The sequence below is a fragment of the Nematostella vectensis genome, chromosome 2 (genome assembly GCF_932526225.1).
Source record: "Nematostella vectensis chromosome 2, jaNemVect1.1, whole genome shotgun sequence".
NCBI lineage: Eukaryota > Metazoa > Cnidaria > Anthozoa > Actiniaria > Edwardsiidae > Nematostella > Nematostella vectensis.
Genome location: NC_064035.1, coordinates 18,371,865 through 18,592,587, shown reverse-complemented (window position 1 = coordinate 18,592,587; position 220,723 = coordinate 18,371,865). Strand labels below are relative to the sequence as shown.

Sequence of the window (220,723 nt, the reverse complement as noted above, 5' to 3'; positions counted from 1 at the left end):
TCAATTCTGCTATTTTTCCTTGTTCGATTTAACATGTGTCTAAGAACCTGAGCTATTATTTGGTTGGGTGCATATATCTTCAAGACCATTTACCCCTCCGACTGATGCCTGAGTTTCTTTATCTCGTTGCCTTCAGACTAGCTACGGCGTTGTGAACTTGAGCAGGGGAATGTTTGGCTAATTGCGATAACCCGCTACTAGAGGCGTATTAAAGGCTGGTTCTGACTCTGGCGATTGCTGTAAGATCATATGGAAGCACACCTTGCGACCGTGTGCGATCATATCGAAGCACACCTTGCGACCGTGTACGATCATATCGAAGCACACCTTGCGGCCGTGTGCGATCATATGGAAGCACACCCTGCGACCGTGTACGATCATATCGAAGCACACCTTGCGACCGTGTACGATCATATCGAAGCACACCTTGCGGCCGTGTGCGACCGTGTACGATCATATGGAAGCACACCCTGCGATCATGTGCGACCGTGTACGATCATATGGAAGCACACCCTGCGATCATGTGCGACCGTGTACGATCATATGGAAGCACACCTTGCGATCGTGTGCGACCGTGTACGGTCATATGGAAGCACACCCTGCGATCGTGTGCGACCGTGTAAGATCATATGGAAGCACATTCTGCGATCGTGTGCGACCGTGTACGATCATATGGAAGCACACCCTGCGATCATGTGCGACCGTGTACGATCATATGGAAGCACACCCTGCGATCATGTGCGACCGTGTGCGATCATATGGAAGCACACCTTGCGATCATGTGCGACCGTGTACGATCATATGGAAGCACACCCTGCGATCATGTGCGACCGTGTACGGTCATATGGACGCAAGCCCTGTGATCATGTGCGACCGTGTACGATCATATGGAAGCACACCCTGCGATCATGTGCGACCGTGTACGATCATATAGAAGCACACCCTGCGATCATGTGCGACCGTGTACGATCATATGGAAGCACACCCTGCTACCGTGTGCGACCGTGTACGATCATATGGAAGCACACCCTGCGATCGTGTGCGACCGTGTACGATCATATGGAAGCACACCCTGCGATCGTGTGCGACCGTGTGCGATCATATGGAAGCACACCATGCGATCGTGTGCGATCATATGGAAGCACACCTTGCGATCGTGTGCGACCGTGTGCGATCATATGGAAGCACACCCTGCGACCGTGTGCGACCGTGTGCGATCATATGGAAGCACACCTTGCGATCGTGTGCGACCAAGTGCGATCATATGGAAGCACACCATGCGATCTTGTGCGACCGTATGCGATCATATGGAAGCACACCTTGCGATCAATGTGCGACCGTGTACGGTCATATGGAAGCACACTCTGCGATCGTGTGCGACCATGTGCGATCATATGGAAGCACACCTTGCGATCGTGTGCGACCGTGTGCGATCATATGGAAGCACACCCTGCGATCGTGTGCGACCGTGTGCGATCATATGGAAGCACACCATGCGATCGTGTGCGACCGTGTGCGATCATATGGAAGCACACCTTGCGATCGTGTGCGACCGTGTGCGATCATATGGAAGCACACCCTGCGACCGTGTGCGACCGTGTGCGATCATATGGAAGCACACCTTGCGATCGTGTGCGACCGTGTGCGATCATATGGAAGCACACCATGCGATCTTGTGCGACCGTGTGCGATCATATGGAAGCACACCATGCGATCAATGTGCGACCGTTTACGGTCATATGGAAGCACACTCTGCGATCGTGTGCGACCATGTGCGATCATATGGAAGCACACCATGCGATCTTGTGCGACCGTGTACGGTCATATGGAAGCACACTCTGCGACCGTGTGCGACCGTGTGCGATCATATAGAAGCACACCCTGCGACCGTGTGCGACCATGTGCGATCATATGGAAGCACACCCTGTATTACGTAACGTCATTACTAATAAGTAATTTTATCATAGCTAGGAAAAATCACCCCTAGCCCCCCCCTCTCTGAAAAGCACGGCTAACGGACTGAGAAACAGAGTGGAGGTTTTGAAGCTTTTCTGGATAACTGCACATAACGAAACTCAAAGATATATTGTTTGATTTCAGCCATTGAGCAATTCAGATGTATTGTGTGATTTCAACCATTGGAAGAATATAATTCAGAAGCATACAGTGCGATAGGTAGCGATAGGTGGCTAATGAGGGGATGGGGGATTTTGTAGGTGGTGTCGGATTTTGGGGTCGGATGGCCTTAATAACCATTTTCACAGGGCCTTAGTTACCATCCTCATGGCCTTAGTAACCATCTTTACAGGGCCTTAATAACCATCCATACGGGGCCTTAGTAACCATCTTCCATCTCAGTAACCATCAACCATCTTAGTAACCATTGGCACCGGTCGGGCCAGGACGCCACACCAGCACAGTCTATTACCCGTGCAATTCGGCAACTATGGACAGCTGTTTCTTTCTTATCCCGGTCGCAGCTTTGGATCCCACATGGATCTAAGCTGTGGTTTAGAGCACTTTGTTCGAGTCGAGATCGCCCTGCAGTTTATATTGCCGCTGAGGTTAAATTGAGGCAAACCGGCTATGCCATGCTGATCGAGTCCCAATAAGGAACGCTGTCGCGGACGTTCCTCTGAATCCAAGATTCCTGAAATTTAGTCCCACTTAATTTTTTTGACAATCGCTATTGTTTTTTTGTCTATTTTCACGTCAAAAAAGCCCTCCCTCACCCTTGCCTCCTTTCCTCAGCAGCGCGCCTAGTTTTTGTCTCTCCTAACGTGCTAGCCTCATCTTCCTCTTTTCTCTTTCCCAAACTCCTTGGTCTTACTATGCAGGCTATTTTGTTTTTATTAGTTCACTCCTCTGCGTCGGGTCTGTTCTTTCGCGTTCTCAATAAATATCGAAAATGCAGACCCGCAGATGAACTTCGACCAATTGAAAATAATGTTTTTAGACACATGACAATAACAGAGAATTGCTTGAAATTTGTTTTCTATAGTAACAACGACAAAAAAGGTTTTCGAAGGAATAAAATTCAGAAACATACAGTGCGCATGCGCGCGGGGAAGCGAAAGATGGCTAACGAGTGGAGGGGTGGGTTGGGGGCGTAGGCGGTGTCGGATGTGTGAGAACCATAATAAAATTGTATATAGAATAACCTAAATAATCTAAAAGATGAATCTGCACCGCACCATTACGGTAGGGAAAACGCACACCTGGGAAGAAAAAGAGGGTGGATAGCATAGAGGAATACTTAGTAATATACTTGAAGCTCTCGGAGTAATTCAATTCAAAGGTTCACGATAAGACCTTATTTCAAGCAGAGAGATAGATTTGAGCGGTTTGCAAATCTTATTCTTCCTCGTCGGCTTTATCACTAGGAAATCGTTAAGTGCTCCCCACGGTCCCCTGCCTTAGAGTGCCACAGACTAGCTTTTTCTTAAAAAATATATATAAATAACCGGTTAGATACTGTGAATAAAAAGGCTCAACGGCATTCGAAATTAAATAGTGTTGATATCTCTTATTCACGGAGGCGAATAGTATTCGGTTTATTTCATACGATCATCGCTACCAATCGATAAGTAATCGCCCCGAAGGCGACGCTCAATCGAATCATTTAGCAGCAGACGAGACTCCCGACAGTGTAAGTCCCGGATGTTGATGATAACATACAGCCAAGACACGATTTGGCCTCAGTGACAGCTGGGAGCGATTGGGTCGAGTGGAGTTACCTGACGCGCGCTCTATCCCGATCGACTTTCACTCATACTTCAAATAGCAGTCTATTATTCACTCTCGTAGCGTCGTGTTATCGGTTTGTGTATCAAGCGCATGGACTCGCGACGCGATGGTACACTCGCGCAGTTTACTTCCTTTAGAATTTGATTCAGTCTTTTAAAGATCCAACACTTGGCGATTCTTATTTCGCATGATTTGTGTGTGCTCTGCTAAGGACGAACACGCGTTAGAGTGTTAAATTTCACACCTTCACATACTCTCAAGTAATATGCCGAAATCGAAGACAAATTAGGGGCTATACAGTCGGTGAATCCTGCTTTTCCTTGGCGCACACTGAACTCCAAGGATGGCCAGCGCACTAGGTAAGAACGAGCTCTTATTTGCGGTTTACCAAAGATTTACCGTATGCAATAGTCGAAGAAAGTCTCCCTGGTCTATTCACGCCTTGTTGACGGTACTATTTAATTACCGCTCTTGCTAATTAGGTTTTCACGTTTGCTATGAAAATTCTCCAGGTCAATTCCTCCATGAAGAAGATCTCGACGAGGCAATGAGACTGGCGAAAAAGCTGGACTACGAAAAGTTAGACGAATATGATAAGAAGATGGTGACAAGTATTTTAGACTGTAACTGGGACGAAGAGCACCTTATGGTTTCGAACCTACTACACGCCCCACACATCATCCCTAAAGATGTGCGTCTAAAAACTATAATTAAGGGATTACGGGAAGAGAAACAGCCGTATTACGCCTTAGCGGCAGCCACTGGCATAACGAGCTTGAAGCTAGATGGCGCGGAAGCAGATCAGATTATCGACCTTTTGAAGAATTGCTCTACACATCAGCGAGGCACGATCGCTATTCGCGCGTTTATGACGCTGGCAGGGCTTCTCAAGCACCCGCAAGATACAGATTTCGTGGTGAAATTCATGCATAAGGCGAACTCGAATCTGCGATATAATTCACTGGACTGGCTGATTGCGAACGTAAGAGATAAAAATGAGATTATTGGGCTCCTGCAAGACAAACATATTCCAGACGATGTCAGACAAGAGGCTATTGACAAAGTCAACACAGTGTTTTTAGAAAAAGAAGATGAGCTTCAAAGCAATGGTGAGAGTGAGTATGTTCGTGTTTTGTTTATGTGGTGGGTTTTTAAAGCTTAATTAATTGCTGTAGCATCACAAGGACAAAATGTTGGCCGAGGTGATTTTTTGCGGTTAACCTCGCTTCTGTTGCTGTAGTTAGGACAGAATCAAAACTTAAGCATCGTTTTAAAAATTAATGAAGTTTATAATGAGTGTCTAGAAAGCCTTCTTTAAAATTTGAAAATCCTCATATGATATGAAGAAGTAATCTCGTTTTCAAAATCTTTTTTTATTGAATTCACAGTTCATTTATTTGAAAGATGTATTTCTGATTAAAAAAGCTTTTAAAGCGTCACCATTCTCCGTATTAATCTTAAAGAAAATCATTTAATAGAAAGTGAGAAACAGCGGCTCGTCTGTCGCATTGACGCAAATTTGCATAAGTGGGAGGAAATAAGGCATCGAAAAGGGGTTTGCCAAAAGGGCTCTTAAAGAATAAAAGGATCAGCTTATGTTGTTTTCACAAAAAGAAAGCAGAACAGCTTGGGAGGAAAAGCGAACAAAGGAAAATAAAAGACATATAAGAGACAAAAAAGTGAATTTTAGGACCAAGATGTTATCGATTCAAATAAATTATTTTAGTAAAATCCATATTGAAACACAAACAAACATAAACGCATGATGGCAGACATTTCCATTATGTCTTTGAATGGGTTTACGATACTATAAACGGAAGTATTCTGACATAATGAAACGGAATTTATTCACCAGCGCATTATTTATCTCTAGTCAAAACATTGATGTATATATTATATATACATTGAAAGATATAGCCCGGCAACTTTTTTCAGAATATCGGGGTTATTTTTTAATACTGCGAGTGGTCTGATTACTATCTTATCTCATCGTATAACGAGTTCTAATAACTACGCGTCCTGCCAATCTTATTTGACGGTCTTCCTTTACAAATGGCGTTGACACTATTATGAAAATAATAACACTATCCCAGTCGATCGTTCAGCATGAGTCGTCAAGAAAATCTAACAAATCAAATCAATTTTAGGTAAGCCTGGAAGCCATTTAAGATGAAAGTTTATTTCAATATATATAATTTGCTTCTATAAGTAAAATCATTAGGGCAAAACAACAAAACTCAAACTTTTTATTATATTGACACCAAACGTACCCCACGGTTAGCAATCATGCGAGCTATATCAACATTATTGTTTTATTACTCGGGTTATCTGTGTGATAGGCCGAGTCTAGGTTTCGGTTTTCTAATATCTATCGAGAGTGTGTAAGCCTGCGATGCTTGGCGATCTGTCTTTATAGATTTCAACGCTAATGTAATTACAGCTTTACTTTAACGTGACTTTTTTTTTGGAAAACTAGTTTTCGTTGGACCACTTACAGGTATTCTATAATGGTCGGATCATTTTCCATTATTGATCTCTATTTCATCCGCGATTTTATTTAGAACTTTTAGAGGGGAGACCGGGAACAATTCCCAATAAACTACAGGTTACCCATGCAATGTCTCACCATGACACAATCTTTATCTTCCTTTTTCTAGACTGGACCACCGAAGAACTGCATCATTACACGTTTGTCCCGAACTTGGCAGAATTCGAGGCCATGCTGACGAAAGAGCAAACACTTGCTGAACTGTTTACTGAGCTAGATACAAACAAAGACGGTTTAATATGTGCTAAGGAGCTAAAGGAATTCTGCGATGATATTGGCCAAGACATAAGCCTTGACCAAGCCAAGCAAGATATCGCTTTGGTGGATACAAATAACGACGGCAAAATAGATAAAGACGAGTGGGTAGAACTCATGTTTCCAAAATTCAACATTCAATAACGGTTAATTTACAGACAGTAATATCGGAACTAGTGTATCCGCTGACCGGAGGAGTGGAAGTGAAAAGAACAGAAAAAAATAGGCGCGCCTGCGGTAACTCAGCACAGCAGCAGCCTATGGTAGAAGTACTGGATTTGAACGACTTGGCTGTAGACTTCGAAAAAACTCGCGAGCAAAACATTGGATAGTATTTAAATACAGTGGATGGCATTAAGACAGGGCAAATGCCTATTTTATGTGCCGTTCATTGCAATTGTAAGAAAATAAGTGGATTGTTTCGTGTTCTTTAACATGCATTTGCATTTGAAACTGCACACGAAAGGAACGGCTCTTACCCAGGCCCATTTATACACATGCGCAGTTGCAAAATTGCCCTACAAAGTTTGCAGACGTAATTGCAATAACACGACGTGTCATAATTATTAAAAACTTGTTGTACATTGTTCGACCAAATGAGACGAGTTTCTCTTGGTGCTAGAAGATAGTTTACCTTGAAATGTAGCCTTGAGGCTTCTTAGTAGGTGAAAATAACACTGTTCCTAGCTTTTCTGGTCAGTTAGCATGAGTTTGAAAGTTCTTAATCTAATGTGCATGGAACACATTGTTATTGTGAATGATAAAAAATATTAAATAACAATAAAACTAAATAAATGAATATGTGGTCGAAGTGCAATGTGTTGATAATGTTATTTCATGTTACCAGATTTACAAATTGAGAAGAAATTATACAGTATGTACACTTACAATTATACAATTCATGTACAAATCAATCTAAATATTCTTTCAAACATCCGATTCAAGTCACATCTATAAAAGTCTTTTTTTATGTCTTTATGATTGCATCAGCGGTTTTTTTTGTATCGGCCCCTTCTGAATCGTTTGCTGTTGTTCCACAGTTGGTGCCTGTTCCTCTTGACTCGTTTGTTGTTGTGACACACATAGATCCGGTTCGTCTTTACTCGTTTGTTGTTGTTCCATACTTACTATCGGTTCCTCTTGACTCGTTTGCTGTTGTTCCACACATAGATCCGATTCTTCTTTACTCGTTTGTTGTTGTTCCACACTTGGTGCCGATTCCTCTTTACTCGTTAGCTGTTGTTCCACACCAAGCGCCGGTTCTTCTTTACTTGTTTGCTGTTGTTCCACACATAGTCCCGATTCCTTTTGCTGTTGTTCCATACTAAGTATCGGTTCCTCCTGACTAGTTTGATGTTGTTCCATACTAAGTATCGGTTCCTCCTGACTCGTTTGCTGTTGTTTCATACTAAGTATCGGTTCTTCTTGACTCGTTTGCTGTTGTTCCACACCTAGTGTCGGTTTTTTACTTGTTTGCTGTTGTTCCATACTTAGTGCCGGTTCCTCCTGACTCGTTCGCTGTTGTTCCATACTTAGTATCGGTTCCTCCTGACTCGTTTGCTGTTGTTTCATACTAAGTATCGGTTCTTCTTGACTCGTTTGCTGTTGTTCCACACCTAGTGTCGGTTTTTTACTTGTTTGCTGTTGTTCCATACTTAGTGCCGGTTCCTCTTGACTAGTTTGATGTTGTTCCATACTAAGTATCGGTTCCTCCTGACTCGTTTGCTGTTGTTTCATACTAAGTATCGGTTCTTCTTGACTCGTTTGCTGTTGTTCCACACCTAGTGTCGGTTTTTTACTTGTTTGCTGTTGTTCCATACTTAGTGCCGGTTCCTCCTGACTCGTTTGCTGTTGTTCAATACTTAGTATCGGTTCCTCCTGACTCGTTTGCTGTTGTTCCACGCTTAGTGCCGATTGTCCCTGACTCGTTTGCCGTTGTTCGACGTTGGCTGTTGTTTCGCACGCATTGTCGGTTACCCCTGAGCCGCTTGCTCTTGTAAAACTGGTTGGCTGTTTTCGTTGTTGGTAACACTCTGGCTGCTGTTGTTCCACAAGCGCCAGTTGGTTCTGGTTGGATTGCTGTTGGTGCAAGGCTAGCCCAAGGCATTGCAAGGGTTCACTAATAGACCTAGGTATGGGACTCTGCCGAGATGCCCTCCAGGTCTCAAGAATCTCGCAGATCTTCGTGGGCTGCCATGGTGATATATCCAATAAGGAGTGGCCTACAGCGAGTTTAATTGTATCTACAAGGGAATAAAAAGATCAATGGAGTCTTCTTTTTGGGATATGGTAAATCTAACACTTGATTTCTATTCTTCTATCCCACAACCCTGCAATCATGTAGGGGCATGCATGATCATCCGACTGCGACATGGGTTTTAAAGCTGAAAACACGAACGGGGAAAACGGGGAAAGGGGGTGGTCTTGTTATGCGAAGTGTCCCACTTTATTTTGTTGGGTTGGAGGGTAACGACCCTGGATTGAGCCTTTCATCTCACTTAGACAAGACCCAGCCCATAATAACATTTATAGCAGATGAACATGGGGTGGTCAGTAAAAAGCAATATGCCTGAACTAACCAGATGCCTGTGGGCACGATAAAAGAGACACCAGTAAGTCCAGAACGTGTGGAATGACAGGCTGGCTTTGCAAGATCATCATTCGCCCAACGAGACCTAGAAGGGAAAACAAGACACTGTCATCGATTGGATGCTAGCAGTTACATTATCCTGATCCTTAAAGTGTGACGCGCGCAGAACTCACGTGGCCACCTTGGCTCGTACTGTGAGCAAACCAATTAAATCCACTAAGGATGAGAGAAATGACATGAACTTCACTAGTCAACCAGCGTGGCAACGAAACGCTTACACATCAAGTTCGTGTCAATAAAAAAATATATGACTGGCTTTCTTTGTGTTAGTGGCCACGGTAGCGCGCGTGTAATACCAATCGGCATTATTTCACTTACCAAGCAAACGAACAGCCGCCACGACGGACGCCTCGCTAACCCTACAGGCACGATCACTCTGATCACTAGTCTCTTTACGCCAGTCCCTAAGAAGACCCCAGATCACCTCACGGGTGAGAACGTTATTGGTCCACTCCCAGCCCAGAACGAACGCAAGCAGCTCCAGGGACTTGATGGTCTCGAAAATATTCATACCAAGAACTGGGAAACCATCTAAAGATTTGACAGGTCAACAAGTCATCTAAATGAATATGTTTTCTAGCAAAGGCTTTAAAATTGATACTTAAACCATGTAACTCTGAACTCTAAACCTCTGTCGATAGTACCCAGGTACTTAAGATCTCGAACCAAAAGATTAAGGAGTCGGGCTGCAATTGCTTTCGAGAAACAGCGTATCTTAAATTACCTATACGAGGCGAGGCTTTCGGAAGCTTATAAGAAATGACATTAAAGGATAGGTCTTTATTTCATACCATTAAAGATACCAAAGAAGCATTTTTTTAAATATAAAATGCTGTTCAATTTGCCAATTGTTAAAGCGTTTGCCAAATGCGGCGGTGTGCAGCTAAAGTTTACCAAAATGCAAAACTAAAATACCTAAGGTGCGAGCTTTAGAATTAGAACCCAAAAGTAACGAAACCACTTTATTTGCAAAGGTTACGCCAGGCACCCCCGTACAAAATCCTAGGGTCTCTCTGGTATAATTAGCATTGTTTTTTGTATGTTATCTAAGCGGTTGGTTTAGGCAACAGGTAGCCAAAAACTAAGTATTTTCTTTGCAACAGCATGGCGACAAACCTCAGTATCGTACCTTTATCATTCTCAAGCGTTGGGAATGTTTGATCCTTTATGAGCTTGCTCAGCTCGCGAGCGGTGTCCCTGAGGATTTGAGAAGTAGGAGGAGCAGGCGGCCATTGACAAATCCAGTCCATAATATTTCCTAACAGTACACGCTCACTCTCGCGTATCCACACAGATATGACCATCTGCATAGTGGCACGTAGGGGGTTGAAGGGCGGTCCGGATAGACAGAAGCTGCCGCGGTCATATGACCAGGTAGGGCTACAGGAACTAAAAACGGCAGGCCACACCCAAGCTATGGAGATGATTAGGTACACCTTGGAGCCCGACGTGAAGTGCAACGAGCGTAAGATGTTATAAACGAGAATTCGCACGTGAGACATATCGGACGTCCATCGGCACAGAGCTGTCACCAGGCGACTGAAGAGAGAAATGAGCGGCAAGTTAAAGTAATAATACACAAATAGCTGAAGTTGAAGTCGTGCGAATTTAGGTCATTTCAACCTAGTTTGGTCTGGGACCGAAATATGGCATGAACGTTGACAAGCGAAGGCTGTAACTACACTTTCTCAGGTTCAGATTAAACGCCGGACAAACTGCACCCTCCCCCCCCCTCCTGTAGGGCAGAGGGAGACTTATATATCTGACTTATCCGGCCAAGCAACCCTACAATACATCAGACCAAGGCACCGGTTCTACTCCCCCCCCCCCCCAATTCGTTTCGCAAAAGGAAAGTTCGCGTCTAAATCAACAAGTACTTACCAGTAAGAGGCCAATACTCGCTTGTCGGGAGTAGATCCACCGCAGTTAGAAAGGACAGCTTTGGATAGCATGCTGATGGTCATGGCTGGCAAGTTTTTCAAATGGTTGCATACTGAAATACTCTGGACGACTTCCACAACACCGCGTTCATAAACCGGCAGAAGAGGCATGTCTGTAGCATCACCATAATGAGATCTACTGCTGTACCTCTGTATGATGTGTGGCATGAGGTCATCTGAGTAGTCAAACTTCATAAGAGCTAGGACAAATGGCAAAGCGTTCGACAATCCACGTACGTCTGATAACCGCCTGATGATCACGTCGAGAGGCACAGCAGATCTTCGAATTCCTTTGAGTACCTTCATCGAGTAACTCTTCTCGTTCATCAGCGAAGGCCTAGTTGCTAAAGCACTTTTTCTTCCTTTCTTTTTGACAACATCAGGTTGTGGAGAGCCTTCAGGAAGGCTTACTCCTTCTACTGATGGTAGTAGACAAGGCTTCTTTCCTGGAGGACTCATATTCGTTTCAGAGTCTCTTTTCCGCAAGTTTCGTTTATGGTCAAGTGAAAAGGGCGTATATTGCGAAGGGTCATTAGTTCGTCGAGAGTCTGGAGAAGAGGAGATGGAGGACGGTGGCGATAATGGAGAGCTGATATCGTGTGAAGGAGGGGAAGGAGGTAATGGTGACAGAGGAGGGAGTGGGTCCGAGAACAAATTGTCATCACTCAGGAGAGAAGAGATTGAAGGCAGGCCAGCTTCTGTGGAACAAGCACTCTGTTCACTTTCCATGTCATTAGATGCCGAGTACTGGGGCTCTGCATCTAAGTCTAGAGCCTCGTCATGATCCGCGCTCATATTGCATATTGAACCTGAAAGAATCCGAGTGACTTCACAAAGATTAATAAGGTTTCCCTCATTTGAGCCTGAAACGTGAGACTGCTTGGGAAATCCCGAGAAGTTCTCTTCGATGCATACTTCTTCATATTCATCACCAATGGTGATATCTTCTATTTCAACTTTATTATCACCAACACAATTAGAGGAAAGGACACCATTAGCATCTGACGGAGAATAAATTACTTTGCCAAGACATGTCTTATCATCTATAACGCTTCCAGCTGGTTTCCCTTGGTCCTTTCCATCCGAAGCACATTGGGAGTCCTTTTTATCTGTGCTGACGAAATGTACACCCAAACCATCAAACTGAGAGCAGCTTTGTAAATTTCTGCTCAAACACGAAGAGCTTACCGATTTTTTGTGTTTATTGGTATCATTCATTGTTTTCTGTCCGGTACTCTCGGAATGAACTTGTCGATCACTATTCAAATCGGAAATATCGCTAGCAACATCCTGGGTGTCTTTGGGAGTTGTACCATTTTGTTGTTCCGTAGTCGCATCGAGTATAACTATCGTTCTCGAGGTACCCACGGCATCAATCGGCGAAGCTGAGCCAGGTCGAAGCTCTAAACTCTCGTTATACCTCAGCTGTGTTTCCAAATGCTTTTCATCGAACAATGTCCTATCAGTTGTACAACAATCATCTATAATATCTTCCAACACTAACGGTGTCTGTAAGTTAAGTTCGGTATCCGTATTTGCATTTCGTATCGATTTTGAATGGCTCTCGTCTGAAACCATATCTTCTCTTTTTGTTTTAAAATCCCACTCTGAAAGTTTGATTATATCTTCTTTATTAGAAAATTCCCCAATTTCTGAAGCGGAATGGCTCTCTTTTTCCTTTTCCGTTACTGGACAAGTTCCTTTGTCTTTATTGTTTAAATCGTCCTCCTTGGCACTTCCTATAGATGATCGATTTTCCTGAACTTGCTTTGCTGAGTATTTCGTTCCATCAACAATGGTAGCTCCTTTGGCTGTCTTAAGCTTCGCTATAACCTCGGCCTGCGTCTTGACGCGCATCTTATCATCAATGACATCGTCCTTAGTTTTACTGCATCCCTCTGCTGACAGGGCTTTTGATTTGGTAACCATTTTATCAGCAGTGGCATCTTCTTTAAATTTACTGCATTCCTCTGTTACCTCGGCTTGAGTTGTCTTATCGACAATGGCATCTTCCTCACTTCTCAACTCGCCTTGCTTATCAGGGCATACCGTATTAACAAGAACATCTTTAGTTTCCCTGCATAACTCTTTTACCTCGACTTGTGATTTGACGCCAATTTCATCAGCAGTTACACGTTTCTTAGTTTTTCTGCACTTCTCTTTAACTCCGACTTGTTGTTCGGGCCCTATCTTATCAACAGTTACCTCTTCGTTGAATGTGCTGCACTCCTTTGTTTCCTCAGCTTTCAAATTAATACCTGTTCTATCAACCATGACAGCTTCCTCGTTTGTGCTGCTTTTCTCTGTCACCTCGGCTTGCGAATTTAGGCCGATTTTATCACGAATATCAAACTCCTCAATAACCACATCTTCCTTTGTTGCATTGCTCTTTTTTTGCTCTACGGGTACTTGTCTTGCCTTTGATCGAGTAATCCTTGTCGGAATAACGCACGCGTTGAACGGGGCAGCCCGTTTCCTACTGATAGTTTTCTTTCTGACAGGCAGTACCACCTTGGCATCTACTGGCAGGGGTGTCTCACCGATTGTAGGCTGAGTGTCCTGTAGCTTGATATTATCACTGCTCATCAAAGCTAATTCTACAGACTGACCCTCTGCTGATGGCAATCCGTTTTCACCAACACCTCCATCAGAAGATACCATAGTCTTAATGGCTTTCTGTCTCGTGTTCCCTGATTTCTCGTGCATTTTTCGTTTTGTCCGTGTTTCTACTTCAGTAGTTGTTTCCTCCTCAGGATATTTCGGAACGACTTTATTTGAATTAGCTAAAGTGACAACCTTTTCTTGAGGGGTAAACAAACCAACCTCTTGAATTTTAGCGCAATCTTCTGGGAATTCATCAAGGACGTCATTGCTCGATACATGTGGCAGGTCTAGTATTTCCGGTTTAAGAAAACTGGTTTTTTTGTACTTCTTTTCACTCTTTGTTGTATCAACCATAATATTCCTCTTGCCAGTTGACATAGAAGAAATTCCGTATTCTTTGACATCTTTTGTCATGTGGACTGATGTCAAGCAATCCCTGTTATCATCACGGCCACTGTCTTTAATGGTGGCTTTATAATCGTCAATGTTGCGTGTACTATCTGGGATGTCAAGCTGCGCTTCTAGCAAGTCTCCCAGGTCTCCGATGGATGATGCTCCTGAATTCTGGCCACTGGATTGTTCAGATGTGTCGCTATCATTACCGCTTGGCGGAAGAGGTGAAAGCACAGGGAACTGAAGTATTCCGAGCTTATCCAGAATATCTATCGCTGTGTTTTCGTAATCGGACAAATCGGAGTCGGAGGATTCACCCAGAAGGTGGGCAGTGTCTATTTCAGGACTTGCGCTTTGCTTTTTATCCCTGAAATCAAATATAATAAAAACGATAAATTAATTCAATGATATTATTCGTTCCATAAAAAAACCGATATTTTCTGTAATGGCATGTATAACTGCCTTACAAAATCTCTGCCGAAGTCCTAAAAACGAATTTCTATACTATACAGGGGTAATTTCTCAGAAACCTCACCTTTGTGAAGGTTTTTTCTTTATTTGTGTCATCCTTCTAACCGTAGATACTGCAAATCAAAATACCATAATCAGGCAGTTAAAGTAAACTTTGTCATGGATTACATTGTCATGGATCACATTACTATCAATTAGAGATCAATCACTGACCTTTAAGAGAATTCCCACTTGATACTTGCTTCAGCTGCTTATTCAAACTTTTTAGTTCTTCCTGGGAGCAAAAATGAATAAACATTTCAATGTGGTAAATACCAGAGTTACTTGTAGCTTTCAGGTAGTTATAAAATCAAAACGCACAGTACAGTACATACCTTAAGACAATTAACCTGAATTTCAAATTTAGCGGCCCTTTTGTTTGCTTTTCTAAGCTCTCGAGCAGTGGTCTTTGTAGAACCTGTAGAACATGAGGTATGTAACAAATAAGTACATCCATCACAATGATAAAAATCTGATGGTTTTGAGTTGAAACATTGACCTTACTACACACCTTTTTCCTTCTGTATCCTTTCTCTGGCATTACTAAGTTCAATGTTCATCTTCTCAACCCTGATAAAAAAATCATACAGTAATATCATTAGAATGGAAAGTCGAATTTAGAGACGATACCAATTATGTGTTAAGAGAGTGGGCAGCTCACATTTTTCTTTCCCTCTGTAAGTCACGGGCCTGGACCTGCTGCTCCAAAAGCAAGGCACACTCTTTGTCTTCCTTAACGCTGACGACACGTCTCAAGTCACTTATAACTGCCTGGGGTAAAAAGCAAGCTGCATTATAATACGACAACTACAGTGGGGTATGCCCAGCCACAGAACCTCTAGTGATTTATTTACTCTCACTGCACTTCATAAATGAATTGTGGAATACGGGTTGGTCTCTTTGTGGTGGGACACTAACTCAATGGAAGCTGCAAGGTTCCCAAAAGAAAAATACATCATGGTGGGAGAAAAATTTGCAGATTTCAGCTTCCATACATTCCCTGTATTCTCAGTCCAGGGGGTGGGGTGGCAACACTGGGGGATTGTAAAGGAACTGTTTGGGAATTTGACCTGTAACTTACACACTGAACTGTGTGGAATAAATTGTGTGATGAACCATAAACAGTTAATACCTCTTTGGATGTGATATCTTGTTTGAGTTGCTCTATCCTGGCCTCAGCAGTAAACTTTTCTTGGACAAGCCTTTTTACATTCTGTTGAGGTCAGTTTTGTTGAACAATTTAATTGGGATCTACAGGATGCCATATCTACCATAAATATATACCCCATCTAATTAAACCATAAGATATATGCCATATCTACCATAAATATATACCCCATCTCATTATACCATAAGATATATACCACATCACCATAAATATATACCCTATTGTTTGGGTAAATTCAGAGCAAATCAGCCAAAGGCTGCAATACTGTATAAAGTCAGCATGACCTCATACCCCAGTCCCCTTGAGGCATTTAGACCCTGGAAAACTGCTATGCCTTACCTTATACCCCAGTCCCCTTGGGGCATTCGGAGCCTGGACTATTGCTATTTACCTTATATCTCCATGTCCCCTTGAGGCATTGGGAGACTGGACTATTGCTATTTACCTTATATCTCCATGTCCCCTTGGGGCATTGGGAGACTGGACTATTGCTATTTACCTTATATCTCCATGTCCCCTTGGGGCATTGGGAGACTGGACTATTGCTATTTACCTTATATCTCCATGTCCCCTTGGGGCATTGGGAGACTGGACTATTGCTATTTACCTTATATCTCCATGTCCCCTTGGGGCATTGGGAGACTGGACTATTGCTATTTACCTTATATGTCCATGTCCCCTTGGGGCATTGGGAGACTGGACTATTGCTATTTACCATATATCTCCATGTCCCCTTGAGGCATTGGGAGACTGGACTATTGCTATTTACCTTATATGTCCATGTCCCCTTGGGGCATTGGGAGACTGGACTATTGCTATTTACCTTATATCTCCATGTCCCCTTGAGACATTTGGAGCCTGGACTATTGCTATTACCTTATTTAGTGGTTCTGTACTCTGTCGTGATTGGTGCAATTGCTCTCTGAGTTCTTGCTCATTTCTGTTTAAATAGAATGTAGATGAGCCTGGGGAACCAGTATCAATCAACACATTGTGATTCTTACCACGAATACTTCATACTATGAGAAAAAGACACATGAAACATCTATTTATAATGGCTCATACTGTACCTTTGTCTTGATTCAAGCTTTTCCCTTAGTTCCATATTTTCCTTAACTTTGTTATCAAAATGTATGTAGTGGTCAAGGAAATCAAGGTGATAAAATAATATGATTATTTCAAAATGATGTCTGGTGCTTATTCTTATAGGGAATTTGGCCATCTGCCAATCAACCAAGGAACTTTCAACTAGCTGCTAACATGCAACATAATATATCAAATGTCTAGTCTGGAAATGGAATGTTTTCCTATCCATATCAGAGGGATGAAAGCTAAAGTCTTATTTTTCTTTTTGCTCTAGAATGCTTCTCTTCCATCTATGGATTTAAATATATGCTAAGAGATAATGTTATTGGGATGATTTTAATTGATTTTCTACAGAATTCACTGACACGGAATGATTTCATGTTACAAATGGCAGTTGTAAAAGGATATCATCACATTTCTGTTGGTACTTCTTAATGAGCTTGCTGTGGATTAAAATGAATATTTTTATTGCTATTATCAATATAATATGTAAATACTGAAATACTGTACAGCACCATTGTAGAAGGGAATTCTAGCAGCATAGCTTAGATAGATGCCAAGTAGAAATGATGAATATAAGAAGCAAAGAAGAAATAACTACTTCAAACTTTGAGATATTTATTTGAAAGGGTGATATTTTGACTTACTCAGTTGACATGATCTTTTCCTTGATCATCTTCAAGGTAAGAAATTGTTCCTTCTTGGCTGCTTCCATATCCTGAAATAATATAATACAGTACATGAATTGCAAGTATTTTTAGTATTTTGATAGAAAAGCAATCCAAAAGGAAAACATGAGTGATTATTACAGTGTATAGGCTACAGACTGTACATAAGAGGAAAAGAAATCTATTAGTACAGCCCTGCCCGTAAAGAGTAAAAAATTGCCTCTAGAAGCTCTTTTTATGAAAATTGTTTGACATTTGTAAGACAAAATTCAGACAAATAACAGTGGCCTAAAATGGTATATTGCCTGTTCAGCGCATAGGCAGGATTTTTAACAGGAGGGGGCCCAAAATGGACTTTCAAGGAATTTTCTTCTGTATTTAAGATAATGTCTCATACATTTACTTTATTTTTGGCTGATAAGAAGTGGGCCCGGGCCCCCTCCCTGACCACGCCCCTGCTGCTAGAAAAAAAAAACAAGTGTGAAGTGTTGGCACGCACATACTCGTATGCTGCTCTGAATACCAATTCTCTACCCCACCTGACCACTCTTAGATCAAACGCAAACAAACTCCTGTCCCCTCTGGAGGTTTTTTTTGTCCTTTTTTTTTTTCAAGATGATTCCATAAACGATTTTGAGGCATTGTGTAATTTCGAAATGCAATTGATCGTCTGCTTGTGCTTTCTTATGGCAGCAATAGCCTTCCGAAGTGAGGCATAACATTTATTCTTTCAAGACTCTAACGTAGACTTCCAAAGTGAGGCATAACATTTATTTTTACGAGACTCTAACGTAGCCTTCCGAAGTGAGGCATAACATTTATTCTTTCGAGACTCTAACGTAGACTTCCAAAGTGAGGCATAACATTTATTCTTTCGAGACTCTAACGTAGACTTCCAAGTGAGGCATAACATTTATTCTTTCGAGACTCTAACGTAGACTGAAGAGGTCTACGAAAAAGTTTGAAAATTTTTTATCGAGTTCGATTTTAGTTAATACTAGGCTAGGTTGCTAGGCTTGGTTGCCAATGGGGCTTTAAACTTCGAAACGTTTTTTTAAACCTTTAAAATTAAATAAAGGCCCCTCGACTGTGTCAAATATCATACAAAGTATTTTTATGATCCATGCTGAACAACATTAATTAATAAGATTGATTGTGGCATGTACATGTACATTAATAAGATTGATTATGGCATGTACGCTTTCACAACAACTACAACAAGCATCCAAATCTTAAAACTTATAAAACTTACTCAACTTGCAAAAATACTAGGCAAATTCAATAACAACTTGCCATTACCTGAGCGATGCTTGTACGAGATGAACACAAATCAGTCTCCTTTGTCTTCTCCCCCATGACTAGAAGACCTAATTACAACCTAAAGTATTGTGATACTTGAAAAACAGACTTTCCATGCTGTTTGACGTTTGGACATCGTGTGTGTCGGCGGCCATGTTTGTTGGTACAAGGGAACTGGCGACAAGTTCAAACTTATCCGCAAAAGATTGGGAATAGTGCGCCGCTCCGAGGGGGGGCAGGGTTGAAGGTTGAAAGACGGGGAGAGAGAACCAATATAAAAGCGTATGGAGAAAGGGAGATGATCGTTGTATTTTAGTTTCAATAAATTTATTCTAAATTCTCATTCCTGGCGCGGGATTACCTTAGTGATGGGCGTTAGGCCTCAATAACAACAACAACAAAGTTTATTCCTTACACACAATATATTATTATAACTTTGGCGAGCATTGTGGCGCATTAGGTATTTAGGTAGCACGGGTGGCCGAGTATGTTAGCGCGTCGGCCTCTCACCGCTGTGGCCAAGGTTCGAATCCTGGCTCAAACTGGGGATTTTTCCGGGTTCCTGCCTTGGTTCGAATTTGTGTCACAAGTGAGTTGAAGTTATTCTCCCGTGTTTCCAGTCTTCTCGGATAAGGACACTAAACCGGAGGTCCCGTCTCTTCAAGCTGCACTACATTAACCTGAACCGAAGGGACGTAAAAGAACCACTGGGGACGCAATAAACCCTCTGGCAGTGACCACCCCCAGTGACAGTGCTTACAATGCTTACTAACAATACACTCAAGTGTCCCCCAATTAGTAGGGGTTTTATCCCCGGCTAGAGGTTGTTTATGACACTTTAATAAAGTTTCTATCTATCTATACGGGCTCTAATGAACGTTTTGGAGGGCATTTCTCAGCGCTCATTTTATAATGAGCTCGAGTCGGGCCCAAAACATATTTACACCCGCGAACATCAACTATATTGTTATATTCCTAGTCCCAAAGAGCGGCGCGTAGGAGGCTAAATATATTATTCCTATACATACAAAGAAAAGCGAACAGGTTTTCACGATTCTCGATTTTTAAAGAGCATAGATCACGATTCACGCTTATCAAATTTCGGCGAAGGAAGCAATCACGGATCACGGTTTTTAATTTGTCCTTTTCACGATTCAAGATAAACAAAAAAGGCCGTTACGTACACGAAAAAAAACCCTTACCGCCCCCCTGAGCGAAGTGCCTGGAGCGAAATGACCGTAAAACATTATCGTAGTCGCTATTATTAGCCTAATTTTCAGCCCCGGCTGAAAATCAGGCTACGCTTTTATCTGATTACCAAATAAATATTTCACATTACTTGTCAGAAATCTGGAACAGTTTTCAAAAGTTTGCTGACCAAAATCGCATCGGACTGAAGTAGTATTTTTTTTTTCATTTTCCAATTAGGTAGACCATTGCGTTTATATTATCAACTATTGTCATTTTTGGGGGTTTACTTTTTAATGGTCAACCTAAAAGCATGTATGCTTTTGTTTAAAAGTAAATATATACGGGGAAGAAAATCATTTGGCTCTTTTTCTCTCATCACTAGTCCCATTTCATTCACTCTTCTCCCTTTCTTCGTTTGCCACCAGAAAGGTATACAGGATGACCTGATAATTTCACACGGAAAATATTATGTTTGGTGTTCCTCAGAACAGAAATTTACTATCTTTACAATGTTACAAAAAAAAAATAAGGGAAAATGTCGATATAAAGATGACAAGAAACCGTTTCGCGTTTTAAATAATCATCGATAAGAACGGTATATAGACTGCATTGTTAGTCACGCGTGTTGAATCTTCCCGTTCCATTTCATGCATTTTTTCACTTAGCATCACGCTCAGAGGTGCGTGACATCGGCGTCCAATGAAACTCCCAGAGACAGGTAGAACGAAGAAATGTTTGGCGCTACCTGCTCTCACTGCTCACGAGAAATGGGAAATATGCATACATTGCAGGCTACTCTCGATTGACAATTTGAAATAGACACCCTTGAACTTGGCCCTGACTAGCCAGACTCTTCAAACGAAACCCCATTGTAGCCGATCATCAAAATACAATTTTGACATTGTTGTCTATATTAGAACTATGATAGATCTTGTTTCATTTTGAATATGATTGTTTACTGGGCCACCCACTAGTATGCAAGCGTTTTCGTTCTATTCGGAAAGCGCGCAAAGATCAAGAGATCATTTCAGGTACCAGAAATTTAGGGTGGCAGTTTATCATAAGAGACAAACGAATAATTGAGCGAAATTGGCCCTTTCTTGTTCAAACACTCAGCTGGCTTCTTATTGTCCTTAGCACCTGTTGGGCGCGCTGTGATTGGTTGATACTATGTTGACATTGTCAAACGCGCTGGTTCATCACAAGACATGGAAGCCATTTTACAAAATAAAAGCAAAACCTATCTACGGTTTCAAGTGAGCGCTTGGGCGATCTTTTGATCAGCTCTTCGCATGGTTTGAAATGCTTACGTGACAGTCTTTTGGCCCACACAATGTAGCGTAATAGGAATGGGGAAATGCTGGAAAGCGGTTTTCAAAGAAATGGAAAGGGACGAACGAGGATGAAATGGGAAAATGAAGGCGATGGCCAAATATCGCTATGAGTAATTCACATGCCCAGCGAGAAAACGACAAATGCCATGATGTCCGGGAACACAGGTCTTTAAGACCCAAAAATGGTGACAATGAGGAAATTTATTTGCAAGAAGTTGAAGTCTGTGGTAATACGTTGTCGACCACAACTTTAGATGACGCTGGTAAGCATTCACGAGACGAAGAAGCGTCGACGCCGGAAGATCCTGGCACACGCTATTTGACCCTGGGTAGCCTGGTACAAGGCTTACTCGGCTGTCTGAGGCCGGTGTGGAGCCTTCTCGGTAAATCCAATAAGAGTGAAAAAAGTGATTTATGGGTTATACCGTTCGAGGAAATTCACGAACTCCAGTGGCTCGGTTCTGGTGCACAGGGGGCTGTGTTTTTGGGAGTTTATTCTGACGAGCAAGTAGCGGTGAAGAAAGTGCGACACGAGAAAGACACGGACATCAAACACTTGAGAAATTTAAATCACCCAAACATCATACGATTCAAGTGAGTTAAGATTTTGATGTTACGATCAGAGCTTTTTTTTGGGCTGAAAATATACGATCGCATCGATGAGTGAGTATGCAAATCTATTATCCCATCTGTAAACATGTGAAACACTCGAAACTTTGAAGTCGTCACGTTCCAGGGGAAAGTCAATGTCATAATGGTATTTTCCGCGATTATGATAGCAGCAATCATCATCTTGACAAGATCATAATTATTGGATTATTGGACTCTTCTACAAACGCGGGCTGATGGAATATTTATGTTGATGAATTTTAATATCCCATTAATTAAATTATTCCCTTCTCGTAATAGCTTTATGAGCATCTTTCTCAAGGGGCTATGGGGCTCTCTAATCTCTCATCTCAGGGCTGTAGCAGGCCTCGAAATATTGAAATACAGAAACATTAAAAAAAACAAAGGGGGTCAGCCATGCCCCTACTGGTCATTTCCTTATAATTTTTGAAAATTTTGGGTGGGGGGGGGGGGCACGTGACCCCAGTACCCCACCCCTGCTACGGCCCTGCATCTCTGCTGAAATGTTAGGGGGAGCACCCCCTGCCTTTGTTGACTGCCAAGGTCATAGCTGTCAACCCAACTTGGACAGAAATCTTGTGAAATTGGGTAAAATACAGTAAATGTGGAAAAAAACAAGAGACCCAATGCGTGTGAATACAAAGAATGTATGAAAATTCTCATAAAAATTAGGCTTGTGATGAGGTCCAAAATCTTGTGACACCCCCCCTAATGCGGATGAGTTGACAGCTATGCAACGTCGGCACGGTTGGGGATGTGTGTGATTTAGAAATGCCTATTGTAGGGTTAAGTGTGGCTCAGGCAGATATAAAAAAGGTTTTATGCAAATTATAATGAACATTATAATTACCTAGATATTTTTTTATTGAAAGAAATAATCTGATGTGTTTTGTTCATTTCAGGGGTGTATGTAACCAGGCCCCAGTCTATTGTGTAGTCATGGAATATTGTCCTTATGGCCAGCTTTTTGAGGTTCTCCGGGATGGTCGGGAAATAACCCCCGAGTTGCTTGTTGGCTGGACTACCCAAATTGCAGATGGGATGCACTATCTGCATGGCAATAAAATTATTCACCGTGATCTCAAATCGCCTAAGTAGGTTAAAATCATTAAAGTTTCGCTTGTTTAGGATATTGCATCTTGAAGCATTCTTGTTTAGACCCCAAATGGGATAGCGGTACCATTGTTAACATATAATATGCTAAAACCAACAGCCTATCAAATACTCAGATACTTCCATTATTTTTCTATTCCTAGAACAAAGTGATTAATTTAGCCACCAAAAACACCAAAATGGTTTTAGCAAAATAAAGATACAGATGATCTAAATCAAAGTATTTTTATAAGAAGACACTGTCTAGAATTGTATCTTCTTGTTGGCATTTGCCCTTGCAATAAAAGATGATGTATATTAATTGAGTTTTATTTTTTCAGTATTCTTGTCTCATCAAATGACATTCTGAAGATATCAGACTTTGGTACCTGCAAGGAGTTTAATGAGAAAAGCGCTAAAATGACATTTGCTGGAACTGTAGCCTGGATGGCACCGGAAGTCATACGCAATGAGCCATGCTCTGAAAAAGTTGATGTTTGGTAATAGCCTTTATTTTAATAATTATTAGGCTAAAATGGGTAGAATCTTTTCTGAATCTATTTGCTTATAATATAATAATCATCAAATAAAGGGTATAAATGCAGGAGAACAGTAGTAATTGAATAAATTGCCAGGGGCAGGTCTATGTCAAGAAAGACATATCTCTAAATATGGTTTCTCCAAAATCTACATTGGTTTAATTTTCCAGGTCCTTTGGAGTTCTGTTGTGGGAGCTTCTGACAGGTGAACTTCCATATAAGGTATGCCATTCTGTTTAGGGTTCAACAGGCCTATGTTTGATTTCTATAGAAGGAGGTGTATGTTATAGTTGTCTGTATGGCAACAGTTGAATTATACACACCCTAGATTGACAGCTAAGACAAAATTATTATCATGGGAAGCAAACTCTTATGGTGAATAATGTTGTATATTATTAAGACAGGGTGTGTAAGAAATGCTGCCAATTCTAGACTGAAAGGCACCCTAACAATTCAAATTAAATTCAAAACTTATCCATTTTTCCAGTTACCATACATTTGTTGGACCCCCATTTTTGAGTGGGGGATTCCCCTATGATCATTTTTTTTCAGGGGCATCTTAACCCTACCTTGCCTTTGCCATTGCAAACATTGATTAAGTCATATTATTTTATATTAATATTTTGTGTAGGGAGTGGATTCGTCTGCCATTATCTGGGGTGTTGGTAGCAACAACCTGCAACTACCTGTACCATCCACCTGTCCTGAAGGCATCCAACTCCTGATGAAGCTTTGCTGGTACTGTAAGCCTTTCTAGCTAACTTGAAATACAGTTAAATTTTGAAATTATTTTAATTCAGTGAGCCAAAAGGGTCACCCATTTATTATAGGCCAACATAACAAGCTGCACGCTCCTAGCAACTGAATTTTTTCCCCAGCCCCTGTGGAGATCGATGCTTTTTGAGCATCCATCTCCACGTGGAGCATCCTAGGCTACATTTGCTTTCCTGTAGATGCATCAAACATTGAAGAACAGAAACTCCTCCATATAGATAAATCCGACAAAATCGCAGCCACCCCCATCACCCTAGCCTTGGTTGGAAATATATCTCTTGTTTGTTTTGGAGCTTAGATTTTCGGTGATGTGTCAGCTGCGCTATCACGCTCTTCCGGTGATGTAACATAAATCTCGCCCGCTTCTTTATTAAGTTTTGTCGCTTATGTCAAATCCTCAACTAGGCAATGCGTTACCATACTTACCAGACTCAAAGATACAAGTGTTTTACCAACACCTATGGTGTCAATATCAAACCGCAAATCTAGTACGATGACAGCAATATGACGAGGCAGTATTTTTTAACTTCCGGTTCCATGCGGCTCGTTATGAGTCTTTTTCTGGATCCACCCTTCAGTTTATTTCACAGCTTTATCTCACTTAGCAAATTGATCTAGCTAAATGCTTTCCTTTGATTGTGAAATAGGAACAGTAAACCTAAGAACAGACCCTCATTCCGTCAAGTATTGATGCACATTGAAATTGCTGCAACAGATGTCCTCAGGACACCACCAAATACATTCCATGACCAGCAGGTAGGGTATGCACAACTAGCTATGCCTTATATAGGACTGGTAGGGTCCACCATATTCATTCCTGGACTAGTGGGGTATGGGTTGTACACATGGTCAGATCCAAATACATTCCATGACCAGCAGGTAGGGTATGCACAACTAGCTATGCCTTATATAGGACTAGTAGCGTCCACCATATTCATTCCTGGACTAGTGGGGTATGGGGTGTATACATGGTCAGATCCAAATATGTATAAGTAAAAGGGAATTCATGAAAGAACAATTAACACACCCCGCCTTTGTTAAATTATTCCTTTGCCTCCCCCCTACACCCCTTATTGGAACTCAGCCATGCACTCATCAATAAGTCTGAAGATCAATTAAATTATTATCACTTTCATGCCTGCTCTATAGATTAGCTGGCGGTCGGAGATCAGTGTAGAATTTGAGAAGATGCGTAATGAAAGTGCAAATCTCCAAAATCTTCATGAGCTCCGACGACTGGATGAAGAGCTTATCCAGCGTAGAAAAGAAGAACTCAAGTAAGCTTACTCGTGCCTCAAGTGCAGTGATAAATCTGTTTAGTCACTTTGCAAGATACTCTTGCAAGAAGGGTGATTAAAATGTGCACAATTTGCAATTCTGTGTTCTCATCTTTCAGACATGCACGTGACATCCGGATGCATTACGAAGAGAAGTTGGAACGTGCAAACAGTTTATACCATGAGTTGAACTTATGCATGGAGCAGCTGGAACTTCGTGAGAAAGAACTTGTCAGGTAAAGTATACCATTGTCAATTAAAATATAGTTTAACTCTACTCTAAGGATGCCAGTTGTAATTAAAGACACAACAGTGTTCAACGCAATGTTCGACAGTTCTTCGGCCCTTTTCGGGATCGACTTGTTGCTATTCAGGAATTAACGGTGTTGTTAAAATTCATTTATTGTTGTTAGGGAATGGATTATGAGTGAATCATTAATTGACTTTTTTTTTCTTATTCCAGGCGTGAAGAGCAACTTAAAGTTTATAACAGCAGATCCAAGAATGTCCTGAGACCCGACATCATGGCGAAAGCCACGGTCGTGGAACGGATGCTTGCCAAGCAGCGAATAATATCTTCTCAAGGATGGTACGTTTGAAAGTAGAAACTTGAATATTCTGGACATGGGCGTACGCAGGATTTTAACAAGTTGCGAGGCCCCTCATCAGGCACCTCTGTGAAGATTTCATAGCTCCCTCTTTTGGCTTTGAAATTGGCGTCAATGCGTCAGACTTTTGAGAATATTACACGATCCTCTGTCATCCTCGATCTGAAATAGGACTTCAGTCGTCGCGTGGCACTGAACGACATAACAATATATTTGGAAATCATTTGTAGACTACCATGATTAAGAAAATTATAGTTTTTATCCTCATCATATATATAAAACTACGTACATAAAAATGAATGAGTAAACATTTGATTTTTTCCCCTCATGCAAATAAGATCGCCAAATTTTTTTGCAGTCCACCTATAGGCTGCGTACGTCCCTGCTGTAGCAGTAGAAGAGTTACATTTTTCTTCGAGTTTATCGGATTCCCTATAGAACGGAATACTTGCAGGTCGGAACAATTTTTGTTTGTTTGTTTTTGCAATGACAATTCACTTACCACCAAAGAACTACTTACCACCAAAGAACTGGACGCCAATACGCCTTGGCATACCCAGATATACCGGTCAAATATAATAGATAAAATATAATATAAGTATGTTGGAGAGCATGGGGCGTGCCTAGTCCTTGTTGGAATTGACATTTTTTCCGGCATTTTTTCGCCATCCACTTTTTCCTGGGTTCTTAAACAAGTTTTGCTTTAATTTTTCCTTAACGCTAGCTCGTCCATGTGTCCCATTCACACCCCACACTTTCCCCGGCAGTTATAAACACCCTGTTCTCTCTCTAAAGCTTCAAATCTTTTCTTTCCTCAATAGATGTTTTCTGTATTTCCATAGCAACAATTTGTCCAGCAGTTCTAGCATTTTTTCGCCATCCACTTTTTCCTGGGTACTTAAACAAGTTTTTCTTTAATTTTTTCTTAACGCTAGCTCGCCCATTTGTCCCATTCACACCCCACACTTTCCCCGGCAGTTATAATTATCCTGTTCTCTCTCTAAAGCTTCAAATCTTTCCTTTCCTCAATAGATGTTTTCTGTATTTCCATAGCAACAATTTGTCCAGCAGTTCTAGCAGCCCTCCTCGAGATGAAGGCCTCTGGTGTCACCAAGCCAATGGCGAACATTTCTACAAGGCTGTCAAGAAACCTCGTCCGTATCCCAAAGCGAAACGTCGGAGAAGACCTGGGTCGCAGTCAAGCGCTGAGTGCAGTCCCACATTGGAAGCAAAGGGTGTGATGAATAACTCTTCCCCCTGCACGGAGACACACAAGGACGCAACAGATTCCCATACAACGGGCGCAATAGGCGCCACTCCTAAAGATTCCACCCAAATTAATAGAGACAAAGCAGTAACGAGTGGTGCCTTAGGCCACGAGAGTTACAGCGATCCGAATTCTACTTGTAGCGAAGGCGGACCGCAGCAATCAAGCAGCTGTGGCTCCTCGGATGATGACTGGAATGTCGACCTAAGGACGTTTAACAACAACAAAAATCGCTCAAATCAGCGCCAACGTCGCCTTACGACTAGCTCGGACGACAACAGCGTCACATCGGAAACTGGCTTAGAAAACCCCAATGCGGATCAGGCGGACCTGTTTGATTTATCAGGCCACGAGGAAGAAGTCCGTCGGGTTATAAGACAAGCTTCGAGATGCTCACTGGATGTAAGTTTTGTATCTTTACTTTTCTCTGTAGATCTTTAATAAAAGACATACCTCAGGGTTGGGTGGGGTGGGCGATACTGTCATGAATTTGAGCATTTATCTCCAGTTAAAAGTTAACTTCCTGTTTTATACACGGCGTACATTTCAAATACATAAATAGGGTATCAATTTTCCTTATCCATATTGTGTCTTCTGAGATGACGCTATTTGGAAGCATCGTGAAGTGTGCGAAACCCACGTAACTCCAAGGGCGCAGCCCATTCGCAATGTAGTCACATCTGTGTTGCTATTGCCAGGGGACAGAGCAAAAAAAGTGGCAAGTTTTCCCAAAATAAGGTCTAGTTAACTTCGATAAGCTTAAATTTTTGCATAGAGGTTCCTTGTGTTATGTAAACCAACATATCAAAAAGTATTTATTTTTTTATGGATTCGCCTTCGAGATATGAGGCTTGAAATGCAATTTTCAAATGTTCAAAGTATTAATTCTCTTCGTTTTTAGGGAGAAGTCGGGCTCTGATCAGAAATTAAGCCAACTTTGCTCGCTAATATCTAAATTTCATGTCTCCTAGATTTCTTTAAAATTTGGAATTAAGCTTTTGGTCAGAGGAACTCCTTGTATGCGGAATCTTGAGCTTATATATTAAGAATTGGAAAATTTCATGCCATTTTTTTTTTGCTCTATCTGCCAGGAAGTATACGATTTGCCCTCGATTCGATCCTAAATAGAATCCCTAATTTACAGCTTGACAGTGTGCCAAAGGCTGTAGATTCTTAGTATTGTGCAGTCTTATGAATGTCAATCAATCGCTCCTTTGCTATCGCTTTACATTCGAAAAGAACTTTTTTTACAAGAGGACTTCAAAATAACTAAACAACAATAAAGCCTGATGCTTGATATTTGATGGAAACAATTTCTAAATTTAAAAAGCTTTCGATATTGTCTGGGGTGGTAAAATAGCCTTCTTTGATGGCACCCCTTCACATGTGTTGTCGATAGTCACCTTCATGCATCTTTTGTATATTCACAGAGTCACGAAGATGAAGTAGCATCACCGAGAAAGAAGCACAAGTCGTCCAAGGTGTCAGACTTCCAGTTTTAAACTCGGTCTTTGCGGTTTTAAATCAAGAAGGCCAGATGTCCTAGGTTATACCCATTATTATAAATATATATATATATTTTTTCGTATGAATTTTTTTTTTATAATTTTGATTGTGGCTCTCGTACTCATCCTGTGTCACGCCAACCTCTGCTAGATTGTGTGACCAAGATATCGTTCTCTTGAGGTCATATTGATCACTACATATCCTGGTCTTCGTCACGCGAAAACCCTGCTAGATTGCGTGACCAAGAATCGTATTCTTGATACCTGTGTCACGCAAACGCCCCTAGGATTGCGTATCCTTGGTACCAGAGGTACCTGCGCCTTGGCAGTAAAACTCGACAGTAAAGCTCGAGCCTATGGTACACAGGGTAAAAATTGCGTGACTAAGATCAAGAACTCTTGATACCTGTGTCACGCAGAGGCCCTAGGATTGCGTGACTAAGATCACGTCCTCTTGATATCTGTGTCACGCAGAGGCCCCTAGGGTTGCGTAACTAAGATCAAGATACCTGTGTCACGCAGAGTCCCCTAGGATCGCGTGACTGAGATCAAGTATTCTTGATACCTGTGTCATGCAGACGCCCCTAGGATTGCGTGACTAAGATATAGCTATTTTTGAGATCTGTTTTGGAAACGGAAGGATCGATACTTGGCGTACTGAGTTTGAGAATTGTTAGTTTTACAATTGATCAATTACCGCTTTGGCTGAATCGTTACCAGTAAAATTATTATCATATACCCTAACAGTATAATAATGTATTTATTGTCAGCTGAAGGCAGGCCCTTTAACAGAAAAAAATATCAAAGAAATTAGCTCCTTGAGGAAGTGTTGTTGCTAGCGAAACAAGAAAAGCTATATATCTTTATACGATTTAATTCACAAAAGGTTTCCATTACGTGGATGTAGAAAAAAATGCTAGATAATCATATAATAATCAAGAAAAGAACTAAAAGTCAATAAGCTGCTTAAACTACTGGAGGGATGGTGCCACGATAGCATTTGGAGGAAGACTGTTCCATAGAGCTATTGTTCCTGGGAAAAAAGCTATGCTGATATGCCTTGTTACAGGCCACTTCATAGAATCTCCCGGGAAGGTATTGCCTGGTTGTACTATAGTGTAAGGGCTTAATTTGCTCAGGGAGAGGGATGGTAATCCGTCCATAAACGATCTTATATAGCATTTCTGCGTATCTCGGGAATGGCGCAGCTTGCAGCATATTCCTTACCTCTTCCACCTCGCTTAATAGTTAATAAAAGAACGGGACATCAAGGGGTAATGGGTAGGCAGCTATGAGTGAGTACTGCCAGGGGTAGCCAGCTGGAGGCGCTAGAGGTACGCGTAGCTACAGCTGGCGGTATTTAGGGGATGGCGCAGCTAGGGGAAGGCGCAGTTAGGGGTAGGCTTTTGCGGTTCTGTCGTCGCTTCGTTCTGAATTTTCATACTAAAGTATAAAGGTCTCTCATTCCTTTGCTTGTCCATGGTGAGATAGTCGGACGTCGATTTGTTCCCTTACTTGTGCGTTCGGCACCAAGGTGATGTTCTTGTCTCCCCTAGTAAAAAGAATATGAAAACCCCGTGCATCTAACTGGGTTCATCCTCTCACCCAAGCAGTAACGCAAGGTTTTGCACCCAGGTGTTCAGGTTTGATTACCCTCCGGTATTGAGCGAGTGTTATTGTTTACAATGCAGATCACGTTAAATGTTACCAGTGAAATTCAATTCTGATTTCCTTTCAGAATTGCAAAATATGCCGCTTTAGATGGGAATTATAGGGAAAACCTTTGACGCTGAAGCTTTGATAAAACAGAAATTTTAGTATTTTTAACAAAGTGTGTTAGTTTTTATTACATTACGTTTCTTGGTCAAGTCCATATTCCTTGCTCACCCTTGTTCCCCTTTGCTCGTCCCTTTTCGGATATTTTGATTTTAATTTATTAAATACAAATCACGTTTACTACGACATTCAAGATTGATAATAATATAAAGAAACTCCCAAGAGCAATGAAGAATTCTGTAAGGACAAAGTGAAGTACGAGAACAGGATCACTGTCGAAGTATAAACCCAGTTACATGTTGTCAGGGGTGAACTAGGTCAAAGTGCATAAGTACATGTTAAAAGGTCAATATTGAGATCCGGTGAGCGAACTAGGATCTCTAAAATATTTATTTATTAGATGTTGTAGAATAGTCGCACAACATACACACAAAAAGACCAAAATGCTTGCTACCTTGCTCCTGGGAGCAAGGTTCCTATTCTAGGCATGGTATATGACTGTGCCCCAATATTTACTAATGTTTTTGTACCCCCCCCCCCTCCCCTCCCCAATACTTCAAGACCGCTACAGCTTCGAATATTTCATGAGAACTGGGACAGCTTTCTAATGAGCTATAATGACATATTATGTAATAGCAACAAAGTTGAAAAACTATAACTAACTCTATAAAGAAAATACTAGAAATAAAACAATACGGAAAATGATTTTATAATAGCTTTGAGCTTTGAGAAGCAGAAATATATTTTTTTAAATATAAGATATCGAATACGCGTAAGAACGGTACTCCTTTCTCTCCTTCTTTTGCGCTCGCCCCGAATCTCGCTCATCAAACTTCTCGTCGGTTTCTGGGTTTCTTTGCGCTCAAAACACACGGGAACGCTTGCTACGAAGGCTACCCTTTTCCCGGTAAGAGAAATCGTCGAACATGTAACTAGTGTAATTGTGTGATTTCGTTGTTCAGGATCCCTGCGGCGCAAAAAAATATCTTCTCCCCCCCCCTCCCCTATTCTCCTTTTTTTTCTCCCCACAGGAATCCCGAAACCCCCAAAGGAGGAATTTCCGAATTAACCAACTGGAGGGCCGGCTAACAAGGCTGATGCGCTAATACGGGGCTTTAGGAGATGTCCGCATTAAGTAATGGTTCGTGTAAGAACTACGGTACCCTGCGGCAACGCATGCGCAGAAGTAGCTAAAAAACTTCAGTAAAATCCTGCCCTCTGATTGGCTAAAATACATCTTCGGGTGTTTTCCGTATCTTATCCATTGATTGACAAACATTTAAATCAAGAATAAAACAAAGGTTGCATTGTTACGACTTATCCCCGAGTTTTGTCCGAATCGTATGTTCGGAAGTTACATTTCTGACCTAGCTCTCACGTCGCCATTTTGAATTCTACATGCTTCCTCCTCGATATATTAAGACAAGTCTCTCGCTATTCATTATCTCTTCGAAAATAGTTTGAAAATCTATTGTATATACTTTAAAGAAAAGTTCTGTTTGCTTGCAAACTTTGTCCGAGAAGTTAGAAAAGCTTGTTATGGTGCTCAAAAGGCAGGCATGTTGCTGCCCAAACCACGAGGCTTGGTGTGGCAGTAAGCCTTCAGATGTGGAACAGAGGTCCCTGAGAAAGGCGAACAGAGTAGAGAAAGTTTTCTTGGAGCTAGATGACAAAGGCAAAAAGGGCTGGTCTAGAAGCATTTGCATATAATGTCGACAGCGAGTCGATTTGGAGCTTGGAAACAAACGCATGAAAACTTCACACGAGGTGAGAAAAATGATCTTTCTTAAAGTCAATGTTCTGTCGCTTGCCGTATAGATTCTGCTGTTTCTGTACTGTCTTGACCAGTCTTGATCCTCCTTTTTAATTTGTTATTTATTTCGGAAATCAAAATTGCAGAGCTGTAGAGATGAAACTGCCTCAAGTTCCAGCGTGTTTTTCCAACCGGAAATCTCTGAGACCAGCGCTGCTGCTGAAGCCGCGTTGAACCATTCCAGGTAAAAAATTCATAGGTCAATAAGTACTTGAGAGACAAATAATTGGTTCAGAAGGGAACAAAATATTTTACTCGTTCTATTTTACTAAAAGAGTTTTATTACGGGAAGTTGTCATTTGAGTTTACGATGTGAATATGTAAATATAAGTTATGTGAGCCTGATTTATAAGCTGGGTGAAATGTAAATACCAACAAGCCCGAATGTATTCCTTGAATGTAGCGAAACATCCTGGGGTTTGACACCCTGAAATTGAGGTACAGCAAACTCCCGTCTAAGTGAAAGAATTGTAAGCGGATAACTTAACAAAATGCAGGGTTTTGTCTTCCTTTCCATTCAAACAATGTCTTTCTTTATTTTCATTAGCTGACAGCCCTTGTAACACTGTTTTTAGTTCCTGACGTGTTTGCTTCTGAGGGAGTTGACTGTAGTTGCCTTGTATTTTTTATAAGTTCTGATATTCAAGAAATGAAGTTGAGAAGGAATCTTAAGTTTGTGTGTACTTTTTTTACAGGACATTGAGGAAACCTCTGCACTAGGGCAAATTTTGCCGTCATCAGTTGATGCTGTACGACTCATGAAAGCATCAACTAAACTAAGAGACATAGAACTAAAGGACATAGAACGATGCATTGAAGTAGAAGATACGGCGTTTGGTGAAGCGAAGATATTTTTTTTAGAAAATTGTAAAATATAAATATCAGCAATAACCCGCAATTGTCAGTAAGAGCAGTGGAATGCTTATGCGGATGCAAAAAGCTGAAAGAAATAGTGAATATAAATGCAGCCCGTCTGGAGCCAGAAGAATTACAATTTCTTCGCAGAAATTTTCCGTGAGTTTCATGGCCTACTATGTATCGAAGACGGAGACCCCGATTATAAGCTGGACACTCTCGACTTCATCAATGAGCTTATGGAATAAACCTTGCTTGCGGCTTGTTTTAAGAAAATATTGTGCGTTCTGTCTGAGTCGATGAAATAACAATTAGAGGACTGCTACTACTGTGAATTCCAGTTAACTTTATTGCTGTGGCTTGTATGCGATAATAGTTGTATTGAGGATCGAATAAAGCAAAATTGGTAACTTTATTTAAAGGCGTGAATCATTTTAGTTGTCAATCTTAACATGAAAATCGTTGTCAAAAATCTTTGAAAGAAAAAGTGACTTTCTTTGGAAAGCTAAATTCTACCGCACTAACAGGCTTTTGGAAATGTGAGACCGTATTTTCACACGTAGAGCCAGCGGAATGTTTGCTTTGGCAAGAGACAAAGCGCAAAATTGTAATAAGTGAAGTATAAAAAGCTATTAGCAGATATCCGAAAGGGATTTCTCCATGCTCCGAACATACGATTTTAGCAAAAATGCAAAGGTTGAAAGCTTTCTTACTTCGAACCTAAGCCCCCTAATAAATATGAGTGCAAGAGCACTTATTTCAGAGAAATGTGACTCCAAAGTTCAAATTTGGCGGGCAGAGCGTCTTGAACCAATAAGCATAGCAATATTAATTAGATTAGTTAAAAAGATAACGAACCCCTATTGCCGCAGGACCTATCGATTCACCGTAGTTGTTACACGGAGCATTACTTAAAAAGATGTTTTCACAAGTTTCTTTCGGAAATGCTGAGAATGATAAAATATTGCATACTATTGTGGCGCCTTGGCTATCAGGACATAAGTTTATGCACTTGTCTGGTTTTGTTCCTTGTATAAATTAGTTACCCATCTATTATTGATTTGCAATGCCACCCACATGAGTTAAAGGAGGAAGTTGGCTTGGTATTTTTACACGATGCCTTTACTTTTAATTTATTTTCTGCTTTAATTACAAGTTAAAGACTATCGTAATTCCTGCAGTATCAAGGGAAAATATTGGTGTAATCTGTTCTCGAGTGTATTGTTGTCTTCGATTTAACCAAAGTTCACGGTTCTTCGTTGATTAGTTCATGTGGCTCGTTCACGGAACCCAAAGCAACTGGTGGTCCGCTATGTCTGATGGACTGCCGAAGATACCACGTCCGCCGAAATCGCTTAGGTTTTAACCAAACGGGTGCTTTACACAGACAACACCTTAACGATTCCCATACAGCCCCTAACATCTCCACATAACCCTCCCGAAATCTTTCATTGCGAATTACAAAAATGATAGGGTTGATGGACGAGTTGAAGAAGCCACACCAATAGGCGGCTACCCCTAGTCCATATGGCAGATGCGACACGTTCGATGTTTGATTCGCTAGCGCTATCAGTGTCACAAATGGTGACCAGCAGAATAGAAATACAAAGAGAACAAGGAGTAGAGTAAACGTAATACGCCGCTGAAGCCTGATCACTTCAAGTCCGCCACTTGTGTATTTTGCGATTCGAGTTGTGTGTTTTTGCACTGCCACGAAAATCCTTATATAAGCATAACCCATGATAAATAATGGCGTAACGAAGGCTATCATTACCAGAAGAAAAAGATATAAGCGTTCAGATAACCGACGGGGAAAGGCCACACCGCATGAAAGCGTGCTGGAATTATAGTCAAAGTGTCCCCATCCGAAAATAGGCTCAATGGAGATAACCGCGCTGAGCGCCCAAACGGCAAACATCATTCCCCAGGCGCGACGGATAGTGATTGCCCGAGATAACGGTCGCACCAGTGCGTAATACTGCTCAATACTCATAATCGTTAGCGTGAATATTGACACGCAGAAAAAGAACGAGCCTAGAAAGCCGTGTAGTTGACAAAACGACGAACCAAGAACCCAGTCCCGTGAAATACTGGCGATGAGTGAAAATGGCATCGAGAGAAGTGCCACACCGAGGTCGCCGCACGCCATGTTTATAATAAAGAGATATCGCGGCGTTTGCATAGAATAGTTCCTGTAGACAATAATGATATTGAGAGTATTGCCGATCACTGCTACCATCATTATCACTGCTAGAGATGTTGCTTGGACGATGGAGGCTTCCTTGGAATAATACACGCGAAGGGTAGAGTTCGCCACAGACTCCACCATAACACCGGTCATTGTTGGAGACACGACGAAGCGATGGAAATAATATTCACTGGAAGCAGCTCTTCCTTCTTAAAACCCTTCTACATCCTAAGCCTCCTATACATCTTCGAGTGACCACCAGTCTTATCATTAGGACTGGAGACTTCCCAACCCTGCAGGATGGATAATCTGGTTGAATCGCCAGTAAAGCTTGTGCCACAAGTGCTTAAATCGATTGCACTACTGTATGTAAGCTCTTTCCCATCCGTTATCCTGTATGAATTCGATTAGATAGCGGCAGCTGAGATATTTACAATCGGGCGCAAAATTAAATAGGCTTCTTACGAGCAATATTTACAATTTCCTTCCGTCGTTTTTTGTTTTGATGGTAGCGGCGATTACAGTGTGTCTCATGCGTGTGTCAACGTGTCAGGTGAACGCTGAAAAAATAAAAAAAAAAACAATGCCATATTCGTGAAATGATGTATGATTTATGTCAAAGTGATAACTGGATAACGGTTTTCGCTCGAATTTCACACATAGCTTGATGACAATTGTTTTCTCTTCTTTGTTTAAAAGGAAAACGCTTTTTTCTAACGGAAATTAATTTCGACTTGAAAATTGTTATGAGTAGTTAATCGAACGATTGCTTCCTTGTTTGTTTTTTAAACCGCCTTTGAGTCCTTATTTTGTCCTCTTTTTAATAAATTTACTTGGGGCAACTCCTAATCATTATAACTTTTTTAGCGTTCTCTTTAAAATGATAGGATACTGTATGGCTGTAATTTCTTATTTCTCCAGACCCAATTCCCTCAGTGTGCAAATTTACCATACTGACCCCTGTTGACTCAGGCTTTAAAACGGCCGACTCAAGTGGTTAAAAGATGACATGTTCGCCAATAATACGACAAGTTCTAGTGTATTAAGGTGAACACCAGATACCAGCTTAACGTCGTTTGATAAATTAATCCCATCACAGACTAGACTTACTCTTCTGAAGCATTAAACCTTGACACGTGTTTTGAGGTTAGAAACATCACCTAGGTTCTATATCCCCAAGGAAAACAAAACATGAACTATCTGTCTTTTGTCTATTCGAGCCCAGAGAACGTAGGTGGGGGGGGGGGGGGGGGGCGGTGGGGGGATTCGGCGTGTAGCAAGCCTTGAGGTTAGGCCTTTTACTATAATTATCACACGGGAAATTTGAACTCCTTAGACGACATTTGACAACTGCTAGACGATAATTGTCTGAAATAATAGAATTAGATGACATGCAGGGTGTATATTTATATTGTATACCTGCATCTTGACCCTGAATAGCCAAGTTAAAAATGTTGGAAATTTTTGTATTATAAACGAGAACGAAACTTGAAAAAAAAAATTTGAAACTTAAGAGTAGTTAATCAAATCAGTCCTTGTTTGCTTTAAAACCTCGAAAACGATTAATGCCGAAGACCTGAAGCTCTATTAAAATAAATCTCAATTAATGCAACTTAAAATAATATAGTAAATAGCCCAAACCATCTTCCTGTTATAGATGTTCTATCTACTAGTTACTGATTTGCCTTCCGCACCCAACAGGCCTTCAAATTCTCTTTGAAAGGACCACGACCTTCTTTTGATTTCTTAGCATGTCCACATAGATGTCGATAAAATAGTGAGAAATTTGAAAAGAATTAAGAATTGGTTTTAGGGAGTCCGTCGTCCTTTCACTAAGTAAAGCGAGTCCGTGTCCATTTGACAGGGCCCAAACGGTAGACGAATTTATCAAGGAGCGAGTAAAAGTCAAGCATTAGGAAGCTCGCGTGCTGGAAGCTGAGAAAACCCCAGTCTTTATTGGAAGGCCGGATGGTTGTTTTGTTGGATTCCATCAGTTCGATCTCGCGGACGGTGTAAATTGAAAGGCAGGGTGAACGCAGGGTAAATTGCTGGCCCGTGGGGGCAGGGACTCCGATAAAAACAGACGGGGGTGATCGTCTTCAAAATCGATTTTAACCCTAAGGGAGGGCGCTTTGGGCGTGGTCAACAGAAATTTAGACAACTTTGCCGTCTGAAGGCTTATTCGATTCAATTTTGATTTGACAAAGACATAACAGATACAAGGCTGGCAGAAGTTTCGAGTAAGTAGATCAGAATTAAAGTTATTGTGAGAGTTTTTATGTTATTTTTTAAGTCACGATACTTGTACTATTTAGCTTTTTTTTACAAAAAGAAAAAAAGTCAGAAAACAAATACTCCCTCTTTTTAACGGTGTGGAGATATGTTTACACAAACGCAGGCGGGTGTTCATGTGACGAGATGAGTTCAACTCCAGTTTACGCTTTTGTCGACTATCGTAAAAAAACAGTTAATTTTGTGTGTATTTGGATAGAAAAGTTTCTAGATTGATCTAGTGACGTATTACCAGAGCTAAGGATGCCGATTTGAATTTAATTGATCCTTGGTCAGTTGGTTTCTAATCTAGACCCCACCCTGCGTTTATCTCTAGACACGCCCATGCAACGTCCATTCTTTTTGAATGTTGCAAATATAGCTGTTCTATAGTAGTAGGTATGATAAATGATTCTTACAACAGAATGAGCAAAAACTTTGGAGGAAGTTAGAAAATATTGTGATGTGCAGTATGTATGTAAAACTAACTGCTATGGCCGATTTATAATAAATTATAGTGATATTTATTCATAGTAATACCTAGCCTGCTCGCAGCGTTTACTGGCCGCGCGAAAGCTGGGACGGACCCTCCCCTCCACTAGTCGTGGCCAGATCCAAAACATCACTACATCTCGAAAAATACGGAGAAACAGCCTTCCATAGCAGCGCTAGTAAAACCCTCAATTGCTTAATCATTATTTCGATGTAAATTTAAGCGTTTTACGTCTAATTGTGTAATGGCATGACCGACAATACGTTCTTCCATTCGTCCACAAACAAAATTCCTCAAGCATAGATTATTTTGCCAGTCGAATCCAGGCCACTATGTCAGGCAGCTTCTGCTGTAAGGCGCCATTAGCCTATTCGGTAATAGCTATGTTATGTCTATGAGATCAAAGCTGCCATTGTAGAGGGACTTTATCGAGACGTGTGGGGAAGACATTGTTATACACCCCCAAATACCCCCCCCCCCCCCCCCCATAGGAGCCCTAGCGTTGTTTGTTATCTCACTGGGGGTGGTTGGAGGGTTTATTGGTACCCCACCGCGTCACCACTCGATCACTGAACATGAACGTTCTTCCATTCGTCCACAAACAAAATTCCTCAAGCATAGATTATTTTGCCAGTCGAATCCTCTTGGAAAGGCCACTATGTTAGGCAGCTTCTGCTGTAAGGCGCCATTAGCCTATTCGGTAATAGCTATGTTATGTCTATGAGATCAAAGCTGCCATTGTAGAGGGACTTTATCGAGACGTTTGGGGAAGACATTGTTATACACCCCCAAATACCCCCCCCCCCCCCCCCCCCATAGGAGCCCTAGCGTTGTTTGTTATCTCACTGGGCGTGGTTGGAGGGTTTATTGGTACCCCACCGCGTCACCACTCGATCACTGAACATGAGGTTTAAGTTATAGCAACATCATATTATCATCCGCAGTATCCGTTTGTTTTTATTATAAATGACCTCAAATTCCTTTGGAAAATAATGTACATTTTGTCCTAATTAAGTAGCCCTTTTATGCTTTCAAATGTTTTTTTACATTGCTAGCAAAAAAAAAACACTTGAAATACTTGTCATAGTCATTAAAATTGTCTAATTTTGTCTCTCCAAATACTAAAGGGGCAGTGTCATGGTAACAGATTTGCAATAACCCTCCGGCCCGGACACAATGAAATTCAGTCAAATTCTAATATTGACTAATATTGAGCCTCTAATATTGAGCCTTTGGTACAATTCAAAGGAAATGGCTTTCCAATAAAATATTGCATATTATCTCAACAAGGCATTGAAGCTAAAAGTTCAACTGTTTATAGACAACTAAAAGCCTACGATAAACACTGACTCCAGACATGCGCAGTACCATGTCGCTGCCCCTTTAAATAATTACTTCATGCAACTCCACACTCGTAATTCATCACATGGCTTGACATTCTTACGTTACCGTTTCCACTCGTAATAGGGGACTTGCGCTAAGCGATCACGTGACTCTTTGGGTGTCAAACTAGTGTGCGCTCAGCCTTTTAGCGGCGAAATAACAGCAACAAAGAGCAACTTATTCAGCGCTTACGAAAAAAAGCAAGAATTCTTTTTTCATTAAGGGTTAAGTTTCATTTAAATATTATATTGTTTTCGTCCTTCTCAGGTGTGACGGGCGCGTTATTTCGTTTTTTGTTTGTTTGATTTTTTTGTTTTAAATTTGCCACCCAGAAAGGTCACGTGATCTCGTAGCGCAACTCCCGCAAGTACCGTTTCCACGGTACTCAACTTTGTTACTTGCGACGATTATAATTTCCTTGTTGTACAGAGCCGTAGCAGGCCACGTATGATTACGTGGGGGGGGGGGGGGGGGCACAGAAAATATTGGGGGGCACAGCCACGCCCCTACTGGTCATCCCCTTATAAGTTTTGAAAATATTGGGGGGGGGCACATGCCCCCAGTGCCCCACCCTCTGCTACGGCCCTGTTGTGTGACCCCTCTCTTCGAAAACACTTGCAAAACAGTCTAACGTAGACCTTCAGATTCAGTGAATAACACGTACCACATATAAATAATTCACTGCTCATTAATATCTGGGCAGGTGTTAGTCCTGTGACGGGAATTACTGAAGACAGCCACCATGCAGCAATGTATACTTGAAGCTGATAGCCATACCGTTTTAAAACGACAACAATAATCCCAGATAAGCCGCTCTTTTTTTGCTTCTCGTACGTCTGTACTAACACAACTTGCATTTATTTACTGCCGTTTGCAGTGAGCATTCCCAGTCCCATTTCCCATACGGGTTAAGCGGTTAGTACATTCTTACCACTAAACACCCGTCTCTGGCATGTGAGTAGCTACGCCTTCACAACCACAGGTCCGTCTGTCTGGAAGCGTTGCTTCCATCGTCACTGCATTTCCTTTTGCAATAAAAGCTTGCAATTCTTCCATGCAAATGTGCCATAGCATTGACGCCACCCCTGATGTCCCAGGGGTCACATGACAAAGCCACGCCTAGCTAATTATATATTGTACTCTAAGTCTTCTCCTCCCAGTCGATGAAAAAGAATACAATGAAATAGATAACATTGAATGCAATAAATATAAAAGGAAAAAGAACTCTAGCAAATTCATCGATACATTCAGTGTCTATGACTGCAGGGAATTTTAGCCTTGGTCTGCATCCGCCCAATTGTTCGTAGGAACTTTCATGCTTCTCCCTTTTAAGTACGGAGTCGTGATGCGCGTGATGGCAATTGTGCCCGTACTTTTTCCCGTGCTCTGAAAACTGCAATGAGATGAAACATGGTTACTGTTAATACATGGTCATGTACTATACAACTTCAGGATGGCCTTAGAATGAGAAACTCCATGGCTCAGTAAACAGATTACATGGGAATGAGATATCTATGTTAATTGGTATGCTCATTGGTATGGAGATCAGTTTTAGATAATTTTCCTTATGTTCTTAAGAGCGAACTGTTTGCATAGTGTTATTACAAGCTCGACACGACCTTATTATACAATGTGGCCTCAACAAGGCGTAGGTTGTTTTCTTACTGGCTCCTACAGGATCACTTTTTACGCTTAGACTTAGGCTCCAAGCGGCTTTTCTGGACCCGCCACTGGGGAGATAATGTCTGATTTGCACCTACCACAGCTGGACTATATCCATTTGGAATACTCCCATTCATGGCGTGCGCGGGACTTCTATGTTTGACACTCTCGGAGGAGTAGTTCACCAAGTCTTTCTTATACTCCGTCACCTCTTCCTGGGATTCAATCGGAATTGAAGTCATATATAGAGTTTGCGATTTTTGCGCCAAGTATACTCCTCCATTTCATAGATGAGCATCAATTGAAACAAAGATGATTTGTCTCAAAGACACTGAAAGAAATTCTACGACTCCTCGCTTACCGCTTGTGAATCACGCGGAACGTGTTTGTGTCCCTTTCTTTTCTTGTTATGTACGTTGTCGATGTAAAGTACAAAAGTATACTCTAGGAGTACCGCGAAAACAAAGAGAAAACAGCCGATCAGATACCAGTCCACTGCTTTCACATAAGACACCTGGAAAAATTAACAAAATCATATTAGACAACGGATAACCAACCGCTTGAAGATATCAGGAACCCTGTCAAGAACCTATAGACCTGCAGACTTGATAAGGAAAAGGACGGTGTGATCAGACAACCAGTTAGAAGGGGTACGACAAATAACGTATACTTCGGGTATGTAGTTATAGACATGCAGACTTGAGGATGGTATGATCAGACAAATAACGTGTACTTTGGGTATGGAGTTATAGACATGCAGACTTGATAAGAGGAAAGGATGGTATGATCAGACAAATAACGTGTACTTTGGGTATGGAGTTATAGACATGCAGACTTGATAAGAGGAAAGGATGGTTTGATCAGACAAATAACGTATACTTCGGGTATGGAGTTATAGACATGCAGACTTGATAAGAGGAAAGGATGGTTTGATCAGACAAATAACGTGTAATTTGGGTATGGAGCTGCTGATGGATAAGACACCACGTTTACCTTAGGCATGGAGATGTTGGATGGTTGACAGATAGAAAGGTTTAAGTTGAGATGAGGGATGGATAAAGAGCGGTATACCCTGGGTATAGAAATGTTGAGGCCCGATCTATGTGGCACTTTTAAAAGCCTTGGGATTGGCATGGAGTTGTTGAGGGTGATAGATAGGGAATATTTACCTTAGGCATGGAGTTGTTGAGGGTGATAGATAGGGAATATTTACCTTAGGCATGGAGTGCTTGAGGGATAGACAGGGAACATTTACCTTAGGTATGTAGTGGTTGAGGGATACACAGGGAACATTTACCTTAGGCATGGAGTGGTTGAGGGATAGACAGGGAACATTTACTTTAATAAGGATGAAGTTGTGGAGGGATGAACAGGGAACATTTACCTTAGGCATGCAGTGCTTGAGGGATAGACAGGGAACATTTACCTTAGGTATGTAGTGGTTGAGGGATAGACAGGGAACATTTACCTTAGGCATGCAGTGCTTGAGGGATAGACAGGGAACATTTACCTTATGCATGGAGTTGTCCAGGGATAAACAGGGAACATTTACTTTAGGCATGGAGTTGTTGAGGGATAGACAGGGAACATTTACCTTAGGCATGGAGTTGTCGAGAGATAGACAGGGAACATTTACCTTAGGCATGTAGTGGTTGACGGATAGCCAGAAACATTTACCTTAGGCATGGGGTTGTTTAGGGTGATAGACAGGGAACATTAACCTTAAGCATGGAGTTGTTTAGGGATAGACAGGAAACATTAACCTTAGGCATGGAGTTGTTAAGGGTGATAGACAGGAAACATTTACCTTAGGAATGGAGTTGTTTAGGGATAGACAGGAGACATTAACCTTAGACATGGAGTTGTTGAGGGTAATAGACAGGGAACATTTACCTTAGGCATAAAGTTGTTGAGGGATAGACAGGGAACATTTACCTTAGGCATGTAGTTGTTGAGGGATAGACAGGGAACATTTACCTTAGGCATGGAGTTGTTAAGGGTGATAGACAGGGAACATTTACCTTAGGCATGTAGTTGTTGAGGGATAGACAGGGAACATTTACCTTAGGCATGCAGTGGTTGAGGGATAGACAGGGAACATTTACCTTAGACATGGAGTTGTCGAGAGATAGACAGGGAACATTTACGTTAGGCATTGAGTTGTTGAGGGATAGACAGGGAACATTTACCTTAGGCATGGAGTTGTTTAGGGATAGACAGGGAACATTTACCTTAGGCATGTAGTTGTTGAGGGATAAACAGGGAACATTTACCTTAGGCATGGAGTTGTTGAGGGATAGACAGGGAACATTTACTTTACGCATGGAGTTGTTGAGGGATAGACAGGGAACATTTACCTTAGGCATGGAGTTGTTGAGAGATAGACAGGGAACATTTACCTTAGGCATGGAGTTGTTGAGGGATAGACAGGGAACATTTACCTTAGACATGGAGTTGTCGAGGGATAGACAGGGAACATTTACCTTAGGCATGGAGTTGTTGAGAGATAGACAGGGAACCTTTACCTTAGACATGGAGTTGTCGAGAGATAGACAGGGAACATTTACGTTAGGCATTGAGTTGTTGAGGGATAGACAGGGAACATTTACCTTAGGCATGGAGTTGTTTAGGGATAGACAGGGAACATTTACCTTAGGCATGTAGTTGTTGAGGGATAAACAGGGAACATTTACCTTAGGCATGGAGTTGTTGAGGGATAGACAGGGAACATTTACTTTACGCATGGAGTTGTTGAGGGATAGACAGGGAACATTTACCTTAGGCATGGAGTTGTTGAGAGATAGACAGGGAACATTTACCTTAGGCATGGAGTTGTTGAGGGATAGACAGGGAACATTTACCTTAGACATGGAGTTGTCGAGGGATAGACAGGGAACATTTACCTTAGGCATGGAGTTGTTGAGAGATAGACAGGGAACATTTACCTTAGGCATGGAGTTGTTGAAGGATAGACAGGAAACATTTACCTTAGGCATGGAGTTGTTGAGCATGTTGAGAATCGTGGTGATCGTCAACACAGAGGTGATTCCTAAGGCTATCCTAGCTGCAGTGGACTCGGGAGGTATGCAAAATGATATCCAGGAGAGAATAACTATGAGTGCGCATGGAGCGTAAATATGAATGATGAAGTATCCTGACCGCCGACGGAACCTGAAGGTCGCTGTCAGCCCAGACCAGTTACCTACAAGGAAAAAAAAGATCACGTGATCATATAATCACACCATAGCAAATTTCTGACATCACATGTATGCGCAAGGCGCCTAACAGAAAACGCTGATATACAGTGGCTTGATGTGCCCGATCTAACTAATTAAAATCAATTTGAGATTTAATAATATGATTGTAGACATTGTTATGTTTAAAAACATCATCACTGGCAATGCATAAAACTACAAGCAAACATCAAATCATAGACTTCATCAAGCGGCGCGCATGATTCTACAAGGATGCTGCTGACCATTATGGCGACCGTTGGCAGTACTCGTCAACCTACCTGCTACATACATAGTGAAGTGACGGGACACGTTGATATCTGATAGATTGTACTGGGGCATATCTCGAATCTTCTTGTTCACAGCTATACCGTTATCGCTTCGGTTTTCCCACTGATACTGTACATTATCGGCGCTGTACCCGTCTATCGGATAATCAAGTTGATATTTATTGATAATGCATGGAGAATGATGTAGTGCGAGGTAATTTATAAAGTATGACGTAGCCCTAGGTAATGTATGGTGTATCGCTAGGTGATGTATGGTGTAGCCCTAGGTGATGTATGGTGTAGCACAAGGTGATGTATGGTGTAGCCCTAGGTGATGTATGGTGTAGCACAAGGTGATGTATGGTGTAGCCCTAGGTGATGTATGGTGTAGCGCTAGGTGATGTATGGTGTAGCGCTTGGTGATGTATGGTGTATCGCTAGGTGATGTATGGTGTAGCACAAGGTGATGTATGGTGTAGCCCTAGGTGATGTATGGTGTAGCACAAGGTGATGTATGGTGTAGCCCTAGGTGATGTATGGTGTAGCACAAGGTGATGTATGGTGTAGCCCTAGGTGATGTATGGTGTAGCACTGGGTGATGTATGGTGTATCGCTAGGTGATGTATTGTGTATCGCTAGGTGATGTATTGTGTATCGCTAGGTGATGTATTGTGTATCGCTAGGTGTATGGCTTAGCGCTAGGTGATGTATGGTGTAGCGCTAGGTAATATAAAGTGTAGCGCTAGGTAATGTACGGTGTAGCGCTAGGTGATGTATGGTGTAGCGCTAGGTGATGTATGGTGTAGCGCTAGGTGATGTATGGTGTATCGCTAGGTGATGTATGGTGTATCGCTAGGTGATATATGGTGTAGCGCTAGGTGATGTATGGTGTATCGCTAGGTGATGTATGGTGTATCGCTAGGTGATGTATGGTGTAGCGCTAGGTGATGTATGGTGTATCGCTAGGTGATGTATCGTGTAGCACTGGCTGATGTATGGTGTATCGCTAGGTGATGTATGGTGTATCGCTAGGTGATGTATTGTGTACCGCTAGGTGATGTATGGTGTATCGCTAGGTGATGTATTGTGTATCGCTAGGTGATGTATGGTGTTGTGTAATATTGCCAACAGCCACACCCGCCACAATTGTAAATAAATCTGCTTTGATACCTAGTCCTTTATGGGAGATTGTCGCTCTGACTTAAAAGTCTATAAGCGGTTTCTCCTTTCTATAAGAGACTATAGGTTCATTAAAGATTCTAGCCGTATGAGGCTGAGATCCGTAATAAGTTGCCAGTTTTTTATAAGAATCTTTAGAAGATTCTGTTTAGCCGGGTGGAACCTCATGACAAAATGTTTAGATTCGTTTATTAGATGCCATGTTTGCCTCAAAACGCATTTTGCCTGTCCGTGAATTCAACACTCGCCGTTATGTATGTTGTGAAATCCCGTAACCGTATCTAGAATAAGTTGCGGATTTCGGCTTAGAAGGTGGCAAGTGAGGAATTTGTTCTCAACGGACGTAGGCCATCTCCCTAGACACAAACCCTTCTTATAACTAAGAGGGTGGCAAGAGGAGAGAATGCGTGTACTGAAAAGTTTCAGTAAGCTATGGACATCAAAGATATTTAAATCAATGAATCTTTCGCCCTTTTATAGACTTCTGATGAAGTAAATAAAGTGCGTAGTGTCTTTGAGATTACACTTTTGCTTGGGCGTTATATGCCGCAGAAATGGATCTACGGAGGACGATATACGCTAGACGTGGTTTATGTGGTGACAAAAGCCTTAGGTGACATATTATATGTCTTTGTGGTGGAATTTGTCGTTCTTTAATGTTTCACGTCTATAGGAGCGTTGCTCGACCTGACATAAGCGCTTTCTTTGTGCATCTTAAGTTTCTTAGAGTTATTTAGGACATATCTGCAGTACAGCTCACTCCTGTTTTAATAGATTTCTTAAAATCAAACAGGAAGATTTGAGGCTGCCGAGAATCGCCACTGTAACTCGTAGAATTCAAAGTGCACTTTGGCTAAATCTGGCTTTTTCTGAGAGAGGGCTCGCTCATCTCGTCTAAGGTGCCTTCCGATGTCATCGTTTGATGAAAAATCGGCGGGCGGTTATAGCGTTTACAAGACCGGTTTCGGACTCTTAATGAAGAGACCTTCGTCAGTTGTTTTTCGCTAGGTTGCTAATGAGGACTTCGTAAAGTATGCTCGATTAGCGGATTGGTGATAGGTGATGTATGGTGTATCGCTAGGTGATGTATTGTGTATCGCTAGGTGATGTATGTTGTAGCGCTAGGTGATGTATGGTGTATCGCTAGGTGATGTATGGTGTATCGCTAGGTCATGTATGGTGTATCGCTAAGTGATGTATGGTGTAGCGCTAGGTGATATATGGCGTAGCGCTGGGTGATGTATGGTGTTGCCCTAGATAGTTAATATATGGTGGCTAGGCGATGCGTACGTACAACTCTCGATGTCAATGTTACAGTTCTGAACGTCCTTTGGGAACATGCGTAGATTCATCGCACAGCTCGCCTTGACGGTTACTCTACAAGACATCACAACATATACACTATCATTAGTACCCTTCAGACAAAATAGGCATCTACAGATATAAAAAGAATAGGTGTGATCATATTCAAAACAAGTAAAAGTAGGGGAATTACACCGATATTAAGTTTCCCGCTTTTATCAGGGTTTGATTTCAAAGGAGGAGGATCTTGGATATGCCACGCCAAAATAGGCATGTTCGACCGTACCTTGAGTTATAGTGAACTAAGCCATCGGGTGATATAGAGAGCATCTTATTTATTGTGGTCACGCTGTGGAATTTAGACATTTTTGAATTCACAAAGTAGGTGTCTGGAACCCAGATCTTGTCCAGCATGGTGTTACTCAGCGCAAGAGTATCATTGAACCGGTGCTTCAAGCGAGGGTCTCTCCACAACTGCCTCAGGAAGAAATCCATGCGGTAATCCTAGAAGGGATCAAGTGTGAGACTCTCTAAACTACTACACTGATCAACCATTCCGGTATAGGTAATGAGAATTTAAAACCTCTACACTAACAACGGAACCAGATAATGTCTGTAAGTTTGATATTTCCGTTGAACAAAGATTTTAGTATGAAAGAAGAGCTTTAAATGGGGACATGGTGTCAGACATATTAAGGCTTTAATTCACTCTGTACTTATACGTTGTTACTCGTTTTGGTCCCAAAAATAACCTCAATTAAGTGTATCATCTCAAATCCCTAATGATTCCCGCCCTTCACGGCCTAGTTTTTAAAACTTGTCATTAAAGCCTAAAAAACAAACCCTAAACATATTGTCAACTATGCTTGCTTGCCTGAATTCGCTTTTTATTAATTAAATTAAGAAATTTACCAAAACGATTCGTCTGGTCTAGGCGCCACCCAAGACCAATAAACCGACCTTAAAACACATATCCTCAATACCAAATTTCTACGGGTCCTTGAAACAAGCCATGATAATAAATATTTTATTTTATAGCGCAGGCGCTAGGTTTTTACTTACCATATCAATAACATTAATAGCGTCTATGGACAACACCCAAAAGCCCACTGTCACCGTCACCGGATCACCTAGATAGATAGAAACATCTTAACATTAGTAGCGTCTATGTGGACAAGAACCGGTTCGCCTAGATAAGATTAATAGCGCCTATGGACATTAGCCGGTGCGCTTAGATAGTTAGAAACATCTTAACATTAATAGCGTCTATGTGTACAAGAACCGGTTCGCCTAGATATATAGAAACATCTTAATATTAATAGCACCTATGGACAATACAAAATAGCCAAAGTCATCGCCACCGGCTCGCATAGATAGATCTATCTTGGCGTATAAACCCAGCCTAATGGACGAAGTGAATTAAATATTTCTATCATAGAAGTAAGTTTTTTTATGTATTGTTTAAGATAGCATTAAGACGACATTATCAGAAATGTTGATTTTGATCAAGTTCTCGTCCCGCACATGAACACCTCTGATTGGTGATTTAAATGTTACTTATGTAATTATCTGATGTTTCTTATATGGAGTTTTAAGGTGTTGTTGGGGTCATTTTCACCGGCTTTAAGCTTATCTTCAGCTTTAATTGAGTGATCATCCTTTACTCAAAACTTAGTATTCAAAACGTGTCTGAACAAGATTGTATAAAAGTGTATGTTTTTCTGTCTGCAACAACAACTATCACAGCTATTGGTCTATTCCCTTCTATTTTAAATATATGTATCACGTTTCGACTTTTTGACCCTAGATATAGACCATTTAAACTGGTGATCAAGCGGGAATATATCAAACAAGCGAAAATATATCATACACCTATTTCAAACAAGGTTGCCCTCGGAGAATCCATGATGTATTTCAACCCGCAAGGATTCATGGGTATCAAATAACTAAACAAGCAAGCGTAAATAAAGCATATACAGGTCTGGAAAGCTGTTAGATTTTGAGTAAGTACGCAGCTGCTTTGTCTCCTATTATCTTTGTTCTACAATGAGTTCTTTTGTCTCTTTTCTTCTCGTTCTTTGTGTCGAGGTGCGGATATTGTTTATTTGCCCAATCAAATTGCAGCTTGTAAGAGCTGCGTACTGACCCTAGCTTTTTGTTAATGTTCATGTAAACATTCATATGGTTTTCAAAGGTCAGGGTTCAGCCACTATGCGTTACCCATGAACCACTGCGGGTTACGTCAAATGGGTTTTCTAGTGCAACCTTATTTGACATAGGTGTAGTAACATCGTGTGAAGGCCATGTTTCGTAGCCCGCTTTCCATCACGGATAACATAGATGCCGATATCTCGATCCTTAAAACCATAAATGATTAAAGTACAAGAGTTTACAAAACTGGATTTGCTAAAAACACATAAGTATGAGCTGTGTTATGGTAACTTCGCAACAAGGTAGTATTATTTTTTTCTCGAATTTTCATAAACTCTGGTTCTTTTCTCGAATCTTTGTAATTCGCGTCCTCGTCACCCGAGGATATTAAGTCACTCCTGGATATTACGCGAGCCTGTCTGCGTTGTCTGTCCGCGTTCTACAAGCCTAGCAAGCCGAACAATTGGGAGAGAAGAGAGACGGAGACATGAAGTGGGCACCATAGGGAGAGGGAAGGGAGGGGAGCTCCTTTTCCCTACAATCACTCTACATTTTCTGCCGGCGCGCGGAGTCTATCCATCATCTTCCCCAGCCCTTTGCCATGTTTGCGCTTACGCAGGCTAGATTCCTACCTCCAAAGTCCGGACGTAGTCTTGGGTCGTATCCTTGGATAAGGTTATCCAATAAGCTTGTCATTTCGCTCTCATTCATACTGTAAACAAGAAAAGGAGAGTTTTTAAGATGAAACGCTGGATTGTTCGTATCTAAGGCTGGATTGTTAGTATCTTACGCTGGATTGTATATATCTATTGGAAACGCAAAGGTAATACACAAAAAATGTGAGTCAAAATCCAATCATTTATTTGAAAAGCGCAAAGAGGCAACAACAGCCCTGCTAAAGCTTTGCTCACGTGCATGTGTGCCCTTACTACATATCAGTCTTAAAAACAGTCGTTTTTCTAGCTCAGTCGGTCATTTCCTTATTAGGCATTACATATCATATTTGGGAGTCCGCTTCAATCATTTTTTTTTCGCTTTTTTACCGCTCTAAAACTTTGTAAGTCGCAAATTTCCACGTAAACTAGCAGGAATCCGTGTTTACTACGATTTTGCTGGCAGCCATCTTGGATATGGAGCCTAGTCCCTAACTTTTTAGAATATCACAGGTCTGCCGCGCACTCGCCCCAGACTTTTTTGATTGATATGATGAGTCAAAATTCCTTTGCGCATACGCATACTTACATTTTCCCAAAAAACGCGTTCGTGCGCGATGTGGGTAGGTCGGGCGGATGTTATTATTCAAACATTCTTAATTATGTCCTAGGATGTGGCAACAAAGTTCTGCTTCACATTTTGCGCTAATTTATTAGATTTTAATGACATTAAAATTGATGATATAATACAATAGCGATTTAAAAATCCACATTTCATATTGAAAATTTACACCTATTTCAATATACGGTGTCGGTGCAAATGGCGAATGGCAAATGGTAGTTTTAAGACAAATCACGACTTGTAGGTATAATGACCCCTAAAAGTAAACGATTAAGTAAACCAATCGCACGAGAAGCCTCATCTACACTAACAATTTTTAGTTGACAACTATATTTGTTTGCATCTACACTTGCAATTTTTCATGAGTGACAATATTTAATTGCCGAGAAAAAGCAAACCTGCTAGCTTTTGACCAACTATAGTTGCCACTTTAAAATTGCCATCTTTGCTCCATCTACACTAGCAAATAAAAATTGTCACATTAAAATTGTCAACTAAAAATTGGTAGTGTAGATGGGGCTTCTTTCAGTAAAATATGAGGAGTCCCTTTGTATTTCTGGATGGTAGCACTGCCATCTGGAAATTGCCACTTTTGCGATATAAAACGTATTTTGAAAAAGGTGTATCTCTGGTATTGTTATACTTTTTATAGGGCTGGTTAGAGACAGTTCGGAACCATTGATTGACTAGGCGTCGATTTGCGCGGCTCAAACGGATATTAACAAAAAAAATTTGAGATCCAAACTTTCTGCATGGGGTAGTTTACAAAAGACTTTTTATTTTTCGTCATCAAGGAAAAGGGAATTTACCCTCTCTTGGTAGTTCGTCGATTTTCTAAATTATTTCTAGCCATGTTAGTTTGTATCGGCCCACAATTTATGTGAGAAAAAAAATGTTAACCCACAAGTCTGTAAATGTGTATTTTATTTCGTAAATACGTTAATGGCCGTGAGCGATCGCCACATTTCCGTACACTCGCGTACAAAGTACATAAATGTTAATGTTTTTTAATGCAGGTCGTTAAATATTTAAGTCTATAATTCTCGAAAATCTCTCAAGCTTTTCTTGCGAACAACAAAACGTGCTAAGTGAGACTTGGTATTGTTTGTTATACAATAGATCGGGAAAGATATATTTATAAATATTTACGATTCCTTAAAAATCTTTACATGTAGTGAATTTAATATTGAGTTGGAATCTCGCGAAAATTTATAGATTATCCAACAAAACATTACTTATAGGAAAAAAAACCTTATCTCTTCCGCCATGTACAACGCTGTTAAACGCCGAAGGCAAGGCCTAGCATAAAAGTAATAGGTTTTCCTCAAAACAAAATCTCGTACAACCTTTGTACTTCTTCAGAAGCCAGCACGTATTGACGTTCGAAACTATGTCAAGCCTTGAATAAAAAAATAGCAATAAAGAAAAAGGTAACTAAAAAATAGAAAACTTTCTAATATTCAATGTGGCTGTCATTCTCTTCTCGCAAGTAAACAATTCTTGAGGCAAGTACTTTTTGGTTTAGTGCGTGTATTTTGAAAGCTTGATTTTGAGTTTCCTACGAATTGATTGAGAATTCTAAACCTCGACAAAAATAGATTACACAGCTTGAACTTTGTTTTTTAGATGACAACTGTCCACACCGCACATTGTTTCTTGTTATTAGTATTGATTTTCTGTTTTCGTGTAGTTTGTTGTCATTAATGTCAAACTGGATAAGTACTCCTGGTATGATTGATGTGGTTCCGACTAACTTTTCATTTGACCTCTGCCAAATTAAAACTTTTGATAAGAGAAGGCAACGAAATAAAACCAAAACACATCGTCCAAGGTTGCTAGACCACCGCTTGGCTGTGGTTTTAATCCTTTTCTTTCACACATGAAACATCAGACGAGTAGTACTAAGACATTTATATTTTATATTTGATGCGAAAATTATTGAATAGATCTTAACATCGTTTTTATTAACTAACAAGACTGTTATTTTTTTTAGATCCCATAAAACAAAGAATGGCGTTTGCAGAAAAAAAACATGTTAAAATATTCACGTTATGTTTGTCATTGCCAAATACCAAGTACATTTTTTTTACAGATCGCTGTTTAGACTATTTTTCTGACAGTTTAACAAAGCATAAGAGGGGCTGAGTAATATACGATCGAAAGGCAGGCATTTTGGTGATCGCTGTAATGGAATTAATTTCTTCAAGAAATCCCGAACCACTAATGGATGGCGCACTAACTTTCTACCCCAGAAAGTTGTCGGTACACTGTAAAACCGTCTGGAAATTGTGAACAAGAAGTGAGCTCACCTGTGTTTTCGTATTTCTCCCGCTATATTTTGTTTAAAGAGGAGTAACGAAAACATCAAAACCACTGTTTGAATCCGTCTTGTAGCCCGCATATCAGCAGCGACTTGTACGACTCAAGACTGAGGCCAACTGAAAAGAAAACACTAAAAGCATTAAGAACCTTACTAAACCTATTACTTATCTGATTATAATAACCCGTCTATTTTTAAGCAAAATACGAATATTAATGTCCCTATACGTATCACCTACATACCTAGCTCCCTTTACAGGTACTTCAATTGAAGAAAAAGAATTCAGTTACGAATGTTTTATTCGTTAACTGCGGCTGTAAGTTGAATTCCTCTTAAAAATCCTCCCTTGATAATGACGGAAAGTGAACGCGTCTTCTGTATAAAGCTTAATGTGTGAGATGCATTTGAAGATTGCAAATTATGACACATCTTTGGACTGTACGATGGATTTTGATTGAGAAGTTGCCGCTTTCATCGGTCTTTCCCGCCACAACACACGCCTTTCACTAACCGAAGTGTATTGTATCTAAGCTTGATTCGGCATACGCAAACACATCCTTATCTGGAGCTTTTATTTTGCAATTATTAAAAACACTAAAGCATATTGAGGTTTTTAATAATGACTTCACGTTATCAATGATTTTTGCTTTGTTTGTAAACTCGACACTATTCGCGAGTCTTATCTCGTCGTTTCCTTACGTGTGAACAGATAGATTAACCATAAAAGTCGTGATCGAATGAGATCATCGACTAGATAGCAAAATTAACTTTTTTCTTCTTTAATATGCATTCATACATCAAGCTCATAATATATTCATGTCACTGTGAAGAGCTAGAAAATTCTATTAATAATTGTGCAGGGTTTTCTCTTGCCGATAACGGTTTTCCAGACGCAACGGGACTACAACAACGTGGAAAGATATTATATATCCATTGTATTTCCACGAGATATTCTGTATTAAGTGAGCTAAAGATGTTTTCTTTTTTTAAGTGGAGTCTTCTTTGGCTATTATTATTTTAGTTTTTCCAAATGTAACTGAAAGAAAGAAAAACGCGTACCCGAATATAAGGTCGCTCAACAAAAACGATCGATACGTGATCACGGGCTAAATAACTAAGTTACGTTACTGCGCCAACACCGCCTTTCTTGAGTAATAAGTACTTTATCTAAGGCGACTAACTAGACTGACTAGAAGTAACTAAATGAAAAAATCTCGACTGGCGAAAGAACGATATAAACTGAACGACACAATTACCAATATGGCAGGAAGGTCGACTAAACTACGATGACCGAAATGATATGGATAAACATAAGACGACTGAAATCAGAAGGTCGTCAAAAGCACAAAGCGAAAGATTAGTGACTTCAGGGGTGTGATCCTCTAGACTGCTCTCCCCCCCCCCCCCTCCCCTTAAAAAAGAGAGTTGACACAAACGGTCCAGTAGACTGCACATTCTTCTAAGTGTACTGTAAATTCATCTCTTGGGCTTGTATAGGGGAACGTAGAGGCGACTAAGAGTTCGTTTTGAATACGGTGTAATCAAATGTGCCAGCAGCCTTATTTTCTCCATATATCAGTATGCGAAAAGCTTAAAAGTCTTCTTTTTGGATTGAATGAATCGGGGTGTTTGTGAGAAAACCCGGTGTAAGTAAATAAAGTAATTTTTTAAAATAATTTATTTATTTTTAATTTATTAAATACGCACAAAATACAACTTTCGTACAAAGTACAGCTTTCGTTCTCGTACAACTTCAGAATACCCCGCCACCATTGTTCTACAAAAGAAATTTCTAAAATACCTGTATATATATATATCCTTTATTATTACTTTTTGCTATTAGCTCTTGATACGACTCTGAGAAGTCATATTGGCTCATTAGTCTGCACAAAGGGAGGTCGATACAATTCAAACATGCCGCCTCTCGATGGTAAGTTCGTACAAAATTAGGAATTTCTTCCTGCCTACACATTTAGTTATTTTTTGCCTTGGGTAGGACTAGTAGAAGTTATATTGACTAATAAGCGTGCATAACGGGAGGTCGATAGAAGCTAAACATGCCGCCGCCTCACCTTGTAACTGAATACATCTTCAGCTGTAGTCCAAAGGGGGTTCGACTCCGTATGGCACTTCGAACGGGCATTCGTTGCTATAAAAACCAAACACAGTTAAAACATTAATCATTTAAAGCCATTTACCATGTAATAGGATTCTTTTGTTTCAGATACAACATAATATGGCTTAATTTGGTATTTACAGTCTTTCTAGCATATAAATGAAGACATGGACTGCCACAGAGATGTATAGCATCGGAAGCAGTTGTTTCCTGTGTGAAAAAGGCAGTGTAGGATCTAGCACCAGAGTAAGCATGGCATTTTAAACCCGTTTTTTTTCCAAATCACCCTCGAAGACAGAATGAAAGTAATGGAGATAATAAAAGCTAATCGCCAGTCTGTTTTTCAATATAACCGCAATAGATTTGTCTTCAATAACCGTCAGGCAGGAAGGCACCGTAAGATAGATGAGCTACTTTTAGAATGGAGAGACTTTCTAACTCTTAAAAACGTTGCGTACTTGAATTAATGAATTGCGAATTACGATTCTCTAAATAAAGTATACTGATAGCAATAAGAGTTATCTGTCTCGAGTCTTGTTTGGATGGTGGTGCTTATCTTAGCCTAAGTGCTGTGGTCTCGATGTGCATTCAGCTATTGGGTTTGCATGTATGATGAATGTACATTATACATTCACTAACTTTGTTATTACGTATTTCTGGAATAAATCGCTTAATTTACACCCAATTCCCTTCTTACTTTTATGCTCGAGGTACGATAAAGTAGTTACAAACCAGGGTAAAAAATATTTGGGATTGATTATTAAGTCGTTTAGAATTCTAGATCTTATCAGTAAACACACAAAAATGCGTTAATACGCAGTTGTCATTTAATGGGATCTTCGACTGTTAAAGCTAAGGATAGTTTCATATGAAAAGGATATAAAAGGTAGTGTGTAGACTTGCCCCTATTTTATTTTCCCTAAAAGGAGCGCGCGATCTAATTGGCATTTTCCTCAATAGTAAATAAAAAAATCAGGTGTACAGCAAAAGCCAATTTCTAAAAAGACCAGCGCACTTTGTGAAAATCTAGATGCTGGGCAAAGTCATAGGCGCTCAATAAGCCTCTTAGTCTCAATCGCCTCAGTTCCTAACGACCTTCACTTAGAAGTCTTTCTTGCTTTCTTGAGTGGATAATAGAAAGGCGGGCTAAGAGTCATTTACCTTGAGTACATGTCATAAATAACAATCGTGCATTATATTCCCCACCCACATTTCGTTATCCAATAGTATAGCATATTTGTTCATATTTTTTTTAAATCTAGTCGTAGTGAACGATTCCTTGTTTCCACTTAAAGTGCCTCTATGAATAATATCCTGGGATGAGAAATGAATATGACATGATTTTTTAAAACGTTTTAGTGCCTTACTCAAGGAAATGGCAATTGGTATCTATCACATTCAACATCACTGACACAATATGCATAAATCTGGCGAGATTACTTCGATTATTGACGCCGTACAGCGGCGTAGCCAGGATTTTTAACAGGAGGGGGCCCAAAAGGGACTTTTAAGGCATTTTCTTATTTATTTTAGATAATGTCTCGTACATTTACTGTATTTTTGGCTGCTAAAAGGGGGTCCCGGGCCCCCTAGGCCACCCCCCTGGCTACGCCCCTGCCGCAGCCCGCACGGCATGACGGGAAAATGGGTGTAGGTGTAACCGGGGGGGGGGGAGAGGGCTAGGCTACGCCCCTGCCGTAGCCCGCACGACATGGGAAAATGGGTGTAGGTGTAACCGGGGGGGAGGGGAGGGGGGTAGTGGGCTAGGCTACGCCCCTGCCGTAGCCCGCACGACATGGGAAAATGGGTGTAGGTGTACATTTCGTGTGCGTGTAACGGTGCGCTGCGCCTCTTGTTCCCAGGGTCCTGTTCTTCAGGGTCGCTGTTCTTTTAATGTGCACGTTCCAAATGTAAATAATGCAAGTCAGGGCCGTAGCAGACCTCAAAATATTGGGGGGGGGGGGTCAGGGGCACAATACATAAACATTAAGAAAACAATGGGGGACACAGCCATGCCCCTACTATTCATTTGCTTATAATGTTTGAAATATTGGTTGGGGGACGTTCCCCCAGTGCCCACCTCCTGCTACGGCCCTGCAAATGAAGCAATTCGATTGTTCTATATTCATTTGCATTTGGAACGGTACATGAAAAGAACGGAGCTAGTTCTTGCCCTTAGGTTCAATAGGCACGAATTCATGGCGTGCGATATTTGAAGTGGAAAGGGAACAAAACCTACCGGTTTTCGAGATACTCTTACTAAAAAATGGCTAATTAAGAACCTACTTATAGCCTACAAATTACCTATAACCAACTAAAATGTTACCTATGAATATAACATATAACAATATCATTATAAGATTTAGATTTCGATAGTCAGTTCGCTAGAAAACCTGTCTTAATAAAGGTTCTTTTTTATAAGAACGTCTAATTTTCGTCTTATTTTAAGGCTGGAAACTTACTTATCGATGTTCTTCAATTTCAGTGACCTAAAATCATACACACCAGCTAAGTAAAAACAGAAAAACACAAATGATCAATAACAATAGTATTTCAAGCCGGCCTTGGAATTTAAATAAAACTCAACATCGAAGTAGTATCCAAAAGTGTGAACGACCCTTGTATGTTTCACTACCAACGCAAAGTGTGTAACAAACGCGGCCACTTCAAATTTGCAAATCCAGAACTATTATATTTCTAGTGGCGCTATTCACTACATCTTTTGGCTTTAAAACCAGTTTCTACTGGATAGAATCCCATAATTACCAGTATTATTGAGTTACACTTGTTCCTTGGTGTTAATGACAGCCTTGTCATTTCGAGATGGTGTTCGTGCCTGCTTTTAGCGGTGAGATTGTGTGTGAGTGTTTTTTAAACAACGTGATGCCTTGCCGCGTCTGTTATACAAGGCGTTGACTCCGCAAGTCAGGTAAATAGCCGCCGGAAATATACATGTCTTGGAATCATAGATTAGACCCTATAGCAACAATATTAAACTTTTGATGATACTTTAAGTCGTAAATGGATTTTTATGTTAACTTGTTTATGAAAACTGCAGATTAAGCTGTTGTAATAGAATTTGGTTGTAATAGAAATGTGTAGAGTTCGGTAATGACTATAGGTACCAAATGGAAACGCCCAACGGACTGGACCGTTTTGTTAAAGATTGAAACACTCAGTAAAAGCTTATTAATTTTCGAGATTATGCAATTGGTGCAATTAATATGCTCTACAATGAAATGACAGGCATTTCTTTTGTTAATCGTTTTGTTTTCATTTCGAAACCGGTACGTCAGAAAAAAAAATACAATAAGTTTGTTTCTTGCAGTTCACTTATCCGTGTCCCTTCTCTAGGATATTTGGCTTTCATTCTTTGTCGGCAAAAGTCTGTTCTTATTTCGGCATAGACAAAGAGCTGGTTTGAATTAATGCAATGCACTAATGATTTATTTATTAGCAAAGAAGAATGCCGGAGGCCGTTATGTTTCGTTCCTCGCGTTCCATTCCATTCCTCGCGTTCAAAACACGACAACGAAAACGAAGAAAGACAGCAACAAGGATGGTAAAAACTATTGATTGGATTTGAGAATCGAACATGATCGCAAGGGGGAATTTCTATATAACGGACGGACCCCTTTCCACTTCCCTAATCGTACGATTGCTTGCGTGCGTGATCGAGTTCTATCATATATGGAAAACAGCCTAGTTACGGTCTAGCGAAAAACGTAGACGTTTTGAGTATAGACTCGACTTACCCTTTTCGCTATTAAAGACCAATAACGTTGTAATTTTTGTCTGTTTTTCAGTAGAAGTCTGGATATTTTAAAGTCTAGGTATTTAAACTAGTTTGAAGTCTAATCTAAGTGATAAAGTATCGATCAAGCCGCCTTAGCTGTCACCGATGTCGGTACTTTAAAGGCCCTAACACCTAGGTGACGGATGATATTTTTCCTTTCGATAACGGCCTGTGGAAACTGTCATCTATACAGCGGCGTAGCCAGGACTTTTAACAAGAGGGGGCCCAAAAGACCCTTTCAAGGCATTTTCTTCTGTGTTTTAGATAATGTCTCATACATTTACTGTATTTATGGCTGCAAGAAGGGGGGGGGGGGGCTGGGCTCCCTTGCCCCCCCTGGCTACGACTCTGTATAATGCTCAAACGAAGTGTACTATGCTCATATGCGATAGCTGGAAACAGGTGAACATTGGTTTAGAGTGTACCCCAACCTGATTTCCAGACCAAAAGTGTTGTGTACCGTGAATTCACTTAAATTGAAAAACAAATTCTGTGAGTTCCATATTCTATGAAATTTTAAAGAAAGTTTAGGTTCCGGCTAGTGGTTAATCCACTAAACATAAAAAGATCGTGGTGGCATTTAGTTGTAATTCTATTTGGCCGCTATCTCATAACAAAATGCTAAAAAGCGCTAATCGATTTACTAAATAATACAGGGCCATTTGTGTAAATTACGTCTCTTCTCTTTCTGTTTGAGGAGACAAAACAATAGTCACATAATTCCTTGTCAAATCCCCTCTTTTTAATAGATGCTAGTCACTAGTGAATCCTTGGCTATTCTCATATGACGTCTCTTCATTTCTCTTCCGTTTTTCTTATTTATTCCTCGCAGCCCTGTAGTTTTACTATATGGATGTTTTGGATTCGTTTTCTAAATATGCAGTTGTTGCTATAATTACTTTCGTTATTCCAATCACACTCTACCAGCACTACATTTCTTTTTTGTAGAGCAAAAAGACCCAACATTTTCTTTTCTTATGTGCACTTGATTTTCATAATATTGGCCATAAAGGAAAATAAATATTTTTTTTTTAAGGTTTTATTTACCACGGTTGATGAGTGGGCCATCGTTTGGAGCTACCGTTTGTAACATGACACTTAACTAACAAAATGTTTCATTTTTAGCATCTTCCCAATTTCCCACAATTATTCCATAAAATACATTACACTACATTTTTCAAGTCCCGAAGAATATTTTAATTGTTTCGAATTGTAAGTATCAAAAGCCATGATTTACTCACATCGCTTGTCTGGCTGCGGGTTTCCCTTGGCTTAGCAGCTGCTCAAGTGTGTTTGCTGTTCCACGGATAGTAAAACATAAGCAGCGACCAGAAATCAAGAAAATCAATTCCAAAAGGACGGGATGTTTGCGCCAACAATCTGTGATTCTGCTTAATTTGATTTCTGCTTGTGCGGATAAGATCACTAAATCGGAAGTTTGGTTTAACACGCAGTAAGTGATGGTTATAGAAGGAGTGCGTTCTTTTATTAATAATACAAATCATATGATATTTTTTCAAAGAAATAAACAAAAGAAAGGTGCAAATGGCACACGACAACTCCGATAAAAGAAAGCCTTTTTCAATATTTAAAAAATGTAGAACAGTCTTGTAAATTCTCATAGCAAATGTGTTCTCATATCTGTTATGATAGTAGGTAGTCCTGCTCTATTCTTACCTCTGATTGATGCTTTTGCGATGTTTGTCAACCACAAAACCAGGCTAACGGAGTAATACAAAATCTCTCTTTAGGGGCGCAATTTACTTTGCGTTTCAGCGGGGATCAAGACTCAACTGCTGCGAAAACGACTAGAATTTGAAGTGTTGAACCATTCTCATGGCTGTTTGTTGGATACTGACTATGTGAACAATGCACTTCATAAATTTACTTTTTCAAATACCTGTATTTGTTCTAATAGATTGTTCAATATTCAAGAGATAAAACATGATTGTGATTGAACAAATTAAAGATTACTTAAGATATTGGATTACAGTCTAGCACAATTAATTTTTCCATTTCGTTTTGCGAATTCTCGCGTTCATTTTTTTAAAGACTGTTCCAAACGCACATAAGTTTTATGAGTCGAGAAATTTCTGTTTCCAGAAATGTCGTTGTTATTATCTAACCTTCAAGGAAATCCTCTTGATAGAGCATCAATAAATAGTCATTTATTTGGAAACTATGTTGCAGTGCGTGGTATATTTGTTTATATGACAGCCAATAACACAAGATTTAATCAGATAATAGCACTTTTCTATCACTTCATATGTTTGCGAGTGCTTGGTGAAGCGAAAACCCATAAAACACAAATGTGTCAACATTCCACCTTGAGGCGCCCAACTCCATGGCACCATCTCGATGAGATTTGTTGAATCGAGGGACTCATTTACTTGTGTTACCTTCTAGATTAAAAACGTCAAACATTGTCTTGAGTTGAGGACTGTAATTTGATAGCATCGTAATACTGGAGCTAAAGCATTTTAAAATCTATTCATGATTGCGCCACGACAGCTAGGACTATTCATTAGTTCGTTGTGCTCTTAAAAGTGCCGCAAAGTCGCGCTTCCCAAAGTGTTTGAGGATATTCTCTATTCAATTCCAATAAAGTGACAAAAACGAAGCACAGTGCTCAAATGGGTTCAGGAATTATATCGAGTTAAGTTTTCATTAGTTTTTTGCTAAGATCCTGTTGTGCCTAAATTCATTAGGTTTTATCACCGCATCCCTACCGTTTTTCGCGATTCTTTAATATGCAATGATGGTAAAACGTCAAGGCTGATTTAGATAGCACGAAAAGTCGTATGAGACTTGTCCGCGATCAGCCTACGACTCTGAAATCTCGACTACGAAAATCGTAGAGTGTAATTCAGGGCTAGGACATGCCGAAGGCATAATAAAGCAGATAGAGCAAGTTGCAACCATCCGAGCAACGAGGGATACACACTCCCCAATGTAGAGAGCCAGGTTTTTTACACCTCTGAAAAAATCCCAAGTTGACCTGACCTGGGTTCGTACCCCGGCCCTCTTGCTTCAGAAGCGAAGCCCGTGCCAATGAGCTATCGCTAGATAAGGATTTTTCCGTTTGATAGGACTTATCCAAGCTTTGTGCAACCAGCCCTAGAACAACATATTAAAATCTCCAAAGAATACTATTGCCTTAATACATGCCGGAGGAGCGATGAATATTTTTTTTTGCCGCTGTCATTTCGGATTTAATTGCTAACCATAAGGTCACTTCACTAGTAGGAACAGCTTTTTTGTAGATGCAGTCCAAAGTTATCCATTTATAACATCCCAGCTTCATTAGCAGGGCCGTATTAGGGGGTGGGGCACTGGGGGCACATGCCCCCCGCCCTCCCCCCCAAAAAAATTGTAAAAAAATTATAAGAAAATGACCTGTAGGGGCGTGGCTGTGCCCCCAATATTTTGAATGCTTCTGCATTATGCACCGCTCAATATTTCCAAGCCTGCTATGGCACTGATTAGCAATAGGGTCTGTTTATTGAGCATCCAAGAAACAAATTGTCGTCATCATCAGTTAAGATTCCAATCTTTGATGACAAAAAATCATATCAAGAAAATTTGGCCAAAAATTGTCGTTTTTGACAAACTCTGTCACTTTCATATAAGGAAAGTAACATATTCCTTATTTGGAAAAACTGCTTGATTCTTGTCATTTTAAGGGTTGCCGTACCGCAGGTGCATCGTAAACTTTATGAATTGTAATCAGAACAGAAAAACCAGTGACTGTGACCATCCTTGGTCAATGGAGAAAGTATCTGAAAAAAAAAAACTAAGATTCCTCGGTACCAGCCCCTAAAAACGACAACGTTTTCTTCATATGGTTTGTTTAGGGGGCGGGGGGGGCTCGAAGGAACTGTATTCATCGATATGACCTCTCCCTCTTGACCTAGGGTTTGAAAACGATTTTCCGAAAAGACAATTATTCCAGATAAAGCGAAAATAAAATTGAGCTGCATGACTTTTAGTGAGAATTATGCAAAACAGAAAATAAAAAATGGCAACTCGTGCCTCTTGTTCATCTGGTGTATAAATATCGATTCTGATTAATGTTTGCTAGATACCAAAAAGATTTTGCGCCGAGTTTGCTAGATACCAAAACAGACAATGAGTTCGTATAGCCAATTTCAAGTAAGTATAAACAGTTCTTTTCTTCTTCACAGGCTTGTTTGGAATAGATGTTAAAAATAATGGATAATTATTTGTAATCCTTTTAATCCTATGTTTTTAATCCACACTCTTACTTCATCCTTATCCTAGGATTTGAATATTTATTATATTGCTATTAAAACTTTTATCATTGCTGCAATGAATGTTTTTTGTCAAGCTCAGAAATTTACCAGGTTTTATTCTTTTCAATTTCAATTCAGAGGCAAAAACGAATATGCGCAGTAGAGTTGCGCATGAATGACGCATGACTTGCACTTTACATCAATCATCCAAATTACCCATTTTGAGGTTTTCATAAACTCTTCAAATTTTTGACATGTACTCTGAACCTCGAAAACAATCTTATCCGTCTACTAATACATGCAAAAAATTAACACCCACACATAACCTATTTCTACTCGTTCGAGCCAAAATAGTTATTGTTTTTACGTCGACTGTTTGTCTTAAGTCTAATAACATCCTACCAATAACAGATATTATATGTGCCTAATTGATATTAGTCAGTTAAAGGATGCGCAAATATCTACACCCGTTTGTACTACAATACTTGCTTCAGTCGAAACATTGCCACAGTATTTTAAAAGTAGCTTGGCTCAAGTATTGACCCATCTGTTATTTTTTCTTTTCAATGGGGTATCTCTCTAGCATTTTTCTGACACTTAGACTTATCAATTATTAATGTTTCGCTGAAATGAGCTTTCTAGAACTCCAACTTCTGGGAGACTTGAAAGATTATATCAATATCTCCAATACGTAAACTGTTCAACGCTTTTTTTAAATTCCTTTTAGTGTAAAGCGGCAGGTGGATCGGCAGGTAGATTGTTTACTTCACCAATCTGCTGCCGGTGTTAAATAATTACGTGCGATTTTAACATCACATCCCACCTCCCCCAAGGAGATATCTCAGCAGTTCACAGCTCAATGTACAAACACGCGAAATACCTCACCTGTCTCCAATAGAATCAGATAAAAATAACTTTAATCATTTCATAGTTGTTACTTGAGTATTGTGATTGATTCTGGAAGTTGTAAAAGGTGGGATGAAATGAATCGCAGTGCGCCCTCTTTGTGTGACATATAAAAGATAATTGGTATTGGGATAGATACGAAATGCAACATTTTGTTGAAAGCAGCTAACATTTTTTGGTAATCTTAAAAAGTATGCCTCCTTCCAATGCTATTTCTATTATTTTTTTTGTACTGTATGTCGACGTAAAAAATGCATAAGCACGTTTCGCGCTGCTTTTTAGAGTATTTGTGACCACCTACTTACGTGCTTTACAGATAATACGAGGTTCCTTTTTCTCTAAGGCATCTGGCGAAGTCGTTGAGCGTGGTTACTGTAATCGGCGAAATAAGACTCTGCCATAGTTTAATCCAAATTTGCCATTTCTCCCTCACTCCGCATCTGTTCTTTGTGCACAATTTAAGGCCACAATCTCCCAGATCCTTAGAGGATAATTGGCAATGTGTCAATCAAGCGAACATAAACACATATTAGACCCTAGTGAAAAACCAGTCACTCCAAACCGCGAGCTACACACACCAGAATTACCTGATTATTCGTACCTGTCGCGGATCTCGTATTTACTAATAATAAGCAGTCGGAGAATACAAAGACAACGGGAAATATGCATATGAAATACTCGGGGTTAGCGCTGTATTCGACAAACATCTTGAATATATATCCCCACTTTTCGGATAAAAGATATTCTTGTGAATAACACTTTGATCTTTTCTTCCAAGCTCAAGTAGAAGAGTAATTATTTATTTCTTGAAACCCAAATACTGTTGCATTAAAATTTTTTTATGAAAACGCAATTGACGATATGCATTCAGTCCGACGGTAACACGAATCCAAACAAGCTCATTAGAACTGTGGTAATGATTGTGAAAGAAGTTGAATATCGCCATTAAGAGCAGCTCGACTTGTAAAGTTTTTCCTAGAAAAAGAATAGGAATATGATTAAGATTTAGGATTTAGAAAAACCTTAAAAAAACCTTAGAAAAAAGCCAAATCCTCGTCATCTTGAATTTTGAGCTCGAGGCCGGGTTTTCGCTATAAAAACACCGGCTAATCGCCTGCATTGAAGGCTGTTCCAATCAGAGAACAATAATAAACAATTGATGGTTAATAGGTGGATCCTCGTAACTATATGCTTCTCTGGTCACCTTAACGATGAATGCTTTTGGCGCATCCCTTTTTAGAACGTCAACTTAATTTGATGTGTCTGTCTCCAACAACGGCTTTTTGGGTCGTTGCTGTGCAACACGGTGTTCCACTGGCACTACTATGCTAACCTTGATATAACCTTGAGAAAATATTAGAGGGGTGGTTGAAAAAGGTCACTCTTTCCCACCCACGTAACTATTTACTTATTTTGCTATCATTTCCTATGATTCACCGATTTTGTGTGAGAAACCATGCTGCAATTTGCAACCCCCCCCCCCCCGCTAGTATTCTTGAACATTGTACTATGCACACACCCCCCCCCGCTAGTATTCTTGAACATTGTACTATGCACACCCCCCCCCCGCTAGTATTCTTGAACATTGTACTATGCACACCCCCCCCCCCGCTAGTATTCTTGAACATTGTACTATGCACACCCCCCCCCCCCGCTAGTATTCTTGAACATTGTACTATGCACACCCCCCCCCCGCTAGTATTCTTGAACATTGTACTATGCACACACCCCCGCTAGTATTCTTGAACATTGTACTATGCACACCCCCCCCCCCCGCTAGTATTCTTGAACATTGTACTATGCACACCCCCCCCCCCCGCTAGTATTCTTGAACATTGTACTATGCACACCCCCCCCCCCGCTAGTATTCTTGAACATTGTACTATGCACACCCCCCCCCGCTAGTATTCTTGAACATTGTACTATGCACACCCCACTCGTCTATTCCACTACAACATCAAAAATTTAATAAGATCAGTGTTCCCTGTTTTTTGGTAGTACAGTAGAACCCCGCTAACTAGAACTCGGCTAAGTCGAATTCCCCGCTAACTCGAACTAAGTTCGATTTCCCTTGGACCTAATTTTGAGTCCTTTTTTCGAATTCCCCGTTAACTCGAACTGATTTTTGCTTCCCTTCAGAGTTTCAGTTAGCGGGGTTCTACTGTACAAATTTGGGAAGGATGTTGTCTTTTTTTATCTTTCATCAATTTGGTCAAAAGTATATGGAGTATTTTACATGACAGGGGTTGCAGGTATCCTGAAAATATGTTTGTGTCAATGTGTAGTTCCAGAAAATATCCATACCCCCCACCATTGAGGGGATTGGAAATCCCGGGGGTGGGTGGGGGTTGGGGGTTCAAACGCCCAGGAATTTCCAGAGGGGAGTGGGGGGTGGGGGTGGTAAAATGCCCTTTTTCCTTAACAGTTATTGTATTTACTTTTTTCCAGGGGGTTGAAAATTCCAGACGGGTGGGTCATACCTCCGACCCCCTCAATAGACGGGGTATGGGTATTTTCTACACAATATACAGTTGCGGCTTTGTGGGACAAAGCAATAAATCTAAGAAGGTTTCTAGATTCATTATTTGTTATTTTTTTTCTGGTATTACAGAGTATCACGCTAGGCATTCTACTGATTCTTTTTTTAATCTAAGTTCTTTATTTTCTTCATTTTTTTAGAATTTGCTCATGTCTTTAATATCCAGATGCCGAAATTAGTAGTTATCTACACATTGTGACAACAAACAAATCAACGCATGAACCTTATCTGCTACATTATTTATTTGACAGGCAACTCTTTATGAGAAGTTGAAGTTAACAGGAAATGGTTAAAAGAACGGGTTTTAAAATCTGATTCATCTAAACTGCCTATAGAATCACCACAAAATTTGAAACAAATTTTCGAAATCAAACATAAAACTGTTGCCGACTCTAAACAAAGAGGGATTTGATAAACGACTTTATGAGACAAATGCAGTAAATGAATGCAAAACGAAATGAAATGTGAACGAACTGAAGTTTTGACGGCTTTAACTAAAAAAAGGTTTAGCTTGTGCAAGAAAAATATCTGTTTCACATTACGTGATACGCATAGCGTGCTTACCTCTGGCAATTTTAATTTTGTTGAACTTTCACAGTTGTTCCGAGACTGTGTAGCATTGTTCTCATCGCTTCAAGCGGTAACTTCTAGACTTATCAAACACGGCAATATTTAGCATTCGTTCCCAGCGGGCGATCTGAATGTTTGGACCGTCTCGTAGGACCCGCAACCACAGAACTACAATCCTATATTGATTTGATTTTGTCTTCAACAATTAGCGGGCTCCTGCGAGTGAGTGACTTTGTCGCCCGCTACTAATTAGCATTATTACTTGGAATGCGAAATGAATTTCTTGTCAACGTTTTGCGGCGGTGTTAGCCATTTTAGAAAAATTATCATTTATTTGTTTAAGTAGCCAAAGAACAATGCTTTGTGTAGCCGAATTAAATGCAACGCACAATTTCTGATTCGATGTCGTCTTTGCGATCTGCTGCTTCCGTTAAGATAAATCCAATTACCCAGATATCGGAACCGTTTGAAAACCCTCCCCCTTTTCCCCATTATGCTTAACGAAGGAATTTTAGATTGTCTCGGTTACCGATGTTTAGCAATCAAAACCGAAAGTACGTTTCTGTAGAGTGGTCGATGAATAAATGAACGGGGCATTTCCTTGTTTGAGTTTTGTCAATATTCTATCGATTCATTTCAAAAAATATTTTATTTCTTATTTTATAACTATCTTTTTTTTTCTTTTTTTTTATCAACTGAGGCTTAAAGACTTGAAATATCAATAGCTCGACAAGATTAAATAGTATCGCATCTTTACTCTGCAACAGTAGAGAAGAATAGAATAAGGAAGGTTAATCAGATATCATTTTCCAGTCCATATCTATTGGGTAGGTTCTTCTATTCTAAGTCTCTAGTACGAAGTCTAAAAAATTACACCTTGGCTAATTTGACATACACTGGCCTTATTTATAACTTGTACCCAGGTCTCTAAGATAAACCCTGGCATAATTAAAACACTTGTTCCCAGGTCTCAAACATCCCGCCTTACGTAATTGTTTTGCTAAAAGTGTCTCGTCAATTATTTGTAATTCCGTCATGCTTTTTCTACATTCACGATGTTAATGTGCTGTTTAAGACGTTTTGCATGGCGCCGTAGGATAAAGGCTAAATTCATTGAACGCAGAAAATTGCTATAAGTGATATTTAATATTTGACTGCAGCCGTTTAACCATTAAAGTGACAATGAAACTTCTCTTATATAATGCCACTTAGACACTTAGACTTCGTCATGGCAATTTGTTAATCCCTTAATTATTAAAGCTGTAAAAGACGCTGTTGTCCTTCTGTCATAATAACATGTAACGTGGCTCAAACAGCCTTTCTAACTAAGACCCACATAATTATAACTTTCATCTGTTCATTTGATAGATCGATAACGGCGAAACAGATCAATTAGGGGATTAGCAAGGGGATCAACCAGGGTAGGGTGAGGATCGATAAGTGTAGGTTGGTAATCAACTAGGCTAGGGTGGGGATCAACTAAGGTAGGGTTGGGATCAACAACTAGGGTAGGGTGGGGATCAACTAGGGTCGGGTGGGGATCAACAACTAGGGTAGGGTGGGGATCAACTAGGGTAGGGTTGGGATCAACAACTAGGGTAGGGTGGGGATCAACTAGGGTAGGGTTGGGATCAACAACTAGGGTAGGGTGGGGATCAACTAGGGTAGGGTTGGGATCAACAACTAGGGTAGGGTGGGGATCAACTAGGGTAGTTGGGATTAACTAGGGTAGGGTTTGGATCAACTAGGGTAGGGTGGGGATCAACTAGGGTAGGGTTGGGATCAACAACTAGGGTAGGGTGGGGATCAACTAGGGTAGGGTTGAGATCAACAACTAGGGTAGGGTGGGGATCGACTAGGGTAGGGTGGGGATCAACACGGATACCCTAGTTCATCCCATCCAAACACAACATTATATTGAGACGTTCACCGCGATATAATTTCTGTATGTAGCCATAAACTATAGGCCATCAATGCTAATGTTTTTACATTAGATGAAGTTGATACATCACATTCTTTTTTACTGTTTCCCCTTACAACAACGCAAAATGTCATCGGAATATATTCTAATATTTTTAAAACACAGATATTCGTTCGCTTTAAAGAAACAAACATGGATGATTTCTTTCTCTGTGCATGGCAATAATACATAGCCACACGCCACATGGATTCTTTTTATGCTTGTAATAATACAGATAATCAGCTGGTGTTGTACACAAAGGAAAACCAAAGCACTTCCCCATAACTCAGGCACATCCTTCTCCCTAACTTACCTTTTGTTTAATTTGTACAAATTTAGGAAACTGCTTTCAATGGCGGTCCATATGTATAGGAATAGATTCTTACCTTAAGAAAATTCGCCGTTTCTCTCGAGAGGCGGTGTCGCATTTAAAAACGAATATGATCTGGTTTATGTCTCGTCGGTGTTTCGAGTCGCGAAAAAATGACATGTGATATATCATATAACAGTACATTTACCCTCGAGCCACGGCCGACTCAAGCTTTTATTCGAATTCGCAATGGAAAATCCCCCTTAGGGCAAAGGCTTCTTCAATCAGGAAGGAAACAACTCCAAATGTTATGGGATTGAAACCTATCAATTTCCTGGTGCAAGAATAAACATTTAATTAAAAAAAACTGATAATGACTATAATAACGTTTTATATATCTATATATAATATTGCCTTTATGAGGGTTTTTTTTTATATAGGGGTGAATAAAGCCAAAAGAGAAACGTTCACATGCGATCTAGTTCAAACGTATATTTCTTTCCCTAGAATTGTAATTGTAGACCTGTTTGCATCTCTTTTTCATCCTGTTGTTAAAAAGGACAAACAAGTGATAGAGGAATTTGACGGAAACAACTTAGCCGGTACTTCGAACGGTAAAAAAAAGGACCTGAAATGATTGAGACTTTGCCCACTTTAAAACCCCGCAAGAATAACACAAGGCGCCGAGAAAAAGCAAATGCTGTGGTTTTGTATAACATCAAGATATTATGAACATTCACCTTGTCTTGTGACTAAAGTCTATCCCATACTATCTACGGTGCTATCTACATAAAGCTATTATCCATTTACCACCCACTAGTGATCAAGAAGGGGAATAAAGGATACTTGTCTGATGGATCTTTCTCTATTATCTCTTCTATTAGATCGACATTCCCTGATTACAATACCGTAAATGATACAATAAACGCCGGGGACGTTTATTTAATCTTGATGGTATGAGAGAGGGGTTGTTCAATAGATAGGAGGCGTTTATTAAAAAGGGGTGTTCATTATAAACTTATATGTAACAAGCCCGTTTATTACATCACTTACGGTTGCCCAGAATTTATACAGTTGTTATAATTTTTTCTCCCATATTGAACCTGGGGTGTAAATGACATTTTTCATCTCGAAATGCGATAGCGCGAAGCCCGGCGAAAAAAAAAAACAATCTCACAATTTAATTCCCAGAAACAACGTGCCGTTTGTGGCATAGGTAGGCAGACGGCCACAAAGATCACTGGATTTTGGACGAGATTGAAGCAACCAGTATCAATTGACAAGAAAAGCCGCACTGCGCAAGTCTAGGTGATTTCTACTACGCAGCGCGCTTTGTTTGATTTGAAAAATGCGTGTGCGTTCTTTTTTAGTATATATATTCCTAGTGTTTTGCATATTTTGACGTCGCACAGCCTCATCGCGAAAACTGCTGTGTATCCACATTGCTAGATTCATTTTCTAGACACCTGCGTCCTCCCCAAGAGAGCCTTAGAGTCGCCTTATAATGCTTAATGGAGACAAGTAACAAGCGTGCTGACAAATGTGTTAGAGACATTTAGCGTCGCGTTTTTAGAGTCAACCGCAAACAGCAAACCGCGGTCAGCCGTTACCGGTTTGCGGATTGAACTGGCGAAAATGTAGTTCTAGCACATTTGGCGGGAAAAAGTACAAAACATGTGTTCGAATTCGACTAGGTCAAAACTATTAGTAATCGTCCAAAATGTAAATGAAAATATATTATTTCTAGAGTCAAATGATTAAGAACAATAATTCATGGTCTCAAACGTGAGCTCGTAGAAAATTAAGGGGAAAACTGCTGAGGTAAATCACTTACCCTTAGATGGTGCTCCTGAGGTCAAAACGCGAAGCGCAGACTGCAAACTTGACCACAAGGCATTTTCGCGTGGAACCCAGAGGTTTAACGGCTTTAACGTTTGCCGTTTCCGAGAAAAAAAACGCCGTGCTAACACTATTCCACACTTCCGCCTGGCTGGACCCTGACTTGTTGTTTAGAGCCTGTGAAGCCTGTGGGTTACCTTGAGATAATTGTTCGAGCGACCCTGGAAACAACTTATTCCGGGAATCGATTACGTTATTTTTTAGTAGTCGAGCGGTGGTGGTACGACGATCCCCCTCTAACAGCAAAACAACGCATTTCTAGTGATTTTATCACCCCAACGAAGTCTTAAGGTTCTTCAAGGGCTAAAAGGATAAATTTGAGAGAGGTTGCAGCAAGGTTTCCATCATGCATGCGGGATACAACGAGATGGGTGATGCGGAAAAATATGGCGCTGATGATCCGTTTGCTGATAATTCGATGGCGTTTAGTGACATTTCCATACGTGCAGGTTAGTAGCAGGGGCTATATTTAATATTATCTACTGGTATTCTTTCGTATTTGACAGTGTATTTATCTTTATTTTACAGGATTCATACGAAAGGTAGGGGCCATCTAGAAGCACCTTTCGTTTTCTGGCAGTAATGATCGCAACTCAGGTGGTGATGTTCGCTGTCTCTTTCGCAGTTTCACTTCGTCTTCATTTATTTTACGCATCTGTGAACTTCTGTTGTTCTTTCCACGCCAGCCTTTCCCCCTTTTTTCCGTTTCTTCTCGTACGAGATCATCTTGGTGCAAAAAAAAAAAATAATAATAATAATAACCTGTTTATAATCGTTTTGAAGTTCCTTTTTACATCATCCGCTTCGGTAACACAGCTGGCGCCAACCTCTTGGAAATGATTACGGTTTCGCAAATGAACTGCTCCGAAACAAACTGCATGCGTTTTGCTACGTCAACCTTTAACAAGCCGTCTTTGAATACTGCTTATAAAATAAGACTGAGTTATTTGAAGTTGCTAGCTCAGCATTTCTGATACCATCAGCTGTTTGAATGAAGTACTGATCTTCGAGGCTTGATAATTACCAAAGCGTCTTTTTAACATAGAAGGAAAAAATACTTACTGGCCATATATATACTTTTAGTATAAGTCCACTCATATTTTATTGGCTGGTGTACTCACTATCTATGGAGCCATAGATAGTGAATAGCGGAAAAGCAGCGTTTTTGCGTCAAAAGCGATACTTATTACTGAGAATTATTGAAATTGTATTTTTTTCGAAGGTAGTATGTGAGTGGATTTAAACTAAAACAATTAGACTACTTCTTGTTTTCTATGAGTCTAATAGTCAACTCTGCACTACATGCCTCGATAACTATCTAATGACTCATAGAAAACTCGAACTTAATTAATTGTTAAATATATTTTATAAAGAAGAATATGACATAAAGGTTAAGTCACCTATCAGGGTTGGTCCTGGGCCATCTTCAGCTTAAACACATCTCAGCATTTGTTCATATATGGTTATTTAGGTATATTGTGGTATAATTTGATTTGTCTTTTATAGATTATCCTAAAATCTGGTTAAAGCTTATTTTTACTAGGGAAGTAAAAAGAGAAGCAAGCCAGCAACACGAAAATGCTTTCTTTATGTGTAAAAATCATTGCAAAGGAGAAGCAGAAAATGAAGGAATTGAATGGTTTGTTTTCTTCCTTCTCCACTCATGCTTCTCCTTTCTGTTGATTTTCACATGAATGTGCTTAAAACGTCTCTTATTCCTTCTCTGTCTCCATTTCCTTTCCTTGGGAAAAGCTGGCTTTTAGCTTAACCGGCACTATTTTGTTCTGCATCTAATTGTAAAGACGTAATCTCCCTGGTAAGAAAAATCCTTTGCTAGCCACGTATAGAATATGACAAAGAATAGCCTGCAAGTCATTTAGAAGATGAAAAAGGGATCAATTTCCATAGCAGGATATGACATGGTTCTTTAACAACTGAGTATATAAGGCGAGGCAATTTTATTGTATCTTTACAATCTTTGCTTATTTTTATATCACAGGTTTACTCCATTCTGCTATGTCAACTGGCAGTTACTATTTCCTTCATATGTTTCTTCCTTTATTGGTAAGTTAAACAAGATAGCACACCTCTCATGTTTAGTATACACCTTGGCCTTATACGGCATATAGCAATTACACATCATCACTGACATTTGTAATCAACTACAGTACATCAAGTGCTAACATGATAATGAAAAAGTGCTGATACACTACAGTAACTGCCCCTAAAAGAGTCACTTTGTATGCTCATCTTATCTCTTAGGGTGTGAAATGTGCCAAAGTACTGTCTTAGGGTCTTTTTTCAGGTCTGCTATCCTTTAGGGTGTCTTGTGCAGTTTTTGGACAAGAAATAACTTGGTTCACTTACAGTAATAATTTAACAAGCTCTATACTTTTAAAACCCACAGCATGATAGAAACCTGATTGAGGTTTCTGATTTCCTTTCATGCTTGGTAACTGGAAATAGATATTATGCCTGTTTTATAGCGACATCTTTTAAAATAGAGGTAATAAGTTTTGTAAATATTCCACTTTGGCACTAACAATTAAGGCTGGGGGTTGCCACCTATAATATTATTTACAGTGTTTTTGGAACTCAAGAAAAGTGAACCACACTAAATAATATCATTATTTTGTATAGTGAACCAGTAAGGCTATATGCTGTATCACATCCGGGAATATTCTATGGCGCACTGTAAGTACCTGATTTTTACATATATTTCTTACTCATGTCAGAACACCTTATGCATTATTTGTTTGAACTATTCGGCGACTACTTTATATTTTTTCAGGGCTGTTACATTTGTGACCATGATTGCAATGGCATGCTGTGAGGGAGTAAGGTACAGTTAACAGTAAACTAATCACTTTTTTCATTGATATAATGTATAGTGTGCTTTACCATGTTACTACCATTCCTTTCACAGGAGAAAATTCCCAACAAACCTGCTTTTCCTGACACTTTTCGTAAGTCCTGACAGTTTCATGTTGTTGCTTCTCTTGTATGCAACCCGAGTGAACTAATTGTTCTGTCTATCTCAGACCCTCTGTGAAGGCTACCTACTAGGGGCAGTTTCAAGGTGAGAGATCAGGCAATAACATCTCATAGTAGCTCCAGCTACTAGCCATGATACCAGTTGGCTGAGAGCAATTTGTTTATCCAGTATGAATGTAGAAATACAGGAAATATTTGATTTCCTTTACATGCCTCCCTATGCTTCAGAGAAATGAGATTTTTTTGGGTAATTTTAATTTAGATCCAATTTTTTCAAAGTTTTTACATTCAATTTGTAGGAGAAGGGGATCCCTTCCATAGTTCATTTCAGGGTGGTTTTCCTTTCCACCACACCTACGGTTGTGTATAATGACTGTTTAACTCCTCCAGTGTGTACAAGGCTGATGAAGTGCTTATGGCAGTCGGCATCACAGCTGTAAGTTGTGTACCTCTATGTAAAAAAAATGTTTAGTATATTTATGAGGTTTTAGACCTGATAATTTTTGAAAAATCTATTTTAGCATTGCTTGTACTCTTTTTAATACTACCAGAATATATGAGAAATTACAAAACCTTTACTCCACAGGTCGTTGTCCTCGCTATTACTATCTTTGCATTCCAGACAAAGGTACCTTTCTTGGCACTGTTTTAGCAATACTGTTTTTAATTGAAAAATCTGTCATTTCCTTTATGAAATGCACCTATGTTATGTATGCACAATTAACCCTCATTTTGAAGATTGTGATAATCCTTTTATTTTGGAATTTTCAGTACGACTTCACAATGATGGGTGGCTTCCTCTTTGTTGCACTTATCGTCCTTATCTGTTTTGGATTTCTGGCAATCTTCTTTCACAACCGGGTAAATAAACACCTTGGTATCTTTCTCTTGCATTGTTTCTTTCTCTTTGAATAAATGTCTTTTTTGGATGTCTCCTCTTCTAATTTCAGGTTGTCCAAATCGTCTATGCCTCCTTGGGAGCGCTGCTGTTTGCTTTGGTATGTTTGTATTGCCATTTTTGAGAAACCAATATTATATTTGACATATTAAATATATTTTTTCTAATTATTGTAAATAGGGGGATTTTTGTTCAGTAATGAGAACACGCTGATAACTTTAAGAGGCAATGTCACCAGTTTACTTCAGACAGGCCATCCACTCAAATTTAGCTGTCACACACTCAAAGAAACTTACAATAGACTGACTGCTTTTTTTTACCATTGAATAGCATCAGAGATTTTTACATAATTGAAGTAAACGATTGTTATGTAATTGAAGGAAACTGGTGCAATGGCTGCTTAAAGAGGATCTTTTCTCTAGGAAAATCTTTGGCTTAAAACTGTAACCATCACAAACTGTTGCATATCACATAGAGATATTTGTTAAAATCATTGTGATTTTCTATATACTTTCCTTCCAGTACCTGGTGTATGACACGCAGATCATGATGGGAGGTGGAAAGATGTATTCCATCTCACCAGAAGAGTACATCTTCGCTGCTCTGAACCTTTACTTAGACATTGTCAATATGTTCCTCTACATACTCCAGCTCATTTCGGCTGCTCGCAACTAACAAGGCTGCTACCAGTTTATAGATATACACCAGGTACATGTATTTTTAGGGCGTGGCTTGCTTTCTATATATAGATACATTACCTGGTACGTGTAGTTGTTAGGGTGTGGCTGCTACCAGTTTATAGATACATAACCAGGTGCTTGTGGTTATAAGGGTGTGGCTGCTAATGCGTCAATGCTGCCAGTATATAGATATACCACTTGTTTATTTTATTCATTAGGGCGTGGATGCTCCAATGTATTAGATATCACACAAGGTCCTTTTATTCATTAGTGCGTCACTGTTACCAGTATATATGTATAACACTGCACCATTTTAGTCATTATGGCATGGATGCTCCAGTGTATTAGATATCACACAAGGTCTTTATATTCATTAGTGCGCCAATGCTACCAGTATGTAGATATAACGCTTGGTCATTTTAGTTATTAGGGCGTGGATGCCGGCAGTGTATAGATATAATAGTGCGTCAATGCTACCAGAATTTAGACAATAACAATTGGTTATTTTAGTCATTAGGGCGTCAATGCTACCAGAGTATAGGTGTAACGTTCGGTCCTTTTGGTTATTAGGGCGTTTGTGCTACCAGTATATAGATATAACACCCGGTCTTTTTATTCATTAGTGCGTCAATGCTACCAGTGTTTAGATATACCACTTGTTTATTTTATTCATTAGGGCATGGATGCTGCCAGTGTGCAGATATGATGCTTAGTCCTTTTGGTTATTAGCGTATGGATTCTACAGATTCTACAGTACTAGTATATTGATTCGCCTGTCTGTTCGAATCTGTTGCTTATACCAACTAACAAGGCGAGGCTGCCGCTATTATAATAACTAGATCATTAGTGTTTATTAGGGCATTTGTGATACCATTTTATGACCACGGGGAGGTACTCAGCGGTCCAACAGAGGCCAAAAAATCAAACCCAAAATAATACACTTCAATTCGAACATGGGTATTTGCTTTATTATTTGCTATCCGCTTTTCTGTCTGGACACCGCCTTTAAGGGAATTCCCTATCGTCTGTTTTGGCCGCATTTCAATCTTGAACAATTTCACGCAAACTCAAAAGATAGGATAGGTAACGTACCATCGAAAAATTGAACCAGGTATGGGTACGGCTCTTATGGACCTTAAATAGCGAATGTTCCTAAATGGATGTCCTCTTATGGACCTATTAAATAACGAATGTTCCTAAATGGATGTCCTCTTAGAAGTAGGAAAGTGCTGTAGGACCTAGGATTTAGCGTTGGGTTCTCGGGTTGGGGGAATTTTACAATCGCCCCTTGTTAATTAGGAAAGTGCTGTAGGACCTAGGATTTAGCGTTGGGTTCTCGGGTTGGGGGAATTTTACAATCGCCCCTTGTTAATTTGTTTTTTTTTTGTGTGTGTGTTGTGTAGCATAAATGTAATATCCTTTCTAACCACTAACAACTAACTTAACATAGAACTACAGAATATCAACAGTCCAATTGTTAGAATATATTGTAAATTTAATCAGATAACTTTATTTATTGAGCAAAAAATAAAACGTTTATTCTGACTCCGTCTTTTATTCCTTCGGCTTTCGGCTTAACGCATGCTTCTCTTAACCTTGTATAGGTCACAAATAAAACAAGACATGCTTACTGTACCTCAGCAAAATTGAAATATTTTACACTAAACCTACATGTTAGGAGTTATACAAAATTGACTGGTTAAGGATGAGTCAAAGTAAATCGAGACTGTGCTCGCTTCGTGTCATAGTTGACGAATAGTAAAAAGAGAAACGTCAAAGTCGACAAACTCTGATTATGAAGCGCTACGCAAATTTGTAGCCTCACACTATTCTAAAGAAGGATATTGTCTAGTCTCTTCGTGGATAACCGAAGCGTCTAATGTAGCTATTGCTGACCCTTGGGACATAGTACTTTCTCGCGAGGTATGCGTTGTATCTGTACGCAGGAACACGTGGTTTGGCGATGGTGTAGCGCTTAAATGAGCCAGGTCCACAGCACCTATGGGGGCACTCTAGCGCGCAGACGTCCTTGCAGATGCTTGGGCAAGCGCTGTTGTAAGGGAGGTCGGACACGTGTACGCTAGGTCGGTGTACAATCGCAGCTTGTGGTCGACGCGGGCCGCAGCACCTTCGAGGGCAAACTGTTGGGATTATGAAGCGGGGTTAGATTGTTTTGAATAGTATCACAAAATGTCTTGAGTAGAAATTATTCGAAATTGTTTTGTACAAAGTTTTCGCCTTATGGTTTGCATCGGTTGAAGTAGGCCGCCTTATACCCATTACGTGTCAGAAGCATAGTCATTCAGCTATCGGGGTTATGTGTGCTTGTGTAATTTGTACTCCTTAAGGCGACAATGTTGCCCCAGTTGGCTGATACTTAGCCTCTGAAGAAAGCGTTTCTGTGGAGTTTCGGAGTAGAGAAAGACTGCACACGGCCAGCCTATAGTATCTATCCGTCTATGGATTGCCTCTAAGGTACCACTTACCTGGTGCACACTGTGTGTCGCAGATGGCTGGGCAAGTGTTGCCCTTCTTGGCCATCGCCTTGCGAGGGAAGTGGTTCCTCTTGCAGCAGTAGGCGGGGCAGCTTGGCATGCAGCTCATGGGGGACTGCGGCGCACATGCTGGCTGTGGGCAGGTCATGGCGGCGGGCGCGGCTTGAGTTGCCGCGGCAGTGGTAGGGGCTGCAGTGGGAGGTTTTGTTGGCGCCCTGGAAATAAAGGAGACTTATCAAAGAGGTTGCATATTGAGATTTAAGGGTCGTTTGAGAATACTCTGGAAAATGGCGCGTCTTGAAGTTTGTTTTAAGACAGCGTTTTCGAGTCAATGCAAGACCCCTTTCTTGGCTCAATTATCAAAGGTTTAGACCTGGCTATGAATATAATGTAAGATATATCGATAAAATACTTACGCAGCAGCGGCGGCAGCCTTCCCTTTGTTGCAGCACTTCTGTGGGCAGAGAGTAACGCAGAACTTGAGGCAGATAGGTTTGCAAGGAGCGCTGTCTGTATCTTGCGTGGCAGCATTGGTCGGAGTTGCCTGAGCAGGCTGCTGCTGTTGCAGTTGAGCCTGAAACTGTGTCAGGGGCACAGACGAGTAAGCGGTGTAACCTGGAATGTACGAGGGCTGCTGGTACATGCCAGGCTGCTGCATGCTGTTGCACCCCTGGGGAGCCATGGCGGGGTTACATGGGGCGGCTGCAGGTGGGCTTCTCGGGGGAGGAGCGGGTTTCGGTGGTGGTGCTGGTGGAGATGGAGGTTGGGGGGCGGGATATGAGCCGCAGCATGATGGAGAGTAGGTTGGAGCACATGAAGGAGCACACGGCTGCTGCATTTGTGCCTGCTGCTGCATCGTCATAGGTGCCTGGGGCATCATCATAGGTGCCTGGGGCATCATCATAGGTGCCTGGGGCATCATCAGTGGCTGCTGGTACATTTGTGGCGGGGGTGGTGGTGGCGGGGGAGGTCCTTGAGGCATGTTTGCGTTACAGCACCTGTGTTGAATGCAGATAGGGGTGCAGTGCGACAGACAGGATGGGCTGCAGGGTCCTCCATTACCGGTCATGGGTGCCCCCTGCTGTTGATAGGGTGACACCTGTGGATACCCTGGGTAGCCCCGCTGCTGGTAAGGTGATTGAGGGTATCCAGGCTGTTGGTAGCCTCCCATTTGTGGGTATCCGCCCATCTGTTGACCGTATTGTTGACCGTACTGCTGTCCGTACCGCTGTCCATATGGGTTCTGTCCGTATGCCGGGCGTTGTTGTGCGTAAGGGTTTTGTGGCCGTCGTTGAGCGTTAGCAGAAGCTGGACGATGTGCTCCACGTGGAAGCGTATCCATTTTCTTCTTGTTAAGGACTTTCTTTGCCCTCTTGACCGGCTTTTTTGCCTTCTTGGCAGGCTTGTTGGCCTTTTTAGGGGCATCGTTTTGAACTGCCTTCAGCTTGGGCTTGGAAGCAGGCTTTGATTCAGATTTGCTGTCTTTGATGGCTGAAAATATGCAGAGCTATTTAGTAGACAAATTAGTTATTTAGGTGGTATACTTGTGGAAACTGTCATTCTAGCATATGGCATTAGAGATTAGCATTAGATTGGCATTAGATATTAGCATTAGAGATTTAAGCAGATGTTAAGCAGTATTAGTTAATCAGTACTATAAGTGTTGTTAAAGCAGCGTAAAAACAGCAATTGGAAAGCAGTCAAAATGGATTAAGTTTTGTCTATTTTTATTGATAGATCTTGAATACACTGCAAGAACAATAAGCTTTTTTATTGATTACGGGTTAATAGTGTTAGGATCATATCAAAAGTCATTCAATTTGGACTTTTTCTTCCAGCGTCTTCAAGACACTTGAATTACCTTTTATGAGCTTTAGGAAATTTGACCGTGCTGTCAAAAGAGAAAGTGTTCGTTGAAGTGAGAATGTAATAGTTGTTAGTAGTTAGATTTTTATTATTAGAAATTATCAAGAAGATTTTCATATCAAGAGATCCACCGAAAAGACCCATCCATAATGACCCCACAAAAAGACGATACCGTATTTCCATGTCATATAGTTTTTCACTAATTATTTATTAAAACTTTAATCTGAATATAGTAAGAAGTCAGCTAAGCGTGGTTCTTCGGTTTTTGGGAACCACTTACTATTCAATTGCTTCCGGCAATTCAGTCTATTCATGTACTGCAATCGGTTGAATTAAACAAACATTATTATTATTATTATTATTATTATTATTATTATTATTATTATTATTATTATTATTATTATTATTATTATTATTATTATTATTATTATTATTATTATTATTATTATTATTATTATTATTATTATTATTATTATTATTATTATTATTATTATTATTATTATTATTATTATTATTATTATTATTATTATTATTATTATACTTTTTACACCTAGCTAGATATCTCGGTGTCGTCGGATAAGGGTACATACGTACCAATGGCCAACGTACACCTAGCTAGATATCTCGGTGTCGTCGGATTAAGGGTACATACGTACCAATGGCCAACGTACACCTAGCTAGATATCTCGGTGTCGTCGGATTAAGGGTAAATACGTACCAATGGCCAACTTACAACTAGCTAGATATCTCGGTGTCGTCGGATAAGGGTACATACGTACCAATGGCCAACTTACACCTAGCTAGATATCTCGGTGTCGTCGGATTAAGGGTACATACCAGTGGCTTCGTCCTGCTTAGACTGCTTGATGACCACCTCCTTCAGGTCTTCCTTCTTTTCCTCATGATGTGGAGCATCACCGCTTGAGTCTTCTTTATCGCTGTCGATATCATCACCGCTATTATCTTTTTCGTCGTCATGTTTAGGCGATCGTGCGATCGTGCTTCTTGTCTCGAGCAGGCTGATTGGTTCTAGGGGGCTGTTGCGTCTTTCTCTTTCTGAAAACACGACAAAAAGAACAGAAATACGTATTTGAAAGCAATGGCAAACTGGAAGTAAGATATTTGGTAGAGTTTGGTAGTAAGAAACTATTTATTCTATGAGGCACTTACGTTGTGTGGTATTGTTTGTAAGATGAACCAGTGATTTCCACTATGATACCCCAACTACAGACTAAAATCCGTTGTTGTTTGATACTTGTGTTACAATTTACTACCTGTTTGTTTCTGTGACTTTCTATAGGTATACCTGATGTTTATTTGGTCTTTTTGGTTCAAGTATTTTATAAATATGACATTGTGTCACAAATGGCATCAACTGTGATGTTTATTTATTGTTTGCGTTTCGAATGAATGGGTATTTAAAAATTTAACAAGAACTCGGCTAGAATGTATCGGGATTTTGAGTATTTTAGTAGCTCTTCTAACCAGGAGAATCTCCTTTTCATTGGAGCAGGTGAATGTCTGTTGAACACCTGTCCGTGAATGGCGACACACATGGAAAAGAGCAGATGATGTGACCCCGATCAGGTCAGCAAGCCACTCGCCTCAAGATACCCAAGAAACCTCAAAATATATATAAGAAATCTGGGATACGAAATCTGTTAATTTTATGTTTTTGCTTGGAATAGAAATCATTTTTTAGTTAAGTATTACTTGGAAATAGGAACGTTAGTTAACCGTGCAATGCTTCGGAGAAAGTATGAAAATGTACGGTAACTTAAGACCTGAAGAACGTTTCTGTACCTTAGCAATCGTCTTCAACAACGTCTATGAAATAAGTTACAACTCCGTAATTTTGTTTAGTTATACATTTTACGGGTTTCTTGATTTTGATTCAATAATATCGTAAGCGGGCGTTTTTTCCTGATTTCTCTTAAAAATAACATCTATAACAAATCGTATATTATTCCATCTCGTCAAATGAACCATGATACCATATCAAACTGTAGTTTACCTTCCCACTCTTGGGTTAAAGCTGCCGCGATGCAACACAGTAAAACCACTGAAGCAAGCCACAACTTGGACATGATGGCCGCTCCCCCTTGAACAAGACACAGTGAAAGATTATCTTCAACTTCTGAATCAAATGCTTATCGACAGGTCATTGTTGCAGACCAGTAATAGTTTGTTAATAAATAACCCTCAAAGTTTATCATAAGTATTCAAAACCGTGTTATAGAATCAAAGAACTTACCTGTAAAAATAAAACAACGAGATGTGTAACACGAAATGCGTTCTCTTTCTCTCAGCCTCTGGCGGGCGGGTGGGCGGGAATGACGTAATAACGCGACTTCCTTACTGGCTCGAGTTCTGATTGGTCACCAGTTGACATCGCCAATCGAGTGGATTGCTCTTGCAAACAACAGGTCAACAAACAACTTGAAACATGGACACATGAAACAGTTAGGGTTGTTGTAATAATTGCTTTTTGGTTTAAAGATTACCGTATGCACTCCATTACAAAGAAGATGACGCAGCGTTTTCTTTAAAGAACTAAAATATTTATTTTTGTTTAAGAATTTACATAGGAGATTTACAAGAAACAGTTTTTGTCCTAAAAGCTTGTCTTTTGTTTAAGGTGATTCCGTATTTCTTCCACGTCATTAAAGAGAACGATTGAGGATTTACCCGTAATCTGCGTCTAGTCAATCAAGCCAACCATAGCTATAAGTAGTTTAAAGATCACCCATAGCAACCTTCTACAACCGCACCCTAGTTGTGGTTACGTTTCTTGTTCGGTTAAAATTCGTTCATATTATCCCTATATTATCATAAAAATCTGGCAGCGTTGTACGTGTAAATATACCAATAATAAGCTAGAAACAAATCCTGATGTTGTCCTTCCATGCCAAACCAAGAGATGAGGCGGGTTTTTATTGTGTGAGATTGGACAGATTGAGGGGCGTTTTGGGCTGACTTGGCTCATGATTTCATACGAAACAAGGCACTGCATTGACACCCTGGGCACCCTGGGGTGCCCAGTGTGCGCACGCTCCCCCCTTGTTGGCCAAAAATGGGCCATTTCTTATTAAGGAATCTTCAAATGCTATGGTTTTTTTTTCATATGATACCTATGACTGTGCACCTCCCCCCCCCCTTTGGCCAATCCTGGGAACGCGCCTGAGCGATATGCAAGCATTTACTGGCTTGTTCTGTAAGTTGTTTTATTTTTTAGTAGATAACGCAGAGATGTTAGCACGTGACCGGTAGCGAGAGCTCGAAGTCAGGGCTACCCAGGTGTTGCGTTGGCTGAACGACGCTGTACATTAGATCGTTTTTCATCTGATCACATTACAGCTCGCCGTAATTAAGAGTGAAGACAATAAACTGTCGGAAAAAGGGGAACACTTTATTTGTAACTGGCTACACGATTTTAGAGACACCAATAATTTTCACACAACTTTACTACAATTTCACTACTATACACTTAGTGCGCTATGTAACAGCGATATTTTTACAACACATAAACAGTCCTTTAAGTACACATGTACAATGATATGGCACTCATCCCCACCCCTGGTCTGTAACACCAGCGCTCTCACTTCTTGCAGCAGATAGCTGGACAGCTCTGTTGACAGCTGCTTGGCTGGCAGGACTGCGGGCACATTGGTGGTGGAGGGGGAGGGGGAGGGGGAGGTAGTGCCTGTTGACAGCAGGTGGGGGCACATGATGGCTGGCATTGAGACTGCATCATCGGCATTGGCATGGGCATCGGCATTGGCATGGGCATCGGCATTGGCATGGGCATGGGGGCGGCCATAGGCATGGACGAGGCCCCACAGCAAGACGGTGCACAAGAAGGGGCGCACGAGTTGGGGCAGCTTGGTGCACATTGCGGGGATTGGGGCATCTGTGGCACCACAGGAGGACGCTGGAAGGGCGGTGGTGGGATGGCGGGGCCAGGCTCATATCGTGGGCGTGGTACCCAGCGTTGATTGGCAGGTCCACGGCATGGAGGGGGGCACATTCCTGCAGCTACAAGACAACAAACAATCAATCACTCAAGGTGACAATCCAGCGTTCGCGAAGGGCTCGGTTTAGTGACATTCGTTTATTGGGATAGACGAAGATCTCTGCGATCTGAGAAAGATGTTCTGTGTTATGAAGGGGCTCTCGGCAGCCCCAGGGACTCTCGGTTACAGCATGTCAGGAACCTTACGTGGTATATTGCAAATCTTTTTACCTGGTGGTTTTACTGGGGTTTCTCCTGATGCACCGGATCCGGCTCCTGAGCCGCTTCCCGACTCCCCTATACAACACATAAAGAAATATTTACTTAATAGAATGGAGGATTTGAAAACCCAGACGATATGAAAGTCTGGTGACTCAGTTTTTTTTACAATTCTCTACCAAAATATTAGTTACCTCCAGCCTCTTTCTTATCTTCTCCGCCTGCTGCTTTGGTGTCATCATCGAACCTTACTGAAGTCTTGCCGATTTTGTTCTTTTTAGCTCCATCTGCGAACAGATAGTTCCTTTATTAATATCACCAACTACGTCTAATGTATTGCACGAGAGACCGTTTTGTTTTGTTGCCACTGAGGTGTGGTATATGGTATTGTGAGTAAATGATGGGATGCTGCCCCTGTTGCTGATGATGGTGTTGATGATAATAGAGAGCTTAAGCAAGTCAACACGACGGGCATCAAAAACGGCGCGCGCGCTCACGAATTGCTAAAAAAAACGGCGTTGACGTCCGTGACCGCGCGCGTAGAACGTAAAAATAGTGAAACTGCCGTTTGAGATTTCCTGTCACGGACGTCAACGCCGTTTTTCAGCAATTCGTGAGCGCGCGCGCCGTTTTTGATGCCGTTCTTGTTGACTTGCTTAAGCTCTCTAATAATAAAACACTACGCCGCGCTACAGCAGACGATTGTTGTGATTGCCCAAAGTTGAGATGTGATGCTGATGAATTGTGATGTTATATATTCTTTTATTATATTGATAATGATGATGGTGGTAATTAACCATAACGTTAATTGTAGTTGACGATGATGATGAAATGTGATGCTGGTGCTAATAGTTATAATGATTATATTGATAGTGATGTTGATGATAATAATGATTCACGATGTCCATGATGGTGACGGTGGTGATAGTGACAAAATATCATACTGGGGCTGTTGGTGCTAATGGCTATATTGATAATGATAATGATTATTCTCGATGACGATGTTGTTGATGATGATGATGATGATGATGATGATGATAATGATGATAAGGATATGATGATGATGAAATGAATGATGATTCACGATGTCTTGATGATAATGTCGCCATTGAGTGTTGTCCATCATATTGTGTCTTTCTGCTTATGTGGTGAGCATATTCGCGATGTTCACTCACTTGCGTCGGGCTCGTCCTCGTCCTCGTCTTCTGCCTCCTCGTTATAAGCAGCATGATCGCTCTCCTTGTCCTGCTCTTCGTTATCCTCATTCTCAGCGTATGATTCCTTCATCTCTCCTGCGGCGTCCTTGCTACCGGAATCTGTGGCGCGCAAATGGTCTATTTACTGCCGCACAAGATCACACGCTTTAATCACACGGTCACACGCTTTCACTTACACGGTCACACGCTTGAAATTCACGGTCACACGCTTTCACTTACACGGTCACACGCTTTAATTACACGGTCACACGCTTTAATTACACGATCACACGCTTTAATTACACGGTCACGCGCTTTCACTTACACGGTCACACGCTTGGAATTCACGGTCACACGCTTTCACTTACACGGTCACACGCTTTAATTACACGGTCACACGCTTTAATTACACGGTCACACGCTTTAATTACACGATCACACGCTTTAATTACACGATCACACGCTTTAATTACACGATCACGTGCTTTAACTTACACGGTCACGCGCTTTAACTTACACGGTCACACAGTCACACCCTTAAACTCACGGTCACCGGCTTTAGCTTGCACGGTTACTCGCTTTAACTTACAAAAACTAAACCAGAAAAATAATCACCAGGCCTGCTCCGCCTTCTTAAGTCTGTATATCCGTAAGGTTACATTTTGCGGGAAATTGTAATTGTGTTAGCGAAAGCGCAATGTCATCCTTTTGCCATGGACGCTCATTTATCTGAGCTATAAATTAATACATGAATTAATGGTTGAATTCAGTTACATACCATCGTGACCCTCATCGTTTTCAATGTCTAGAATATGAAAAAAACATCATTAAATATGAACTAGTGCGTTTATAAATACAAAAAGCCCAAAATGTCGTGATCGTGAACCAGAAGAATAAATACAATACACCAAAAACTGGTATTCGACTACACAGAGATGCCACCGAGTCGAATACCAGTTTTTGGTGTATTCTAGGGCGTTTATAGATATACCACTCGATAAAATAGGCCAAAGCAGGCCCTTTGCAAACTTATTAGGATTTTCTCGAAGTGAAACCTCTAGATTGTGTTGAAATCTAAAGCGAACCAGAAATAATAAGGAAATAAATATTGTCCACTCCCTACAGATCAAAGATAAATTACTCACTAAAGAGTTATGTGTTTTTCTTCGTTTCACCTCACGTCTTATAGTGTTATATATGAATCAAATAGCGGCTTTAGCTCTTACCTTTTAATGGGATAGACTGGGCGGCGACAAGAAACAACAAAAGTAGACTCCACGCCAATCTGAGGGCCATCTTGTCGATCTAAGTCAAGGGTTACTGATTATTTCAGTGCCATAGAATGCAACCATTTTAGCGCCTGATAATAGGACAACCCTCCTATAACTACAGCAAATAATTTTTTCGGCCGAAATCTGATACAGAGACTATCAAAAAGAAGCGTGTTTTGTTAGGACTCACTACTTGGGAGTTGTCTCTTGCTACGTAGATCATATATTATTACAGTCTCGGAGTACCACTGTATTTTCTTCTTATAGTCTTTGACTGCTCATATGTTACGTCTTAAAGATAATTTTCGCTTGGATGTTTCAAGTAGAAAAGGCTCTATAATCAAGCTACAAAACGCTATATTAATCTTACCTGGTTATAGTTTGGGGAGTAAAGGAGAGAGAGGAGTCAATAAAAAGGATAAACTTTAGCGCTTTCCACAATATAAATCACAGGTACTTGTGGAAAATTTGCGGGTGACCTGTACTTCAACCACGCATGCTCAGTCGCCTGCGAACGATTGATCAGGTCATTGCTAGTTACTCCAAGATGCGAATGTTCGGGCTCTATTTATAAGCTCCAGCTTGATCAGTCTTTTTTTTTTTTACTCATTTTTAAATTCAGTCAGATCAGTCTTTGTTTAAAGTCCTCCCGTTAAGCTGCATTGTCGCCAGTTTACTTCCGGAGGTCAGACGGAAACCTCAACCGTTATAAGACAAAAGAATCTATTCGAATCTGAGATATTTAACAGGCCATCCGCTCTAAATTAGCAGTCACATCCACATCCTCAAAAAAACTTTCAATAGACACACTGCTTTTTATATTTTGAAATATTTTTCGTGTTTTCCGTTAAAAATCATCGGAAAAATCATTCTTACGTAATCGACCGGGAGTAAACTGGTGACAATGCGGCTTTAAGTAAGATGTGATTATTTGAGTCCTAAGCGTCAAATCCTTTTGAGATTTGGAACACAATGGTATGAGGGTGTCGGGGCTTGCATTTTGCCCGAAATGTCAAAACACGTCACATTTTTAAAAATCAGCTTGTTTCATCCTATTAATTATTGACAAATTGAATCCTGTGCTAGCCACTGGTCCAGTCGCTAGGAATATTATTTTTTTCTTATTGAAACGCACGAGTGATCATAGGTTGAGGGTGCTTTAGGGAGTATCCGCTTTAGGGATTATCCGTTGACGATGCGACAAAAGGAATTCTATTCGACCATACATTTTGCTCCCACCCCGCCCATGTTACACACATACCTCAAGGGCGTAGCTAGCACGGGGGCAAGGGTAGCTTCCCCCCCCCCCTCCCCCCAGTAGGCCGGACTGTTAAATAGAACATATAAATGAAAAGGGCGTCAACTCCCCTGGCAAAGGGATTACGGAAGCATGTAGTAAATTGAGCCATCACCTTATCCTTACAAGCTACTTGTACTCAACATCGGTCATTCGGCATTTGTACTGACGACTTTTGAAATAAGTGCGTCAAACTGCCTCGACACTGTTTGTAAAGAATACTTCGAACCGAGATCGTCAATCTATCACCTTGCATGCCAAATATATGCTTGTATTTTTTTTGCTCGGTGCTCGCCAAATGTTTTATGTTTTATTCAAAATGCACGCAAATGGCAAAAACTCTAATTGCTCGTGCTTGTATGGTCCATTTGCTACTCCTAATAACCACGACAGGATCTAACTAAGACCATTTGTTGCCTCTATATCGTTCACCCCTAATAACCACGACACGATCTAAGTAAAACCATTTGTTGCCTCTACTTCGTTCACCCCTAATAACCGCGATACGATCTAACCTAAGACCATTTGTTATCTCTACATCTTTCACCCTTTTTAACCTCGACACGATCTAACCTAAGACCATTTGCTACCATTACATCTTTCATCACCCTTTATAACCCCGAAACGATCTAACCTAAGACCATTTGTTACCTCTACATCTTTCACCCTTAATAACCGCGACACGATCTAACCTAAGGCCATTTGCTACCACTACATCTTTCACCCCTAATAACCGCGACACGATCTAACCTAAGACCATTTGCCACCACTACATCTTTCACCCCTAATAACCGACACGATCTAACCTAAGGCCATTTGCTACCTCGACATCGTTCAACCTTTATAACCCCGACACGATCGTAATCAGTTCAACAAATTGTCAATTTTATTTCACAAGTCACCTTTGCGCGACCCTTTATTCCCCGAAAATAGAATGATAAATATATACAAATTTGTGTATAATATTTCAGCTTCACCCGCTTACAATGCAAACGATAATCGCATATCTCCGAGTTCGCTGCTTCGTCATACAAATTAGTTAACGCCTACCATTAGGGCCTTACTGCAGCCACTCCTGGTCATTCGTTATTACTATGTTATTATTATTATTACTTAGTTATTATAAGTTTGTATTGTTAGTAGTAGATTATTAGTATATTAGCTATTAGTAATTAAATATGTTAGTAGATTAGTAGATTATTTGGTTAAAACACGGGCATTCTAGCAGTACTTCGCCTTTGAGAGCCTTTTTTTTTTGTCCAACGTTCATGGCTTGAGTGCGTTTAATTAAGGCGCCTTTAGAGGAACTCTAAGCTTCTATGTTGTCCTGTTCTCATCTCATACAGATCCCTTGTCAAGAGTTACTCTACTTATTTACATACAAAACGTGGGCCGGTCTCTCTTTACCCTCGTTTGCAGCAGCGGGTGGGACAGGATGACTGGCATCCCATGAACATGGGTGAGACAGGGGAACACTGAGGGGCGCACCCCATGGGGGCCATAGGCGGTGGCTGGTACTGGGGCATGACAAAGGGCTTGGACATGGGCATCTGCGGGGGCATCTGGGGAGGGAACTGAGGCATGACGAATTGAGCAGGGCTTGAGTAAGACGCTCCCATCACGCTGGTGGTGCAGGGAGGGAGGCAGCCGTTCTTGATCTTAGGGGCAGCACCTGGCTTGGGGGTCTTGGGAGTTGGAGGAGGCTTAGGGGTGGGTGTGGCAGGAGGGACATGCACGTACTGTGGGGCAGGGACCACCGACTGTGCAAGCTGGGAGGGGTTCATTCCGCAGCAGGTTGGCTGACAGGAAGAGGGGCAAGGGGAGGCGGCCATGCAGGATGGGGCGCACTGGGAGGGCATCCCGCTGAATTGGACGGGGGCACCGTACACGGATCCGAATGATGGAGAGGCAGGGCCAAACTGGCTGCCGTACTGTGGAGCGCCGTATTGACCTTGTGCGTGGCCGAACTGGCTGCCGTACTGTGGAGCGCCGTATTGACCTTGTGGCAGACCGCTGGGTGGTTGCTGGCCAAGGTGTTGGGCCAGGCGCTGGGCTGGCTGCCTCTGCTGATGTCCGTAAGTCTGTGGTTGTTGACCGTATCGCTGTTGTCCGTATGGCTGTCTCTGTTGTTGACCGTATCGCTGTTGTCCGTATGGCTGTCTCTGTTGTTGACCGTATCGCTGTTGTCCGTAAGGCTGTCTCTGATGCTGTCCAAATTGTTGTCCATAACCTTGTCCGAACTGTTGAGGCTGACCTCTGGCGCCGAATTGGGGACCGTATTGCGGGTCATTTGCCTTGCCTCTACTCGATTTCACTGCAAATAGGAAATATATCTCAGATACATGCGATCATTTTCATTTGCGATGCTCTACTTCAAAACAAATAATTGTATCTCGCTTATACCCTTATCAAAGATGCTTTACTTTTACCCGTCCCCCTGAAGGCATCCCAAATGACGCCATAATTCCTTTTCAAAAGAAACGACATTTACAAACGTCGTAGAGCTAAAAATCTGATCAAAAGGCAAGTGAGACATACACTTATTACATTTTGGGGGCATAGCATGTATTCTCGTAAATTGTCCTGATAATAGAGTGGTTTTCAAAAACCCGTTAAATACTATTTAGTTTATTTAGTACTAATAGAGTGCTTTTCATCAACCCGTGAACTACACTTTAGCGTATTCCACTTTATTGTGATCTGATTCTATTGTTCTCTTTTGTGTTTTACTGACTATTACCCTTTGACTATCCACTTTGTTTCACGGGTTAATGAAAACCACTCTGCACCGTAATGTCTTTGTTCTCTTATGTTATTGCTTGACTATTACACTTTAACAATTAAATTTTGTTGTGCGGGATTTTAAAAACCACTCTATTACTGCAACTAAAGTGAACTATCTTATGGCTACGCTAATGACATTGACTAAACCATCACTAATTCTCTCCCAACCCCTAAAATCTCCCAACACCTAGAGGCTGCCTTTGTTCCCTTTCGTGGTAGCCTTTGTATTTCTCTAGTTTTCTACTGGACCACATGTTTATTGATCGCGAGTATTCATAGTTTTCGCAGCGGAACTTTTATACTCCGGACAAAATGCAATAGACAATCCTCAACAGCGATGACTCGCCGTCACTTGTACGAGATTTCGAGACTTACGAGGGATGGCGCTGACCCAGGCAATCAAGGCGATTAGGACTACGATACGCTTCATGATGGCGCACCTAAAAAACCACAAAGAAACAGGTGAAAAGAACGCTAACCACGTAGTATCGCCTCCCAGCTCCTTTTGTTATAGGGTCATTCACAGCCGGGCCCAGTAGCCATATTCTTACCTTGTCTAGGGGGATATATATATATATATCGGTGCACAAGTACTGTGTCCTGTGACTGCTAGCAAACTCTGTCCTTCTCACACGAGTGAAGAATAAGGTCATTGTTTTCTTTCTCTGTAGCGAAACATCGCATTGTTATTTTGATTGTTTTTATTTTGACATTTACGTAAATTTACGTAAAATACCTCTCAACTCCCGCCGGAGTGATGGTTACTTGGAATTCCTCTCACACAGACTATAACCATTGGTTTGTATCTTTACAGATCCCTGAAAGAGAATATAGGTAGAAATAGCAACGTGCGAAAAAAGTTTTTTTTAAATAAAGTACATTTAGTAATTAATCTTTGTTGTCGATTGTTTTCCAAATATTGTGGTACCAGAGCATATCGCACGCTAGGGACCAGAAGGTCACAAGCAACCCGAGCCCACCAAACAATAGTTCTGAATACAAACAAACAGCACTTGAAATGAAGTCATTTAATAGCAAAAGCAATGCTGACGACATACCGACTTTTGCACAGATGGCTTGTGCTTTTGTTGTTCGGTCGTTTTATATCCTCGGCCGGTTTAAGAAATAAAGACATCTCGATCCTGAAAAAAAGGAACTCTCTTGGATATAAATACTTTCTGGTGCATAGTCCTCAGGACCCTTTTCGCCTGAGGCGGCCAAAAATCACGAATAAATGCGCTTGTTACACTGCCCTGGTATCAGGCGCCAAACGTTTCAAAATTCATTTTCGCACTATAGTATCAATTTGCAAATCAAGTTATGCCAAACTATCCGTGCAACTATTAAATAATAATTGCAAGTATACAAATTCACAAGAGTGTGCAAAAAACTTTGCTAGTAAGTAAAGATTCCGTGAGTTTACAAATTCCATGCAAGTATAAAAAAACATGCAAGTATACAAAATCCATGCAAGTATAAAAAAATCCATGCAAGTATAAAAAAATCCATGCAAGTATACAAAATCCATGCAAGTATACAAAATCCATGCAAGTATACAAAATCCATGCAAGTATAAAAGAATCCATGCAAGTATACAAAATCCATGCAAGTATAGCCGGCTCTCATTCGGGGATATTCGGAAATGTATTTTGTTTCCGAATATTGGGAATTCGCGTGAAGGCCGAGGTGCGCTCACAGGATTCCCAATATTTAAAAACAAAACATTTCCGAGCCCGGATAAGAGCCGGCTCGCAGGCTAATCCAAGTACGATAAATGGAAAGGTTGTGGTAGGTAATATGAATCAATGCAATTACGTAAAAGATAGCGGGTGAATGTGTTTATGTAGGTAAGATAGCGGGTGAATGTTTATGTAGGATCTAGGCTAACAAGACAGTAGTGTGAGCGTTATAAAGAGTGTAATATACGCAATGATAGTAATTTATGGTGGTGTGTGGGGAGATGTAGTGCAAATTGTTTTGAGTGGTGACTAGCGGGGGGTGTATGCATGAGAACGCGATAATTTTCATGTTATTAGTTTCTGCGATTGAAAACTATTAATTTCTTAATATATTTAATTTGCTCTAGATTACGCAAACACCCGAGAACTCGAAAAGTTTTTATTTGAGCTAGCCTACTCCGTGCGCGCGCATCGCTTTGCACAGACTGCAGCAGTAAGAACCACAGGCTCGGGATTCCTGAAGCGATGCGTCGAGCGCATTGTCCCCTCCCCCCTTACAAAAGGAATTTGTCGACCACAGGAAACCCGCGAGGTTTTTAGATTCAGTTTCGGTTTCAAACGTTTAGAGACACCTGCGGAGGAAGGTAGGTTTGGGCGTGACTCGTGCAGAGGGAGATCCCATATTACGCCGGTGTCAAGGAAACCCATCATGTCCCTCCAACCTTCATCAGCTCTCAAATGGCCCCGCTACCCCAAGCCTATGTTATTCGTACTCCCCTTATGCACTAGTCAATTGAAACCCCCACTCCCATGGTCCCGGGGAAGGGTGGGGGGTTAGACTTTGACCCTGTACAAAACCGAGAAAAGCCCCCACCCCCTCGGGACAAAACAGCAGTTTAATGCCCCAACCCCTTGGGATGCAAACTATAGGCAACTACCCGACAACAAGTTATCTGAAATAAGCTTTTCTTATCTTTCAAAGCCAGTACACTTCAGCGAGTACATTGTACCAATTACTATGAAGATAACAGTTACAAAAAAAAAAGATGGAAAAATAAATCATCTTCATCTGGCATTTTTTTTATATACGTTTTTGCACATGTCGCCGTGCAGCATGCCACATGCTGATACATGGAATTGCTTGCTACAGAAGAAAAAGAGTCTCAAGCCAGAAACTAACATGATATTTGTGACACTATGCACTTGTCCCAAACCCACACGGTGGGTATAAGTCTTAGAGTCAAAAAACTGTCAATTCCCCCACCCCCTTGGGACAGATTCTCGTTCAAGAGTGCTCTAAACCCTACCTTAACCCCACACTTCCCCGGGACCATGGGGGTGGGGGTTTCAAATGACTAGTGCATTACAACTATGCTTCGTGCAACTGACCTCTTGTCTCGCTTCTCTGTGAGGAGGTCTAAGAGCCCGGGAATTTCCGAGCGATGGCCGTAATATCTGAAAACTGCTGCAAGTCATCCCGGCAGATTTCCGATAGCAGATAGCCGGAAACACACAGGAATGCAATTGCGTTACTTTCTCTCAAAACAATAGGATGCCATTAGATCATTATCGTATCGGTTTTCAACACAGCCCTCTTCAACTGTGACATTAAAACAGCGAAAAGAAAACAACCCGATTGTTCCCTGCAAGCGAGTATTCACGAGAGCCCATCGCACTTGTGGTTTGATATCCTAATCTCTCCAATAGGACGATATACAATTGGGAAATGCTACACTTAGCAATGTGTAAACCGCGCCGGGATTACGGTCCCCCGGTCACGATCCTTAAGTACGGATATGACTTACAAATCTTTACTCTCTTCCCGTTCGTTGGTTATGGTTTATATAGCAGTGTTTTGGGGTTCATAGTTAATGGATCCCAGATACTCGTGTGGCTGTCATGTCTAATCACTAAGCTTATCTTGTGACGCGTACAATAAACATATTGTTGATTCCCGCTTCAACTGTCTAATCCTTACCCCCTCCCGTTCGCTCTCTAACTGCGATGGGTATTACAAACTCAAAAGATAGCGCCGTTTTATGCCCAATGGAGCTCGGTGTCTTTTCGAGGCCGATGACTGTGATGGCACGAGCGTGCTTCAGATGAAAAGGTCTTGTTCTTGTTGAGCCAATGCCGTGCACGTTAACCCTATCATCGTCATATCCTGAGTCGAGACACCCTCTAGGTGTTGACAGAGGTGCGCTTGCAGCTCCCCTGCGCCGCTCGGCTGTAAACTGATACCCAGCGCATACGATAATAGTTCTAGCAGAGCGTGCGGCAAAAGACTTCTCAGAAGACCGTGTTATTTCTCCTCCAAGCGCAACATATGCGGGAAGTCGGCCTGTTTAGTGCTGTGTTAAACGCGAGTTATGCTACGATTCTAGCCCGCTAGTCGTGTGTGAGAGATTCCGGGGATTACTGCGATTGGTACCGATATTTTCAAACGCTGGCGATTCTAACGAGCATGCCACGTTTGTGACCAAGAATGCAGCGCTAAAACAAGTAAGTAAGACTTATTTGATGTAGTATGTGTATTAATACCATTTAGTATGCTTTATATCGGAATTATTTTACATTCTTTACTAAACATGTAAGTAGAGAATGATCTATAACTGGTTCTTATGCAAACATGCGATAACCACCGTTTGACTTCGATATGTTTTCTAAACGGATCATTGGGTCCTCATTCGGGATTTCTATCGATTGCCACTTATTTCCTGGTGCTGATTAAATTTTCTAGTCGCGCAAGTCGTTTTATTTCAAGGATTAATGTTGTGGTGAACCCTTTTTTTCCGCGTAGACTGAGGAATTTGAGCTGTTGAACTTGAGCCAGAAGAAAGGCAAAAGTGAGGGACATTAGTCAAGTGGTGAAGCGGTGGGATTTGTCTAGTGCGTCAACAAATCACCGATATGGACGGCAGAAAAGGAGAGAGCACGGCCGCCAGCAGAGCACAGGATGTAGAAACCCAAACAAACTTTGATATAAACGGGACTTCTGAACCCACACCTAGCCAATCAGTAGAAAGGGCATCGCAGCAGTACCGGTCTCAATTAACATGGAATGGGCGGTACCCGTATCAGCCATCAAACTACCATGATGGGTATTACGCATACGATGGTGGATACCCGCCCCCACCACCACCTGGTCCGTATTACCAGGGCCGGCCAGCACACTGGCACCAACCCCCAGGTGGCATGTCATATCCACCAGCACCACCTCCTCCTGGTCATGCCGCAGGATATAGGCGAGGGGAGTATCCACCTGGTAACTACTATAACGGCAACCAGAGTGAAGCTCCTGGAAGAAGAGCAACTACTGATATTGTGCGCCCCAAAGCCGAGTGGCCAAGAGGATACCAGTCATTTGCAAAGCCGACTGTGCCGTCAGAATTTCTAGCAATGCATGCTTCACAAAGGGGAACTCCCTCTGAATATCCAGCACCACCATCCACAGCCACCTCACTCAGATCAACAGTCATAGATCTTCCAAGCCCACGTACATCTGCAAGGATGACTCGCAAGCGTGCACGCTCAAATACCCCTGCATCTTCTGTGGAGTCTATAGACCTTAACTTACTTATTCGCAACTCCCCTGACTCTCTTCTTGGTGGCTTGATAGGAACAAGACTATCATCTGCTGGGTCCTTTGGACATCTGAGTCCTATAGGCTTCTGTACCTCACCAGCTTGTCGAAGAACACCAGTTGGAAATCGACCTCCATCATTCATCACTCCTCCTCCTATCCCGCCACTACAATCGCCAACCATAGCACAAACAAGAGACTTGTACCCAACTTCAACAACAGAAGCAGACCCTGCCGTTGACCATGAGAGGATGAGTTGCACTGACTCTCCGTCTCCGCCTGAGGATCACCACAGGGAAGTAGAGGTGCAGCCAAAGAAAGAAGAGTTCAATGAGACTTGTAAACTGGACTCAACCACCTCCCCAGGAGCATCTGAACATCCACAGGTATGACAAACACACCTATATTCATGAACACAAAAAATAGATCAACTTTGGGATAAAACACTTTTCACTCGTCTAAAAATAACCAAATTATTTGTATCAATGTCTTCTTGTTGTGACTCTTGTTTTCCTGTTATATATCTAAACATGGCCCACCAATTCATAGATCTGCATCTAGACAGAATTGATTTTTAATTTATTTCAGTAAGTGTGTTATAAAACAATCAGCATGGCAAAAATGCCAAAGACAGTTGGAAAATAGTCATTATGCCTCATGGTGAAATAGAGTATAACCAAGGATAACTAATAGGGAAAGCTTTTAATAGACAACATCAAAACCTGCTAGATCTTGTCCTGTATTTATTAAAAGGTATTGCCATGTTTAAATATTTTGAATGATTGTTGGGTTCTAAGTTGCTAATCAGTCTTGGTTTCAACAGCTCATTGCCTAGTCACTAATACATCCTAGAGGTCAGGTGTAGTGAACTTATAACAAAAAGCCAATGAAAGAAAACTATACAGACCAACCCAAACAGACAAGTCTGACCCATTACACCGTCTTCACCTCGCATCTGCTTTTTATCCCTTCTAAGTCCAAACAGTCAGATAATCTATTAATGGCATAATTTAGCAATTCCTTCATGTCATTAATGACCCCAGACTGAAAAAATTGAGGAAACATCTGGAGAAATTCTGCTAACCACTTCCCTTTGTTTAGCATGGGATTGTAGATGTGGAATGAGTTAACACTATGAGTAGTTTATATAATTTCTAAATGTATCTTAGTGGGTTTTGAAGATCTGTTGAGTTAATAAGAGGTGCAATATGTAACAGCTAGTCTGTATATGGCCCTACTTAAGACACTATTGATTACTCCAGGCATTATTTAATTGAGCGATGAAAACTGCCCCAAGGGATGCAGATTCTGCATGCTGCTATTTGACCACAGAAATGTTTGTCTGTGGGTGAAACCCCCAAAATGCACCTCAAATGATTTTAGTTTCTATTGATATGACGAAGCTAGTGTGTTTTTTTGAGTTATATTTATCACTTCAACAAAATATTCATTATCACCACGTCTCATCAACATGTGAAGTTTCCATCAGATTGTTGAAATTTTATGAAATTTTGTGGTTGACATTTTGGCATTACTAATTGAATAACTTTAAACAATAGGAAATGAGGTGATTTTAGTCCTTGAGAAGCGTGTTTGTCTCTGGTAAACAAGACAAGTAGGGGCTACTGGGATAGGAAAGGGAGAGGGGACATAGGGGCTATGGGGATAGGCCAGGGTCAGGGAGGGACATCAGTAGGGATAGGCCAGGGTCAGGGGGGACATCAGTAGAGGCTACAGGGATAGGCCAGGGTCAGGGGGGACATCAGTAGAGGCTACAGGGATAGGCCAGGGTCAGGGGGGACATCAGTAGAGGCTACAGGGATAGGCCAGGGTCAGGGGGGACTTCAGTAGAGGCTACAGGGATAGGCAAGGGTCAGGGGGGACATCAGTAGAGGCTACAGGGATAGGCCAGGGTCAGGAGGACATCAGTAGAGGCTACAGGGATAGGCCAGGGTCAGGAGGACATCAGTAGAGGCTACAGGGATAGGCCAGGGTCAGGAGGACATCAGTAGAGGCTACAGGGATAGGCCAGGGTCAGGAGGACATCAGTAGAGGCTACAGGTATAGGCCAGGGTCAGGAGGACATCAGTAGAGGCTACAGGGATAGGCCCGGGTCAGGGGGGACATCAGTAGAGGCTACAGGGATAGGCCAGGGTCAGGGGGGACATCAGTAGAGGCTAAAGGGATAGGCCAGGGTCAGGAGGACATCAGTAGAGGCTACTGGGATAGGCCAGGGTCGGGGGGGGACATCAGTAGAGGCTACAGGTATAGGCCAGGGTCAGGAGGACTTCAGTAGAGGCTACAGGGATAGGCCAGGGTCAGGAGGACATCAGTAGAGGCTACAGGGATAGGCCAGCATCAGGGGTACATCAGTAGAGGCTACAGGGATAGGCCAGGGTCAGGAGGACATCAGTAGAGGCTACAGGGATAGGCCAGGGTCAGGAGGGGACATCAGTAGGGATAGGCCAGGGTCAGGGGGGGACATCAGTAGGGATAGGCCAGGGTCAGGAGGACATCAGTAGAGGCTACAGGGATAGGCCAGGGTCAGGGAGGGACATCAGTAGGGATAGGCCAGGGTCAGGAGGACATCAGTAGAGGCTACAGGGATAGGCCAGGGTCAGGGGGGACATCAGTAGAGGCTACAGGGATAGGCAAGGGTCAGGGGGGACATCAGTAGAGGCTACAGGGATAGGCCAGGGTCAGGAGGACATCAGTAGAGGCTACAGGTATAGGCCAGGGTTAGGGGGGACATCAGTAGAGGCTACAGGGATAGGCCAGGGTCAGGGGGGACTTCAGTAGAGGCTACAGGGATAGGCAAGGGTCAGGGGGGACATCAGTAGAGGCTACAGGGATAGGCCAGGGTCAGGAGGACATCAGTAGAGGCTACAGGGATAGGCCAGGGTCAGGAGGACATCAGTAGAGGGTACAGGGATAGGCCAGGGTCAGGAGGACATCAGTAGAGGCTACAGGGATAGGCCAGGGTCAGGAGGACATCAGTAGAGGCTACAGGGATAGGCCAGGGTCAGGAGGACATCAGTAGAGGCTACAGGGATAGGCCAGGGTCAGGAGGACATCAGTAGAGGGTACAGGGATGGGCCAGCATCAAGAGGACATCAGTAGAGGCCACAGGGATTGGTCAGAGCCAGGTGTAAAATCTGGTGGGGGCCCATCTTTTGGGCCACCTGTGATTTTCTTGAAAGCAACAATAGTTTGAAAGCAACGGTCTGATTAGTCCTTACCAGCATCTTTGAATTTTTTTGTCAGGCCGGTCATGTCATGTGTTTCTTTCTTATCGGTATGGTTTCTTGAAGCTAAGATCTACTAAGGCACTGGAAATATGGATGCCATAGAAACTGTCTTAATATTAGGGATATCTTTAGTAGTATACATAGACAGACCAGGCGTGGGATATTCAAATTGTTTGTCTTTGAGAGCAAAGAACGTTTGAGATTGTTGGCAGTACATCTCGCCAGTTGATTGAGTGAGCCTATCAAATCATGAAAGTAGATGTTTGTCTATTTAGACGAAACTTTCTGTACAATTTTTGCGTTACCCTTTCCTGGTAAAGCATTCAAATCATTTTGCCTTAAGTTGACTCACCAGGTTTATCATTACATTTTTTTTTTTACCCTTGTATACCTCTTATCAGCATCTGTCGTTTTGGTTTACATAAATCTCTTTATAATTTGATTGGAGCAGTTGTGTTGGTGGCTACCGTGCAAGTCATTGAAGCGTGACAATTTTGACAGCCGTTGATTTTTTATAGCGGCCTGAAAAGAGGGGGTGCATAATCCCCCCTAAGCTGTGTCAGGTGTTGTTTTATTGTCCTTTCATACTTTAGAAAAATAAAATGGCCTGATACTCAGGTTACTCTTTTGTGGCTTACTTCTTTTCCTGTTTCTGCAGACAGGCTCGGATGTGGGTGGTGATGAAATACCTGGGGAGGCAGAGGGTGTTGACTTGACATGTCACTGGAAGGACTGCACCATTGTGTTTGACAGCCAAGATAGTCTGGTCAAGCATGTAAATGGAGACCATATCAAAAAAGAGAAGAGGGATTTCACATGTTATTGGCAGGACTGCTCACGGGAACAGCGACCCTTCAAGGCTCAGTACATGCTGGTTGTCCATATGAGACGGCATACTGGAGAAAAGCCTCACAAGTGCTATGTATGTATGAGATATTGACTTTCTAACCAAGGTAGTTAATATCTCAAGGAAGTTTACATATGTGAGGCCAGATGTGATTATTCCTGATTATTCAATCTTGTCTTCACAGTACCATTGCTGTACCATTGTCTCTTTATGATGGAGTAACCGTGATCTCTTTTTATCGTGCAGCATGAGGGTTGTACCAAGGCATACTCTCGACTTGAGAACCTCAAAACCCACCTGCGCTCTCATACGGGAGAGAGGCCATATGTGTGTGAGGTGGAGGGCTGTACTAAGGCATTCTCCAATGCTTCAGATAGAGCTAAGCATCAGAACAGAACACACTCCTCCGTGGTAAGAATAAAGCTATGGTAGATGATAATGAACATGGTCAAGTGAATTATCTCCCATGCCTTGTGATTTATGTATGATTGCAAAGCTCAGCTTACTTTCCTTACACAGAAACCCTACGTGTGCAAGGTTCCGGGGTGTCCAAAGAGATACACCGACCCTAGTTCTTTACGGAAACACACGAAGACTGTGCATGGGGAACAGGGAATCAAAAGGGTAGGACATGGTAATGCTTGAAGTCACACTTTAAAGAATCCCTAATCACCATGTTGCTTGTTTTCGCAGCTTAAGGAAGATTCTGGTAGAGACAAGCAGTCATCATTCAAAAATTCTTCAGGTCCTTCCACGGACAGTGCACCCCCTTCAAACCAGTCAAAAACAACAGTCAACACAAACAGCTTTGCTCACTCGCCTTCAAGTGATATCAAATCACCTGCAAGCACAATGGGTGGTAGTGGTGGTAGTTACTGCGGTATAGTTGCCAACAGCTGTGACGGTGAAGTGGTGTCATCTTCAGTTGACTCTCCTCATAGTAATATCCACACCAATGAAGAACGTTCCCCAGGGCCAGCACAATCTGGAGTATCGCTAAGGTCGCCCAGGAGCCCCCCATATATCAACCAGTTGCCAAACATTTTGGAGGGTGATGTTGAAGGTGCAGGAGATGTTGGTGCAGTTACAACTGTACAACAGATACAGCCAATGGCAATGGCTCATTCCAAGTCCATCACTCTTCCAAAGATCCCCGAAGCCCCAGCAGTAAAGAAGGATGTTGTAAGTTGGGTGAATGACGTACATAGAAGGATGAGCCAGACTTCGTCACGAAGATCTAGTGAGGCAAGCCATCTATCAGCAGATCTGGCAGGTGATGCCAGTCGACGTTCAAGTGAGAGCGGTTGGGCTTCCAACAATGAAAGTAGAAGATCAAGTCAGGCAAGCCCATTCCCTTCTTCCAAAATTGTTATTGAATCCATAAACCAGCCAGAATCCTTGGCAGCAAGGAATGGCAAACTAGAATTGCAGTCTAACCATGGTCTTGAAGAGAGTCTGCGAAGAGCAAGTAACACTAGCACCACCAGTAGCCAGCAAAGTGTTCCATTCAACAGGCTAAGTCGCAACAGCAGTGGGTATGGCAGTCAGTCCAACTTGGCACTTATCAGGAGCACCGGATTTCAACCACCGTATTCGTTTGGTAGGGAAATTCCTCAGTATCGACTTCACCACAAACACAATAACACCTTTAGGCGTATGAGTGACACGGTGATCTGTGAGGCTGACAGCTCAGTCATGACAAGCCAAGACAATAAAGAAGAGTTTAGACGTCGAAGTGAGCCAACCAGAAATATCAACTGGACAGCCCATCGGCAGGACTTCCTTAGCCCATTGCCACCTAGAGCAATTCCAAATAAGACAGAGTTTTCAGAGACAGAGCTGATCACTGATGATTTTGATCCAAGCGAGTTTGATGCATACCTTAATCCCGAGCAGCAGGACCCTGCTCTTCTCATGTCTCCTTCAGGTAGACAGACGCATCCACTTCGACACTTCCCATACCCACCAGACAGCTACCCTGAGCCAGTCCACATGCAGACCATACATCACCGGCCATACCCACCCCAATACCCTCCTAACATGCCAAGACAGCATCCACAAGAACACCATGAAATGCAGCGCAGAGTGAACTACATGAGGCAACAGCAGCAGTACCAACAGCAGCAGTACCAACAGCAGCAACAACGGCTTCAAGCCCTGCCACAAGGTCAGATGGTGACACAATATGCAGAGCGGTATCCCCCTTATCAAGCTGTCTATGTCCCTGATAGACGCCATCCGGTTATGGTAGGTGCAGGTGAATACGAGGATGCCATGGTCAACAGCATGGGGGCACTCTCCACAGAGGCCAGTGCTGCCCCAGAGGACTTGGGACTTGGGAATGGGAACATGGTGGTTAATGACATGAACACTTTGTTGAACTCTTTGGCTGAGGAAGACAAGTATTTAGAAATGAGGCAAAACGCAAGTGGGATCAATGGGAGTACAATGTCTAGCATTTTCTAATTTTTTTTTGATTTTCAATTTATCATATTTAACAGAATAACACTAAAATGGGTTCTAAAATATTATATATTTTTTGTGGGGGATGGATATATTTTTGCCTCAGTGACACACACTTCCCTATATTTTGGCCTTTGTTCTCAATCTCACAAATGGACAAAATATTTTGATTTTCACCTAATCAAAAAATAAGACATGTTGTGTATGAAGCGAGAAATATCCCAGATTCATTGTAAAAAGTCCTGATTTTCTCATCAAAGAATAAAAAAAAGAACTGACCCCTAAAAAGTGTTCAGCCAAAATAATATACCTTTCTTCTGACTTTTTACACGGGGTTTAGAAATCCAATGGCTGATATTGCTATTGCACATGTTACACACACTGGGGGAGTGCACTTTGTTGACTTGACATTGTTGTTATTCTTGTTTTCAATATTATCCAAAATCTTATGGCTAGTTTATTCAGTTGAAAGATTTTTTTACAAATATTCGCTAATTGAACTCTCAAATTTGACCTACATCAGGCTACTGATGTGAAAGTTTAGTAGTCAGTGTTCAATTGTGTTGTGTGCGTCTGAAAATATGAACTCTATCCATGTAAATAATTGATTTTAACATACACAAGTTATCTAAAATACCCAGCATTCATGATCAAACCACAACAATCAAATGTTATTGCATTATCTTTTCTATGCTAAATTGCATACTTTGTACATAGCATGCACCTTTCATGTTAAGAGCTATAGGTATTATTAGTTTGCCAAGTGGTAAAAAGTAGTGGTTAAGGTAGTGTCAGAAAGATTTACTGTAAGATTGACTATCCTCTGCTTTTCAATAAGTGCAATAAATTCATTTAATACCAAGTTATTCTGTGGTTGTTTCTCTAGCCTGCTTGCAGGCGGTACTCGGTGTTATTATCGCCCGTTCGTTGATCGGGCGCCATCTTGTATTTTAAGGACTCCCCCTTCAGGAGTAAAAAAACTTTTCATGCCCCCCCTTCCTTGAGCTTCCCCCATATTTTCGGTGCCCCCCCCCCCTCCCTCCAGAAAACCGAAGAACAAAGGAAGAAACGGCAGTAACAATTTCAATAACAATGTCTAAGTAACGCGAGCAAGAGACAAGAGACAATGTGGAGGTGAAGGATTTGGATGAAAACAATTCAGAAAAAGTGAAGGCACTCAATTTCTCAAAAATGCGACTAACTCTAGGTTGCAACCTGATAATGGTTGATGCTATAGATGACGATAGATGACGTAAAAGAAGCAAAATAGGCTTTTCGATCTTCTTGCAAAAAAAGCGAAAAATGAGACAAGAAAGAGAGCGAGGAAGACAGGAGAATCAGATATGAGCAAGGACTTTGATTATGGAGAATAAGCTCTTATAGCGTTAAAACGTTTTGTTTATATTTTAGATATGGAAAATAAGCACTTTATATTATTATACAGGCCCGTTCCCAGGGGAAGGGGGGTGCGAACGCACAACAACGGTCGGGAGTCCACTTTCGGTTCTCAATAGACGTGTTTTTTGTAGACAAAACTATAAAGCATAAGCTGGGTCACTCTGGTATGCCAACAATCCATAAGTCAGACTTTTTTGTAGCCAAATCCGGCAATAAACGAGATACTGCAGAGGCATTAAAAAAGTCCCTTTTTGTTTTTTCAGGGGTAGTCAGATTTTTATCAGAGAACTCCCCCCATCCCCCCCCCCCCCCCGGGAAAAATTAGGTCATACATACATACCAGAGTGATCTAGCTTATGCTAACCCCCCCTGGGTACGGGCCTGTTAATATGTATCCTTGACTCCTGGATTGTACATGCCAAATAACTGCCCCCAAACCGAGACAAGTTAAACCAAGAAGTCTGATTTGACACTTCACCACTTATATAGTAGAGACAACTAGGCATATGTAGATTGTGCTCGGCAACTTTTGATCAATTTTTGGCGTTTTGAGCAACGTTTCAAAGGATTTGCAACCTTTGAGCAACAAATTAGTATAAAATCGATCCAAAATATCAAAATTTCATCTGGTCCTGGACAGTCCTCACTCGTTTTACGTGGGCCCACGAAATCTGGATGGCGGCTATCATAATGGGCGTTTAAGGGTGTACTGACATCTGTTGCTAAGGAAAGCCTTTTAGAAAGTTATAAAGGTCTGATATTTGCCAAGTTGACCAACAAAAGTGTGCTGACTATTATGATGACGTTACCCCGTGACGTCATAATGTGACGTCATAGATACAGATAAAAGCAAATATTTCAAGTGAAATTGCTCGAAAACAAATACTGAATAGGTTTTATGAATCTTGAGGGATGGGTGCATTAAGCCAAGCATGCGTTTGGAAATGATTGAGTAATTGTTTTTTTATGATTTTTCAAAGGTCCTGAAATTCAGATTATTTGATATAACTTTGGTTTCTGTTAGATTAACGCTAAATCCATGCTTGGCTATATGAAGGAGCATTTAATAAAAAGAAATACAGAAAGAATGTTGCGTTTTGAAATAACTTGGCGACAAAAAAGGTTTTTTCTTTAGAAAACGCAGAACCGGAAGTGAAACAAAGCCCGCACAAAGTGTGCACATTCGGCCTGCTCAGACACTGATATCTCACATTATGAAATTGAAATGGAGTTTAAAAACAAATTCCAAAAACGTTTCGTGGTATTTACACTTCAAAGGAACGATATCCGTCATGTCATGATGAAAATTGAAAAAGTATTTTAAAATTCTGATACAGCGCGCGCTACTTTGAAATAAAATTTTCAGTGCGCGCGCAAGCGTTCGGTGTTTTCAGCGCGCGCAGGTAGTGAAAATTGAAAACTTTGGCTTCAAAAAGGTTGGCTTGACTAAATCTTCGCTGAACCTTCGTTTTTACAAAATATTGGAAACATCCTCACCTTAAAAGGATGAGATCAACTTAAAGTCAATTTTTGGGAACTTGAAACGCATATTTTTGTTATTTCTTTTACTTCAGTAAAGCTTGAAATGACGAATTATGTATTATGTATATGCGCGCGCTCAACGCCAACAGCGTAGCGACGTCGTTACTGAGCACCACTAATGTCAGTACATTATTAAATATCCAGCGGTTGTATCAAGGTTGCAAGGGACGCGCTACGTATCAGGTAATAGTTTCCAAAACAACATTGCATGTAGCAAGGCTTTATCAATCAGTATAGTAATGTATAGTAATGTATAATCAGTATAGGCTGTGAACTTTATCACTGCCTAAAGCATCATGGAGTATATTATAAATGATGTATATACTGCATTTAATAACATGATGCCTATCCAAGTGAACTTTGACTAGTTAGAAAATTTACTAAAAAATATGTATCCTGTTTATTGTTGAGTAAAAGAGATTGATTGACAATGTATTTATGTTTTAATTATTAATTAAACATATTTGAATGATTTGAAAAAAATATTTAATGAAATTGTTCAAAATGAAAACAAGCAAACAAACATGTTTTGAGCATTTATCTAGAACAAACGAATCTAGAGAGCGAGCACCTTTTTTAAGAGATTGATTGACAATGTATTTATGTTTTAATTATTAATTAAACATATTTGAATGATTTGAAACAAATATTTAATGAAATTGTTTAAAATGAAAACAAGCAAACAAACATGTTTTGAGCATTTATCTAGAACAAACGAATCTAGAGAGCGAGCACCTTTTTTAAGAGATTGATTGACAATGTATTTATGTTTTAATTATTAATTAAACATATTTGAATGATTTGAAACAAATATTTAATGAAATTGTTTAAAATGAAAACAAGCAAACAAACATGTTTTGAGCATTTATCTAGAACAAACGAATCTAGAGAGCGAGCACCTTTTTTAATTTCTGGTGGCAACTTTTGGATATATTAGCAATTTTAGAGCAACTTTTGCCATATTTACTAGCACAATCTACAAATGCCTAGGCACACAACACCCAAAGGAATCAGTGACCCCCCTTTTAAAATCCAAACACTTTCGACGCCCCTACCCTGTAGCCCCCGGAAATTTTTCGAGCCCCCCCCCCCCACAGTATCCTCATGTCCCCCCCCTGAACTTTCCCTAAAACAAGAAAATGAATAGTAGAAAAATAAATGATTTATTAAATAGTACAGTACATATCTCTTTTACAGCATGAGTCACACAAAGTATAACTAGGACAATATTTACAGGCAATTAAAACTACTATTTGCAACAGTCTTTTGGCAGCCCAATTCTGACTTTGATAATTTAATATATTATGTTTTTTTTGTAGACAATATGGGGAAGTGACACTTGTGAACAACATCTAGACTATACTAGGCAAAAATAAATATATCCATATCCATATAAAACATCCCTAACGGTTCAGTATTATCCCCTTCTCAAACTATGCCTTCAATCCTACCTTATCATCAAGCTCATCTACAGAAGTACCTCTGCTAACAACACAAGCTTCTATCTTTTCCTTTACACATACATCTCAAAATTCCAGCTGATAGAGGGTGTCAAATTTGCTAAGGCACAACTGATCTGCTGTCGATTTTCCCTGATGAAACAAAATATGATGTTGGTGGTGAGAAAAACAAATGGATCCCGATTAGGGTGTAGTGAAATCACAGATTTCCCCATTTCTTATATAATATTGGTATATAATATGTGGTATATCAGGTAGAATGTGAAAACATTCTGATACTTGGCAATGCACCAAAAACTGGTATTCGACTGCCAAATTTTCTTCATTAATAAGGGAAAGTTCATTTATTATCCTGAGGCGGAAGCATAAGGATTTTGATAAAAGTAAGGGATTCAATTTGTTGCTCCCCCCCCCCTTTCATGAGGAAAAAAATTTCCATGCCCCCCTTATGCTTCCCCGATATTGTCAGTGCTCCCCCCGCCCCTCCAAAAACTGAAGAAAAAGGGAGCAAAGGAAGAAAAGAAAAACAACAATGTCAAAGGAACACAAGCAAGAGATTAGCTGCGAGCTGCTCAAAAAGTTGAGGGGAAAGAATTCGCTGAAAACTTTAATTCAGAAAAAGTAAAGGCACCCATTTTCTCAAAGGTGAGTAATCTGATATCTGATAAGGTTGATGCTATATATGACGCAGGGAAAGCAAAAAGGTTTTTTGTTCTTCTCCTTGCAAAAAAAGTAAAGCACGAGAAAGAAAAGAAAGAGAGAAGACAGCAAATCAGACATTAGCAAGGATGTTGATGACGAATAATCTTATAGTGCTTATAGCATCAGGCTGTTTGGAACATAAGCCCTTTATAAATATCATATAGTGGAAACCATGAAAAAAAATGTATATAGGGTGTATACAGGTTTGCATTGTATAGATAAAACGTGGCTTAATACATATCCTGGACTCCTGTATTGTGCATTCCAAATAATTCCCCAAAACCAAAACTCGTTGAACCATAAGAAGCCTGATTTGACACTTGGTCAAATTACATAGAAGAGACAACACCCAAAGAAATCAGTGAATCCCCTTTTTAAAATCCATATACTTTTGACGCCCAACCCCCCCTATAGACCTCAGAAATTTCTCAAGGCCCCCCACAGTATCCTCATCCCCGCCCCACCCTTTGGGATAATAAATGAACTTTCCCTACTAATACTTGGCAAGATGTCCACCAACATATGCTAACCAATGTGGTGGTGGTCTGGTACCGTCATTGTGTGGCATCATAGATAAAGAAAAAAGCTATATCCTGTACAGCTGTAAACATGCTCAAAACATGCAAAAAAATTAATGCTTATAATGGTCATATAGACACAGCATTATTTATTATGTTATTTTACATAGGTAAACAAACCTATGAATACTGAAGGTTGTCGTCTTAGCCAGGGCGTGTTCCTCCTGAATCCAAATGGCCCATGCCATCCATTTATTGGTGGGAGGTTTTCCATGAACATTCCATGCCCTCCGACTTGACCTTTAGAGTGACCTGGAGAACATAAAATCCAACAGACAAATGGAAAAAGACTTTTTAGAGCAGGCTGGTGAAGGGGGGTAAGGATCATGTTTCACAGACCGGGCAAAATGGCTTTTCATGTTTCACGCACCAAAAAAACGGCCTTTTAAATCGTTAAATCATGTTCACGGACATCAAAATTTTTCACTCGTAAGGTGAAAAATGGCCAAATCTCGTTTCACGAAAATACTTTTTACCACCCTGTCAGAGGTGTCATGAGTAATACAGAAGATCAACTGGCAATAAGACTTCTCAGGTGTCATACAACCGAAATAGGAGTCATAAGAGGGAATCATACCTGCTCCTGCACTGTTACGGTATGTTAGGTAGGCCCCCATCATCCCTCTGGTGTAGAACTTATCCATTTGTTTACCCATTATTGAGTCCCCTGGGGGGCGCTAGAAAATAATTACAATTTAGTGCAACTTGTTACTGTATTTATTAATATTCTGTGAATATTTTTAATACTCTCGCTGATGATTTCCAACAGCTTAATCACATTCTGGTTCCCATTATTTAAAATCCTTCAAATCAAATGTGCTATTTAATCCACATCTTTTTTGCTAAAACTGATAAAAATAAACAAACAAAATTGACAAAGAAAACATGAAAACATGTCCGGTGTTTGGTTGTTTTATGTCATGATCAATTTGTTAGGTTAGCAGCCGATAGGTTAAATTTAGTATTAAATAAAACCAAACAGTATATTATCATTATCAAACGATATTTAACAGTTTCTGATTAAGTCATCGACCCTCTTGGCTATTAGCACATGGCAACCATATCACACAGACATTTTAAGCTTATATAACAAAAAGCGTTTAAGAAGGAAAATACCACATCAATCCAGCGTTTACGTACTTTACTATTAGATCACTTTAAGGCTTTTGCTTTGTTTATTGTCGATTACCGGGAAATATTTTAGAATAAGCAAAGCTTACATTACACTTGCAATTGTAATATCAACACAAAGGACGTCGCGTAGTTAGCAACAACATTAACTTGCTGAATATAGGTATTTTTTTTCAGGTAGTGTATAATTACTACTTGTTATTAAGCAAATTATTTCCTTCTTTACCTGTTGCGTTCGTGTTAGCAATCTCTGGACCGTTCTCTTGGTGAAATAATCGGTAGCATGCTTGTCCTTTTGGGCATTGTATGGTGGTATCGCGGTATTCATTTTGGGGTTTGCGCGGCCAGAGTCGTCAGCTAAAGTGCTAACAGCTATGTTGTCGAGCACAAAGCCTTTCTCTAGAAGCTTTAGCTCCTCCGGGGTTCTCTGTGGAGGCCCATTTTTTACACAACGAGCTAGTTTGTACTGTGTGGCGGACGCCATTGTGATACACAAGTTGATTTGTGTGCAGCCGAGGATTCAGACGAGCTAGTGTTGCTATGTCTATGTAACTAGACCACGTGACCGGGTATCAATGATACAAGGGTTTTTTAGTCGGGATATGGCACGCTAAAAAATAAGCTCTAACTCGAAGAATTACTAGGCGTGACGTTCAATGAACAACCATGTAATTGGGACACTTATTTTGAACAAATGATTTCTAAGGCCAGCAGTAGGTTATACATTTTAAGAGTTTGTAAATTTTACGGATACACCATGCAAGAACTCACTCTTTTGTTTGACAGTCTCCTCATGTCCCTGTTCTATTATGATATTGAAGTCTGGGCCTGTGCATACGACAGCAAGTATTTATTGCAAGTCGATCGTTTTTGTAAGCGTGCTGCTAGATACGAGTACACAACCAGTTACACACCAATTGCAGAAATAATCAGAGATAGGGACGTCAAACTATGGGAGAGGATAACATCAGATGACAACCACTGCCCGAGTTGCATGCTGCCGAAACGGAAAACTTGCAGCCTGAGGGCATGATTTTATCTTGCCGCAAGTAAAGACTGAGCGTTTCAAACGCTGTTTTGTAAATAGATGTCTTTTTAACCTTATTAAGTAGAGAAGTATATAAGTAGTTATAAGTAGTGGTTTGTAACCCGCCACGTCTGTCTGTCGGGATTATTTTTAATAAAGATCTTATTATTATTATTATTATTATTATTATTATTATTATTATTATTATTATTATTATTATTATTATTATTATTATTATTATTATTATTATTATTATTATTATTATTATTATTATTATTATTATTATTATTATTATTATTATTATTATTATTATTATTATTATTATTATTATTATTATTATTATTATTATTATTATTATTATTATTATTATTATTATTATTATTATTATTATTATTATTATTATTATTATTATTATTATTATTATTATTATTATTATTATTATTATTATTATTATTATTATTATTATTATTATTATTATTATTATTATTATTATTATTATTATTATTATTATTATTATTATTATTATTATTATTATTATTATTATTATTATTATTATTATTATTATTATTATTATTATTATTATTATTATTATTATTAAGCTTAGACGCGGAAAAGCGAAGAGAAGTATTCTGGCCGTGCTATCTCCTCGTGCTATCGTGACCTTTACTTTTGCTGGGACATCTTTATGTTTGGGAAAAACACACTCCGGTAGCCAGGATTTTTCTTGAAATCCGAAAAAGGGACCTAAATTTTCTTGGGGAGGGCGGATGGAGAATTTTATGATAAAAATCTGAACAAAAGGGGATTTTTTATGCCTTTGCAGTATCAACAAGGGACGTTTATTGTCGGATTTGGCTACAAATTAAGTCTGACTTATGGATGGATGACATACCTGAGTGATAATAATAATAATAATAATAATAATAATAATAATAATAATAATGCTCGTTTATTTCAACCGTTTGCAGTTCTTTTACAACTGAATTACCGGTGGGGTCAGCTAACTACAAAATACATTACACCATACATAATTCATAATAACATTAAATCCCCAGCATATTGCGCTGAGACGAATTTGGAAAAACGGTCCGTGCGACCCGGAACCACACTATGTGAGCGCTTAGATCTTAGGGAGTATGGCGAATTGGAGGATATAAGTCTGCTTGACACTAGGGGGTATAAGACGCTCCCCTGTTTGATATTGCTTATGAATTTTCTGCACACATTGTGACGCCGCGCCTCTAAAGAAGACAAGCATGCGCGTTCGAGGGCGTCCTCGTAGCTAAGGCCACTACCGAAAATTATTCCTAGAGATCTTTTTTGAATTCTTTCTAAGGCAGCACATAGGTATTGCGGAAGGTTGGAAAAGACAACTAGCGTATGCTAGTTTTGTCTACAAATAGCATGTCTATTGAGAACTGAAAGTGGACTTTTGGCCTTTGCACTCTTTTTTTTATAAGAACATCTAATTTTCAGTTGAGGCTGGGCCGTTCTTATTTTTGGGACATTTTAAGCTAAATATGTTCTTAACGATGTTTTTAAATTATTAGTAGGAGAATTACACTAATGATCAATAGCAATAAGGTTGTTACTATGAGCACAATTTGAATCTGCATTTTAGAACGCATCAGGACTAAAAAAGAAAAGTTTTTTCTGTTATATGAGCCTCGGCATGTTCATAAAATTGGTGAAATCTCAGACTGGACGTTCTTATAAAAAAAGTTACTATAAAAAAAAAAGAGTGTATTCGTATTAAAAATGGGTATATAATTGTTAGTACAGTGATGTCTAAAAACTATTGCAATATTTTCCTCCATTCCAGGTTAAAGGTGCCAGCCCCGGTGACTGCCACTCTCAGAACCGGAGGTTACTGCTAACTTGATCTGACTAATGGCGTGCTGTCCTAATGGTATGAGACACAATGAGACACATACTTGAACAAACCTACTTGAAGGGTTTTCCAGTGAGCTCTTCCAAGAGAGGGTAGAGCAATCTTGGTTATTTGGGGAACTAGTGCAGTACAATAGAATTTTCCTTTTTATCTCATTAATACAAAGCATTTGCTATATAAATGTTCAACAAGGCTCAACATTGTTAGGCCTTACATATTCTTTAAAGGTTGGTTCTCACTAGGACGCAAGCGCAAGCGTAAACGGAAGGGCCACAAGGGCCACACAAGTGAGAATCGGTCAAACACAAGCGCAAGAAAATCAAGCAGTTGCGTTCTCTTGTTCTTCCGCTTGCGCTTATGTTCTAGTGAGAATCGGAAAACTACGTGCGTTCCGCTTGCACTTACGTCCAAGTGAGAACCAACCTTAATGCATTAAGCAGTTCTCCCAACAGGATCATGGCGAACAACCATGATCATGGCGAACAGCCAAAACATTTATTAAACATTTAAAATAGGATAAGATATGAAGAACTCTCCAACATATAATACTTTATTCCACCCACAAATGCTATACCGATGAACTGAAATTTACTTGAAAAAAGGTTTAGAAAATATTATGTCTTTCTAAAATAATTGACAATAAGACTATTTTTTCTAACAGCTTAAAACCAATATTTCATTATAGTATAAGATCTCATTATGTACAACAGCATGTGGGGACTAGAGTCCCCTTTCAGACATTCCATGGGATAATCAATCAGGGGTTAAAAAACGTGTAACGTTGAAAGGAAGCAGCTGGTGAGAGTTCTCTGAATACTCAAAACTATTTCACAAGCAGCAGACTTGAATGCAGCATACAAGCACTGTTGCGAAAATCATGCATACTTCCACTCATTCTGAACTCATTGAGAACGTAAACACTACATTCAACAGTACAAATGAGTAGCTATGCTACTAGTCCAAATTGGTCCTGCTCTAAGGGTTTGCGTATCCACACACCCAAGCCATTGTTTATAAATGCCATCATCAGAGATGCCTTAGCTTTCTGATAGGCTTCAGCAGATAACTTAGCTTCATCATAGAGCCTTGGCGGAGTCTGGGATTGCCGTAGTTTGGCCCACAGAGCCAGGAACTTGGTGAACATGGCCTGCTTGCAAAGACGTGAAGGCTGGGCTGCTTCTGTCAGCTTCCCAGTGACAGCGTTGATATTCTCTATGATATCCTCATCACACAACCAGTTCAAACTGTGTTTTGGTGCTTTTCCTGGGATTCTAGACTCTGGGAAAGAGACTTTGTTCATCAAGGGTTGGTGGCATCTATATATTCCTGGAAGATCTTCAACTGGACCAACACGCTCATACATTGCTCTCGCCATGTGATTGTATCTGTAGGAAATTTTTTTTTTCCCAAAACATGCTTAATATTATTCTACCATTTACCAACTGTGTTACAGCTAATACAAGTAAACTAAAATATAAAGATCACTAAAGATCTCTCCCATAAATAAATTGGATAAATGCCCCTTTTAAGTGCTTCCTCCACTTTATTTATAAAAAAACTCAGCTTGTTTTATTTGAAAAAAAGTTTAGCTATTTAACTAAATCAAAGTTTCAGTCATTATTTCTTGGAAAACCATTTTTCCATCCATTTTTCTACCTCGTCTCAGCCACATCTACTCCACATTTTTTCATGATTTTGGAAAAAATGACCAACGATGATCTATTTATTTTCAACTCACTAACTGGGAAGACTTTCATTGAGAGAGTATACAGTACTGGTTTCCCCTTTAGCTTGGATTTACTCTCCTCATTCAAGGTTAACTTATTTGGTAACTTTTATAGAAGTGGCAAACTTGACAAGCCCAACAATATCAGTCCCTGTAATACATACTGTACTGGCAACAATTAAACATTGCCATACCTGTATAAGCTTCCTAGAATGATTGATGTGAAGTAGACCGGCTCAATAAAGTGACTCAGAAGGGCCCCTTGCACTCCGAGTGTGTTCCATTTACATATCTTATCACTGCATGACATGGTGCGCAGCTTCTCTGTTCCTATAACCCCGTCCCAAGTTTGAATTGCAGAGTCACAGTTAGCCACTGGGATGGTTCCTAGAAAATAAATAAATAATAATCATTTGATTTTTGGTATCATTTTTTTTCTGTAAGTTTTGCAACCACCAGCTTAATTGTTGTAGATTATTATTTTAGTCATTAATTATATCAAATATATACTTAATTATATCAAATATATAAAAATAAAACAGTAATCATTTCACAGTAATGCAAAATTAGACATGACAAATTTGGTTTCTTATAATTCCAGACAATTTAAGTGAATATTTTAGTATCCTTTGGGTTTATGAGATTTCTGATATAGGTCAACTTTGTGTCAGTTATCTGCATATGATGTAAGTGAACTAAATAAGGATTACTAACCTTCTCCATTCTCTATCTTGACCCTCAATATCCCACGTTTTTTACTGTTGGCATGGCGATCAATCTCTTCAGGGTCTCCTTCATGTGGAGAGAACACTCTGGCGTCGCCACAGGGAGATGTGCTTATATACAAATGGAACTCAACTTGATCTTTTAGACCATACAAGCCACTTGGCTTTAACTCAAATATGGAGGAATTCTGGTCACCTTGGACACATAATTCAAGCTGGTTGTATAAGAATTTGCGCAAGCCTCTTCGTGCAATGATCTCCCCATGGCAGTCATTAACAGCATATCCTTTGTCGCTGATGTACTCACCACTGATAAACTTTGTCCCAGTACCGATGCTAATCATGTCAAATCTTGCCTGTCCCCCAGCCTGTGATCCCCTCACCATGACAATGCCGGCGAGCACCTTTCGTTTGGCTGCGTCACCTAATGTGGACGTCAGGCTCTGGTACTTCTCCACTACAATGTGAGCAATGTGGTCGGCAACCTCTTGCGGCAGCTGGGTTGCTGGTGGCTGCTGGGCCGTTGGTGTAGAACCATTGGTACTAATTCCAGGCACAACACATGAGTCAAACGCATTGACCTTACCATACACCTTTGCTAAGGCTTTGGTGGCAGCTACCACTTTCGCCTTCTTCTTGCTAGTGCCTGTACCGGAAAACTCTACACCATTCAGCTCAATGTTACAGATGAATTTGTCGTGCTCTGATGTCCCTTCCTCAAACTGGTAGTCGATCTGAGTTGGATGGAGCTCATTCAAATACATCACAGGGTGCTTTGAAATGTCTGCCTTGCCGAGTTTGGAAGGATCTGACGTTTTCTGGCCGTTCTCTGAATTCTCCGTGAAAGAATTCCCCGTGGCGTCAGCAGTAAAGTCCTCGTTAGTAGGCGCATACTCCGTTTTTATGTTGAAAGGAAGTTGTACACACGACTGAAGCGCTTTCTCTGCCGCGTCGTGTTTCGCTCGTTGTTTACTTGAGCCTTTGCCTTCGTAAGTTTGCCCGTTCACGGTAACCGCGACTACAAACGTAGTATCGTGTGGGGGTCCTTCTTGGCTCACTAATCGAAACTCTAAGCCCGGCTTATACTCATTGAGTTGCATCAAAGGAGTCTTGAAAGCCGCATTTGAGGAAGTCTTTCGCTTTTTTGCACTTCTTCGTTTAGTTTTCTCAAACCCCACCATTCCTTGATGTTCAAGCGAAGTTTCATCCGGCATCATTTCGTCGCTATCATCAAGTCTCCGCTTTAACCCAATGTCGACTTGTTCGGCCATTTCCCTAAGAATCGGGATCTTGTTGGCAGTTTCGATCTCGCTTTGTATAGCTGCCATTTTGCTCTCCATGTGACGAGCTCCTTTTCTTTGACGATGTGCACAGAGCGGATGATTTCCAACCAATCAGAGACTACCGATCAGATGTTCGATAGCTCTTGAAACGCCTGGAAGAAATTGACTGACCGTCCAGTATAAAGAAAGAGTACAGGCAAAGATCTAGAAAGAAGGATAAATTGCAAAGAACGCGAGTAGACGCTACAAATGTATGAAATAGTATTGATCACACATAGCGATACGTCGTTTTCTGTGAAAGGTGTTTTGTTATCTGCGGAATCGCTAGACCCTTTCCTCAAGTAGCCAACCAACATGTAACCCTGGGCCGTTAATGAGGTCATATCTCACCGGGAAAGTCAATGTTTATGCTCAACACCTACCTATCTTGAGAGTAACACATCTAAATAATTCATTTGTGTATAAACACGCTAAGTCTTTTTCGAATAATAAGAATTGCGTTTATCGCATAGATATATATATAAAAAAATGCGGTCAATGGTAACGCCAGGAACTATCCTTGTAATGTGCTCTCCTATTTTACTTTTTACCTTTCTCAACCCTTTTATATCCATGTATTATTTTTTCACAATATAAAAATGTAATAAATATATAATGATGATGTAAGATTAAGCGTGATACAGGTGATATAGCCCCTTTGTACTCCATGACGCTTTTCCAACCAGTCCAAACACAACTAGGACATTCCTCGTGCTCTCTACACTGGATCTATACACAGAAAAAGGAGTGACTCGAAAAAGATAATTGGAGGATTGGATAAAAAAAGAAATACAGACGAATTTTAGGACACTGATATATAGACTGTGGTGACGCGCCACCCGGAGAGGGGACCTTACCATAAATATTCCCCAGTCCCTCTCGGTACTTTTGTGGAAAGTCACAAGATCACTCAACCATGGAGGATGCCATAGAGAGGGCCAAAGAGGTAACGAAGAAGATCTTTGATCTTTACCGGAAATATGGAGCTAATGACTACATCGGAGAGCCAGTCTCGCAGACAGAACACATGGTGCAGGCTGCAATGCTAGCGGAAAAAGAAGGCTTCGGTGATGATGTTATCCTAGGTGCATTCTTCCATGACATCGGGCATTTGATCGGATTCGATCAAGGGTTGTCCCAAATGGGTGATGTAGGGACAGATAAGCATGATATTGTGGGCCAGACGTATCTCCGCGATCTCGGCTTTCCCGACAGTGTTACTAACATGGTCTGGGGCCATGTTGAGGCTAAGAGATATCTTGTCTTTAAGGACGCCGGCTATCATGAAAAGGTACACATACTCGCTCGTGGGGGAGGGGAGGGTGGTTAAAAGTGGACGCTTTCAAATATGTTGTCTAGTATGCCAGCTATAACGACAATGCACACATACTTGCCTGTAGGGGAGGGGAGGCTGGTTGCATACCTGCCAACTCTCCATGTTTTACCGAGTAGCCTGCTTGCAGGCGGTACTCCCCCTGCCCTGCGTCCATTTTTGCCCTCACCCCCAGGAACCACGCAGCTTAAAATACAAGATGGCGCCCGATCACCGAACGGAAGGGTTTTCGGCGATGATAACACCGAGTACCGCCTGCAGGCACGCTATTACCGGGAGACTCCCCTTTTTTATCAAATCTCCCAGTCTACCGGGAGTCTCTCTCCTTTCACCTTAAATCTCCCGGTTTATGACAAAATTTTAATCAGTCAAGTTCTTTTTGAAGTAAAAGTTGGATTTTAGCCACAAAGTTTTACAATTCTTATACTGTAGTTTGTATCCAAGTTATGACGTTTTAAGTTTTTAAGATCTAAATAATCAACGAGCCTTCTGCTGGATTTCTTGTAGAACACAGAACTACCGCAATACCGGAATGTTTGCAATTGCTTACAGATATGGACCAAACAAGTTTGACCATTTTCCCGCAAATTGTTGAGAAATTGGCTCATACTTTTGAGCCGTTTTTGCGCGAGTTTGTAAGGCAGTATTGTAAATCTTGCAGGCCACAAACTTCGGTTCTTCAAAGAGAATTTTAGGTGTTCTGTGATCAGGATACAATGGAATTAAAATGCTGGCCTCTCAAAAAGTAGTTGAAATTGACGTTTATATTCCAGTCAATCTAGTGTTTTACCAAAAAGTAATTGCATAACACAAGTAATTTCGCTCTTAAATTACAGAGTAGTATGTCCTTATTAACCCAAAAGTTCTCCAAAGTTCTCATGGGATAACATCTTGAAAAATTCGATCAAAGTTTTCACCATTTTACCACAGGGTACCCATTTATCATATTTTATCAAATAGATATCAACTGAGATTGTACATTCGTTATATCAGTATATAGATTGAATATATCCCATACCCCTCCCCTCCCCCCTAAAAAACCTCCCTGTTTTTTAAGTCTGGGGCGGAGTTGGCAGGTATGCTGGTTGAAAGTGGTCACTATAAGTTATAACATGACAAGGTACACCTCACTCGTCACAAAGGTTGAGAGTTTCATAACTAGAGATAGGGGCAAGAGATGTTACTGCCCCCTTGACTGCAATTGTCTTTTTTATTTTTTTTAGAAATCTTAGATTTTTGCATTAAATATCTATCTATAAGGCCTGTGCACCCTTATGCTCTAAGCAAATCATGGCTAGATACGCATTGGAGGTGGCTGATGTAGGGAGGGGCAGATTGGCAGGTCCAGGCGATCCCAGGGCACTGCCTCATTGGAAGGAAATTTTAGAAGAAATGAAAGAGAGCTAACTTCCACAAATTTACCTCCAATCATTTTTGTATATAGTCATATAAAGCAGGCGAACGGACGAACCCCCCACCCGGCTTGATGGTCCGCTCAGAGCAAACAAAAATATATAACCTTTGGCTGGAGATATACCATGCACATCAATATGTCTTTAAGTAAAATAACTATAAAAATCTTTTTATAATAATTATCTTTATTATTATCACTATATGTTAAAAAGTACCCTATTAATAACATTTTAAATACAAGATTGATTGCCTAATGTTATGAGGCAAGGAGAGGGGTATACCGGTCCTCCCCGCTCAAAATCCTGGCTACAGGCCTGTGTAGTCAGTGCCCCCTTAAGTAATCCTTGAGTAATCCTTGATCCTTCCTTGGGGATATAGTTGCTAAAGAACTCTGGCTATCATGATAAGGTATCCCACTTTTACAGGAGAGGGGGAAGAGAAAGGGGGGGGGGGGAGGCATGCAGAGGCTTATTAGGTATCTTGTGTATAAGTTTGCTAACTCAAGAGCTAACGTAAATCTCCTGAAAGAGGGCATTGCTTTTATGCTACATCTCCCCTCAGTCAAAACTGCAAATGCAAAATGAAATCAAACAATTGTTTGATACTTTCCAAAAGAGTGACACAATAATATCCACATTCACTCAGTTTGCTTGGTGAATAGCTTTCTGAAGCAAGCAAGCTTACCCTGGTCTACCAAGGTGGTCCTATGAACGAAGAAGAAGCAAACCGGTTTGAATCCCTTTCTGCTTTTAAGGCAATGGTCAAGATGAGGTCTTGGGATGAACAAGCAAAAGAATCTGGAGCAATTATTGAACCATTAGAGAAATATGAAAATATGTGTCAGCGATTCCTGGAAAATATACTCAGTTGCTAGATAGGTACACGGTATAGGTATCTATTATGTAATCATCCATGCAAGAACTAGGCAAAGTCCCATTGCCCTGCGGCAAAAAGCTTTATTATAGCTTTCCCACATAGGATCTAAAACAATAGCTGTTAGTTGTCTTATATTTACAAGGTCCCCACATAAAATTTACCTGAAAAACGGTATCAGACATAGTAATTAACCCTAAAACCAAACTTATGCTATAATTTTTTGTCTTGGCCAATCAAATTTCTAGAATAAACAAGAATAAACGAATGCATTTTTGACATGCCAGCGTGCATTTGCCGTTAGGTTGCCTGATTCTTACACGGAGCATTACTTATACATATACAGGTGTATATTTAGTACATTACCTACATAGAAAGCATTCCTATGTGTGCTTTTTTTCTAGGAAAATAAACAACACAACCAATAAAACATTATTTATCAAACCTAGCTCTGCTAAAAGACATTTTTTAGTCTATCTTTCTAGTGAAACCCATTGAACTGCCTCCTATGTAGGTTTGGAGGGCGCGCGACTGATACCTGAGTTTCCTTCCCTTATTCATGCTCTCTTGATGAAAACAGTTATAAAAGTGTGTGGTTAACTAGGTCTCTAATACACAGTACGAGCTCACCTGCATGCATCATTTTATACGAAATCTAGGCCAGCGTTTTCATAACGTGTAGTAAGATTGCCCCCTCCCTATTTTTCTGATATGAGAGGATGTTTTTATTACATAAACGCGCTAAATAGTGGCACAACTGTAACATGTATAAATTGATTGCTTGATCAATTGTGTATGTATAAATTGATCGATTGATAAATCCTCTTTAGCCACGCGCGTACACCCATTGGTGGCCAAATACTGGGTCATTTTTTAGTAAGGAATCTTCAAATACTATGCTTTTTCCGTATGATACCTATGACTGCGCAACCTTCGGTTCAAATATAGGGGCAGGTTAGGCGTTTTTTTTTTTTCCGCAACGGAAGGCACCGGGAGGTTGGTGGGTGTTAGAGCGGTCGGAAGGTAGCTTGGCTTTAACGAGGATGTCGCGGAGGTTAGCAGTTGAGCGGCGAAAGGCGACAAGAGGGGGCTCAGTGAAAACCTTATGGCATCGCTTAGACGAGAGTAGGAGGTTGTAATTTTTTCGAATTATGTCGTTGATGTTAGGTAGTGTAGGGTTATAAGTGGTGACAAAGGGGATGCGACGGGACTTTTTGTGGTTGTTATTATTAGGGCGTAGGGCGTCAATGCGGGACGCGCATACTATTTGTCAATGCGGGCAGCGCGTACGATTTGTCTCTTGAGAAAAGAGGTCAGTTTCGATTTTACTATAACCAAGGGATACATTCGTCAAGAAACGTCAAGAAAAGGTACATTGTTATAGGACTTAGGACTTAGAAAAGGCCATAGACAACAGAATAGAAAGTTTTTTTTAAAGTAGTAAACGGTGTTGTCTATTTTAGAGTGGCAAAATTTTCGTGTCTTCATTTTTTTATTTTTCGTCACCCCCCCCCCCCTCTCCCCCCACCGTTTTTCTAGAAACATGTGGATTCTTGGTCAGCTGTTTCGTATGTAGATCATGCGCACTTGCGCATTTCGTGTTTCGCGGTTTATTCGAACGGATCCAACACCTGAAGAAATGTACTAGGATCCGAAAATATGCCATGAACTACCGAGTTTGTACTGCCTTGGATGTGCTGAACCCATAGATTGTGGTCTGTCTACTTTGAAACAGAATGTAGGTGGCAGTTATGCTGTAGGGGATACGACAACACATCTCGCATTTCCTCATTTTGAACTTATGTGCTATTTGGTAAACAACATCTTGCAGTGAGACGATATGTCGGCTTTGTTTGCGATTGATGAGGATGATTTGGACCTAGCAGTCAACGATGAGGTATAGGATTTGGAGTTATCAAAGGCTTTACTTTGCTTTGCTTTGTGTGAGAGCCTGCTCTATCTAAACTAGGGAACTTCTATTTGAAGAAGTTAGAAGTTATAACATACTTTTAAACTATTGCCAGTTTCACATTTATTGCGCAAATACTAGGCTATCTTTCAGTTTATTGAAACCAGGAAAGTATTGGGATCTTTTATAGGGAAGGGGGTTGAAATATATTCAATACAAAATAATGGGAAGGTGCCAATGGAATCATGGGCTAATTTTTTGCATTCACAGATCACAAATTATGAAATTTCACAGCATCTAAGAAGAGTTTCAATCAGTTTTGTATAATAAACCCCATATTAAAACCGTGTTGCCATGATGCCACAGAAGAAAGCTTTCATGTATTCTCCTTAATTTGCAAAAAATAATCATGAATTACAAACAGAATGTTGAGCTGATAATAGATCACTGGAGGAACAGCTATTGTTCTGTTAACATATCATTGTAATTATCCCTGTGAACTGTATTCCAATATTTAATTCTGATGATGACTTGTTCTGGCATCGAGGACACTTGTTGTGTGGTTTATGTATAAATATCTTAGAGAGTGCTGTTGGCTATGAAACGTGGATGGTTAAAATTTAACCCTCAGAAATAAAGAATGTTGATGGATTGATTTGACAATTTTGTTATTGCAGGAGTTTCTTCTGGCTGCTTGTGGTATTACCCCCAACACATATTCGACAACCTCCACAAATGGATCCTACCACACTCAAGCAAAAGCCCAAAGCCATGACAAAATAGTAGCTGCAAGCCACACCCAAACAACATCTGCAAGATTGACACAAACAAAGGCTGCAAGACATGACTGTAATCAATCTTCAAATATAACTGGGATAAGTTCTGTGACACAATTCAAGAGAACACCTTTGGAATCACTTGCAAAAGACCCTTTTAAATTAAAGATCCAGCAACTTTCTGAGAAAACAGTTGAAGAACCACTATCTAAAAGGTTTGCAACTGAGACAAATTTTCCAATATGCTTCACAAGAAATAGCACCAAGGATTCGTTTACTGAAAATGATATCACAAATGTGTTTGATACAGGATCTCAAAACAAGCTCTTGACTACAAGAACTAGCCAACAAGATAAGGCTCTCCACCAAAAAACCATAGTCAACAGAAATACTTTGCCATCTGGCTCCTCCGCAAGAGTGTTCTCCCAGTCAAAACTTTTAAATTCTCGTAATGCCAATCACAGTGCAGTACTGCATAGTAAAAGTAAGGAGACTCCTCAAAGAATCAATGACAATTTTCCTGCAGGTACCACAAACACAACCCCTGGACAAGCCTATACTGAAACCCCTAGAAGAGACAAATTCAGAGTTCCTGGAGTGAGCAATAATGAATGTTTACCTAGAAGAAGCAATCCCAAGACTCCTAAAACAGATAATGATAATGAAGCTCTAAAGAAAAACAAAAACATTACTCCAAGAAGAAGTGACACACCGAGTAGAGAATATAGCATTACCCCAAGGAGATCCCAGAGAAAGTTCCCAGGGCCTGCCGGGCTGCTACCAAAACTGGTTTGTCTAACTTTGTTATTAACCTAACTTTAAGTCCCTCATTGGACTAGGAAAAATGCTGTTTTTACCATGTACCATTCCAAATACAAATGAGCCAAACGAATGAACATGAAAGAATCAGAACTTGATTCAATTGCATTTGAAATTTGTCTCAACATGGAAACTTAATTACAGTAATAACATAATTAGCTTACTAGCAGAATTGCCCTGCTGGAGCTTGCATTAGCACCATGCCCATCAAAGTCTAAATGAGAAAATACAATTTCAGTTCGTTAGGTTAAAGGCATGCTCTTTTGAGGAAAATAACACCCAGAGTTCATGTTTGACACTACTACAAGCCAATTTATGCATACACAGAAAGGTCATCTTTTTTAATTTAGTACATGTGGGGTGTGTCTCTTTCCAACTTGATCCTGAACCTTTTTCTGGGTTGAGCAGTTATGCTTATGACAAAACCCTGGAATTTTTCCCCCCTTTTCTTAGCAATGTACTGTAAGAATACATTATAACATCAATGGCAATAAAACTTGTGTTAAAAATACATTATTATGACAAGGTAGGCAGAAATAGATTATTTATGGTCATTTTTTTGTTTCAGACTCCAGGGCAAAACATTGCTGAATCAAATGTCCCGAATGTATCCCCAATATCCCGCCGCACCAGCCCCACCATTCAAACTCCAGTTCTTGTAAGTCTATAAACTATACTACCAAGAGATTTAGAGGGGGATTCACCTTTATTATAATCATGTTCTTTGACACTTTTTGTTTGTTCTAAGCAATCGTCATCAGAGGATGAAGATTTCAACAGAGATCCATGGCTCTCCATGTACAAAGAATTTATTGAAAGTGAGAAAAGTGCACTTACATTAATCTACTTTTTACTCCTTTGCTATAGAAAAATATATTTGCTATAGTAAAATCCCTTTCGGGTGGGTGCTATATATTTTATGAAGACATGGAAGACTCGTGAGTTGCTTTCTATCATAAAATAATGTGGTGGCATACCCCAATATGGCTCATGTGTTTGAGCAAATTTTACCAGGGAATTTCAACAGATCCTCTCACCCTTAGCATTTTGACTGTGGTTACCCAATGCCACAAGCAAATGACCTTATTTATCTGTTGTTATATTGGCTGATATTTTATCTGTCGACATCTCAGATGCCCCATCAGTAATGAGGTACACAGTTGGTAAAGTCTTAAAAGAGGTGAGTCTTATTTTCTTTTGTCCACTTTTCTATGTGATTCATTGCTCAGGGGTTATTTTAAGATTAGGACAGCTGTTTTAAAATGGCAAATTCCCTGTGTCAATAAAAACGATGTGAATAATTGCAAAATTGAGGTCCCACTGTCTTTTATCATAGGTTAGGATGGTGTAATATTCTTTTAAAGATGTCTCTTGTCTTCAGGCAGCTGCACAAAATCTTAAGCATGGCAAGGTCCCTTGTCTGTGTGTCCTTATGAAAACATTCTCGCCAATAGGGGCAGATGCCAGCATTCTATTAAAAGACCCTACAGGTAAGCAAACAGTGTGCTCTTTTCTCTGGTCAAACATTTATTTCTCCTTGAAAGCTGTTTTGAAATCAATTTGATAATTTGTTTTCTGTTCTCTGGTCACACAAATATTACTTGAGATCTGTTTTAAAATGTGTTGTATTAATTCACTCTGTTCTCTTGTCACACAAATATTACCCTGTTTTAGAAATTTATTGTGTTGTTTCCAGGTGAGATCCATGGAACATTGCATCGAAAAGTCTTAGAGGAGTACCAAACAGAGCTAGGTACAGGAGCCGGGCTGATCCTTAAACAGGTGACAATACAATGTGCTGTGTATAAACTTTATTTTATGGTAGTAGAATTGTACACTTACAAGATTATCCAAATAGCATGATAGTGTAGAAAGTCAGATCTGGAATTTGTAGAGCTTCTAAACACAAATGTACAAATATTGTGTTTTGGGGGGTTTGATCAGGAATTTGGGAAGTTGTCTGTTCTTAGTGTGTAATATTTCTTTCTAGGTGTCGGTATTCAGTCCTTCTCCAAGAAAACACTACCTGAATATAACTCCTGGAAACATTTTACAGATCTTCTCCCCCAACTCCACGCTTAGCACAGGGAGTCAGCCGCTGGTATGTGTTGTCCTTTTCTCATTAATTAAACTGCACCACAAGCATTTCAAGAAGGTTAAAGTTCCAGGAAGGTTAATGTTTGCAGGGCTGTAATGGGATGGGGTATGGGGGACCCACCCCCTCAATATTCACAAAATTATGGAAATTACCAGTATGGGCGTGGCTCTGCCCCTAATATTTTCTTAATGTTTCTTGTTTATTGTTTCATCATACCCCCTGCCCATTGCTTTGAAATCTTTTCGTCCTGCAAGCTTATTGATGTGTTTGATTTTTTTAGACAACGCAAACAACACAACCCCTCAGTTCTCAAAGACTTCAAAGTTCCCAGAGAAGGTACATCCATTCTACTATCATATTGTTACAGAACTATAGTTAAGTGCTGTCTAACTCTAGAACTTTCTGCTTCCAGTGTGGCTGGGGATGACTTTAGTACGCAAGAGCTTTTTCTTAATGATACAAGTCAGCAGTGTTCATCTAATGTTGCCGTAGAGGTACCCAAAGGTGAGCCACGCCTTTTATTGATAAATGGACACGTCCTAACCAGCGGCCTGTCAGAGTAAGAACAAGTTTCTTTATCTTTCAAGGTAAATTTTGTGTCATTGAGTCATCTCAGCTGCTACAAAAGTCTAAACTACACAGTCTTTTGATCTACACAGTCCCATTTATGTCTGTTTCTATTCTCTACGACAAACATCAAGCATTCAATTATATGGCATACTTGTATGTTATGAAATTAGAAAATTAGATTTGGGGGTGGGTGTGTATTGGAGGGGGATTCCAGGGGTTTCCCCATTAAAAGTCTGAATATATGCTGTAGTCATAACAGAAGCCGCATAAGGGGGGAAGTACATTCTCAAGTTGTTTTCACCTTTGCTTTAGTTGTCAAGAAGTGTTTTTTAAATAATACTCATTAAGAAAATAGATGCTGCCGAGGTGCATCCCCTAGTCTGTGAAGTTCCACTATTGTGCCCCCCTGGAAAGCCTTGAAAGCCTGGAAAGCCAGACTTGATACTATGTACGGTAATGCTCAACATTGAAGTTTTATTCTAATCTTGTTTATCTTTAGAAAACTTTGATGACCTTCTCCAGGGATTGGATGAAGATGATCTATTTGATGATTCTTTGATGGCTTTTTAGTCCAAGGTGAACTTGTTCCATTCCCACGAATCTATAATATATCAATGTTCAGTTTCTCACCCAGCTTCTTAGACAAAATTGACAAATAAAGTAATCATTTCCGGTTGTCTTTTATGCTAAAGTTTAATTACATCTCACAAGGAAGAGATTCATGTATCAATATTCAATTATGGTAACCAAACATACACGGTTGCTTGATTCAGCCACAATTCCTAAACCTAAATAATATGTCATTTGATCAGTTTTTCATGGAAAACAACAATGTGATTTAGGATTTGCTAAAAAAAAATGTGAAGAGATAAAAAATTATATCCAGTCATTTTAATAAAAGTATGAGGTGTTTTTACTTCTTTTGATAAAGGTATCAACGGCGATGTAGCCTAGCCGATCCAATTGTCTTCATGCCTTGAACCAACACACTTGTTTGTTTATAAACCACCTGGAACAGGAAGATCGGCAAGCGCCCCTGCATTCAGCCCAATCAATCACAGTCTGATTGGAATTTTAAACCTGTGTAGACCCTATCCTCATACCATAAGACCCCTTAAAGACCCATACAAACAGCACCAACACTATAAAGACCCATACAAACAGCACCAACACTATAAAGACCCATACAAACAGCACCAACACTATAAAGACCCATACAAACAGCACCAACACTATAAAGACCCATACAAACAGCACCAACACTATAAAGACCCATACAAACAGCACCAACACTATAAAGACCCATACAAACAGCACCAACACTATAAAGACCCATGCAAACAGCACCAATACTATAAAGACCCATGCAAACAACACCAACACTATGAAGACCCATGCAAACAGCACCAACACTATAAAGACCCATACAAACAGCACCAACACTATAAAGACCCATACAAATAGCACCAACACTATAAAGACCCATGCAAACAGTACCAACACTATAAAGACCCATACAAACAACACCAACACTATGAAGACCCATGGAAAGAGCACCAACACTATAAGGACCCATGCAAACAGCACCAACACAAACCTTGTTTCCAGGGTCTCCTGGGCAAGTCTCTATTATATTTGATCACAAATATTGACGCTTATAGAAACCAATACCATCTTCTTTGGTAAAAAATGCCGTCTCTTTTGGTCACCAATGCTATCTTTTTTGGTCACCAATGCTATCTTTTTTGGTCACCAATGCTATCTTTTTTGGTCACCAATGCTATTTTTTTTTTGGTCACCAATGCTTTCTTTTTTGGTCACCAATGCGGACTCCTTTGGTCAGTAATGCTATCTCTTTTGGTCACCAATGTTTTACCAATGCTATCTCTTTTGGTCACCAATGTTTTCTCTTTTGGTCACCAATGCTATCTTTTTTGGTCACCAATGCTTTCTCTTTTGGTCACCAATGCTTTCTCTTTTGGTCACCAATGCTTTCTCTTTTGGTCACCAATGCTATCTTTTTTGGTCACCAATGCTATCTTTTTTGGTCACCAATGCTATCTCTTTTGGTCACCAATGCTATCTCTTTTGGTCACCAATGCTATCTCTTTTGGTCACCAATGCTATCTTTTTTGGTCACCAATGCTATCTTTTTTGGTCACCAATGCTATCTTTTTTTTGGTCACCAATGCTTTCTTTTTTTTTGGTCACCAATGCTTTCTTTTTTTTTGGTCACCAATGCTATCTTTTTTTTTGGTCACCAATGCTATCTTTTTTGGTCACCAATGCTATCTCTTTTGGTCACCAATGTTTTACCAATGCTATCTCTTTTGGTCACCAATGTTTTCTCTTTTGGTCACCAATGCTATCTTTTTTGGTCACCAATGCTTTCTCTTTTGGTCACCAATGCCTTCTCTTTTGGTCACCAATGCTATCTTTTTTGGTCACCAATGCTATCTTTTTTTTGGTCACCAATGCTTTCTTTTTTTTTGGTCACCAATGCTTTCTTTTTTTTTGGTCACCAATGCTATCTTTTTTTTTGGTCACCAATTCTATCTTTTTTGGTCACCAATGCTATCTTTTTTTTGGTCACCAATGCTTTCTTTTTTTTTGGTCACCAATGCTTTCTTTTTTTTTGGTCACCAATGCTATCTTTTTTGGTCACCAATGCTATCTTTTTTGGTCACCAATGCTATCTTTTTTGGTCACCAATGCTATCTTTTTTTTGGTCACCAATGCGGACTCCTTTGGTCAGTAATGCTGCCGTCTCTTGCACTGGGCTTAGAATTATTGCTTAACCTTAACACCCCAACGTTTTACTATACTGTTTGTGATAAAATCAAGTTAATTAAATAGGCTGTAATATAACTACAATTCTTTAGTAAAAATGCTTCCAATTCTAACTGATATATTGCTGTACCATTACTTCATCAATATTAACCGCCTTGCTGGTGCTAACGTTGCTCGTCGTACGCATCGCAGTTGACGTAACTCATCGTAAATGGTTCTGTCGAACGCATCGCAGTTGACATAACTCATCGTAAATGTGTCCGTCGTACGCATCGCAGTTGACGTAACTCATCGTAAATGCGTCCGTCGTACGCATCGCAGTTGACGTAACGCATCGTAAATGTGTTTGTCGTACGCATCGCAGTTGACGTAACTCATCGTAAATGTGTCCGTCGAAGGCATCGCAGTTAACGTAACTCATCGTAAATGTGTCCGTCGTACGCGTCGCAGTTAACGTAACTCATCGTAAATGTGTCCGTCGTACGCTTCGCAAAGTAACTCATACCATATACACTCTTTCTTTTTTATTAGAACCTTTTTTATAAGAACGTCCAGTCAGATTACACCAAGTTCTAATATTTTCAAAAATTGCAGGGAAATGACCAGCAGGGGCGTGGCTGTGCCCTCCCCCCTCATATTCATTCATTGGGTCTTATATTTATACACTAAATATACATTGAATTTTAAGAATATCCTTAAGAACATTTTTAGCCTTCAAAAGTAAGAACAGCCCAGCCTCAACTGAAAATTAGACGTTCTTATCAATGTGCTCGTCGTAGTTTGCAAAGTAACCCCTATATTGTTTTTGGTGTCGCGGAATGTCCTCTGACAAGCCACTATTGTCTGGCATATGCCAACACTACACGGAGTCTGTATTGGTTGGTGAATCCAACCTTTCATTGAGTTTACTCTTGATCGCCCTAGGGTTATAGATCGAGTGCAGTGATACCATGGTTTTGCGCCGTTCCTCCATGTAATGTGATATATCAGGCATCACTTGAGAATCGCGGTTCTCTCTGCGGTTAAACTCGAGTAGTTTGCGGTGGATCTCGTTCGAGAAGCGTCTTCGGCCGCGGTTATACGTCTCCGTGCACTTCCTGAGGCTGCGGTAGACAAGTCCCATACTCCACAGCTTGTTCTCGACCAGAAGAAAGAGGCAGGCGACGATGGCGAGTGACGCGCCTAGGAAGAACACGCCGCTTAGTGAGTGTTGAGTGAGCTGCTCGTGTGGTTCTTCCGCATCTTTCTTCCCCGCTGATACCCACTTTTTGTATTGCTCGCTTGGCCTGAAAAAGTTAAAACAGGGGTATAAGTCCTATTACCCTCGACTGGCTTCTCTCTGATTAGGGAATGAGGTTGTGTTGCCCTTACTTTCCTATGAATACTTGGTGCTATTTTGGGAAGCGGTCAAAGAACCCCCAACCCACTCTCGAAGACACCGCTAACATTGCCCAACATTGCTGGCACAGCTCCGTTAGATTGACTACACAACGGAAATATTGCCAAAGCAACGTTTCATACAGATAAAAAGACATTTTTGGAGCAGCAACGAAAGAGGTTTAGGCAAAAAATGCTGGCGCTAGTTGCACCGTTTATAAACAAAATCAAATAAAGGTCTCAAGTAAATCTTTGCGCTTTTGATAATGAGAGAACCAGTATCCAAATCAATTTTGCCAGTATGTATATAATTAAATGGTTTGAAGCGCCTCACTAAAAACAGGAAAACTGTCGATTAGTTCACACGGCTGTTTGAAAACTTATTACTTAAAGATTCCTAGAGCGCTTTGTTCAGCAAATTTACATGTTAAGAATGACTGGACATATAGTTTGCATGTGTACTTGTTCTCTGCCTTGAGTCGGTTGACCACTAAGTCGAACTTGGGTTTCCACGTAGAGTTCTTGCGGAAGCTGTATGAGTATCCAGTATCGGCGAAAGGCTTGGAAGCCCCCACAACTTGGAGGCGTGGGTAGCCTGTGTTCTTCTGCTTTGCGACCTCGTAGTCAAGTGAGAGGATTTCACTGATGAAGATGTCGAGTTCCCTAGGAAGAGGAAAGTACATTGATATTATCTGAAGATTTAAAAATTTAGAATCCTCTTCCTTGTAAAATACACTCGTGTATAATTAAGAATAAGTAGTCGCGTAGGTCGACTATCATGTTTGCCGTCATGTCACAAACCATTTGGCGCGCCAACACTAGTCTTCTCAGTCAGGTTTAGCACGGCTCCATAGAAAGCGCCCTTTTTTATTTAAGTCAGTATTTAACTCTTAGCTCATATGTCAGCATTTGACTGGCATTTAGCTAGCTAATTAGCTCAGTAGAGTATAACACCCACCCACCCGCCCTTCACTCTTCTGACAATATTTAACTCTTCGCTCTTTATGTCAGTATTTGACTGGTATTTCGCCAGCTAACTAGCTCTGCATATAACACCCACCCGCTCTTCACTCTTCTAACACCGTCCGTGAAGTTGTCGACCAAGTGTCCGTTATCGCGCATGCGCCGGAATAGCATCTGCATGACTGGGTCCTGATTGAGTTCAAAGTACGAGTCCACGTAACTTGACTTGACCACACCAGACGAGATCTGAGAATCCTTCGCCGTGAACTGTGAATGGAAAGCGAGTGGTTTAGATCAACACAGCAAGCGTTTCTTTAGGGTCTCCGCGTAACATTTCGACCATGAAAACATTGTTTAGACATTAACCGGTGAGAATATCTGTACCGGATGCAACAATTTTTTTTTTTTTTGAAATGATTATGTGAGGATCACACAAAGCGCCCGATATTGGTGCAGGTTTATGGTAGAAAGATACGCCGTCTCGCCGTCTGTTCCTCCACATAGTTACATGATCAAGGTTGCTTCTCAATAGGATACAAGAGCAAGTAAGACGCAGGTTCTTTCATAAACAAGGGCATCCAGCTCCAAGCGTTGCGCTTGTGTCCTAGTTAGAACCAGCTCAATGCGTTGCGCTTGTGTCCTAGTTAGAACCAGCTCAAAGCGTTGCGCTTGTGTCCTAGTTAGAACCAGCTTCAAGCGTTGCGCTTGTGTCGCTTGTTAGAACCAGCTCAAAGCGTTGCGCTTGTGTCGCTTGTTAGAACCAGCTTCAAGCGTTGCGCTTGTGTGGCTAGTTATAACCAGCTTCAAGCATTGCGCTTGTGTCGCTTGTTAGAACCAGCTTCAAGCGTTGCTCTTGTGTGGCTAGTTATAACCAGCTCCAAGCATCGTGTTTTACCTTCTTGTCTCGTATCCCGGTCACGTAGGGCTTGGTGTCGTCTGACACGAGGTGTGCGGTGAGGTTCGCGGTGTACGAGGTCAGACACAGCAGCGCAAACATGGCCAGGCACACACTCATCGCGCGCGAGCTGTACGCCGCCGGCCGTTGCTCAACGAACTGATTATCAAAGCACACGCCCCAGCAATACCACATGCTGCCGTCCAGCTCGAAGTGCCGCTTGTTGTCCACGCTACGCTTGTTGATCTGATGATAGCCGTACGGGCTAAGCCGGTCCGCTATCCATAGCGCTACCAGGTACACATTGACGGTAGCGATGATCCCAACCCATAGCTGCCATGTGAATGGGTCAAAGAACGCGAAGTCGATGGGTTCGACGTTCTTTTCGCCCACCAGCACCAGGAGTGCTAGCCCAGCATGAGTCCACCTGAGGGAAAAGTCCACTACATCTGACCGCGCTTCGTTGGTCATGAGGTCTATGGATATGTCTGCCTCCCCGCGGATGAGGTCACGAACCACCCCGTTCCACTCACCACTCGTTAAATTCTTAGCGCCGTAATTTCCATCGCGGACAAAATACACGAACGGTTCAAACTCTAGTTCTGTTTTGACGTAGTTCAGTACATCGATAGCTAGGCCATAGCAGCAATACTTAGTATAGTGTTCTCTGCCGGGGCCTCGGTACTCGACGCACTCGATTCCCTGATTGCACCCGATGTAAGGGGTGTATGCGCTCTTCATGGTCAGCGGTGGGTACTCCACCACAGCCGCGCGCAGAACCGGCATGCCTAGCGCGCCTTTGCCTTTGGGAGTAAGGTATTCGCTGGCAGCTAGAGTCATTTTACCGTCTACCCATGAGCTTACTGTCATCCAGGACTTGTCGAAGTCGACCGCCTCATTAAGGAACACTGTCTCATAGGTGAAATTAGCCCTGTCCCCCCGATCGTCAAACTTGATTATTTCCGATGAGTGTTTCAGCTGTGTTTTCATGATTTTACTGAAAAAAAAAAATGTAGATAAAACGTTGTGAAATATTTTGGTAAATCTTTTTTATAAAGAATATTCATTTCTGTTCTGTTCTTAGCGCTTGGATATACTTATCACTTTTTTTTTTTTTTTCAATGGATGGCTAGATGCTGTCCAGAGCAGATAATGGTTCTCCACAGGAATGACGTCTGGGTCGAAAGGTAATTCAGAGGGCTGAAAAAGGACGTCCACCTTAGGGGCAGGGGGGTTGTTGAGCCCATTTACTCTCACCTTACGAGCCCCCGCCCATATTGCCAATGTCCCGAAGCCAAACAGCTCGCACTAGAGCGGGACATTCTTCTCACATCCACCTCATTCAATAACGAAAACGTCCTCTTTATGATTGCGAAGCCTTCTTCTAGCCTGAGACGGTAATAAGTGTCGGGCGTGTCTGTGCCCTTGGCGCGTATCCCGTGTATTCCGCTTGGAAACGCGAACAGCTCGTCCGCGTTTCGCACAACATTTTCAGAAACAATCCACATGAAGTCCTCCTTGAACATCCTGAAGTCTCTAGCGTTCCAGAGAATGACGCGAGCCGTAGCTAAATCACAGTACAGAAACACAGCGCGCGTGATACTCGCCTTGATCTTCAGTAAAATAGCGTTAATCTCCGGCTGCCTTACATTGTGCACTCTCACAACCTTGATATCGACCGAGCTGATCTCGGTAAAGAACTCTATAGCTTTGCCTTGTGTTACCTCGTCGCCAACTATCACAAACGCCTCGGAGTTGCCTGTGTATTGCAGAAGTTCTAGTGCAACCCGGAATTGCTGGGTGCTCGGTGGGACGACCCGCACAAATGACCGGTAAACATCCTGATGACAAGGAGATGCAATTAATTACTTCAGATAATAAAAAAAGCAAGCGGCTACACCCCTTAATAATCCGAACAATGTACAGACGCGAACCGCCTGAGTATTTTTTAGCATTCAACCTGTAACTTGAGGCAATTTGGCAGCTTTAATCAGTATTGCGGTACACGGATCCCTCCCCCTCTCCATTTAGCGCGAGGGTTATGTATTTTGGTGAAGCGATGGCTCTAATTGGGGTTTATTTTATGCAAGTAATCAGGCCATCACGGTGAGTGATTATTATTCGAGCACAAAACATACACATTTTTGTCTGGTATACGCGCGCTCATGGTAACGAAGTTTATTCTTTGTCGTATAAATTGAATTGTTGGCAGTTCCTCTTATCAAGTCACGCATTAGTAAATAATTGCTTATTTTAAAGTCCTTGTTTTGTATGAAGGAAGGCATTCGATAATTGGTCCTGCGTTTGTCGCTGTTAAAAAGGCGTATACGACAACTAAGCGATAATAACTGTTTATTCTGTTTTACATTTTCAAAAGAATACATTTCAACCTCGCGAATTATCGTAAATGACCAGCATTGAGCTAAGGTTTATGCATTCTTTTTCAGTCGACTTTTCGGCTCGTACCAAGACGATCATTATAATTTTAATCCTTTTGGCCGTAGCTTCACAAAATTCGGTTTTAAAATGAGATCCTCTTAGCTTGCATAATAAATAAACAGTTAAATGGGAATCGAGAATGTTCTTTTTTTTTGTAGGGCAAAATAAAACAAACGAATCTCATAAAATCCTAGTTCTCGATATATAACCGATGCTTTTTATAGACGGCTTTAAAAGGCAAAAAATAAAGCTAAGAAAGCTCCGAGCGCACTCTTTAATACTAAGGCTTTTTACTATTATTTTAGGTTGTGCTTATATCGCTGTAATTAGAATCAGAATCTACTCTTGCGATGGAGAGATGGTCCTCTTAACCCATTCTACCAAGGACTTAATCGATATCTTTTAGATATATTTTAGACGTTTCTTTACCTTATTACCGAGACAGGGCAATAAGGGCAGTTGGAGAAGAAAAAAAACATTTCTGATTTTTTGTTTTCATTTCAGTGAATTTACTCATTAACTCTAGCCCTTTAGCAACGGCGAGATCTTTCTTGGGATTAATCTTGATACTCACTAGATATCCCCACTAGACAGACTTGATCTAAAGAGGTAACACGCGACAATTGCTCATAGAATTCCATGCCTATTACTGGACAATATGTTTTATTAAAACCATCCTTTGTACTGAATTCAAAATGTCTCAATCATTGAAGGCTTTCTCCGAGATGGTTTGGACTTATTCTACCATTGGTCTGCTGATTCTTTTTAGTATTTCTTTAAAACAAATCTTAGCTTGAGATACCTGATTTATCTCCTACGTTTTATAAAGAAGGTTAAGGAAAGATAGATGTACACATTATCAGATTAGATATTTTCGAACACCTTGTGGCGTACATCTTATAAAAACATGATTCACAAACACGCTCTCGTTCGTTATTCGAGCGTAATGAATCAAAATTATCTCCAAAGAAAAATGTGTTTTCTTGATGACGGACTTCAATTAACAATTTACAACGTTGGGTTTCTTTAAAACAATGTGTTTTTGTCGTTGCTTAAAAAATATCGGGTATAGAACCGTAATTATTCTATTAAAATTTGTGTTGTATTCCTGCTAAGAAATATTTCATAATTTTGTTCATAGATTCCTAAACAAGGGAACTGTTTAAAAATCGGATAGATTACTTTTAATGAAATCTCATATGAATTTCTAAGCAGAATAAACCTCCCCCCAAAAAGAAAAATGACTGAGTATTAGAATAAAGGGATAGAAGTAATTCGTATTCAGTCTGATAACAATCTCGTCATGATTATTAACTCCAGAAGGATTTACGTTTATCTAGGATGCCCTCCCGTCGTGTGCGACTCACTGATTGAAATGACAAATAGATCCGATATTTTTTTCTTTTTCACATCAAAATGCACCTGATTCTCTGCGGGTATTATTTTTCTTTTTGTCTAAACCAGCAGTTAGTTTGATATGGCATTTATACCCTAAAGATTTTCCCTTTGTTCTTGTAGTCAAGTATATATACATTTACTCACTTTTTCAAAATGACAGCGAAAATAGTTTATGTCACCAACTCGGTATGCAAAAAAAGAAAGTTTCTCGCAAAATGGCAAAACACTAATATTGGTTTTTGTGCCGCAAATATTCCATCGTCGAAGTGAAACATTTGTAATACAACCCCATTGCTTCCCGCAGAATTTATGCAGAATATTCCCTTTTTTTATTTACTTCTTGGTTTCATTACTCTTGAACATTATTTCTCAGAAATCTCTTTTTTAAATGATCTACCTGTCTTAAATCCGTTTTGTGGCAAGGTTTTTTTTACTTACCTTGTCTGAGAGGAGCGGGTCTTGGCAAGATGTCCCAAGAACAGGAATCCAGAAATAGGCCGCTAGAGATGCTATGTAGCGGCAGAGCCGGTCGTTTGTATGCAATACTAGTACTGCCACATCTTCATTGATCACTCTACTACAGAACACTTTAAATAATTGCGGAATATGAACTTGTTGAACTGAGATCGGTATAATTTGCAAATCCACCTTGTCTTCAGGGCTGTTTAGTGAGCTCATCATTTCCCTCCAGTCATAAAGCGAATCTGTTTCTGTGCCAGAGGCAGAACCATCGTAGACAACTCCAACTTTGACGATGGTGCCATCACGCGCATAACCAAGGTCGATCGTGAGAATATAAAGTACCAACGCGCAAAAAAGAAAATTCAACCCAAGTCTGCTTAATAACATGAGTTCCAGAGCATCGCTGCTTCGGCGATGTTTATGTTTTCTTATTTAGCTCGGCTTGTTACATGTTACGTCGACTTTTCCCAGATATGGTGATCATTTCGACAACTCACTGGACCCGCTTGTCGCACATTGTGGATGTTACCTGTCAAACGAAAAACGGAACGAATTGTTATAATTTTGATTTCTTTCCATGTAATATTGGCAAATAGGCAAACCGAGTGTACTTGAATAATGTTATAAATACCACTTGAACAATATATCGGCGGATTTCCACATCACAGCTTACCGGAAAACATTCCTAAAGCTACGATTCCCCTTACAATAACTTGTATTCCGTAAATACGACGTTATTTTCTAGTGCGCGCGCACAGTCGACAGTGCCTAATACCTTTCTCACTTTCCCGCTTTCTCACTAATAGTTGCTGCAATTGGATAAATGTAGTTGACCCCAGCCTCAAAAAGGAGCTACCTATCAAATATTAATGCCTTGACACATCAGGGCAGGTGGGAAGCCGCCGTCGATTATACCCATTATAAGATAAAGCAAACGCGAGCGCGCCATTAACCACTACCCTTACACTTGCTAGCATCGAAACCACGCGCTGTTCAAGAGAGTGTTACGCTGCCCCTTTGAGAATTTGTGAGCTGTTTATTTGTTTTTTGTGATTTTGTCTATCCCAGTGTACTTGTTTGACGTGTACCGCAATTATTGGAATCTGGTGACAAATCACTTTTTATTCTTTACACAATATAGACTTTATTTTTTGCGATGAGATTTGCGATGTCACTTTCAGGTGTGGAGCGCTATAAAATATAGAACGTGATCATCAGTGTTGCCGCGTCGAACTAAAAGCTGTTTGTTTTAGTTGCGTAATTAGAATGGCGCTACTAATGTTTCTAAACAGACTCGTACCCAGTCGCCAAAATGAGTAGAAAATAATGGAAACAATATTTATGTGCGGCTTGCCTGTGGTGTTTAACTAGGCGCGGTGCCGTGTGGGTAAAACATTAACGGCACCGCGCGCCTAGTTAATCACCACAGGCAACCCGCGCATAAATTATGTTACCCCTTTTTTTTCTTATGATTATTACCACAGGAAACCCGCGCATAAATTATGTTTCCGTTATTTTCTTATTATTATTACCTCAGGCAACCCGCGCATAAATTATGTTTCCCTTATTTTCTTCTTATTATTACCACAGGCAACCCGCGCATAAATTATGTTTCCCTTATTTTCTTCTTATTTTCTTCTCATTTTGGCGACTGGGTACGAGTCTGGTTTCTAAATACGAATATGAAATAGCAGTTGGCATCTATTTACTTACCATTCTCTTGATTACATATCTTTTTGGTAGCAATATCCAACCCCCCTTCCCCCCAAGTATGGGTAGGAAAAGGGGGAGAATTAAAAAAGGCAGTTAATCAACCACCTTGCATCATATTTCAACAAAATGGTGGACAATCAGTGAAAAATAGCTTCGCCTAGCCGCTTTTTTTTTACAATACCTTCGTACGGGGCTTAGAAAGGTTTCTCTTTTTGTGGTACTCTAAACTTTTTGCCCCCCCCCCCCTTGTTTTGTCGCGACCCCGAAAGGATAAGCTACAAAGCAGTTATTACTCAAGTAAATTGAAACGCAAGCTTTCTAACGTTCCCCGTATTTTATGGTTTTTACAGAGCCATCAAGAGAACTGGGGGGAAGACACAGATACATCAATAGAACTGGGAGGGGGGGAAGACACAGATACATCAAGAGAACTGAGGGGAAGACACAGATACATCAAGAGAACTGGGAGGAGCAAGACACAGAGACATCAAGAGAACTGGGGGGGGGGGAGACACAGAGACATCAAGAGAGCTAGGAGGCTCAGCTACGCCTCTACTGGTTATTTCCTTAGATTTTTAAGAAAACAATAGGGCATGTTCCCCCTACAAGCGGTACGGCACTGAAACAGTGTCAGTACCGCACATAGCAAAAAATTTAGCTCGCAAGCTAAGTATTTTATTGGTCGATCAAAATGGTCTTGCAATGAATTATTTATTCCAAATTTTCTTCGTTTTTAACTACTCATTACTAACAACACGATGGGAGGGCTTTTAAACTTTTGCATTTGTAATGTATCTATTTTTATATCTAACTTGTTTCTCCTAGACTAATGTAGCAAGCGTGTCTGGTGGCTTATGAGACAGATAACAGAAACCCACTTCCTTTTCGTTTTATCGCTATCGCGGGAAGCATTTGCTACGCCAACAGAGTCTCGCCGTCGGCTATGCTTTTACTTTCGATGAAAATCTCCCCAAAGCTGGCGCTAGCACCAAGGCTTAATCTTTCGCAGTGATTCTTCAGGTGTTCATCACAATATAATCGACTTTGTTTAATTTTACATCTGTTAAACATACATTAAAGACGTTGGTCGTTTTATTTAGTTCTTATTTTTATTTAAATCAAGTGAAGTGTAGTGTCATCGATGACGTCGGTAAAAGCAAAACTAGTCAAAAGGTGATTAAGAAAAACAAATTCCTATCTGCTCATGAAAGAAACATCGTATGACAACAATGCTTGCAATGTGTCATTCTTGTATCAATGGAGTGCAACGAGATGGTCACGTGATGCGTTACTTTATCGATGACGTCACTAAAGCAAAACTATTACTATGTCATTAAAAATATTCATATTTCATGAAAAAAACATCGTATGACAACTGTTATGTGTCATGTAGATGTCAAGGGTGGGGAAACAGGGAGCAACAAAATTGTCATCTAAAACAAAAATATCCATATCTCATGATTGAAACATCTAAGACCTATAAGATGTCTGAAGTTGTCAAGGAGTTGCAGCAGGACGGATGTGGACGTAATTGATGATGTCATAAAAAGCAAAAATATTCATATATCATGATATATAGATCTTTATTACTTTAGTGTTTTTTTTTTTTTTTTTTTGCAATAAAGCAGTGCAGTGAAATTCCCTATGACGAAAAAGAAACACTAACATCGCACTGGACTAGGCTGGGAATTCGCAAATTTCTAGATAAACAAATAATCTAAATTGTTGGTAACATGACATCCTTGGCGTTCTCGCCAGCTTGGTAGACCATCTCAAATAGCTAGGTCACCAGCAGCGCAGAGTACAGGCGGGGACACAGGGGGTGGGCGCCCCCCCCTCCCCCCCTTTGCTGCCAAAATGTGGGTCCTTTCTTATTTAGGGACCTTAAAATACTCATTCTTTAAAATAATACCTATTACTGCGCAACCCCCCCCCCCCCCCCCCTCGGCCAATCCTGGGAACGCGCTTGGAGTATACTGTGTATGTAGAGTACAGAGTTAAAGCTCAAAACTAAAAAACTTGAAACTAAAAAAAGCAGACTCATGTCGATGCTTCAAGACTAACCTCTCCTCTGAGTCTCTAAGTATAATTGTTGAGTAAGCCCCGTGGCCAACGAAAAACTCTTGACGTATCTATTCTATATGGTATTCGGTTGGTCACAGCTGATGTTTCTCCCGACTTCAGACTGTGCAGACTGACTTTCTTAATGATACCTGGTAAACTAGAATAGCCTAATTCCCTAAAAAGCTTATTTCCAAAAATGGTCAGGGTCTTCTATACGGGAAACGACGTTTACTAGAGTTCATAATTAAAGTTTAGAGTGACAAATTAAACCTAATTATGAAACAGTGATCGTAAAAAGAGCTCGGTTGTATTACGAGAATGTGCTCACAAGGAAAGCTTTCGGATTTATTCAAAACTGAATAGTTTTGGGCTTGCACAAGTCCTTGGCAATCCATTTTCCCGTAAAAAAATCGCCCAAAGTTTATTTGCGTGAAAAAACTTTTTTCAAAGTGTTTTCTTGGTTCTTATTGTTTATCGTATTTGCACACGTCGCACTTTTGAGTATCATTTAACAAAACAATTGTTACAGTTGTGCTGTCAATGTCCTTTTCTCTGGCGTTTTTTACGCTTCATGACGTCCCAATTATAATATTTTACCGCCACTTTTCTTAATTGAACCGAAGGGCAGGCCCATGGAAGAATTATCCCTGAATACCAACTTTATTATGACAACTCTACGTTATTTTTATTTCATTGCTGCAGTACTGACCACAGGTTTTGTTTCTTCCCTGCTTGTTTCCTATAATAACAATTCGCTGTATGCGTTATTGTTTTTCGTCCATTTACACTTGTTTTTTTAATTTTTTTTTTCTATTCGCCCTGGGTAAAATAATGAAAAATACGAAAATGATACGTGCGAGATAGATTTACTTTCTAAAAACATTGGCTCTCGGGTCATTGGTTAGCCATAAAAGCATTTTTTAATTTAATTAAGGGCAAGAATGCCCTAAAATTTGATACCATTACTATTCGTAAATAGCATAGAGCAATGTGACTTTAAAGCTAGTAACAGGATATTCTTTTTCCTTTTGCAAAGGTTTAGTTTTCTATTAGCTGGTTTTTATCATTTTATTTCGTTACCGACTATGCGTTTCTAGCGGATTCGCCACTGACCATTAAAACACCAACCTTTATATTGATATGCGCTTTCCTTCTTCCTAACCATTTTTAAAAGGCTTCTTGTAATCGCCCCACAGTTGGAATATGATTTCAACCGGAATATAAGCAGGATTAGAACACTTTACCGCCGGGAGCTGGACGAAAATGTTATGTTGGTCAATGAACTTGTTTAGCTACCTGTGATGTCTTACAGGGCTTTGTGATGGGGTTCTTGCCAATATTATTTTTACCTATCTTGCTATAGACATCTTTTAGATTTGTTTCCAAATAGCTAAATTCTTAAACGCTGCTTGACAAATGAATTGCTGTAATTCCTCTCCCATATTTCTGTTTCTCGAGATCACTTTTTCATTGTTGGAATAAAAAAGTCAAGTTTATGGCTACTCACCGCAAAGACATCCACCGCAGTATCCATGAGTGGTTGAGATAAAATGCGATGATATTTAATGGTCGTAACTTTATATTCCACACTGCCCACGGATCTACATCAATGTGGCTTTGTCAGCGCATTGCTAATACCAAAATGCTAATGGGAAATTGAAGTTCTCTTCCCGGGATCTCGGGGTATCACAGCCGTGTCCTGTTATTGGTCACCGGTAGCGTATCCCCGCAGCGTTGTGATTGATTGAACAAGCCTGTTCATAAAATGCAAAGGAACACAACTACCGTTTTATCGTCCTTGACTTTCTAATGACGCGTATTCGTTCCCTGTGGCTATAATTACGCCAACTCCGGTAAAAATAACCGATCAAACCCCTAATTTGTGTCGTATGTCATTAGTCGGCTTTTTACATTTTTTTTCATGTTTGACCTTCTACAATAATTGCACAGCAAAATATTCTTTCATCTAATACAATTCGATTAGCGTGTTAGATTGTTTACAGTCTAGTGTTTTCTATTGCAATCAGGAAGGAAATTATTCTCGACCTTGTATTCGGTAGGGATTGCGATCACTTAGTTATTTCCTGCCACATACAGCACTCGCTCAGAGACTCAACCATATGTCAAGTCCCAGACTGCAACCATTGCTTTGCATTGCAACGTGTTTTGTAAAGGTTAATTTCGTAAGAATTCAATTTTAGTTCTGTTTCATTGATAAATAAATTCTGGTTTAACAAATCAAACAGGAGAGATTTATTGCCAATAAAAAAAACTCATATCAGGCCGTTCCCCGGATTGGCTATGGGTGCGCAGTCATAGATATCATATGGAAAAAGCATAGTATTTGAAAATCTCTTTATAAGAAATGACCCACTATTGGCCGCCAGGGGGGGGGGGGGGAGGTGCGCGCTCACCCTGCGCACCCCCTGCATACTAGAATATCGCCATTTTTATATGATGTGTCTGTCTGGGAATTGGGACATGGGGTGGCTCTCTATAATATATAGATTTAGACACTGCCTAAAAGCGGAGCCAGCATTTAACACCTTTTTGTGTTGACTGATAGGGGTAGTTTTAGGGGGATCTTGGTGTCTCTAGAATGTTTTTTTAATGAGATTAAAAATATGTCAAATTTTACTGCCATGTTATTATGAATTGTATTGGCCCCTCTAAATGGATCAAGCAAGAACTCATTCAATAATATTAAATATGCAGTGTGAAAGTTAACAAAATACTAAAACTTGGTGTGAAAAAGGCTGTCAAAGTTCAAGGTGTCTTAGTTGACAAGAATGTTTTTTTAAGAGTCTAATTGTCAATTCTTATTTCCCTTTATAGAAGTTCTATTTTTTTCAAAACACCATTCTAACAAGCTTGACCTTGTGAAGAATATATCAAGGATGTAACAGCATTCCAAAGATTTACATGCCATACTGTAGTTCAGAGGCGGATCTAGCTTTTTACCAAGGGGGGGATTTAGCCCAAAAATTTTCGTCATTATTTTACCTTCATAACAATTTGGAATGAAAAGATGCACTGAAAACAATAAAAAAAGAAAGCCCAAGGGGAGGTTTAAACCCCCTACCCCCCCCCCCCCATATACCCACTACTGTAGTTTTCATGTACCACAACTGATTATTCAGAAGAATGTGTTGAAACTAAACTTCACAAATATACCTCTTGTTATGCATTACATATTGGTGCACCCACCCTTTGGCCTGTTGGTTTTAGAAACCCTGGATCCACCCATACTGGCTACTCAAAAATTAATGCAATGGAGGCAAATCCTAAATTATTACTGAAAGTGCTTAATTCCAATTTCTAATTTCAAACCAAACCATGTTCATTGACCTATGCTAGGGTTAGGGAGAAATAAATATAACAAAAAGTCAATATGGGGAGAAGAAAAGGGAGAAATGAATGACTCTATTTGAAAAAACGTGACTACTTTAAAAAATATATAACAATAATGCAATAATAGCTTAAATAAGCATATTCCTAACATTCTCCCCTTTCTATTTACCTATAGGTTTGAAATAAAACTTTTTTTTACAGATTTATTATTGAAAAAGCACAGTTTGATCTTGTCTTTATATAATTTACCTTGATGTTGTCTTTATATAGAGTACCTTGCTCCCAGGGGGGAGGGGGGGGGGACTATGAGAAACGGGAGTTTGAGAGACAGGGGTGCTCGACAGCATAATCAATTTTAACCCTAAGGGATAGCACTAAGGGCGTGGTCAACAACAACTCTTACCTCTAAGAGATAGCACATTGGGTGTGGTCAGAGGAATTTTCAACCCTGTGAGATAGCATTAAAAAAACAATGCTGGTTTTAATTTGCTGACGGATCCTATATTGTTATGTTACTGACATTAAAGTCTAAAGTATTAACCGATCAGTTGACTTGTGGTTTATTGTAAAATACATTTCAACCGATTGGGCCACCACTTAGCGTGAGACACCTTAAAAGATAGCAGAATCAGAAAAATCCTAAAACACACCCTAAGAGATAGCAGTTGGTAAGAATTTTATACCGTAAAAGATAGGTCGAGCACCCCCCGTCTATCTTTCTGGAGAGCCCCCCCGGACCTTGCTCTAATAATAAACCCTTCCCTTGATAGAAGTTTCATTAATGTACACTCGTATCAAAGCTACATTCTGACCAGGTTTGCCCTTGCAAAGAAACAAATGATGGATGCAACAGCATTCCAAAGATAGAATGATATAGTTAGATACACTTCAGATGCCATATGGAAGATTAATCTATCACTTATTACTGGTGATACTGATACTGGTGAGAGAGAGAAAAGGAAGAAATTGGACTATATCTTTGATAGAAAAATCATAAGTAATGCAACAACTTGGTTGAGCACTCTCCTAACATTTCCCCTTTCCTCATTATCTTTAGGTTGATAGAAAAAATGTTTTCAGATTTATCATTGAGGGCAAGTATCTTGCTCTAAAAAAGCCTATTTCACATTTACTGTTGTATAAAAGTAAGAAATCCCCTACTATATTATCTTAAGACATTTGCCTATTCTCATGCCTCCCAGCCTTCAGCATCAATCATGGCCCTCGGGTAGTCCTTGGTTGGTTTTACCTAAATAAAAGTGAAAACAATTATTTTTTTTCTTTCAAAACAATATTTTGATAATCTTTACTAATTTTTCACAACTATTTGAATAAAAATAAATAAATACATTAGAAAGTATGCAAGATGCAGACAATATAAAAGCAAAAACAATATAGGTAATAGGGGTTGTATTTTTTATTTTTTTTTTTTTCGAAGAGAAAGTTATTTTGTAATTGTAGAGTTAATGTAGTTATGATAATGTTGAAAAAGTTGCTGTATCTTCGAGAAGACTAAATACGCAGAATATAAAGACAAGAATTAAGGTCTTCTTCAGCAATAAATGACAGGATGATACTTGTCAGCCTTTATTAAATATCTCAACGCAGTCAATAAAGTATAGAGAGAACGAAAAATATCAAAGGATGTTGTTATGCTCAAATTGTTTGATTTAGACCACGAATTCTCAAAGCAAACTCTATAAACAAATGTATAAATCAAACAAGCTAAGTGGCATTGATAAAATTCTTACTTACCGTGAAGAATATATGCCTGAATTTATAGAACGTGTAAGTATTTACGTATTTACCATTTTCATGGCGATTTTCGGTTGAATAAAAACCATTTAAGTGTAAGTTAAAATTATAAGCCAATCGGAATTCAAGTAGATGGTATTTAAGCCAATCAAAACAAGGATATATGACTTTGATATGGCATCTTGACGTCAAACTAAAGCTGGTACAGTGTTTTAGTCTGAGAGATTGGTTATGGAAAAAAACGAACAGACGAGCATTATAAAAGCACAACAATAAAAGAAAAATAACTTTTATATTCTCAATACAAATCTTCGTCTAAAACTCACCTTGGCAGTTTTTTTCGCTTTCTGTTGTGGTTGTGTTCGCTTTTGTTGTAAACTGTGAAGTTGTCGAATTTCTGCTAGCAAGGAACTCGTCGACACAAGTGAATGATTTTTACATAAATATAGACGTGAATGAATATACAATGGTAGTGTAGAGCCTCTATAGTCCTCCTCTATAGTCCTCTTTTTAGCTGTTAGCGACGAGCGGGATTCACGAACACTCGGGTAGATTTTACTATCAACTCGTACTTCAGACAAGACGGTTCCTAAAAGACTTCAGTCCATTTGAATCCGCATATTTTTTCATACTGCCTTTTTTTCTGTGAACATACGAACTTTGAACTAAAAACACATAAAAGCGTAAGACCGAGAGGGGGCTGAGAGTTGCGCGGATGGATTACTGGCTGATTTGTGACACCACAGGGTAACCGCGCGATGACCAAAAAACCAAGTCGCATAGCTTACCATATTTTCTAATGGCCTGAAAGAATTTACAACCAAACAAATATTCAGAGGAAGGATATAGAAATGTCATGATCAATGTAGATGGGGCTAATATTTGAGTTACAATAAAAAAATTTCAATTTTTTTAGTGCAAATGCCTAGAAAGTAATAGCTGTTTTAACATTTCATTTTGGTTTGAATGTATCAAATAACATTCGACCAAGAACTCTGCAAAGCCCTCCCATAACAACATTAGGTTAACTTATTCACCCTTTATAGCTACCAACTCCCTTGATATAGCTTCAAAATACCCAGTTTGTTGCTATTATTTGCTGGTTTGATAAGATGTTGAGAATCAAGGCAAATAAGTCAATAGCTTGGACAAATTTTATACTATGACTTTGATAACCAGGATTTGTTGGTGCCCTGCTTTAGTCTGTTAAGAGAAAAATCTCGACTTGCACCAAAGAAATGTCAGATTCTTAGAAGTTGTGTTAACACCATGCCAAATATATACAAGTATACAAAATGGACAAGTATACACAAGTATATACAAGTATACAAAATGGACCAAATAAGCCCAGGAAGGAAACGACTTGACAACTTCTACCCTGCTGGATCTTGTGGACTGTTTCAACAGTTAGGAACAAATACAGACTTTAAAAAAAAAAGGTTGACACCATTCGGAGGTGCTTTTAATACACTATATTTTGGCAGGCCAATACCCGCAGTTAATATTTAATAGTAAGAGTAGCATGTTTGAAGCTAATATGGACAAGTCCAAAAAAATAATTAACTGAAAAAATGATAATTATAAACGGGAGTTGTATAAACTAAGTTATTTTACAGTAAACAAAAGTCAACAATTAAGCTTTTTGAGTAGCAAAACACAGCCATGAATGTAGCAGATATTATCAATAAAAAGGAAAACTTCAGGATATTTTCCTTATCATTATATATAATTATCTATTACAGCGAAATAACAGACTGTTGTTATTACAGGGAAATAGCAGACTGTTTGAGTGGCAGCATAATCTTCCCCACAAGAGCTTTTCTGAAAGATTTAATTAAATCTTTCAGAAAAGCTCTTGTGGGGAAGATTAACAAGGACTAAAAATGCATTACTATAATGGTGGCAAGTCTTACATAATATGCATGCTTTTATACCTTCCTTGCCTTTTTTGAAATGATTACAAAACGTATTATAGTTTCTGGTCAGCCAAGAGTTCACATGAGAAACGACCACTATAGTCCTAGTCCCTATAATACACATTCTCTCCTATCCTCTCTTTTTTTAGAAAGTCAAATTTTAACAAAGTATTCATAACAGGTCATAAATAACAATTATAAATGTTCGAATTAAATGGAAATAGAATTTACAAAAAGATACAAACATCCATATTGAGGTTGCCTTTTATGTTAGTATACTTTTACATGGATATTTCTTACAATTTCTTTGATACAAACACAGTTCCAGCTTTGAAGAGCTCGTTTAATAAAAATATTTAACAAAAAAAAACAAGACATAAACTTTCGTATGTTACTTCTTATACTATTGTTAGTTAGTATCGAAAACCTTATGGATGATAATATCGCCTCTCAGCGACAGAATTTCGAGATCGATACAAATGATCACTTATTTTGTGCAAGGGCAAGAAAAATTGTCCTCGTAACAACGTTTGAGTCCACTTATGGAGAAATAAATCGTCCAAGGCTAGTAACAGAGTGTTTCTTTCTCTGCGACAAAAAGGATTCAGAAATAAGAAGGCATATGACGACGTAGGTAGACTTTGAAAAGCAAGCGTCGTTTTCCCCCTTCTCGGCCGCCATTTTGGATTCCTTAAGACAAAGTCAATTTTTCCGCCCTGTCATCTGATTGGCTAATCCGCGCGTCTAAAAATAGCCTGATCCTAGGAAACGCCGTGACACCTATATAGTACCAGAATGTGGGGAAGTTGATTGCACCTACTTATGAGCCCCTGCGCAAACTGAATTGCGAATTTTGGTGTGATGATTAGTTTATCCGGTTAATTAAGAGATCACGTGAACTTTCTGGGAGCAAATTAAAAAAAAAAAAAAATCACAGAAATGACTGCGCCCGTCACACCAGAGAACGAAAATCTTCAAATGAAACTAAACCCTTTCTGGAAACAAAATCTATCTTTTTTCGTAAGTGCTGAATAAGTTTCTTTTTGTTGCTGTTATTTTGTAAAAGCCTGAACGCGCGCTAGTTTCGCCCAAAAAGTCACGTGATCTCTTAGCGCAAGTCCTATTTGGAACAACGACTGTGTTAAAAAAAAGTTAATTGCCGAATAGCACTTTTTTTCCCCGTAAAACATCCTTCTTAGCGCAACCTTGAGCAATACATTACTGCAACGCTTGCATTCATAGCCAGTTTATTTTGATCTAGTGTTTTGGGTACAGTATTACATAGAAAATATCAATCCTAGGTCTTCCTTTGTCCCGAAACTCCACAGAAACGCTTACTTTGCAGGTTATCTTCCAAATAAAATGTTTTTGTAAACGTATAAGCCCATGAGCAGCATGAGTTGAAATGAGTTCTTTATTAAATTCGCCTCCCCGACGATATTTTTTTAAGTTTCTTATCAAACTGCTATTTTCTAAACATTGAATGTATGCAATGCTTCCGGCTTTCTATGAGGTCATGAAGTCGAACGTCACACTGTTATAAATCAGAGGGTTGCAATACGGATCTTGCTGCCGTACGTTCTTGTCTCTACATAATGTTCTCCGTTTTACGGGGTCCCTGTGCTTTGGTGTCATCGACATCGGTTTCCTGTGTTTTATTGGATGCTGGTAGACTGGTGTGGGGCATGCTTTGCGTGTGTGACGTCATGCTAAGCCGCCATGTTTTCCCTGGTGTCTGAGTAAGAGAAAGAAATAACGAGAGAAGGGTGGAAATTATAAAAAAAAATATCTATGTATTTAAAGAAACAAGTTGGAAGTAAGTTCAAGCCCTTGTAGGTAATAGAGTGAGCTATGATGAACCAGAAGCTAGTGTTATTTGGACGTTTGTAAGCGAGTTGGAAGACGCTGTGACATTTGTGTGCGGCTGTTTGCCTGGTGAAACTTCAAACATATTTTGTTCCTCTTAAACAACAATGAGAACTCGTAGCATTCCTCCACTCTAATAATAAGAAAGAGAAGTTAAAACATTATTCCATCTTACCAAGACTCCCAAGGCAGGTACACACTTGCGATAACTGGCCAAGACTACTCAAGCTTCATTCAAAAATAATTTAGGAGTAATTACTTTTTTGGATAGTGCCCTTAGCTGCCTAAAGCTATGGCCACACGAGGAGCTAACCCTCACGGGTTACGGCAGATCAATTTAGATGAAATATGGGACGATTTGAAGGAAGGAATCCAGCATGTGTACAATCAGCAAAGTATGTCTAAACAAAGATACATGGAACTATATACGTATCCTTTACATAGTTAACTCTGATTATTGACATTGGTGGTATACATATCATTCTTTAGCATACCTTAATGTCATGGATTTCTCTTGTTAAGTTAAAAGCCAATGTTTCTTTTTTTCCTGTTGTCTCCTACTCTGTTAATAACAAAAGTTGTATCTTTTAGTTTGATACACCACTGTAAATGCTTGTTTTAGTGAACAGCTTCCTATAAGCACTCTGCCTCAAATTAGCCACCCCCCTCTGTAAGGCACAAAATATTTACTCACCCCCTCCTATCCAGTCGATAAATGATTTTCAACACTCTATTCAAGCAATGTTATAGAAATTACTCAATTGTCAAAATGTCAACCTTGATTTAGGACAAACCGCTCCTCTATTTATTATTTTGCCCCAAAGTCAAGCAAAATATTTCCAGGTCAAAGAAACCCAGAAAAAGCCCAAGAACAATTTTTGAGTAAGGTTGTTGGCAAAAATAATAACACCAGAGATTATTGAGGTCATTCACTAGAAAACTCATATCTTACTCAGTGAAGCCTGAACATGGCTTGCTTGGTTAGCCCAATGGAGTGGGTAAAGAAGGGAGGCATGGCGACTAGGAGAAACAGAAACAAGGCATGCACGCTAAGGACAGGAGGGAAAGATGAGGGGGGCTGGGCATGCTTTTTTCGTATAAGCATCCACTCAGTGAACATTTATGCTAATGAGGTAAATCATAATCTGATTGGCCAACTAGCCTTGTGAGTGCTAGTCAAGGTGTCAATCATATTATAGCCAGCGTCAGTAAATAGATAGGGGGCCATTTTTGGCATTGTCACTATTACTTTTTAATGGGATTTCTTTGTTATTTAGCTCTTGAAGCTGGTTGATTTTTTTTGGTTTTGATTGCCCAAGCCAAGGGCGTTAAAAGTACGTGATCTTACATGCAAGCTGATTTTTAGTCAGACAAATTGCATGCTCTCATTTGGAATACTAGGGCAAGAGTCAGGAACAGTAACACACCAGGAAGGGCACAGTAAAACACACTGGATCAGCTGGAAGCACTCCTTACATTCAACCAATCCTTGTCCCCCGACATGTGTGTTCAACCCCTCTTCTTTTCCAGTCCGTTTTCCAGTAGCGTTTGCTACACAGGCTAGCTTGGACAAGGAATTGTCAACTTGCACTAAGATATCACATGACTTGTTGAGTGGCAAATTCAAGCTGAAATAAACACAGAAATGACCACAACTATCATGATAGAGGACAATGAAAAAATACAATCTTTGAACGAGAATGAGCACTTTCTAACAAAGGCTGCTTTGTAACTGCTGAATTAGCTTCTTTTGGCATGTGTGGGCTTGTCACCCAAGAAGTCGCTTGATTTCTTAGAGCCAGGTGCCTATTACCAATGAATCAACCCAGTGATCAAGCATTTATAAGCACAGCTTATGTAAAAGCTGTAACTTTTAAATCAAACAAAAAGCTAAGCAGTTGCTAACAGCAGACTCTGACAGATCCATTGCTAGAATGAGGGTTGACTGCTGTGCGCTGTGAGAAACTTCAAGGCATACCAGGTCAGCAGTAGTTGAACTTGACTGCTTGTGTGGAACTTGAAATAATGGGTGGGGGTTGTTTTCACTCCCCAACCCCCAAAAAAGAAATTAATGACCAAACGCTAGTAGCCAAAAGAACTAAACCTAACATTTATTATAGTTGTTTAATTTCTTACTGTTCGATGATTTGGCTTGAATTACGTGAATCACTGCTCTGAAGTCGCTAGTTTCCTTTGACTATACTTTAGACATGTATACAATTATTGTACTAGTGTTCATCAGCAGTCGCAGTCTAGGGTACCTAAGCAAAAGAAGGCTCCCAATCAAGGTGGTAAGTATTAAAAGTGCCTATTCACCATTGTTATGTTGCTTGGGGGGTTGGATTGGGTTGGTCTATGCAATTCAACAGGGCATTAGCCATTGTCAATGTTGATGTTGTGAATAAAACAAAAACTAATGAAGGAACTTAATTTATTGAAGGTATTTTGTGAGTAAAATTGGCAAAACCTACCATTTTCTAGCTTTCATTCACTTCATTTCTATTACAGGTGCTCAATTTGTTGGACATGAGTTGTATAAGAGGTTGAAGGAATTCCTAAAATCATACCTTCTCAATATGCAAAAGGTAATAATCTTCGATGAACATAGTTAGATGCTCAGACATTATTTTGTTATGATTATTATTACTTTGTTGTTTATTTATCCTCAAGATGTTAGATACCCAAGAATAGGTGTGCATAATGAGCATTAAACTACCAGCAGCCATTTAAATTATGGTGTAATAAGTTGTGACACACTTGTTTTGGTGGGCAGGTGAATAATGCGCCTCTAATGACATACAACATTTAATACCTAGATTCCTAAGGTGTGTGGCTGTGTTTTTAGGATGGGGCAGATCTGATGGATGAATCTGTATTGAGATTTTACTCAAGTCGCTGGGAAGACTATAGATTTTCAAGTAAGGTGCTAAATGGTGTGTGTGCCTACTTGAACAGGCACTGGGTACGACGAGAGTGTGATGAAGGCAGGAAAGGCATTTATGAAATATATCAAGTAAGTTATCTACCTTATATACTTTTACTAACCCCCAACCCCATCCCATCCCATCCAAATAAAATAAAACATCAGATGAGAAGATGGCTTGTAGGAGGTCTCCTTTATTAGTCCCCCCCTCCCCCCCTTAACCTAAATTTGAGTGTGACCATTTTGTTTATCATGTTTGTTGGTAGCTCTTGCTTTTATAAGTTTTCTTGGTCAGAGATGACCAAGTCATGGAACATTGCCTTAAACATTATGGAATTTGAATAAAACCCGTCAAAGTCATATTAAAAGTCATGGAAAATATTATTTCATAACAAAACCTATGGAATGATGAAAGGTGTGAAAAGTTTTTCAAAACTTCTTGAAAAGTCCAGGAAATTTTAAAGTCTGAAATTATTGGAACCCTGTGTAGCCATAAGATATTTGAGCATGTTACAGTATCTCAGCTATATTTTTTGTAGATTTCCATAGTATGGATTGTTTGTGTTTTTACTTCAGCTTGCTCTGGTTACATGGAGAGAACATCTATTCCGTCCATTAAATAAACAAGTATGTACCCAGTAACACACATTCTCAGCTTTATTGTCAGGTGAAATCAGCTTGTCATATACTCTGAAATGTTGGCTTTTGGCTTACAGGAGCTAGCTACTTATACAAATAGCCTGATTTCATTTGTTAGTTGTCTGCTTGTATTTTATATTAGTCCAGGAGCTTTATAATGATAAAGATTTCGCATGAGAATGCATAGTTTCTTTTTACTAGATAAAAGCTTCATCTCTTTACTAAACTTGAGTTTTTATCTTGAGGTCACCAATGCAGTCCTTCGCCTCATTGAAAGGGAAAGAAATGGAGAGACTATTAACACAAGATTAGTTAGTGGAGTTATTCAGTGTTATGGTGAGTAGTTACCCTGTTGCTTCCATTTATTGCTATGTTTATATTGTAGTTGTTCTCAATTGAATTGTACCATTTCTTTTTGTTTTGTAGTTGAACTGGGCTTGAATGAGGAGGAACAATCTTCTAAAGGACCTGCCCTCACCGTGTACAAACAGTATTTTGAGTCTGTATTTCTTGAAGACACTGAGCGTTTCTATACGGCAGAGAGTGTGGAGTTTCTACGGGAAAACCCTGTTACAGAGTACATGAAAAAGGTAGAAGTGGTGATGGATAAAAAATAAGGCCTTGTGCTTGTAAGATGATCCAGACCACACTTGTGATTTCCAGTCAAAAACTTTCACTGTGTTCTGAATTATTATATTATTCATAAATACATGTGAATCCTGGTATCATGTTCAATTTGAGATTCTTTTTTAATTTAAGGCTGCTGTATGCAACTTTTGAATACTTTACATTGATAAATTGAAAGTTTCATTGAAAAGTAATTCTAATTCTCTTTAAAAATGAGATTTGAAGCAAGTCTTTTGTCTAGCATGTCTACCAAATTTTATGAAAAATTGATTCTGCTAATATGAGAGATGCTAGATATTGATAAATGAACCATTTGTGGGACCATTGCTTCAGTTGCACTTAGCAGAATTAAATGGAAAATTGAAAACTTATATCATGGCTAGCCTGCATAGCAGCTCAATGGAAGGGGAGGGGGAGGGGGGAATAAGAAGGGGAGGGGGAATCGGCCGCACACTCTCTTTTTCTTCTCTCGCCCCCTGTCCCTCTCCCTTGAGCCCCTACGCAGGCTTTTTCTTTTCGCAGGCTATTTCATGGCTGAAACTAATGCTTTGTATTTTAATTATGTGGTATTGGGGACTAGTGTTTGATTATGTTGGTGTTTTATCAGGCTGAAGCACGACTGCTTGAGGAACAACGTCGGGTGAATGTCTACCTTCACGAGAGTACTCAAGATGAAGTATGCATACTTTTTTATGTCTAATGTTCTTTTTTCATAACATACTCTAATGTGTATACTGTTTTCTTTTAACAGCTTGCGAGAAAGTGTGAACAAGTTCTTATAGAAAAACATTTAGACATATTTTATGCTGAATTTCAAAATTTGCTAAATGATGACAAGAATGAAGGTAGGTTTGTTAAATTATATCTGTCATAATTTTTTTAGCAAAATTAGAAAAAAGATCACATTAACACTGAATATGGATTGGTGTATTTAAAAAAAACCCTTATTACATTATTTGAAATAATGATAGATTAATAAATATGGAATGTTTTTTATTTACACTTTAACTTAAAAAAGACTGTGCATGTGCAAGCAAACCCCCCATATTTGCTTGTCAGACTACGTACATGTGCACTGAGAGACTATTTGATGCCTTGTTAAACTAAATCAGAGCTTAAGGGAAAGAATGGGCCATGCTTGTGACACCAGACCCATGAAAGGCACTTCTTTTTCATACAATCCTCTGATCAATTTTCCATGCATCAGTGGATTGATAAACTTGCTCCAAAATTGCTATATTGCACAGGTATTTACAATAACTGGATGTGATATAACAACCAAGGATATGAATTAAAAGTGGTGCTTTTCTGAGGATTAATAAAAAAAAAATTGGAACCATGAATAAACCCCTCTTGCTTGATCCTCTTGTTCACAAGCAAGTTTGTACACCTTATATTGCACAAAAAACTCATTCTGGATTTAGTCCGATGTGTCATCTCTTATTTTCTTACTGTTAATTTGATTATTTTTATCAATTACCTACATATTTTCTTTGTCATTTATTACATTTTACAAGAAAACAATTAAGTTACATAAGTCTGACCATTAGCTAAAATACTTCAGCTAACTGTCAACTGCTGTTACATTTTGGTGTTAATATTCCCCATCCCTAAAAGCTGCATTGTCACCAGTTTACTTCCGGAGGTCTGACGGAAACCTCAACCGTTAAAAGACAAAATAATCTATTAAAATCTGAAATATTAAACAGGCCATCCTCTCTAAATTATCAATCACATCCTCAAAGAAACCAACCAATAGACCCACTGCTTTCAATATTTTGAAATATTTTTCTCGTTTTCAGTTAAAAACATTGGTTACATAATTGACTAGAAACTGGGAAACTGGTGACAATGTGGCTTTAAAACCTTGTGTTTCCCTTGCAGATCTCGGTCGTATGTACAGCCTAGGCTCAAGAATACCAGATGGACTCGTCCAGCTGCGAACCTTACTAGAAAATCACATTTGCTACCAGGGTCTTAATGCACTAGAAAAATGTGGAGAACAAGCGTATAATGTGAGTACTCCTGCATCATAGTGCTGACAAAACTCAGGCATACCTGCCATCACTTGACCCATATAGAGTGACATCTTATCAAAGCAAACAACAATTTACAAGTAGAAAAACAATCCAGTGAGGACTTGATTTATGTTTCTAAGGTGTGCTATTATCATTTTTCGTTGTTATTATTATTTTATTATATGTCTAAGGTGTGTTATTATTATTTTATTATGTGTCTAAGGTGTGTTATTATTATTTTATTATGTGTCTAAGGTGTGTTATTATTATTTTTATTATTATTTGTCTAAGGTTTGTTATTATTATTTTATTGTGTCTAAGGAGTGTTATTATTATTATTTTTGTGTCTAAGATGTGTAATTATTATTTTATTATGTGTCTAAGGAGTGTTATTATTATTATTATTTTTTGTGTCTAAGATGTGTAATTATTATTTTATTATGTGTCTAAGGAGTGTTATTATTATTATTTTTGTGTCTAAGATGTGTAATTATTATTTTATTATGTGTCTAAGGAGTGTTATTATTATTTTATTATGTGTCTAAGGTGTGTTATTATTATTTTTATTATTATTTGTCTAAGGTTTGTTTATTATTATTTTATTATGTGTCTAAGGTGTGTAATTATTATTTATTATGTGCTTAAGGTGTGTCATTATTATTATATTATGTGTCTAAGGAGTGTTATTACATTTTTGTAGGACCCTAAGGTGTATGTGGAAACCATCCTGGAGGTACATCATAAATACAATGCATTGGTGCTGACAGCTTTCAAGAATGATGCTGGCTTTGTTGCAGCCTTAGATAAGGTACCTTGAAATAAATGGAGGGGAACTTAAAAGTGAAAAATTTTGTACAAATTAGACCCTATTGTGAGATGCTTCAATGTATTTGTTGCACCTTGTGTTTAAACCACTGTACAAAATGCAAGCACTTGCACAGGGTTTGCTGTGCAGGGAGGGGGGGTGCAGCAGGTGGTCAAGGAGGGTACGCATGGACCCTGCGCACCCCCACCTCATGTACACACCTGAAATGTGTAGTTGACATATGATTTTGCACCATGGTGATGGAAATACCAGAAGCCAAACAGATACCAAAACTCATATTAAAGTTACTTTGGGAGGGGGGGACTTTTCTTTCCTCTGTGATGACGATAAATATAGTAATATGCCATATTTGCCAAGGCCTTTGGCAAGTTTATCAACAGCAATGCAGTAACAAAGCAAGCTCAGGCTTCATCCAAGTCACCTGAATTACTTGCCAGATACTGTGATTCTTTGCTCAAGAAAAGGTAACTCCTTTTTATAGAATGCCAAAGGCTCTCTGTCTGGCATTGGTTACACATAACAATCAGCAGACTAATAATGCCGGATTGTTTATTTTTAGTAATGTTCTAATGTTTATTTTTAGTTCAAAAAATCCTGAAGAAGCTGAACTAGAAGACATTTTAAATTCTGTGGTAAGTACAGGATATCACTGAGCCCTTTAATAATCACTTGTAACTTGTACATATTGGTGGCAATGTTTACTGAGAATCTGTTTGCTTTTTAGATGGTTGTATTCAAATACATAGAGGATAAAGATGTTTTCCAGAAGTTTTATGCCAACATGCTTGCCAAGCGCCTTGTACAACACAACTCAGCATCTGATGATGCAGAGGCCAGTATGATTTCCAAACTTAAGGTAGATACTGCATGTGCTTATTGGCCAACCCTGCCCAATCATCATTGTTGGAAGAATTTGTTTAAAAGCTTGAAATGGCCTATAAAATAATCATGACACAACAATGAAGTACAGTATTTGTCTGTGCTTTCTGTAATATTGTATATCTCCAACTTACGAAAAATATCAGGTGAATAACAAAAAGCACTTTTATTTGGCTGATGAATGCAAAATCAAGCAGAAGTATTCAACTTTTGAGCTCTTTTTCCTCTACTCTTCAGCAAGCATGTGGCTTTGAGTACACATCCAAACTACAGAGAATGTTCCAAGACATAGGAGTCAGCAAAGACCTGAATGACAAGTTTAAGGCTCACCTAGCCAATACAGGATCACTAGATTGTAAGTCATTGTCTTTAGTAGATAATTGAAGTTATCAGAGTTGTTATGCATCTACATGTATTTCAGCTCCTTTTTGTGTTAATTTAAAAAATCTATGGCAGATTACATATGCATGAAGACCTTATTACAAATAAGAATTTAAAAAAATGTTGTACTTGTCAAAAGCATTACCCATGGTTTCTGTTACAAACATAATATTTGATTAATTTTTTAGTGGATTTTACCATTCAAGTATTAAGTTCTGGCTCATGGCCATTCCAGCAGTCGTGGACCTTTTCACTTCCTGCTGAGGTAAGCATATATACAGTACTGCCTATATCATCTTATATGTAAGAAACACACTCTTATTCTAAAAAGCTAGGCTGATATCACCTTAATGAACTACTTAATTCATTTAAATGCTTAATTATGTCATTGTCAGGATTTGAATATTTGTTGCTTCATTTTGTTTATGGAATTTATAGTCTATTAGCCACCTAGAAAATGGAATCTATTTCCATCGGCCAAATAATAGATCAACTTTCAAATCAAATATTGTTAATAAAGTATCAGACTTAAATCGTAGATGGTTAAACTAAAGTGTCCTTGCAAATAGGCTGTTGTACTTGAGAAGTAAATAACAACGAAGAAGTGGTTTATCTGCATTCTTTAAGCCCCCACCTAGAGCCAATGTAATCATGTCCACATGATTCCTATTAGAGCTTTTATAGTAGAGTAAAACAATAACAGGTCTTTCTATACTAACTATATGTGTTGCCCATACTGTATGTTATAGCTCTCCTATTAACAAACCTAATCCACTACTATTTAAAATCAGTTAAGACATTGATTTTAAGGCATGGGCATGTATGAGAACCTATAAGACATCACTTCTTTCTCGAACTTACAGTATCATTCCATGTCTTTTGTTTGGCAGATGGAGAAGAGTCACCAGAGGTTTACCACATTCTACAGCAGTCAGCATAGTGGGCGTAAACTTCACTGGCTCTATCACAAGTCCAAGGTACAATCATAAGGCAAACTCTGGATGAAGCAAGACGAGGGATTCTAGCCCATAGGGGAGGGGAGGGGGGTATTCAGCCCCTGTTTGGGTGTAGGTGTGCCGCCAAGGGTCTGTAACCCTGACCCCCTGACCCCCTTATATGGGATGGAAAAATATATTTCTATTCTGTGTTTAGGACAAAGGACAATCACAGAAAGCTGAATACCCCCAAGTGTTGTGATAGACAATTCATGTGAAATCGAAATAATAAATTGGAGACCCTGTTCAGGACAGAGATGCTTGAAACACACCCTGTTTATTATTAAAAGCTCAAAACATATACCTTGCCTGAGACAGAGGTAAAACTCTACCTTGTCTTGCTGCATGTCTCTGTATATAGTGCATGTAGGGAAGTGCCCTCCATGTTTTCTAGCATGCACTGAGGCAACACTTTGTTTGACACATAACTTTCTGCCCCTTTTTAGGCACATCTAAAAGGTTTGTGTTGTCTATCTTAACCTTACCCCTTTTTGAACAGCAAACCCCTTTTTTACTGTTAACCAGAATTTTATATAGAAGGGTTTTGCGTACAGCTGTTGTAACAATGACAATGACAATAATAATAATAATAATAATAATAATAATAATAATAATAATAATAATAATAATAATAATAATAATAATAATAATAATAATAATAATAATAATAATAATAATAGTAGTAATAATAATAATAGTAGTAATAATAATAATAATAATAATAATAATAATAATAATAATAATAATAATAAAAATAGTAATAATAATAATAATAATAATAATAATATAATAATAATAATATAATAATAATAATAATAATAATAATAATATAATAATAATAATATAATAATAATAATAATAATAATAATATAATAATAATATAATAATAATAATAATAATAATAATAATAATAATAATAATAATAATAATAATAATAATAATGGAACAGGGGCGACAGTGGGCGTTGCGGCGTGTGAGGTTTAGCTCCCTACCTCAAAATGTCTAAAAGGACTAAAAACATCAAATGGACGGAACAAATGAACAAGGACCTCCTCGAATGTAAAAGAAATGCACAGGAAGTGGTTGGGCCGAATAATGCGCCAAGAAACAGGAATGGGGGGAAAAAAGGCTATATCGAAGTCATTTCCGAGATGTGGGAAGCGAAGGGCTATGCGCATCTTGCCATTAAGAATCAAAATTTGCGAGACCAAGCTTCGAGGTTAGAAAAGATCAATGCCTCTAACACCTCTTCGAACACCCTGCTTGGAGTTGTTTTGAATGATAACCCCAAAAAGTCAACTGGATCTAATACAGCAGAAAATTACATCACTTCAAATGAAACCATTGATGAAAATTTTATTTAAAATCAACAGCAAAGCCGAAATGCTAATGAGTCTACTTCAGACACAGATTTACATTTTACTTCCGCTTCAGTTTAATTCCCTGAAGAGCCACGACCTACAATAGCTAATCGATCTGCTATTGAAAATGCGTCAACCGATCAATCGCTGGGACGCCTGCTGGAAAACACCAAGCTGCAAAATTACTCCAGATATGCCGCTTATTGATGTGCTGCCTTCCGAAATTAAGGCGAAGATGTGGGGAAATATCAGTTATCAACACTTTTGCAAAGAAATCATTAAAATCTATGATGAGGTCGTTCATTTCCGTAGGAATATCTTTAATCTACCATCAGGCAAAACTGGCAAACATTTCATTGGAGAATTCAGACCTAAATTCAATTGCTTTGAAAGCCTTTATGATACTCCCTTCATTAATTCTACAAAAACCCTCCGCTACCTCTAAAAGCAAAGAGCATAGTGCGGCAATAGAGCGGAGATTGGCTCTTTGGAAACAGGGTGACTTAAATATATTGATGAAGGAAATACGGTTCATCCAAAGTTAACCCAACTGAAGGAGAAACACCCACCCCCCGCTGAGATCGAAGAGGAGAGTCTCTTGCATGGTCCCACGGATCTTGTTCCGCCAGGCATATTCGATCTAATAGATGAGCAGCGGATCTTTGACTCCGCCCTTAAAACAAAAGGCTCTGCGGGCCCCTCTGGCATGGATGCTGAACTGTACCGCCGAATTTTCTGTTCTAAGAATTTTGCTACAGAAGGAAAGACAATGAGGGAAGAGATCGCTATTATGACTAGAAATCTGTTGAAATTTAACTACCACCCATCTCTACTTGAAGCCTACAGTGCCTGCAGGTTAATACCGCTGGACAAGAACCCGGGAGTCAGACCGATTGTTGTTGCGCCGCATTATGGGTAAAACTGTCCCTTCCACGTTTAAGGAGGAAATAAAGAAAGCAGCTGGTCCTCTGCATGTATGCGCAGGACATAGTGTTGGTGCAGAAGCAGCAATCCATGCGATGAGTCAGGTGTTTTATGAGGAAGAGTCGGATGGAGTCTTATTAATCAACGCAACAAATGCCTTCAATCAGATGAACAGGGCGGTGGCTATGCATAATCTAAGAATCACGTGTAAAGATATTGCTTTGTATGTTATCAACACCTACAGAAGCCCCGCTAGACTGTTTATTAACGGCGGAGAGGAAATTCTTTCACAAGAGGGTAAAAACCAAGGCGACCGGTTAGCAATGCCTTGGTATGCAATCAACACAGTGCACATGATCCAAAGCCTTAGGAATTTGATACCACAAGTCAAACAAGTCTGGCTAGCAGATGATTCTGCAGGAGGAGGGAGCATAGAATCACTTTATCAATGGTATAAGTGTTTATGCCAAGAAGGGAGTAAATATGGATACATCGTAAATGTAGCCAAAAGCTGGTTAATTGTCAAGTCGGGCAAACTTACAGAGAAAGCAGACAGGATATTCGGAAGTGAAGTTAACATAACGCTTGAGGGAAAACGTCATCTCGGTGCGGTGATTGGATCTAAATAATTCAAAGATCAGTATTGTCAAGAGAAAGTGGACAAATGGCTAAAGGAAATGGAGTCCCTTACACAAATCAGCATGAGCCAACCTCATGCCGCTTTTTTCGCCTTTACAAAAGGATCCAAATCCAAATTCACCTATTATCTACGCACCATCAAATAATTGAAGATTATGTAGACCCAATCGGGGACTTGATAAATGATTCTTTTCTTCCCACTTTGTTTATTAATAATAATAATGATAATAATAATAATAATAATAATAATAATAATAATAATAATAATAATAATAATAATAATAATAATAATAATAATAATAATAATAATAATAATAATAATGTTATTATTATTAATAATCAAAATGTTCAACCAGCCACGCATGATTTTATTGCGAGAGATTTAAAAGAAAAAAAGTATGAATAGAAGGTCCCAACTTGTCCTGAAAGTTCTACTGATACTTTTGTAATAATCTGCCTTAAGTTGAGTATATAAATTCTTCCAGGGTGAGCTGGTCACAAACTGTTTTAAGAACCGCTACACTCTTCAGGTATGTTTGTCAGAGGCTGTACCAGCAAAATTGTCATGCAGTGAATGGGGTGGGGCATGGCTTGAAATTCATATGCTGTATGTATGGAGATCCCTTTTTTTAATCACATTTTTTTTGGGGGGGGGAGGGACCACCTCCTTTAACCTTGCTATGTAAGTTTTTCACTAGCCTTAGTGATATTTGGTATTTTAGTTGTTTTCTTGTTATATCTCATATTTTTTATTTGCTTAGCAGTCAGTTGATCGTTTATTTTGCAATTCCTTATTTTAAGTATGGCATTTTGCAATTAGATTTTCCAAAGTAAAGGAGAATATAATGTTATGTGCTCAAGAAATTGTCTCGCCTAACTCAACCATTAGCTTATTGAGTTTGATACTAAGAGACATGAAAAGCACTGGCTAGCAAGTGTATACCATTTAGCCTCTGTAACTGTGCCAAAATAGTGATAGACTTATTCTGTTTATGAACAGAGCTTGTTTAGAAATAATGTATTATTGTTGTCCACAGGCGTCCACATACCAGATGGGTGTGCTTCTTATGTTTAACACCGCTGACAGCTACACAGTGGAGCAAATCCAAGAACAGACGCAGCTCAAGATGGTAACATATGCACCAGTTTATAGCCAGTGGTTTTTCAGGGTTTTTACTTTGTCTCTCAGAAATCCATGTTCTTATTTCTTGTTGCTCAAGAATGTCTAATTCATGTCAGAACTAAATTGGGTTCTTAAGATTCAAAGAATGGGTGCAGGAATGTGTGGTGTAACATATACAAACTGCACATGTGAATTAAGGATTTCACATATTGTTAAAAAAAAGACATTTCGTGCAGGATCATACCAAACTTGTTCTTATTATCGATTATATATGGGTGATATTGTCTACAAAGTGAATTAGGGAAACAAATTGTTCAAATGTTCTTTTTTCATCAACTACAGGAGCTTCTTATCCAAGTACTTGGAATTCTGCTAAAGACTAAACTTCTGGTATGTTTTCGAAGCGCAAGGAACAGATCTTTCATTGTATATCTATATATTTTATATAATAAATTTGTCATTTTACATTTTACAGGGTAAATATTTTGTTATCAGGTTACTTGTTAGACCATTTAACAAAGTAAAGAAATGTTAATAATCAGAATATAAGTTAATCATGAATCTACTTGGTTTGTATACTTTTCTCTAAAACAGTTAACTTTTGAATTTTCTAACTACACTTCCCCTATAATTGGTTTGTTGTTTTTTCCTGTAGTTGTGTGACACTTGTGAAGATGTCAGTGGATTAGAACCCTCCTCTGTACTCAAGCTTTTCTTTGGGTATAAGAAGTAAGTAACACATACTTTGCAGAATGTTTTTAGAAAGTCTTTGGTGGTGTACATTATTATAGTTCTCATGATTTGGGAACTCTCACCAACCAATTCTTGGTTTGCAACCATTAATAACAAAAGCACGGCAGCTATGTTGGTAGTCAGAACAAAAGGAGGGGATGGAGTGATGTCACATGCAACCAAAGGATAACCATTTAATGAATGGCTCAATTGAATTATTATTGAGACTGTTATTTGAAGCATAGAGATCTAGGTTAAAAATGTTGAGATTAATTCAATGAGAATATGGAGCAATTTCAATGGGTATCAAAAATCAGAAAATAGTTTCGGTGTCTTTAGAAACATAATCATGTTGGTAATGCAAGGTGTTTCCATCGAATTATCTTTATTTGAAGCTGTTAAAATTGAGTTTTTTAATTTTTTTAATCAGGCACAGTTTTTCTGAATCACTTTCCATGTTAAAGCCACGTTGTCACCAGTTTACTTCCCGTCAATTACCTAACAATATCCGATGATTTTTAACAGAAAATGCAAAAAATAATTCAAAATATTGAAAGTAGTGTGTCTATTGGAAGTTTCTTTGAGGATGTGATTGATAATTTAGAGCGGATGGCCTGTTAAATATCTCAAATTCTAATAGAATTTTTTGTCTTTTAACGGTTGAGGTTTCCGTCGGACCTCCGGAAGTAAACTGGTGGCAATGCGGCTTTAATTTCAACTCTAGAGACATTCCTGTATAACTTTTCAAACTTTGAAAACTGTTTTTCATGGTGGTGCAAAACTTTGTAAAATCATGGAAATGATCTTGGTACACGATTTTTGGCTGTGGACTGCTCAAAATTCTTATGAATTCTCCCTTAGATATGTTATTTTTTTTTTTTAATTTTAAGTAAAAAACTTCGAGTGAATATAAATGTACCAATGAAGACAGAACAGAGGAATGAGCAAGAACAAACACACAAGTACATAGAAGAAGACCGCAAGCTTCTGATACAGGTAGGCAAAGAACACACTTAGATATAACAAAAAGCCTTACGTGATCATTTTGATTAATATTAATATTGATTAATATTAATACAAATTAATATTGATTGATTAACTTTTTGTCTGTTGAATTTAACCTCTAATTTTGGACAAAGAATCTTGTAAAACAATAGCCCAGGTTTTTGCCAACACCCTCTTGCCTTAAATATATTTAATGATAGTCCCATATTTGGCCTTGCGATTTGTGTGTATGGTATTTTTGCCTAGGATAGCATTCAATGCTGCTACTTTTTCTGGTGTACAGGCTGCCATTGTGAGGATTATGAAGATGCGTAAAATGCTCAAACATCAACCTCTGCTGGCAGAGGTGCTGTCACAGCTTTCTAGTCGCTTCAAGCCAAGAGTGCCAACCATTAAGGTCAGTACTGCATATATTTCCCCTTGTGGCTAAAGCTGTCTCCCTCACTTAGGCTTCAAGTTCCCTTGTGGCTTAGGCTGGCCCATCCCTTGGTCCAAGTTCCTTTGTAGCTTAGGTTGGCCTGTCCCTTGGTTCAAGTTCCCTTGTGGCTTAGGTTGGCCAATCCCTTGGTTCAAGTCCCCTTGTGGCTTAGGTTGGCCAATCCCTTGGTTCAAGTCCCCTTGTGGCTTAGGTTGGCCCATCCCTTGGTTCAAGTTCCCTTGTGGCTTAGGTTGGCCCGTCCCTTGGTCCAAGTTCCTTTGTAGCTTAGGTTGGCCAATCCCTTGGTTCAAGTCCCCTTGTGGCTTAGGTTGGCCAATCCCTTGGTTCAAGTCCCCTTGTGGCTTAGGTTGGCCCATCCCTTGGTTCAAGTTCCCTTGTGGCTTAGGTTGGCCCGTCCCTTGGTCCAAGTTCCTTTGTAGCTTAGGTTGGCCCGTCCCTTGGTTCAAGTTCCCTTGTGGCTTAGGTTGGCCCGTCCCTTGGTCCAAGTTCCCTTGTGGCTTAGGTTGGCCAATCCCTTGGTTCAAGTCCCCTTGTGGCTTAGGTTGGCCTATCCCTTGGTTCAAGTTCCCTTGTGGCTTTGGTTGGCCCGTCCCTTGGTCCAAGTTCCTTTGTAGCTTAGGTTGGCCCGTCCCTTGGTTCAAGTTCCCTTGTGGCTTAGGTTGGCCCGTCCCTTGGTCCAAGTTCCTTTGTAGCTTTGGTTGGCCCGTCCCTTGGTCCAAGTTCCTTTGTAGCTTAGGTTGGCCCGTCCCTTGGTTCAAGTTCCCTTGTGGCTTAGGTTGGCCAATCCCTTGGTTCAAGTCCCCTTGTGGCTTAGGTTGGCCCATCCCTTGGTTCTAGTTCCCTTGTGGCTTAGGTTGGCCAATCCCTTGGTTCAAGTCCCCTTGTGGCTTAGGTTGGCCCATCCCTTGGTTCAAGTTCCCTTGTGGCTTTGGTTGGCCCGTCCCTTGGTCCAAGTTCCTTTGTAGCTTAGGTTGGCCCGTCCCTTGGTTCAAGTTCCCTTGTAGCTTAGGTTGGCCCGTCCCTTGGTTCAAGTTCCCTTGTGGCTTAGGTTGGCCCATCCCTTGGTCCAAGTTCCCTTGTGGCTTAGGCTGGCCCATCCCTTGGTTCAAGTTCCCTTGTGGCTTAGGTTGGCTCGTCCCTTGGTCCAAGTTCCTTTGTAGCTTAGGTTGGCCCGTCCCTTGGTCCAAGTTCCTTTGTAGCTTAGGTTGGCCCGTCCCTTGGTTCAAGTTCTCTTGTGGCTTAGGTTGGCCCGTCCCTTGGTTCAAGTTCCCTTGTGGCTTAGGTTGGCTCGTCCCTTGGTCCAAGTTCCTTTGTAGCTTAGGTTGGCCCATCTCTTGGTTCAAGTTCCCTTGTGGCTTAGGTTGGCCCGTCCCTTGGTTCAAGTTCCCTTGTGGCTTAGGTTGGACCGTCCCTTGGTTCAAGTTCCCTTGTGGCTTAGGTTGGACCGTCCCTTGGTTCAAGTTCCCTCGTGGCTTAGGCTGGCCCATCCCTTGTTCTCTATCGGGCACTCTAACAGTTTCTTTTCACCCGTTCATAGAAGTGTATAGATATCCTGATAGAGAAGGAGTACCTCGAGCGCGTAGAGGGAGAAAAAGATACGTACGCATATCTTGCTTGAAGGAAACTGTTGCTAGATCACCTACAGTGCTGAAACAAGAAAGAAAATGAAGAGGTTGGGTGGACACCCTAGAAGAGATTCCGGCGAATGACTTGAGATGGAGTACAGAGCATACCTCCAAATGCAACTGCCCCCCGGACACCAACACACTAATCTTAAATTTAATTACCTAAAGATAATCATCTTCGGAATTTTGTTGTAATCCAAGCATGGCAATTCTTGCACGCACCTCCTGATTGGTCACCATGTAATGGGTTATTGTTTATGATAGTGACAGCAGCCTTTTGATATTTTACTCATCATTTAGTGTTCTGTACCTTAGATCAGAATTTGGAAGTTTATATATAAAGTATTGTTGCCTTGACTTTTGTACAGTTGTAGTTGTTGTTGTTTTTGCGTGTTCCTCGCTTTCATGAGATGCAGTTCTTGCTCGACATAATCTACAATTTAGCACAATTACCCTTCAGTTTGCACAGATTCCTTTGCTCCATTTATTTCTTAGTCTATTGCGTAGACTATAACCTTTGACGTGATGCTACTTTAAGAGCTAGGTTACCAAATGGCCAGAGTACACTGGCTTGACAACTAAACAGAAACGCAGAAGGGTATGAACATTTGATTAGTTATAATATGAGGTAACCTTGTATAAATAGAACGACCTTGAATATTGTTCTCGATTTTTTTATACTTCCAACAGACAATCGCCAGTTTAATATTCAGGACTCGTTCCGCTGTACGTTCTTGTTTGAGGAACGCAACTTATAAAGAACGACCAGTCTCGGACTTTTGTTTGACACTTGTCGAACAGATTTAAATGAGAACTAGGATTCACTTTGATTATTGTCCAGGAAACGGTACTCGTAATACCGGGAAAGGCATTTACCTTCCAGGGGTTCGTTTCCCAAAACACCCGAGAATTCACGGGCCCGAAAACGATTTATTCCTTAAATTTAAAAAGCTGGCTAATTTCTATAAAATATATGGTATCTAAATATCGTCAAACATCGTATTTTACCACAAAGATTCATGTAAAGGATGATTCCCTTTTTAGATTTGTAGATTTTGATCTTTCCCGAACTTCTCGGGCCCGAAATTCACATGGCTTAAATATTAAGAAAGTTCTCGGGCCTTTTCGGGTAACTCTGGCTTCAGCAAAACTTCGAAAATAGCCCTATTGAGCGAAATCATTTGGAATATGAACCAAGAGGAAGTTCAAACTGTTCTAAAACACGAAAGCGGTTCTCTAAAAGGAAAACATGCGAAATTTTGGGCACAAATGCAAAATAAAGTTTCTGCAAAATAAAGTTTCCGGGCCCGAGAATTCTTGATTTAAAGTATTTGTGGTAAACAGCGACTGAGATAACGGAATTGGGGAAAAAGAAGTGGGCGGGACAACGGCATAAAGACACGTCCCCTCCCTCTTCGGGACCTCAATTAAAGGCGCGTCCTTAATACATAATCCGTAACATAATACCGTAATCTAAATACAGCATAATTTTTTTTTTCGAACAGTCGAATGGATAAAGGGAATTCTTAAACTTCATTCAAAAGCGACCTGACGGGAACTTACAAAATTGTTGTCGGTTATTCGTTATATCCCAGTGAATTTTCACGCACGCTCATTGGGCGATAACGTCCAGTCAAAGTGATATCTGTCCTGTGAGCATTTTTGTACAATAAAAACTCGCTTTTCGTCTGCTCAATGACTCCTCAAACAACCATCACGGTTTTCAAAACGCTTTGAAGGCACAGAAAGAATGTTTTATTTCTTTTATGGAATCATTATCAATATATGTTTTTAGAATTTATCACGAAACGCGAAAGAAAATGCGCGCTCGTGACGTCATTAGCTGCGCGCCAACTGTTTATTTTTCGTACCATTTCTCACCCTTGGACATTATCCGCCGATATCCCAGCCGCCAGAAGGGGTTTATTTACTAAGTAGCTTTGCCGCAAAGAGCACATTGGGGGTAGTTCTATGGGTTCAATAGAACCACGCCTTTTGACCAAAGTGACGCCTTGTCCCTTGAGACGGATAATTGAGGGCTTGTAAGAGTTAGGTAATTTTTTTATAAATTGAACCAACCTTTAAATAATCCTAAATCAGCCACTGGATAATGATTGCATGGTTTCATGAGCTTATGCATAATTAAAATGATAATTACAAGGTATGTAGTGACATGAAGCCCATACACCATTATGTAAATCGTGACGGGGTGCTTCCGAAACAGCTGGTCTGACGTTCAAAAGTTCAGACGTTTGGCCGTAATAGGTATAAATAGTCAGCCTAGTCTCGCGTAAAAGCGAGAAGAAGTTATTCTACTTTTTTTATCATAAAAAATTAGGTCTAAACAAGCTACTGTATTTCTCTCCGTCCACCTAATGCAAACGGGTGTGGCTTTTATATGATGACTAACGGACTGATTGGGGTGGCCGCGCTTAAATACGTGTACTGAAAAACTGATTTCGAAACTAGTGTACATCGGTGTTACTTTATCGCCCCACCACCATACCCCTCCATTTATCGCTGGGCACTTCTACCGGCCTTGCGCATCCAGTCTCAAATTTTGGAACATCGATCGATAGTTATGTAGTACTCCATTCCTCGGTAAGTTAGTCTACCCTGTGTATCAACTTCTCTCGCCTTCTTCCCTGATTTGACTGACATGGAAACGGCCCTACACTGATGCTATCGCTGATATTAAGAAATAAGGTAGTTCACTTGCACAGATGATGGTGATGATTTCTACGATGATGATGATTACCTTATCGCAACACGCCATTTCGCTTGTCCTGCCGCCAATCGCAGTATAACGTCATGGAGATTTTGTTGACTAAAAAGTAAGCATTATTTTGTAGAGGTCACAAGGCCAGCTTTTAAATATTCATTATGATATTCAAGGTGGCTAAATGTTTACCCTCGCTTAGAGCTTCTATTGGTCGGCGCTCGGTTCGCGCGTATGTCACGACTCCGTTTACTCTAGCACAACATAAATACTTGAGCTCTACACAGAAGTGAATAGCGAGAAGATTGTCGTTTCTGTTACTCTGTTTACAAGGTTGCACATTATGAACTACAAGCTGGTGTGGGTATTGTCTTCGTACCAGTTTTTCCCGTGGCACTAATTACTCCAAGTGCTGCATGTGTAGCGAGAGCGCTGTTTCGATTGGCTGATTTTGATTGCGAGTGCGAGGCGCCTCTGAATCAACTATTGACATTTGTAGTCACAGCGAGTTTTCTACGGGCAATTTTTTTGACAACTTACGCCTCGGAAGCAATTACCAAACGCCGTGTGTATGACCCTCCAAAGTCATGAAGTTGTCAGCTACCTGGTGGTGCTGTAGGTTTGCCGTTGGATTGTTTATTCTCTCCTTGTGCTGCGGTAGTGGTTTGAGTCATAAGCATGTGAGGCCCGAACGTCTTACTCCAACAACAAAGCCTCGTGCTCCCAACACTTCCAACACGAGTCATGGCGCGAAAACAGTCGAGGAAAACGACCTTGTCTTGGAACAGCCAAAACAACAAACAGGTACTACTCCCCAAAGCAAACTCACGACCTGTCTCGAGACTGGTTTCAAAAGTTATCCACACTTTTGCGAAGTTTCTCAACTATTTGTTATGAATATATGAATGGCCGGGGCTCGAATGTTTTTGTGCGTGGAGCGTGCGATTCGGCGCGTGGCTAAGCCTAAATACTACCTACTTTTTGCTAGGAAACATCGTGCACAAGCACTTTTCATGTATTTTTTGTAGTTGGCTGTTTAACCATCTGCGTGTTTCTTCTATAGGTATCCTAAACCTTGGGTGCGTTGGCATCAGAATAAAGCGCTACGTTTCGAATGGATTTTGCACAAGCAATAGAGCAATCAAAGATATGATTTGTGAAGGCAGATGCCTCCCAATGGACGAATTGCCTTTTTTCCCTGATTATTCCAAGGTTTTAAGTGCGACAAAGCGAGAATGGAGATGTGTACCCGATCGCAAACGAAGGCGAAATGTAAATGTCACGTGTAACGATGGAACTAAACGAAAGTACAGAATTCTTGTCGTTCGATCTTGCAAGTGCAAAAGGTATACAAGAAAACAGAACATGACAAACGCTGGTGGCCAGCCTGAAAATAAGAAGTCAACAAAACGGTGAAAGCAGAAAAAAACGATTTAAAGCGTAACGTCATCACACTTGGAAGCAGTAGTCTCTAAATAGGGGCAGAGCTTCCCACACGAAAGGGCAAGAAAGGAAAAAATCAACTACAAACTGGGATATTCATTTGGACATGTACAATAAAAAAAAAAACCTGTACAAAGCTCTTCCATAGAAGTGTTAGGATACAGCCGAAATAACGTGCGAAAGAAGATGTATATTTTATGAGTATAGCAGCCAAGCGCGCTATTTTGAACTCTATGCACCGCCAGCCTTGGCTAAAGGTTGCAAAAACACCTCGTGTTTTGGTCCATGAAAAACAGGTAGATTATAGACATAACACGTGTTACGAGTAAACACGGGAAAAAAAATATTAGCTATTAATAACGACTGATGAATATGTTTATATTCTGAGGTGCGAAATGGCAACCTGCCCAAATTGGGCCAACGTATAGTACAGTAGCATGTAGTACTATCTGTTCTGATGTTGTACGAGACTTATTTAAATATATTCCAAGAGAATACTAAAGAAAACAATACAGTATATGTTATTCTATGTCAGTGGCAAAGCTCGACCAATACTAATCCTTAAATAAAATAAGAGAAGGAATTTAGCTCCGATTGAGAAAGGGCTATGCCTTCAGATGTTCCGTTAGTTCGTTGATGTGATGTAAATAGTAATGGTGCGCTGGCTAACAGACACCAGGGCCTGCACAGCGATACAAATAAGTTCTATGCCTGTATATTGTAACTGCGTAAAGACCCCATATTGAATAAAGTTTATATTAAATACTATCGCTGCTATTGTCACAGGAATAAGAAATTGGCTGTCTTAGTATCAGACCATTATAATTGCGCCAATCATTGACGCGTTCTTTTAGCTTTTGTAAATATGTGGGACGGAACTGTGCTGTGATTGGGTGGTTTTCTATTCCATGCGTCAGGCCTCGCTACTAAATATAATACTGATTTCACGGTCCAGCGCACTTTTTGAAATACACTCTTAACTTGGCTAAAGAACTTAATGTTAATGTTTTACACTCAAAGAAATTAGCAAGATAAAAGGCCATCCTTGTTTCTCGAAACGATTATGAGTTTTATCATCGCATCTTGAAAGTGACAATAAGGGATGGAGAGCTAGCCTCAACACAGATCTTTGTTTTACGATAGATGAGCTACCCGCGATTGCAAAACTAAACAATGTTTCTAGTTGACTCCTGTCGACCCCTTTCTAGTGAATGAATACAACTGAGCTTGCGACCACGTGGCGTTTTTAGCGGGTGTCGAGGGTCTATACCCCACACATGGCTTTTAATTCAAGAGAACCCAATACTGAACCCCACATCTGATATACTGGTTTTCTATGAATGACACATTTCTGCTCTTTAGTTAAATGGATCTCCTCGTGGATGAAATACTAGTGTTGTATGCCATTACTGGAAAATAGTGCCTGATTTGGCACGCTTTTAGTTTACAACCTATTGTATTAGAGCTTTTATTTTCGATGAGACTTGATCAATCTAGTGAATGAATTGCCGTTTTTGTTTTGTTTTGAGCATTTAGATTGTTTATTGAGTTGATCAATTAATCCATGCAACAGGTGTTACGCACGTCCTAGTACCGCACGAGAAAGATCATGGTTCATAGGCCCCGTGCAAATAGCGCCAGCATTACTGTAAAAAAACAGTCAACATTGTCGGACTAGCAAAGCTGCCGATGCTTGTGCGCCAAGTTTGGTATAGTGCTGCGGCATTGTTAGCCAACATTTCGTCTTCGTGGAAGTTAAGCGAGGCTCGGCCAGCAGTGTTGGTAGATATTTGCACTGTTTGCATATGGGGCTTTTCGGAAGCCATTCAAGTGTCGCGCTTTTTCAAACCTTGTAATTATTGCATAAAACGTTTTCTTATTCTACCGCCCAATGCGGGTATCAAGTATAGAAAGTAAGAGGAGAGCCCATCTACCCCCAACGGAGCTTCATTTCGTTTTTTTCCGGCCAAATCAAACACAAAGTGGTGACGGACATATTTTCCTGCGCGCCCTCTTTTCATTTTTGTTTTCTCAACTTGTGTCGAAAGAGTTTATGCATTGATGATAGGCGGAAGGACGGACGGAAAGGGATAGAGGCTTGGTGACATTGACACAGGTTGTTTTTTCCTATGTTGTTAATATTTCCGGAGCTTACGCCACAGGCATACCAACCTCTCAGCCAGTCTCCAGAAATCTCAGTACCTAGCTCGAATACTTTCACGATTGATCACCTCCTGTAATTGACCTTCATCCTAGAATAAAGGTCACAATAAACTCTCATTGCTTTGTGGTGCGTATTTATCCAGAATAAGCGGGTATTTCTAATTCAGCAGTTGAGGGATTAACCGCGTTACACTTTTTTTTTATAAGAACCTTTCTTATAAGAACGTCCAGCCTGAGATCTCACCAAATTTTAAGAACATGCTAAGAACATGCCGAGGCTCAGATAGCAGAATTTCTTTTTCTTTTTAGTCCAGATGCGTTCTAAAATGCAGAATCAAATTGTGCTCATAATAACAACCTTATTATTGCTATTGGATTAGTGTAATTTCCGCCCTTATAATTCATTGGGTATTATATTCTTATATACGCTAAAATTTAATAACAACGTTAAGAATATATTCGGCCTTAAAATGTCCCAAAAATAAGAACGGCCCAGCCTCAACTGAAAATTAAACGTTCTTATAATAAAAATTAGAGCTTATTTGATGCCTCCAAAAGTAAGTTTTTTGGACAATTAATTAACGGAGGTGATCAATCGTGAAAATATTCGAGCTAGTTCACACTAGGATTGACTGGAGACTGGTTGAGAGTTTGGTAAGCCTTTGCTGACGCAAATCAGCTTGAAATTTGAAATGAGAGCATATTTTTTAAAGCAAAGAAGTCAGAGGTAGATACAAGCATATCTCTTTTAAGGGAGCGGTCATAAGTAACTTGTGGGGAGCCTCCCCCCCCCCCCCCCCTCCCCGAAAAACATCCAAGCCCAATATCATGACCCCCCCCCCCCCCCATCTTTATCTTTCACTCCGATTTCCCCAAGAACAACATAATCACTGTCATTTTTCTCACTTCCACAAAATTATTCTTCCCCCCAGGAACGGGCTCCAATCAGAACCGAAGCAGATTGTTACTATGGGATATTACAACCCTCAAAGTAAACAAGCTATAACCCTACACTACCTAACATCAACAACATAATCCGTAGAAACTACAACCTTCTACTCTCGTCTAAGCGATGCCATAAGGTTTTCACTGAGCCCCCTCTTGTCGCCTTTCGCCGCTCACCTAACCTCCGCGACATCCTCGTTAAAGCCAAGCTACCTTCCGACCGCTCTCCCACCAACCAACCTCCCGGTGCTTTCCGTTGCGGAAAAAACTGCCTAACCTGCCCCTATATTAGAACCGATGGCCTTACAAGCTACACATTTTTCTCAACAGGTGAAACACGACCTATAACCTCCCACATAACCTGCAATACTAAAAACGTGATTTATATGATTCAATGTAACCGCTGTAACCTTCAATATATTGGGGAAACTAAACGCAAATTAAAAGAACGCTTTAATGACCACCGCAGAACTGTAGACTCCCAATCTCGATCCATACCAACCCACGCCGCTGAACACTTCCTAAAACCTAACCACTCCGCTTCCGACATAGAGCTCATACCTATTGCAAAAATAAGAAATAACCGCGACTCCATCCGCAAAGCAAGAGAAGCCACACTGATAGCTCGCGCTGGCACTCTTGAACCCGGTGGCCTCAACCGGCGTGAAGAAACCGTTTAGCTACTTAGTAATCCACACCACCCTATTTACCATCTTCCATAAGTCACTCAATTACTATTTTTACCTTTTGTTAGTTAATCATCAATGAACTTTGTACTTTGTCACTCAATTACTATTTTTACCTTTTGTTAGTTAATCATCAATGAACTTTGTACATATACTAGCTATAACATGCCATTGTAACTCATTTATAACCTGAAGAAGGCAGGTATTGGCCTGCCGAAATATCGTTCGAAAAAACATAAATCTGCGTTGTTGTCGACTTTTTCTTTTAAAGGGTTTTATTAATTAATCAACTGTCGACGCAGACCACAAGGTCCGACGCACACCAGCAGATAGAGGCTGTCCGGTGGTTTCTTCCTACGTTTTTGTAAATTATGCAAGCCATGTTAAGGGGCGGACCATTTGACTTTTGATGGGGGTGGTGGGTGATTTTATGTCTGCAAGAATTATTTTTTTTCGCCCATCGAATGTGCAGGATTTTTTTTGCCATGTACTGCTATGCAGGATATTTTTTTTTCTTGGAGCCCACGTCTTTTTGCAGCATTTTTTTCCAATCGGCATTTTTTTTTTCTTTTCTCGTCCTATATCTCTAATATAGAACTCCATACGTTGTGTTTCATTCTTTTTGACCTTCTAATAGATTGAAATTATAATTCAATAAACTCTCTATGTATAGGGATTATACATGGTAAGACCTTCGTGTCATAGCCAAACGAGTCTTCGCTATCAAGCTCTTACCTTGCATATTGAGTCAGATAAAATAGCAAAAAAAAAAAAAGAGAAGCTTCTTTGATATCTCCCATATTTGTTAGAATGTTTTTTAAGGTGCTGTTGAAATATTCCACAAAACAAGGACATCTATAGGGGGCAAGCCTTTATATAGATCCCATCTCCTGAATTTTAGTCGATGGTTGGTATCTCTGCCTATATGTGAACACAAAATTAGTTATGAAAGATTGATCTATTTTATCTATTTATATACAATATGATGTTACAGTTTATATATTGATCTATTAAACCTTTTTATTCATTTATATGTTGTTTTATTAAGTCTTAATAAACCAACAAATAAATAAAAGGTATTTCAAAATAAAATAAAAGTTTGTGACTTCTTTTGTGCAAGTAAACTTTTTGGTATTTTTTTTTCTAAAATGATTGCAAAGGGCATTATAGCAATCATCATTATAAAATCTTCAGCATGAGCACTTTTGGTTTATTTCAGAATGTAATTTCTAGAATAAAACCATTGGGAACTAGTTTTATCTGATAGGAGGAGACCACACAACTTATAAGTTTCAACATAGGGTGTGATAGTGTCTCAACCAATCGAAACTTTCAAGAATATGGTGAGGAGAAATACAAAATACACATATCAAAAATATAGAGAAAAACGTTTTATCAAAGTTATCACAGAATTTTGATTTTATTTCATAGAGTTTATCTTTTCACACAATGGCTTTGCTCATTTGCTTTGCATGCAATATTTTTCTTTGAAATGTAGCTTGCAGGATATTTTTTTTTCAAAATCACCCCCTCAAAAGTCAAATAGTCCGCCCCTAATATGCGTGTTGATGATGTGTTTCTGTTAGTGATAATATATGCTGGTATTTATGACGATGCGAACGATTGTGATTATGTGTGGTGGGACAGAGTAAAATAAATGGCAAGTTATCCTTAAATAAGGTCTGGTTAGGGACGAGGTCAAAACAATTCTCCAAGCTAGGGACCCGACTTTTAAAAAATGGTTGATGGGTGGCGGGTGATACCCCCCCCCCCCCCCCCCCCCCCACATGGTGACGAGGAACCATCCAAGCTAGGGACCCGACTTTTAAAATAGGTTGCTAGTAGTGGCGGGTGATGCCCCCCCCCCCCCCCCCACACACAACTACAGTGGTGGCGGGCTGATCCCGGGACCCGAAACGATCCCCAAGAGTCCCCGAAATGAACCCCAAGGAATTGCAGTAATGGACAAACAAAAGGATTGTGGAAGGATTGGCTTTTAGTTTTAAAAACTTATGAAACATTTTAGCGTCATTTTTGTTACAATCCAGAAATTTGAATTAACTAAAACCATAGTATTAAGATTTTTATATACGACTGCGTGGGAAATACAGCTTTCGACAGCTTGGTTGAGTCAGCAATTGGGGTCAAATAAAAATTCCCGTGATGGTAATTTGAAGAACCAGGCGTGAATAAATAATTCATACATAACAAGCCATAAACGAATGTCTCCAAAGATTAGACATGCCTCTGCTTTCCCGTAGGACACGTAGGAAAATGTTTGTTTGTGTTCGGTGAATGAAAGACCTATCATAAAGAGAGATAGAGAGAAATCATGCAGTGGTGTACGCACTACTACATAAGGAAATTCAAAACTCACATATTGCTTTCAACAAAAGCCACATCTCTTAATATTTCGCAACGGTAGTAAAAGGGTTGTTCGAGTGCATTACTCAGTGTGCTTTTGTCATTCCATCTTCTTTGCCAAACCGGCTGTCGGTAAATATTCGCTCGTGTGAACATGGATTTCGTGGTGAAAAACACGTTTGGTTGTCAAATGAATATAGATTTTTAGGGGTGATGTTTACCGGAAACGAGATTTATAGTGTCAGAGTCATGTGTTGGAACTGCAAATGTTTCGAAGGTCAAAAGTTTGGTTGTTCTGAGGAAGGCTGTGCTTTGGCTGTGCTATGTTTATGTTGTACTCCTTTCAGTATCAATTAAAAGTTGTTTATTTGTTTTGGACTCTGTTTATGGGTTTACCGCCGGGGCAATGTAATAAATAGAAGTATTATATTGGAATTTAAGTCATGTTATTTAGAAATAGATTCGCTGTCAACCCTTAATTATGCTTTAAGAATTGGAAGTGCTTTCTTCTTCTTTCCCTTTGTCCATTACCGCAATTCCGTTGGGTTGATTTCGGGGACTCCTCGGTATCGTTTCGGGTCCCGGGATCAGTTGGGGTACTTTTGGGGATCATTTCGGGTCCTGGGATCGTTTCGGGTCCTGTACAGAGCGGCAAACGGCAAAGACTGAGAATCGATCCGTATCGCTAACAACTTTGGCGTATTTACTTTCGCTCTAATACCCAGGGTACCAGAGGCTCCAAGCTTCGCGGCGACAACAAATCTTTTTCGCCGCGAAGCTCGGAGACTCTGGTACCAAGGGTACCGCTATAATGACACTCTAAACGGAAAATAAAATGTAGAGCTCTGAAATACGTTTTATCTTCATTCACTAAAAATGAGTCGATCATGTCTCTCAGCTAACTAAAATGAAGTTTCTTACTCCCTGAGTACAAATTTTAAATAGCAAATTTCATATAATTCCGGAGGGCTATATAACGATAAATAGTCCTTTGTGTCCTATTATTGATGTTAAACTAAGCTTGAGTTAAGCTCCAAATGCAAAAATACTTGCTTAAGACGGAGATGATTAGAGGAAATTGATTGAGATCACAATGGCTTTCATTTCAATACATGTGTTCCAAGTGCAGGAACACAAAAATTATCGTTTCTCCAGCAAATTGTCAAGTTATTCATTGACCGGACTTCGGCGAACTCACGTTGCGACACCGTGTGCCATTAACGAATGCAACACAGAGATCAGACTGATTTCATAGTTAAATTCAAAGTCTCATTCTTGCCTTCAATAAAATTAAACAGGTAAGCCCCGTAAAAGTCAGCTAAAACATTTCATCAAATAGATTCTCTGCCACGTTTCCCGTCTGATGACAAGTCCAAAGCAGTCCCAGCTGAGGACGTTGGTGGTTGGATTTGTTTTGATAAGGTCGAATCCATCATCACTGTCCCTAGTAACTTGTCTTGCCTACTCTACTATTTTATATATGGGGAAAAAAAGCGCTTTATTATCTATAATCACATAAGGTCTAATTCTCTATTATACTTGCTTCCGAGGTGTAAACCTCTTTTCCACAGAAAACTTTCCCCTTTTATTAACTGTTATAATGACATTGATTAGTATGATCAACCATATTGAAGGCGAATAGTATTCTACCAAAGCAGACAAGGCTAGCCTAGCCGACATCGGACACTTGCGGTAATAAGATCCTGGCTCACTGAAAGTGTGAAAGGCGACTCATGGTGGAATGATTATTTTTATTTCGGGACAATACACGGCCCAAATTACATATATTTTCAGCTGCGCTTTAAGATATCCACTATAGATTTTATGTAAAGATTTCCCAGGACAGCGACCACTCTGCGGCAACTCTTATCGGCAATTATCGCTCACTTAGTATCGATGTACTATTTAAAACACGAGCAGTAGTAGCAGTGTTTTATCGGGTATAAAATTTCGTACCCGATAAAACACGTGATGCGAATGTTACGTGCGACTGGGAAGCAATTTCAAGAATTCGGTCTAAGTCCAGTGGTCCAGTTTCATTGTTACGATTAACTCATCCAATTTCAATAGGCGCTTTGACCAATCGAGGTGGAAATACAAAGTCTATGCTCATCAGTCCATCAGTGAATTAAAAATATACTCAAGAGCACTCAATGCCTAAAATAGTACTTCATTGATTAGATGTAAAGTCGAAAGTATGCATGTTGTGTTACTGGGAATCCAAATAACTACAGTAGACACAGAGTAGACAATGAAACAAATTTTGTTGAACTGAAATAAATTCAGGCATTCCTCGAGCGCTGTTGAGTTCACAACAACATGCCTCCGAAGTCGCTGTTTATACCACCAAACTCCTGAGACTGAAGATCAAAAATACTTTGGAAGACTGTGTAATCCAAAGTCGATCAGAAATTACACGAAATGGCAAATAGTAAGAGAAAAAAAGGATTCGGCAAAAGAACAGCATAGCGCTGTTTTGTAATCGATTTAGAGAAAGTGCAAGGATTTGGAACTGATTCGGACACGTGAGGATTTTACCACACAGTTATATCGCAGGGGACTTGCCTATGTAAAAGCCATCTCACGTGTCTAAAGAGGGTCATCCGATTGGTCGAATCACCTATTGAATATGGATGAGTTAACAGTAACAGTGAATGAACCCAGTACTGAAATCTTGAATGGCTTCCCAGTCACATGTAGATAATGTTGAAAATCATGTACTGTCTCTACTGTGGTTTTCCATTATCTAACTAACAATTAATTTTAGTTATCACGAAAAGATATGGGAACCAATCTCGGATCAGGCTGGAAATTGTGTCAGTATTGTTCAATCAAAAAGAATGAGTAAATTTTTATCTTGGCTATGGGCCTCGTTGGACTAGGAGGACAAAGTTTGTCTGGCCGGAAAAAACAGCCAGCCAAATTTTGTCGGCATTCAAAATTAGACTCGGATTTCTAACGCGAAAAAGCCAAGTTGCAAAATTTGTTTACGTTTGATCACAATGCTTCCTTGGAATATTTTTGCACAACTCATCGCCTTACTGGTAGTAAATTTATTCTATAAATTTCAAGAACAACAACTTCTGCTCAAGTAAAGCTTGCTGTTAATTGAAAAACCTGACGTTTGGCCTAGTTCTGGCCGCCTCCAGAACAGGCCAGCGTAGTTTGAAGATCGTCGAAAATTGTCCTGGTCGAACAAACGCATTCGCACGTTTCCCGCTAGCGTTGACAGTTTTTTTTTGTCAAAACAAACAAACATTTGCTTAGTGGAAATTGGCCCTATTCATGGAAAGTTGCCTCAAATGGGAATCTATTTGCCAGTGGGAGCACTCCATACCATCCCTGAATTGGTGTATCTGTCGTACTCGGTCGGTCTCATAAGGTTGTCATACCCCCCCCCCCCCTTCTCCCCCTTCCCGCCTCATCGGGTCACCGGCGGGCTGCCATACCCCCCATCCCCAAAATGGTGGGTGGCGGCGGGTCATACCCCACCCCCCGTCATCACCATCGGTCGGTCTCGTTAGGTTGTCATACCCCCTCCCCTCCCTTCCCCCGCCATGATCGGGTCGTAAGGTTACCGGCGGGCTTCCATACCCCCCATCCCCAAAATGGTGGGTGGCGGCGGGTCATACCCCACCCCCCGTCATCACCATCGGTCGGTCTCGTAAGGTTGTCATTCCCCACCCTTCCTGCCTCATCGGGTCGTAAGGTTACCGGCTTCTTCCATACCCCCCCCCCCCCCCCATCCCCAAACGGGTCGTAAGGTTACCGGCGGGCTTCCATACCCCCCCATCCCCAAAAAGGTGGGTGGCGGCGGGTCATACCCCACCCCTCTAAATCGGGTCCCTAGCTTGGCCGATTGTTATTACCTCGTCCCCTTCGGTAAGCTTGAATTTTTGCATAGAGGTTCCTTATGTTATGTAAACCAACATATCATAAAGTGTTTTATTCTTATGGATTCGTCTTCGAGATATGAGGCTTGAAGTGCAAATTTCAAATGTTCAAAGTATGAATTCTCCTCGTTTGTAGGGAGAAGTCGGGATCTGATCAGAAATTAAGCCAACTTTGCTCTCTAATATCTAAATTTCATATCTTCTAAATTTCTTTACAATTTTGAATTAAGCTTTTGGTCACAGGAACTCTTTGTATGCGGAATTTTGAGCTTATATATTGAGAACTGGAAAATTTCTTGCCATTTTTTTGCTCTGTCGTGTAGTGTGCTGGGGCGAGCAAGCTGATGGTGGCAGCCCACAAGCGTGTACGCAGTCACAGATAATTTGGAAAAAGCATAGTATTGCACGTGATCCTTCAGTAACGAACGGACCCCCATTTTTGGCGGCCAAAAGGAGTGCGCGCGCACCCTGCGCACCTAGATACGCTGGTCTTTTTAGTTACTTTTTGACCGAGTCCAATCGAAGAGTTCTTGCTGTTGGTGCAGTAAAAGGAGAAGTGTTAAATTAACATTGTTATTTTGTCAAAGTTAGGCAATTTTGGCAATTTGTGTGGTACCTAATATGATAGGTACGTTAGGGGGAGCTAGGGGGATACATTGCGAACCTATTGAGAATTAAACAATGTTCCCATCGCTCAGTATTATTATTGGAGTCTTCCCGACAAAATCCCCTCCCTTCCAGCTTGTTTCTGTGAGCCCGCAGTACGGGGCCGATGAAGGTAAGCGACGGCTGGAAATCTAGCCTACCCCCCCCCCCCCCCCCTACATCTCCCCTATGGGATACCTTTGCCCCTCTAGCTAGCTGTAGACTGAGAATGATTAACAATACAGGTTTCCTTGTTGACCTCCGTTGGTCCACTCTTTTGAACTCTTTTGTTTAACTTTTATTGTTTTATCAAAACCCATCTCTGAAAGAACAGCCTCGATGAGTTACATGGTAAGTATTTCTTCTAAGTTTATATGACAGCTCTTGTACGACTTAGAGTAAGGATAAAAGATGACAATAGTATTGGAAGGTTATTCACACGGGGCCCATGCGGTGTTTCATTTCTTTGCAAATCTCACTGCCATGTGTTTGATATTTGCTTATCAGTGGAAATGACACACTGATTGATGCTTGTGCTTGTTTAGTCCAGACCTTTAGTCCAGGAACGCGAGCCAGAATGCCGAGCGCAAAGAGAGTCCCAGGTCTGGACTAGTGCTTGTTGAGCTAGATCAAAAGTACGCAAGATTTGTTTATTTTCTTGATCATTTGACTATAAGTAATCCATTTGAGAGTTGTCTTAAGTATTTTGTTCCTTATGATAAGAATTTGTTAAATGTCTCCAATATAAAACATGGTCACAGCAGCATTATAGCTTATTCTTTAGGTTGTAACAGTCTCGTACCGAGACAACCGCGCGATACATTTTGGGAAGGTTGAACAAGCGACAATGCATGACGGTCAGGATTTAGTTTTTGGGTTGGAATTTGCTTTGGTTACTGTGGATGTCCGCGCCAAAGCAAATAACGACTGGGCACAAGTCTGAGGGTGTAAATAAAGACGTGACCTACCTATTTTTGCCTAGTATCAGTTAAGGCTTAAAACTTTTCGGTGACCATGGTTTTGTTGGTATTGGTATTTAATCTCTATCGTTTATTAGAGGTTACCAAATTTCTTTGATCATTGTAGGACTAGATATAACTAATTGAGTAAATCCTGGATAGAAACTGCAAAAAAACAGAAGGTTGTCTGTTTTATGTCTAGATGAAAAGTTAGGTTTTGCAACATGTAGGTTGTAAAAATTCCCCCATAACGCAAACAAAACAAGCTTTCCCATAATAAAATGTTGAGCCCGATGGTGCTGTTTTTGTTACTTCTTTCTAGCATATAGTTCCCCCCATAATCAGACTCTAAATTGCAACATATTTAGGCAAAGGATGCCCAAAACATGCTCCCTTCCTCTTTGCCTAAAATGCAGTTAGTTTGTGCTAACTGCATCTCAGAGGCGTGGCAAGCCTTGGAAAAGGGGGGTGGGGTCACAGGTACTACTAACAGTGTGAGACTAATTATTTGTTTCTTATTTTTCTTTAATGTCCTTAAATATTGTTCTCCTACAAAAGAAGAACTAAGCAAATTTTGTGACCTTAAGGAAAATTGATACTCCAGGGCAAACTAATCACTTTGAAGTCTCTGCTTCTAAGGACCCCCATCTCCCCAAGATCATGGACACATCCAGCCCCTCACCCAAGCCCTGAAGGGGATCTTCACAAAAGGACATGGACATGCCTCTTTCTGTCTTCAGGATTCCAAAGCTCCTGGTAGGGATCTGCACACAAGTTTTGCACATACCATTTTTTTATTTTCTCGTCAAAATTCACTCACACACCACAAATATTACAAATTTAGCTTGCAGTAAACAGTACAATATATAATATATGTATATATATATTTTACAATCTTATAAATAGTATTTGTATAGCTACATAAGTCCTTTGTATTTTGGGCTGTAATAGTTTTTGTCAAATTTGTACACTGTTTTTTTTTATTTCATCTGCATCCATATTCAATACAGAGAAATCTTTAACTATTGCAATGCTGTTCAATCTTTTTAAAAACAGCCAACACTTGCAATAAAAATAATTTTGTTCAAATGCCCACTTGCATGAACATTGCATCATATGTGAGTTTTATTGAACTCAAATTAAATCAGGAGATAAAGCTTAACAGCATTTTCCATGAACCAATGGGGGGCATGGGGGCTTTAGCCCCTGACCTTTCAATGCATTCTTTGTCATACTAGCCTTGCTGTACTGCCAATGTTTTGTAAAATCTTCAATTTTGATCATAGCATTTTGAAATACACAATACTTGGCAATAAAAATAGGGAGTCTGTCTGATACAACTAAAATTCGTCTGTGAATTAATTTTAGCTGCTTTGTCTCTCCCTCAGCACCTGATCTGCTAATAATATGAACTCCATTCCATATTTAGCTTAAGTCAACTAGACCCCCCTAAAAAATGTTGAGCAACCAAATCTCATCTTAAGAGCTCAACCAAATACTGTTTGCAGTACTCATTGGCTACACTATTCCCTCCGTGAAATGATACATCTACAAATTTATCTAAAATCCGTTGTGAAGGAATAGGTCGCATGCAAGGGGTCGGCAATGTTTGGTCTAAGCCGCCAATGACAGTGTTTAGAGCTTATTACTCTATAAAAAGCGACTGCAAAGAACGCTGGGTTACCCAGGATGCAGCAGTGCTTCTGCTGTTGAGCAACAAGAGATATCTTGGATTCACATGAGCAAAAATAAATTCATAATATATCAATAGAAATATCATCTACTCTGTCTATCATGGCTAGTAAACGCACGTGGAATCCATGTCCCACTCAGCCTGATAACAGTTCGTTGATGTCGCTACGTAGTGTTGTTGCGGATAGTGTGCTTTTGGATAAGGTTCTTTCGGTAGGGGCACTAGTTGCTGGGGCGTGTGCGGCGTCAGTGGCTTAGGTTCCCGACACTCGGGTTTGATGTATGGTTTCTGTGAGTCGGGAAAGGCCATGCTGAATAGTGCCTCTGGACTGCACACGAATTTGTACACGTAACGTTCACCGGCGACCTTCTGCATGATTCCTTTCTCGTAGTAATAACGTAGGGATCGGCTCAGCTTGTCATAGTTCATTGCCGGTCGGTTTTTCTGGAGTCCCCATCTACGCGCAACCTCTTCAGGATCGATCAGTTTGAACTCCAATCCTCGACCTGTCCAGGCTATAAAGGACGAACATTCTGGCTCGTCCAAGAGAGCCACGAGAAACTGCCAAAGCTGTAAGGAACCTCGGCGCTGGAACGTCCTGTTGTCTGGATAGGGAACTCCGTTTGGTACCTTGAACTCCGGGCTCACTGAGAATTGGAAAAAAAACAATAAAATGTAAATAAACGGATATTAAAAAAGCTCGATTGTAGAGCTGACAGATCACAGTAAAGAAGTAGTGTGGTAGGGGTGATTTTTTTGACATTTTAAAGCTACCGATTTAATAATATAAATGTGACAAAATACCATTTTTTTTTTTCAATTTGTTTTAAATTTATTTACTCTGACTCTGTATACGCAAAAAGACTGAGTATTCGCTTCTAAGTTGTGATAAATAAAACAGTTGTAACTGAATCGAAAAGACTGAGTATTCGCTTCTAAGTTGTGATAAATAAAACAGTTGTAACTGAATGGACATAGCATAGAGGAGTAAAGGGAACGCGCTAATATAAGGTGTTCGTTGTGATCTTATCACTTCGATTATTCAATATAGCACTTTGTGCTTGATCATGCGCTTCCTCCAATAAACTTAAACATTCGACACCCTTCATCATATCGATTACGAGAGAAAAGTATTAAAAATCAGATACTGAGAGATAAAGGTTTTGCGCTTGAATCCATATGCTGTGACAAATTTATTATTTTAGTTGTCGCTTAGTTTTGTCTTTGCTCGAGAAAATCATAAAAAAAATATGCCACCGAAAAAGGGAAAATAGCAAACTGGCTTTTTGACCAGCTTTGGGTGTAGCCACTGCTTTATACTATATAAAAAATATACAAATAAATGCCCCTTTAGCGAGTTTTCGTGTTTGTGGGAGCCTCAGCCAAAGCATTAACAAGTACGCGCGACCCACGACTCAGTACGTTCCTTATCCCTCCAGGAGGTTTATCTTGAGTCATTAACCCAGAGAGGAAAGGACATTTTATAAACTAAGTCCACAGGAAAGCTAAACAATATATATAGCTATAGAATTGATGATAGATGGCAGAGATAACATCGGATTGTTAAAATTCAGGGATAAGTAGGTGAGCACACTTTCCACTTGGGCCATGAACAACTAAGAACACAACCAAGAAGCTACTGGAAGTAAAGGAATCGACATATATGGCTCTTTTCCTTTCGAAAGTAAATATATCTTACTTACTTTCCCAGCTATACGCAATTCCTGTGTGCCACTGTGAACTGTGATGATTATTGAAATTAAAAAACGCCATAGTATGAGATTGCTACCGCGCGTAGGTTGACGGGAGCTACGACTGCGCTCAATAACTGTGTTAGACTCAAAATAGTCGTAGATCTAAGTGCACTGCTCTTTGCCTAATTGCAATTCTTTCTGTCGGTGTCTTTTGAGTGTAAAGTTTCTGAGAAAACGGAGAGGGAAAACACAAAATAACACACATGTAGCGGTAAATAGGGGCGTGAGGCTCTGACACTTATGTGTGAGCGAGCAGACTGGATCAGTGAGCTTGAGTTGAGCATTCAAAAGATGCGAAATCGCCTTCATGCCCATTATCGTGTTTTTTTACACTACACAAAACTATTCCGAAAAATTGATTGCTTGTGTGTCTGTTTCGTTTTTCCCAAAGTGAAAATAGTTCAAAATTTATGTCATCAAGATAACTAGGGTTAAATCCACATGTGACTTGTCACTAAGCACGGCCGAAACATTAAAAACAAAAAGAACAATGGTGGGTAAGAACAATTAGGCCCAAGCAATTCAATACATTTCCTATCTGTTGTGCGCAATTTAAGCGAATTTCTATAGGTGCACAAAATAAATATATCTTAATGAACCTAGGTGTTTCTCCTTATTGACAAAAGGCGCTAAAAATAATAAGAAAAACATCATAAGCCTGAAATTCGCCAGTTACGTGGGTGTTATTTGAAACAGATGCTTAAGCCTCGCATTTGTAAAATTCGTGAGAGAAAAAACACATAAAATAAGCGTGAGAAAGGTTTTGACATTCACAATTTTATATATTTTTTTCTTGCAAAAGAGTGTGTTTTCGAGTTATTAATTGAGGTCTATTAAATTAGCGAATTCAATGGCCTTAAGACCCGTGTGTACGGATTGAAAAGGGAACAAACTTGGCCGCACTTACCGATCATGAATCAAACACTTATGACATGGGCTCAAAACCTTAATAGCAATACAAGCAGAAGCTAACAAATAAGATTTCATGCGGAGATGCAGTCAATTCAAATAAATCTAAGCGCTTGTGTACGGGAGTTTGTAATTAGGGTGTTCGAAACGGCGCCATCTCGCATCTGCCAGGGGCATAGCTCATTAGAAATCTGAAATCCGCCGAGGGGTATTTGTGGAGCCGAACGCCTGCTAGTAAAACTGTGTTCAACTCCACTTAATTGTAAACAAATACCATTAAGTTAGCCAAACAAAGCCCCACTGTGGAGGAAATGGCCCTTCAACATGAGCCATTCTGAAACGAACGCTTTCAATCGATTAGGCGTAAGGTTGAGTTGGCGTTTCTTTCATCCATTCATGTCTAAGTTTAGCTAGCATGCTTCTCGGTTTTATTACCGTGCCCCGAGCCTTTTCCTGTCGAACACGCTTCTTCGCACATGCCGGTCCTTAATATGCACAGCTTGCTGAGATTTCAAAATATCCCGGAATGTTATTACAAAGTTTTGATTATAGAGAGAAAATAAACTGGATATTAGTTTGACCTTATTAATATTTTTCTGGCGATATCATGAAATTAGCGATTGCCGTTTATACAATTTCAACTATTTCCCCCAGAACTATTGTTTTCTCTCTTTTTTTCAGCCCGTAATTCAATTTTGAAAGTCGACGAGGATGACAACAGATCGCTTTCGTATAGGTTTCAACTGTGTCGCCTGAATATATATAGAGCTGGCAATGTCCTTTTTAGCGTTTGTTTTACAGGAGATATGTTTTCAAGCCTTGCTTGATAACGCTAAGCCATTCTGTCTACTTCGCATTACGTATTTCACAAATAAAATGTCAAAGGCTATGTTCCTGTGCCAAAAAACTTAATCTTTGCTATTGTAGGCTTATTTTAATGTTTTATACACTATTCGTCAAGTATCCATTTTTTACTTTACTACGAAAAATACGTTTTTGTTAATGACTTTCTAATGACTGAATTTTGCTATAACCAGTGATAAATATCGGCGCTGCTTTTCATTTCTCTGTTCATCTTTAAACTACGAGCGACTGTTTTAAGAAAAGCAATCAAATTGACTACTTTAATTAGTCGCGCGTGATATTTCGGCCTTTTAGGGCCAGCTATCTACTTCGCGCATCGCGAAAAGTGTTGTTTTTTCTGCTTCTTAAGGATCTTATCGGCGCTAGCTTAGTATCTTAAGGAATTGAGGATAAAATTTGCGAATAAGTTTCGACAGTTTGACGACTATTCTTTTGGTAATGGCTTTTTTCAGCGATAACTTAACAGCTGGGGAGCAAAGCAATGGCTTTAGATCTCGCAGGAACCACTCCCATTGTCTTCAACTGACATAATGCTTGTAGCGATAGAAAATCCCTAGCCTCGCGAGAAATCCAAATCCGCAAAACAACTTGCTGAACTTCCTCCGTAGTTCATGCACAGTGTAGTAATATCTTTCGGAAACTAGAAAATCTTTGCGGAAGAAACGGTGAATGAGCTGAATAAACTCGAAACAGCAAGTTGCTTCCGCTTTCTCAAGTAGTTCCACAAATATTTTCGATATGATTTTTATATTCTGTGGTAAAGCAATGCTTGCTTCTCTGTGTAATCGGCACTTGTTTCGAACCGCAGAAGTGTACAATTTCAAGCGCGGGTTGTTTGCATGTAAATCGACCTTCGACAAAAAGAGCAATCAAAAAAGGCCCCTCATTGGATTTGCGAGAAATGTTTCGCTTCAAGCATCCATTCGGATTTCGGGTTTCTCTCAGTTGTGTTTCAAGTTATTACAATGTTTAAACTAAGATATCGGGTGGTTTTCTGACGCCTATTTTTTGTGCGCTTTTAGAATGTGTTGTTTAACGAATATAACATAACTATTAAAAACTCACCATCTCTATAATCCTTCATTTCCTTGTGTTCGAAGTAGTCCTTATATTCTTTGTGATAGTCTTTGTAGCGATCTGCGTATGGAAGCGGTTCGTCGTAGAACGAGTGAAGATTAGGGTCGTATACGCTCGGCGCTGGAGGGAAAAGACAAAACCAAGTTAAAAATCTTAGATTCTCAGATTTCAATCGTGCAATAAATCACTCCTGAAAAGTCCCTGTGGTCATTAATTGTATAAAAGATGAAAAAAGAGGTTAATTTTTGTTGTTTTGACATTTTATGTAATTTGAAGGAAAAAAATCTTAGTCGCGTTTTAATGATAATTCCTTGAATAACCTTTTACTAGTGAAAGTAAGAATTTACTTAGAAAAGTGCTAATCTTTCATAGCCTGTTTCAATGCATTTCCCTTTAAAGACAGACTTTGACCAAAGCTGTTTGCGCAAGAGATCGTTTTTCTTTCAAACAGCGATAACGAGAGCTTTTCTTTAGACAACTAGACCAAGGTATTTGTTAATTTCCTAACACAGGTCAATGAGTGCCCTAACATATAGTGCTTTTGTCGTCAAAACGTTAGGACAATTCGCAAAAGCGTTTAGCGCCGAGTTTGCGATTTCTCGACCATTCATAATGGGAAAATTGAATTATATTGTTGATACTCTACAAGTTTGCTCGGCATTGATACAAAACTGTATGTGTTTTCTTTGGTGAATGTATAATGCATTTTTATCATAGTAGTAGCGCAAAATAAAGTTTCCTTATACTGCTTTGCTCAGTTTCGAATTATCTCTTGACTATTTTCTCCTAAGATAATTCTCGGGGTGGAAGAAAGCGCGAAGGTTCGGTATGTGGTAAAAGGGTATTCACCTCGATTTTGAAGCAGGGTTGGTAGAATTAAAAGCGGAGCTGGTCTTAGCATACCTCGGCTACTCATTGCAACTCTTTGCTAGGCTGAACTACTAAGAGGGGATTTCTCGCATATATACCACGTCCGGTAGATAAGAGGCAGGGGTGATCTGAGCGGCCTTTCATGAACTATAACCGATCCCCGCCGCTTCCCATGTCAACCTTTAGGCATTTATAAGCAAATTTTCTGCGGATATCGCTTTGTTTCACCTAAGCCAAGAGTTAAAATTAACCCGTTTCCCGTTTTCGAAGTGTTTTAAAGTATAGTCTCTTAACTCTTTTATCGTTTCCGCCTGTTCATGTTGACATATCGTTTCCCGTTTAGTTCAGTAAATATCCTGTCCTTTGCTATAAATGAACGCAGTGCGCCGATTTTCAAGGAATTTTTACTGCCTTCCTGAAACTGCAAGCGAGAATCTGTTGGTACTTTTTAGTGACGAGCTATTCTTGTGGTCTGTCGGTACGTTAGGTGCGAGGCCTTATGATTTGTGCTTGTATTTGGAAAAGGAAGCTATAGTGGACAACAGCGAAATGACGCTCGTTCGCGGAGATGTCTTCATGGCTAAAAGACCGACTTTGCTGGACACGAGTTTGTTACGCTGTAAAACGTTTTTTTTTGTTAGACAGAGGGATGGTTTCTGGTCGATAAAGAACTTTTATTTCATGCTGAGAAGAAAGGGTGCGTTTTTTTTCTTGGATATTGTACGATTCTTCCACCAAACATTTCTTACTTTTTCGTTATTCCTTATGTTCCATTGAAATACGATACATATACCTTGTACACATCAGTCATAGGTTGTATGGAGCGCGGCACCGATGCAAGTGTTGTTTACATCGGTTTTGTAAAATCTTTTACTGTTTGGGAGAAATCGCGAAAATGGGGAAAAACCGTCATTTGAAACAGAAGAATACAGGAAAGTATGTGTACATCCACAATTTTGATAAATGATTTCTTTCATATTATTTCATCTTTGAAAAATTGCTTTGGATTGGGAGTTGACGTATGGAGACAAATTAAAGAGCGCTTCAAGAGTGCAGGAGACAGATGTTTCTTCTGTTGAATTCAAAGGAAAACTCAAGTGAGCGAAAATAATCTTCCTTATATCATATTCGCGATGGCGCACAACTGTTCCTCTGTAAATAGCGAGGAGAACAGTGCTTTGCTTTTCTCGAAAATAGGGGTTAAGAGGAGTAGTTATTAATTTGATCAAATCGCTTGAAAATAGCTCAACCAGTGTTAGAGGCGTCCTGATGGATTTAATTATTCGCTTTTAAACCTTTGCACTGAAAATGTTTTGAACAAGGAATTGGCGTTTTGGCTATTCATCAACCTTTTTTCTAGCTGTTGGAAATTCTTTTTGAATTTATGCCGTTTTCTATTAGTTTATAGCCCCAGAAAGCAAAAGCTAAAGTTGTTTTGTGATCGAACAGTTATTTATTATATTATGTGCTCTTTTAATATAATCTTTCCAGCATGCTGCCTCGAAAGGATGTAACGAAACTTCAATGGGAAAAACGAAATAGAATAAAACTACCCATTATATTAAAGATTAACTGCACTTTACGCTTTATGATAGAGAATGCTGGTGTAAGGCACTTTGATGCCTCTGTTACCTTCATGTTATAATATATTTTCGATTGTTCTGAGGTTATAGGGAGTAAAAATCCCAAATGGCTAATCATGTGAAATTTGCCCTATTGAATACTAGATGCACCTGCTTAGAGAGCCCTGTGCTTGCGAACTGTAGGTCGCCCAACAAAATTAAATTACTTCTCACAATGCGAAGAAAATTGTTTTTTGAAGCCAAAGCACCGATGAAAGCGTTTTAAAATCTGAATAAGATTAAGGATGCGAGACCTTGGCGAAGTGTGTATTTGCTAGCGATTCTTTCTACGGACTAATTTAATTACTGAAATATGAAACGCAAACAAAAGATTTTTAGTATGGAAAATCAAAAGAAAAAAATTGTTTTCTTCTCAGTACCTAATCACAGTAATTTAGCAGAATCATATTTTAAGAATTCGGTTATTTGTTCTTTGATAATAGGTAAATTTTGTAATTCCTGTAAACGCTGCTCAAAGTGGCGAAAGAAGTAAATTCTGGGTTTAAGCTAGAGTTAAATTTGAAAGCAATAATAGTGTTTTAGGCAAAGCGAATTAACTTGTAATTTCCTTCAAACTCTAAGGCTATACTTTGCTGCTCATGCCAAGAGACAAATTGAGATGATAGCATCTTAAAAGCATACATACTGTACTCCCTTAAGACAACTGACATTTTTATATTTTGTTCTTTTCGTTTGTGAAATGGCATTTGTGAGTCGGCACGCATCTGTAGATTTGCGACGAGGCTGACAGAGTTTCACATGTTAAACAGTTTGCCATAGAAATATTAAACTGATTTTACAATCAAAAGGCCAAACATCTGCAAGCGAAAGCCAAAAAAGCTTGCATTTGGTATACTCCATAGCAATTAGAATTAATTTTAAAATTCTCTATCATGAAATCAAAGTCGTATATGAATATTAATGCTAGTTGGGGCTATCAAAATGCCTAATTGCAGCGAGCAAAAAAAAAAAAAAAAAAACACACACACACGAAAAAAGACATTCTCTTTAGAAAAAGAATGCTTGCTACCTTCGTTAGCGGTTGTTTGATGTCCGTAACATTCAGGCTGTTGATGAGGTTGGTGGTGATAAGCGCTTGCGTAGCCTTGGAGTCGCTCTAAATGCCGGCGAAAACAACAAAAAGACCAGGAATCAGTAAGCTGTCACTCCATCGTTCCGAGTACTTGCAACTTCCCCCCATTTTACAAAAACAATTCAAATGAACTCTGCACGTTAACCGCCAATGGCTGTCGCGAGACGTAAGCTGGGAAAACTAGTGGATCTGTCGTGAAATAACGATCTTGGGCGAAAAGGCTCAAAGTAGGATTCATATTTGATGGTTTAGAGCCCCGTGTTAATCCAGCACGTGGGAAATATCGAGGCTCGTTGGTAATGAGCGCATAGAATTCTGTGGAATTAGGATAAAGTTTGCTTTACGGCAATAACCTGATGCATGAGCTTTAACAATTCATCGCGACTTATCGGAATTAAATACAAGCTGATGATAAAAAAATACTCCTTTTGAGACCACTAGTATTTTTCCTGAATTGAGGGAAAAAAAGAGAAACAAAAAAGTTCTTCGTCGAAAAGGCTATCACGAAATTGAATTAATAATGAAATACCAGGGCTTCCTTAAACCTTAGCTACCTAAACATCCTGATTTCTTGATTGCGCTGTCAAAATGCACGGTAGTGCCGAAATACGAACAGAAAGAAACTCCCCCTGCACAGAATTAGTGAAAAATTAAGTTACCTTGCTCGTATGGGTTATCGGAAGCTGTGCTGTAGTCGATGGGCTCTTGTTTCACGGGAGCATAAGTTTGTGGGGCTCCCTCGAAGGCCGCTAAATTGTCGTAAGCAAGTTGTCGATAGCTTTTCATGCAGTGGAAACTCGAGGGCTGGGTTCCACAGCTATAAACTAGCGGTGAAGTGTTGGCCGCGTCGCCCATCATCTTCATGTAAGGACTTGAATCGTTCTCCATCTTGCCGCTGCTGTTTAAGGTTCGTACTGTTTCTTGTGTGTTCACTGGCTCGCACGGTTGTTCTTTAGGCTCGGCCTTGACGTGTGTGACATAGTTACCTACAAAACGAGCAAAATAACCACTCAGACAAAAAGAAATGCCTATTCAATTCCAAAACAAAAATAACGTTATGAATGGCCCAAAACAAAAAAGAATGCACTATTTACATAATTGAAAAATGGGATGGGACTATCCTCAGGTAACAAGTGAAAATCATGACTTTTGTTCTGAACTGTAATAAAAGCGTCAAGAAAAATTATGGGTTTTGTATAGTGTATACATATTAAGATGATGCCTGTCCATTTCAGCTCAAATTGAAATCTTAGCCACTTTCAGTAGGTTTTGTGTTTATCAGTGCGGATCGTTTGATGTGAAGCTAACCTTCGCTCGTCCAGAATCTTCGTGACTCCAATTTTATGGATAGCTGAATTACTACCTTTTATAACTCGAAAATAAAATTTGGCCTCGGGGCGAGAAGGGCGCGAAATTGCGACATGGAGTCTTAGAGGTGCTATTAATCCCGAGTGCTATGCTCCATACCAAACCTATCTGAGGTGCGTATTTACTGAGGAAATCCAACTTAATTATTGTTTCTCGATCAGCTCTTGGGAGGGTATGAGATCTAGGTAAATCGTGGTCAACGCGCGCTGGCGTGGAAAGGAAATCGATGTTGCCGGAAACTCGCTTCGCGCTTTTTTTAAAAGAGTTACTGTTGCGTTTTTCGCAGACCTGTTGAACTTTCTAAGTGAAAATGTGTGGTGTCGCTACCTTCTTTACTCGGGGCTCGCGAGCTGTCTAGTTCGGGTACGTATTGCTCGTCTGTCGCCACGGGGTGGAAAGGACGAACTAAAAAAGCGCATTCAAACAATTATAAAGTTGCTTTACTCCTATTTGGTGTGATTACACAACTCGTAATTATACTTTCAACATCACACCTTTGTACACCATCAATTATTCACTTGGTAGTGTGTGATATATCTACCGTAATTCGCGTTTTGATATTCCCACAATAGCAACTTGTGTATCCTACCTTCGGTCAACCACTGTTCCTGCATCTGGGATAAATCTTGAAATAGTTCTAGAAATAAGTGGAGGAAAGAAATATAGATGTAATGGGGATAAGAAGAGGTCATTATTTCGTCTCCGTCGCAAGGTTGCCCTTTACCTTGTGAATCTACCGTTAGGCTCTGGCCGCTTTTGCTGCGATGTTGTAAGCTCGTGAGTTTTCGTCTTGTCTCCAATACTCGCGACTGTAACTGAATAGAGACAAGGGAGTAATCATTAAGTCAGCTCGTCGGCCCTCCGGCGAGATGTTATCAGGCTAAGTGCGAGGAGTCGAGTATAGAGTCTACCTGTGGGATCATGTGTGGTACCTCTTGGTCAAACTGTTGATGAGTCGCTAGAAGATGGTACATGTTACGGTGCCAACACTATAGTCTGTCACACACGACCCTTTGAAGTCGTTACTTTAAAAGGCCAGTGCTGTTTATCTAAGACTTGGGATTGAATACAATTGGATCGAAATGTCAAATGACCAACGAATCTTCAGATGTCAAATAACGAATGATGGATTGGTCGAACTTTCGACTTGCCAAATTTATGGTTTGTTACACACTAATTCAATTTGAAGAAAACCGTGGGGGAGAAACGCTATAGTAGAGGCCAAAATTCTCCTAGAATTTCATATATTCTCGAAACTTTTTCAACTGTCTTTCATTTATATGCGCTAAGAGTTTTGATTGGGTGATTGTGGTCGGCAGCGATTGGCCCTTTGAAGGCGTTATTCTATAAGTGTCACTTTCTTTCTTCTGACCAATCGTAACAATGAAAGTAGTAAGTGTAAACTACAGCCGAGTCACTCACTCTGTGACAACGCGTGGCGAATGCGTGAAACGTACTTGGTAGGTGTCGAGGTAGCCCGTGGTCTAGTGACCTCGCGCGCGATCTTATAACCCTCAGATCAGAGCTCCCGCGAATCTCGGCACGCAATAAGTTCGGCCAAGCAATGCGCCCACTCACACACGCTCATTTTCGTATCGCTCACAGATCGTGTTTTGTTCCAACTGCTCTTCAAAACACCATAACAAAAGGCAAATTGAAAAAGCTTGTTTACCTAGTTCTTTTTTTCTGAAATGTTAGAATGGCGCAATTTAATTTACAGGCTCATAACAAAAGTCTGTGTTTGCTCTGTAAAAGCCTTCAGCCTTCGCGCTTATAAAGGACTCGGTTAAAAAGGGAAACGACATCAGAGTTGCCCCCTAGTTTGGCCCTTTGGTTTATGATAGGCTTGCTTACTGGAATTTCGTCATTCGCAAGTGTAATTAGACGCGAATTTGGTGTTTGAAATGAAAAGATCCCGAGCTTTCACACAATGAGAACCGTGGAAACCCGCCATCTCTCAGCCTAATTGGCATTGTGTATGAAGAAAATAAGTTAGCTGTGTATTGTTGGTAGCGTAACAGGTGACTGAGAGAGGTTTGATGACTGTCCACTCGCTCCTCGCCCGCATCGCTTCCATCTACTATTTCCTCCTGATTCACACAAACTACACTTAAATTCTCTTCCACTCTTTTGGTATTTCACTCAAATATTACGAAACTCAGTGGGTAACAGGGACCTCTCCATCGCTTTCATTTTCTTCCCCGTTAACTGATTATTTGTGAAACAGCGCTAGAGCTGTTGCCTTCGCCTTTTTTCCCACGGTTTTTATGAATCGATAAAAAAAACTTCATCGTTGTTTTACACAAAATTTGCGTAGAATTGAACATTTCAACTGTCCACGAGTTTATTGCTTGATTCTACGTTGATTTGACATATATTTCCGGCTTATGTATTCTTTCGTCTATATTATTTGATCGAGCCATACATATTTGACGTAGTTATATTTAGCCTTTCTTACTAGTTTTCGATCATGGCTGTGTGTTTTTTTTTCAATAGTGACTGCGTCCATTTCACAGTGAATGAAGACGAAAAATAGAATAAAACTCTTCGGATTTGCTATCTCTGTCGGGAGCCCGTTTTAAATGGGCTGTCAACTGCTGGTAATTTGCGAGGCTTTGGGCTTTTTGTTGTTCTGATTTTTCAAAGTGCGATAGGATTTGACCATATTTACATAAGAGCACGCAGATGGAGCTAGCTCACATACCTTGGGCTTCCTGTGGTCTGAGAATGTCTTGTTCGGTTTGAAGGTGAGATGAAGTGAGTTAGGAATTTCAAGGCGAGTTTCACCGTCTAACGGTCACGTCTTCTCGCCCACAGCTGCACACTATTAGGAAAGGGGTTGATATATTAACGATAAAATCAAAATGAACAGCTATTTATCCACTAAGTCATCCCCTAAATTGGTCCGGGCCCTGGCAATGGCTAATGTTACCCTGTGAATAAATTGCATTTAATGACAGAGCTCTGGTCATCTGTGTTTTTCTGTGTTTTGTACCAGGTCCCCTTACCCCAGCCGGTAAGACACGGATCAGAAAACACGGATGCGCCCGATGAGATGTTTAGAAAACTTTCCTGTCCCTAAGAGAAATCCTTTCCGCAATAGGTATATCGACCCCTATTACTGAATGCATCGACCACTATTATAAACACTCTGAGCGCAAACAGGCGAGTTTAGGATTCTTCTCTAAGCGCACCCAAATACAGCTCGCGAGATGACGCATTCAAGAAAAACAAAAACAAAATTGTACTAAGTCAATCGGCCAAGCGTTGGCGTCGTGTAAAAACGAAATGGCGAAAAAACACTAGATTTTAACCGAGGTAAGGATTGTTGCGTGTTTTGACAAAATATTATTTTTCACTTAACCAACAAAAGCTTCCTGAAATTTTTTTTTCTGATGCGACTTAAAAAAAAGACATTTCTACATGGATTTAGATGGATCTTTTTGTCGTTTCTCTGCCGCAGGTGATTGCATTAGAAATTCTGTCGCCGACACGAGTTGAGAAAAAATATACTGAGAGCAGCTGCAACTGCGCTTGCTTTTCTTGTCGTTTCTAATATGGCTCACTTATTGTCTTTTTAAAATAAACTACAACTTAGAAAAAATGCGCTTGCTGCAGCTCTCGATTGATCAAACGCAAAACGTGACACAGTTTTTAATAAGGAGATGATGGAATCGAAAAATATAAAAGTGCCCCCCTCACCGAGTCGGCTATTTGTATAGTGCTTATCTGAACAACTTAATCTCACTCACAAATTGAATTTATTGCAGAGTTTTACATACACTGAATTGTTTCGGCCGCCCGGAACCCCAGGCACAGTCTCTTTCTGAAAACAAGAAAGCTTCTAAATGTGGCTATTTTTCTGCGAAGGACGTTATTGAATTGCGGACTAACCGCGCTGATAATACGCACACTTGAGCTCTTTGTTGGACCTCTTTAACGGGCTGAGGCGAGAGGTGTGTTTTTATTTTAGGGCGTTATAGGGGTGTTGGTAGTTGGGGAATTAGATTTCTGTAAGCGATATGGGTTTACTAAATGAACGATGTGCGAGCACGCGCCATTTTTTTTGTCCAACTAAAAGTTTCGTCACCTCCCAAACAATCAGACATCATTTATGCGATCATTTAGCCAACATAGTCTTTGTATACTGGCCATATCATCAGTACGAAGGAGAAAATAGACGGATTGCCAAAACACTGGAATCAAAACGCCTTCTGTCTGATTTTACAATTGCTTTAATTCAATTTTAAATTATAGCGGCGGCGGTTGGCATTGAGAAGAGAAGCGAAACCCGAAGTTCCACCTGTCATCTAGCGATCTGCGCATGCGCGAGTACGCCGACACAACTCTTTGTAGGCGATGTGTCGTTAGTAAGCCCATTTACAGCATTACTAGCTCTCTCCGGGTAGTCGCTTGGCGCTTTGTTTCCCTCTAATCGCAACAGGCGCTCAGTAAAGGCGCAAGCGCTATTTCTTATGTTGTTATAATACAATTCGCAAGGGTTCTTTTCAATCAAATGGACACACACTGTGCGTGGAGGGCTTGTTTTGAAAATTATCAAAATTAAGGGTATTAGAATGTTCTAATTAAATTATATTTAATTTATTTAATTTGGTTTGACAGAGGTGCTTTGAGCGGTTAGTAATCTATATAGCTCGCCCCTTGTGTTCTAACGAATGATGGCGTCTCGTTTGTTGCTGTTTGAACTGCTCTTCATACAATCGCTAAATTGGGAGCGCGTTGATTTTCTTTGAAGCAATTAGCACGGCTTTTGTAAAAACTGTGAAAAGGTTAAATGAACAGACCGGTCGGCTTGTAACCGAGGGAGGCACTGTCAAGGAAAGTGTGTCGCGGGCGCGAGTTCTAAAGAAGTGTTGGTCTCTGTGAGCATACAACACTCACGCGGTATTGACACTAGCAGAGGTTTTGTTTGGCTGAGAGTGTTCTATATTACATTGCGTACAGAGAGAAAGCAAGCGCTTGACAGTCGATCTAGAGGGCACGCGCCATGCAAACACCCACGACAACACCATCAACCACTTGCGCAACTCGTCAACCCACCATCTATCTTGTTTAACTTAAAAAGCACTATTTTATTTATTTGTGTCAACTCGTAGAGTTCTAGGCTCTGGGTAAAAAAAAAATACCCAGTATTTCAATTATGATTTAAATCTAGCGCAAAATTCCGCTATCTGATTTGAGCTCATTGTTATCGTAAAACATTCGAAGTTGTTTTAGAGTTTTGCTAACAATGTACGGGTGAAGAACCTTTTTCGCTTAGCGAACAGATCTTAACCGTGGGCGGAACAAGGAGAATAATGGCTGCTCCAAACATCTGCGCGAACTAAGGTTCCTTAAAACAACCGCCGGCTAGGCTATGTCACGGCCAGGCACTAGTTGCGAGCGAACAAAAGCGCAACGCTCCATCGATATGAGGCGAGAGATCGTATCGAATTTAATAGCTGCCCGAGTAAACTTTGCACAAAGCCCAAATGCGGATTGTGAGTCTTAGATTCATTAGCGCTCGAAATTGAATCGAAACCAGTGATTTATCGCTGTTATTCGCATTAACTAGACATCTATTATGCCTTTTCGCGATGCGAGACACTTTCATCATTTGTTTTTGGTATCTTTGAAAATGAACATTTCATGATATGAACTTTTTCTGGTTTTGCGCCCGTAGCGTAATAAGAGGCGAATGATTTCCACTGAAAAAATGACGAAAATTAGCGTACGCGTTATCGATTGTCGCACGTATTCCCGCGTGTTGCGCTTTTTTGTGATGAAACTATACTATCAAAAAGGGAAAATTGGTGCATCTCTCAAATAAATATTTAAGGAATCAGTGATAGTCGAATTGTGAAGAGCGTTTCGAGTTACATCAAAGCCATGTTAGTGGTTCGGACTTAATTTGATGCCCCGGCGAGTTCATTTGGTGAATGACCCAGGAAATATTCAAATATTCAAGACATCTTTGTGTCCTTTTTCTAATAGATTGAATATAAAGGTATTGAGCTCAAATCAACTCCATGCTAATGTGTAGATGCGAATTCAAACAAAGCGTCGAGATTAACAGGTTTTTTTTTTTTACTTAAAATATATCTGCAAAACACACTATTGTTGCTTGTGAAAGGCCTTCGGGCATATTTTTACGAGATAATAAGAAGTACACTGAATCTTCACCGGGAGTATCTTACAAACTATTTGCAAGGCATGGCGTTTTATTACCTTGTACAGCCATCAGGCTGTCCTCTTATTTCTTCTTTCCTATTCCCGTTTTCTCCCCTTCATTTACAAGGCTTATATTTTCAACAAGGAAACAAATAACGATGATTTTCCCATGAAAAATATAAAGATCCGCATGGATTGTATGAAGGTGGTGGGATTGAGAATCTAGCTTTTTTTGAAGAATCGAGAAAAAGAATAAAGTGCGAAGTGAGGGCTAAAAAGATTAGTGATCGAGGTGCGTTAATTAACACGCTAACAATGGAGGCGCTGTCTGTTAGCCTCCTAATAACAGGACCAGATGAATTTCTTGCCTTCAAGCGCGCAGTATTAAACTAAGGCAGTCTTACAACTAGGTATTTCAGCTGGTTTAATAAATTTTCTGGACCGGTAAATATGCACCAGTTGGGGAGATTTTCACAGCGTAGTCACGATATAAATGTCGGTAAAGAATAATATAGCAAATTACGTCGACAGTGCATTTCCTGTCTTGTGAAAAAAAAGAATTCAATAGAAGCGTAAACGTAGAAGCAAAACAATGGTGAAATCAGCACTTAAATCTAATAGATTCGACTGTTTCTGTCGGTAAATGGTTTTATGTGTCAATGCGCAGCTCACTAAAAGACGTGATATTAATATCCAACGGTTTTCCTCATTAGTTCACCTTAAAAGCGATGCAGTCTTCGCGTTCGAGCCCCAGGAGAGCCAGCCGTTTACTCTCCTACCCACTCGTCGCTCGCTTAATCTCATTTCGGTTCCATAACTTAATTTTCTGATTATCTTGAACTCCACTGTTCAACTGTGATATATTGTTACATACTTTGCCAATAACCATTTAATACCCTCGATTTTTAAATGGGTGTTTTAAGGGTAAATCTGTCGTATGACTGGATGCGGTAAATCCTTCTTCGGCTTTTGTCATATGGAGTCTGAGCATTATTGTTTCTGTCTTTATTAGCAAGCTTCAGATGATTTAAAGTGAACTCTATGCAATTTAGAATTAGCAAAACCCTGCTGATAGTTATACAAAGTATGCGACTATATATATGTTGTGAGTAGTTTTCATTTTTGTATAAAACAAGGGGATATATAACTACATAGCTCATGTGCAAGTCTTATTTTTGAGGGAGTAAAAACGTAAGGCAATCAACATAATCAATAATTTCTCTCTAGGGTTAACTTCGAAATGACGAACACTCCACCATTTTGAAATGTTAGTGGCAATATGGTAGAAGCAAAGCGTGTAATGGTGGACTGCTCATGATATCTTGGACAAACATTTTCCCTTACTACTCCTTTACAAAGAAGTTCCAATTATGTACTGTCAAATGATACAATACTTAATAAGGTATGGTGACTGGTTATACAAATGAATTAAGGACGTGGCGTAGCAGCAGCCTTACTGGAACTTTGTGCATGTCTTAACTGAGTATTTTTCTTATTGTCGATGGTCTTTTCCTCAACTTATAGGGGCTATTGTCATTGTCATGGCAACGATCGCTAAAGGTGGGGTCTCAGGATAGATATGCGCGCGCAACCGCCCCTTGCCCTGCTCTTTTCACAGTACTCCATTCCCGATAATCCGACAAGACTATGACAGAAATAGTGTGATTCAAGTCGGAGCATCGCCCCTTGCGGACGCCAATAGAAGCCAGATAGCGGCGACTCTCCTCAGCTGTCGCTAACCCTGGATCTGATACAGTTTAAATGACTAGCCCTTTATCTGTATGGGTAATACAACAATGATATTGGCACGGTTGGGCTGCTAAAACTACTTCGCAAATACCTTTTTAATTAGCCTTACTTTTTTTTTTCGTCCCGGGGCTAGAAAATGTTATTACTACCAAACGCGTCACTTGCATTTAATCCAAAAGGACGCGCGCCATGTATTATAAGACTTTTTTTTACTTTATGAGGCCCTTCGCGTACTAATCGAAGTCGGAATCTTCTAATGATATTCCCAAAGGTTTCTGCTAAGACAGCTACTTATTTCAGCGCCAATAAAACAAGGTGAAATACGAATTCTTTGAAACTAGAACACGCTACACGAATGATGTATGGTGGTAATACTGCGTATGTGTTACAATAAGACAGATTATTAGAAGTCCAGGGACTGTTAGTCTAGGGCAGAGAGCGATTAAGCTAATCTTCAGTGGCGGCATTGTTATGCTAGAAACACATCTACCCTCTCTATTTCTGGCGGGAATCTCCATCGTCATGATAGAGACTTATTGTCGGAACGGAAGGATCGCATATCAGGCAGGATCTGCGTCGATCAGTGTGCTACTAGTGTCCTAATTGCCTTAGAAGAACGCCTAGCTACTCTCCGTATTTATGGCGTTAGGGATCAAGCAAAAGATAACTAAACCCACACTTACGTAGGGTGCGCCACCAAACTAAGACCATCCATAGTCACCAGCCTTTCACGCAAGCTAACAATTTTTCCGTGGGAGGGGAGGGAGGGGTACCTACGAGGATATACTCTGATAATAGCGCAGTGGATTGAGCCATGTTAGCGTACTAAGATTTACCTTTCAAGATCCCAATTTCTATTTTTACTGTTCAAGGAACACTATGACGACTTTGTTTTGTCGCCGTTCGGCCCCAAATTAAAGTGTGTGTTTTTTTTTTCCTGACACTATCAATAATCCTACGCCAAATTCGCTCTTAATACTTCCGTAGCTACCCAGGTAAGCTGAACTATGGAAGTATGAGGTGATTTGGAATCTTTTAAAACATTTATTTTGTCTAACGTTTGAGGTAGTTTGACAAGCGTTAATTTGAATCCGAGGTAGTATATATGGTAAAACTATTCGAGGAAATGGTATGCATCAGCGTCGGTTATGAAGGTTTTTTTTCAAATACTAATCGTCTTTTTTACATTATGCACCACAAACTCAAAGACGCTCCAAGGTGATCAAACTCTCTCCTTGCGAAGTAAAATTAAATTTTATAAGTAATACTTGTTAAGATCTTGTCGTTCAGTATCACATCTAGCTTATGGAGACAAGAGCTGCGGAAACAGTAGAGAGAAGCTCCTTTAAAGTCCATCAATTGCTTGAGCCTACAAAGCCCCTCAAGAGGGCCTGTTTACTTTGAGGAGCGTTGGAGATGGCCGGTTTGTGGCGTGTTCGCCATAACAATGTCTTAGTGCGTTGGTCTTAGTATCATAAACGTAACGAGTTGTCGGTGATAACTGACTATTACGGAAACAAGACCAAGTCAGCTAACTGATTGTCCATACAAGACAAAACCAACGCAAACTTCTCTTATGTTGTATGGACTGCTATTTCCGTCGTATTTAGTGAACAAACACGATTTATTGTCTCTGACAACGTTTTCCATGATTTGTGTTAAGCACTTGTAATTTAGCCCACTTTTCAATTGCGAACTACCGTATCGGGCTTCACTGAAAATACACAGTAGGCGTCGTACAAATTTTCCCATTATCAAATGCGTTTAGAATTGGCTTCGAAAAAGAAAATATCGAAAACTGATTAGCCGAGATCGTTCTTTGTAATCGTACAATACTATTGAATAGGATTAAGTCAATGTCTTTTGTACACTTTCTTTTCAATGTTGGTTATGTTTTGCGTGTCTTTGTGTTCCAAAGGCCCCAAAGGAAATTGGAGAATTAGGTTGTGAGTGGTTCCAACGCGTCTTTTTGCGTTGTTTGCTGGCGTTTACAGTCAGGAAAAGAAATAAAGACAGCTGAAGAGGGTCGAAAACACACAGTATCTCATCCAGCCAACTAAGCTAATAAACGTGTTTTATCTATCTTATCGTTTTTATCGACTATATGATGTAATTGGCCTAGCAACGACTGTAACTATGTAAAGCGCACAGAGGGTAATTCATCGCGCTTGGACTAAATAACTGGAAATATAGATCATCCAAATATACAATTAGCGTGCTAGAAATAGAGGGTTTGGGGCTTTTCACATCAATGGGCCTTTTTAATTTCTTCAAGTATGTTTGAGCTATTTGTTCCCGATTCAAGAGCCCTTGTGATTCTTCGCCACACAAAAGAACAGTGCTGTTCAGTCTGTCACTGTGAGAGGTTTGATAGTTATTGCCCGCTAAATTGGTACCCCGTGTGGAAACTAATAAAGGACACAACACGTTACGTCATTCGCTGATTGAACGTGTGGACGCTTCGTGTGCGTGTACGACGCGTGTTATTGGCGGGTGTTTTTCGTGCCTGCTTCACGCGAGATAGTGATTGTTTGCGGGGGCGTGCCTTGTTTGTACGTGGGAAGCTATACGATGCCTTTCGATCATGCGGCTTTCTTAAATATCGCTAGTAAACTCATTTGCGCCTCGGGTGATGGCATGAAAACGTTCATAGCGAGATCAAAACTAGCTTTACTTTTGAGTATTGTTTTCAGTTTTGTGTGTATTGTTGAGAGTGTTTTTAAATATGTTAGAAGCCGCTACCTTTGCCGCGTCACAACTTTTCGACGTTTCACAACAACAATCACCTGCACCATGCCCTATTTTCTAATGATAAAAAAAAACCAACACGCACAAGCTTTGATTCCACTAAAGAAAATAAGTACTTTGTGTATTATATGGCATCCGGCTGAACAGAGCACTTATGGCTTCTCCAAAAACAACAAACAACCAAATGGATAATAGATCACGCGCCCAGGCCAAGCGAGCGCCGGGTAGCGTGCGACTACGCACGTACAACCGGCAAATAGAGCTAATGTGATTATCTAACTTCATGCACGATCTGATTCTTGATTAGGTCGCTCACGTTAACTTAGTGATCCAGAGTACGTCTCTCAACGCAGATGTAATTAGCCGTGATTTTACCCTCAATTTACTTGTGTGGCAGTGTTTACGTGACTTACAGTGGCTAGATGTTCACGACACTGCATGCATGCATGCAGTCTCTGAGTGAGGCCCCCAGGCTTTCCTCCTGTATGGATGTTGTGTTTTTATTTTTATTTAATGAGATGACATGAATATCACTATTCCAACATGTTCACCACCCTCTGGTTTACCTACGTGAAATCAGTCAATTCCAGTTGTATAGGCCTTTAAGTAACGTCATGTTTGATGCCAGTTTAATAGGCCTGTAAGTAACGTCTTGTTTGATGCCAGTTTTATAGGCCTTTAAGTAACGTCTTGTTTGATGCCAGTTTTATAGGCCTTTAAGTAACGTCTTGTTTGATGCCAGTTTTATAGGCCTTTAAGTAACGTCATGTTTGATGCCAGTTTTATAGGCCTTTAAGTAACGTCTTGTTTGATGCCAGTTTTATAGGCCTTTAAGTAACGTCTTGTTTGATGCCAGTTTTATAGGCCTTTAAGTTACGTCTTGTTTGATGCCAGTTTTATAGGCCTTTAAGTAACGTCTTGTTTGATGCCAGTTTTATAGGCCTTTAAGTAACGTCATGTTTGATGCCAGTTTTATAGGCCTTTAAGTAACGTCTTGTTTGATGCCAGTTTTATAGGCCTTTAAGTAACGTCTTGTTTGATGCCAGTTTTATAGGCCTTTAAGTAACGTCATGTTTAATGCCAGTTTTATAGGCCTGTAAGTAACGTCTTGTTTGATGCCAGTTTTATAGGCCTTTAAGTAACGCCTTGTTTGATGCCAGTTTTATAGGCCTTTAAGTAACGTCTTGTTTGATGCCAGTTTAATAGGCCTTTAAGTAACATCTTGTTTGATGCCAGTTTTATAGGCCGGCAAGTAACGTCATGTTTGATGCCAGTTTAATAGGCCTTTAAGTAACGCCTTGTTTGATGCCAGTTTTATAGGCCGGCAAGTAACGTCATGTTTGATGCCAGTTTTATAGGCCTTTAAGTAACGTCATGTTTGATGCCAGTTTCATAGGCCTTTAAGTAACGCCTTGCTTGATGCCAGTTTTATAGGCCTTTAAGTAACGCCTTGTTTGATGCCAGTTTTATAGGCCTGTAAGTAACGCCTTGTTTGATGCCAGTCTTATAGGCCTTTAAGTAACACCTTGTTTGATGCCAGTCTTATAGGCCTTTAAGTTACGTCTTGTTTGATGCCAGTCTTATAGGCCTTTAAGTAACACCTTGTTTGATGCCAGTCTTATAGGCCTTTAAGTTACGTCTTGTTTGATGCCAGTTTTATAGGCCTTTTTGTAACGCCTTGTTTGATGCCAGTTTTATAGGCCTTTAAGTAACGTCTTGTTTGATGCCAGTTTTATAGGCCTTTAAGTAACGCCTTGTTTGATGTCAGTTTTATAGGCCTTTAAGTAACGTCATGTTTGATGCCAGTTGTATAGGCCTTTAAGTAACGCCTTGTTTGATGCCAGTTTTATAGGCCTTTAAGTAACGCCTTGTTTGATGCCAGTTTTATAGGCCTGCAAGTAACGTTTTGTTTGATGCCAGTTTTATAGGCCTTTAAGTAACGTCATGTTTGATGCCAGTTTTATAGGCCTTTAAGTAACGTCATGTTTGATGCCAGTTTAATAGGCCTTTAAGTAACGCCTTGTTTGATGCCAGTTTTATAGGCCTTTAAGTAACGTCATGTTTGATGCCAGTTTAATAGGCCTTTAAGTAACGCCTTGTTTGATGCCATTTTTATAGGCCTTTAAGTAACGTCATGTGTGATGCCAGTTTGATAGGCCTTTAAGTAACGCCTTGTTTGATGCCAGTTTTATAGGCCTTTAAGCAACGCCTTGTTTGATGCCAGTTTTATAGGCCTTTAAGTAACGTCTTGTTTGATGCCAGTTTTATAGGCCTTTAAGTAACGTCTTGTTTGATGCCAGTCTTATAGGCCTTTAAGTAACGTCATGTTTGATGCCAGTTTAATAGGCCTTTAAGTAACGCCTTGTTTGATGCCAGTTTTATAGGCCTTTAAGTAACGTCATGTTTGATGCCAGTTTAATAGGCCTTTAAGTAACGCCTTGTTTGATGCCAGTTTTATAGGCCTTTAAGTAACGTCATGTTTAATGCCAGTTTTATAGGCCTGTAAGTAACGCCTTGTTTGATGCCAGTTTTATAGGCCTTTAAGTAACGTCTTGTTTGATGCCAGTTTTATAGGCCTTTAAGTAACGTATTATTTGATGCCAGTTTAATAGGCCTTTAAGTAACGTCTTGGTTGATGCCAGTTTTATAGGCCTTTAAGTAACGCCTTGTTTGATGCCATTTTTATAGGCCTTTAAGTAACGTCATGTTTGATGCCAGTTTGATAGGCCTTTAAGTAACGCCTTGTTTGATGCCAGTTTTATAGGCCTTTAAGCAACGCCTTGTTTGATGCCAGTTTTATAGGCCTTTAAGTAACGTCTTGTTTGATGCCAGTTTTATAGGCCTTTAAGTAACGTCATGTTTGATGCCAGTCTTATAGGCCTTTAAGTAACGTCTTGTTTGATGCCAGTTTTATAGGCCTTTAAGTAACGCCTTGTTTGATGCCAGTTTTATAGGCCTTTAAGTAACGTCATGTTTAATGCCAGTTTTATAGGCCTGTAAGTAACGCCTTGTTTGATGCCAGTTTTATAGGCCTTTAAGTAACGTCTTGTTTGATGCCAGTTTTATAGGCCTTTAAGTAACGTATTATTTGATGCCAGTTTAATAGGCCTTTAAGTAACGTCTTGTTTGATGGCAGTTTTATAGGCCTTTAAGTAACGTCTTGTTTGATGCCAGTTTTATAGGCCTTTAAGTAACGTCATGTTTGATGCCAGTTTTATAGGCCTTTAAGTAACGTCATGTTTGATGCCAGTTTTATAGGCCTTTAAGTAACGTCTTGTTTGATGCCAGTTTTATAGGCCTTTAAGTAACGTCATGTTTGATGCCAGTTTTATAGGCCTTTAAGTAACGTCTTGTTTGGTGCCAGTTTTATAGGCCTTTAAGTAACGTCATGTTTGGTGCCAATTTTATAGGCCTTTAAGTAACGTCTTGTTTGATGCCAGTTTTATAGGCCTTTAAGTAACGTCATGTTTGATGCCAGTTTTATAGGCCTTTAAGTAACGTCATGTTTGATGCCAGTTTTATAGGCCTTTAAGTAACGTCTTGTTTGATGCCAGTTTTATAGGCCTTTAAGTAACGTCATGTTTGATGCCAGTTTTATAGGCCTTTAAGTAACGTCTTGTTTGGTGCCAGTTTTATAGGCCTTCAAGTAACGTCATGTTTGGTGCCAGTTTTATAGGCCTTTAAGTAACGTCATGTTTGGTGCCAGTTTTATAGGCCTGTAAGTAACGTCATGTTTGATGCCAGTTTTATAGGCCTTTAAGTAACGCCTTGTTTGATGCCAGTTTTATAGGCCTTTAAGTAACGTCATGTTTGATGCCAGTTTTATAGGCCTTTAAGTAACGTCTTGTTTGATGCCAGTCTTATAGGCCTTTAAGTAACATCTTGTTTGGTGCCAGTTTTATAGGCCTTTAAGTAACGTCATGTTTGATGCCAGTTTTATAGGCCTTTAAGTAACGTCTTGTTTGGTGTCAGTTTTATAGGCCTTTAAGTAACGTCTTGTTTGATGCCAGTCTTATAGGCCTTTAAGTAACGTCTTGTTTGGTACCAGTTTTATAGGCCTTTAAGTAACGTCATGTTTGGTGCCAGTTTTATAGGCCTGTAAGTAACGTCTTGTTTGATGCCAGTCTTATAGGCATTTAAGTAACGTCTTGTTTGGTGCCAGTTTTATAGGCCTTTAAGTAACGTCATGTTTGATGCCAGTTTTATAGGCCTTTAAGTAAAGTCTTGTTTGATGCCAGTTTTATAGGCCTTCAAGTAACGTCATGTTTGATGCCAGTTGTATAGGCCTTTAAGTAACGCCTTGTTTGATGCCAGTTTTATAGGCCTTTAAGTAACGCCTTGTTTGATGCCAGTTTTATAGGCCTGCAAGTAACGTTTTGTTTGATGCCAGTTTTATAGGCCTTTAAGTAACGTCATGTTTGATGCCAGTTTTATAGGCCTTTAAGTAACGTCATGTTTGATGCCAGTTTAATAGGCCTTTAAGTAACGCCTTGTTTGATGCCAGTTTTATAGGCCTTTAAGTAACGTCATGTTTGATGCCAGTTTAATAGGCCTTTAAGTAACGCCTTGTTTGGTGCCAGTTTTATAGGCATTTAAGTAACGTCATGTTTGATGCCAGTTTTATAGGCCTGTAAGTAACGTCTTGTTTGATGCCAGTTTTATAGGCCTTTAAGTAACGTCATGTTTGATGCCAGTTTTATAGGTCTTTAAGTAACGTCTTGTTTAGTGCGAGCGTAGCAGTGCCTACAGTACTGGCCGTTGTTGGCTCTGTACGCTCGAGTCCTTAAGCTAAAAACAATGTTCTATTCTATGTTGTATTTTAATTCTTTATTGATATATTGCATAGTTTTTAACTTTAACATTAGCGATATGATAGCTAGCGATGGATAATCGATGTCAAATAGAAAATTACTTTTATTCAAAATTAATTTGGATTTACGAGTACTGTACAGTCAACTCGTGGGCAAGTGGGCACCTCGGGAACTGGGAAAAGTGTTCGATACGAGGGTTGTCCGCTTGCAAGACGCATTCTTGTTCACGGACACTCAAGACATCGAGCAAATGTCCTCTTAAGGGAGATTCGTATAAGGTTTTTTTTATAATTCCTTGCAGTCAGCATGTAAACAGACCCAACATATAGGACAGCATTTTGTGCAAAGTTCTGCTCAACTGTCCTCAAGACAAGGAAATACTGACGAACTACTTCGCAGACCTTTCAACGTGGTGGGCAAACAACTTATCCATATAAGACACTAGTCCAGCAATGCATACGCTATTTTTATACCATGTTTGGAGGTGCTGTGAAGCAGTTTGCGAACCTTATATATGTCTGGTGTTTAAGCGAGCGTATAGCAGAGTCTACAGTACTGAAGTTGTTGGTTCTGTATGGGTCATGACGCCGTTGGCAAACAGTGCGAGCTTTCTTGGATAGTTGCTGGCGCTGTGTGAATATCATGCTGGAGGTACTGGCGGATGCTAGCAGATTTTGGCCTAAACACTTCCCCAGAATTTCCTTTGTCTTTGGGTTTGGGCTGTTATCATGCTTAGTGATTACGAGTTCACATTGCAGGTTTCAGCTAGTAATACTTCTTCACATTATTTTATTAAGCAAAATTCCACTCGAAGGGTGCATCGACCCACAATACGTATTTTCTGGCCGCTTAATAAAGGTAATAAAGATATATGTAATAAAACATTTTACGGCGTTGGGTCGCTTTATGGCCGTTGAAGAAAGGTATAAGATAAAATGTTTTAGTACATGAATATCTCGGCGTACTTTGCTGTATCGAGATTAAAGAGCATGGATATGTTGCTCTCTTGGTCGTATGTCATTCCGGTAATAGCCTCACTTCAGCTAGTGATTTGTTGCTTAGCAACAGAACTGTAGCAAGCCTCGAAATATTGGGGGGAGGTATCGGGGAGGCCCAGCCACGCCCACACTGGTCATTTTCTTATATTTTGTTAGAATATTGAGGGAGGGGACTTGCTCCCGGTGCCCCACACACTGCTACCGTACGGCCCTGAGTAAAAACAATGTTGGGATTATTGACTAGTAAAGAAGCCCTGTTAAACCGAGATAGGATAAAAAGTATTGTTAACTTAAATAAAGTATTAACTGGACTATTGTTGGACACCATTTAAAACACCCTGATTCAACACGGGTCTTAAAGTATTATTAGAATCGCACTCGAGGTAACTACTGCCTATATAATCAATTCCATTATTGTATGCTATCTTGCTTGTATCTTATTATGCTAATTTTCACGCGTACTCAAAATTCGCGTTTTTCGCGATTTCAAAAACTTAAAGACTCGCGAAAAAAAGGACCGCGAACTTTGATCTCGCGAAATTTAATGGATATAGAAAAATCGTTGAAGGTGCTTGATAATTGCTCGAGAGGACAGGAACACTCACACATTACTGTGGAACTGACGTTTGATCCGATCCAAATTCAGTAGCCGCTAAGTGGCGGCGTGTTTGTTTCGTTTCAATTATTTTGGTCTTATTTCAGTAGTTGGTTAACTTCATTTTATTGTTCAATCGAAAAAAGTCACTGGAACCTCTAAAAAAATTCGTGAAATTAAATCTCCTTTTAACACAATTTTTCTCCGCGATCGCGAAATTGAAGACTCGCGAAATGTGCCTAAAACATTTTCGCGAGATTTAGGATGCGCGAAAATAAAGAAGATTGAGGCATGTTATACAAGCATCACCTCAACTAGTGATTTGTCTTTTAGTAAATAGTGTTGGGGTTATTGATAGTAAATGTACTGTTGGGATTATTGATAGTAAATAAAGTGTTGGGATTATTGATAGTAAATAAAGTGTTGGGGTAATTTATAGTAAATAAACTGTTGGGGTTATTTATAGTAAATAAACTGTTGAGATTATTGATAGTAAATAAAGTGTTGGGATTATTGATAGTATATAAAGTGTTGGGGTTAGGATAGTAAATAAACTGATGGAGTTATTGATAGTAAATAAACTGTTGGGTATATTGATAGTAAATAAACTGTTGGAGTTATTGATAGTAAATGTACTGTTGGGGATATTGATAGTAAATAAACTGTTGGGGATATTGATAGTATATAAAGTGTTGGGATTATTGATAGTAAATAAAGTGTTGGGAATATTTATAGTAAATAAACTGTTGGGGTTATTTATAGTAAATAAACTGTTTGGGTTATTGATAGTAAATGAACTGTTGGGGTTATTTATAGTAAATAAACTGTTTGGGTTATGATAGTAAATAAAGTGTTGGGGTTATTTATAGTAAATAAAGTGTTTGGGTTAGGATAGTAAATAAACTGATGGAGTTATTGATAGCAAATAAACTGTTGGGTATATTGATAGTAAATAAACTGTTGGAGTTATTGATAGTAAATGTACTGTTGGGGATATTGATAGTAAATAAACTGTTGGGGATATTGATAGTAAATAAAGTGTTGGAGTTATTGATAGTAAATAAACTGTTGAGGATATTGATAGTAAATAAAGTGTTGGGGTTATTGATAGTAAATAAACTGTTGGGATTATTGATAGTAAATAAAGTGTTGGGGTTATTTATAGTAAATAAAGTGTTTGGGTTAGGATAGTAAATAAACTGATGGAGTTATTGATAGCAAATAAACTGTTGGAGTTATTGATAGAAAATAAACTGTTGGGTATATTGATAGTAAATAAACTGTTGGAGTTATTGATAGTAAATGTACTGTTGGGGATATTGATAGTAAATAAACTGTTGGGGATATTGATAGTAAATAAAGTGTTGGAGTTATTGATAGTAAATAAACTGTTGAGGATATTGATAGTAAATAAACTGTTGGGAATATTGATAGTAAATAAACTGTTGGAGTTATTGATAGTAAATAAACTGTTGGGGATATTGATAGTAAATAAACTGTTGGGGATATTGATAGTAAATAAACTGTTGGAGTTATTGATAGTAAATAAACTGTTGGGGATATTGATAGTTAATAAACTGTTGGAGTTTTTGATAGTAAATGAACTGTTGACTCAAAAGAACCCGGTTAACTCGAGATCGGATAAAAAACTGAAAGTTTTCTATGGACTTTTGACATATTTTTAACTGCCGGGTTTGCCTGTTTTATTTTGTGTGAGTAAATGTGATGATTTTAAGGACCATTTTATATAAGAACCTTATCCGCCTGATGGGGAAGAATAGCTTCTTATTCAGCCTGATCTTGAAAATTCAAGGTTCTAATATACGCGGATGTTTACTGTAATAAAAAGTCTCTCGTCAGTAGTGATTTTTTTTCCTAGCTACTTACTCGATCGACTTCCTACTTGATCCGGATTAGCAAACAAAGGACTTGGTCATGAACACGTATAAGACAGGGTGGAGCGCGCTCGGAAGGCAAGTGACCATGTAGACGTACGACCGCGTGATGTCGAAGTACTCCCAGTTCATCCAAGAAACAACCTTGAAATACTCCAAGAGAAAAAACACTTGATACGGAAAATAGCACACCAAAAATACTCCGACAATCGCGTAACACATCTTAAGCACGTTGAGTTCGCGTTGTTCGTCTTTGTTGGGGCTGGAGCTTGTGTGGTCGTGCTGTTGAGACAGGGAGAGCCGTTGACCTTCATTGCCGCGTGAATTGTATCGTATGTCCGTTATTTCCGTTTCATTCTCATTCGCGAACATGTTCGCTCTTTGGAAGACTCGATTGCGCTTGCGGTAATTAAGGATGACTATTCCGTACGAAGCAATCATCACGCACGCAGGTAGCGCGTAATTGAACGTGAATGTGACAACGGTGTATAATTGTACCCGAGGTGTCGGGTAATCGGCGAGAGCGTCTCCGGGGAAAAGCAATAGACACCATGCCGTGGTGTTACTTTGCGGATGACTTACTAGTTAGCTCTGCAGGAAGCTGGGTAGGACCAACACGAACGCGCTCAACCACAAGCAAGATAAGACAGCGACCGCCACACTTCGAGGCTGGGTGATTGTTGCAACTGGACGAAACAAGACCCTACACCTGTACACAGCTATCACGGCAACTGTACTCGTCACCACTATGCCAGCAAGCGTCTGTAACGGTATGAGAACGTGGCACAGAACTTGTCCAAATGGCCAAGACTTAAGCTCAAGATAGGTCTGTACTAGCGGCAAGCATAGCGTATTGGTCAGCTCTGCTACGGCCAGGTTGAAGATCAGAATGTTTGTTAAGGTCTTCAGGCGCTTTTTTATGTACACAATCAGAACAACCGCACAATTGCCCAACAACGAGACCGTTACGATTATGGCAAAGATGGCAAGGCGGAGTATTCGTATGGGCTCGGTTTCCGTGTACTGTTGTAACGGGGTATATGTAGTGTTACAACTCATGGTCTTAGCGCAAGATACAAGGAATAGTCCGTCTGCAATAACCTTGTGCGCGCCGAGTCTAAGCATACAGGCCTTGCAGGATTTTATACTTTCCTCACTCTGACCTAACTTAACAACTGTAATGTTGTTTTGACTTGCAAAGAAAAGTTATCTGCTATCCACTAATCATATTTTGTTTTTGTCAGATAGTATAACATTACTGGTATTGATAACAGAGAGAATGCTGAATCAAGTCATTCTGTCTTTCTGCTTAGCTCTATCCCACTCCCCATACGTTGAAGGTCGTCTTGTCTTTGTTTTTTTTTTGTTTTTTTCTTTGTTTTTTTCTTTGTTTTTTTTTTTTTTTTTTGTTACCCTGCTACGCTGGACATTATCGCCTCTCATGAAGAATGTCCCATAGCTCCCATAAACATTCTTGCTTCTTTGACCTTTTGGTAAGTATTTACCTCTACCACTCTAACGGCCTTATCACATCGCCCATTTTAAGACAAAACAATCATTGTACAATAACAAAACTTTTTTAGCAACCACCGGGGTGATGATATAATAAAAATAACAATATAATGTTAAATAAAGCGCTAAAAATATGTGTATATATTCTAAAGCGCTAAATAAAATGAAACAGAGAAAACAAATGAACTTACAATCTAGAAATGAATAATTAGACTATTGTAGATTGGCCTGTTCGAATGGAATCAGTCCTCTTAATATCCCTCTCTATAATGTAGCTTTGGTAAATGGTTCCACAGTTTTGTACCGGCATGAGCAGGCGATAAGACGATAAACAATAACAAACTTAGCTCTATCTTTTTTAACATTCTCCAGGCGATATGACGATAAACTTAGCTCTAGTTTTTTTTTAACAATCTGCAGGCGATATGACGTTAAACAATAACAAACTTAGCTCTAGTTTTTTTAACAATCCCCAGGCGATATGACGTTAGGCTCGTGAGAAAAAATTTTTGTGGAACACAACACTCAACTGATAACCTTACGGATCCTCATCATTGTGGCTGTATTTTCTTACGAGGAATTGCGCAAACATCTCTTCAGTAGGGTAAAATTATTCTGAAGAAAAAAGTAAGAATGATGAGATTCATGGAGGCCCAACGCTACCACATGCTTTTCTTTATAATTTTTTGTTCCAAATTCAAATTTAAAATAAATTCATTTTCAAACTAAAGCCCAATCTAAACAAACAATTTTGAGTTGACAACTATATTTGTTGGCATCTACACTAGAATTTTTCATGTGTGACAATTTTTAATTGCCGAGAAAGCAAACCTGCTAACTTTTGGCCAACTATAGTTAAAACATAAAAATTGCCGACTTTGCGCCGTCTACACTAGCAAATAAAAATTGTCACATTAAAATTGTTGATGGAGCTTAAAAGTTCATTATTTTCAAAACTGAAATAAATATAGAACATGTTCAAAGCAAAAGTCAACGCTGTCTCATCCCAGCGTGCATAGCGGGCGTGCCGTGAATGTTTAATCAAAGATGGTGGAAGCATGGGTATCTTACACGCTGCTACCCAAAGCCATTTGACGTCGGTTGTTACGAACGCGATGGGTAAAAGTCTGGGAAATTTAACCGAACGTCTTGACTACCCGGCCTAGCAAGTATGCTACAGCCGCTCCCAATGCATGGCGGAAGTGTCAGCGATGGTCCGCGTTTGATTTATTTTCCAAAGCAAAACAAAAACTGAGACTTTTCTACACCTTTCATACCTGCAGATGTTATATCACGCAAACAAAGACCGAGGCAGTATTACTTGCAGTACGTACTTAGTGAAAGGAACTGTGCAAATATTTTTTTATAAATAATTAAAAATTATTAAACTGGGAACGGGCCAGGTATCAGGGCCTTAGCAGGGGGTGAGGCACTGGGGGTATGTGCCCCCACAATATTTTCATAAATTCTTAAGATATGACCAGCAGGGGCGTGGCTGTGCCCCCCAATATTTTCTAAATGTTTCTGTATTGTGCCCCTTCCCCAAATCTTACGTGGTTTGAGCACACAGTATATCCAAATCAGGGTATGTTGTTGAGAACTTCTAGTGTATTTTCTGACAACAGAAGAGTAAATGCATGGTGTCAGGTTAGTCCATAAATAGTCTTTATAGGGTGTTTTTTCTTCCTGCAAGAAAACCTCGAAAACGCGGGGTTCGCCTGTTGCGGCCGCCATTGAATTGTACGCTGCGCATGGGAAAGGAAAATAAGAAAGAAAATGCAAATTTTGGGGGGTTTTCTTGCCGGAAAAAACATCCAAAGCCTACAGGTAGATTAGGCCATAAACAAATTTTGTTATGGTGTTTCGGAGATTAGCGGTAGTTCCTCTGAACCTTGTGTAAACAGTAAATCGGTAATCTAAGGCAAAGCTCGCCAAAAGAAAAATATGGGTATCTGTTGCATTCTATGGATTGTCGCCAGCTAGCTTAAAAAAACAAACAATAATGCATCATATCTAACGGCCGTACTGTCGTGTACTTCAAAAAGAGTTACAGTAAACAACAAAATTAAGTCTGATATGAGAAAAATAAACACCATCAAAAAATTAGAATTGCCTTGTTTATTAGTATTAGAAACTGAAATGAGTCCTATTTTTTCTTTTTTTTATCTGCATAGTACACAAAAATTGAGGAGCCTCTGACAGAATTTTTTAATGACACTCTTTGCTCAAACGAAACCTGCCACCGTAATTATAGCAACTTGCTCACAGAGTTTTTCCAAAGTTCAATGAATAAGAAAAGTCACCTTAAACGTTGTATATAATCTAAGAGTTCTCGAGACCCATTTCAACCGTTGAAGGAAGGCCACACGTCCAGTAATGAATACACCTATTTCAATAGAGGTTGCCAGTGCAAATGGCGATTGGCAAATGACAGTTCTACGACCGAAAATAACCATGGGTCTCATTAAATTTCTACTAAATGCTGAAGAATATGGATAAATTATCCATAAAAGATCATCAATGTATGTCTCTGACATTGCTAGACTTTAATTAACACCTTTAATTTTACGAATGATTAGTACCCAGAAGCCCCGTTCGGGCTAAGAACTGCCATTTACTATTTGCCATTCGCCATTTGCACTGACAACCTTTTTTGTATATACAGGCGCGTTCACAGGTTTGGCTGAGGAAAGTGGGGGGAGGGGGGTGCCGTCAGAGGTATCATATGGAAAAAGCATAGTATTTGAAGATTCATTTATAATAAATGACCCACTTTTGGCCGCCAGGGGGGGGGCCTTTTCATCAAGAATTAGCTCGACTAGTTTTTTTCTTTATTTTCATTTTCTGTACACTGTAATAAATTTACATCAAATAATTCGTACATTGTGGATATATCTTTGAAGACGCGAGTTTTTTTTTTTATTGCAGAACGTCCCCTGCCCCCCTTCTTGTTAAATATGTTAGCGTCATGTAAACCGAGTAAGGAACGGAATGGAACACATCATAGCAAAATAAACCTTGGAAAGTACTGCTTTATCGCCATTGTTTTCTTGAGGCATCACTTCGCATTCTGGACTTTCGTTCATTAACTTCGGGTAAAAGTAATTCCAGAAGGCGGTACGGCTACCGTGGTAATTCTTACCCATGCTCAAGACCCCCTTCGGCCCCCCAATACTCAGATAAACCTGGTCTGACCGGTTAAACTCGTTCCACAGAGACCCATAAACAGGTCCAAACGGGGTTGGGTTGCCATATTTGGCAAAATTTGTCCACAGGGTTACCATAGCTTGACTTATGTCGAGTTCCTCTTTGTGGGATGCCTGTGTCGAGTTTCTGAATAGGAACCTCAGATCGTCTGCGTGCGCAGCTCCTCTCCAGCTCTCCGCGGCGGAGCAATGGTCGAATACGTACATATAGGTGCGTGCGAACACGTTGTGCATGATCAGCGCAGACTGCACTGGCGCGGAAAAGTAGAAATCCGAGCCGAAGTCGATGGCTTTTTGTAGCAAGCCAGGGTTTATATTATGGGCCGGATACCTAGGCCATGGATAGTATTCAAACCCCATGGCATCAGCCAGTAATCCACCGTAGCGTTTGCTTGGTTGTATGTTCTGTGCGAATCGCTGAGTGAAATGACCAAAGATGGAGGCGTTTATGCCGTGTGTGAGTTGGGTGATTCCGTACAGTCGCCTAAGGTTACTCTTCAACAAGTCCGCGTACTCATTAGCGGCCAAGCCTGCTATATAAGGCACTCGCGCGAATCTGCCCGTGCGCAACAGCGCAATAGGCTCCTCCGGTAAGAAGCGGCCGTCGACAACTGGGCACCACCGGAAGTTGAAATCCGAAATTTGCTGTGTCCGGTTCAAGTGTAGCGTTTTGCTCGCGTTAAGTATCAGCCATGGATCGACACTCTGTAGACACGTGACCATGTCAGGTGATTGACAGCCTACGTTGTGCGCAAGCGCATTTGTATTCGATATCAGTGAGTCCTTGCCACAGGTAGCCCAAGGGACGAGAGCTGCACCGCTCATAGAAATGGCATTGTGAAAAAGGCCTTTTGACAAGGGAGAGATGATATGTAACGCAACACTCGATCCACCAGCACCGTGACCGAATATCGTTACTTGGCTAGGATCCCCGTTAAAATTCTCGATGTTTTCTTTGACCCATTTCAATGCCTGAACCTGATCCAAAAGTCCTTGATTCCCTTGAACCGATTCTCCTTTTTCACTTGTCAGAAAGCCAAAGGGTCCAAGTCGGTACTGTATTGAAACCACTACGACTTCCTTCAAAGCCAAGGCGTGACCTAGCGAATCTAGGGATGTACCGGAGGAATAGTCCTGACCGGGTATATAGACCATCACGGGGTACTTATCTGATATCGGGGGCTCCCCCGGCTCTACGATATTAAGATATAAACAATCTTCCGATAGCATAGCAGCGGGGTCAGCTATGCCGGGAATGAGGGTTTTGATGCTAGATAATATTCGTTTGCTAGTGTCTTGTAAACAAACATTGCCATACCGGGTAGCTTCGTATATTCTCGGACTCCAGCTCTTCGGAGGTCGAGGCGGTACAAATCGTAGCTTCCCAAGCGGAGGGGAGGCGTATGGAACTCCGACAAAGGTCTTTAGCGACTTTACACGACCATTACTGTTTGCATATGAGACGACTGAACCTTTAATCTCTCCATACTTTGTGTTCGCTGTCACAGATTGAGCTTCCGCTGTTGACCCATCTGTTAAACAGAGCAGGCAAACGACCACACTCAAGTAGAACACGGTCCTGGTTTTTAACATCGATCTTTGCTTGCTCGCTTGCGTCGCTTCCATCGCCTGAACCACGGGTCGTCTTGTTTAGTGCTTAAAACCGAGCGAGATAGGCCCGCGGCTAAGTGATGATTGTAATCCTTGGAAAAAGGGCGCTGAATGACTGATGGCTATCTCTCGCTCTACGCGTTTTACTGATACCTCATCTTGCGTCTAGCCTTGAGCTGACCTTGAATACTATTAGGACCCACAACGAACTGAATGAAGCCCGACTGTTGTGGCCAAAACCTTTCATAGTCTGCACCAAATCCTTTTAACAAACAATTGAATGCGCAGCTAATTGGTACATTAGGTGTTATCAAAAATGCACGCGAAATCCGATTTGCGGGGACGATCTCCAGCGGCTTAGGAATTTCCAAAGTGACAAAATATTTATTGTCTTTGGACTTTGGAATCATTAGCTGGTAGAAATAAATAATATGAAGGGAAGCGCTCCCTCCGTTATCAGTTTGAATCACCGCGATGGCCTTGGAGCCCGAGTTAATCGCACCCAAACACCCTAATTTGTCTATTTTAACTTATTTATTTTAAGTACAATAGAGTTGTTTTCTTTCCTAACATCATGTGCATTACCGCTACTGGTGAATTGGAATTCATCTACTGATAGGAAATCGTAAAGAGAGTTCCTCGTATATGTACTAAGATATAAATAAGGGCATAAAATATAAAGGAAAATACCAGGGAAAGGGAACGCCGGTAACTTTCTTGTCGGAAGGGTTTTGGAAAATGAAAAATGCATTTTGGCAATTGATTCATTGTTCAAGAGGATAGTATACACTTTCTATTCTAATTCGCTGCGCTCAACCGAATAGAAAACATTTATTTTCTTAACAACGAGATGACAACGAGTTTAGGGATAGAGCCAGCCAGCAAATCATTGATCTACAGGCGATACGGAGAACTAAAATTACAATGCAATTTGAAAGATTTACAAACTGCAAGAATTACAAGATGCAAGTAGATACAGTGTGCTTTGAAAAATTTACGAATTAATTAAAGACAAAACATTAAATACAAGCAGATACGTAACTAATCGATTAACTAAGTAATAGGTTGAAATTAACCCTCGTACGAAGTACGCCTTTCTTGTTAGTTTGCTGGAAGGCGTCAAGTGAAAAACACAAACGCTATGGAGCGAATGAATAATGACTCAAAATGATGATAACGTAACTACAACTAGGTAAAAACATCAATTTCGTTAATACCGCAAATAAATACATTATTTCAAATGAGGTTGCCCTTGAAAATTAATATTTAATGTAAGCGTATAAATGGCTGAATCCTGGTCTTTTAAAGCCAATCAAATGCTCACAGTAACATGAACAAGAAGGTACAGCATTTGAAGCCCGGATTTTTTTTTTTATTCCCGCTTATTTACTTCTTTATTTAATACCCATGAAGCACTGCGGGCTACGAGTACGACACCTATGTACCCTCCTGGTGTAACCTTTTTTTTTTATTTGAAATAGGTGTATGTTGTGGTATCCTGTTTAAAGGGAATCCTCAACTATTTAGTCGAGGTAAGAAAATCATCAATAAGAATTTCTATCAGCAAGAGATGGTTGCTCCTACTTTCTGGATTCGCTCATTCGTATTCAACAAAATGAGCAAACGCTTCACTGTTTGGTTTATTTGGCTAATTATACCCCTTATACCCCCGACTTTTGGGTGAAAAAGGATGCTTATCTGTAATATAAATGATTTCATTTTGTGAAATTTTGCCACCTTGACCTCAAGCATGCGCCCGATTTCTTTGCACTTGAGGGATTTGAAGTAGAGCTGCAGCTTGCTCGT

General features: G+C 40.0%; 19 protein-coding genes and 7 long non-coding RNA genes across 47 annotated transcripts; 12 read left to right on the top strand and 14 right to left on the bottom strand.

The window, feature by feature from the left end:
* Nucleotides 1-3,689: 3,689 nt before the first annotated feature.
* LOC5509081 lies at nt 3,690-7,361 on the top strand. 2 transcript variants are annotated; one of them, XM_001629589.3, is made up of 3 exons: nt 3,690-4,106; nt 4,260-4,862; nt 6,405-7,361. In XM_001629589.3, the coding sequence occupies exons 1-3, from the start codon at nt 4,091-4,093 to the stop codon at nt 6,692-6,694; spliced, it is 909 nt and encodes a 302-aa protein (XP_001629639.1). In that variant the 5' UTR covers nt 3,690-4,090; the 3' UTR covers nt 6,695-7,361. The 2 variants fall into 2 exon arrangements, with proteins under 2 accessions (XP_001629639.1, XP_032233796.1); XM_032377905.2 differs by having other exon boundaries at nt 3,691-4,106; nt 4,260-4,856.
* A 1-nt stretch (nt 7,362) lies between these two features.
* On the bottom strand, nt 7,363-19,063 carry LOC116616081. Its single transcript, XM_032377904.2, has 16 exons — nt 18,869-19,063; nt 17,549-17,619; nt 17,310-17,344; nt 16,886-16,946; nt 16,692-16,755; nt 15,780-15,860; nt 15,309-15,418; nt 15,159-15,217; nt 14,983-15,065; nt 14,822-14,882; nt 14,673-14,721; nt 11,082-14,504; nt 10,330-10,739; nt 9,519-9,731; nt 9,130-9,225; nt 7,363-8,793 (listed from the first exon to the last, which is right to left on the bottom strand). Exons 1-16 carry the CDS (start codon nt 18,923-18,925, stop codon nt 7,526-7,528), a joined length of 6,141 nt encoding a protein of 2,046 aa, XP_032233795.2. The 5' UTR covers nt 18,926-19,063; the 3' UTR covers nt 7,363-7,525.
* A 1,839-nt stretch (nt 19,064-20,902) lies between these two features.
* LOC5509079 (mitogen-activated protein kinase kinase kinase 13) lies at nt 20,903-29,905 on the top strand. Its single transcript, XM_032377918.2, has 11 exons — nt 20,903-21,987; nt 22,926-23,117; nt 23,457-23,615; nt 23,825-23,876; nt 24,286-24,392; nt 25,076-25,184; nt 25,578-25,705; nt 25,825-25,941; nt 26,169-26,294; nt 27,367-27,982; nt 29,011-29,905. The coding sequence occupies exons 1-11, from the start codon at nt 21,500-21,502 to the stop codon at nt 29,080-29,082; spliced, it is 2,166 nt and encodes a 721-aa protein (XP_032233809.2). The 5' UTR covers nt 20,903-21,499; the 3' UTR covers nt 29,083-29,905.
* A 3,405-nt stretch (nt 29,906-33,310) lies between these two features.
* Nucleotides 33,311-36,913, bottom strand: LOC5509090 (octopamine receptor 1). The gene has a single exon (XM_001629569.3). The coding sequence runs from the start codon at nt 35,868-35,870 to the stop codon at nt 34,776-34,778; it is 1,095 nt and encodes a 364-aa protein (XP_001629619.2). The 5' UTR covers nt 35,871-36,913; the 3' UTR covers nt 33,311-34,775.
* Nucleotides 36,914-39,420: 2,507 nt separating this feature from the next.
* LOC5509078 (gamma-aminobutyric acid receptor subunit beta-3) lies at nt 39,421-71,676 on the bottom strand. Of its 12 annotated transcripts, none has more exons than XM_048722337.1 (13): nt 71,540-71,676; nt 64,632-64,807; nt 55,328-55,404; nt 53,245-53,373; nt 50,293-50,372; nt 48,572-48,639; nt 47,796-48,013; nt 47,502-47,584; nt 45,041-45,184; nt 44,514-44,728; nt 41,888-42,040; nt 41,625-41,741; nt 39,421-41,257 (listed from the first exon to the last, which is right to left on the bottom strand). In XM_048722337.1, exons 4-13 carry the CDS (start codon nt 53,334-53,336, stop codon nt 41,006-41,008), a joined length of 1,422 nt encoding a protein of 473 aa, XP_048578294.1. In that variant the 5' UTR covers nt 53,337-53,373; nt 55,328-55,404; nt 64,632-64,807; nt 71,540-71,676; the 3' UTR covers nt 39,421-41,005. The 12 variants fall into 12 exon arrangements, with proteins under 12 accessions (XP_048578294.1, XP_032233830.2, XP_032233829.2 ...); XM_032377939.2 differs by lacking the exon at nt 71,540-71,676 and adding an exon at nt 69,782-69,894; XM_032377938.2 differs by lacking the exon at nt 71,540-71,676 and adding an exon at nt 67,430-67,673.
* Nucleotides 60,331-61,346, top strand: LOC116616093. The gene is made up of 2 exons (XR_004295185.2): nt 60,331-60,620; nt 60,919-61,346. It is a non-coding gene; the product is annotated as an uncharacterized LOC116616093 (long non-coding RNA).
* A 105-nt stretch (nt 71,677-71,781) lies between the features above and the next one.
* Nucleotides 71,782-82,827, top strand: LOC5509077 (protein lifeguard 1). 3 transcript variants are annotated; one of them, XM_032377936.2, is made up of 13 exons: nt 71,782-72,053; nt 72,133-72,146; nt 73,604-73,668; nt 74,245-74,298; nt 74,396-74,446; nt 74,531-74,570; nt 74,646-74,683; nt 74,989-75,034; nt 75,185-75,226; nt 75,370-75,459; nt 75,549-75,596; nt 76,019-76,204; nt 82,051-82,827. In XM_032377936.2, the coding sequence occupies exons 1-12, from the start codon at nt 71,951-71,953 to the stop codon at nt 76,169-76,171; spliced, it is 744 nt and encodes a 247-aa protein (XP_032233827.1). In that variant the 5' UTR covers nt 71,782-71,950; the 3' UTR covers nt 76,172-76,204; nt 82,051-82,827. The 3 variants fall into 3 exon arrangements, with proteins under 3 accessions (XP_032233827.1, XP_001629637.1, XP_048578350.1); XM_001629587.3 differs by lacking the exon at nt 82,051-82,827 and adding an exon at nt 76,853-77,377; XM_048722393.1 differs by lacking the exon at nt 82,051-82,827 and having other exon boundaries at nt 76,019-77,377.
* Nucleotides 77,654-82,884, bottom strand: LOC5509076 (bromodomain-containing protein 4). The gene is made up of 7 exons (XM_001629567.3): nt 82,792-82,884; nt 82,552-82,638; nt 81,375-81,593; nt 80,533-80,562; nt 79,088-80,162; nt 78,663-78,886; nt 77,654-78,317 (listed from the first exon to the last, which is right to left on the bottom strand). Exons 2-7 carry the CDS (start codon nt 82,622-82,624, stop codon nt 78,025-78,027), a joined length of 1,914 nt encoding a protein of 637 aa, XP_001629617.2. The 5' UTR covers nt 82,625-82,638; nt 82,792-82,884; the 3' UTR covers nt 77,654-78,024.
* A 1,045-nt stretch (nt 82,885-83,929) lies between these two features.
* LOC116616092 (vegetative cell wall protein gp1) lies at nt 83,930-87,756 on the bottom strand. Its single transcript, XM_032377935.2, has 7 exons — nt 87,606-87,756; nt 87,191-87,269; nt 86,743-86,769; nt 85,944-86,084; nt 84,963-85,055; nt 84,781-84,846; nt 83,930-84,572 (listed from the first exon to the last, which is right to left on the bottom strand). The coding sequence occupies exons 2-7, from the start codon at nt 87,258-87,260 to the stop codon at nt 84,136-84,138; spliced, it is 834 nt and encodes a 277-aa protein (XP_032233826.2). The 5' UTR covers nt 87,261-87,269; nt 87,606-87,756; the 3' UTR covers nt 83,930-84,135.
* Nucleotides 87,757-89,396: 1,640 nt separating this feature from the next.
* On the bottom strand, nt 89,397-92,069 carry LOC116616090 (extensin). Its single transcript, XM_048724186.1, has 4 exons — nt 92,053-92,069; nt 91,868-91,981; nt 91,692-91,756; nt 89,397-90,846 (listed from the first exon to the last, which is right to left on the bottom strand). The coding sequence occupies exons 3-4, from the start codon at nt 91,744-91,746 to the stop codon at nt 89,936-89,938; spliced, it is 966 nt and encodes a 321-aa protein (XP_048580143.1). The 5' UTR covers nt 91,747-91,756; nt 91,868-91,981; nt 92,053-92,069; the 3' UTR covers nt 89,397-89,935.
* Nucleotides 91,492-92,459, top strand: LOC116616091. The gene is made up of 2 exons (XR_004295183.2): nt 91,492-91,778; nt 92,131-92,459. It is a non-coding gene; the product is annotated as an uncharacterized LOC116616091 (long non-coding RNA).
* Nucleotides 92,460-95,073: 2,614 nt separating this feature from the next.
* Nucleotides 95,074-103,998, top strand: LOC5509089 (zinc finger protein GLI4). The gene is made up of 6 exons (XM_048724012.1): nt 95,074-95,497; nt 95,796-96,964; nt 100,485-100,748; nt 100,920-101,084; nt 101,193-101,297; nt 101,367-103,998. Exons 2-6 carry the CDS (start codon nt 95,906-95,908, stop codon nt 103,137-103,139), a joined length of 3,366 nt encoding a protein of 1,121 aa, XP_048579969.1. The 5' UTR covers nt 95,074-95,497; nt 95,796-95,905; the 3' UTR covers nt 103,140-103,998.
* A 3,222-nt stretch (nt 103,999-107,220) lies between these two features.
* Nucleotides 107,221-110,904, bottom strand: LOC5509075 (uncharacterized protein C17orf98). Its single transcript, XM_001629566.3, has 4 exons — nt 110,174-110,904; nt 109,394-109,493; nt 108,937-109,068; nt 107,221-107,668 (listed from the first exon to the last, which is right to left on the bottom strand). Exons 1-4 carry the CDS (start codon nt 110,429-110,431, stop codon nt 107,637-107,639), a joined length of 522 nt encoding a protein of 173 aa, XP_001629616.1. The 5' UTR covers nt 110,432-110,904; the 3' UTR covers nt 107,221-107,636.
* Nucleotides 110,905-113,397: 2,493 nt separating this feature from the next.
* LOC5509074 (double-stranded RNA-specific editase 1) lies at nt 113,398-116,808 on the bottom strand. Its single transcript, XM_001629565.3, has 3 exons — nt 115,306-116,808; nt 114,786-114,978; nt 113,398-114,250 (listed from the first exon to the last, which is right to left on the bottom strand). Exons 1-3 carry the CDS (start codon nt 116,654-116,656, stop codon nt 113,812-113,814), a joined length of 1,983 nt encoding a protein of 660 aa, XP_001629615.2. The 5' UTR covers nt 116,657-116,808; the 3' UTR covers nt 113,398-113,811.
* Nucleotides 116,809-117,515: 707 nt separating this feature from the next.
* On the top strand, nt 117,516-127,345 carry LOC5509072 (homologous recombination OB-fold protein). 2 transcript variants are annotated; one of them, XM_001629584.3, is made up of 12 exons: nt 121,845-121,995; nt 122,089-122,154; nt 122,844-123,731; nt 124,330-124,419; nt 124,510-124,579; nt 124,895-124,941; nt 125,143-125,251; nt 125,458-125,543; nt 125,752-125,862; nt 126,140-126,195; nt 126,272-126,363; nt 126,929-127,345. In XM_001629584.3, the coding sequence occupies exons 2-12, from the start codon at nt 122,098-122,100 to the stop codon at nt 126,997-126,999; spliced, it is 1,677 nt and encodes a 558-aa protein (XP_001629634.2). In that variant the 5' UTR covers nt 121,845-121,995; nt 122,089-122,097; the 3' UTR covers nt 127,000-127,345. The 2 variants fall into 2 exon arrangements, with proteins under 2 accessions (XP_048579504.1, XP_001629634.2); XM_048723547.1 differs by lacking the exons at nt 121,845-121,995; nt 122,089-122,154 and adding an exon at nt 117,516-117,929.
* LOC125560960 lies at nt 119,580-120,177 on the top strand. Its single transcript, XR_007306974.1, has 2 exons — nt 119,580-119,792; nt 120,046-120,177. It is a non-coding gene; the product is annotated as an uncharacterized LOC125560960 (long non-coding RNA).
* A 1,722-nt stretch (nt 127,346-129,067) lies between the features above and the next one.
* Nucleotides 129,068-142,810, bottom strand: LOC5509088 (glutamate receptor ionotropic, NMDA 1). 4 transcript variants are annotated; one of them, XM_032377930.2, is made up of 7 exons: nt 142,038-142,810; nt 136,730-137,282; nt 133,712-134,295; nt 132,455-133,451; nt 131,657-131,826; nt 131,059-131,259; nt 129,068-130,505 (listed from the first exon to the last, which is right to left on the bottom strand). In XM_032377930.2, exons 2-7 carry the CDS (start codon nt 137,138-137,140, stop codon nt 130,079-130,081), a joined length of 2,790 nt encoding a protein of 929 aa, XP_032233821.1. In that variant the 5' UTR covers nt 137,141-137,282; nt 142,038-142,810; the 3' UTR covers nt 129,068-130,078. The 4 variants fall into 4 exon arrangements, with proteins under 4 accessions (XP_032233821.1, XP_032233822.1, XP_001629614.1 ...); XM_032377931.2 differs by lacking the exon at nt 142,038-142,810 and adding an exon at nt 137,529-137,731; XM_001629564.3 differs by lacking the exon at nt 142,038-142,810 and adding an exon at nt 137,427-137,547.
* Nucleotides 134,360-139,561, top strand: LOC116616088. The gene is made up of 2 exons (XR_004295182.2): nt 134,360-134,560; nt 138,817-139,561. It is a non-coding gene; the product is annotated as an uncharacterized LOC116616088 (long non-coding RNA).
* A 1,146-nt stretch (nt 142,811-143,956) lies between the features above and the next one.
* On the bottom strand, nt 143,957-146,569 carry LOC125560959. The gene is made up of 2 exons (XR_007306973.1): nt 145,963-146,569; nt 143,957-145,130 (listed from the first exon to the last, which is right to left on the bottom strand). It is a non-coding gene; the product is annotated as an uncharacterized LOC125560959 (long non-coding RNA).
* Nucleotides 146,570-149,221: 2,652 nt separating this feature from the next.
* LOC5509071 (cullin-1) lies at nt 149,222-166,911 on the top strand. Its single transcript, XM_048723656.1, has 24 exons — nt 149,222-149,847; nt 151,627-151,709; nt 151,927-152,003; nt 152,264-152,431; nt 152,918-152,968; nt 153,226-153,316; nt 153,407-153,570; nt 154,215-154,283; nt 154,359-154,452; nt 155,492-155,622; nt 156,326-156,433; nt 156,809-156,915; nt 157,035-157,083; nt 157,176-157,307; nt 157,568-157,685; nt 157,900-157,976; nt 158,602-158,688; nt 162,116-162,160; nt 162,668-162,760; nt 163,096-163,143; nt 163,409-163,482; nt 164,376-164,481; nt 164,774-164,887; nt 166,467-166,911. Exons 1-24 carry the CDS (start codon nt 149,711-149,713, stop codon nt 166,545-166,547), a joined length of 2,304 nt encoding a protein of 767 aa, XP_048579613.1. The 5' UTR covers nt 149,222-149,710; the 3' UTR covers nt 166,548-166,911.
* A 1,753-nt stretch (nt 166,912-168,664) lies between these two features.
* LOC125560972 lies at nt 168,665-169,591 on the bottom strand. The gene is made up of 2 exons (XR_007306982.1): nt 169,466-169,591; nt 168,665-169,381 (listed from the first exon to the last, which is right to left on the bottom strand). It is a non-coding gene; the product is annotated as an uncharacterized LOC125560972 (long non-coding RNA).
* A 34-nt stretch (nt 169,592-169,625) lies between these two features.
* LOC5509070 (sclerostin domain-containing protein 1) lies at nt 169,626-171,484 on the top strand. Its single transcript, XM_001629582.3, has 2 exons — nt 169,626-170,077; nt 170,337-171,484. Exons 1-2 carry the CDS (start codon nt 169,861-169,863, stop codon nt 170,687-170,689), a joined length of 570 nt encoding a protein of 189 aa, XP_001629632.1. The 5' UTR covers nt 169,626-169,860; the 3' UTR covers nt 170,690-171,484.
* A 10,171-nt stretch (nt 171,485-181,655) lies between these two features.
* LOC125560964 lies at nt 181,656-184,136 on the top strand. Its single transcript, XR_007306976.1, has 3 exons — nt 181,656-181,763; nt 181,958-182,047; nt 183,011-184,136. It is a non-coding gene; the product is annotated as an uncharacterized LOC125560964 (long non-coding RNA).
* On the bottom strand, nt 183,147-200,690 carry LOC5509069 (ETS translocation variant 5). Of its 4 annotated transcripts, XM_048723617.1 has the most exons (9): nt 200,511-200,690; nt 196,326-196,445; nt 194,346-194,436; nt 194,211-194,258; nt 193,949-194,026; nt 192,913-193,239; nt 192,191-192,277; nt 188,657-188,788; nt 183,147-184,711 (listed from the first exon to the last, which is right to left on the bottom strand). In XM_048723617.1, the coding sequence occupies exons 4-9, from the start codon at nt 194,233-194,235 to the stop codon at nt 184,170-184,172; spliced, it is 1,191 nt and encodes a 396-aa protein (XP_048579574.1). In that variant the 5' UTR covers nt 194,236-194,258; nt 194,346-194,436; nt 196,326-196,445; nt 200,511-200,690; the 3' UTR covers nt 183,147-184,169. The 4 variants fall into 4 exon arrangements, with proteins under 4 accessions (XP_048579574.1, XP_032233789.2, XP_032233788.2 ...); XM_032377898.2 differs by lacking the exons at nt 196,326-196,445; nt 200,511-200,690 and adding an exon at nt 194,554-195,001; XM_032377897.2 differs by lacking the exons at nt 196,326-196,445; nt 200,511-200,690 and adding an exon at nt 194,533-194,998.
* An 8,411-nt stretch (nt 200,691-209,101) lies between these two features.
* Nucleotides 209,102-213,790, bottom strand: LOC116616079 (cholecystokinin receptor). Its single transcript, XM_032377900.2, is given in 1 exon segment — nt 209,102-213,790. A coding segment is annotated over 1 exon segment (1,041 nt). The 5' UTR covers nt 213,648-213,790; the 3' UTR covers nt 209,102-212,606.
* A 3,129-nt stretch (nt 213,791-216,919) lies between these two features.
* LOC5509068 (cholinesterase 1) lies at nt 216,920-219,351 on the bottom strand. Its single transcript, XM_001629561.3, has one exon. It carries the CDS (start codon nt 218,930-218,932, stop codon nt 217,067-217,069), a length of 1,866 nt encoding a protein of 621 aa, XP_001629611.3. The 5' UTR covers nt 218,933-219,351; the 3' UTR covers nt 216,920-217,066.
* Nucleotides 219,352-220,723: the final 1,372 nt, after the last annotated feature.

Coding starts and splice junctions, on each gene's coding strand:
- LOC5509081 (XM_001629589.3), top strand. Junction 4,863..6,404: donor GCTTCAAAGCAATGGTGAGA/GTGAGTATGTTC, acceptor TCCTTTTTCTAG/ACTGGACCACCGAAGAACTG.
- LOC116616081 (XM_032377904.2), bottom strand. CDS start 18,925: ATGGGGGAGAAGACAAAGGAGACTGATTTGTGTTCATCTCGTACAAGC. Junction 15,218..15,308: donor TTACAGAGGGAAAGAAAAAT/GTGAGCTGCCCA, acceptor TTTTTTTATCAG/GGTTGAGAAGATGAACATTG. Junction 14,505..14,672: donor AAGAAAAAACCTTCACAAAG/GTGAGGTTTCTG, acceptor ATTTGATTTCAG/GGATAAAAAGCAAAGCGCAA.
- LOC5509079 (XM_032377918.2), top strand. CDS start 21,500: ATGAGTAATTCACATGCCCAGCGAGAAAACGACAAATGCCATGATGTC. Junction 23,616..23,824: donor TCTGAAAAAGTTGATGTTTG/GTAATAGCCTTT, acceptor TTAATTTTCCAG/GTCCTTTGGAGTTCTGTTGT. Junction 24,393..25,075: donor CTCCTGATGAAGCTTTGCTG/GTACTGTAAGCC, acceptor ATTGTGAAATAG/GAACAGTAAACCTAAGAACA.
- LOC5509090 (XM_001629569.3), bottom strand. CDS start 35,870: ATGACCGGTGTTATGGTGGAGTCTGTGGCGAACTCTACCCTTCGCGTG.
- LOC5509078 (XM_048722337.1), bottom strand. CDS start 53,336: ATGCGGGCTACAAGACGGATTCAAACAGTGGTTTTGATGTTTTCGTTA. Junction 48,640..50,292: donor ACTACGTCCGGACTTTGGAG/GTAGGAATCTAG, acceptor CTATCTATCTAG/GTGATCCGGTGACGGTGACA. Junction 48,014..48,571: donor CTATTAATGTTATTGATATG/GTAAGTAAAAAC, acceptor GATCCCTTCTAG/GATTACCGCATGGATTTCTT.
- LOC5509077 (XM_032377936.2), top strand. CDS start 71,951: ATGCATGCGGGATACAACGAGATGGGTGATGCGGAAAAATATGGCGCT. Junction 74,299..74,395: donor GGAATATTCTATGGCGCACT/GTAAGTACCTGA, acceptor ATATTTTTTCAG/GGCTGTTACATTTGTGACCA. Junction 74,571..74,645: donor TGCTTTTCCTGACACTTTTC/GTAAGTCCTGAC, acceptor TGTCTATCTCAG/ACCCTCTGTGAAGGCTACCT.
- LOC5509076 (XM_001629567.3), bottom strand. CDS start 82,624: ATGTCCAAGTTGTGGCTTGCTTCAGTGGTTTTACTGTGTTGCATCGCG. Junction 80,163..80,532: donor TTTCCTAAAGCTCATAAAAG/GTAATTCAAGTG, acceptor GCATATTTTCAG/CCATCAAAGACAGCAAATCT. Junction 78,318..78,662: donor CGACACACAGTGTGCACCAG/GTAAGTGGTACC, acceptor TAATCCCAACAG/TTTGCCCTCGAAGGTGCTGC.
- LOC116616092 (XM_032377935.2), bottom strand. CDS start 87,260: ATGGCCCTCAGATTGGCGTGGAGTCTACTTTTGTTGTTTCTTGTCGCC. Junction 85,056..85,943: donor CGAGGACGAGCCCGACGCAA/GTGAGTGAACAT, acceptor ATCTGTTCGCAG/ATGGAGCTAAAAAGAACAAA. Junction 84,573..84,780: donor AACCCCAGTAAAACCACCAG/GTAAAAAGATTT, acceptor GTTGTCTTGTAG/CTGCAGGAATGTGCCCCCCT.
- LOC116616090 (XM_048724186.1), bottom strand. CDS start 91,746: ATGAAGCGTATCGTAGTCCTAATCGCCTTGATTGCCTGGGTCAGCGCC. Junction 90,847..91,691: donor CTGGGTCAGCGCCATCCCTC/GTAAGTCTCGAA, acceptor TCCTATTTGCAG/TGAAATCGAGTAGAGGCAAG.
- LOC5509089 (XM_048724012.1), top strand. CDS start 95,906: ATGGACGGCAGAAAAGGAGAGAGCACGGCCGCCAGCAGAGCACAGGAT. Junction 96,965..100,484: donor GAGCATCTGAACATCCACAG/GTATGACAAACA, acceptor CTGTTTCTGCAG/ACAGGCTCGGATGTGGGTGG. Junction 101,298..101,366: donor GGGAACAGGGAATCAAAAGG/GTAGGACATGGT, acceptor TTGTTTTCGCAG/CTTAAGGAAGATTCTGGTAG.
- LOC5509075 (XM_001629566.3), bottom strand. CDS start 110,431: ATGGCGTCCGCCACACAGTACAAACTAGCTCGTTGTGTAAAAAATGGG. Junction 109,069..109,393: donor CCGTAACAGTGCAGGAGCAG/GTATGATTCCCT, acceptor TATGTTCTCCAG/GTCACTCTAAAGGTCAAGTC. Junction 107,669..108,936: donor ACAACCTTCAGTATTCATAG/GTTTGTTTACCT, acceptor TTGTTTCATCAG/GGAAAATCGACAGCAGATCA.
- LOC5509074 (XM_001629565.3), bottom strand. CDS start 116,656: ATGGAGAGCAAAATGGCAGCTATACAAAGCGAGATCGAAACTGCCAAC. Junction 114,979..115,305: donor CAAGATAGAGAATGGAGAAG/GTTAGTAATCCT, acceptor TTTATTTTCTAG/GAACCATCCCAGTGGCTAAC. Junction 114,251..114,785: donor ATTCTAGGAAGCTTATACAG/GTATGGCAATGT, acceptor AATTTCCTACAG/ATACAATCACATGGCGAGAG.
- LOC5509072 (XM_048723547.1), top strand. CDS start 117,555: ATGGAGGATGCCATAGAGAGGGCCAAAGAGGTAACGAAGAAGATCTTT. Junction 123,732..124,329: donor CCGGGCTGCTACCAAAACTG/GTTTGTCTAACT, acceptor TTTTTGTTTCAG/ACTCCAGGGCAAAACATTGC. Junction 125,863..126,139: donor GCACAGGGAGTCAGCCGCTG/GTATGTGTTGTC, acceptor TGATTTTTTTAG/ACAACGCAAACAACACAACC.
- LOC5509088 (XM_032377930.2), bottom strand. CDS start 137,140: ATGTTATTAAGCAGACTTGGGTTGAATTTTCTTTTTTGCGCGTTGGTA. Junction 133,452..133,711: donor TATGGGCGGGGGCTCGTAAG/GTGAGAGTAAAT, acceptor TTTTTTTTTCAG/TAAAATCATGAAAACACAGC. Junction 130,506..131,058: donor CGACTCAAGGCAGAGAACAA/GTACACATGCAA, acceptor TAACTTTTTCAG/GCCAAGCGAGCAATACAAAA.
- LOC5509071 (XM_048723656.1), top strand. CDS start 149,711: ATGGCCACACGAGGAGCTAACCCTCACGGGTTACGGCAGATCAATTTA. Junction 156,434..156,808: donor TTGTTGCAGCCTTAGATAAG/GTACCTTGAAAT, acceptor ATATTTGCCAAG/GCCTTTGGCAAGTTTATCAA. Junction 157,308..157,567: donor GTATGATTTCCAAACTTAAG/GTAGATACTGCA, acceptor TCTACTCTTCAG/CAAGCATGTGGCTTTGAGTA.
- LOC5509070 (XM_001629582.3), top strand. CDS start 169,861: ATGAAGTTGTCAGCTACCTGGTGGTGCTGTAGGTTTGCCGTTGGATTG. Junction 170,078..170,336: donor ACAGCCAAAACAACAAACAG/GTACTACTCCCC, acceptor TTTCTTCTATAG/GTATCCTAAACCTTGGGTGC.
- LOC5509069 (XM_032377897.2), bottom strand. CDS start 194,595: ATGTACCATCTTCTAGCGACTCATCAACAGTTTGACCAAGAGGTACCA. Junction 193,240..193,948: donor GCGAGCCCCGAGTAAAGAAG/GTAGCGACACCA, acceptor CTCGTTTTGTAG/GTAACTATGTCACACACGTC. Junction 188,789..192,190: donor TCAAACAACCGCTAACGAAG/GTAGCAAGCATT, acceptor TTTTCCCTCCAG/CGCCGAGCGTATACGACCCT.
- LOC5509068 (XM_001629561.3), bottom strand. CDS start 218,932: ATGGAAGCGACGCAAGCGAGCAAGCAAAGATCGATGTTAAAAACCAGG.